This window comes from Aythya marila, assembly GCF_965140915.1.
Source record: "Aythya marila genome assembly, chromosome: 1".
In the NCBI taxonomy this organism is placed as follows: domain Eukaryota; kingdom Metazoa; phylum Chordata; class Aves; order Anseriformes; family Anatidae; genus Aythya; species Aythya marila.
In genome coordinates, this window is record NC_139042.1 from 72,210,116 (window position 1) to 72,498,473 (window position 288,358).

Consider the following 288,358-nt stretch of genomic DNA (forward strand, 5'->3'; position numbering starts at 1 on the left):
GCACATACATTTTACATACATCTGTCTCTTCACCTGCTGCTCTCTGCAAAGAAGGTGCATTGGAGAAGAAACTGAAGCTCTGACTCTCTGTCACCCCTTATTTCAAAGATTTGTCATCCCAACACTACATACCAAATGACCATACACAGCTCCACATCCACCTTGGCCACACCGTACAGCTCCACAAATGCCAGCCTCTGTAACGTGGCTGGAGGCCCTTTCCTTCTCCACTGGAGACCCAGCAGAGTCTTGAGAAATCAGTGACTGGCTTGTATGCAGAGGGCTCTCCTGTGGAAGTGTAACTTGGCTTGTGGCAGGGTGTTGTGCCGTAGCCATCTCTTTACTCTCTCCTATAGCACAGGTTTGAGATACTTGTGGGTCAGCTCCTCAACAGGTGCACTTTGCAGTCATGATGGTAATGCTTTATAACCAACATCTGTTAGAGTTTCTAGGGCATGACAGGTCCAGGCACCCATTACATCCAATTGCAAGTTGCCTGATGAGCAATCAGAACATGAGCAAGTTACTAGTCTTTTTTCTCTTGTGCTCTGCATTACAGTTTGATCATTTCTTCCAATCAGATGGAAACAAGACAAAACTTTGGAAGAATCAAATAGTGTTGAAAAAAGAAGGAGGCAGGAGCAGCGCCCACAGGAAACATGATGGGAGATGTATGGGAATGGGGAGAAGGAGCTCTGCTCAGCTTCCTTTCTGTAAGGCTTCAAGACCTTTCCTTGGTATTTAGCCCTATCGGACTAATTATCCTTAACAGGAAAAGTGAAGGACACACTCCAGGAATTAGTACATATTTTCCAGTTTCCTGGTAATAAATAACGGAAATGTATCTGATTGAAGGTATCAGTCAACACATAGGTGTGTTTTCTTCCTTACAGCCAGGAAGTCCAAGTAGTTGAAGTCTATTTTTTTTCTACTATCCCACTCTTGTGATTTTAAGTATCTTGGAAACTTCAGAAATATTGTGAAGTTATCTTCCAATTTCACTTGGCAGATTGCAAATTGGATTGTGAAATTTGCCTGTTAAAAGTGAAGGCTTATTTTTGTTAGCTAGTGTGTATTGATTATAACTTCTGATTTTCCTTCCTCTGAACATAAGTCAGAAGAAAACACATAGAAATTCAGACCTTATAAGAGTAAACTGCTAGAAGAGCCCAAGATAAGATGTCCTTTATCTGCAAATAAATATGACTAGGAAATAACCAACAATAAATAAAAGTTATTACTGAAAATCCTCCTCTAGGAAATCTTGTCAAGTCTGATCAAGCTTATTTTAATAAGGCATAAAAAGCCTTTTTGGAGATGATGAAGTAAGCCTGTAGAAAAGTTAGAGTGAGCCTCTAAGTGAATTATAGCTCCTGGCCTTTGCCATAAAAAACAGACCTAACAGGATCTAGGATCTTTGGAAAAAAAAAAATAATAATAAATATATATATATATACACACACACATATATATATATATATATATATAAATAATAAAAAAGTCAACCTGACAATCTTGGGGTTGTACCTGTTCATTTTGTTTTAAGACCCCAACCCCAGGACTGAACTTTTAGAAAACCTAGATACACCACGCCTGCCACATTACTCACATGAAAAGGGAAAAGTTCCATGTATGAAAGATCTTGATGGAGTCCTTAAATGAGTTAAAACAGATGTTTTCAAAAACTGCAGGGTGTGGTGCATGTAAACAAAGGGAAAAAATGACAAAGCTGACAAACAGGAGATGGCTATGAATCACTGAAAGTTACGTGCTGAAAACGCAGAGGGCATAAGCAAGAATGTGAAGATTCCAGAATAGGGAAGCAAAAAATAATTGTCAACATTTTACCATTTTGAAGTAATTTATCAACATTTCTCACCCTACACCTTGTTTTGAAGCAATCAAATCATATGAAGTCATATCGGTGACCCACTACGTTAAAAAAGTCATGATGGTAGCTGAGATCAGCTGCGGCCTCGTCCGAACACAGCTGCTAGCTTTCATCTCTGAGCTGAGCAAAGCCTGAAGAAATTCTTGGTTATGCAATTCATTCTGTCTGCAGCCCAAGTAGTTCATTTATAACCACTGCTTCTCTCAAGGGTGGGCTGTTAGTTCCAGCCCTCGCAACTTTGTGTGGAGTCTGGAGTGGAAATGACACATTGTTTCCAGTAATTCAAAAATCTCTCTATATATGGTTTTGTCATAAAATTCAGCTTTTAGAACCATGTGATTAAGGGAGAATCCTTTGTTGTTGTTCTTGTTGTTGTTTTTTCCCCTTAATTCATCACTGTCATGGTTTTAGAGAAACAGTTGAAAATACAAACTGTGAATGGTAAGTGCAGAGTACAGTAAGACAAAACGCGCTGACTTTGATTTTATGATTCTAAGCCACTACCATAGTTTCTTTTGTTGTTGTTGTTATTTGTTTTACAATACAACACGTATGTAGTGGTGAGTCTTAGGCTTGTCCTGTGCAGTCTGACCCTGCCTGAGCAGCAGGGTCAGCAGTGAAATCACTTCCAACATCAGCAGTTTCGTGCTTATGTGTCTTCAATCTCAGTCACTTCATTATAATTTTAAAGGGGCTCACCTCATAAACAGAAATGACAAATATTGTTTTCTGTTGCTATGTGCTGATCATTTCCCAGACACTTCCCCCTGTGAGTGTGCACACACGCATGCTGTTACATACAAACACAGGCACAGATGGTCTTTGCTCTTATCTAGTCTATGCAAATAACAACTTGGGTATATTAAAAAGAATAATCAGAATTATGTTTAAGTACCTGTGTCAGAAAGATAACGTGAGCCAATATGAAAATGACATTTCATTAATCGTGTTAAGTCAGTGACAAACATGAAAAATGTGAATGTGTCGTTCTCACAATTCTCTCCAAAGCAATTTGTTACGCACATCTGGATTGTCACATATTTCCTCCAAAGAGGTAGTGAAGTCTGTGAAACAAGCCTTCACATGCCCTCCACCTCCTGTTTCTACTGTGATCATGCTTCTGTGGGTCTGAGAGGCACAGCATTTCAGAAGACTCCTAAAACATGGACATCCAGTTTAATTCACCATTCCCCAGCAGCCTTGTGTCAACATGTCTTGAGCAGAGCACCTGTCATGCCTGATCATTGCAAATCTGAAACACAGTACGAGATCAGTTGATTGGATTGCACTATGCACTGTATGGAAATCATAAACTACAAGTTACATTTAAAGTAAGTAAGCACACCTTGCCATTTTTCAAAATATCTCCTTCACACTGTCTTATATGTTGCTGAAGATGCTGGCCGGCCAAGTACCCCTAGTTTTAGGGCAACTCCTCCCAGCAATTTATTTCTGCTCTGAAAGCTGTAGTACTAAAGAAAAGGAAAGAAATCATATACATTCACATACATATTGTTCATATACAATAAAAAATAAAGTTTTATTTCATTTAAAGATGTTACAAGGTGTTCAGTACAATGACTGCCCTGCATTAGAGAGAACTGTAGGTCCAATTACGAAAATATTGGAGTTATGAATCCAACAGGAACAATACTAAATGGTAAATGTCAATACAATCTTTTGATAGAATATAATTCATGAATTGAAGATGTTTCCACCCTCTTTTTATAGAAATCCTAGTCTATCACAAGACTTGCCTGTAAGGTACGTGCTTTCTGTTCCTAAAACAGCTGAGTGTCAAGCCAACACTAATGAAGAATTGCTCTGCCAGAACCACAAACCTCAGGAATGCATGGCCTGCAGGGAGTGGTAACCAGTCATTGAGAAGCTGTGAAGAAGATTTTGCACTTGCTCATCATCTTTAATGATTTATTTTATTTTATTTTATTTTATTTTATTTTATTTTATTTTATTTTATTTTTTACCTTTTCTCCCATTCAAAACCAAGGACTCTATTTCCAATTTCAAGTGCCTCTACATAACACAGAAGGAAAGGTTTGCAACCTGAGACCAAATGTCAGCATTTTTCAATATTTTCACAAAGCAGCTCTCTTTATGTGAAAAGTTACTCAGTTTAATACAGCTGCTTGCAGGAGTATTATTTATTTCCTTGCTATGTAAACTTAAATGCTCATTGAAGTTACCTATAAAGAAAATATGTCTATGGCTAGAGGAAATAGTCCTTAGTTTATGGACTAAGTATCTGCAAATGAATGCGTATCTGAGACATGAAGATTAACATTGCCCTCGTACTACTCTGCGCATTGCAGTGCTTCAGCATTGAACATACACAGAACCCACTTAGCTGGTACCTAGGCTGCAAGTCTGCGGTTCCAAACGCTGCCTGTGCTGAGCCTCCCTGTAAACTTTTAGAATTTAGCATCTGGAACCACATCAACTTCATCTGGCTTTTCCAAACATACTTAGCAATCCATCAGTATGAATGCAGTGATCTTTTTGAAAATCATCACCTGTCAAATGGTAGGTTGTTTTACTGGACAAGTTCAACATACAAGTATCTGTATGTCTTACACCATGTCTTACACCATGACATCTACCTCTCATCCACTCATCTCGTGAGAGTGTTCACTTGTTAGCATTTTATTGAGAAAAAAAATCTTCTAGCTGCAAAGACAACTTCATTGCTTTAAGCTACTTAAACTTTCTTTCTGCGTCCTTTTCCTTGGGAAAGCAAAATAACTTAAATGAACAACAATCACAACATTAAACAGAAATAAAAACAACATTTGCTGTTGCCCATTCACATTAATCAAATATTAACAATGTGTTTGTAGTAAATATTTATGGAATGCTTACTCTGGTGTCCTGCAAACATACTGTAATTCTTAACGCCCAGCTGAAAGCCAGATGTTTAGCTCAGATACACTACAATACCATTAAATAGTCCTTCAGTGTTTATGTATTAAGTGAAATTTGTTTTCTATTAACCAAAATTAATTCACTCACTCTTATTTCTTTTTACAAATATTTAATTTTCCATTAAAAAAAAAAAAAAGCTGCAGGATCACTGTAAGCTAGCATTTCCCTCTAGTTTTATCTATAGATGTGTTTATCTTTCTGGTCTGTTGTCCAGAATACACAGATCTCTATTGTATTGCAGGCCAGCTTCATGAAGAGGCATAAACATGATTCCCAAGAGTCGTCATGTGTTTTACCCAGAGACTGCCTTGTGCGAAATAGAGAAACAGGCCAAAGAGCTGGGGCACTTCCCTTGAGCACCTCTCCAGGCTGGAAGCTCTCAGTCCACCAGACTTATCTCATCCTTCTGCTGCCTACATCTGTGGCTGTTTTGTGGGAAGGTTCATTACAAGGGCTCAAAACATGCTTCTCACCCACTCCATACACTCCATAGCTTGGTGAAGACAGACTGTGTGAAAGCACAGACATACCATACTTGCTTGGTACTCCTGAAGGATTGTTGAAGCAGTGCTGAAGCAACACACAGGAAAAGGTACAAAAAGTAAGAAATAAAGTATACATCATTACTCTACTTTTTTCCTTACCTAGTTAGCAATTGGCATTCACGTTATTTTCTCTAGAATGAATTTCCTGGGCAGAAACTCAAATTTAGTCTAGAACAAAGCAGCTATATTCTAATTGTAAAACCTTTGTTTTTTTCCACACAGGAAGGAAATGAAATGATCTCCAGCTATATGTGTGAGTCATACCATGCTGACAAAAGACAAATGGGCATGCTTATTCTGCAAGACCTTTTTTTTTTTTTTTTTAAAAAAAAAAAAAGCTTTAAAAAAAAAAAACAAAAAAAAAAAACTTCTCATTTGCTGTAACTGTTCTCTTAGCTCTCTCCTTCGTTATACTGACATGAGGTGAAAACAGCAAGACAGCCCAGGATGTCTGACTTGTTAGATTTGCCATGAGCTGTGCTGTAACAGACAAATATTTCAGGTTCTCAAAGGTTTGGGCCAGATAAAAACAGAGACTTTTAGAAGTCCATGCTCAGGACTCCATCTCCTTAAATCACATTTTAAGTACATTGTCTTGAGTACGGGAGTAGGAAAGTTTCAAGTTGGTGTTGTTACTACAGAAACTCTGTTACAAGCTTAAACAGATAGTCCGTGAATTCCAGTTACCTGGTCATTTTTATCATCTAAGGATATAAATAAATCAGTAAAAAAATTGTAGCCTAGAATAAGCTTAGCAGCTATGCTCTCTGCTGCTAAGTCAGAATCAAGTCAACCAGTGTAGTACTCCAGGTTTCTGCTTGTTAGAAGCCTGTAAAAGACTTAAGAATAAAGTAATATAATTGCATAGAGGATCAAATCTCCCTTCAAGGGAATAATAACAGAAACCACACCGTTTGGCATTGTGTCATTCAGCAGACATTAGTCAGTACCAGGGAGGACTCTGGGAACACTCATATGTCACTCAGAATACTCTCTTGACCGAGGTTTTGCTCCAAAGCCCTCTACCAAACCCAAAGCATGCAGGAACCCCATGAGAAGCGTGGTCCCCCACGCCTTTGGGAGAGCACATGCTCCAAGGCTGCTCTATCACTCAGCAAAGCTCTCTGGAGCAAGGGAAGAGAAGAAAGGTCAGCCTTCGTTCAGCCAGAAAGTTCAGGCCCCTTCATGCACCCAGCTGAGTGGCTGTGCCCTGTGCAGTGCCCTTCCTGCAGAGCTGCCTCTGGCATGAGCCTGGGGCCAGGTTCTGCCAGGATGTGCAGGAGGGACATGGAAAATACTGATGACAAACACTTGCTACTAATGCCCTTGCACTGCTTCCAGTTTGCCTCACACAGGACTGCCCTTTTCTCATGCTTTATCTTGCCATACTCTCACTTCCAGAGGGTAATTGTTTTGATGTTCTGATTTTTCTCATGTAGTATTTGATCTTTTGACAAAAGGCTCCAGCAGGCAGTTTTAGGAGAGCTGAAGTGCTGACTTTGCAATCCAAAATGAGCCGGTTACATCAGACAAAAGCCACTTTGTGCCATGACTAATATCAGATCCTCCCTACCAAATATTTCTTATGCAGAGTCCAGCCTTGTTCTCTTATACAAAGAGAATTAAATTCTGTGCCTGTATTTCCTTCTGGCCTTTCTGCTGGGACACAAAATTATTCAAAACAAGCAGACAAGCTTTGGAGGCAACACAAGACACTGCTAATAGCACTTGCTATCTAGCCTGCAAGGCCCCTTTGCATTTCACTACATGACTGCCCAGACGGCAGGAGCCAATCTTCTTCCCATAACTGCACCCCCAGTTGAGGTCCCTCTTTTTTTTTTTTTCTCCCTTTACCAAGGAAAGTTTCTTACTCAGCTGTAGGACAAACTCTAGTCTGTGCCCTCCTGCCAACACTGAATTTTTAGCTTTCCAGGCTTTTCTGCTTTTTCTGGCTTTGGCAGGAGGAGAACACCTCAATCAGGCATGAGTATCTCTACAAACCTGCTTTACGTACAGTGGTCCTGACTAACAGCTGCTGATGGATATTTCTCTTCACAAGGGCATCAGGTGGTGCTACAGACTTTAATCTGACCTTTGCACCTCTGTAAACACAGAGGCAAATGCCTGATAATTGTAAAAACAAACCTCGGAGGAGGTAAAGCACTGCTCTGTTTATAAGCTTGTCGTTCTGTAAGTGAAACTAATGTACACACAGTTGTCCTGCTCCCAGGAAGCTCTACGCATCACAAAACACAATTAAAATATGAATAATTTACTTATTTTATTGTATACAATTTGGGACAAAACAAGGTTACAAAGAGGAAATAAAATCCAAACCAATATACAGTTCCTATTGATACAAAGACTTTAATTCTAGGTTAAATCTGACTGGATAGCTAGCTGTCTTGTAACTTCTGTTGCTGTAAGGAAACCTGCCTTGCATCTCCCTCAACTGGCAGAATGCTGCATTTAGAATTAGAACATGCTTTGGTTATGGCTCACCATTCACATGTTTCTATGAATATTTTATGAAAGCAAGGTGTGACAAAAGGCAGTCTTCCTGGCTGCCACTGCAATTTCAAAACAAGTCTCCTATATGTTATTTTCTCCTTACCTGTATAGATGGACTTCTTGTGTAATAGCTATGCCTTCAGTTTTGGGGCATCTGTGACTATGTTTACCCAGAAAGACAGATGTACTCCACAGCAAGACCATAGCACATCTTGGTTCTCAGTCACCTTCGTTATGAGATCTCCTGAAAACATTGTGACTCCTCCATGTGTCTAGCTTTCCAGGAGAGATGTGACCTGGGTTTTCACTTGACTCAATACCAGGATGGTGCTAGGTGGTACATCTGAAACCAGGGGGTCGGAATTTCTACCAGGCTCCCCTGCTACAAACTGCCTGGGGGACTGCCGGTGGAGACCTATTCATCTGTTTGAGAAGTAATGTGGGTATGAGGAGTTGCTGCCTTTCCTCATTAAGAGCTGCATGTTTTCACAGCAATTCAGCTGTTTCTGTTGTGCATCTCTCTGTCTATTTCTGCTCTCCCAAACACAGCAAAACTAGCAATACATACTTTTCAGTGGTGACAACGTAATTTGAAATTTAGAAATTAACTGCACGTTTTCCAGGAACACTAGAAGAAAAGTCCTTGCACTCCACCTATTGCATATTAAACAGTAAGGGGGAAAAAGCTCTGAAGAACCCTAAGGATGGGCCCTTCTGCTGGTGCCACCTCTGGATTGGTTTCATTTTCAGTGCTGGGGCAGTTGCGCTGAGTTTCCTCAGACTGCACCTTTATAAAACTGCTCCACTGGCAGTGCAGGTTCAAGTGACTCTTTCCCCCAGTCACTGCACTGTAGCAGAGCAACTTCTGAGTCCCCAGTTGTAAAGAAAACAAAACCTTGCTTCGACTTCGCAGGTGAGCTGGCAGCTTACCTGACCAAACAAACATGGGGGCTGGCTTCTTCCCCCCGTTCTCCAAGGACCAGGTGCCATGCCCAAATTTCTCAGAGCCTTCTCCTGGCACGTGCTTTAGTTCAAATAAAAGCTGACACTGATTTTTTCTTACCGATCATCCTCGTGACAGCAGAGGCCAACTTCAGTCAGCTAACAACAGGAACCCTCCCCCTGAAATGTTTGTAAGCAACCAGCCAGCTGCTTTGAACAACTGCACAAAGATAAAAGCAAAGCAAATACTTTAAATTCTATGCTAAGCCTACAGAAGTAATTAGAGAAGTATAATCAACATAAAAAGCCATGCTGAAGATGACTGTTTGCATATGTGCTATAGACAGCAAAATCAAAATTATAGATATTATAGCACAGAATTTATAATGGAGATACAGAAACAAATCAGCAAGGCACTGTGGGACTGGCCTTAGAGCTAAAGATCTGAACATTTTTTTTTGTCTTTAAATGACACATTTTGTAACCAACTGTTATTTGGGACTAACTTTGTTAGTTAGATTCACAATGATTTAAAAACAAAGGTACAATGACCTGAGGCTGGAATAGGTTCAGTTTTTCCACAGTTCCTTTTTCATACTGTATTTAGTCAAAAGATTACAAGTCCAGTGCAAAAAAAAAAAAATGTTCAGCTTCAATTGTTTGCAGCACAAACTATGCTGACCTTTTCCAGACAATTACATACAGCAGCAATGATAAGCAGTAGGGATCCCTATTAAAATATAACCCACGGCTTTTGTATGTGTGCATGCCTTCATTTTGGCCCACAGCTATTGGCTACACTGAAAAAAAGATTTTATGAAGAAAAACAACAGATATGATAAATTCCAACTGCAATCAGCTTCCAAGTATGAATGGCAAGCATAACCACAGTTGAATCCCACATTTGCTTAATTGACCAGGGATGGTCTGAAATATCTTTTGTCCTTTATACTCAGCTCAAGCTAGGCACACTAGTAAAAACCCCATTAATCTGTTTTATGAGTCATAGACATCTTTGTTCTTTGTGCTTTGCTGACAGTTTCCTTTATCTGAGGGTGGAGAACGAAGAAAGTTTCAACTCATATCTAAGACCTTTTTGGCACCGTGCATGTACCCTACCCAAGTGGCAGTGTTTTCCTGTGCGACCTAATGCTGCGGATGAAATCAGCTGAAAACCTCAAGCAGGTAATGTAAATGACAGCGCTGAGCTTTTGTCTTTATAGGCAGTCTGTGTTACAGCTTCTCAGAGATCCTGTTGCTCTAGTACCGTGCCCACTGCAGATCCTCTTCCTCTTTTCACAGTCCTTACTACAAAGTGGAAGTAACTGAGAAGGCCTTTGGCTGTAGCTTTTTTTGCATACAGGCTAGGCAGCTGCAGTTTTATTCTAACAATGAGTGTAGCTAAATCTAGCACCTAGTGTTCGGATGCTGGAACGCAAATACAGTGACTACAGTTGGGAAATGTTATATTGGGTTTCTGTTAGCAGACAGCACCATTCTACGGAAAAGCAGTGGCAGCCTCTCCTCCATACTCTGAAGAAGATTGGACTTCAGCTCACTGCTACTCCAGCTGACTCTTCCAACAGTAGCAGATACGCAGAAAATCCCCCAATTGTGTATAAGGATAACAACAAAAATGATATTTTTTTTCTTGAAAACAGGCTTGACGACACAATCAGTAATGCATGCATATTCATATGCCTCTCTTTGCAAAAAAGTCCTACTTTGAAAGAACACACTCTGGGAGGATGTGATGATTTTCTTCCATCCTTCCACCCTGCGTAAGGCTGGTTTCCTAGCTCATAAATAGCTTTTTCCCAAATTAATGCTGAGTAAATCAAGGGTCTGCAAGCCAGACACCTGAAAATTTCACCAAGCAATCACGTGCTGATTTTTGCCTTCCCACACAATGAGATAGAATATGTGAACAAGGAGGCAAACATAAACTTCTAGTTTTCCAGTTTAGGTGGTACTAGCTGGATAAGTGATTTTATATATCTCAGATTAGTTGTGCATATGTTGTACTTTTTTAAACTTGTAAAACTGTTCATATCATTACAGAAGTGCCTCACTGAAGAAAAACTGCTATCTGGGGAACAACAACATATGTTATTACCGTGAATTAATATGGTAATTAAACTTACCCAGAAACTCACAGGAATGAGGAATATGTTAAATGAAGAGAAAATAGGTTACAGGGTCATTAATTTTGTAAACAAAGAAATGCTGGAAGTGATATGGCTATCTTCAAGAGTGGTATAAAAAGTTAAAAGAAGATCTGTAACTTATTATTTGTAAATAATGATGAAGAGGCATGTGCAAGAACAGCACAAATGAGACATTCAGCTGTTGCCAAGTGAGCTGTTTCAGCCTGACAATAAACCAGTAGAACTGATGTGCTGAGCTGATGTTTTCTTTAAATCCCATTGTGCAGAGTTTAAAAAGTTCACTGCAAAAGCACTGGGCCAGAACAGAACTTGTCAGTTCTGATGCATGTTTGTCTGCCACCTCAGTCTCCGCATGCATCCTCTCCTGCCCAGCATTATTTCTGAAGCAGAAAATTCATTACCATAAGACAAATGGATAAGCAAAGCTCTATTTTCCTTCTCATTAGCCACCCTTAGGATGGTGAGTAGAGTTAATGCAGCAGAGAAAAATACTATAGATCTGAAGGTGTTTCAGAGTATTTTTAGCTGCTTCTACCTGCTGCTTCTCTAAGCCATCTTCAGCAGCACTGAAGAGGAAGTGGAAGCGGGCTAAGAAGCTCTTGTCGAGAGCATCTGACAGAGGGTAATACATGATGACACTTCTGTACAAAGTTAAACCTCTGGAAGCCAATGGTTTTGTTGTTGTTATGTTAGAGACAGAACGTGTTGTAAACATCTGATTTTTCTGGTGTCGCCCACTTTGGGCTGCCAATTCCTCGGCATTGATATGCAACAAGACACATATGAGATTCAGCGTGGTGGTGCCTGCTCCTGTTAACTGCACAGCCTCCGGAGGATGTTGCGATAAAGTTTTGGTCCATTTCTCAGCTCTGGTAACTTCAGCTGAGAAGACTGACTGGTAGCCTTCCTGCTTCTGTTGTCAGGAAGACTGAAATTATTCCACTTCAGTGCAACCTGCAGTCTGCTCAAATCATCCACTGCATCAACAATGTTTGCATTCAAGGGTTTTATCCTGAACATTTTAGCTTGTTAAAAAAATTAGACCTTTGTAGCAGGAAAATCAATTTTTTATACTCTCAAGGACATCAGTCCACTTATCAAGCTATGAAAAGAAACAAGAGGAAGAGAGTCTGATATTTTCAAAATCACAGCTCAGGAATATAAACAGGTATCTCAGCTACTAAATTCTCTGTTTTCATCACTAAACAATCACTACCTTTGCTCAAAATACAGAAAGCCCTCGTTTGTACATTTACACCAAACAAAAATCATTTTGTGTATTCTGTACTCAAACACAAAGGCTATGGCACCTTGTAGGACTTGGCTAGTTAATTCTAAAAGGACAGCTCATTCCCCACAGCTACACTCCCAATATTCACAGAAGCTACATGCAGCTTTCTTTGCTTTTCTCTGAAAGCTCATCAGAACTACAGGCCTCAGCTGTTCATAATGTCCTACTGCACAGCAGTCTCCTGTAGGAACCCATGCTAGCAGGATGCATCTGGAGGAAGGCAACTGAGGTGGCAAATATGTATTTGTCACTCAAAGCCCAGATGCGTGCAAACAGTTAGTTCTTACTAATGTGCAGAAAGAAAGAAGTTGTACCTTTTTTAGTATTTTATATTTAGTATTTTGAAAATGTTTTTATCTGCTGATATTGATATATATATACACATCAGCAAATGTCAACTAGAACTGGTAATAGCAAAATACATAATAGTGGTTGAAGTGTCCTGGACAGTTCTATAAACTTCACTTCTACTTTGAGATTTGGTCACATCATTCCAGCATGATTTCAACCACTTTCTTAGCTGGCTTTAAAATACTTAAGTCTTTCACTGCACTCAGCAAAGCCCAAACTGATGCATAATCATCTTAATCATTAGGGTTTGGCTAGGTTTAGCACAAGAAATGAGATACAGCATAAAAACTGGCAATGCAATACCTCATTAATTGATATATATTCATGGTTTTGATCCTTCCTCCACATCTACCCTAGGTAGTTTTAGCTTCTTTTAATTCTTGGCAAGCCTAAAGCTGTATATATAGAAGCTTCAGCTTGATTTTAAATTGATTGGTGTTGTTGCTTTTTAACAGTTCCGTGACATCTCAGCTTGGTTGCAGGTAATTCTGATATTCACTCCTTCCCACAAAAGCTTAAACAAATACATAGCCTCTTACAGCCTATACACCCACACATAAGCATCAGCAGAATCTGGGCCTTTACCTACAGGTTCTCATTCTCTTCCCAACAGATCATATTATTTTCAGAAGTCATGATGGCTTATTAAAAAGGATTGCTTTTAGGTACTCTCAAATTATTAACTCAACTCCACTCCTTAAAATAAGTGCACAAAAGGACACATGAGCAACAACGGCAAGTTCTGCTGAGTATATGGTACCTCATACATTCAATTTAAGCAGATAGATAAACCGTCTCTCCTGACTTCAGGCAGACTACATCTTTAGCAGGCTGTATCTGTTCTGGAAGCCTAGCTCATCCTGCAGCATAGCTCATGGCTCTGGTCTCCCAGTTGCCCCTGTGTAATGCAGTCCTCTCTCAGCCCTGGGGCCTCAGATTTCTAATCACAAAAATCTTGTTACAGGGGTTTGGAGGTACAGTCTCTGCACAATACTTATCTCAACGTGGTCTCCTCTCTGACTCCAGAGTGCCAGACATAGCTAGGGGGGCTTGAAACTTGGGACGCAGTGAATTCCTTTGCTGGGTCCTGTCTAGCACTCTTAGCAGACAGCAGGGGCAAACTTAAAAAGCTTTTCCAATTACCGAGATACATAAGAAGGACATAATACAATAAAATGGAACAGCATACAACAAAAAGAAGGCAAAGTAATGACAGGAAAGGCAAGCAGCAATAGCTCTGGCATTTTTAACCTGGTAATAACAAGCCCCGTACGTGGAGATTTGGCCCTATCAGGATTGGTGAGACCTCATTCCAATCCCCTCCCCACCCCACCCCTGCCAAAAAAAAAAAAAAAAAAAAAAAAAAGCAGGCGGGTTTGTTCTCATTTGTTTAAGCTCTCTGATAGCACTCTGGGCATTTAGGAAAAAGTGTAAAAATATACAAGTTGAAAAAATAGATGTGGGAATGACGAATGCATGAGCTATTTTGCCCAAATGGCACTTGTTTTCCACATTTCTTAAATTCTATGGAGAAGTTATTCACAGCTAGTGAATGTTCCCAAGGCAGGTACAATTATACTGGTTTGTTTTATGAACTCAAATTTTATAGGCTCAAACGGAAAATGCTGTATTGTTTGGCTTAATGACTTTTCCTACACTAAGAAGACAGGAAAAGGGGGTGTTCCAGCTGTGGTGTTTGTATTTCACATACATACCATTTCTCCTCACATTTCTGCCTTCTTCTTTTTTTTTTTTTACTACCACTTAATTTTGCAAGGCAGTAAAAATTATAGTAAGTTTACTTTAAGTAACTTAAGTAACTTTACAGTTAAGTTCTCTGTATTTCCTTTAGTTTGTAAGAGAAAAATACTACAAGAAAAGAATGCAATGTTGTGTATTCTCTTGCTCAGAATTACAGTGGAGATCTGCCCCCACAGATCCCAGAATTAGCAACAAATTCATATACAAACAAATACATGCTTATTCATAAGATGTCCTTTAAGGAAATAATAAAACAGATCTTGAATTCTTTAGGCTAAGTGCCTTCCTGCTTTTTCTTTCCTTTTTTTTTTTTTTTTTTTTTTTTTTTCCCTGAGGAGACAGAAAGACAGAAGCAAACAAGAAGCAAGTAATTAACAGAGAACAGGAGGAAAAACTATTTCCTTCTGTAGTAAGGGAAAAAAAAAAAAAACACCTGAAATGTTATTCCCTTCCTGCAACTAACTTTAAATCACAACTTTTTAAAAAAAGAAAAGTTCAAGTGTGAATCAACCAATGAATTTGTGAAATATGTTATCAATTACTGTAAATTGAACAATGAAATAATTTAAACTTCATTTAGTTTCTTCTCATCTGGACTACGACATAAATATCAGCAACTCCTCAACTTTTTGCTTTTTTCCACTCAGGCAGTATCTCAGCTTCTCCAATGTTATACTTTTCTCCAGCAGCGCTGTACAGACAGCTGCAAGGGAAAGACACAAACATCCATCTTTCAGGAACCAAACTCAGGAAATCAACTTGGTTCACCAAAAAAGTGCACGAGGATAGCCAAGCATTTCTGTATCACGATCCAAAAAAAGCTGTATGAGCTGAGGAGGGAGCCTTGTGAGCTAGCTAATAGGCATCACCATGCATAAAGACACAGACTGTCATCTGTTCCTAAACAGATGATGAGATAAACCACAGGAATGATCCAAAAGCAGGAAATCCACTCTAATGCTGGAATTTATTCTTTGAAGAACTGCATAGGACTTTTAAAAGGGAAATAAGAACACATTTCCTATGCACCTTCTTAAGCGCCATGGTGGACACTTGACTAATTGGATTAATTTGTTCCTGAGACCACAGATGACTAGTGATTATTTTAATTGTCCCACGTGTGAAAGGGGACCTTTTGGGCATCTCTGAAAATTAACTTGAAACCCATGCTTGAAAGACAGGCTTTGAATGTCGTATGGGGGTGAGGGGATAGAGTCTTATGGGTCATATTGCGAGTCTGTGGGGAGGCAGGAGGTAACAGGCAGGCAATGTGTTCAGGTGAGTTTAAGGTAGAATAACCGTTTTGTTCAAAGCAGAAACAGCTGCTAACGCTAACAGGGGACAGGAAGTCTGGATTCTTGAGCTATAGGTAGCACTCACTGCTAAGATATACTTAGATTAAGTAGTACTATTATTACCCTGTGGAGGTGTAAATTAATTCTGTGTATTCCCTTATTTAAAGTACTGCATGGTTTCTGCTACCATGATTTTTTGTTTATATAGCTCTGTCTTTTTGAGACTGGGCAGTGTCTACCACAAAGCACAAAACAGTGTTTTTCCATACACACAAATATCTTAGTGACTTGAACTTCTTTGGGTCATTGAGTCCATAGCCAGACTGTGCAAAGACCTCTGTGAGGCCACTGTCCATCAAGCCATGCCTGGGCCCAAAGCATTCATTTAACAGCTTTGAAGCTGAGCACAACAACAGTACACTTCACAATGTGTTCTGGAGCAACTGCTTCTTGTATTCTGCTACAAACAACTCAAATGGCACATGCCTGCCTAGACTGTAGACTGCTGAAATTGCCAGCAGCGTTTTCCATAGCATCTTAATGAAGGATTTTAACATGGAGATCCAAGTGACAAATACAGAGATGTTTTTGTTATATCAATGCAGCTCAGAGGATTTTGCCCTGATGTGTTGTATCTAGCATGCATACACAAAAATCATTAGGAGTGAAATGCCTTCACAAATGGCTGCTAAATTCTCACCACATTTGTCAGATCTGCTAACCTCTTTCAAGAATTCAGCTACACCCTCACTGTGTTTATGAAACTGAGTGCTTACATAACCTGTGCTATATAACAGGTGGAGACTTAGAAGACCATAGAAAAAAAATTAGCTCTTGTTATGCCTTGGTTTTCTTCCCTGCTTTAAAGTAGTTGTCTCTAACCTGAGCCCTTAGCACAGCACATAACCTGAGGTTACCACGTTGGATAAACTCTGAAATTCCTAAATCATATCACTTTTATATTTCATACACTTCTGTGTCAAAATAACTGCTCCTTGAGGCAATTGGTCCCATTTGTGTTTCTGGAACAGGTGGCCTCGTGGCACATGCTGGAAGAGGCTTTGGCAGAATGGTTCAGAGGGCATGAAGGAAAACATCTGCTTGTAGCAGCGATCACACAGCGCAGGATTCGTGCTGCAAGGAAAGGAGGGCAAACACACACAATGACACATATGACTGTTTACCACAATCTTTACAGGAAATATATTTTTGGGAAGCTTGATTCCAAAACAACAAGACATGCACACTTGAACCTGAAAGGAAGATTTTTTCAAGGAAAGAGGAACTTTCCATGTTTCTACTGTGTAGACAATGTCAGTACTGGACATGTAACAAACAGCACACTGTCTGAAAATGAAGGCATTTCAAAATTGTTTTACTTCTTAAAGGTTTAATAGTTTATAAAAATTAGTTATTTTTCCTTAGAGGAGAAAATACAAACAGCAACTAAAATATTAAGTAGAATTTGTTCAGATAATATAGCAAATGGTACCAGTGCCTGAACAGTTAAAACACATAATCACATATTCCTGTTTTATAGAATAAAACACATCCAATATTTGACAGGAGAGACTAAATTGCATTCATTTAAACTCAGAAGGACGCGGCTTGATCAAATAGCATAAATTGAATGTGGCTTTTGCTTAAGAACTGGTTTAGTCAGTTTTTCTTCCTCCTTCATTCCTCTCTCTCTAAAGAGCAGAGATTAATAGAATTTAGCATCAGAGGAAAGAACATACAAACCCAGCCCTAAATTATTATCTTAAAATTGAGCTACTTTGTCCTTATAAGTAAAAATAAAATAAATAAATAAAATGATCGGACTTCAAAGGTTTTTCAAAAGGAACAAAACAATTCATTACTGAAAATGTCACTTTACCAGAAACAGGAAAGGTATTCCGTGTTTTCTAAGCAGTAAGCCAAATATTTACAGTAAAGTAAAAGAGACTTAAAACATTCAAAACAGTTTCATGATGAAATGCAGATATAGGAGAAACAGGTTTCAAAAAATAGGTGGTAGACAGTGAAACTTGAACCTCAGCAGTTTAATTACAAAGACAGATTTCTCAGCTGTTATCAAACATATGTTTTACTATATATATTACTAGAGGAATCAAGAGCTACAGCGAAGACCTATATAACTTTCATTGGATACCTCCACTCCATAGCATACATACTGTGTAAGGTTTTATCTTTAAAAACAACAACAACAAAACCTTTTCAGTGTAACTGCAAGGTCCACATAGAGGCCTATATTGTGTACTGCTACAACCAGGTTGCTTTCAGCATTTATACTAAACTAGATATTTCTAGCCCATGATGTTCTGAGGATGAACTCAGAAGAATAGCTGTCTAGACAGAAAACAAAACAAAAACACAACACCCACCTTACTAGCAAGGATACTATAGTCTTCTGAAGTAGGAATTAAAGAAAATAAACCATTAATTGAAGAAGGTGAATGCAAAGATTTAATACATAATAGAAACTTTAAACCATTGCAGTAACTTTTAAAAAATGTTCTAATGAGTGGAACCAAATAAAATACAAAATAATAATTAAAAGAAAAAAAAAAAAAAACTATACAATATTTAGCCTAAAAATGCCACAGGGTTAATACTAACAAAGAAGACCTCTTTATAACCTACCTACTCTGACATCACTAGATCTTTCAAAGGATAAAATATCTTAAGAAAGCCACTGCTTATATACAAGTAATTCATCCTGTAATTCACAAGTAAACACCCTGGATGGTGGGTAGCTAGCTCTTTAACACCTGATCCTAATAGAAGGCTACAAGTTCCAATTCTACTGGTGTGAGTTACTCCAGAAGAAAAACAAATTGGTGTTAAGGCAAAATACATGAAACTGCAAGTCTTAAGGAAGAGAATCCATAAGACAAGAGAAAAATAGTAAAGAAGAGATCACTCAGAAAACTGTAGAAAAGTTAATTCCTCAAGATTTAGTTATTAAGAAAAGATACTCAGAAGAGAATTATCAATGACTACCTATAGTTATAGGTATTTAAATTAATGTACTTACATATTCCTTTTATCATTACCACGAATCTGACTGACAGCCTTCTTTTATTCTGCTGATATATGCATAAAAGTAGTTGGGCTTCCACATGACCTAGGAAGAACATGTTAAAGGTTGTTGCTGTGGATTGCTTAAAAAGGGTTACCAAGAGAACAAAATATCCCTCTGTTTCTAATAAACAGAATTATGCTAAAAAACTACCAAACAAATGAACAAAACCCAAACATTTCTTATAAGAGGAATAGGTTCTCTTTAATGTTTTTGTAAATGACTTAGATGCAGGACCCAAATGTATACCAAGTTTGCAGATGACACTGAAGTGGGAGCAGCTGTTCACTCACTCCATTGAGGGTAGAGAGGACTTGCAGGGAGATGCTGGCAAATTAGAGAGCTGGACAATCACCAACAAAACGAGGCAAGTGCTAGATTCTGCACCTGGGAAGGGGCAACCCTGGCTGTACGTACAGACTGGGGGACATGAGGCTGAAGAGCAGCCCTGCAGAAATGGATCTGTGGGTTCTGTTTGACAGCAAGCTGAATATAAGCCAGCAGTGTGCCCTGGCAGCCAGGAGGGCCAACCATGCCCAGGGGTGCATCAGGCCTGTACATTGCTAGCTGGATCATCATGCTCTGCTCTGCTCTGCACTGGTGGGGCCTCACCTCAAGTACTGTGTGTGGTTTTGGGTGCCACAGTATAAAAAGGACATAACACTATTAGAGAGTGTCCAAAGGAGGGCTACAAAGACTGTGAAGTATCTCAAAGGCAAGACATATGAGGAGCTGCTGAGGCCCCTTGGTTTGTTCATCCCAGAGCAGAGCAGGCTGAGGGGAGGCCCCATGGCGGCCTGCAGCTCCCTCAGGAGGGGAGCGGAGGGGCAGGCACTGAGCTCTGCTCTCTGGGGAAAACAGCGGGACCCAAGGAAACAGCATGGAGCTAGGACAGGGGAGGGTCAAGCTGGGTGTGAGGGAAAGGTTCTGCATCCAGAGAGTGGTCGGGCACTGGGACGGGCTCCCCAGGGAAGTGGTTGCAGCACTGAGCCTGCCAGAGTTCAAGAACTATTTGGACAATGCTCTCAGACACAGGGTCTGATTTTTGGGTGGTCCTGTGTGGACCTAGTAGTTAGACTCAATGATCTTTGTGGGTCCCTTCTGATTCAGGGTTCTGCTTTTCTATGATTAATCTATAAGCTACACGTTCTATTATGGAATTATGCTTAGAGTGGCAGTCATGTCATAATACACTTTTGCTATTTTAACAACTTTTCACTTAAAGCTTCTTCAAATGTATATGTAGATTAATACAAAGAAGAAAACACAATCTATAAAAACATATTTCTCTTTATGAACTGTCCTGAAAGAAAATAATAAATTTTGGACACAGAAAGATCTTTGGATGGTGTACAGAATCAGGAAGTGTAGTCAAAGCATTTACAGATGTTAGTGGAAGAGAAAAAACAACAAAACAAAGTATAAAACTCTTTGGAGGGAATGTGACAAAGAAACTATAGCAAGTTTATACTCACAGTAAGAGAAATCTTTATAGTAGCAGAAGTCAGATCTCATCTGCCATGGTGCCTTATAACCCAAGCTAGTGCTTTAAGTCATGCAGACATATGGCAACAATTGCTGCTACTGGCAGGGAACAAGTGATACCAACATATAGAGAGCATTTACAGAAGGAAAAGCTGAGTGACTGAGACCTGGTAATTGGCTTTGCAGAGGTTGTTCTGGAGCTACACGTATCCTACATAAACTTCTTTCCTAAAGATCTTCATTATTGAACAGACTGGTTGTAAAGAGATCTAATTTGCATCCTTAAGAAGAAATCCTTAGGCTGCAGTGCTTTAATGTCTCTTCTGTCCTGCAAAGCAGAGAGCATCAGAAAATAGCACAGAACATGAGAGCCAGCAAAGATTACGTAGTAGATTCTGTAGCCTGTTTGGACTCTAGCTCATTCTAAATATACCCTCAGAACTGGAAATAATACTGCTGCTTGATGCAGTTTGCGTCATCTTCAAACAAAGACCAAATGGGGGTTAACAGTTTGTACTACATGCTTTATATCTCATTCTCTTTAAGAAAATCATGATTCTACTGACTGACCATACCATATCAGCTTGTTTGTGAGCCTAAAACTTCAACTTACTGCAAAAATATTACATTAATTTCCAGGAATCTTTGCTGGTGGAACTAGCCCCTTCCCCTTCTCACAGCACAAGTATGAAAACATTGTGAGAAAATAAGCTTTCACATGTTCAAATATTATTTAAAATTAAAGATAAATTTGCATCTTTGTTTCCTCACATCAGGAAGAAATATAAAGATCAGATCCTGTGCCTTGGTGGATGCCATGATGGAAACCATCACCGAAACCCTGCAGTTCAGCTGGAGTTTCAATTGATTGAAAAAGTAAGAGGTACTCCTGGCAAATAAACTTCCAATGTATGTTGTTAGATGAGGTCATAACTGCAACACCTGCACACCCAGACACATTCCTTGCCTATGAGCATTCTTGGTGATAGAAACATGGTACCGGGAATAAAAAGATTCATTGCACGGTATTACCAAATTCTGGTGAATAGTGAAAGCAAAAAGGAAACAATTTCCAGGGCTACTTTTTTACTCATACCAACTTTGTCACAGTAACTAAATGTGCCTAGGCTTCAAAGCATAGCTTTTTGTCATTGATAATACTACCCACCTCCTTTCTTTTCTCCTTAGTTATATTTTCGCCCATCTGCTTCACCACATACTGGCAGTAGCTGTGGCCCCCTTCTTCCAAAAGCTGTCCTTGGTAGAATGAGCAGCAAGGTTTTAATTTCTCCTTGAAGGCTTTGCTTGTAGCAAATAAAAAACTATTTGTCTTTTCTTTGCTTATCCAAACATCCAAAGAATTATTCTGTTTCTTGAAAGTTTGAGAGCTCACAGATAAAATGGGCAAAAAGTTACACTCGGGCAGGAAATGAACTACAAGGCTTTTACTTCAGAAGAGGAATTGGAGGAAACTGAGTAAAGAGCATATGCCTCCATAGCTCAGACAGCTGCAAAGCCAACTCTTTTCCTCCAGCTGCTCACATCAGGATATGTTCAAGTTAGATACAGTTATCTAACTGTAGGTTTAGGTTTACAACTTCTAACCTTTATTGTTCTGCTGTATGTTATATTCCTCTTCAGGCAAAACCATAGAACATGCATGTTTTTTGAAGATTGCATTCTTTAAAAGTAAGTGTTAAGATAACCTGTGACATGGTTTAGTGGGTGATACTGGTGGCAATGGGATGCCAGATGATCTCTGAGGTCTTTTCCAACCTTAATGATTTTAATCTCGTTCTGAGGTAGATGCTTCCTGGTGGAGGCTATGGGCAGAAGACAGAGTGAGAGAACTGCTAGTGCAAGCATTGCAGTATGAGCATGGTAAACACAGGTGCCATCAGAATTGGTTCTCAGATTACTCATATTACTTACACAATCAGATAACCAGACCCAGTACTTTTTTCTTTTTCTTTCTTTCTTTTTTTTTTTTTTTTTTTTTTTTTTTTTTCCTCAGATGCATTGGCTTTACATGTGAAATGGTAAGGACTGTGTTCTTGTTAATCACAATTCCAGACAAAGAAGAGCTGGTAACCACAAATAATTGAACTCAGTTTCACAGAAAGTCGGTGACATCTTCAGATCAAAAGATTAGCAAGATTGAAAAAAAAAATAACTTGGTGTTTCTGGAAAATTTATTAGCTTTATAATGACTAGAGGCAAAAAACTGTATCACTGCCTGAAGGGTAGAGCCAACTGAAAACCATTAGGAATTAGGAGGAGCTCCAGCGTGAAGTGCAATTATCTCACAGCTGTCCTAACAGGAGGTTGCTTCTATCTCATCTGAAGATGTTAACTGTAACGAAGTCTAATTTTGGAAACAGGAAACTACATGGGCCTGACGTGATGTGTGGCAATTCCAGTGAGGTAAAGTAGGCTTTCCCTCCTAGTTCTGCATTCCTGAAAAAAAAATAAATACATGTCATTTGGTACAAACTGATTAAATAGAGAAGTACATAGTGCTGCTGATTAGCAACGGTCATAAGCAAACACTGTTAGAGGACATCCTTTAGGCATGTGAATAACTTCCTATGTACATACACTTAGCATTAACGACTATGCCAAAAGGCACGTGCGTGTATTCAGTCTTTTATCTCCAGAAAAGGGGAAGCTGCTACAAGCAACATAATATTGACTCCGTAAATGTTAACAGCTAGGAAAAAAAAAAAAAAAAAAAAAAAATCTTGCAATTCAAGTATTTAATGGGAAAAGGTTATCCTTAACTTAAAACACGGCATAAATTTAAGATATTAAGCTTACTAGAGTTAAACTCCTTATTGCCGCGGGTTAACTCCGAAAATTATTGGAATAGGAACCGTCAAGGAGGAAAAAATACTACCATCGCTTCACGAACTGGTGAGGGTGATTCACAAACTTGGTGTCCTTCCACTTTTCCAGCCGGCAAAGCCCTACGAGGGCTGGGGCCACTTGTGGGGCGCGGCTCCCCGAAGGCTCCGGGGGGCGGCCCCGAAAGCTGCCGACGGGGCTCCCCGCTACGCCTCGGTCCCGCCCCGCCTGGGCGGTGGCCGGGATCGGGGCCGGGGCCGGGTCGCGGAGCCTCTCAGCGGGCGGGCGGCAGGCGGCAGCCATGCGGGGCGGCGGGCTTCTCCTGGCGGCGCTCCTCGCCCTCCTGGCACCTGGCAGAGGTGAGGAGCGGCTGGCGGGGTCCCCCTCTCCGCCCCGCCGGCGGATCGCGCCTTCCCTTCCCTTCCCTTCCCTTCCCTTCCCTTCCCTTCCCTTCCCTTCCCTTCCCTTCCCTTCCCTTCCCTTCCCTTCCCTTCCCTTCTCGCCCCGCAGCACCCTTCTTTTCCCTGCCTCGCCGTCGGGGCGCGGCGCTTTCCCCGTAGCCCGTAGCAGCCAGCAGCGGAGCTGTGGCTGTGGCAGCGGCTGCGGCTCGGCTTCCATTTTAGGCAAGCAGGCAGGCTGACAGTAACTTCGGGCAGCGGCTCCGTGCTGGCCAGGAAGCCTGCCAACCCGCTCTTTATGATTGCGATGGCAGAACAGCGGCGTAAAGCACGGCAGCGAGTTTTCTGAGAGCTGCTCGCGTCTGCAGCGAGTGTCTCGGGAGGGTGTTTGTGCCGTAGCGTGGTTGCATTTGAGCAAAAAACATTCAGTGAGTTCCCAGTGCTTCCCCCCCCGCACACCACTTGGGACCTGATGGCCGGGCTCCTAAAGCTGGAAAATGCCGTGCAAACTGTCATTTCCCACTTCTTTCTAAGAAACTTTTTTTTCTCTACCTTCTTAGTAAGACCTAACGCTATGCCTAGGTGCGCTCTTTCAAGTTCTCTGTAAAAGTACCGTTTCAAAGCTTAACTCTCGGTATCTCTTCACCGCGGGAGGGAAGGAAAAATACCTGTTCCTCGCTTTAGCTGGAAGCTGTAGGTATGGCAGGATGCTAGCTAAGCAATTCGGCTTCAAGCCTATATGAATGGAGTTGTACTGCTGTGGTCTTAGCTGTGAGGCTAGCAAATCCAGGCTCATGGAAAAATAGTGCCATTTTATAGTCACTGACTCTAAAACTTGGAGATGATTCATGCTGTTGACACTGAGATATCATCTTACTACTTATTTGGAAAATGCGCTTCTCTGCAAACAGTCCCCACAGTCCTGGACAGCAGGGTCTTTTTTGAGGCTCTTACAATGTGGAATTATTTGGAGTTGCTCAAAAACAGCACTTCTAAACATACTGCCTAGCAGTTTGGAGGTGAATACAGGCTGTCCGGTTCCTGCTTCAGTGGAGGGCAGGTGTGCAAAACACAGCTTCAGGGGATTTGCTTAGAATTCAGAAGAAACCGATGCTACTTTTTTTTTTTTTTTACAGATTGCTTCCAAAACTGAGGTTAATTTATCAGAGCACTGGCCAATTCTGGTAATATGAACCATATAAATAGATTATAATTAGTTTGGACACTTCTTCTTAAAGAAAACATACAAGAATTCAAGAACTGTCGAGAATGTCAGCCTGGGGAGGGTGGAGCCGCTCAGGAATTTCAGATGTGTGGTGGTGCAATTTTAGATTAAAGTAAAGGAAGGAGAGCCTGAATTGTATCCTTTTGAAAATTTGAATTTCTCTGCTGGTAGGCTGTCTGTAGTCTGAACTGACAGAACTGCTATAGAAAGCTAAGGATCTTACGCTGTGAGTTCAGCTGCCATGCAACTGTTTGGTTGTGACTAGTTCTCCTGGACTGCTGGCTTTCATAATTCAAGCCTGCAAGTCTATGGCCTTGAGAATAAGCTTGTATTGAGTCATATATTTTAGGCACATGAAAGCTGTCAGACTTCAAACAGTATTCAACGTGTGAATATTTGAGAGCTATTAAACAGTGGTGAACTTTGAACTTGCTTAAGGGCTTATGATTTTAACCGTGCAGTTGGTATGGAAGTGTCTTTTTTTTCACTTGCCAAATACAAACTCTGCAAATCAGGCGGAGCTGGAATTCAGATGTCATTGGGGCTGAATCCAGAGGAAGGGTGAACGTGAGGTTTTTGTATCATCGCTTTACATGTCCAGTCTAACGGCTTGCTACCGCTAGAAGCGGGATCTGTCCATTTCTCTCCCTCTGTGGTTGGTCTGGTGCCCATCAGAGCGATGATTCAGCTTGATGAGTCGGCAGATGACTAATGCTTCCTTGAGTCTGCTGCAGAGGGTTTGAAGGGTGGCAGAGCCAGCGCAAGGGAGGGGCAGGACTGAACATCAGGGTGGAAATGAAATGGGGGGGGCAGGGGAGGACGGAGACTTCCTGCTTGGGCTGGTTGTGGGGTTGGCTCAGCCATCTTAACTCTGCAAAACCACCAGGTTAGCCCAGTATCTAACTTCAGGCATCTGGATTTCAGAATCCAGTGACAAGAAGTACTAGGTAACAGGATATCTGCACAATTTATGTGAAGAGCACAGAACCTTAGAAGGTGAATTAAAAAATAAAAAAACCTTGCATGATGAGCAGCAGAAAACTGCTAGAGCTTTCACGCAGACGGAAGGATCAGTTTCCCTTCTGTACTGCTGAAAGATCAAGACATACAAGGGCTTAGACTTGGGAATATGTGCCTGAAGTATTCTTCACAAGAGTTGAGTACAGCTTGCTGATTGAAACATAGTAGCCACCAGAAGTAGTTGTGGTAGTGAACACGAGGAGATGAAGAAAATACGTGCTCAGAGCTGATGTATCAGTGTTGTAAGATCAGTAGCCTAAGGTAAATTACAGATGAAGATCCCTTCTTCCTAAGACTGCAGTAACTATAGGACTATGAGTAGAGGGAAAGAAATGGGTGTGTTCCTGATCTCTTGCTGGGGCAAGTCATTGTTGAGAAGAATGACTGGTTTGTTGGTTGAATGGAGGCAAAATGAGTGATCTTGTGGATAGAGCACTCGTCTGGAGCAGGGACTGCTGGAGACTGATCTCTGCTTTGTGGTCTCTGCAGTTTGCCTTTTAAATATCATTAAAGGAATAAATTTTTCTTCCAATTAAACATTTTAGTAGCAATGCTAGTGTGCATAAATTACAGCATGAATTTGAAAAGTGCAGCACATACTCTTCCATGTTTGTTTCCTCTAATTTGAGATGGGTAAGAGCTTTTTATGTGTTGTTATTTATATAAAATGGCCTCTGCATTGCTCCATCAAAATAATATCACTGCAACAATCTTTCAGCTTTCTGTAGTTAAAGTGCTGCAACTTGGCAAGAGTTAAGTGTGACTCAGCCTACTGCTGTCCAGCCAAGACCAATTTCAATATTTTCCTGATGTGACTCTGGTATGCGTGATGGGGTTGCCTGCACTTAAGAAAGGATTCGGAGTTAGCTCTTGCTATTGTGAACCTCACTCTGCACTAAACTTGTATTTCATCAAGTGACAGCTGTGTTAGTGAAATATTGTAATAATAGTAATCTTTATCAGTTAAGATCATCTTGACAGGGGCCAGCTTCTTTCAGTCAAACTGTTTTTCCCTGCTCTGGCACAGGAAACTCCTCTTCGCAGTCTAGTAAAAGTGTTTTGAGAGAGTGTCATCAGCAAAACAGTCTCAACTGAGGGAATTTTTACTTACTGTCAGTTAAAGCAAACTAGATCGTGGATTCAGGTATTGACACAAAGAATGAAACAAATGCTTAGGCTGTTCCCTTAGGCTCAACTTGAGCCCAGAATCTCTCACCCTCCTAGTCTCAAATGCCCTGGTTTTCGCTGGTTGCACTCAGTCTGTGCCTGTTCACCAGCATCTCCTTGCATCTCCCTGCCCTAGCGGATACTGCTGTTTAAGTGTATTTGAGCACATGGTGCTCCACAGGCCAGGGGAAGGTGTGACGGGTTGTTTCAGTGCTGACTGGACACGGCTGTGACCAGCACGGGGCAGGTCGTGGCCACCTCCCACGCAGGGCACCCCGCAGCCTTCTGCTGCTCGCACCCTGCCCAGGCCATGCCCAGTACATTCTTGAGAAATGTGTATCTAAGAGCTGTTTGGGCATGCACCTAACTCTAAGCTCTTCTTTTAACATCATCGTGACATTAATAGATGTTCATTGCTAAATTTACCCTACCTCCCTTCTGTTGTGTTAAAGGGTAAGGAAGTTTGGCAGGCCCCAAGCCCCTCTGCCTTCCTTGCAGCTTGTCCTCAGCTATCAGGTGGGCTGGGGGCAGCTGGGCCTAGGTTGTGAGTGATGACCAGCTCGGCACTAAAGCCCAGGTGTATTCAATATATTGATTTACCATGATCATGGATGCACAAGTAGCATGATACACGTTCAGTCTAGTAGATTAATGACTGGTGTAGTTAATTGAAGCAACAGGAGTACAGGTTCTTTTGAATTGCTGGTGATAAAAACCCTCTCTACAAAGCATGTGCAAATACCAGGAACATGACTAACACAGCCAGCTACATATAAGTTATCTTTACAGGGAATGGTAGGTTTCCCAGGGAAGCACTCAGTATAACTGAGGATTCAAATCTCATCCAGTAGGTGTCCCTATGGGGGAAAAGAGATTCAGCCCATTGACTGATCCCGGAAGTCAGAAGTGTCCTCCTTACTTGTCTACGATGTTAGCTCCCTAACACTTTTTTTTTTCTTGAGGTATTTTTATACCATTTTCTTACTTTTAGGTGGAGCTTGAATGACTGCAGTCATACGTACCTTCCTTACAATTGGTAGAACATTTTCTATTTTTTTCTTTAAAAGTATAGGCTCAGAAATTTTGGGTGCATGCTCACAGAGGGGTGGCTCCACCTTGGAGGAGGGTAGCCTTTGTGATAGAGGTGTGTTTTGGCATTATAGTGAGCAGAGTTCACCGAGAGGACATAATTTTGCTATTAGTTTGGGTCAGGGCTGGCCATGTAATCTCTCAGTTCTATAGTAGCAGCAGGTTCCCCATCCCTGCAGTGACAGCACAGAGCCTGGCCGTGGTGTCTTTGCTCCACCCTCCATGCTATTTCTCTTAGAGTCTGCACACCAAGCGCCCCTGGTGTTGCCAATACCTAAGGCTTCAGGTTATGTAGCCAAGGGGATCCAGGGACAGATTCCTTGCATATCTGCCACATCTCACGCTGGAAGTTTCCTCAATGCTGAACCTTCTCTGGAGATGTAACCATACCTTTAATCACAATAAGTCACCTCCAGCAACTGTTCCACACCTTCAGAGAAGGCAATAAGAATTAGTCCTGTAACAATGGGCATGTACACTCCCTAAAATCTTCCCCTTCCCAGCCTTTGCTCTCTGAGAACCAGATGGTAGGCCTTAACATCACAGTCTGAGCATGGACCCATCACAAACTCCGAGCCTTGTCCATACAGTCTGGGTTGGGTTAATGTCACAGATGTCTGAATGCTACCTACAGACTTCAGGTCTTGTATCTGCAGAATGCACAGAATAGTTTATGAGGTAAAATAATCCTATTTATCATATGCAACAGTATATTTCGTTATCTCATTTTCAAAGGCCACCTAGTAGGTAAACCCAGGTCCTCAAGCAATAAGGATCCCTTCCTTCTGGATCTTATCTGCTGCAGGGGAAGAAACATGAATGTCTGTCTCAGTCCTAATGTCCCCAGGGCTGGCTGGTACTGTATCACCCTGAGGAATTTGAGGTATCTAATTTTCTGCAGGGCTGCTATGGCAGGTTCCTGCCTTTATCTGAATTAGCCCTGCAGCTTCCTAGAGATGAGGTTCCCTTTCCCTGGAGCACAGTTTTAAGCAAGCCATTGTACTGGTGTACCTTGCCAGATGCCTGGGGATTATAGGGAATACGATGCACCCGCTCTGCTCCATGACCTTCCTCTCATTCTTGGACTGCTGTGTTCGTGAAATGCCTGCTGATACTTGATGATAGCCTAGGCTGCATTCTGTGATGCCAGCAAGTGTGTTTATTTCTTGTAGCGTGCTGCCTACATTTTCTTTCCAAGCGGAAAAACCTCTAGCAACCCATCACTAGCTTTGCCACAGTGAGAACACAGTACCAGACAATGTTCCTGGAGGAAAGGGGCCGATCTGCTTGCCAGGCTTCTCCAGACTTTCCTCCCTCCCAGCACACATACTGGTTCGCCATTCATACTTCCCAAGCATGTTGTGTTCCACAGATCTCACCCTGCCTGCATTACGACTTCCTGAGACAAGCCCAAGCTTTGGTCTCTGCCCCAGCAGGGTGCCCTGCCCGGTGCTCCTGGCTCCTGCACAGACCCCGGGGCAGGCACTGGCTCATTTCTTAGCTTTCACCTTCCAGTCTGACAGGAGTTTCACAGGTCCTGCACTTCCAACTTGTTAACACCTCATTTGCACACCCCTGCCCATATGCAGTGGGCACAGAACTTCCACCACAAACACCACCACGCATTCCCAATGCCAGAATCAAGGCTCCTTCTGGAGCCAGAGGGTCACTACAGTATCTCTCACCCTGAGCTGTGCCGTGTCCTGGTGCTGCCCGTGTTCTCTGCTGGTTCTTTTGGAGGGCCAAACAGTCTCAACTCTGGAAACTTTTATTTAATTTAACTTCCTGCAAGTTACCACACACATTTTATCATGGTTTTGGGTACTGAGAAAAATTCGGCAGTGTTGTCCCTGCTCACGAACTGTGAAGCTACAGCACTGAGTCACTCTTTCTGCAGACCTAGGGCCAATACTGCAAAAAGCTAGTAGTTGGAAGTTTGCTTGTCATGGTAAGAGCTAGTTCTGTTTGCTTTTCCATTTAAAAAACAACAAACAAACCCTCTTGCTTTCTCAACCTTGCACACTAGCTTCTCTGGCTCACAGACTGTAATCTGGGAAAGATTTCCCAGCTTGCTACAGGAAAGCACATTTTTCACCTGTTGAAAATAAAATTGTTGCAGGGATACTATACACAGACGTCTTCTAGACTGATTTATCCTTTGGCATTTGATGTGACTGGGGAGCCCGGAAGAGCAGGATCTAAAAGATTTTCTTTGAAGAGTTCCAAAAAGTCATAAAAGAATTTTTTGTGATGGTGCACACTTAGTTCGTGGTGGCATAAGGCATGCTTATAATACCTTCTCCAGATATAGAACGATTCATTTAAAATCTATAATTAACACACCAAATTCAGGAATTATGCTAACATATTTTGGGGAAAAGATCATTTTAAATGTGTTTAAAATAAGAACCAATTTAAATTTAAGTCAGGTTTCAGCACAAAACATCATTGTTTTGTGCAACAAATCCTACTAAAACTATGTAACAAATCCTGTTTATGTTTTTTTTTTTTTTATACAGATTTCAGTCATCTGGGAAGGGTACACATGCTATAAACATCTAAGAAATAGCGCCTTTAACTGTACTGATAAAAGGAAAGCTATTGACTGGTGCTGCTGTTAATTAGCTGCAGATGTTAATTCAGTTCTGCTTTCCCCATGGTTTAACTCCTGTAAGACTCCTGTTAGGCCCCCGATTTCTTACAAATTTTTCACAAGAAATAGTATTTGTATCTTAGTGTGTGTAAAGTTTCTGAGCTGAAGAGTTTTCATCCAGGTAAAATCAAACTTCTGTAGGATAGCAGTTGTTCTTTCATCAGTTAATGTTATGTATTGAGGTACAAGTTAACCTTTCCGTGAAGTGACTTTTTTAAAAACATCTATAGTTGTCACTGGTGAAAGTTTTAGTGGTAAAAATTTACTCAGATTTTAATTACAAAACTGTCTTTGTAATTTTTTATTTTTTTTTGCCTAACCACAGAAAATATTGTTTGCATCTTTTGCTTGTGAAGAATTTCAGTATTCTGAAGGAAAGAAACAAGTGAAAAATCGGTTAAACTGATATTTTCATGAGAGCAAATCCTGCAAGTCTGGTAATATGCTGGTAGTATCATTGGTTTACAGATACATGCCACAAAAATTAAATCTTGTATCTGGAAAAAATGGAGCAAGAGTATTGAAATTTGTGTTTTTTTCCCACCGTTTTCTCCCTGTGATTTGGCATAAAATCTTTATCCTGTATGAAGAGGGAAAGGGCTAGTGGTGATAGTAGTAGCAGTGTGAGGTGGTGAACAGAAAATCAGTGAGGCAAGTGTGGCATGGATAAGGTAGTTTTTAGTAGGCCTTGTGGGCTTTCTGGACGGCTCTGGAGGCACACAAGTCCATCTTAAGCTTAGAAACAAGAAGTTTCAGGGAAGGGTTTGGGGAAGCTATGTAGGAGGATTTTGGAGAAGGTTATCCTTTTTGATATTCTTTCAGTCTTCTGTTTCGTCCCTTGCTTCCTTGTCCCATGCTGGATTGTATTTTCCCTCTTTCATGCCAGAAATCTCTTCCTGCCGCTGTGTTTCTCAATACATCTCAGAGGCTAAGCATCTTGGGATTGAATCCCGAATTCAGTAGCTATTTCAGCAACTATTCCCTGCCCTCTGCCTCCCCAAAATATTGCAGAGGTGCCTGTCACATAGCCATAGCTAATGTATTTCTGTCAGAGATCTCCCTACTCGTCTTACCCGATGGCTTTAACTTCTGATTTACAAGACTCCTTCCCCCTCAGCTTTCACAAAAAGTTCCAGCTTTTCTTCTTCCCATTTTGGCCTTTTGTAAAGGCCAGGTCTTTACTGTGCAGATTAAGCAGAAATGTGGACCTTTTTTCCTCCAAAAAAAACTTTAGGCAAGAGCTGTGTTGTGAAACATGTGGCTGTAGTGAGCTGACAACTTCATTGCACCCAGGCCTCTCTGATTGTCTCTTCTTCCCCTTCCCTGCCCACTGCTCCTTCTTCTCCTTTCCCTCAGGTGTTGCTGCTGCATCTTTGTCACTGCCTCCCCTGGCAGCCCCATGCTGGCACTGCTCCCATCAGCAAACAGTTCTTCCATACACTCCTATTGCTCTCCTGGGTTGTCTTGAAATGACTAAATGTACAGTGCAGATTAAAGTCTAGCATATGTAACAGCCCCCTGCGAGGGCTAACATTAGGATATAAAATCCACTTAGTGCTGGAAGGTGGCGTAGAAACAAGGGGTGGTGAAACGATTTCCTAGGGTGGACGTGGAGGATTTGTGATAAATGTTTTTGTCTAAATATAGCAAAGCAGAAGTGCTTCCACCAGATGCGCTTGAGCTAGAGATGCCAAAGGTTTTATTCTGAACGCATTTCACATGTTTTACTGAGCACATGAACACATCAGATCTACTGTGTCTCAAGAAAGTAGCCTTGGTATGAAAAGAAAGGTTATCTCATTGCTGAAGTAACAACAATGAGGGATGGAAAGTAAAAAGATAAATCTGTTTTTGACAGGAAACCAGAAGAAAACCTCATTGAGAAAGATCATACGCCATAATACAGGCCTGCTGGTTGCCACTGAGCTGAATTCCATATTTGTTTTCTTATCTACCCGTTTTAGGTAACAAAACCTAGTCACACTGACCTCTGTGTGCATGGCTATCCTTCTGCAGTATTTTTAGGTAGCAGTTTTGTGGCGTTAAGACTGCTACTCAAAAAAAAAACAAAATAAACCTTCTCCTCCAGTGTTCCTCGTCACCCAGGGAAGCCGGCTGGTGTCAGTCACATCACGCATCTGGTGGCTGAACCTAGTCCTGCATGTTCCCAAGCCAACGCTGGGATGGCACAATGCAGTGCAAATCACAAAGCCCTGTCTTACTTAATTGTCATTTATCACAGTTCTATCTCAACACCTTAATAGTAAATATTTACAGGAAGAAAAGTGTCCTCGGTGCTTTTGAAACGCTTTAAGCTTTGGCATTTGACCAGACCCCTGTAGGTTTTGTTTTAAAATGAGCTGAGTGGTGCCAGAAATGATTCAGTCTCAGAGCAGCGGATTAAAATATGAGTTGAGTCATTGCAAACCACAGCACTGGGGCTGTTTCCCTCTCTCTCCATCTTACCCACAGGAAACCCAAATTGTAAAATGCAATGTCTTTCTCTTCTGCCTTTCAGCAAAAACCGTAGTAGCTATTTTTAAAGCATGCATAGTTCTTGAAAAATCTTTTTAGTCATAATTGAGCAAGCCACAATGAAAAAAAGTCTATAAAAGCAGAGTCTATTTTTCTGTTCAGTTAATGTTTCTGATTAGCTTACACATTTTGTTTGGACTTAGCTACTGGTATAGAAACTGTACCGAACTGGTAGGAGTTCTGGTGAAAAAAGTGAAAGAGAAATAAGCTGTGAAATAAGTTGTCAGCTTGCAGGTGTCAGCAGACCTAAAATGTTCCTGCTTACAGTGGAGCCATCATTTCAGTGAACTGCTGTAAAATACAAGTGTTCTTGGCTGACTTGGGTGTACACCACCAGTGTGTATTTCAAATTTCATTTTAAAGAATTTTTTTAATGAAAGGCCAAGTTCTGGTTTGGAGATTTGTTAATTATAAGTTATGATATAGATTCTTTTTCCTCGATAAGAATGAAGATTATTTACCACTCTTTAACTGTTGAGGTTTTGGAATTTTTAGTTAACTGGCTGCCAGATCACAAATCTTGGCTTCCTTCCTGTGCTAAAATTGAACATCATCTTCCATTCAATGAAGATTTCCCTAACCTGTCTGCAGCTGAGCCTCGCTGCTGCAGCTCTTTTTCCCTCTGAGCCCTCTCCAGGACTGTGCTTTTTCCCTTTCTGCCCTGACCCCACTCCAGGAAGCCACTGGAGGTGCAAAGTATAAGCAAATACGGGTGTAGATAAACAAAACAATGGCTGGCTTTGTTCCTAGGTGATTCCTGACTGCTTGGTGGAGGGAAGCCTCCAATCAATCACCTGACATGCTTTATAGCTGGAAAAAGTGTGCTGCTGAGTACTGAGATGAACAGGGGAAGCACATGGCTTCTGAAGTCACAGCAGATTGCATGGTTGTCCTGAAGGTATTTTTCCCTTCCTCTGTACGAGACTGCGAAGGGTGCTGGAGTACACAGATGCATGTAAAGTTTTTCAGTGCAAAGAGAAATTGGAGTGTTGTTATCTGAATAGTTGTGTAGATAAACCTCTGGTGATAAAATAACATTAAGTTACTTGATGTCAATTTTAGCTGCTTTCATGAGAACCAATGATTTTATTAAATTACAGAATACTGATGAGTTAGCATCTTGCTTGAGTAAAATAGTTTTCTTAAATTTGAGACTAATCATTTGGTTTACCTCCATCTTAGTTTTTCTAGTCTGTTTAACTTATTTTTTGGCGATAGCTGTGGGCAGAGTTATCACGGCGAGGCGTAATATTCATCAGCACGGAGCGTCAGCCTGGTGTGGGTGCCCTTCCCAGCCTCACAGTGTCTTATTTCCATCACTGTGTGTATTGCTCCATGGTTTTCAAAGTACAGTTTTGGCTGCCTGTGACATGTCCTGTGTTTTGAAGGACGTGCTTCAGACTTTGGTTGACGATGGAAAGGCTCCTGCCAAAAGCTGTTGAAGCTATTGCTAGATTTAAGTGCGGAAATCTCAAGAAGTAAGATGACTTTGGAAGAGGTGCTTGCATACTGAATATGACCTTTGCAGAATAAACCTGCGCCTTGTGGTGGGAACGCAGCTGGTTATGGAAAGGTAAGCTATGTGACTAGTAGCTGCAAGGCTCGTCAGCTTTGTGACTCTCTATGGCACAGCCTGAACCTTGAAGCTGTAGGCTGTGAGCAACGTGTACTTCAAGGATTTTGGTTTCTTTGCCTTAGTAAAGAAAACAAAACACTAAAGGCATTGCTTAGCCAGGACAGAGTTTCAAAAGTGGCCAAAGGGGAAGTGGTTGCCTAGTGCCCACAGTGCTTGGTTTTGGTGAGATTTGGGGGCAGAGATTTGCGGGTGAGATTTGCTCTGTTTCCAGAGACTGCTTCTGAGTCTAGTTTAGGTTTCTGCCTACTAACTTTGTGCAGTGAAGCAGCGCTTTTCAATTCTGATCCAAACAAAGAATTGCAGGGGGACCGAGTGATTTATCTGGCTGGCAGCTGCCTGAGGTCTGCAGAGCAGGAATTTGGTCCAGCGACTAGAACTGACCCAAGTCACAGAACTGTGGGACAGCTGAGCCTGGAGGGCACCTCTGGAGATAGTGATTGAGATGCTGAACATCTGCTTTTATCTGCACGGGATGGATTCACGGGGGTTCCTAGACCTTTTGTAACTATTCTGTACTTCGTTCTTACCTCATCTCTTTTCTGGATAAGCAGCTCATCATTTGGCAGGACTGTGGCCATTGTGTTAATTCTCCAGCTTTGTGGTTTACCCAGTTCTTCTGCACATTTTCTGCTAATTTAGAGCTATTTATTCCGTCCTCTTACTCCCACATCAAATCCTCCCTGGAAAACTCTGCTTTAAAGCTGATGTTTAGAGCCCCATTGTACTTTCATACTTTTGGATGGCTGTCCAAAATTAAACGTGATAGTTATTAGTCTTATGCATATTTTTGAAGAGGAAATGAGTATTTTTATTGGTTGCTCTGGAGCCTTAGCTGACTTTATTCCAGGCAGAAACATTAGCAACTGCTCCAGATGTGCAGAAAGACAACACTCCCTAAATGGAGAAAATTGTTGTTGCTTTTTGGCTGATTTGCAGATGTTATTTGTGTTTAGACTGTATTTGTGTTAGGTGGGAGAGGGCTTTTTTCTTCTGAACAGAACTTCCTGCAAAGATTTTTTGTTTCCTGTGGCTCTAAATGTCTGTCTGGTAAAAAATAAATGTGAAAAGCAGCATTGGTAGGTGGATACTTACAGGAGGAGCTGGAGTTGACACTGACCATGTGGGATTTAATTCCAGGAGAGCGCTGCCTGGCAGTGGGAGTAAACATCCCCTCTGCGCTGCTGTTGCAGAGGGACATTGCCTGCAAACCTCTGCCCTAGCGGGGAGGAGTGGTGTGGTTGTGAGCTCATTCCTCCACCCGCAGCGAGTGGTCTTCGTGTTCCAGGCTCTCCATTTCAAGCCTCAGAGGCATTTCTTGCAGTTACATTCTGAGAACAGTGTCACTTTTTTGACATTTTCAAAAATTTTTGTGATTCACTTGCATCTCTTCTTCACCGAGAGGGTGGTCATGCACTGGAACGGGCTCCCCAGGGATGTAGTCACAGCACCAAGCCTGCTGGAGTTTAAGAAGCATTTGGATTGTGCTCTTAGTCACATGGTCTGAATTTTTGGGTTGACCTGTGTGGTGCCAGGAGTTGGACTTGATGATCCTTGTGGGTCCCTTCCAACCTGTGATATTCTGTGATTGTAACTAATGCTGGTGGGGCAAAAATTGATTCAGACTCAAGCTTAAAAAGGGGTTTCATGGCTATCCTCTCATGTTTGAAGTGTTTCATGAGCAAGGTTCTGTCTGTTGGCCTTCCTGCTTTTTCTCTGACTTCTGATATGGTTAGGTGTTGAATATTAATACTTCTTCTGTTTTAAGTCCCCCAAGGAGAACATGTGCGGGACATGAGAGTGTAAATTCCCGTTTCCACATTGGAAGCCGGAAAAGCTGCGTTTAGTCTGGTTTCCTGAATTTATGCACGTGTGGCTACCAGCACCCCCGTCCTCCAAGATCCACGTGCCATGGCCTCATGAACACGACCGTTTTTGCAGGTGTCATGAAGAGCAGCAGCTAGGCAGCAGGACAGAGCTGAACTGAGGCCAGGGAAGGAGCAGCAGGTAGCATCCAGCGGTGGGGCAGGGACGAGCTCGCTGCTGCCGTCTGGTCGGTGCCAGCTGCAGCGTGCAGGGGCGCTGGGGAGACAGGGGAAATCTCTGCCTTCCAGGGGAAGGAGGAAAACACGGGCGCTTCTATGAGAACAAAATTCATGCCGACTGCTGCTTATGTAAGAAAGTGTGTGGTGATTCATCCCAAGTCCCTTGTCTGGGTGTGTTGCCACACATTACTCAGGGAGGAACTTCCCCAGCTCAAGGCCCCTGTCAGCTCCTGCAGTGCTACATAAATTTGAGTAATTCTGCAGCAGTAAATATCTGGGAGCACTAGTGGGTCTTTGCAGGACTCCTGTTTTCGTAGCTGTTTGGCTCTCTTGAGTACCTTCTAGCTCATCAGAGCAACCACAAGCTTTTGAAAAGCTGAAGTACCTTATCTCGTGTAAAGGTGAAGTATTTCACCTTCTCTTTTACCTGCTTTTTCCCTCCATCTGACACAAAACCTGTGAAAGGAGCTGACTCTTCTCATGATATCCTGGTATTTGAACTGTGGACATGGAAGGAAAATGGTGCGGACACTTCTGAGATGTTCTTGAATCTTCTCATGCCCCTAGGAGCTAGAAATACCTGCTGTATTGTGCTAATCAGCTTTATTGGCAATTAAACTTGTTTAGACTAAACAAAATGCACATAAGCTCAGTTACTGTAGGTGTGGCTTAAACCTCTTAAGAGTGCAGCATACTATTGCTGATTTTTTTCTTCTTGGATCAGGCTGCTACCTTTAATCTAGTTCTGTATCTGTATTTGCACTGTCTCATTGTTTCTTCCCTTAAACCAGCCGAGTCCTTGGTTCTGGGCCTCCTTCAGTTCAGGTTATTTGAACTGTTCCTCTGGTTAGCCCCACCAGTACTAAACGCTGAGTGAGTGCAGTCATAAAAGCAAGAGATTTAAAGACATACGAAGGATTGTTATGAACAATGGATAAACAAACTTCTTCTCTGCTCCAGGTGTTTTCTGAATACCTTTTTCTTTCTGAAAGAAGGAATTTTCTTTCTTTGGCGTGTTTTTTCTTGTTAATATGGAGGTTTCTTGCTATAGTCTAAGCAAAGGGGTGACTCCTGAGCTGAGATTTGTGTCAAGTAGTTTGGGTCTGGTCATTTTACTGAGGCTTTAAGGTGTTGCAAGATAATGTAGGTTTCAGATAAATGACTTGCAAATATTTTGTCTTCTGTGAAATGATTTTTCATGAACTAAGTATCAAAAAGAGCTTATAGTCTCGATCTGGAGTGAAGAAAATGAAGTAAACTAACTTTTTTTTTTTTCTTTTTTAAACTCATGATCTTTACCTCATGACTTTATCTAGGGGGTTCTAAAGTCACGTAGTTGATCCACTACCATAAAGCCATGAGTTGCCTCTGTCTGTTTCCTTGAAAGGACGTGGCACGGCCCAGGCAGTGCTACCTCCCCACCTGGTTGTGAGCAAGGTGATAATAATCCATTTGGATGTTACAGCATGCAAATTACTGCTTAGATTTCAGTTCTTGCTATAGCAGTTCAGTTGCCTGAATTGAAGACTACCTTGAAGGGTGTTTCTGGAAGTTGTCATTCCATGTTTCCATATTAAAAATAAAATAAAGGATCTAAGATTCATTTCTTCTGTGAAAACAGCATTAAAAGTGCAGTTATTTGAGAAAGAAAAGAGATTTCAATTTTGACCTCAGCTGAGGTAAATGATGCCACCACATATATGGGCATCCCTCAGTCTCGTGACTTGTCCTTGTCTTAGTGTGGCCTGTCCTGTAAGCAGAAGGAACATTTTGCTTGCAATTGTTTTTTTTAATTCCCCTCTTCAGACTTTGCAGTAGCCAGTGATGATTCCCTTTCTGTAGCTGTCTTCTTAGTTGCAGGAAAAGCCATGCACATCAGTGAGTGCTTTATGTGTATATATTCTGAATTAAGTTAGATGTGGTGGAATTAAGGTTTGTTCTGGGTGGCTTGATACTCAATAGGTAAAAATACTCCCAGTTTCTTTGTGTCTCGAGCAGAAAATTTGGATGTCTTGCTTCACCATCCGCCATAGATCTTCATGCCTTTTCCTTTTGCTGTGCCTCAGTGAGAGTATGAACGATGAACTGTCTGAAATATCCCAAGCATTTGTTTTAGTGTCAGTTTATCATACAAGCCTCCGCTGCCAAGATCACATTACTATATACATGCTGGGAAACCAGTTTGTAGCACGAACGCCCTGAGTAAGTGTGTTGCAGTTGGCTGGTTGAGCAGCAGTAGCTCTAGCAATTGACCTAATATAGCAAAAGAAATGTTATTTTCCTAATGGCTGAAAATGAAACTTAATCTAGCTGGAGCAGAGAGACCACGGTGGTGACAGCTGTCTTTTAGGAAGCTGAAGAGACTGCTCAAGGTTACCTATGCTAATAACTTAATCATCTTCACTACTTTTGACCTTTGTTAGGGGAAAAAGATAAGTCTTCTAAAACCATGAAAATCTGTTTTTAATGCCGAAGTATTAAATCCTTACCTAATCATATCACTTTCACACCAGCCTTTGTTCTCCATTGCTCTTCTTCACAGTTGGATATTGTAAATTACTGTGAATTGGAGCTGTAACCCTGCTCATTTTGTGGCTTAGGGGAAAGAAGGATGGGAAAGAATATGCAGTGAATGGCACTAAGAAGGCATGCAATAGCAGTGGCAAGAAAAAAAAAGGATAAGTACATTATATTAACTGTAGGAGTAGGTTGTGGTGCTCTGGACCCTTTCTATAGCAACAATTTTTAGCACTGTTCCTTTTTTTGTGGGGGGGTGGTGGCCTGGAGAAATAGAGAAGGATATCTGTCTTTAGCTCTGATTCAAAAACATCCTTCTCGTCTGACGCAGGAAACAGAAAACATACTTCAAGAAAGATCAAAGGCATGTTTACAACCATAGTAACTGTTGATTTTGAGTAAGAAAAAAGTGTTAATACTGTGATTTTGTTTTCATATGTTTATAGGCAATGACGATGACTTCAGGTTAGAAGATGCATTTGGCAAGTATTACACTCTTGCAATTTTTTTTTATTTTTTTTTTTGGGGGGGGAGGGCAGGAAAATAGTGGCTGTCCCTGTGATGGTTTCTGAATATCACTGCATGACTGAGCATGACAGTGTCCCCACATACAGTTTGTTTAAACCTCAGTAGAACAATTCAGCTACATTGGGTCAAAATGGTGACCACCTAGAATTGAAATTTATTTTTGGGAACACTCAGATTCATCTTGAGAGGAAAACATCTTGCTGTATAGGTTTGATTTTGTGCTTTCCATTGTATAGACATGGGCTTAAATTTGTCCTGTATGTATCTTCCTAATAGTGTAGGAAATTGTTTTTCAACATTTTTTTTCCCACCCCTCTATCTGTCTTTAGCAGTACCTTCAGAGAAACCTCTTCCAACTCGGAAGGCACCATCAGACAATGGTGAGATCCAACTGCCCTCTAATACCTTTTACTGTGAAGTCAAGTATAACTGTATATACTAATTTGAGACTGAATTTTTCAGTTTAGTGGCCAACAAAGTTGTGATATTTCTGAAAAGGAAAGTAATTCCCTAATAGCAAAAAGAGTTCTACATTTTAGAGTCTTCTGCTAATGCTTTTACAGAGATAAATAGTTTGATATTATAAGTTTAAAGGCCCTTTGAAAATTCCTTTCATTGGCTTTCATCTGCATGTTTCAAGCTTGCTCAACTTGAACTAGCTGTTGGGATATCCCATGTGGTTTAGCAGCTAATGGACTCATAACTCTGCGATGCTCTCTGTGGGCCGCTGTTGAATGAGCATGCCATTATATTCTTGGTGAAAACATTGTGGTGAGCGTTTTGTGTAAAAAATAGTCTAAAACTAGTTCAATTTTCACCTTACACTTAAAATGTCCCTTATTTCTTTGTAGATGGGTTTAGCTTGGAAGATGCTCTTCAGCCTGGTAAGTATCATGTTTTCCTGGGTACTGCTCAGTGGTATTTAATGTAATGTCTATCCATCCTGTATTACCTAAATGTAATAATGGCATTGAGTTGACTGAAGTAATAGATTACAGATGAAAATAATTGCAGTCCAGTTGTGTTTATTTCATTTTACTGGTCTGGATCACAAAGCTGCATATATTTCACACATTTCTTTAACAAGTCTTACTTGTTTCATTGCTGTGTCTTCACTAGATGGCACTAAGTCCATAAATAATTACTTATGGAAGTAGCATTTAAATCTGAATTAATCCATTTTAACTCTGTTTGTCTATAGGTGACCCCAAGCCAGGTCCGCCTGCAAAGCCTAGAGACTCTGGTAAGACTTCTAGCACAAATGCCTGAATTGTGACATGTTTTCACTATCCCAGTTAAACTTCTAATTACTCTTTTTTAATTGTTTTTGATGAATGTCAGGTGTTGGTTTGGATGAACACTAAGAAGTGAGGAAAAATTGGCTTGCAAATAAGCTTTGCATCTGCCTTGACATTTTATAAGAAAACCTGTTGAGTCACTTTTCTTTCACTCAGTTGGTTTAAAAAAAAAAAAAAAAAAGTCTAGTTAAACAGGTAATGCCCAGTAGCTCTTTGGGTACCATCACTAGATCTGTTGCACTGTGGTACCTAACACAACATTACAGTCCTAGGACAGTAGCACTTTCTGCTGATCAGTTTGATTTAGCCCTTCAAAGTTTTCTCTCTGCTAAAGCAGCCTGTTTCCGAACCCTGACACTTGAAAACAGGTGGCTATTTGAGAAACAACTAGATGAGTGAATCAGATGGTAAGGCAAGTGAAGAGAGAGGATCTTTTATTGAATTGGAAGCTGAAGTTGAGGTCTTAAAATTGTGCTCTAGAGGTGCCAGCCTTTTTGCACTGAATATGCAGAGAGCCTAAGGAGACCTGATCTGATTTGTGCTAGAGCTAGGAGGAGGCAAGACCATGCTACATCGAATAGAAGCACTATACAGAAGATACCGGCCTCTGGGTGGAGTCAGCTGTTGGTCAAAACACAGTTTTAGAAAACTACTGCTGGTGTGTTAATTTAATGTGGGTAACAAAGACTGTGACCAAACAGCACAGAAGTATTTATTAAGATCCTTTATTCTCCTGTTTTGTTGCAAGCAAAGTGAAGTGTCATTGTAGGGACCATATTAATAGTTATATAATGTGGATCTTTTCATGCTTTTGTTTGTTTGTTATTTTGTTGAACTACAAATCTGGTAGTTCTAAAAGTGACAATAGCTAAGTAATGTGTATTTAGTAGAAAAAAATTTAAAAGTTCAGCATTTGAAATCAGACTTGCAAACCAAAATGCTGCATAAGACTTAGTGAATTGTACTGCATATGTTCAGGCATAACAAGGGTCTGACATATAGGCTAATGTAGCAGAAACTCTGTTAATTGCATCAACTTAAAGTACAGTCTTTAATGTAAAATAACCAAACAAATAACAGCATTAGCTTATGAGAGGAAAAAAAAATTACGGGGGGGTGACTGACATAATTTACGAGTCAGATAGTCCCACTGCTTTTGGTTTCTTCACACTAGTTAAGTTTGGTCACTTTATTCCAACTCTGTGTATGTGACCCCAGCCAGCTCTGCCTGCAAAAATCCTAGAAACACTGTCAAAACTGTCCAAAGAGAAATTTCTGAACAGTAGCATTTGTTAATCTTTCCTCGTCCCTTTCAAAGTTACTGTATTATAATCTGCTTTTGATCTCTCAATGCTTTTTTTTCTAAATATCTCGTTTGTGTGTAGATAACCCGAAGCCAGGTTCACCTGCTAGAGACTCTGGTAAGACTTCCGGCGCAAATGCCCAAATCATTAAATGTTTTTACTATCCCAGTTAAACTTCCACTAATTACTCTTTTTTTAATAGTTTTCTATTTATGTCAGGTGTTGGTTTGCATGAAAACTTAGGGAAAAATTGGCTTGCTAATAAGCTTTGCAGCTGTCTCGACATTCCATAACAAATATGTTGAGTCACTTTTCTTTTACTTAAAAGTGGGAAGGAGGAAGGAAGGTGAGGACAGAGTGTACGTGTTCGGGGCATTGTTGTTGTTAGGTGCCTGTGGTGGAGCATCTATGTTATTAGATTGACTCCTTTCATCTTCACGAACTGAATCTGCACTAATCTTGCTAAAGCAAGTAGGAATAACTACATGTGATTTGTATTCTTAAAGTATCTAAAATAAAAGTAAAGCAAAGTGTTGCTTTTTTAGTTATTTTTAAAGGCCCTAAGTTGAGAAATAGGTTTCTTAATTCATCTCTTAATACATATTTCTTAATTCTTACATTCAGTTAAGAAATAAATTTCTTAACTCAGAATACAGAAATACAATCCTTTCATGTTTGAAAGGTATGTTTAAAACACATGCCCTTCCCCGCCTATTGTGCTTTAGAGGTTTTCTCTGTCTTTGCCTATCTCCAAACAAAACACATTCATGGGCCTCAACTACGCTGATACTGTTACCCAGGAATGTGGCAATATTTCTCACCTGGAACACAAACCCTGGTTCTTGCTCCTTCCCCTGCCTGATTTACAGCAGATACTTGTACGCAGGTTTTGCATGCCTCAGTACAGTGCTTTTGCCAGATAATAAAACATCCTCTGGTCTGATGGTTTTAGCTTTGTGGTTTGAAACATCTTTGCTTTCCATAAGCTAAAGATTCATTTGACCGCAGAGGGAAGAAGGAGATCTCCAGGCTCCATGAGTTGAGGTCCAGTGAGAGTGGAAATGGACTGGTTCAGTGTCCTGCAATAAATCAGAGAAGAGAATTAAATTTGAATCTTCCCGTTCTCAGGCAAATACTGCAGCCACCGGACTGTGGCATAGTGAACTCTTTCCTTTAGCTACTGTGTTGTACAGGTTCAAAGGATGGGTTGTGACTTAGAAACCTAACCTTAGAAATACATTCACACCTGCAGCCTTGAACAGAAATGTTCCTTTCCTGTCCACACCCTTTCTCTGCTTTATCAAGATACATGTAGTGAGGCTTGGGCCATTCCACTAAAGTAGCCTACAGAGGTTCTTCCTTGTTTAGCAAGTAATATTTGTGCATTAATACCTGCTCTTGGACGCTGGCCTCTCTTTTGTTCAGGAAGTCAGGCAGCAGTGGTGCTTCAAAACTGTATAGTGCTGAGCTGAAACGTCTCTAGAGTGGGAGGGCTTTTGCAAGGTGAACACATAACCATGACGCTGAGCCCAGAACTGCCAAGGACTCAGTGGAATGAACTAGAGAAAACTTGCATGTCATCGTGTCTTTCCACTGAACCTAGAACACATAAGATAATATCGTTTTTACTTTTTATAGGCAGCTTTGATGATACGGATCTATACAATGGTGATTTACCAAGAGGAGGAGGTGGCGGCGGTGGTGGCAGTGGTAAGATAGTAGTTTGTGTTTTTTATTGACCCCATGGTTACATGAGCTTTTGAAGAAAGCTTATTTACAAGCTCTAATTTCTAACACCTTTGGTTTTCGTATCAGAGCTATAACAGCTGACCTTCCAGTTCAAAGGCAATGTGTTCTGTCCCTGCCAAAAAAATACACAGATAATTAAGAGGATCTAGGAACCTTCAGTAATTTTTACTGTAATATTAAGAAAGGTAAGTTTTAAAACTGAGATGCAGAGGTGTTATTCGTTTCAAAATTCACCACAAATATAGTTCTTAAAGGCACCTGAGTGATTTTTTCAGATCTTATGTAAAATACTCTTAATTTTTTTTTAGTTCCTGTGGTTAAGAAGCCCAGGGGTGGGCTAGAAGGTGGTCCATCTTGTTTTTCTCAAAGATTTCACCTGCCCAACAGGATGAATTAATCCTTAGACTTTCAAGTGACGTAGAGTATATATACACAGAGTGATACATTAACCATTTAATACCTTATCAACCTTGATCTAAATAAGCTGCCATGTGTAAATGTTATGGTGCATCTCAGTACAGAGATGGTCATTGGGACCATCCTGCACTATTGGTCATCATGCCCTGCGTGCATGACTGCACTTTCACCACTTCTAAGACAGAGTTAACACCACTGGTGGTGGGCAAGTTGATTAAACTTCACAGATGGGCTGCCCTCATTTTGCAGCAGTACTGAGCGCCCAAGGTTGAAGTTGATATAACCATGATCTGTGCTTTGAAAACAGAAAGTTTGAATGCCAGAGAGCTTAATATTGTATGGATAAAATATTTTTTTTTCCATCATCAAATGGCTTCTAACTTTGTATGATGAATTAAAAAAAAAAACGTGATGTAACTGTTCTTTACACATATAATAACTAAACCTTTTGTTCATCCTTGTAGGACAAAAGGACTCAGGTCCAAATAAGGTTGAAGATGGCGAGGGTAAGTGTACAATTTCTGTGTATGGTGTCTGTATATCTTAAGCTTGTTTTCTGGCCTTTTCTTTGTTGCTAATATTCTGCGAGAGTACTCACTGCTGGCAGTGGATTTCAGCTTCAGAACTTTGTGGAATCTAGAATTCACCTTCAAGCTCTGCTTTTATAAATCTATGAAATCTCTGTTGGAAATGATTCCAAGTTTTAAAATCTCAGAGGTGCTGGTGCAGTGACTGCATGCATATACATGTAACTTATATTTGGCCATGAAAAGGGTAATTTTTTTAATTTTTATTTTTGAAATAGTGGAACTTGTAACAACCATGCTGAAGTTGCTTAACAATAGGCACTACTAAGAAATTAATAACTATAAAATCAAAGGAACTACTTTGCATTATTCACAAAGAGAAAAAGTTGATTACTACGCTTTCCTACAATTTCATGTTTATTGTTTTTTAAGTGTTCATGGGATGTACTTTGAGCCAATACAAGTTTGACTTAACTTTCAATTCTAAAATAATATCTGTAAAACTCTCTTTCAGCTTCTCAGGGAGCAATAGCTGGAATTGTAAGCGCTGTCGTTGCTACTGTAATTGGAGCAGTGTCTAGTTTCATTGCTTATCAAAAGAAGAAACTTTGTTTCAAACAAAGTGGTAAGTTTTCTAAACTATGTTGTGTTTTTTTTTATAGACCCTTTTATAGAGGTTTTTTTTTTTTCTGTTTTGTATTTTATATGGGAGCTAGAAATTGATTTTTTGCATCAGGTAGTTTTAATAGCTTGGTGAATTTGTGTTCACAGGGAGTAACCTCTCTTTCTAGTCATCTAAGACAGGGAGTCTGAAGAATGCCTTGCCCAAATCGTAGAATTTCAAAAGCAGACAGCCTTAGGACTCTGTATTCCTTAAAATAAAACCACCTCCTGCTAAAGAATGAGCAGGAGAGATTGCAAGAAAACATTTCTTCAAGGAAAATTGTGTGGAGATTGGGGATTACAGATTATTTTCATGCTGGAAAGTACCTTGTCATTTCTAACTTGGGAACCTTGCCTTTGTGTCTTCACAAGATGCTTACCCATACATTAGGTTTTTGACAACTACCTTGGATATTAATCCCCTTTTTTTCTGCAGTGGTCTATTCATCACACAATACTTCCTTTTCACCTAAATAAGATAGAATTTAGGCAGTACTGTAGGTAATACGTGGGACAGAAGCTTTGTTTTTGTCTTTTCTAGTCTTTTGGAATGGTTGGTGAAGGGAGAGGACAGAACAGCAATCCAAAGAAGCACTGATGTTTTCGAATTTGGGAAGTTTGAAAGCTGAGCAACATAGAATCATAGAAGCATCTATGATATACATTAAAATTAATAGGATCTTAACTAGTATCAGTAGCCTGTTTTCTTCAGTGCTATTTCTTCCCTCAAATTATCTCTATTCAACAGTAACTTTGAAGAGAATTTCAGTGCTAAGCATCTGTTTGTTTCCCAGCAGATGAAGAGAATGTGAATATGGATAGCCATAGGGGAGCGCAATCTGAGCCACCTGGTAAGAGAAGAATCTAGATGGAAGACCAAATTTTTGGTGGGGATCCTATTAAATACACTTTGTTGACATTTAACATTATGAAGAAAATTACTTGTGCTGCTTTTTATGTTATTTTTTTTCCCTGTTGTTGTTGTTTACAAAACAAACGTTTGTAACTACCAGTACAACTAACTTAGCACCAGGTCAAGATTTCAAGTCTGATTATATGGCCATTCTTCTCTAGTTCTTTTCTTTTTTGAAAAGATGATTTTTTAATTTTTTTTTTCCTTGAGGAGTCTCTGAAATACGGGAGCTTAGAGAAAGTTAAGAAGAATTGACTTTTCTCTCTAAAAGTATTATTGAAGACACTTATGAGAACACATGACTGCTCCTTTAGTGTTTTACATAACTACAATTAGCTGACAAGTATTTCATTAGCATATGTTGCATCTGATTGGGATCTGTTACCTTGTTTTATATTAAACTCATAGAGAACTCTGCATGAATGCACATTAGGAAAGGTTAATAGCATTTGGGCAGAGAGAAAACTACACTGAAGGCAAGGAGGACTGAACTTAGAAGCATGTTGTTTTAACTAAAACATTCTGCTTTGAATAGAAATTATTGTATATGAGAGTTATCAAATAACAAATCTGTGTATAACAAGCTGTGACAGCTGAGGAAAAATCTATGAAGCCAACAAAAAGCCTAACAACCTCACCCTTCCAGATATGGTTGGCGTTGCCCTGAGCTGATGGAACAGATGATTAAATCTATGAAAGCCATAGATTTGAAGGAAGCAGTGTAGATGAAAACTCAGCTTTCTAGCCCTTGTGACTGGTCAGTGAAGGAACAGGCAATACAACCTCATGCCGAAGTTTGATGAGTATCTTTCAAATACTGAACACTGAAAACTCAAATTAGTATATATTTGCAATATTGCTTAATTTAAGCCCAGCAGAACCAGTTCTATTTTCTTATACTTTTTTTTTTTTTTTTTTTTAAAAAAAGGTAGTCATTTGTATGGGTTTACTGGCTAATGATCCTCTTTATGAACATTTTTCCTTAAAGCTGTTAAATATATTAAACTGTCAAGGAAAAAGCATTAGCTGGTAGCTGGCTGTTGAAGTCAGGACAGGAGATAAGTAGATATCCTCAGTTCAGCCATGTGCTAGTAAGACAAGTAATACTCTTCAAAAAACAAAGGCAGTTAACATAGGGTTTGGAATCAAGATATGCTGAAACTTTGGGCGAGTTTCATCAGAACACCAGATCAGATGATGCATACTGTAACAAATGAAGTCAAGCCTGGGATGTTACCATAAATAATTACTCCTGCCTACATTTTTATGTCAACCTGTTATATCCCAGATTTCATATTTGTATTATATTTTGTAGGCAAACGTGAGCATGTTTTGTGCCAAGGAACTAACCAATCGTGCACAGCATGGTGCGGCTGCTGATCTAAGTTTAGGGAGTCAGCAGCCATTATCTTTGCTTTTGGTAATGTAGTGTTGATGTAGCTACCTGGATTCTGGGTTGAAGCAGTCCTACGTTAAGCCAGGCCAAATGGCAAAGGAGGACAAGTTTGTGTTTTTAAAATTTTATGTGGACTTATCTTGGACTTCCTGAAAATGTAGATTGCCTGGTTAAGTCTGTTTCCATTAGATATGCAGACAGTACTGCATCTCATTTTTACATCTGTAAAACTGCAAATCTAAAACTTCATGTTGGATTATTCGAACTGTAAGTGTAGGTGGTAGCTACACGGATCTAGTAGGATGTGGTTACTTGTGTGAGAAATATGGGATGCAGTATCCCTTGTTATGCAGGGCACTGGCTTTTCAGAGTTAAGTCTCTGCTTCCCTGAATTTATCTCAGTTTCAAATGCCTACTGAAAATGTCTGTTGTCCTTATATACTGTTACATAGTATTATGCACCTTACATTGTATACTAATTTAGTGTACTAACCTTGAGTTGTTTCTGTCTTTGTAGTTCAGCGCACGCTTCTGGGGAACTAAGAGAAATCATGATGAAGAACAGACCATTGAAACTGGATAGGGAGCCTGAAAAAAAAAAAAAAGGAAGCAAAAAAAAAGCATAATGTAAACAGCAGAGTCTGAAGCTGCGTGAGAAAACAGTCCATGTTTGAAACATTTTAGGAAGCATGACTTAGACCTGAGTATTTCTGTATGGCTACCCCGTGAAGCAATGTTGCACATCAATATATGGCCTTAATGACAGGAGTGGAGAGTGATGTTGTTCTTTCCTTTACTCCTGTGACAAATGGGTGTGCCTCAAGTGCATTCAGTATGTTTTACTTTTCTTTACCTTTCCAAAAACAATAAGCAATTAATGATTTGTTATGTCATATCTTTAGGCAGTGTAAATGTTTTTTTGTTTGTTTTGTTTTGTTTTTATTTTAAATCCTGTATAAAGTCAATGTACCAACCAACAAAAGTGGTTTATGTTGTGGGCACCTGAAAGCAAATGAAATGGCTCATTTTGTGTGGATAATGGATCTCAGTGTGGGTGCTGCTGATACAATCTGTGTAGCTGCCTTGGTCAGCCACTAAGGAAATGATAATTGTTTTTGAGCATCCAAAAGACAAAAAATCAGAGTTTTGTTTTTGCATTTTTTTTTCCATTTCATCTGTCTGGTACAGATTCAGAACAAACAAATTAGTCCACCCAGACCCTTCATCTTTTCTGGCTCTTCTTCTTGCTTAGCAACTACTGAGCTGGTCAGATGTGGAAAAAAGCCTGATTGACAAACTAGAGCCATAATCGGATTTTGTACAACTTGTGAGATTGAGGTTTGGCAACTCTCTGGACAGTTGTGAATGAAGTACTGGGGAGTGGGGATTAACATCATCATGCTTGCATAAGCAAAATTTTAAGAGAAAATACTTTGAATTCAGATGGCTCATAATGCACTTAGAAGGCAAAAACAGTACTTCGATTCAGAAATAAAGAATGACAAGACTGACCAGAGCAACCCAGCCTCGCTCCACAAGCATCCACTGAACATACATGTGAAGAATGCTTTTGGATTCGTGAAGGATTGCCATCGGGATGAAGGGCCATGATTACATCCTCAGTTGAAAGCACTTGTGAAGTTTGCTGTGGCTTCTGAAAGCCACAGGGAGTTTTCAAGGATCTATGGAAACATGGGAAACTGTGCACTTCATAACAGCTAAAGGACTGAGTCTGAAATAATAACTAGTTCCGTCTGGATGGAATAGTCCAACCAGTTCTGTTGGCTTTCATTCTAAGTGGTTCCAATTTTCATGCAATTTTACTGTATGTCTTACTAATATGCTTCATCCACCTGGCAGAGTTCTAGAGAAAGAAGATATTCCATTGAATATCTTAGAAGTCATTGTGAATTTGGATATTAAACATGCACATCTGTGCATTCAAATATGAATGTATGCCAATTATAATTCATTTAAGAATTTCTTGTACTTTTTAGCCTGCAACAAAGCTTTACACAGACTTTTGTCATGGAATTTATTTGTATACCTCTTCTTTCCCACTTCTGCTTTTAACATGAAAGTGCTAAAACCTTTAAGTGTTTTCAAGGGTGGAAAAGTGATTTATACATAAACATTTGATCTATGTAAATAAAAGAAATTAAATGTACAGCTTATCTGCATGAATAAATATATAAATGCCAAGCGTAGAGGAAACAAAAACAAGCCAGTCTTTAAGGAAAGAATGAGGGGGAAGCTCAGAGTAGCTTTGGTTAACCAGATTCTTGAATCCTTTTCCAGCATTTGCAAGCCTAAAAAATACTTACTAAAACCCTCCTGTCCTGTGATTTTTCTAAAAATAAATTTAAAATTTAAAAAAAAAAAAAGTATTTTCCTTCTTAGTTTCTCTAGAAATGCAAGTTTTGGTGCTCTACCAGAAAGCATTTTTCAAAGGGAGCTTTTCTTTCTCCTCCATTGGCAATTCAGATTTATTTCTTACAATTTGTTTATTTTTTATCAGGTTAGAGTGAAGTTGCCTAGTAGCAATGAAGCCATGAGTTGTTTTCACAGGGTGCTTACCAGTGTGAAGTTCAGAGATGACATTTGTGTGAAGTACAGGTGTGGCTTTTGAGCAAGAACGTCTAGATCTGGTAACACAGAATCTGATGAAAGAGGGTACAGAAATAGAAGGCTTAGTATGGGCAGCCTTAATGGTGTTTGTGTGGGTTCAATGTTCCTCATGCAATTATCGTCTCCACCTTTGGGAGTTGACATGGCTATGAGGGCATTTCTGTCATTTTTCTCACTTTCTGATAGTGAGAGGACTAGAACTAAATCTGACACCAGTGTTGTGGTTGCCAAGTGTTGTGGTTGACTATCTAGGAACAAGTTTATTAATCTTTTCACTCTAAATAGGCACATAATGCTGCATGAAATTTGGGCACAGCTGTACCCCACAAAGCAGGCAAGCCTTGGGGTGGTGTTTAGGGGAAATGGTGGTTGTAACACTGATTTCAGCAGGTCTCATCTTCTCTGGCTTTGTCCATTTATGGCTTCACGGGCTGGTGTTGTGAGACAAGGAAGACTGGGTGCTGCCACCTAGGGAGAAAAAGCTGAAGAGAAGGCTTGAAATTCGAGGCTGTTCTCTTTCTGTGAGTAGAAAGCTGCCCATTTGGGGGTTTATGTTAGTTATATGTGCATAAAGCATAGCAGTTCACTTCTCTTTCATTTATCAGGCTATTAATTTCTACATTGCTATATGCCTCACTACCCACTAAAGTTTTTGATTTTATTAGCTCCACTGCTCTTCCATTGCATAACTAAATATCCCAGTCCATTAGTTCTCACATTCATAGACTCAAGAAACATCAGTTAACTATTCCTCACCATAACGTGTTTTTATGGTCACCTCCCACGCATTAGCTGCTGCCCATCGTGGCCATCTGCACAACGTGACCTTCAGATCCCAGTTTGCAAATTTATGTTCTGGTTTCCATACGGGTCTCAATCAGCCTGAGAAGTAGGATGAAAAAATACTGTCCTTCCCAGGCCCAAACTGCAAGTTTCAATCCTGCTGAAGAATCTCCATCATTAAAAGAGGATGGCAACACGGAGCTCTCTCCTGTTCCTGTTGCACATCCTCTGGGTTCTGTTTTTATTCCAGTCTGCCTCCTTTGGGGCGGGGAGCTGCATCATTCCTAAAGCTGTTCAAGTTACCTGCAGTAATAGTAGAAAAAAACAAACAAACAAACAAACAAGAAAAAAAAAAACAAAGCAGGTTCATCTGGTTCTAGGGCATTGCATCACTTTAGCTTCTATGAAGGAGCTGAAGATACGGTTTAGTTTATCCTAACTATCAGTAAGAGGACTGCTTGAAAAAATGTTCTGATGGCTTTCATGTGTCTATTTGAGTTACTTATCTAAACTTATCCAAAAGAATTCATCAAGCTCTGGAAATGAAAACCAGCAATTGTTAATCATAAGATTTGCTGCTTTCTACTGTAGCTACTATTCATACCCATTTCAAAATCTGTGCCAAATTTTGAACGTTAAGGAAAACTCTCATGCACACAGCTTTCAGCATACATTGGGCAGATATACACCCCCAGTTGTGTATTTCAGTAGTTTTCTCACTCATTATTTTAGGTCGATAAACTGTATTATTCTGTCCTTCCCCCACCTCCTCCCCTCCCCCCCATTTTTTTTCCTGCAGATTTCACTTGGCAAGATTCTGACATATACCATATACCATAACCTTTCCATGAACTTGAAGGATTATCTTCTTTTTGCTTTTTTCTGTTATGCATATATAAAGGACAAACTTGAAAGAAAGCAAAGAGACGTTTACAAAAGGAAATGGAATTGAATGGAATAAAAATACATTTTTTTCAGAGCCCTGCATTAGGAGTACTTTAAGAACCACAAGGATGAAAAACTAAAATACATGTTTCCATACCTTCAATAATAAAACACTGAAGATTTAGTTAGGATGTAGAAATTATATCCTTCTGTTGCCAAGAAATTATATCACTTATTCACTTGCTGATTTATTTTGCATCTAGATGAATGTCTAAAATTACTAGATGTTTCAAGACTTTAATTAAAATACTTCTATTTTTATGATGAAAAATTAATACTGTAGGATATTAGTGGCTTTCCCCAGTAGTTCCTGTTTATAATTTGGTTCCTTCATCTCTGATAGACTCATACAGCAGGACACCCATGTCAAAGGGAGTGATGTCTAACCTCTGCCCACAAGAAGGATGGGGTTGCAGCTGTGGTGAGGTGTGGCTGTCCTCTTGCTCTTCTTTAGTTTGTCTCATCTAAAAGAGGCCTGATGGGCAAAAATTATGTGGCGTAGAGAATAGACAGACATTTCTCAAGCCATTTGCTATTTCTTAAATATATGAGTTTTTTTTTTTTTTTTTTTTTTTTTTTTTTGTGTGTGTGTGTGTGTGTGAAAATAAATAGAAAAATTAGGCAACTTAATCAGCCTTGGTAGGTGAATATTAGGCAGATCTTTGTTTTCCCTTTAAATAGGAAAAGATAGGTAGATAGTTGCTCAAAGTGATAAAACTACAGTCTGTGGTCAGGTAAAAAGCCCTGTATTTTTGCTTAATATGCAATATTTTTTACTTGATATCTTGGACAAGCCATAGTACATGTATTTGGCAGAGAGAGATGAGTTTAAAAAAAGTCCTGCAGTGTGCCAGGAACAGAACTGGGATAAGTATTTGGGGCATCCTGACTCCAATGCTAGATCCACTCCTTCAACTCACAGTTCCTTGTCGCTTCATTGTATTGTTTTTATTTAGCTACAGAGAGTAGTAGGTGGCTTCAGAAGAGCTAGAAATGGGCACATCATCTTCAAATTTAATAATCTTCAGTATCCCAAAAAAGGTATCCCAAAGAACTAGTATCAGCAGACAGGTGAGATAAGGTGTTTTGGAAGATCTCAGTTACTAGAACGACTATTTTGAAAAAGCTCCTGAACGTCTGTGAGGTGCTTGGACTTGTCTGGAACTAGTACATAGCCTTGCTAACATTTCTGTTCCCTTCAGGCAAATTCGTTACTGAGATGAAGATTAACACGTGTGCCTGCTTTTGTTATCCTGGAAAAAAATAAGCAGTAAACCTATGGGATTGCTAGTGTCATAATCTGACCTTTGTTTTAAGTGGCTGATAAAGTCCTTTCTTTAGTCTAAATGTCCTTAATTCGTCTGAGATTGAGCAATTGGCCCTGACCAGGATAACGATACATGAATTGATACATAAATTAGAAATGGTTAAGCCACGTGATACTGGCTAGTCCCATAGAAACCATTCTCCTTGTTTGAATTTATGGGGGAAAAAGGCACAAACCTGATTAGCCTGAACATAAAGCTTCTTGAAGATCCAATATCACTGGGTTTTATCAGTCCAATTTACGTTGTATCATCTGTTTTTTTGTAGGTAACATAAAACCATGAAGTCAGAGCAAACTCTGTATCATGTGTTCTAGTTAACTCCACAGAAATGCAATTGGGGCCAGCCTTTGCTCCCTATTGGATGGGATCATCCAGCAACACCAAGTGCATACAGATCTGCCATTAATGGTAGCGAAGTCCTGCGTGTATTTGCTGCCCTAGCCAAAGCAGTGCTAACAAAAATGCCTGCAGCCTACACCCCAGCAAAAGGGTGCACGCACAGGTGTCCTGGTTGGTGCTGGGTGCCAGAGGGATGGTGGCAATTCAGTTCAGCAGACAAATGAACTGGCATACATTTGCTACATAAAGACTATGACAAAACTGCATTTTAATATGTGTGATTAACTGTCATTTTAATATATGTTAATGGAAGTATACACAATTTCTTTTTCCAAAGCTTTTTGTTCTCATGGTCAGACTGTGGCGTAGCACTGTTCGAGGTCACTCTCCATGCAGGATGTGCATGGATATTTTGCATTTAAAATATATATTTAGATCAATGGAAAAAAAAAAAAAAAGAAAAAAAAAAAAAAAAGATAATATGTACCTTGTGAATAAAAGCATCTACCTTGGAGCTGAGCATGCTTCAGGTCAGCAGGCTGACATCACATGTTAAGTTTATAATCTATTTTTTTTAGTTGTTGTTATGCCTCTGCAGAGAATTCCCAAGTCCCACAGAGCAGATCCTTGGCCTCCCCGTCCCTACCTTGACAGCACTGGTCAGTGATTTGGGCTCTGACAGGACTTCAGCAGCAGGTCCCACTCAGCCAAAATCTGAGCAGGGAAGCAGCGCTTTGCAGACAAAGTGTATCTGAGAGGCTGTTTGAGCACTCTCCAGAGCAGGCCTGCCTCCTCTCCCAGGTAATTTTAGTGCCTATGGCACCACACCCCACTTGGAAGGCGAGGATGTCAAACAGGTTGGCCTTCCCTCAGGGGAGCAGGTGGAGTAAGCGCATGCTGGCTCCCTTCTCACTGGCTCCCTTGCTCTCCGCCTTCGCCACCTGGGCGATAAATGCGTTTCTTAGAGGGCAGGTGGCACCTACGGTGCTGCTCATGGCTTTGCCGTAGTGGGGCCATCTGCTTTTGTTACCTGTCCTGCACCAGACTTGTTTTTTAGGGACGTCTCTTTGTTCTGCAGTGCTTGAGTGGGATGGTGAGGGACCTTGTTGGACAGAGCCCCTGATTAAAAGCGTCCCCTCAAAGCTTTGCATTGCCAACATCTATCGGTATCGCCTGGAAAAAGTAATCAGTGCAATCAGAGCACTACATAGAAGACCATGGGGAAATTCAGAAGAATCCTTCTCTTGTGCCTTGGCTTTCTTCTAGTCCACGTAAGAGGTAAGTGACCTTTGCCTTGACTTATTTCTAGGGTGTGGTTATTAAAAATGAAAAACAAAACAGCAACAGAAAGCTAAACCCCAGCCCCTCAACAACTACACTTGTTTATTTAGAAATAATCACTAGGATTGTTGCTTCTGTTTCATGAAAAGCGTTCAAGAATTTTTAGGTAAGTACTTCTGCAGTTTCATTTTTGATGATCTATGATCATGCTGATCGGAGTTTGTTTACTATCATTTCTTATTCTCTATAGTGTTGTTCTAAAATTATCCAGAAGCTTGAACTTGAGTATATATTTTTTCTAATGGAAGCTGTAAAATTTTTCCAAAAAGGTCCACAGCCAAACGCTTACTTCATGTTTTTAGAGCTTTCCTTGGTTGTTGATATTTTGGAATACATTGGGTATATTGTAAAAACAAATGCTGCTGCAGTTTAAGGTGTTCAGACTTTAATACTGCTGTAGTTTTATTAACCTTAGCCAACATATTCTTGAATATATAAAATCCAGACAAAAGCATGCATATTTCTTTATACGCAGGACTAATGCAGAACTAAATACATTTTGTACATATATTTTGAAGAATGAATAGCAGTTGGGGAAAATGTAATCCTTTTGAACTGAGTGTTTGTTTTGAATTCTAAAGTAATTTTCTTTTAGCAAAGCATTCTGTAAAAATTCATTTTGATCTCAAAACAAATAGGATTGTCCTTGTGTGCATCTGCCGTGCAGTGTACTAGTAACAGTTCCTTTGTCATATATGACTACTACTGCAAATACTTTTAGAACAGCGTTTGACTGCAGGAAGAAGCCAATCATTGACCACTAGTTATAAAATTGCTGCTGTTGCTCTTCCTCCTACCAGCCTGGTTTTAAACGGAGTCCCTGGGAGATCTTGCAATGATGAGCAGTGGGAAGAACCTTGCCTTTAATTAGAAATGGTTCCTGTAAATGTCCCTGAAAACACAGTGAATACTTTGATGATAAAATTCAGTGGTTGTTTCCACAGACTTAATATATATATATATATATATATACATTTTTTTTTTCTAAATGAGGAATTATTTGGAGGTTTTCTGCAAGTAATGTGTCACAGAAACATCAGAGCAGCAGGACAGTGATGGCCTGCCCCACAGTGTGTTGTGAACAGCAATGATTCACACTGTCTCTCATTGCTGGCATGCAGTCTTTCTTGTTCTGGAGAGGTCTCATGCTGAATATTTCTGTTTAAATAATCTGAGCATGTGCAAGTCAATTTCCATATACTGCGTCATGTTAATTACAAGGACAGTCAGGCTAACCGTTCTTACTTTACACATGTGCTAATTTAGAGACAGTTCAGGCCCTGCTTTGGGGAAGAAGTCATTGCTACAAGCTGCTGAGGGCTTTGGGCACAGTATCAAGCCTGTGGAAACTATGTCATCCACTTTTGAAAAGCAAAATGAATTATTTTAAGTCTATTGCTACAGCCACTGAATTTTATCATCAAAGTTTTTACCATGTTCCACTGGACATTTACATGAACCACCTCTCAGTCCCAGTTAAGACATTACATGAGGAAAAGCTTGGGCATGCTAGTGAAAAGCTGGTCTACGTCCTTATGGTAGGAAAGTCTATGGTATGATTCACACAAATGGGTGCATATACGTGCAGCCTTCATTCTGATCTAAACTGTAAACCATCTGTGGGAGCCCCTAGAAACTGCCATGCCACTATGGCCAGGCCAGATCATATCACTCCCCTTATGATCCAGAGTTTCCTTTTTGTCAGACTGTATTCAGGTAGTTGGCTGGACTGGCTTGATGCAGAAACATGGCATAACCAGGGACCAGAGTGCTCAAGAAAAGTGAGACCTGATATAGTTTAGAAACTTGCATGCTTACCACAATCTTCTTCAACGCTTTTACTCAAGCTCTTTTGTGTTCTGTTATTTTCAAGCTTAGGCAGGTTACATGAGTTCTCCCACAAAAGCTGAGCTTCAACAGCTAATTGCCTGAGTTGCTTTTAGCCCAACCCAAATGAAAGAAACTTCACAGAAACATCTTTCACTGAAGTTCACGCTCATGTCACAGGTCAGTTACTATGGCTCAGCTGGTCTGTGGTAATTCAGCTTCAGCTGTGTTTACACATCCCACTTAGGGCATAGAAAGACACAGCTTAGGACCTAGTCCCCCGGTAACTGAGACGGTGGACTTCTTTGAGATATACTGAAGGTCCCATTTGGGCAATACACTTCAGTTTTCACTGTGTGTGTACATGTCAGGGAGAGGCAGTCCAAACTGAGGTCTCCCTCCTGCATGAAACTGAGACTCTTGCTCAGACCTGACTGCTCCGAAATGCTCCTTGGGTTCCTAGTATAGGTACAATCCATGTATCCATGTTCTGTAAGACCAACTGATAGGCCACATCATTAGTAATAAAGACAGCATAAAGGCTGATGATGTTTAAGACAAGTTAAATTTGCTCCATTGGATATTGTGCGCTATGTAGGTAAAGGGAACAGCAATTTTTGCTAGCCAGTAAACAATGTACCACTATCCAGCTAAGGTTTACTAAGGTTTTTGAATCAAAACTAATTGTGATAATTACACAAGCACTTTGCAGGGAGAAAATTACAGACCTGTTTGGATTTCAGATACTATATGACTTAATTTTATGAATAATGTAGTTTTCACTGGAGTTAAAAGAAAGCATGGGAGAGATGCAAAACGCAGTCCTATTTATCTTCTTCTGTTCCATCAAGCTCCTGTTCCGACCATCACTGCGTGAGGTCCCTGCGTACGTGCTGAGGTGCTCATGGCACCATGGGGATATACCAGACAATGAATTCCCTTGTTGCTGAGTACCAAAACTATTTCACTCCCAATAGCAGAGCTTCTATCCTCTGTAGGCATGTCAGCGCTGCCATCCCAGGGTGTAACTGCAGTTTGATAGATAGCATACCTGAAGTGTTTGAAATACTAATATCAGCAGAGCTGTCACAATGCCAACACTCAGGAAGAGCTAACAATCACCGTGTTTACTCAGCTTCTCTGGTTCACTTTTCAAACACTACTGCCACTTTGCAGGCCTGATAGAAGTACCCAAACTGCCTGTTTTCAGGCTGTAGTTTTCCCTCATTTGCAACAACTGCCAATGCTCTTCCATCCCACTGAGAGGAATAAATTAATAAATGTCATAATTCTTTCAGGATCAAAAATCAGTAAAAGTGCGCCTCCAGATTGTTTTGATCTTTGCTTTTAACTTTAGAATCTTCCTTCTTTTCCATGTGGGGGCTAAGATCCACGTTTGTTAAAGGAAAATACTATCTAAAATCTGCTCTGTAATACAATATCTCATGAAGCCAGGTAGGCCATCCTAATTGAAAGAAATAACTTGAATGAGCTGTGAAAATATAATGATCCAACATCTGCTGTGTATGCTTTGTTTGACATCAATGGATTTTGGAATTCCTGAGGAATCTATTAAAAAATATGGAGCAACGATGCTCCAGATTAAATGAAAACAACAGCCAGTGTGCGCACTAAGATTAGCAGACAAAATAAAGCGAAGTCCCTTCTTGTGTCCGAGGCCTTACAGCAGTGGAGGAGCCAGGCATACACTCCTCACACAGCCCTGAGTTAGCAGCCACAACGTGCCCCCCAGCTCCTCAGATCACTATCTATCTATCTATGTTGGAGCAAAACTGTGACTGCTCCTTGCAGGTTGGCATCTGCAAGAGGCAGAAATTGAGATACGAGTCAGATATTTCCATTCCCAAAGATTGTACAGACCAGCTCATTCCTTGAGCATGGTGATACCAAAGAGAAGGCTGGCCCTTCTCTTACAAATCCAGCCCAGGTTTACGGAGTGTTCTGCATGCCAGGAGTCTTGGCCTCTATTCCCTCTGAAGGGCTCTTCCTTGCCAGATCCTCTCCCAATTCCCCTGCTTTTGAAGTTCAGATGCCAACTAATGCCCCATCACTGTTTGCCCAGGGTCATTCACAGAGGCTTCTCTGTGCATTCCAGTGGCTCCTTCACATCTGTGAAGGGATTTTAATTGTTTCTCTCATGTAGACCAAATGAGAGGAAGGGTGGCTCTTGAGACTCAGCAGACACTTTGTTGCTGGACAGACCTGCTTGCTGACCTCCAGCAACTCTTTTCAACCCTGTTGTTTTAAAGAAAACACATTGTTAATGGCATGAAATAGAGAGGTTGTAGGCCTAATTTCTTTTCTGTCTTGCATCTTGAAAGCGCAAGCAGAGAATGTGTATGAGGCACCCAGGCCACCCACTTTGACTTGGCAGTGTTAGTAACCCCCTGGGACCCATATGCAGATGGAGTACTGTGACTTCAGGAACACAGGATTAGCTACACAATAGAATTTTTTTATTTAAAAAAAAAAAAGTAATTTTGTTTGTTGTCGGTTATGGAATAACACTACCAAGATTCGTGCCGCCCATCCGGCCTGATGAAGATATAAAGGTAGTACATGAACTCTAGTACTGCCCTGGTGGTAGAGGTGGGATGAGAAGGCACTTTGCAAGCAACAGAAGAAACAAATCCTGGCGTCTCCCTGACTTCCTGCATTATCTTCAGCACCCCATGTTGTCTCTAAACTACCACTGAGGGAGAGTGAGGATTAGCCAGGGGGTGCTCAGGCAGTGCCTTGTCACCCTGAGAGCCAAACACAGCAGTTGCTTGTGCCACACCACAGCATTTCAGTAGGAACACTCATATAGGCCTCTCTCTGCGACCACCTCCTTGAGCAGCTCTCACGTAACGTGACTGTGGTTAACACTTGAAACAAATGGCTGAAATGGGCTGGCAGCTTCAAGAACCATGCATGTACAGCAAGATGCTTTGGCTGAACAGCCCGTGCCATGACATAGGCTCCACTTCCCTGTGACACAAGGCTGAAGATCTCAGTTTCCATGTTCTGCTTCCATAAGATGCAGAGGCATATGGTGCTGCTTCATTAGAGATACCAAATCCTTTGCTCTGCCTGTAATTTTACAGGACAAACCAGCTTCTTCTGCACTCACTCTCAAGCAAAATACAGAAAATTATATATATATATATATTAGATTTTATGTATGCAGGGTGCATCACATCATGAAGAACAGTAGCTACCTTTGAACAGCTGCTATTTGTCCACAGCAAAGTAAACACTATAAAAATAGATGTTATTCTTTAGTGTTTGATGAGACCATGCTGCCCAGACCTAAAGGAGTACTGCCAGTCTTGCTTTATTAATATATCTTATTTGCTGGTAATTATTTAAATGTGTTTTTGTATGAATAAGTGAGAGAGACTTTTAATTTCCCTTGAATTCAAAACATAAACAGAAGTGGCCTAGCAAAACACATGAAACCAATAATCAGGTCCATATGTTGTGGTTTATAGACTGGAACTTGGATCTAAATTACAGATTTTAAAGCACGCTCATTTTCCACCACGCCATCAAGGGGCTGAAATCGCAATCACTGTTTATAGAATGAAAGGGCCATGGTGGAAAAGAAAAGCTACACTAACCTCATCAGGAAATATGGATCATGAGAGTGCTACATCAAAGAAACAGTACTAACTCACTGAGATTTTGTCCTAAGTGTCCACTCTGGGGCGTAAACCTTTACATTCTTCCACAACTTTTCTTATATGAGTAATTTCCTTTAAACAAACCTAATTACTTCCTGAGTAAAGTTGGACCAGTAAATGGGGATGTTCTGAACCACAGACTTGGGAGAATACATACTGTTTTCTCATTACGGGGAAAATATGTATCATGATTGTATAATAATCAGAAATGATCCGTACAAGGAATAACTTACCATTTCTGCTAAACAGAACATAAGTCCCATGAGTGAGTTAGATAACATATTGTTCCTCTTCAGATATTTTTTTCTCACTTGTGAGTCATTCATTTCTTCCTCAGTCTCTGCCAGCTTCATAATCTTTTAAGCTCATTGTATTTGCAGAACAATTCTTATTTAATTATGTTGAAGAAACCTTTTTTCTTTGTTTTTAAATAATGTGAAATTAACTTATTTTCTCTTTCTAGCTAGCTCATAACTAGTTTTTTTTTTCTTTCTAGTTTATTTGTAACACAGTTAATCTTATCCCATTCTTATGACTGCTATCAATGCACTGAAATTAATTTAATCATCTCCATGAGAAAAAGAATTTATCTAACATATATATGCACATTAAAGATGTATGTCCATACAGACGCATATGCACATATAAACACATTTTCTCATGTATGTAAGATTCATTTTTATTACTAGATTATGTATTAAATGCCTGATAAGTTCATTTCATTTGACCCATAACCTGACTGTCATTTAACATTTATGCTGTCTTGGTTAAATGCGTGTCATTTTAATGGCCATGAGCTTTGTTCATATGGATGCAATGCAGGACTCAGCCTTCTTACTGAGTTTCAGAATTGCAGAGTGATGCCATGGTAGGCTTTTGACAGAAAAATTCTGACTGGAGTCATAGTGTCTGACAGGTAACATTGACCTGCAAGAACCTGGCCTTACTCCATGTATAGTCTCAATCTGTGGGAACTCTGACTCTTGAAATCAATCAGTTACACAGCTGAAGGGCAATGGATCTCTTTAATATTTAGGTTATAAATTCAGTCATAGGCAAAAGATGCTGCCGGCTGGAATTTAGTTACTTGGATCACACTTTCAAAAAACTAATATGGGCAAAAGTTAATGAATATTAAGTGTGTGTCTGCCTGAGGACATGATCTTGCAAGGGAGTGACTGCCTTGGTGGGCTAAGGTGACCTGAGCTCCATGTTGCTTTAGCAAGATGTGCCTTATATCCAAGGGAACTTAGTAAAAGCTGCCTTGCTATCTCTGTGGCAAAAAGCAATCATAACAACCTCTAGAGTAGAGCAAGTGGACTGACAGTGATTTTATATCACCAGCCTTCCACACATTTTACTAAAAAGATTAGCAGAAAGTATGGGCACTAGTGAAAGCAAGTGGCCTGCCTGAAAGAATCATGCCTGTAAAAATAAATGTAGTAACTGCAGTTTGGGTGATAGTGTTTTGATGCTTGCCTTTATGGAGTCCATTCTCGCCTGCGTGGCTGTCACAGGGAAGTGTAGTGGCAGCAATTTAAGCCATGTCTACACTTGAAAATTCTGCTGGCACAGCTCTATATGTTTGATAGAGATGAGGGAATTACATTGCAAATAAGCCTGAAAGTGCCAGCAAAAGTCCTGCTGTTAGTATAGTTTATTGTGTTTGAGCAGCTCATATAAACATGATTAAAACATCCCTTTCTCAATACAAATTGTATATCCATCTGAAAGTTTTGCTTTCTTAGCTTGGCATTTCCTCATTTGCAGATAACGACTGTTCAGTGGTGTCAAGCAGGAGTGTATAAGCATTTTTTAAAATAATACGTCAAGAATAATTGTGAACCACCCAACAAAAAACAATATTACAATAATTTTATTTCTCAGTATGAACAGGGATACTCCAGAAGAAAGGCTTGAAATGATGCCAAGAAATAGCATATTAGTCCAAAGCAGTAATAACAGAGATAATTCTGAAATAGCACATCCTGCATAACTATTTTTTTTTCATAACTTCATCTACATTAAAAATAATATATATATATATATAAAATCCAAAGGAATAAAAATGATTTCTCCCTACTGAAATTTCTTTCATTTTCATCAGTAAATTTCCAGCTGTTTCCATCATGGAAGCTGGTCCAAAAAGGCCATTTTTATAGGTGAAAAACAAATTTCTTTTGGCCTGTTTGTTCTGTGAAGAAGCTTGTCTAATTAATTTCCGATGCCATTTATCTTCAGAGTTCCCTGAAGTGACTGCAGTTCCTATTGAGCTAAATATTCTCCAAGTCTCTAATGTGTTTTTGTTTTTAGACCCACCATTTTGTGGATGAAATCTGGGCTGTTCAGCTATTTAACCATCTGTTATCCTCCAAAATTAGATTCTTAAAACGTCTAGGTGCAGCCTCAGAAATGGTAATAAGCACTTAAAATTCTGCTCCACAAGATTTTTCTCCTTGCGGCCATTTCATGTCATTATTGGAGGAAGCCAGGATGGAAGTCCAAGCAATTTTTTCAGTTTATTGGAATATCATTTACTATGCTACACAGATGTCCACGTACTGCCCATCTGTCAAGCCTTATATTTACATAGCTAGAGAGACTTCAGCGTAGATTCCTTTCTTACTCCCAGTCATTCTGTGTTAGTGTCTGTTTCTTTTTATAATTTGATTTATCATCAGAAATAATTAAAAAATTAATCTGAATAATTTCTGCAGGAGATTCTCAGGCTTCTTTTCTTCTCTTAAATTCTGTCTTCTATGTCTTCCTTGCCATCTCAGAACAACACCTCTGGTCTTTTCCCACCTTTTTGGAGCACACATACAACAGGGAAACCTAGTTATTCTCCAGGAGAAGGGCAGATGCCAGTAACTGTTTCAGTCTGCTGTTTTGCTTCGGTTCTCATGCAGCTGGAAGCATCTGCATCCTCTTGTCTTAATTCCAGCATCTCTTTTGGTTTGAGACCTCCATTCTTTATTTTTCTTTCATTCTCTTAACTTCAAGGAATATTATACCCAGAAGTTTCCCGTAGCCTTCGTTCAGAAGATGATTTTGTCAAGTTCTCCTTACAGCATTAGGACCTCAGCAGCTGCTTTCTGTATCCTTAGTTCCTGCGTGTCAGGATCTGTAACAAAGGAGCTGGTTTGGCCAACAGCTCTTTGGGCTTCCAAAAGTATTTCTGATGACTCACTCTGATGAGAAGTGGTTTGAGCCCTGTTGGCATTCCCCTGCAGCAGGGCTCAGATCATAGAGCCTCCTTCAGCTCTCAGGATGCTGATTATGAAGGAAGTTTTGTCCAGAGGGTAAAATCAAAGGACACACAAACTGAACTCTTATTGCTGGCACTGAAAAAAAAAGCTTCATAAAAAAAATGAACACCGTAATTTGAACATGTATGTCTTACAAGCAGGATGCACTAGGGATGGCAGGACTGGGGTGACGTGGCCAGGCTGAGGTTAAGCGTGGATGTTGGCCTGTGTGCAGGGCCTGCCCCTCGGCCTGCGGGTCCCATGGCGGGGGCAGGGCAGTGGCATGGCTGTGACAGCCCATGGGCAGGCCCGGGGCCAGCAAGGGGTGGTTGTGCCTCAGGACCCCATCAGGAAATGTCATCTGAGGAAGCCACTTGATATATTTATGCATTAATGAATTCATATAAAAATAAGAACCTGTCGGGGCATTAGGGTGTTATCCATTTAAGGGCCCAGGCAGCTAGGTTGGCTGAGAGGCCAGGGCAGGGGAAGGGGATACTCTGCAACCAGCTCAAGTGATAAGACAGAAAATGGTACCCTAATAACATTAGCGGGATAGCCTTACGCTGTTATCTGCTTTTCCTTTTCAAACACGGGTTTGTCATATTGTTTTATGGAGACGGTTTTGTTACAGAGGCCACTCGCTATTTAGCATTCCAGCCTCATTTTCTCTCTTCCGTCAGACACTAGCTATAATTAAGTTCACAGTCTTACGTTAAAATCCTCATGGGAATCAAAATGGTTTCACCTTATACTCCCAAGCTGCTTTCTATTTGAGGATCACACAGTGTTTTATCGCTGATAATTAATCTTTCCAGGAGCTCTTTGACACAGACAAGAGCTGTTACTGAAGAGCAGTAATTAATGTGGGGAACGCCATGCAGCCTACCAGCAACTGCAGAGCAGCGACTGACACTGAGTGCTGCTGCTCTGGGGTGTCTGTGACAGCCTCCGTCTGCTCCTCAGTTTCCCTGCTTGAACAACACTTTTCTTGCTGTGAGGCATTCGAGACCTACCAAGAAAAAACACTTTAGTCGAGGGCTAGGTAGGCTAAAAAACAGATGCAGATCAAGAGACTTGCTTGACAGACACGGTAAAGCACGCCTGCTTAGGAAAGCCATAGCGCACGGTGGCTTTCCATGTACTCATGCATGCTGAGCTTCAATTTGGCATGCAAACTCAGGAACAATGGAGTTTCAGTCCACATGAGGACTAACAGATACTTTCTCTGCAAAGAGGTAAGCCACAAAAGCTGTATATTAAAAGGACAGTGGCAGACTTTAAAGAGTGCAATGGAAATCTAGGGTGAATACCTGGGTTTGTTCAGTTCAAAGTTGTATGCTCTGCTTTATATATATTGAATATTTTCCAGTTTTATTTACCGGCTAACTTTGAAGGGCAGGATACTTTTCCTGCTGTGACATTTCATGCACTGTCACCTAAGACAGAACACAAAGGGTTATTTTCTCCCTTTTCCTATTTTTCTAAGGTATAGTGGAAACTAAATTAGGTAAACACATCTTTATATGTTACTGCTGGCACATGTTACAGGGAAAAAAAAAAAAAAAAAAAAAGTTGTCTCAGGTGACAAACAGTCTCAAGTCAGGCATGCCAGGAAAGCTGATCTCTAAAACTGAGCTTCTGAGCTTCACAGCTTTGGCTGAGCATGGCCATTCAGGGCTGCCTGGGGCAGGGACAGTGGCTGACAGCTTGCTCTACACCAGCTCTTGTTTGGATGGATTTTCCTTTTGTCTTTGAGCAGTGTTCTGGCTTTGTTTGGAGCCCTCAGAGGTCTTGGATGCCTGCCTGCTGATCTTCTCTGCTTCCTTCTAGGTCAACGTGACTTTGATTTAGCTGATGCTCTTGATCACCCGGGTAGGTAAATCTGCTATCCTTATTTTCCTATGGCATTTAGATCTAAATATAAATCTTAAGTCTGTTCTCTTTTTGTTGAGAACTGGAACATGAAGTAGCTAGTACTTAAGTTAAAAGTCTACAGGTCAGGGTAGTACTAGGTTTTTAACTTACATACAACTGGAAAATGCTCTTTTTTTGTTTTGTTTTGTTTTGTTTTCTGGTTGCTTTTGTTTGTTTTAAACAAATCAATGTTTTAGTCATGAAATTAAAATTTTCTTTAAAACAAAATGATTATGGCTTTGGAATTATATTCCTTCCTTTTTAGTTTCTGCCATGATGCATAAAGATATATTGAATGCAGCTCTCTAGATCTGTAGATAATTTTTTTTGATAAGTTGAACAATTTTAAGATTTTTTGTTGTTGTTGTTATGTCACTGGGTCCCACAGATGACATTATTACCAGGAAGCCTACAGTGATCAGAAGACCAACACGGCCTCTGCTGAGTGAGTAACACAGGCAATGAATGGGTCATTACCGATTTATGTTATGTAGAAATTGTCTCCCATGATATTTTTGATTATATTTGCTAATATGCCATAGCTGGGATCATTTGTGTGAATAGTAGCTGTCTTCTGTATATAAAGTAAGTACTTTTTTGACAATTACCAATTACATGTCTTTACTACTTCCAGTAAGGCTTTAAAGCATGATTGGCCACAGATAACATTTTATTTCCTGAAGATCCTCAATACTTATCCAGCCAGGATTGACATCCTGGGGAGTATAAAAATGAGTAACTGTAGCTAAAAATGGGTAATTGTTCTACTTTTTTGCGTTATCTCTTCTTTCAGCACAAATGTTCATAATGCTTAATAACAGAGTTGAGTATTATCTAGTATTGATTGCTACAATGACCCATGTCAGAAAGGAAGAAAACTGGGAAGATCAGAGAGGACTGAAAGGTTTTAGCTGTAATTTTGAGGATGACAAATTATGACTTTCAATGAATACCTGTTGCTGTTGAAAAACCCCAATGCCAAACAATGATAAAAACACATGCATATTTATAACAGAACATTTTATGACAACATTGATATTTTACACCTAAATTACACTTAAGGAAATTTCTGACTATCAAGCAAAATGTTTGAATCGGGAAATGCTGGATAATGTAAGCCTACACAACAACCTTCAGTCTTTTCTTGGATAAATATTCACTAAGTTTTAGGTACTTGAAAGTAGTTACATGTTCCACATGATGTGAACAAAGAGGGCAGTGTTTTGTGAATATGCTACCTACTAAATCCTGCAATGGTTGCACTCTTCCTTCCCACTTGCTTTTGCAAAGAAAATCTTTGTTTGACCTAGACTAGAATAATCTGTTGCTGTACTGTGAAGTACTGTTCTCTACTTCACTAGCTGTCCTGGCTTCCTTTAAAGTCAGTGGAGAGAAATCATCATGTCTAGGAACAGTTCACGTAATCCTAAATGTGGATTAGTTGTTAGCCTAACATAGACATTTTAAGTATGTTACTTGAAGACCTGGAAGTCTTCAGAGTCTTCAGAGTTTCCTCAGAGTTACCTTAAAGGTAAAATAAGGAGGTCAAGTCAGAAGTCAATATCTATGGTGATACTGCCCCAGTCAGGTGAGAGAAATCGAATATTTAGGGACTCCTAAATCTGTTAGAGAGACAGCAGTGGGAGGATTGCCCTACCTGAATCAGCTTTGCTAATTCTTGCAAATGAAGAACTCCATATTTTCCAGACCATTTTGGAATCTTTCCTGACACTAAAGAGAATTTCAGGGAGTTTAAAAGTAATTAAAACTAATAAGAAAAAAGTGCCAAAGTAAATTACTGGATTTGGAAACATGCACAGGGATGATACAAAAGTATATCCTAACATCTGCCTGATGATTCATTTTAACTTTGGGGTTTCCTCTGCGTCTCGTTCAGCCAGTATCATAGAGAAGTGAATCTGGCAGAGATGACAATTTTGGCAGAGCGTGGTACAGGCCATATCCTCCACACATCACTTCCCAGACAAGAACCTCTGTCTGAGTAGAAGCACTCCTGTGGGTAGCTTCCAACTAGTGTAACAAAATTCAGTGGAAAGGAATGGTGAAGTGTGTTTTTAAAATCTCTACATACATTGATTTTAGCCACTCACACTCATCCTGCTATTAATTTGATTGTCATAAACTCAAACCCACATTCTTGGGAGCACCAAGATGTGTGTACTCCAGTAGTCTGGTGAGCATCATGTGCAACGTGGGACAAGGTACAGCAACTACTGAGCCCTTATCCTGTCTCTGTGGTTCTTCTCAATAAGAAATGCCAAGCTAGCTTATGGGCAGATCTTTCATACTCTGCAGGAATCACCAGCTATTATGGAAAGGTCATTTACTTCATAATCTTGCTTACTTCCAACTCCCTGAACCTTAGGCCGGATTGCTGTCCACTGTCTACTTTTGGTTGTTTACGGTATACAGACTCTGTCTCTAGTCTGCTTTTTGGGTGGGCTAACAGGAAAAGTAACGCTATGGCTGATAAGCTGCAACCTTTGGCTTTAGAGTGCCCTTCTGCTTTTCTCCTGCTGACAAGTTGTCTCTGCTGTTGCTTTATTGGAGCTCAGGCTTGCTGGTTTTCACAGAAACAACACATTCCTCAATTTTACTGCAGGGAATGGTGACTTTTATAGTCTGTTCTTTTAACCCTTTGTTCTGCTCTTTCTTCTTGTGCTTACACACACATTTCCATTCATCCTTCATTCATACAAGCCTCAATATTTCTCTAACAAATCTCTGCATGAAGGCTCCTAAGTGGAACACTGCATTTTAGGGATATGGTTCAGTGGAGGGCTGTTAGCGTTAGGTTGGAGGTTGGACTCGATCACCTTGAGGTCTCTTCCAACCTAGAAAATTCTGTGATTCTGTGATTCTGTGATTTTACCTGAATTCTTAATCTTGATGATAAATGGAATCCAATTTGCAATTTATTGTTTCTTACGATATTAGCCTTTGACACGTAAAGGTATTTTTGAAATGCAACTCTGCTGGCCAGACCCAGACAGAATTAACACCTGGCTTGACAAGAACAAACCTATTCATGTAGCAAGAATTTGATTATTTTCCTTCCAAATTTCCTGGTGACATCAAAGCATTTCAGAGAAGTTACAAAAATGTTATATATATATTTATATATAATGAGACTAGACACTGTGCAAAAGCAGCTTCCTTCTCTCTCTGGATGGAAAGAACATGTGAAGGCAGACTTGTGCATCGTGATGCATTATAAAGAAAAAAGTATATATTTATTATATATATATGTGGCAATAAGCATCATTATGAAAATTTGGGTAGATTTTGCTTTTTCTTCTGATACTTTCTATCACTCCATATTAACTAGGAGCAAGAGAAGGACAGTAATGTATTTCTGCCTATAAGTTAGTGACCTTTGAGGGGTCACTGTCATTCCAAACACACCCTAAAATATCACCCACATATTCATATCCACACCTGAACATTGGAAATGGAATTCCTCTTGCTTGTGCATCTTATGCAGCTCATTGACAAATTGTTTGTTTAATGGAAAATTCCATTCCAGGTACTGTGAGACACATGCACAGTGCTGGGGAATGGTAACAGCCTGCTTATTCTTTGCATGATGTGCCTATGCAGACATTTAAGAACATTTTAAAACTTTTGTAGTTCAGCCAAAGAAAAACAGATTGTTGCTCAACCTTAGACAGGTGCATAGAATCACTTGAAGCACAATTCTTTTTTTCTTTCACCATGACACTTACATAAATTAGTTAATTCATTTCTCTCTCCCTAAGTAGGTTTATTACTTCCCAAGATTTGTTCTTGAAATAGGTGTTCAGATTTTGCAATGCAACAAATTACACCGAAGCCAAGCATGCACGTACAAGTTTTAACTACAGACACAGACATCAATAAATATGTTGTGTGATTTTTTAATATAAAATAAAATAATCAGATACATTTTAATATTTTAATATTTTAATCTAACTGATTTTATTTATGTATCTTGCACATATACTAAAGACATACCGATCTTGATTCCAGTATAAGATTTATTATATAGGAACAAATCCTTTGTATTTTGAGTGGAAAGTATGACATAATTTGTCTATTATTTTGTTGGCAAATATTAAATTCTGTAAAGTTTTTCAAGAAAAGTGGAATATCTTATTTGAATTTGTGGGTATGACCTGAAAAACAGTTCCTTGTCAAAAATAGTTTTACATTTTCTGTTAAAAGCTAACATTTCTCTTCCCCCAAGAACTGTGTTACTTAATTCTCTACATATTCTTCCCTTTCATTTTTAGACAATGATCTGCATTTAGGAGATGCTTTTGGTGGAGGTGAGTACTTTATTTTCTCAGATTTTTGTTTGTTTGTTTTTGTTTTTGTTACTCTTTTTCTGAAGTCTGCCTAATTTGTACAAAAAGAGTGGGGACAGTAGGATGGGCTGTGTCCAATTGCCAGCTATAGGAGCTTGCTGGCTGTCCAATTTGTATGGACAGAAGTCAGCTGTGCTTCACATCACCATGCCAGCCCACCACAGCCATGGCTAGGGAGTGGCCATACTGCCCAGTCAGCCATGAGGGACCAGGGTGGGAGGCAGAAGGTTGAAGACAGCAGCAGATAATGCCAGCAGTTCCTTCAACTTCCAGAAGGGAATCTGCTGAATTTTAGAAATCAGAGGTAACAGTGGGGAGAGAGCTGTGAGCTTGTTTTAGCTCTGCTGACCACAAATCAGAAATGAAGGAAGAAGTGTTTTACAGATGAGCACTGATGGATATACAGGTATTTCAGTCTTAGAGAATCATACCTTTTACATTGTTCTTTCCCACTTCCAGATTCTCCTCTGGCATTTTATACCTGTGCTGAATGACATGTTAGTCTGCAGTTTATAGAGCTGAAGCTAATTTTGTTGATAAGTCCCATTTTTATGCTGTTGCTTCTTCCTGCTCAAAGCAAGTGTTCCATTCCTGCAAGTTTTTACTGACTATCTTTGTGAGAGGATTGTTTTAATATGCTGATTAAATTACTTATGAATGACTAAAACATCTTCAGTAGTAGCCGCCTTCCCATTTCCTTGGTTTATATTTCTTTGGTCCATTTTCAGTTCATGTTTTAAATTGACATTCATACGTGGTATAATGGGATTAATATATACCTCTATCAATAGCTGTTAAGACATTATTTTCTTAGAAGCTATGAGAGAATATGTAAAATATCTAATAGCTACTAATACCTTGTGCTTAAGGAAGACTGAATAACTGCAGCATCATAATAGAAGGAATAATGGGATTGGTAGCTTTCCCTTTGGTGTTGAGTCTTAGGTCGGTACACAGGGTTCTGGAATAGGATAAGTCTCTTCTATTAAATAGAATTCATTAGGTAAAGTCTGATTCAGAAAAGCTTTAAGAATGTGCCTAGAATCCATTGGCTGCCATAGGCTAAATTCATGCTGAAAGCTGAACATATCTCTAAATAATTTTCTGACTCAGAACATAAAAGTTACTCACAAACAGAAGCATTATGTTTAGTATCTAGACAAGGAGAAAACATGATAAAAGTGCATCTGCCATGCATTGTAGGTGAAAGAAAGATTTAAGGAGAGGGAGGGAAAATGTTATTTATTTCTGTGACCTAGCTTTGATTTACCAGATGCAAATTTGCTGCCTGACTATGTGAGCAGTTAAACATGCTACTGACCTGGTTGGAAAAGGGACAGCAAGTGGGGGCCTACTCTGTGTATGCAGAGGAACAGCCCTGGGCATCCTGTTTGAGTCAGACTTCATTGCACCAGCTCTTTGTGTGCAATTTGGAAACTGCTACTGCTAATCAAATGCCTCTCTGTCCAGCGCATCTCTGCCCATAACTTTGGCAGGAATTAAGACTAAATGCCAGCACAAAGACCTAAGAAATAGCTGAAATCTGAGTACATTTTGCACTGCTTAAGAGCAGATATTTCATCACGCGTTTGTTGAATTCATCATGTTTTAGATGAACTAATGTAATGTAGTGTTCTTAGTAATACCTGCTGAGGACACAGAGAAAACCTGTTGCCTCCCACCCAGCCCAGAACACCGGCTGCTCTCTTGGCTATGTGTAACTGCACCGCTGACACCTACAGTAGCATACCGTTCTTTCCAGCTGTCAGCACTGATTAATGTTAGGACATGCCAGAAATACATGAAATATTTTCATTGAACATTTTTCGAGTTCTTCTCTTGTTTCAGTTTTGAAAATTTTCCTTTCCATTTTCTAATTAGATTTAGTAGCTAATTATCTTTAATACAGGCCTTGAAATGTTTTAACTAGTGACAAGGTCCTTTTCCAAATTCCCCAGGGGACAAATGAGCAATAGGTACAAAATCCCAGGTTATTAGACTCTTCATTTACAGCTCTCAGTTCTTCTTGTTCAACCGCCTAACTATTTACTATCAACAGGTGACATCCCAAGACAACCTTTATACCCACCTCTTCCACCACGACCAGGAAGCCACAGTAGTTCTGGTAAGAATATTTTCTCCTAAGAAAATCTACCACTGAACTGTTTGGAGCAGATGTGTCGAATAGATTACTTTCTTATTTTTTCTTTATACATAATTTTTATCATCCCTTCCGTATATTTTCCTTTTTTTATCACTGCTCCTGACCCAGTGTTTGGAAAGATTTTCTGAGCTTTTGTGATGGCCCCATAAAGCTTTTCTGCCTGCCCCAACTGTAGGATGTTGAATCCTAAGTGGCAGGAGACTAATACTTACCTTGTTTATCCTTTCATTATGAATATGTACACACTGAACCATGCTAAGGTTCAACTGACATCTGTCGACATGGAGTACATAAGCCTACGTACAAATCCATGCTGAGATATGGATGTGAAATGGCTCTGGGGCATACAACTGGTGGGACTGGGGAGATGGATTTAAGCCTATGTTGCTTTTGGATGTAGTCCCAGACAACCTCTAAATACAATGGAAGTGGTACATCAATCCTAACTACTACCATGTACCCCATATTTACTACTGGTATGATTGTGGTGGTGAGCTGTGGACGTGCCCTTCCTGAGTCTTGCCTAGAAGGGACCCACTGACTTCCCACTGCAGGAGCTGCTGGGATTTGAGTCCACACTTTGGGTTCTTAAATACAGCACTTTTTTACAAACATGCATGTCTTCATGCTCAGAATGGGCAGCCAGCAACAGTCTTCATTATCCAGCTTCTGGGTGAATTTGAATGGGTGACTAGTTGTGCAAGGCACCTGACCCACTGCCATGTAGCAGATGGGATTTCAAAGGTCCCTCACCTTTCCCTAGAACAGTAGAAAACGACCGGCCAAGGGAGCTGAAGGGATTACCACTGTTCAGTTATTTTTCCAATAGAAATCCTAATTTTTATCTTGCAGGAGGTTTTAATGACTTGGATCTCGTTGATGGGAAGCCCTTACCACCGCACATCGCAGGTAGTATTTATTTACCAATTCTCATTGTAGTTTTTTTCCTAATATTTATAATTAAGAGCTGTCTGGTTTTGCTTTAGCAGAAATCTGTTTGTCACCAATAGTGTAGCACAAGACTCTGCTACTTTTATTTAGATTAGCCACCTTTCTCCACGAACCACAGCTTTGAGCACGAAGCTCTAGATCTTTTGAAACAAATCCCTAAATGCCTTACAGGGCTAAGGCAGCACCTTGCAAGATTAATCCCTTCAAATTCAGCTTGGATAGTCCCAAAGCACGGGGCTTCTGCTGAGAACTGAAAGTAAATGCACCACATCTATATCTTGACATAAATCATTTGATTGTCTGGCAGTAGAGGATAATGAGAGTACAGTACTAGCCTTCTATTTCCTTTAAATCAGCCTGATGTAGACAGCTAAGGATTACCCTTTTTTTATATATATTCTTCAGATAATATTCTTCTTCAGAAATGAAGTGGCAGGAGGAGGGGAGGTTAATCCTCCTACCAACACCAGTGCGAGTCAGGATTAGAATCAGAGCTCCTCTCTCACAGAGTCCCACACTAGCTTCCCAATTTCACGCTGCATGAAATCGCACTTTGCTGAGCATATACTTTGTTCTCAAACATGATGAAAGACATTTCTTAATGAAACTTCACCCTCTATTCCAGGAGAAGAAGAGCATCATTTCAATCACGGTGGAAACACAGGTATAGTAAATAATGTATTCTACAATTTGTTTCAGTTCACCATAAAAAGTAGGAAAATGTTAGCCTTATTAGTAAATATACTAAATGATCTGTGTGACACTGTTTTCATACTAGCTGTCATGTAACATAATTTCCAGTCTTCTGTTTAATTCTACTTAATAGATTTCCAATGTTTTCACTGAACAATTCTCAAAGTTTTGCAAAAACACATCTTAGTGGGGAATATGCTTAAGTCATGCTATTTCAGTGCCTCTGATTTTATTTTTTTTTTCTCTCATTTTCTACAGATTCAGGATTAATAGCTGGAGTTACTTCTCCTATAATTTCTGCTTTTGTGATATTAGTTGTTGGATCAATAGCTGCCTACACAGCTTACAAGAACAACAAACTTTGTTTCAAACCACGTGGTAAGACAAAACTTTTCCCAATTTCTGGGTTCATTTAACACTGAGGTAGACAGGAATTTTACTAAATAAATAAATAAATAAATCAGTCAGAACAGAGATAGGTCAATGATGAGGGCATTTGAAAGTCTACACAGTCTCAGTGGTCTGTAAGACATGTTGGTAATTAACATGGCTCATCAAGGACAAGTATAGGAAGCCACAGCATGCTGAAAGGACTCAAAGGAATTGTGAAATGTGAAGTCTTTGCAGCCACAGAGGTGACTGACTGTTGTGACCCTGAGCCTACAGACCAGCCTCAGTCGCCCAGATCAGCCTCACCTGGGACATCACCATAGCCCCTCTGGCCAGGGCCCCCATTTCAGCTCAGACCTGGGTTTTCTGTCCTGTCCCGGTCTACATCTGCAGTGTGTCTGCCCCAGCCCTAGTCCTGGATTGCTCTTGGGTTTCTCATCTTGGCCTTGGGCTTGGCTGGTTGCCTTGCTTCCCCCTGAGGATCAATGGATTGCCCATAGGACATGTTTGTCATCACCACCCCACTCTGCTCACCTTTGCTATGTACAGTGTGGTGACACCCTGCTGGTCAGGCTATGGCCCAGGCTGCCCTGTGAACATCCTTTTTGGGAACAGCCCCACTTAGCTGCATTATAGGTCAATTTAAATTTCTAATTTTAGTTCTCTTTTCCATAATGGGACTAACAGCTAAGACATATTTATCACATATTAAAAAGTCCCCCAGATTTTTAGGACATGAATGCAGGATGTGCACAGACAAGTTCCATAGGCATTTCTGGCAGATCCAGTATATCCCTGGTGCTTAGAAGGCCTCATCCAGAAAAGATTTGCTAGACTGAGGGCTGCTAGAGATGCCACAGGGAGCTGTGGAGGGGCTGGGTACTCCTGGACAGTGTTACACAGAGGACATTCACATGGATCCAAGAGGGACGTCCTTAGCCACAGCAAGAACTGAGGGAGGCTGGTCAGGGCCATTGAGGCCTGTTTGTGCCCTGAGGGTCCTGTCACTTTTTTTCCCTCTGTTTCTGTAGCTGGGGTGTAACTGAGGCATGATGAGGCAATCAGTGACCCACCTGCCCTCTGAAAAGGGGTGTGAAATGGAGGAAAGGGAAAGGCTGCCCATACTTCTCTACGGGTACAGGGTTCCCCCTTGATGTCTCAAAGGGATGGGGGCAAAAAGGGCATGGAAAGCAGCTGATGTAGAACTGGCAAAGGATATCCATAGCAGAAATGATGAGTGTTCAATCTTCATTTTTTTTAGGTGGGGCTACAGTGTAAGCTGTAGAAATGAAAACTGTCTGCTGATGACAGACTCCTTCGGTTGTCGATGTTCACCCCACAGATCTGACATTTATTCTTCTGCTTTGTAATTCTGACAAAAATATCTTCCTCTGACGAGCATTTTGTTGAGACATTGCAATACTGTTCTCTTTGACCTGTTGTTATTCTTACATCTTGAGCTTTACATCATCAAAGATGTACTTAAAATGTCCAGGAATAGTACTGCACTATCTGAAGTGTATTCATAAATGCTGGATAAGTATTTTGATTCAGAAGTTATTTTAAATAACATAGAAATCAAGTTTAAGATGAGCTTAGAATTTAATTTAAATGTTTTGGCTTTGAACATTTGAGTCATGAACAATTTTGTTCCCAAATTAGCCAAAATACTTAATCTTTCTGATGGAATAGAAATAAGGAAATTGCCATTTACATTCATATATTTTGGATTTCTTCAGCATATTTCTGTATTGTCTGTAATATTTAAGGAAAACTTGAAGTAGTATAGAGAATTAAGAATTTTAATGACTTTATTTTGTATCTTATGTCTGAATTCTTGCAAAGTAGAAAGAGCTATAGATGGAAAATTCTTTCTTAATTTTGATATACATCATGAAAATAAAAGAAAAATGCATTGATGAACCACTGTTTAAAATAACAAAAATGATAGCAAAACAAGCTGATTTTATTTATTTATTTATTATTGTAATGGTACTTAGCTCTTCTCGGGAACTAGAACCTGCCATTAATTATGTTTATCATTTATCTGCCTGCTCTAGGAGCCTATGAAGGCAATCTGGCTTTTTGTTTTTTAATTTTTTCTTTCTTTTTTTTTTTTTTTTTTTAAGAACCATATTATTAATAATTTCTGTAAAGGAACACTATGTTCAAAGGTTTTGGAATAATTTAGAACCAGTCTGTGTCACTTTGTCCTACAAAATCTAAGTCACACCAACTTTTAAATTTCATACATATTCTTTAGCAGAGATGTGGTTGATACGTACAATTTCACTAGCAATGCTGTTTCATCTTTTCCCCTTCATTCCTGATCAACCTTACTGTGTTAATAAATATTCTTACATAGACAAAGATATCAACAAAAACTAACACTTTCCAGTTTCTCTGTCTTCATGTAGCTAACTGAATCAAAATACTACTAAATGAATGAAAAGTAGATGAAAACTGGCAAAACTAGTAGTTTACTGACATAATTCTACAGTACGGATATTTTAGCTAACTTAAAAGCATAGAGGAAATCCATGTTTTTGTTTTCATCTTATATGCGAAGGATGCTTTTTCTTACTAAAATTGCATGTAGATTGCATAAACATGATTTTGTGTTTGTTAAATTGTTGAGAGAAAGATGTCATCTGAAAAAGTAAACTTTTTGTAAAATAAAATACTATTTTGTCTACATTATATTTGAAATTGTTATGTTGCTGAGGAGCTTACCAAAATCTTTATTTTGATCCTAAAAGTAAGAAATTATAATGTACATCAATTTAAATACAGAAACACCTTGACAACACACAAAGGAATGAGTAATTCTGTGGCTATCACTTTCAACTTATGAATGGTAACATATTTTAATATGGTTTTCAAGGACACATGCTATTTCTTTAAAAAATACCAATTTTCCATGTTAATATTTATTAAAAAATGATATATGTTTTTCAAGCTAGACAAATTTTTGATTAACAAAATGTTACAACATTTTGTACTTTTGATGTCAGCTGCTTGTTAACAATAAAAATATGTATTTTCCTTCTTTCTCTTGAAAATTTTCAATAAACACATGCAGTGTTTTACCCAAGATGATGTGAGGTTTCTTTGTTTTGTTTGTTACTTTATAGAATATATGCTAGCTGGTACCTTTTATATCCAAGTTGATCTGTGACCTACTAAAGACTTTAGGGGAGAAAAAAGAAACAGCTTAAGAATCTTTTTTTTTTTTTTTTTTTTTTTTTTTTTTTTCAGGATGAGTGTCCATAGAAGGATTTATAGGCATTATTAAGAACATAATGATTTCTGCTTTTGAAATATTATTGCAAGGGATTTAAATTTGTTCATTGTATTTCTAAACCAATTTCTTACTCAGTAGAAGTTGTTTTTGTTATTATTAGTGAAAAATCAGATTTTATCACAGAGAATTTGAGCAACTACCATGAACTTGAATTAGACAAAACCCTGACCAAATGTTCACCTTCTGAAGTTCTTTGGTCAAATGACAGCAACATGCTACCAATATACTGGTGTGCAGGCACACTTTTCAGTGGTAATTTTCCTCTTAACTAGCATAATTATTCCATCAATTTGGTATTTATGTAGGGAAGCTCTAATATATTTAAATCTCAAGGGAAAGGAAGGAGTACAAACTAGTTTTTGGACCATCAGAGTTCTAGCTTGTATTTTTGGCTCTGCCATTTTAGGTCTAGCATATGCTATAAAAAATATTGCTGGTACCCAAGCAAAACAGAAAAACATCTGTAAACACAGCTTAAATGAACAAGAAATCGCTTTTGTTGATTATAAAGTCCCCTAATTGAAATAAATCTGCCAATAAAGGCATCTACAATAGCAATCTTGCTATTTGTAAGAATGGAGCTGGGGGTTGGCCTCTTCTCACAGGTACCTAGCAATAGGACTAGAGAGAATGTCTTCAAGTAGCGCCAAGGGAGGTTCAGGTTAGAAATGAGGAGACATTTCCTCTCAGAAAGAGCAGTCAGGCATTGGAATGGGTTGCCCAGGGAAGTGGTGGAGTCATTGTCCCTGGGGGTGTTCGTGGTGATTGGTTGGACATGGTGATTAGGGACATGGTTTAGTGGGTGACATTGGTGGTGGGGGTTTGGTTGGACCAGATGATCCTGGAGGTCTTTTCCAACCTTTGTGATTCTATGATTCTAACATTTAGGTAAGCTGTCTATGTAAGAAGATGATGAACACATTTCCTGAGATTTTTGTTTCTGTTGGAAAAATAAAGCTTCACTTCCTATGTATTTACGTCCTCTCTTCCTAGAACACCTCTGCCACTACTACTAGAGCAATGAAACCATCTCATTTAGGATACTTCCCATATGTGAGGGAACAAATGTTGCAACTTGGGCAGTCTCATAACTCATCAGTTATCAGATGCAAATTGCTGAAAATAAAGGTTTCCTATCTGAGTGGTACATGTACTTTCCTCAGTGACACAGTCACAAATCGCCATCCTTGGCTAAGTAATCAGTGATGTCCATAGAAAGCTTTGATGTAAAAATGTCTCTGCTGAACCAAATCAGCCTAAAATTACTTTGTAGAGATACTGGGTGACAGAATTAGACAGACAGTGTTCAGTTTGGAGCTACTGGCAGAAAAATGGGCTGTTTTGAATGTATGTTCATATGTAGATATGCGTATCTGACTGTGAGTAGCACCCTCTCTCTGAAGGCATGTAGCTGTAGACCGGGTGGCCAGTTAGCAGCACGTAGTTATCCACAGGGGCTACAATGGCTGCAGAGAAGCCGAGGGGAGCCAAGACCCTCACCGCACGGCCAACCCACGGCGATGCGGCGAATGCCATTTGGCTACCGCCGGTCACACCGGAGTCGCTGCCGTGGTTCGTTCTCTAAGTGCTCGTTTCTGTAGCCCGCGACCTTAACCCCCACGGACAGCCCTGTTTTCCCTCACAAGGCTGCACAGGAGGGCAGAAGAGGGCCGGGCCGGGCACAACGGGGCGGGAGCACCGCGCCGAGCCGAGCCGCCGGGGGGCGCCGGGCAGGTGCGAGGGCCGGGACCGGGGCCGGGACCGGGGTCGGGAGCGGCGCTTCGGGGCCACCCAGCGGGGCAGGGGGCGAGGGGGGAGCGGGACCGGGTCGGGACGTGCCAAGCCCCGCCGCTCACGCCGTTCGTCTGCGCAGGGAGCGCGGTCCAGCCGCCGCCTCCCCCCCCGGAGGCTCATTATCTGGGAGGCTAATCCCGGCCGGCCCCGCAGCCGCAGGATGTCCGGTGAGTACGGGCTCGGCCGGCCCGCCCGCCATTAGCGGCCCGGGGTGGGGATGGGGGGGAGAGGGGGGTCGCCATTTGGCGGGGGGCGAGCCGGGCGGGCTCCGTGCGGCGGCGGCAGGTGGAGCGGCCCCGCCGGCGGAGTCGCGACATGGCTGCGACATGGGGCTGCGGGGGGGGCTCGGCTCTGCCGGGGAGGGGTGGCGAAGCCTGCTAGGTGCGAGGTGCGGCGTCCTCTGCCTTGTGCTGCCCGGCGCTGGGTTCCCGGAGGTTACACGGATCACTCAAGCAATGACAAGTATTTCATTTTTCAAAGCTAAACGTGACTGTTTTACAGCCATTATTGTGCTTAATTGCATATTATAACATCGTTGCATTTGATTTTTCACAGAGATAGCTTACAGTCTATTGAGTAACGCAATTGCGGGTTCTCGAAGCGGAACCTAACTGTTCACCACCGAAAGATACTTAATAAAATGCGCTAAATGAGAAACAAGTCTCCTCTCTGTAGCCTTCCAAGATAAGCTGTAATCCTGCCTGGTAAAATTCAGTGTTGCTTTAACGATAAAGGATTTGGTTTGGGTCGGGCAGGGCTTTGTTAGACCCCAAGAAATGCTGCGCACCGCCAAACGGCAACGTGTGATCTGCATGGAGGCGCTGGCTGTGCCAGCACAGCGCCCATCGGTAACACGAGCATCTCCACTGCAGGACCCAGACCAAGGAAGCACGGGAATTCGTATCGCCAAGCCATCGCTTGATTGCTATGGCAGGAACCCTCTCTTTGCTGAAAATGTGCATAGTAATTTCTGTGGGTGGTCTGGCAAAGCCTTTCACAACGTTACTCATTCTACCTACTTGTGGCGAGATATGTCTCCCTGGTGCTGAGGCTCCAGTTGTCAGCTGGAGCCGAGCTTTCTGTGCCAGATGCTTCTGAAAATGGTTGTGGTAGGTCAGCGAAGCCAGGAGGCTGTGACTTTATCTCTGCAGTAAGCCTGACCCGCCTTTGGTCAAACATGCCTCTGAGGGAAGGTGCACAGGGACCTGGGTGTGGGAGGGGGGTAACAACACTACTATCACAGGAGATGAGGTGGGCAGGGGTGGCCATGGCCTTGTTGCTGCAGGTTTCAGAGCGGGCACAGACCTGAGCTGTAACGTGCTGACCCCACAGGGATCACATTTTTAGTGAAGGGATGAGAAAGGAACAGCAGATGGTAATGGGGAGGGATGTAAGAAAACAGCCAGTGTTGGTTAGCACACAAGACCGTACATATGGGGGACATAGCCAGCCTGTTGGAGATTTTTAGCTCTTCTATGTACTCTTATTCTTATGCGTGACAGCAACGTATTATTTAGAGTGTGCCTGCAGGAGAGTTGTAGCCTACAAGTCTCTGTCTCCCATGGCAGCTTTGGAGTGGGCAACTTGACAAATCTGTTACTCCAGGAGCCGCTGCTAGAGCACATTTATCCTTTCTCTGTCTGTCAGAAGACAAAAATATGTTTACAAAGCTATGTCTGTTGGGTTATGAAAGAAACTACTTAAACTTGTCTTAAAGCTGGCAGGTATGTGTTTCATTCAGTGCTTATTTTATGAGTAACTTCTGACTCTCACTGGAGTTTGTTCATTCTCTGTCTCCCCTTTTTCTGTGATCATCAAAGTGAGAACCGCTCAGTCTGCTTGCTGGTGCAGATTCCAAGGCTTTTCTGCAGCCCTAGAACTGGTTTTCAGGCCTGTTTAAGGATATTGCCCCTGGCAGTTTTGTCTGAGGCACTGCTATGAGTAAGTAGCATAAGAAGCTGGTGATCTTGACTAAAAAATCTGGAACATGTTGCGCATAAAATCACTCTGCCTATTGTAGTGATTCACATTAATTTTGCTATCTTTTCTGTGCTGCCATCTGCAGCTTGGGAGTGGTCTCTAAAATAACTCACCACAGTTATTTCCTTGGAAGTCTCTGGTTTCTGCTGAGAAACTTTTGCCAGTGCTGGCAATGGTGATTTCTAAACTTGCAACTTCATGTGCTGTGTGGTTGTCTAGATAAGATAAATCAGCAGTCATAAATTCATACAACGTAGTTTTAATGTGATTCTAATCATACTCTTACTTTTCTTATAATTTCCTGAGAGTCAATGATATCAGCCATAGGGTTTCACAGCTTGAAAACAATTTGCTTGAAAACTCAATACTCTTCACACTAGGTGTTTTCTGTGACAAATCCTATTGTCATTCAGCTCAAAGAACTGAAAATTATGCATAAAGCTGCCCTTGACACTTCTAAAAAAGAAAAAAAAAATCTAGTTGCAATGAATTTTAAGTACCAACACCCTTGGCTTTCAAACTTAAAGATCAAATATTGCTGCTCTTGCAGCTTGCAATCAGTGGGTGAAGCCCTGTGTAGATTAAATTAAAAGCAACATTATTCTTTCTTTAATTTAAATGGGAATTTTTGGCAGAGTTTATTTTCGTAGATCTTTATGCAAATCTTATCTGTAGTTTTGAGTTTTAAAAATAGAGTAATTATAGGGACAGATTTTCAAGGAATAGTCTAAACAGGGAAATTAAAGTAATGCTTTTTTTTTTTTTTTCCCCTTGAAAACATGGATTAAATGAAAGAACAAGTAATGATAAAGTCTTTTGATTTTAGCCCCCACCCGTGGATCTTTAACAGAGTAACTGATAGCTCTGCATCATTTTAGAATAGCTAGCATATGTTTCTGTTTGCATCAGTAACAGTTTAATGTTGTATGGTTTCAGCCAGTAGTTTGATTATCAATTTAATTACCTCTGTAATGGTTCACTATATTAAGAAGGCCATAAAATGTATCCCACAGCTGATTTGCAGGAGACAAAATTGGTTTCTTTACTTTGCTAAGCATTAGCCAAAGTTTCTTAGAAGCTGTATTCATTCAGCTGTTTGCCTACTTCTCGTTCTGACCACAGCTTTCGTCTGAGAGGTGCTGGCATGAAAGTATGTGTAAGATGTGGTAATTTGCCACACCAGCTTGCTGAACTCTTTGATGAGCAGCTTGTTTAGTTTTAGGTGCATTATATATGTAAATATTTGGTTTCTGTAGCTAAAAGAATTTGCAGAAGCAGTAAGGAGATTATGTGCTCGGTTTTATGGTTGTTATTTAAAATAGCGGTTTTAAGATTTAAACACCTACTCTTTTCACAGTTTGCTTTTTGTACTAGCCTACCCCCTACATTCTTCTCACTAGTTGTTTTATTACTTTTTTTGGCTGGAGATGCTTGTTGCCTAACACAAAAGTGCCTAAGTGCCTTTCTTTGCTGAGTCTTTTGAGTCTCTGTGTCTTTGGAGAATAATTTTATTGCTGAAGTGGCCTTCAGCTTTTTTTTTTTTTTTTTTTTTTTTGGTGTGTGTTGGTCATTATTATTTTTTTTGGGTGTGTGCTTGTATTTGTGTAACCTTTTGGAAAGCTGCAGCAGGGGCAGCTTACAACTGTCCTTCCAAACCTCTCCACGTAAGCCCCAGTTACTCGTTGTTTTTTGTGACACCCGTAACTTGCTTGAGCTGTTGTGATAACAGGAGGCTCAGGTGTTTCCACAGAGAAAGCTCCTTTTTACTTGGTTTGCTTCTGGGAATTGTGATTAACAAGGCTGTTGGAATTTGCTTAGCTGAGGGATCTGCAAGCTGGTTTACGTTTGGGTGGATAACTGAGTGTTTTGGCTAAGTTTGCCACTGCCGAAATTGTTGAGTGTTGTGGGGGCCTGTGGTGGTGTAGGAAGAGCGCGGTGTCTGTGCCTGCTGAGAGTTTGGGCCTGGCTGGTGATGGGGGGACAGACCAGCACACAGAGGGTCTGGGTTTCCCTCTGGGTTTGTATGACAGGGAAATGGAAGTGCTCAGCGTCTGAGGGCTCCGGCTGTGCTTCATGACACACCTCGATGCTAGGGCAGAGGCTTCAACCTGTGCATTTCGGCAGCCTCTTGAGGGCAATTGTTGGGTGCTCTGCGCTGGTTCTGCCAGATTCCTTCTGAGTGTCTCTCATGGATCCTGGAAACCATGTGGCATGGTGTTTTGTTTTGTTTTTTAATAGTTTATCACAATTGCTTGTCCCTAAAAATGATGGTGGTTTTATACGAGTAGTTCAGGACAAATTATTACTGAAGCTCTGTAGCTTAGTGGAATTTCCCTTGTCCTGTGTGACCCAGTTACCTTGTTCTGGTTAATGTTGCAGCCTAGAAAGCTGAGGTATTCCTTCATCTCTGAGGGATGCCCATCACATCACTGAATTTTTGGTTCTGGCTTGCCCCATAACCCCGATAATGTCTCTGTTGGAGGGCAGAGCTGAAGAAGCAGCAGCTGGTGTCGCAGGCCCAGTACCTTTACGAAACGTGCTCTAGTACCTTTACAAAACTGTGCAGGAGTGTAGCTTGCTTTCTTTTTTATTGTAACTTTTTTTTTTTATTCCATATGCCTTTTGACTCTGAGGAACACAACTAATTTTCTCAGAGTTGCTTAAGGTAAGGGAGCCTTAACTTTGGCGGGGCTGCCAACCTCAGCAGCAGTTCCTTTGCATATGTCAGTAGGTACCAGTTACTCAGCCAGCACCAGTTACACCAGTACAGAGGGAATAAAGTGAAGAATAATGCCTGGTAGGTTGATTTAGTGAGGTAATGGAAAGAAAGGTATTTCTGGTTTGTATTTAACTTTTTTTTTTCCTTAGCTTCGGCACTATATAAACAGGAAAACTTTCTTTATCAGTTGTATTGTTAGATACAATGTTATGTTAGATAAATGTACAATCTAAATATTTATAGATCAGCTTGTTTGATTTGTCATTAGGTTTAGGCAACGTGACCCAGAGAATTATTTGTTTAAGACTAGTCTGAAAACTTCCTACCTAGTATTATGTAAATCGGGAAAAAAAAAATCAGAAACATATATTCTGCAATGATGTTTATTGGATTTTCTATTCAGTTTTGTCCTCTGGGGGAATTTGGGCAAGAAAAGAGCTTATCACAGGAGCTGCAGGTTGTTATAAGCTATAGCCTGTTGGTTAGCTGGAGGAGGGAGATTGTAGAGCCAAAAGAGCTTATGTTAAAGCTGTAAAATGACTCTTCTGAATATTTGCTTGCAGTAACGGATCAAGCCTTTGTGACCCTCGCTACTGATGATGTTTATTGTCAAGGAGCTCTGGTTCTTGGACAGTCACTGAGGAACCATACGACATCTAGAAAATTGGCAGTGCTAATTACACCAGGTGTTTCCAGTGGGATGAGGTAAGAATTCATGTTGTTTTGGAGAGTGATAATATGGAAAAAATAAGAAGTAATGTGAAGGATTTTAATAGGCTTCCTGAGGGCTTCATGGTATTGTCTGTAGAATTTCCCACTTGGCCAGTGATTTCTGAGGGGAGTCCCAAATAATATCCATGATATGACTGTAAGCCTGGTAAGAATTCACTTGCAGAAATAGAGCTTGTGGCTGGAAGTTGATTCTCAAGCTCATAATTGGGAACGTTAGCCAAAAGTTTGGGAAGTAGGCTTTTAGTGTCTTGCTTTTGAGCCAAAATAAAGGTGGTATTGGTTTTGTTTTTTGCTTCCTCCAAGTGTTTTTTATTTTAGGGAGAGCAAGATACCTACCACCTCTGACATCAGAACTCTCCAAAGATATCAGTGGCTCAAATTCAGATGACTGATCTTAAACTATTAGCGCCCTGCTAACATGATGGGGAATACATTTCTTTCTGCCCTTTTTTAAATCGCTTTCCAGTTTGGGATGTGATTCTACAGGCACGACAGAACTGTGTGTACAGAAATCTCATTAGATCTGTTGAACTCTAGCCTTGATTTTTTGGAGGACTGTGTTAGTTGTTAAAAGGAACATGACATGCCACAACTACTCAAGCTCTTAATCCTGCTGTGGCTTAGGAAGTGTGCAAGCTCCCAATTTCTGTATGCCATTTGAAAGTATTAGCAATGCAGCTGGCTCAAGAAACATAATTTCCCTTTTTTTGCTCCTTTAGATATCCATAAATCTGTTTTTCCAGGATTTCTCTCACAGATAGGATCTGTGATAACAATGAAACCTTCCTGAATGACTTTTAAATACATTTGACAACTGGGTGGATGCTAAGTCTCAATTTTTTCATTTCTTCCTGCTCCCTCAATCTTCACTGGGACAAGACCCCCTACCTCCGCCTCCTCCCCCCCTTTTAAACCAAGGATAACATTTTTAAAAGTTTGTCACTGAACTATGTTTCTAGAAATCTGTATCTGCTCTTTATTCTTTCATAGTTAACTTCTGTCACTTGAAGATCAGGTGAGCAAAATCTAATGATTCTGAAATCTCGATAATCAGCACAGGCTTTTCTCTTTCTGTGTTTATATGACATCCAGGGCTTCGTAGTTAATAGTGTAATGTAAATAAATGAGCTGCTTAAAATACTTTTTTTTTTGTGCCTTGAAGGAAAATTAGCTACTTTGATATCACCTATTAAATTCATGTGAAAGAGATGCACAGAGAAAAGATGTTTTCCTGAAAGTCTCATTTGAGATGACTTACAGTAGTGAGCAAGCATATAACTTCTGTTTTAGAAGGTGCAATTTTGGAGCTGCTTTTGCTCAGGCATGATAGGTGCTACCAACTGCACTGACAGTGCCTGCCACACGTAACACAGTACGGTGCTGTTCCTTAGAGACGGTTGTGCAGGAGTGAAAGTTACTTTAATTTCTGTCAGTGTTTCTACAGGAGACTGAGTAACTAAAGTAAGGATTGTTTTCTCCTCCATGCAGCACCTGTCATTTCTGAGATGTGCTGGCATCCCAAAGTGGATGTGCTGCTCCCTTAGTGGAAGAAGCGCTGGTTTATGGCCTCGTATCTGTCACTTCAGCAGACTGTTTACAAGGACTTTGAACTTTTGATGTCGTTTTCTAACCAATCAATCTAACCTTTGTTACTGTCATAGTAAATGTGCTGTGTGTCACTATTTTCATGCCAGAAGTGGAGTCTGATGAACCTCCATAAATTTCCTTCTTTCCCTCCACTGCTTGCTCTGGTAGGTCTGTCCTGCGCAGCGTGTTCGATGAAGTCATCGAGGTGGATGCACTCGACAGTGCTGACTCGGTCCGGTTGGCTCTGTTGCAGAGGCCAGAACTGGGTGTAACCTTCACTAAGCTTCACTGCTGGACTCTTACTCATTATAGCAAATGTGTCTTCATGGATGCAGACACTTTGGTGAGTAGAGTAGGAGCTGTGGCAACGTTTTTGTCTGTCTTAAACAGCTGCTCTGGGTGTGGGATGCTTCCTCGTCTCGCAACCTAGTGGCCTACAAAGTGACCAGATTTGCTGGGGGACACATGGTCACAGAAGCTCCAGCTGGATGTTTGGCAGTGCTCACAGTTCTGCTCACTGCAGAGAAGTGGATCCTGTTTCTGAAAGTAGACTCAGGACTGTCCTCAAAAGATACAAACACACACTATGCAAATTGGCTTCTGACAGATGTTTAGAAGAGATCTCTTTCATACACTTCTGTTTGGACTTATTCTGGTCAGGGAGGCAGGCTCGTTATACAATGGAGGGGGGGGGGGAAAGCCAGAAACATTCATATTTTTTTCAGATGGAGATTAAAAAAGAAAAGACTAATTTTGGCAACAGTCATGCCTTTCTCTGCACTTAAGCACTTCATTTTGAGAGAGTGGAATGCATTTTGATTTAATAAGATTATAGTTGCATTAGAAACCAAATTAAATTATTATTCTCAGGGAGTGAGGGGAAAAGCGTATGATTTCCTGTTTAATGTTAAAGGAAGAAGGCAAGTATTTGGCTGTGTTTTTTAATTGAATTAAAAAAAAAAAAATAGTAATCGTTCTATTTTTCACAGTGGCTCCCTTGATGACTGTTATGGGTGGGGTGCAGGCATTCAGTGACTGCACAGCCGTCTTTCCACCAACTTTAATGCTGACCTGGGCCTTAACCCGATCGATTTTTCCCACTTCACTGTGAAGCTTTGAAACCAAACCAAAGCAAGACTGAGCTTAACATATATTAGAAAACCAGTAAAAAGAGGCGTTTTTTCTGCTACCCCTTTAGTCATCCTGTTGCTAAGTCAAATTGTTTGGATTCTCAGCTTTGTTGCAGTTACTGGGAACAATGGATTCTGAGAAAGTGAGCTAAGAAATAAGGAGACTACGTGTTTTCATGGTATGTTGTAATATTTAAAGGGACCTTTTGGAGGGTCTCTGAGGCTTATGAAGTAATTTCATAGGGTTTGCACTTTTATCAGAGAAGTCATGGGGAACCACAGTTAATGTTACCTTAGTATATTAAAAAAATAAGTGCTAGCCACAAACATGTTTGGCATTGTATCTCCTGTTATGCTATGCAATCTACATCCTTGGTAGAACTAAACTGAATTTGTTAGTACTGATTTAGCTACTCATGTTCCAGAAAAACATCTTCGGTAACAACTACTTTTCTACTACTGTCTCCAAGGTGCTTTGCAATGTTGATGAATTGTTTGATCGAGAAGAGTTTTCAGCAGCTCCGGATTCTGGCTGGCCTGACTGCTTTAATAGTGGTGTATTTGTGTTCCGACCATCTTTAAAAACTTACAACCTGCTGCTCCAGTTTGCTGCTGAACATGGCAGCTTTGACGGTAAGGCATAACAGAGGGGCAAGGAGTAAGAGTTGAAGTGCAAGAAATTAGATTCATTCTCAATAAGGCATTTTTTCTGTAGCTTCCATGCTGTCTGGCAGAATGGAGAAAGGCAGGAGTTCTCTAGGCTTTAAGTAATTATGTTTCCACAAAAATTTATGGTGTGGATCTTTGCCTCTTACACAGTATTTAGGACATGTTGACTTACTGCAGGCTGTGATTCCCAGAAAATTGTAATGAAGGGACATTGTGTCTGAGTCTCGCTCAGTAAGTTTTAATTTTGCTGTCTGGTTTAGGAGAGAGAAATATAGCTGATCTTCTGCTCTGAGGGAGACCAAAACCCCTTCCTACTCCTCTCTTCATATGTTCCAATAGGACTCCACTTACATTGAAATTGCATCAGAGTGGACCAGGTATTACTCACTTGCACCTGCTCATGTGGCCATTTTCTCAAGTCTAACCTGCAGTCCCGTGAACACACCAGTCTCACATCCATCCCTGGACACGAAATTTTGATGTAAATTTGCATGTTATACATTATGCTAATACTGTTTTATGTATGCTTTAGGGGGTGATCAAGGCTTGTTGAATAGCTTCTTCAGCAACTGGGCAACAGCAGATATTGGTAAACACTTACCTTTCATCTACAACTTAAGCAGCAGTGCTGTGTACACCTATGTTCCTGCTTTCAATCAGTAAGTAGTGACGCTTTTGGCTGATTATAAATCACTGTAGCTTGCTAGCAACAAATCATTTATTACAAGAAAGTGAGAGAATAATACTGGCATATTCTGTTAATTTAAATTACAGCAGTAAGAAATGACATATTTTGTAAAAATTGCATAATAGAAGCTTAAGAGCAATACAAAAGTTTCTTGTATCTATCTATGGGACAGATAGAGTCCCAGAGTTGGCTGCTTTGTCTCAAAAGTTGCTTCAGAAAAGCTTTTCCCAAATTTGGAAATAATTGAATTACTTCAACATTAGCTTCTGACAGCTTTATTTTAAATTTCTTCCCCTTTTTTCCAGTCAGTTCTATAGGAAATAGTTGGGATTTTTCTTTCTCTCTATTTTTTTTTTCTTAAAACAAAACAAACAAACAAAAAAAACGACATAGGCTCTTCCTTGAAACTGAATTTGTGCTGGTAATTATATTACCTCAGACAGTTCAGTTAGAGAATCTTTTCTGGCAAGAGGCAAGTTGCTTTTAAGATTTAGGGTGTCATGAATTACTGTTACAGTTGCATGAAGCATTCTTTTTGGGGAGTGAACTTAGGATGATGTTTTTATTAGTTATTTTCAAAATGAGATCAGTGTTAACCAATTCTGTTGATTTGGTGTTTGAAGTGGTATTTATTTGTGAACAGGGCATGGAGGAGGACTGGAAATGGGACTGCATTTGCACTTTCCTTCATGAATTTTTCTACTGGAATTAGCAGAGGGAAGCAAATGGCAGTGTAGCCTTTTGTTTACTGTATGCTATGTGAAATGCCTTAATCTAAAAAGATAAAAATGTTAATATATATACTCATACTGAATGTGTTGCTGTTAGAAAATGTCAAAATTACTTCACCAGTGAGAATAAGCATGTTACTTTAGCAATGTATATATGCTAAAATTATCTTTGATGTATAGACCTGTATGTTTAATTTCTACAGTTTTGGCAGAGATGCCAAAGTTGTTCACTTCTTGGGAGCAACAAAGCCCTGGAACTACAAATACAACCTTCAAACAAAGAGAGTTATGCATGATGGCACCACCTCTGGGTCTTTTCATCAGCTGTCATTTCTTGCCCTCTGGTGGAATATATACAGTGCCAGTATCCTGCCTTTGTTAGAAAAGCTTCAAAAGACAGAACAATCAGAATCTGAGGAACGCAAGGTAACTATCAAGGAGTTAGTGGGAATGTACTGAGTCACAGAAAAATTCTGAATACCGCCTTCTCCAGAGGAAAGAATTACGTGGGAGAACATCTGCTGATTGGCAATAGCAGTGACTGCTTCTACCGGCATCTAAACTAATAGTTTAGGAAGGACTTGGGGTACCGTGGCTTTACAAAGATTTCTCCCATTCCCCTTCTTAACTGAGGAGGAGTTTGTATGGCAACGTATGTAAATGCGTTCTGCAAATTAAACACAAAATATGGGACAAATTAGGCAGAGAAGGTGATCATCTGGCTATGAAACAGACTTCTGACTTCTTGAAGCTAAGCTGATTTAGACCATCACACTAGGCTTTGAGCTGTAGTAAAATCTACCTTTTCAGCCCTGCTTTTTAATTTGTTTTATGAGAGCTTTAAGAAATCAGATTTGCATAGGCAGAGTTAATAACATTTGGGATGTTATATAAGTTAGTTGTACATCATCAAGCATTTACTGAACTCTTTACTCGTTTTTTCATCAGAAGTACAGCAACGTATAGTTTTCATGAATAGAATAAAAATCTGTTGATAAACAGATGCTTTCTTGGAGACCTACATTATAAACTAATGAGTAGAAACTGCTCTAGGGAACCCGATTTGGCAGGGGGGTTGGACCCGATGATCTCTTGAGGTCCCTTCCAACCCCTACAATCCTGTGATTCTGTGAGTAGAAGGAAGATAAGATTTTTAATTTCATATCCAGATGTGACAATTTAAGTCACTTTTATGCATATATAAATATTTTCTTTTATGCTTTATAAATATTAAACTGTTAACCATCATTACATGAACTGCATAGTGCCATGTGATCAGTTGGACAATTATCATCAAAGCTCCAGAGAGGAATTTGGTTTATAAACGTCATGACAAATTGGAAAGCAGAGGAAGGAATGGGAAGGTTTTGATCTCATACTTCAATGCATTTTAATTTAAAAAAAATAAAAATAGGCAGTGAAGAAATAGTTCAACTGCAGTAACATTAAGATAAAAGGACGTGTTAGGTTTCCCTCCTGATGATGGCAGCATACTCTTTAGTTCATAAATCTAAATTGCAATATGCTCTGATACTGGGACCGCAAATTGTTTGACTTTATTAATTTCAATGCTGAAAACGTTAGAAGTGAAGCTATTGGAAATAAGGTATTGATTTCCTGCAAAATTTTATTTCAGTGACAGGATGTTCTTGTTTTTGTTAGCATACTTTCAATGGAGTTGAAATTACACTGAAAAAGGTTGAGCCTTCTGAGGCCAATTCGCTACAAATGCCTGTACCTCCAGAGCAGACGTATGAAATGACTTGTCCACCTGAGGAACTCAGTTTCGAAGTTGTAAGTGTGCTGTACATTCTCATATACAGTAACAAAGTAAAATGGTATGCTAAAATAAGATTTTGATTTAGGTTTCTGATCTGGGAGATTATAGCTTCTTCACTTTAGCTGTCACCATTGATTTTTTTTGCTTTCATAAGAAATAGTCTCAAGAATATTTTTCTTTAATCTTTAGTCATGTGTGCGTGACATACCTGGAGGCTGAAAGAGTTTGCATCGAGATTACATACTGAAAGTTGTTAGATTCCTTTTATTACATTTTATTAAGGACCTATGTTACTAAATTAATCTACTGAGTATTAATGTTCCTGTAAATAAATATTCTTAAAGCTAAAATCCTTTTATCCCTTTTGTGTAGATTTTTTTTTTTTTTTTTTTTTTTTTTTTTATCTCTGAAGTGCTGATTCAGAAAACTGTTCCTCAGATTTCAATGATTCAGGCAACAAGGAGTATTGTGCAAAGAATTCAGTGGTGATCACTGCAGAGGCCCTGGTATTTCTGTCACTCTTCATGTATTTGGGTATTTCTGTTGCACTGACTCTCCTTATTTCGTGCAGAAATGTGACTGGAGGTAATAGAATAACGTTTCTGCAGGTGTAAGTCACCGTGTGTGTATGATAAGCCATGCTATAGCACGGTACAATTAGGGGAAAATAAAATCGATGTTGTAATGTCTACTCTTGTGGACTATTTTCTGTTAAGGAAAAGACAGTTTTTATTATGTTCAGCACTTCAGACTATAGTTGCTCCATAAAATAAAGCTGTAGTCTTCCCTTCTTTCTTTTCCACTCTTTTCCAGTGTGGAAGTGCTGAAGGAAAACTGCAAACATTCCAGTCTTACAACTTAAGAATGATTCTTTTAGCAAGAATGTTTTACCTTGTGTCTGATGCATCTGACCATTGGAAATGCTGAAATTAAATAGGGAATACATTTTCCAGATGCTCTTTTGGGGTGAAAAAATAACAATGTTTACTTAAATTCAAATGTGAATTACACTATTTTATTTTTTTAAATTACAATAGAGTAAGATTGGTTTATGGGAAGACTGTATTAATTTGAAGTGAACAATCTGATTCTCTTCTTAGTTAGGAACACCATCATTCCATTTTATGTTGCTTAGCTTCAGTAGTCTTGTGAGTGTTTTGCTTTTGGCAAAAGAGACCCCAGAGTGGGGGCTGTCTCCTCATTTGTGTTTCAATGAGTGGCAAAGGCAAATATTTGGGGAAATATTTTTGGGGCAGCCTGTTTTATTTCTGTTTTGGAATACATTGTTCTGTTCTCATTCTGTGCATATAAAAAGCTTGAGTTACAGAGCAGGCTGGAATCCTAAAATGAGATTTGTTTCACATTTAAGTTTGGCCTTATGAATGTGGACATCTACTGTGAGCTAGTTTTCCAGGCTCTTTCGGTAGTCTCTGAAAAGTGTCAGCCACTCTTGAAACAATCTTAGGATGAGATGAGCTGCCCTCTGGAGGTACTTATCCTGGATTGATTATAGTAGGAGCTTAGATTCGGTGCCATTTTGATAGCTAAAGCTGGGTGAGATTAATTTTGTCCTTGTTGATAATATTTCATGATGTTTCCTCCCATCCATTGCTTTTCTCTATCCCAAGACTGAAATCCGCTTGTATTGTATGCATTCTCATGATAAGGAGACTGTGGGGAAAAAACTTGTTCTCCTAATAAAACCTCAGTGGTTGTATTTTAGCAACCTGTATGTGAAGTTGAACAATGCGGTTCTAACGTCCATCCCTCTGAGCCTGACAGACCTTCAGAACAACTTACTTCTCATCCTGCATTTCAGGAAACCTCAGAACTGGTACACGTAGCTTTCTGCATTGCAGTTTGGTTGATAATTGCATGCATGTCTTTGCTGCCAGCATCATTTTGGAAAATATCTACTAACAATGTGTACAATGTGTAAAAATATTTCATCTATGTAATTAATTTCTTAACCTCTTCCAATACTGGCGTATGATCCCATTTTAGCAGTTATACTTGTAATTTTTAAGTGTATATTTTTCAGTGCCAGCTTGTAACTGTCCAATAACATAATCATCAATGTTTTTTGTCATGTTTTGTTTGTTCTTTTCACCTGCTGAAGTGATGTTTCCAAGCAAGTGGAAGGTGATGTACTGCAAGTCAGGCACAGAGCCTGAGCTACAAGGCTGTGCGATCTTGCACTGCGTTTATCTGTGGGCAGTGTGACAGCAGTACCGAATTTGGCAATAGTGGAGTGACAGGGTGTCAAGGAGTTGGATCTTGTGAGGTGCACAGCACGGACATTTTCCTACAGAGGAAAATGGGTAGATTGTCACTAAGGTGACATTTTTTAAGACTAAGAAACAACTTGGTAAGAGAAATTGTAGCTTCTGTGCAGTGAGGGTGTTTGGGCCCTAGCTAATTATGAAAACATGTTGATTCCTGTTCAGCTGTTAACTTATCCAAGGCTGTTGGTAATTTTTGCTAAAGGTTTTAATAATAATAATAATAATTAAAAAAAAAAAAAAAACAAAAAACCACAAAGGAATCTCCTTGCATTACTGTAGATATGTATATACATAACCTAAGAATTAAATAGCATGAATTAAATATGCATATTTGCATGTATATGGAGCAAGCATGCACTTCAGAGCGTTTATTGATCTTTAAAGTCACGTACAGATTTGGTCCCAGGCAAGGATACGTAGGAAGAGTGCAGTTAACTTGAGTATATAGTTTCATGTTGGCTGTGCCAAATACCTTACCAGGTCTGTGGGTGCAAGTCTTGTGTAAGTCCTGTGCCCCAAACTGGTAGATATAATGGCAATTCCAGGGCACTTAGTCGGTTTAAGCCTAATATCTCACTAATTCCAGTTAATCAGTCCTATTCTAAAGCATGTTTATAACTGAATAGGTGAGGGCTTCACTGGAAGCCTGTTCTGGTTGGTTTTAACTTTGTTTATAACATGAGATGAGTTGTTTGCCCCTGAGCCTCTTGGAATAGTACTGAAAGCAGATTTTCAATACCTGTCTTTATTAGCCTTTGTTGTATTTCTTCTTTATTACTGGTTATAATTGTTGGGATGTTCTACTTTTACTAACATTGGTCAGTCACATACATGTTTTTTCTTTTATTTGGTTGAAATTATCACTAATAATATATCTTACTTTTCTGCACCTGTGAAAACTTGATCTTGAACCATGATTCAGAATTTTTTAATGTCATTCCAACTTAGTCTCACATAAATATCAGTCTCCTGAATTAATTTAACACGTGGTTCATGTCTGATAAATAACACTAATCTCACTGAAGATGCAATAAAATTCTTGGCCAAAATGTTCCAAAAGGAACTTAGGCCCGTATGAGAGCCCCGTGATGAAATCTCATTGTATTGTTGCTGAGCGTGCCAAGCTTTGAGTTAAGAGAAGCAAAATAACTGCTTGGTGTGTTCACAGATGCTAAGACAACGAGATCACGTTATCAAACCAAGCATGAGTGTTTAAATACTGTTTGTTTTTTGTTTGTTTGCTTGCATGTTTTAACTGCAACTGTGTAAAGCAGGAATTTGACTTTCAAGTATTAACTTCACAGCACTGAAATAAGAACAATCAAATAACTGTTTTCCTACTGTTGTGCTTCTTCCTGCAGAATGAGGTTACACATTCTGTTTCAGAGCTCTCAATTCACCTCAAACCAGAAGAACCAAATCCTGAAGATGAACGGAGAAAATGGGAGGAAGGGCGTATGGACTATATGGGAAAAGATGCTTTTGAACATATAAAAAAGAAACTGGACACATTTTTACTTTAAGATGAAGTGAACTGTAATGACCGTCATGATCTCTTTCTTCTATAAAAGCAACCTTGAGCATTTGGTTATCTTCGTAGTTTATTTGACACCAAAGTTGAGGGAAGATTAACAGATAGAGACTCCTGTTTGTTTTGTGTTTTTTAACAGTTACGTGTGCCTTATCTTTATTGTTCTCCAATAGTGCCTTCTGAGGTGTAATGAATGATACCTTCTGAGTCTGAAACTGTTCCCCATTTAGTATGGTGCAGGAACAGTCATGAGTAAAATATGTTGGAAGTTGAGATTATTTCAGAGTACTTTTATCTCTTAGAAGAGGCTTCAAAAACTTTTAAAATGAAGACCTTTCTCTTGAAAGCAAATTAACAAGTCCCAGGGCAACCATGGTGTAGATTTCAATTTGGGAGAAAAGTGAGATGAAATCGTGGCCTCGTACGAGTCTATAACTAAACTTTTTCATTTAAGTATAATTAGGTTTAGAGTACATTCAGACTTTGTCAGAGATCTCTAGTGGATATTCTGCCTGTTTTATATGGAAACTGCTCAGGTACCAGTGTGATGAAGAGTAGTCTTAAGGTAAGGATAATGTATGTTAACCTTTTATGTTCTTGCTATAGGATACTGGTTTTTGTTTGTTTTAATATACGTTAGCTTTACTTGTGTGTTCAGAGTTGCATAGTTAGAGGAAGAAATGCTGACTGACACTATGGTATAAACCTTCTGGTGCTTCATATTACTTTGTTTACAGTACTCCAGACTGCAGCTGACAGAGGCATTCTTCTCATTTAGCATAGTTGCTCCAGTTTGAATGAAATTGAAAACACAATTAGTACTTGTTGTAGTAAATAGGCCTTTTAAGGATCTTGCAAACAATAGCTCTATGTTGGAACTAATAAATCTGAGTGGAGTTCCAGAAAAATGTATTGATGAGACTCCTTTATGTTAAGTAAGGGGATTGCTTTGTGAATTTGGGTATTTAAATGTGACTAATCATGGCAAGTTTGTTTTAACAAACAAGAAAAAAAGAAACACTTTGAAAGAAAGAAGCTTGTCAGGCATGCTAATATGATAACATATTCAGCAGCATTATAAATAACTGTGTCAAATCTTAGAATGAGAATTCTGCTGTGCTGATGTGGGACCTGAGACATGTTTCAGTCTTAATCTGTCACCAATTTTGGTACAGATAAACCTAATGAAATAATTCAGGGGTTTTGTTTAAAAGACAGTGGAACAAAGTTACACAGCAGAGGGATTACCATAGATGCTAGTGAAGGAAAAAGAGGGGTAAAAGGGAAGGAAATGGTGTTTTCTTTTTCTTCTGCCAAAAAGGATGGGAAGAGGGGGGATAACTTGCATAAATTAGGAAAGGAATGAAAGAGTAAAAAGATTCATTAAAGGAAGAAAAGTGATTTTTGAGTATTTTAGAATTACACTATTGCAAACATTAGGTAATAGTTACTTCTACTTTTGTGGGCTATTTCCAGTTTTATCTAGTTCTTTTTCTCATTTATTCTCAGTATTCAGAATATGGGAATTGTGGGTCTCTGTCTTTGGTGGGTCTGTTGAAGTCAAACTCCTAGTCCAAGTTAGGTGTTTAAGGTCTCTGAAGTTGAAGAGAGAGATGTCCAGAAGATAAGTCTCTCCACTGATCATAAAGGGACCCTTGACAACTTGCCTTCCCATGGCAGGTAACCTTCACACGTTAACGCAGGCAGGCCATTTCTGCATCTTGTTTTGTATGGCCCAGCACAGCACTATCTGGAGATTATGTAGTGTACTGAATGTATTCACGTGGCGTTTGATATACTGATCTCTTTCTTAGTCACAAGTTACTTGTGCACTTCTGAAAAAGTACTCCATTTTATAATTATTTTACTGTTATTGCTAATAAAATGTAAAACAGTTTTTGAAAACTCTATATAACAGTAGTCAGCAACGCAAACTCGTGCTTCATGCAGCTGTACTACGTTAACTACTAGATCTCAGTGGGAGCATTAATTAGATTATGGGAGAAATTACTGATGTGAAATCAGTAATCGAACAGTTTCAAAATAGGCATATCGATGTAGTAAAAGGAGCTGTTATGGAATACATCTGAAAGTGTTAAGATGTAAAATGGTATTGTGTGTGGATTATACAGTGTTTTGCAAAGAAATGTAGCAGACTAATGTCATGAAAATAAAGCAGAAATGGAGAGTACCTGTGAAGTCATGTGCTCATCAGATGATGCATGGTTAAAGATTGTTTATGTTGTGCCAGGGGGTGCTGTTTGTGACTGACTGCTTACTTTGTTTTCCTTTCATCTTATTAAATTGCTTTTGAGACATTAGTGCTGCCAGCTGAGCAGAATTAAAAGGTGTGAGTTACAATTATTTCTATAGGCATACATAATTATAAGCTTAGAATCTCTCTTGAATTAACACAACAGTAGTTGGGTTATTGTGTTTCACAGAAAAAAATATAGCTGCTGTTAAAAACCTTGCCCAAGTTTTTGTGCATTAAGTCTTCACACACAAAACGTTGAAACAGTTACAAGTGTTGTGGTATCTTGGTGGGTTCTAGCTCCCTACTGCTGTCACCAGAGTGTGAGAAGGGACAGTCTTTTCAGTTTATCCAGAATTTGCATGTGCTGTATTTTGGGCAGTATCCTTTGATCTTTGTGGACATCACTGTGAAATTGTGGGGCCACAAGCAGGTTTGGAGGGTGTTCTGTGCAGCATGTTGTCGTGAACCACAGGGTTTGCTAAGTCAAGGCATTGCTTGGAAATAAACCAAGCCTCACCCAGAATTTCTTCCATATTAAGATATGATGTAGCTCCAGGTACTTTTAGGGTAAAGAAAGTCAGGAAAAATAGACTTTCTGATAGCACCACTCATCCCTGAACAAGACACATTTTCACTTTAGAAACTTGGAAAGGTGCTGTAGAACCAGCACTCTGTCTCGATGAAATGCTAAGGGAAAAGATGACATATTAGATTAAGAGATCTCTGGTGGTTTTAATTAATGTCTGGTGTGTGTGTGGTGGGTGTCAGTGAGGGTTTTGCCAGCATTGTTTAAGCCCTGGTGACCAGTGAAGCAGCTGTAAGGATTTTGAAAGGCCAAACTCTGACCTATTGCTGTGTGGCAGACTTGGCATTTCAAGTGGACAGCTTGTGTTTGAGTCACAATATGCTGTCTCCTCTGCTATCATGGGCTTAGTTATTTACAGCAGAACCTAGGAGGGTAGTTTCATTTGCAATACAATAGTTTTATTGGGTGCTCTTCATTTAAAAACAGGAGATACTGTGGGTGTGCCATAAGGAAAATTCTTGAAAATCTTAGACGAGTGGGTTAATGCACTTCCCAAGCTTAAGGGAAAAGGAGATTGTTGTTCTTGAAATGTCCCTTCTTACTGTACTGCCTGGTGTCTTGTGAGGACCTTGCATTTGGTTGTTCTGGGAAAGAAGAGTTTTGTCTCTGTAGTTCAGCCTGCTCACACCAGTTATGTTTTGTAAGGCTGATATTTGGGAAAAGAAAAGAAAAAGAGCCTCTTTATTTTTCTGCCTTTATATTTTCTTGTCCCTGAACGTGAGACTGGGTTATTAGCAGGTGGCTTTATATATGTACATGCTTCTGAAAATGTCTGCAGCATGCCTATTTATTCTGTGATGGCTTCTGTTGCTTTACTAAGCTAAACTGTTTTTGATTCATCTGACTGAAAATAACATGAGAGGGACCTGTTTTCTCTTAATTAATACTGTTAGAACGATTTTACCATTCCTTAAAAGTATTTAGCTCAGTGTATGAGAAAAAGTCATATCTGTTTCCTTTTTTCCACAGTTTTCACTATTATGAGGTTTGATTATTTTTAAATCAGCCCTATAAATGAGATAAAATGGCTAGCAGTCAACTCTAAATAGCCTGCAAAAAGGCATGTCAGTTAATACTTCTCATTGGAATACCGTGCATTTTCAGTGTGTGGGCTGCAAAATGCTTCAGCTGAAAGTCTGTTCATCCTGAGCTGTCTGGCTCATGAACAAGTAGTTTATGTGGTGCTGAGTTACAAGGGGCAACGCTCAAGGAGTTTGTTACCTCCTGGTATAAATTTTGCACTTTTAATAATTGCATATCATGATTTCAGCAAAGGTATTTAAAAATAATAAGTTACATATAACATTATAAATCATTATAAAAACCATTAGAATGCTTGCAATGATACACCATGAATACATGAAAAGGCACAGTTGCAAGCCTTTTCCTTAACCTTGCTTTGGAGGTTGCCAGGTTCCTTTAAACTATCAGTAAATTGAAGGGAAAAACATTCCTAGACAGTCAGGGTTCAATTTGTGATTATTTTAATATTTTTCCCACCTCAGGATGACAGGACATTAACCACCTCAGAGGAGTGTTTGTTTCCATTTACAGGACTGTAGAGGGATCTGAACTGTGATAGATGTAGGTGGTTTTCCTTTAGATGTGTAATACTAGAAACAGGTGATTTTCTTTTATTTTAGACTTAAAGAACTGCATTTTTTCAAAGCCTACCCATATTATTAAGTATTTGGAACAAAAACGATCACTTGTGATTGGTGGGTACCTGTTTTTTCATTCTGAAACCTTCTTAAATTCTTTGTGTTTCAAAAACCTACAGCCTTTAGAAATGTGGCAGAACAGAAGCTAAAGTCATTCACAATCTGCAATATCCCCATTTTCCTCAGAAATGTCACTTTTTTTTTTCCCCTTTCAAACATCTTGGTAATGCAGCACAGTAATGCAAAGAGAAAATATGCTTTTAATAAATTTGAGTTTTGCAGAGTTGTTCAGAAATAATTTTGCAATTAAAACATTCTACAGAAATATTCTGAGATTCATTTCAACACTATGTGTGTATGTATTTTAGCCTACAATCCAGTGGGGAGCAGAAGTCTTTTGATTTCACTTCTTCCCTTTCATTACTCGTGTAAATGAGTTGTGTCCCCCAAACAGAAATTTCTGTTCTCAGTTTGTCTGTTACACAATTATTTGTACTCTCAGGTGATGGGCTCTAGTGATTTATGCAGTGGTGTTCCCCTGGGTCACAGCAGAGAGCAAGTCAAACGCGTCTGTGGTATTTAAACACGGTGAAGTGAGTTATTTTAGAAGCTTATTGTCTCACTGTTGTGAGACTCAAAACAATTACTTTGTTGAGTCAGTCTAGTGCAGAGATTCCAAATGTTATTTAATAATGATCAAACTATTTAGATGGAAGTCAGCTTCATACATCACAAATGTCAGACATTTGTACAGCTCAGCCACAGCCCTTTCCATAAAAACAAATTTCTTTTGTTACAGGGCTGCTTCCCTCTGTATGGCACCTGTATTTAACCATATGTAGGCGCATTCTCCTGTGGTTAACAGTGGCTTGGTGGTTTACAAGGTCTCTCAGATTCGCCTGATAGGCCAGTTCATGTGGTGCTTCTTCCCTTCTACAAAGGGAGAAGCCATGAGAAAACAATGGAGAGAGCATCATATATTCCTTTTTTTTTTTTTTGGAATATCATTACATTTTTTTCAGAAAAAAAGCACTCCTTTGTAACTGAGTTTATTTTTTAGTATCATACAGATGCAAATGTGTCACATTTGACAAAAACAGCCTTTTATTCGTTAATGCATTTTATTTGGAAGCATGCACCCAGCACAACTCTTAAGCATGGTGTTGGGTTCACCTGCTTTAGGGGGAATGTGTGTTCCCGGGACATAGGAATAGCGTGATGTCCTGCAGAGCAGGCTGCTGGATGCATAAAGTCAAGAGATCTGCCACCACTCCATGGCCAGGATCTGCAGGAAACAGGTAAAATAAGTTACCTCATAACTTTAATAATAATAAAATCTAAATAATTTCTAATTCTGGTGATGATTTACCATGTCTCTGCTGCGAGGTGAAGGGCAGGCTTTAGTGCTGGATGTGGTATCAGCCCATCCAAATGCCCTCTGCTCCTGTTGCTAGCTCTTAGCCTGCCTTTGACCACGGGCCAGAAATATTCACACTCTGGTCAGAGATTGGTTTTGGGGGTTTCGCTGATGTACTGGGCTTCCCACTCTGCCTGCAAGACCTGTGTTTTTGTGCTGCCTGCCTCTTGGCAGACCCATTAGTCATGGCCCAGCCTGTGATGGGGCAGGTTCTTGTGTCTGACTGGTTGGGGGTGGGGAGGAGAGTGCTGGGGTGATCAGAGGGTAACTTTATGGCCAGGCTTTACTGGCAGCATAGATGTTACTGGGCAGGCTGGACTGACTCTGACTTTTGCCTTTGTTCCCCCCTGAGCAGCAAGATCGCTCCTCCATCTCTGCGTCAGCCGAACTGGCTTTAAAGCACAGGGTCTTTTAGGCTCTTTTCTTTCCTTGTGAATCCAGCTGCTCTGGTTTCAATCCCTGTCAGACACAGAAAAATATCTTTTGACAAGTTCTTAGCAAGGCCGATCTGGATTTAAATGCTATCAAGCAGTAAGAACAAATGTATTTTTAGATGCTTCTGTCAAGCCTGACATTGATCTGTCTTATCAGTTCATTGTCAGATTAGCCCTTTGATTTGTGCAGAATAACATCCGCATAATTTGCTCAGTGTCCTTTTAGAGGAAAAATACTAAGTGGAAATAACGTGAAGAAATACCATTTTTGCTGTATGGAGACTTCTTTTGGTGCTGCATCATGGTCACAACGTGCGCTCTTTAGACCAAAACATTGTGACTTACCACACTGGTGATGTGCACATGGGGGATAAAAGTCAGGAGCTTGCTTGAAAACACCTCAAAAAGTGTGTAATTCCAGGCACACGTGCTGTTTTGTCCTGAGGCTGGTGAAAGGACTGGGACCAGCTGTCACAGCTCGAGAGCTGCACGCTGCTCTGGGATTACCAACCCCGCAGTGCTGTGCTGCCCTGGCCTCCTTATCTCCTCCCTGTTCTACAAGGGGGAAAATTGACACATGGGTGACCTTCGTATTGTGCAAAGCTGATAGGTTTAGGGAAACAAGTTACCTGAAGCTTCTGCTGGTCTGGTCTTGCCCTCCCTTGTCACTTGAAATCATGCAGATATTTAGCTGCATGGTAGGAGTGAACACAGTGCTCAGGAAGGCTTAGAAGTTGTCTCTGCCACACAGCGTACTTTTTTTTTTTTTTTTTTTTTTTTTTTTTAAGCAGAAAATGTAGGAGCCTCTGCATAAAAATTGGAGCTGACACAAAACCCCTGCAAAAACATGGTTAGGATTATATATTGAGCAATGATTTAGTTAACCAGAGAGCAGCGAGAGAGGATTAGACATTTTAATTCCCTACCTTTCCCTAATGACTGTGCAGAGTGCTGACACTTGTTTGGCTTGTCGAATATGACCTATACATACACTGAGGTGATTAGTGTGCTGTGAATTTTTTAACACCTCCTGCTGAAATCAAAATACCGTCTTCCAAAACAAAGCACATTTTTCATGGAGCGTATTAGTGTGGAGCATATGAAATCGGGGGCATTACCGTTGAAGTGGGACATGCAGCTTATGAATCAGTCTCGCAGATTGTGAAATTTGGGACCTATCTTGTCCAGGCAGCTGGATGATGATTTTCAATGCTCTTACACAGAACATGATTTAACAACATAGAAAAGGTGCGTCAGTAGGAATCGCCGTGGTTTAGCATTCCAGAAGAGCTGGATACTTTCCTGCTGAATTTGGGATTGTAAATTTAGCTACCTACTTTTTTAAAACATACTTGCAGTTTCTTTGTTTGTCTTCTCCCCGCTGGGAATTCTTATGTGATAGATAAATGAATGCACAGATAAAGCAAACTGTTGCTGTAAAATAAAAGCTTATATTTCTTAGAGGCCAGTGTGTTTTCATGGCTCCAAGTTAAATGCATAACTGTGCTCTAAGCACACAACAGCTTTTTCTATTAAAAAGGCAAGGCTTGAAAGGAGAGATCTACTTGGACTCAGTCCTTTTGCCTTAACAAGCATGTTACCTGTATATACAGCAGCAATTAAAGTTTGATTTCATGCCATCTATAACTTATTTGAATTTAAAATCAGTGAGGAAAGAAATTTTGGTTCATTTACCTGGATATTTGATGTAGAATTGTGCATTTGAGGTATAGATTATACAGGTGACTCAGACAAAATATGTTTTGAGCATATATATATATATATATTTTTTTTTTTAAAGTATAGGCTGAGTGAATTTTTGTGAGAGAAGAGATCGTCCCTTTCAGTTATTACAGTGTAATTTGTCCCCATCTCTATATGACTGTAGTCCTGTGCATGTGAAAATTAGTACCTTTTTTAAGCTAACTGTACTTTGATTTTGGTATTAAAGCATGTCATCGGCTTTGTTGGTTTCTTTATCACACCAACAGAAGGGAAACATGCCGCAGCACGGCTGCAGCCATGGCTTCCATACGTTATTGTAAGAAGAGAGCTGCTGTGGGACTGGAGTCAGCGTCCTGCGATGCTCTTCCACAGCCTTCCCTATTCTGTTCACTATGGTATCAAACAAGGGCTCAGTGTCAGCTGAGAGAGGATTTGCCTCAGAAGGATCTTGGGAGAGATCAAACAGCAGGGGAGGGTCATGACGGGTTACACTGTCCCCGAAACACGGGCAAATTCGTCTTCCAAAACAGGCTCTGGAATCTTCTGGCTGGAATACTGGAGTCACATAATGAGCTTTCCATGTGGTGCCCCCTGTAACAAAACCACATTTGAACAGCTTAGTGGCAGTAGGAGTCAGGGAGGTCCCTGGAAGGGTGGTTCAAGTTTTAAGTTACCTGCAAGCTCCCCTCGTGGCTGTCATGTCTGGGGAAAAAGCTCTTTTGGGGACCTGGCAGGGACTCAGGATTGTTTTCATGACTCAAAGGCACATCTGAGCTGTGAGTGCTGGCAAGGCCACATACACTTGGTGGATGCTTAGGTCTAGTATTTTGGGTGCAGAAAGCCTGCCCATTTCTTGTGACCCTTTAAAACTCTATACTCCTCTTGGTGGGGAAAATGGAGAATGTATCCCCCATTTCTCAGTGTAGATACAGGTAGATGGTGGTTCTGCTAGCTCTGTATGTCTGAGCCAAGAGCAGCACCTGGGCAGGAGCTGATGCAACACATTTCTGTGCCCATTTTCAAGCACTTCTTCAAATAGGGCATTAATGGCAGGCCATGAAAACAATAAAATGTGGGGGATAGTTGTTAAGTGAATACCATGAATGCAATCAGTTTGCAGCTTCAGAGCTTGTATTTCACCAAGCTGTTGTACTGACCACTGGATAAGTGCAAACTAACTTGTAGTGAAAAAATGACAAAGTAAATGTAGTTCAAATGGGGATTTTTCCTTTCCCCCTCCCTCCTCCTTTCCCTCTGTTCCTCTCCCTGTGTTTAGAAAGCACTACACTGAGCACGTTCCAAGAGGAGGCAAAGAAGAGCCCAGTAAGAAGACAGCTATTAGACACTACATCTGAAAAAGGAGAGGAGAAGAAAGGGGATCTTCAACACTTGGAGCCCTTTCTTTGAAGCATTGAGCACAAACAGCCAACATCTCAAATGACAAATGCCTACGTGGCATTTTTCTTTTTGGTTCAATGGGATCTGCTGAACTGTCCTTCTGTCTGTTGTCCCCTGTGCTGAGCTTTGTGTTGGGGATTCTGTAGCTTTACTCTTCTATTTGTTTTGTGTCACAGTCGTTAGGAGAAGTTGTTAATTGGAAAAAAAAAAAAACAAAACACAAAAACCACCACCATCACTGCCCAAAACCTTCTTAAAATGTGAGGGGAAGCAAATAACAGCTATTAAAGCTTGGATAATCTTTTAGCTTAAGATCTGCTTCTATCTTGCCATGTTTCTATTAATTCCTACTCTACAATTTCCACATCCTGCTAAGCTATGGTTCTACGTTTCTGTGCAGGGATGATGGCTCAATGTTTCTGAAATGTTTCTATATAACACATTTAGAATTGTTAGATTTTAGATGTCTCCATTTCTGAAGTTGTCAGAGAAAGGATGCAGACCTGGATTTCAGAAAAGAAAATGGCTCGCTGCTGATGATGACTTACCGGGGACAGGTATTCCTTAGCTCTGTTTGGGTGGGTGCTATCCTGCTGGCAAGGATGTGTTCCGACACCACCTACTTTTCCCTGTCTTGTGACTAAAAGTATGTTTTTATCTTACAACAAGAACGTGAGCACTCTCTGTCATATCAGGGTTCCCTACGCATGGGGTTTGGGTCCTATGTCTGTTGGTTGCATAGCATAGATGCTTGTTAGAAGGAGTTAAACAAGTACCCTCTAGGCCATATGCATTTTTTTTTCTGATTAGCTGTATGACTGTGATATAGCTAAAATGACCGACCATTTCACAGACAAATAGGAGATAGACAGCTATGAACTCCTACAATAGAGAAGTTTGTGATCAGTGTTCAGAAAAAGCAAATCAAGTCACTCTTTACCAACTGAACTGAATTCCTCACAACATATATCCTACAGCAATCAAGAGTAGAGTGCCTAAGCAGAATTGTTCTGATTTTGCAAAAATTTTAATATCTGTTTTTCACAGCTGCAAAGAATTACTGGGGTTGCAGAGTGGGAGAGAGCTGGGTCCTTGTTAGGTCATTCGGAAGGACAGAGTCAGGCTGACTGTAATTAACCTGTGCTGGTGAGCTGAGTAAACAATGAGGTTACAGAGGGATCAGGAAAAAAAAAAAAAAGGAAAAAAAAAGAATTAAAAATTAAAAAAGGTGGTATAAATCAGCAATGATGGAACCAGCAGAGATTTGGGCCATCTCCAAGAGGCAAGGAGGGATACACAATTTACTACTGAAGTATCTCTGACGGAATTTGAAGAATGCGTGTGAATTTTAGGGCAACATGTTAATGTAATATATCTAAGGGAAAGAAAACCTGCTTCTTCCATCCAAACATCTCTCAAACCCATCTGGTAACAATCAATCAATTTAATGAGCAGAAAGAAATGGGCTATCACTAATAAGTCTTATTGTGTTGTGGTAGAGGAAAACACTTCAACATACAGCCAAAGGATTCTTCTGGCTTCAGCGAAGGGCTTAATTTATGGATCCTGACAGTAAGACACAATGGCTTCATATTCAGCCTGTCCAGCAAATACAAGGGAGCAGCTATTAAATGCATAATATGAATGTGATACACCTTTCAGTGGGCTCAACTATAAGAAAACTTAAACAGACTTAACGTCTGCCAGCCTAGTAAGAAGGAATGGCTGTCAGAGCAAAGAATCAGAATTTCTGCCCTAGCTGAAAGTTGAGCAAAAGAATAATATTTGGTAAGCTAGTCTTTCATATGCAGAACATCCTATTCTTTTCAATCCCCTAGCCATCCACAGTGTGTTTCAATGTTAAAAACTGTAGAAAGGCATGAGCGCTGTAGCTGTGCTTTAGTTTCAGAGGAAGACAAAATAACCCTGTATAACATCTGTATATCATATCTGTGTCTATATTGCAAGTAAGATAACCTATTAAAAACTGATTAGTAGAGCAAAAGAGGTGTTAATAGCTTGATATTTGCACTATATTTCTTTGGGGGTGCTTTACTGGAAATTAACTCTCTGGTCCTATCTGCTCAAAATCTGAGAGTGATGAGAGCGTATTTGTTGTGAAACCAGAAGCTATTTCAGAAGCTATTTCAGAGTTTGCTCTAAAGTTACGGTCTTCAAGTTCATTCCACAGTGCAAACCAAAGCACAAGAACATGATATGCTCAGGGTGGGTTGCTTCATAAGCAACCTGTGATGGATTTTTGTGATTGGAGGGGGGGAGCACGCTCCTCTGCATGCTTATCCAAATTTAAAAACGAAAAGTGGGTCTGGTAACTGCGCCAAAGATCCAGGGAATTGTTATTGTCATTATTTATTAATCTCTTTGTCTAAAGTGCTTATTTGACGCCTGACTCACGCCGAGGCGCCCCCAAGCGCGGTAGCTGCGCCTTGAGGCGGAGCGCGGCGGCGGTTGCGGCGGTTATGGCGGTTTGGGGCGGTTGTGGCGGTGCCGCGCTGCCCCCTGGCGGCGCCTTCCCCTCCCGCTCCGCTGGGCGGCTGCTGCCCGGCCCACAGCCGAGCCCCCTCGTCAGCCCCGGCCACTGGCCCCCGGCGCAGTACATTAAGTCTTTGTTGCTTTCCCCCACGTTTCCTGCCAGCCAAGCTCAGTGACTTTCAGTGACTTCCTGCCTCGGAGCCAGGCTTCTGTGGCATGATGTCAAGGGCACTGACCTCAGGTTTAAACTGGCAGCGTGACTAAAAAAAATTGGTGTTGCAACCCTGGTATGTGTTTATACACGCCAACAAGAAGGACTGCAAAGCTCTCAGTAATTATCCTGATGCCCTTGTGTGTTCTAGCAGAACGATCTCATCTGTGACAGGAACAGAGAAAATCTATTCTGAAATGTTTGCAAGTATGAATAAGTTTTGCAGTTTTCAGGTGTTTTCTCAGCAGGTAGACTCTGGTCTTGATACTATTAATTTTTGAAACTGCCATAGTATCAGAAAGCATCATAAAGAAAATCTAGATAAGTTCAAGAAAGATCACTCAGTTAACATTGACATAAGAAAGATTTTCAGGGCTGCCTGACATCTCACCACACTGTCAGCACTCAAAGTACTTCTCAAACAGCCAGCTTCTTGTCAGCATACCAACAGCTGAATTTGAACAGCTGATGTTGGTGGAATACCCTAGCATTTTGTAACTGTTACTTAATTGTAGTCTCACAAGATCTCAGTAATTATTCTCTCACTTCATAAATACAGAAAACAAAAATCAAAGGGGCTCGTTCAAATTCCTAAAGGAAGGTGAGTAGGTATAGCCTACTCCACTGGCTTCTGAATTTTTCCAGCTGTGCAGAATGAAAACAAACAAAAATGTATAGTGGTGATGACTAATTTGTCAGCTTTACAAATACTCTCACATCATCTGCTCACAGAAGGTATAATTAATCTCAAGTAACTTTAAGTTAACATAAGGGAGATTTTTATATCTGATATGGGCAGTCTCCGCTCCCTTTTTAGTCAGTGGAGAGCAGCAGGCACTTTTAGGTGCGACTGATCTAACTTGCTAATGACGTGCCCAGATGTGCTAGTCAGGAGGTGAATCACTGCTTCTGTTTGGTCACACAGATGCCACCCTCCATTCTGAGCAGGAGTAAGGACTCAGCCTCCTGTCGCTAGCCCATTCTATTTTATGCTTCAATGGAGGATGACATCAGCAAAAATTTGGTGCTTGTTGAAAGCTAGAGAGAACATTACAGCTACAGTCAGCTTGCCTAATGCCACAGCTGAAAAAGAACAAAACAAATAACGTAGGGCTACTGAAAACAAACTACTCCTTAAGATAAAGACCATATGTGTGCAGTTCCTTTTTCTTCAAAGTAAAGCTGATTCTGAGTGCTTGCACAGCAAAAGCAATAGAGACACAGCAACAACATGGAATCTTAAAGCTGTGCTACACAGGAAGCAAAACCCTTCCCTCAGGCAAGGCAGGATGGCTAGTGAACAGCTCAGCCATTGTGCACCTTGCAAAAGTTTAAAGAAAGACACTCCAGATGTGTAGAGATGTTTTTACATGCTACTGTACTGGAAATTAGAGGTTGTTGCATTATCTCTGATCAGCGGGAGGATGGAAGTGTTTATACTCGCTGTCCTTTTGGTGCCACCGCACTGCATGCAACACTGCACCACAGTAGTGAAACATGAACTCGTGCTCTGAGTGCCGAGCTGTTCCCTGCAGTAGAGGCAGTAAGGTGCATCCGTCGATGACCCTGATGAAGAGGACGGAGGTCACCAGGCTGTTCAGGAGTTTCACCCTGCAGCGGTATGCACTCAGCATGCATGCAGAATTAGGATTTCAGGTATTTCTAGAATAAGCTACTGTTTAGCTAACGAGCCCTGGCATTTTTAATTGTGTAGAAGGGTGGAGGCCAGCGATTAGTAGTTAATAGCAGTTTGTGCAATTGCATTTAGTTCACACATCCTGGAGAGATAAATTATCATTAATGTAATTTTCCTAGGGGTAAACAAGTGATAACCATAGAAAAGGCAAGGGTCACCACTTTTAATCTGACTCCCTGAAACTGAAGTCACCGATATCTCTGTGAGCTTAGGGCTGTGTAAAAATAGTGCCACTTAGTTAACTGGCTGACAGTTGGCTTAGTGATGCAACACAAGGACTTTTCTGCTTTTTGCTCAGAATGCCATAGGCATCCAGCCTTTCACTTGTTCTTTAGAGGAGTCTAACATAGATGCTACCATTTGTTTACTTCCGAGGAATGAACTTCTCCATTACTGGTACCAAATACAGGCTGTTTGATCCATCTTCCCTACTCACAAAGAACCAGGCATCCCAGTCCGGGAAAGGGCCTGTCTTAGGTATTTTTAACAGGACCAACCAGCTTTATGAATTTGCAATTTTTCATATAAAAGTTCTTTTTTTTTTTTTTTTTCCCAAAGTCATCCCAGTGACTCCAGTAGTCCAGGTTCCCTTTCAGTGATTAGAAAACTGAGTTATCTAACTGATCCTTGATAACACATGTTGTTTGCCTTTCCCATGTATTAAGGTAAGATGGGGAAAACTAAGCAGAAGATTGCTAGAGAACTATCTGGTTTAACAACTAATAGAATTTAACCCATGGGCATTAGGATGTGTGACATATAATCAGCTTTGATCTAAATCAAGGAAGGAGAGCAAGCATGGTTTATGAAGCCCACTTTTGTGCCTGTCTTGAGGCACTACCCCTCCAGCCAGCTGAACCACTGTTGGGAAAATGTCCATAAGGCTCGTTGGTTCACTGATAACTATGTCTGCAGGCAATGCTCCAGGCCATCTAACTATTCCTGGAACACGGATCCCTCCTTCCAAACCTCCCATTCCTTTTCCACCTGTTAGAGGAGAAAAAACAAAACAAAACAAAAACAGATAAATATAAGAATGAGAGATACTGGGCATTTATTATGCATGTATAATTAAAGGATTTAAAAATTTCAAAATATTCAAATACTTTTAATGAAAACATGGAAAACAGCAAAATGACTACAATGCAAGCCCCATTCTTCAAGAACAAGCTGATTACTTATTACTTTATTTTAAACTTCTTTGTGGGGTATATATAGAAACTCAATACAAAGCAGCGTTTTGGGCATAAGAGGAATAATTTCACCCTCTGATGCTTCAGAGGACATTCTAACCTGTATTTTTAATTGAATGTCATGTTTGAGAATAATCACACTCCCTAAAAACATGCACATCTGTTATTAGTAAAAAGCAATATCTGGCTCTGTCAATGAAAGAGAGGTTGCAGCCTCACATGGTGCCCAAGAAAAGGAATTAACACAGGGCAAACTTGGTCAACAGATTGGGGCTTGTCGACCCCCATGGGCACACTCCCACAGTCAGACGTTTCTAAACCAGAGGCTGCTGAACATTACAAAATGATTTCTCCAATCCTGGAGAGCAGTGAGAGGAACTATGATAATGATTGCCCTCCAAGAGTTTACAATCCCAGGGATGGTCTGAGGTGGTCCCATGGCCCCATGTGCAGAACCGTGTGGTAAATGGGGAAGCACTCTAAATGTTTTACAGTAAGGAAGACTTCCACCTACATTTCTATTGATGTGAAAAAAATCCAAAGTCTTCTTTTTTTTTTTTTTTTTTTTTTTTTCTGCATTCCTCTAATCTTCTTAACCTTCTCCTATATTTTTTTCTTCCATGCGTTGGCTATCTTGTTAGCCAATATATATATATATAAATATTTTTGAATGCTGCTTCAAAGTGAGAATGATTAATTAACTGCAAATGTCTGTTCTTAATGTCAAGGATGGGTATATTAATTAAGCCAGAAAATCCATTTAACTCCATTAAAGCCAGAAATCCATTAGCCAAGTTGATGGTCCATTCAGAAAATAAAAAAAGTGTAAGTGTGAAGCTCAGGTACATACATGACATTTACTCTGTTGTTCATTCTATTGAGGGCAGAAATGCCCAGACATTGCTGAAAAAACTGGTAGAAAATTTGTCAAGTAAAACTTGAAGCTGGTGTATTAGTTCAGTTAATAAACCAGCAAATGTGGATGGTTGTTTAAACTAGGCCCTGGCTTTTACTATGGACGAGGTATGCTCATACTTAGTGCTGAGAGGCAAGGTTCCCAGAGCTTGGTTTGAGAGGTTGACAAAGTCGTATGGTGGATTACAAAAAGGGCAAGTCCACCTACTTGTGCAATAACCTTGTGCTTTGTAGAATGATGGTTTCTCACACCTTGTTGTTTACTAACACCTGTTCTTATTACCCATGTGCATGGCTCTTCTTGTTTTTAATATCCTCTTAGCAGTAATAACACCTTACAGCAGTGAGTTCTACAGGTATTTATGAATTAACGGGATATCCCCTCTTCTGTTGTATGCAGAGATAAATGTGAATAACCCCTTTCTGATGTTAATTTCTAAACTAGTATTATATCTATCTCCCCTTGTCTCATCTCTAAGCAGGCATGTTTTCATCATTGGCCTCATTGAAGTCACTATCTAACCACATTCACCTTTCACCTCTTGTTATTCATGTTCTTATTTTAGGCTAGTGAATACCCTAGGTTAGACTCAAGTTAGTCCATTGGCTTTTTTTTTGGCATCTGTTACTGGTATGGAAACTTCATGTCCAGAACTGAAGGCTAATTTTGCATTTAGGACTGCTACTGGATGTGATCTAAGCTCTATCAAAAATTTATTGTGTGGCTTATCAAAGCACTTACTGCTAGAGAATGTGCATTTTGATGCTGAGCAAGATCAAAGCACCTGAATCTTCATTTGTAGGGAAATAAGCAATAGGAACAGTTTTCAGTCTTCATTATACAGTAAGTGCTAAGCTGCCGAAGATATCAGAGTGGCTTTTCAGGTCTTAGAAATCTGGAGAGTTATCTCATGGGTTCAGACAGCTAGAGGAATTCCAAAGGATTTCAGTCCAGATTAAGGAATCTCATCAGAGCTGTTGTCATAAAAGCATTAAGGGTTTGGTCTTTAGCCTCTGCTGCACTGATGTATGCTTTGATGCAAAGCAGCACTGCTGAGTTCATGGTGAAGTACAGAGAAAGGAGTACAGAGCTCATCTAAGGGAAATGGAGGAAAAACAAATACTAACCAGCAGTGGGCTTTAGAAACTGTTTTCTTCCTTGCTTATTTTCTACAAATGACAAAAGAGATGGAAAAAGCAAGTAGAAGGGAGTATTTATGAATTCAGGAGAAGGACCTGGAGGTGTTGGTTGATGAGAAGCTTGATGTGAGCTGGCAATGTGCTCTTGCAGCCCAGAAAAACCAACTGTATACTGGCCTGCAGCAAAAGAAGAGTGGCCAGCAGGGTGAGGGAAGTGTTTTTCCCCTTCTAATCTGCTCTCATCAGATCCCACCTGAAGTCCTGCATTCACCTCTGGGGCCTCCAGCAGAAGAATGACATGGACATACTACAACGAATCCAGAGGAGGGCCTTGAAGATGACCAAAGTGATGGAGCACCTCTCCTACAAAGACAGGCTGAGGGAGTTGGGGTTGTTCAGCCTGGAGAAGGGAAGGCTCCGGGGAGACCCCTGGAGAACAACTTTTCAATACCTAAAGGGTACCTACAAGAAAGTTAAGGAGGGACTCTTATCAGGGACTGTAGTGATAGGACAAGAAGTAATGGTTTTAAACTAAAAGAGGGGAGATTTAGATTATATATTAGGAAGAAACATCACTCAGAGGGTCGTGAGGCACAGGAAGACGCTGCCCCGAGAAGCTGTGGATGCCCCATCCCTCGAAGTGTTCAAGGCCAGGTTGGATGAGGCTTTAAGCAACCTGATCTAGTGGGAGGTGTCCCTGCCCATGGCAGAGGGGTTGGAAAAAGATGACATTTAAAGTCTATTACAACACAAGCCATACTGTGATTCTATGATTTAGTACTAGAGCAAGAATAAGTGGAGAATAACCACATGGAAGGTGGGTTGGTAAGAGTGACCATGAAAAATTTAAGACCTAAAGAAGTAAGGCAAAAAAACAAAACAAGGAACTCCAGCAAGGTAGATTTGAATAAAGCTACAGGACTGGTAAAGGAGGACTCCTCGGAGAAACTGTTTGTGGGGGAAATATCAGTAAGAACTGGTGAGTCTTTAAAGAACCAGTATTAAAGGGCACAAGTTTAAGTCTTCGTACATGTATTTCAGTGGAAAATTAGGAAGTATAATTATTTAGGCATTTCATGTGCTTTTTCTGTGGATTCCAAGTCCAAGAAGGAGTAATGAGCCAGCAATGTGCCCTGGCAGCCAGGAGGGCCAATTGTGTCCTGGGGTGCATCAAGCACGGCATCGCTAGTAGGTCAAGGGAGGTGATTGTCCCGCTCTACTCTGCGCTGGTGCGGCCTCACCTCGAGTACTGTGTGCAGTTCTGGGCACCACAGTATAAAAAGGACATGAAACTGTTGGAAAGTGTCCAGAAGAGGGCTACGAAGATGGTGAAAGGCCTGGAGGGGAAGACGTAGGAGGAACGGCTGAGGTCACTGGGCCTGTTCAGCCTAGAGAAGAGGAGGCTGAGGGGAGACCTCATCACAGTCTACAACTTCCTCGTAAGGGGGTGTCGAGAGGCAGGAGACCTTTTCTCCATTAACACTAGTGACAGGACCCGCGGGAACGGGGTTAAGCTGAGGCAGGGGAAATTTAGGCTGGACGTCAGGAGGGGGTTCTTCACAGAGAGGGTGGTTGCACACTGGAACAGGCTCCCCAGGGAAGTGGTCACTGCACCGAGCCTGTCTGAATTTAAGAAGAGATTGGACTGTGAACTTAGGCACATGGTCTGAACTTTTGGGTAGACCTGTGCGGTGTCAAGAGTTGGACTTGATGATCCTTAAGGGTCCCTTCCAACTCAGGATATTCTATGATTCTAATATAAGAGGAAGAATCTCAGTCAGGCTATTAAGGATGGGTTTATTTTATGGACTCTTAATGACAAAATCAGAAAGCACAGAACATGTAATGTAAGTTAACTAGTGATGAGAGAGAGAAATGAGAAGTATCATGGCAAAAAAAAAAAAAAAAAAGGCAAAAGTACTAGTTGCTATCCACTGGGAAACAAACAAACAAATCAGGAAAGAAAATTGAAATATTGACTGATTTTAATGATGCTTCTGTATGAGTCTTTAATACACAAACCCGGCTTGTTACCAAGTAACAAACAGTTTACCCTATCATCCATTAGGCATCCATTAAGCCTTGACTAAGGGCAGATGTTTTCAAACAGTCTGAACCTGATGAATGTTTGGAGCATTCATAGCACTAGTTGATGAAGAGTTGTTTTATTTGAGTTGTGGAGATTTGCTGAGGTATCAGACTGGAAAAAGGCAAGCTGTGGTGTCTGTCTTGGAAAACAAAGCAGAACAAACCAAAACAAATAGCAGTAGACTGCCTGAATAAATATTGCAATCAATAATCATATAACTTTTAAGCATGTAGAAGGAAATTAGCATATCAGTAATAGTTCTGCCAAGATGAAATTGTGTCAAATAAAATAATTTAGATTGGTGAATAAGGAAAGAGCTTCTGCATAATCTGAAGCAAGGAAAGGTAAATAACAGGAAACAAACAAATCTAGTAGCATTGACAATGCAAATGAGTACTTGGGGGATTGCTGAACGTCTTCAAGAATAGATAAGACAATGTAGTTGTCAGGAGCAGCTTTGGTGAAAGAGATCTTGTTTAGGAACTGAAGGATGACTAGCTGATGCCCTGAAGTTGCTCCAGCCTTACAAACTAAGATTTTCATTCCAGCATGTTGCTTTTTTATTCTATTTATCTATTCTATTTATTCATCTATCTATTATATTTATTTTTAATAGCTAGTTTTATGCATGCACATGCTGCCAAGATTTTACCTTTATAGATCCCATTCCATCCACCTAAGCAGGCATTTCCTCTGTAAGCCCGTACAGATCCCCCGTGATCAGATGCAAAATAAACAAATGTGGTATTCTTCAAGCCTTCCTTGTCAATAGCATCAAGAAGCCTACCTATAAACAAAGAAAACATCATAATTATGTCCTGAGATGCAGTCAGATTTTTAAGATTTTTTGAAGACACTCATTCCATTGACCTCAATGAGTTCTGTAATGAACTATCATAAGCAATGCAGAGTAATCCTAAATCATGGGAGCGATAAGAGCCTAACAGAAAGCTGCTGAATGTGTCCAAATTCTGTTTCTGGAAACTAAAACACAAAACCAAATGGAAAATAAGTTACATGAATGCCCCTTTTATTCAGGCCTCTCAAAATGTTCTGTCAGTTCTATGCTGTAAATTCTCAGAGTCAAGGACTCTCTCCACTGTGTAGCCTCGAGCATCTTGAAAAGCTTAGACAATAGAGCTTCCTAGTCACAGGAAAAATGCTTTTTTCACCATGGACTAAACAAAGACTCTGAAATGAGGCTTCACACAATCAGCCAAGATCTTCTCTGGAAGTCAGTTGCAAAAACTCCGCAGAGTGCAATTCAGATCTAACTTCATAAGGAATGTTTTCAGTACTGACAGGATAAAACATTTATACAGAGTATAATTTATCTTCGGTTGCTTTTCCCAATCACCCACTGCATCAAAATATGATCACCACAAACAGCTTCCATAGCTACAGAAGCAACAACAGCTGACATGCAAGAAAAAAAATAAAGGCCAGTGATGGGGGTCATGAGCTAGATTTCATGCATCCCCTTGGCCAAGATAGTCATTTGACTAAAAACAAACTCTACCTCCAAAAAGGAATTTAGATTGAATCTAGACCTCTTGGTTCTGAATTACAGCCCAAATCTCTTTGTCCTCACTAGCGGCATCCTGTTTGGCCTATGTGACACATGTTCCTTACACCGTTGTACTTCTGCTATTCTGCTCTGCTTCAGTAGCTTGTGTCTGAATTTAGTTAGTGCCAAAAATTAGAAAAGGATTGTGCCAGAGTCCTCTGGTGTGATCAGATCTTGCAGAGGTGCTCGGCCTGCCAATCACAAGCAGTCAGGCTCCTTTCAAGGCAGATTTTTTTAAACATGATTATTGGATGTAGAAAAGGCTCAGGGAATCTGGTCTGGAGTGTGGCAACTAGAGGTGAGTGGTGCATACTTTGTCAGTAGGACCTTCACTTTTCAGGAAATGTTAATAAGAGCTATCTTTCTCCATCTCATTGAAGCAAAAAGGAACTACTAATTAAGGCTTAGGTATAAATCTGAGCTGTGAGTGCAAGTTACATTTTTAAATTTAATTAACTTATTAAATGAAACATTATAACTTCTTAAATTGACCTTTTGGCTAGGAAGGAGTTCAGATTTCTGCTGTAAGGATTATTCCTTGATAGAAGGGAACAAGTACACAAAACAACCAGTGTATTATGTAATCTTCATCAGCAGCACCTGTTATATCTTTTGAGACTAGACAGCTGGAGTAATATAATACATTTGATTAATAATCTGATTAGCTGACTTCTTTTAACACTGCAACACAGAAGTGTGTCAATTAAAAAGTAGGAACTAAAAAGCCTCACAAGAAAAGCCTGCACTTTCAACCTAAAAGAAAGAAAAAAGTTGTGGTAATAAAATGGCAATCTTTGGAGCTAACTGTATATCCAAGGCAAGTTTTTTTTTGTCATATACGAATAGGGAGTTCTGTGACCATCCCTTCGTTGGGGTGTTTCTTTTTCACAGTCAAATAAATAAAGGATTTCCTTCAAGCCATCACGTACCCACTATCCAGTCCATCTCCTCTACACTATCTCCATATAAGCCATGTCTGCTTCTTCCCAGAAACTTCTCCATGGTAACGAGAGGAGTGTGAACATGTAAAAGGGAAAAAAAGAGAAGAAATGGTCTCTGCTTGTTTCTGAAACAAAACAAAAAAAACAACAGTAGTCATTTCTCTACAAACTATCACTCAGAACAAAATATAACAGTAATATGCAAGTGATATATATAACAGTAATACGGTAGTGACTATCTTACTAAAAATATGTTTAGGATCTAGAGTAAGAATTTTGGATTTTGACATCTTTGCATTTTTGAAGCCTTGGGAGACAGAGGGGATTAAAACACTCCTCGAAGATTTTGGTTCTGTATGAAGACCAAAATAGTAATGGGATGTTTCTCTTGTTCCAAATTAAATATGTGTAGAACATTAGATAAACAAGCACAAAAGTTCATAGCCTAAAGACTGATACACACACAGAGGCAGGGAGAAGAGGACTCACTTGCTTAAACCCAAATATTGGTGTCACTGAGTATCTGAGACATCCTTGTGAAACTGGCAGGTATGACACTCAAACCACAAGGAACCGCATTCCTTTAACATGGGCAGCTAGAGGCCAGGCAGGATATCCTATGAACCTGAGGATATCCTCTATGAGGACATCTGTGTTCAAAGTTTTACAGAAGAGTTTTCTCTCACCCCAATTTCCCTTAAAAAAGGAACAAACAAAAAACCCCCAATCCCACAGAGAAATAATATAATGTTATTCAGGGATATACTCAGGCTTGTCACATACATATTTCTAAGAAATTAGCAGTTAGTTTATCTCTAGCTGATAGTACTGTAAATGAAGGGCACCTTGGGAAAACAAAACAAAATTCAGTATCAGTCTCCAACTTGTAAAATATTAACTTCATATGGAACTTTAAATGACAGTCCATTCATCAGGCTAAGATTATTTTTCTATTCCTATGAATAGGAATTCATAGTCCTTGGCCAGGACCCCTTTCAGAACAAAACATAAAGGCAACAAAATCATTGTATCTTTTCCTGAGTTGCTGACAAGCTATGTAAAAGGTGAAGGACAGCAGTTGCATGCTGACAAGTTGCGGGATACTAGAAAACACCAAATTGTCACTTGCCAGCACTAGGGGCAGATGGTGCAGCATGCCAGCTGCCTAACCAAGTGGTGTATGATGCAGCAGATTTAGAAAATCCTTAAGAGGTGATACAATTTTTGTTGGTTACATTTCAATGAATGAAACTGCCTCCATCAGCATATTAGAAGTAGTTTTTTCTAGGTTCATTGGTTGTTCTGTGATATCATGGTTTCTCTTCAGGATACAGTTCCAGTACTTGGTGAATCCATAGTTGGAGAACCAAGAAAGGAAATATAGGAGACTGCAGATGGTCACACATATAATTATTTTCCATTTTACCTGGAATAAGCTGGTAAGTTTTCCAATCAGAAGTGTAAGCACTGCAAGGAAGATTATCTGTGAGTGAAGCCAATATTTATCTTGCAGAGACTTGTCCAGCTCAGGGTCATCCGTGCCTTGACACTCATTCATGAGGGTGAAAGGCATGCCATAAAAATAATCAAAACCATGATTCTGCGCCTCCGTTCTGCGCCTCCGTTCTGCGCCTCGTATCCATCCCAGTCTGTTTCTACTTACCACAAGGCAAATTCTGCATTCACATGAAGGTACCTTTTTCACACAGCCTGTTTTTCAATCTTCCAAATACTGAAGAACATTCTTCAAAGTCAGGCTTACCTGTGTGCACTTGGGTTTCGGAGGCCTTCCCCCCCCCCCCCCCCCAGTGCTCCCCCAGTGCTTGGAATGGAGATTAGAATCCACCTAAGTAATTTCACGGAAAACAGACAAGGTGAAGGAAGTACTCAAACTCCTCCACAGCAACAACCACAGAACCCAGGAACACTTACCTGTAGTCTTCTGAACTCGAGTCACTTCCAAAGCGCTTCGCGGTGAAATAGCGCCACCAAGGTTTTACTGAAGAAGGCACCACCAATGTAACTGGCTCATAGAGTCTCTAAAACTATCTCACAGAGAGGGCAGAAAACACGAAGGAAAAGCAGCCTACAGGGGAATGCTGAGCCCAAGTCACCACAAGAGAAAAACACCCTAGGCAACCCAAGTCTCAGTCTCTCCTGGGGAGGCAATTCCCCCACAAGTCCTCAGGCTTCCTATATAGCAAAGGTAAAATGACCCACACCTGGCAGGTTTCACTTCACAAGGTTGGAGCCAAGAGACCTTGTGGAATAAGCTCATCTACCTGGCTTCAAAGTTTTAAGGTCAATTGCTCCTTATCACTAGCAGAAATAACCTGACAAGGGGCTTAGTGGTTAGAGTTGACCTAATGAATTAACTACAAAAGGTGCACAAGGGTCATATTTCTGTTAGTCATTCTGTGAGGAAAATTAGTACAGAGCCTGTTAAAAAAATAAATACAAATAAATAAAAGATATGAATAAAAAAGAAAATGACCTTAAAGGCAAACTTGCCATCATAGGTTTTCATCTGTCTAGTCATGACAGATAAAGAATTTAGCAATCAGAATTCCTTTTCTTGATATTAATGTTATTTAAATTTTCTTTTCTGAGATCCCTTCTTTATGCAGGACTTTTCTAAATCTAGCCCCATGACCTCTGACTACACTATTTATTGAATCATAGAATATCCCGAGTTGGAAGGGACCCATAAGGATCATCAAGTCCAACTCCTGGCACCGCACAGGTCTACCCAAAAGTTTAGACCACGTGACTAAGTGCACAGTCCAATCGCTTCTTAAATTCAGACAGGCTTGGTGCAGTGACTAGTTCCCTGGGGAGCCTGTTCCAGCGTGCAACCACCCTCCTCTCTGTGAAGAACCTCTTCCTGACGTCCAGCCTAAACCTTCCCTGCCTCAGCTTAACACCATTCCCGTGGGTCCTATCATTGGTGATTACAGAGAATAGGTCAGCACCTGCCTCTGCACTCCCCCTTGTGAGGAATTTGTACGCTGCAATGAGGTCCTCCCCTTCTCCAGGCTGAACAGGCCCAGTGACCTCAGCTACTCCTCATACGTCTTCCCCTCTAGGCCCTTCACCATCTTCGTCGCCCGCCTCTGGACACTCTCCAGCAGTTTACTGTCCTTTCTGTACTGTGGTGCCCAGAACTGCACACAGTACTCGAGGTGAGGCCGCACCAGCGCAGAGTAGAGCGGGACAATCACTTCCCTTGATTGACTAGCAATGCTGTGCTTGATGCACCCCAGGATACGGTTGGCCCTCCTGGCTGCCAGGGCACACTGCTGGCTCATGTTCAACTTGCTGTGAACCACCACCCCTGGATCCCTCTCTGCGGGGCTGCTCTCCAGCATCTCGTCACCCAGTCTGTACGTATAGCCAGGGTGGCCCCATCCCAGGTGCAGGACCCGGCACTTGCTCTTGTTAATCTTCATGAGGTTGGTGATCGCCCAGCTCTCCAATCTGTCCAGATCTCTCTGCAAGGCCTTTCCACCCTCAGCCCCTCATCTGAGTCTACAACTCCTCCAAGTTTGGTGTCATCAGCAAATTTGCTCAAAACACATTCTAGTCCTACATCTAAATCGTTTATAAAAACACTGAAGAGGACTGGCCCTAAAATGGAGCCTTGAGGGTCCCCACTAGTGACCATGTGCCAGCCTGATGTGGCCCCATTTACCACAAGCCCTTGAGCCCTGCCTGTCAGCCAATTGCTCACCCATCGCATGATGTTTTTGTTAGGTTGTATGCTGGACATTTTGTCCAGTAGGATCCCACGGGAAGCCATGTTAAAAGCTTTGCTCAGGTCCAAAAAGATCACGTCAGCTGGTTTCCCTTGATCAACCAGATGGGTGATCTTATCATGAAAGGAATTCAGATTTGTTAGGCAGGACCTACCCCTCATGAACCCACGTTGGCTGGGACCAATGACTGCATTGTCCCCCAGGTGTGCTTCAAGAGCTTCAAGGATCATCTTCTCCATAATTTTACCAGGTGCTGATGTGAGACTAACAGGCCTGTAGTTGCCACGGTCTATTTTCTTGCCCTTCTTGAAAATTGGTACGACATTTGCCAGCTTCCAGTCCACTGGGACCTCTCCAGATTCACAAGACCATTGAAAAATAATTGAGAGAGGTCCCGCGATGGCGTCAGCCAGCTCCTTAAGCACCCTGGGATGAGTCCCATCTGGACCCAAGTACTTGTATAGATCCAGGTGGAGCAGCAAATCCCGCACACGTTCAGGGTCGGTTGGGAGTTTATCGTTCCCACCGTCGTGGTCCTTCAGCTCAGGGCACCCGGGGTGTATTTACTTCGGCTGCGTAGAAGCTATCGCGCATAAATGCCAGGATCCAGATCCTCACTCACTATTCAGGTCAAGGACTGGGATGCAAGTTTTGGCTTTAATTTGGTTACCTGCTGTCCTGGTTTCAGTTAGAACAGAGTTGATTTTCTTCCTAGTGGCTGGTAGAATGCTGTGTTTTGGCTTAGGATGAGAAGAGTGCTGATAACACCCCGATGTTTTAATTGTTGCAGAGCAGTGCTTATACCAATCCAAGGACACCTCAGCCTTTTGCTCTGTCCTGCCAACAGGCAGGCTGGGGGTGCAGTAAGAGCTGGGAGGGGACAGACCCAGGACAGGTGACCCAAACTGGCCAAAGGGGTATTCCATACCATCTGACATCATGCTAAACAATATATAGGGGTGGCTAGCCGGGGGAGGGGGCTGGACTGCTGTTGTTTAGGCTGGGCATCCGTCAGCGGGTGATGAGCAATTGCATTGTGCATCCCTTGTTTGTACATATTATTATTAGTAGTACTATTATTATCATTGTATTATTATTATTATTAGTATTATTATTTTCCTGTCTTATTAAACTGTCTTTATCTCAACTCACGGGCTTCACTTTCCATTTCTCTCCCCCGTCCCAGAGAGGGAGGGGGGAAGGGGGGCGAACGGCTGCGTGGTGTTTAGCTGCCGGCTGGGTTAAACCACGACAGTCTTTTTGGTGCCCAACATGGGGCTCGAAAGGTTGAGATAACGGCAGATCTGACCAGAATGTGTTAAACTAAAATTGGTATAAGTATTAGACCTGCTTAATAGTCACTTGTCATAATGCTGATTGCTTTAATCTTAACTCTGCTGCGCCTGTTTTCCAAATTGAGTATTATAGCACATTATTTTCTGTATGTGCTCTCTGTCATGTTGTTTATCCTCTCCGGGCCCTAGTCTCAGATCATTATGGTACTGTGTGTTGTAACAGTGGCTTATGAGACGATGAAATATCTGGTCATGACTCTAACTTGGTATTTGTACTCAGTAACATCGTTGACTCTATACTTTGGAAACTGTATTTTGGAAACTATTAGCAATTATACCTGTTGCCTTTTTTCATTAGGGAGTCAATGTGTGGAGGGGAAAGGGGAAGATATTTTCTCGTACTTGATCACTCTCCCTTCCTCCTTCACCACCCTCTTATCCTCCGAGCTTATTACAATAGCTCTCCAAGATACTGAATATCCTTGGGATACTCAGACCAGCATAGTCTTGTTGTTCTGCCTCCTGAATGCGCTTCAGATTCTGCTTAAAGTTAAACAACTACTTAGGAAGCTCATCCGGAGATCTGCCCGGAGGCAGTATAGTTGTGGGTGGCAGGGAGTATGGGAGGATATGGGCAGGCATCTAGAGCAGTTGGCACCCCCAGTGTTTTGGAAATTCACCCCTGAACAACTGCAAAATCCTAAGAAACTGGCAGAATGCTTGAAAAAAAAAGTGTCATGATTCTGGCAGTTCCAAAGTAACACAAATCATTGTAACATGCTGGGGCCTGGCTCGTGCCTATCGAGCTGCCATTGATACTGCTATCAACTTAGTGACAGACCCTGCGGCCACTCCAAGTCCTGTGACAGATCCAACGGCCACTGTGACCCCTACGGTGGACTCTGCAGCCGCTCCAGTTCCAGCTCCTGCAGCCACTCCAGTCCCAGCTCCTGCAGCCGCTCCAGTCCCAGCTCCTGCAGCCGCTCCAGTTCCAGCTCCTGCAGCCGCCCCAGTTCCAGTTCCTGAAGCTGCTCCAGTTTCAGTTCCTGAAGCCGCTCTAACTCCGGTTCCTGCAGCTGCTCCAGTCCCAGCTCCTGCAGCTGCTCCAGCTCCAGTTCCTGCAGCTGCTCCAGCTCCTGTGGCTGGGTCAGAGAAACGAGCTGTAGCAGTGCAAGTTGACCCTGCAGAGGGTATTCCAACCCCTGAGGCAGATCCTGTAATGAGGTCAGAGAAATGAGCTGTAGCAGTGCAAGCTGCCCCTGTAGAGAAGGTGAAAAAATGGTATAGAGATTCAGGTCGTTTGGAACGCAGAGAGTCTTCTGCCAAATCTAGGTATAGAGACAACGACGATGCTGGGCCATCAGGGATTCAGGAGGAGGAAGATGAGGATGCCAAAAAAATCAACAGTAACTACCCGAAGCCTAAATGAGCATGAGTTACGAGATGTGCGAAAAGATTTTGGTCGCTGTATAGGTGAGCAGCTTGTCACCTGGTTGCTCCGGTGCTGGGACACTGGAACCAATTGTGTGGAATTAGACGGCAGGGAAGCCAAGCGACTGGGATCCCTTGCTAGAGACGCAGGCATTGACAAAGCAATTGCAGATGGAGCACAATCTCACAGCCTCTGGAGGCGTCTCCTCTCAGCTGTGAGGGAAAGGTATCCCTTCAAGGAAGAACTTTTATGTCTACCAGGCAAGTGGACCACTATGGAGAAGGGAATCCAGTACCTGAGGGAATTAGCCATACGGGAAGTGATTTATGAGGATCCAGACCTCAGACAAACATCCAAAGATCCAGATGAAGTCAGGTGTACACGACCCATGTGGCGGAAGTTTGTACAGAGTGCACCATCATCATATGCCAGCTCATTGGCAATAATGGCCTGGAAAGAGGATGAGGAACCCACAGTGGATGAAGTGGCTAAACAACTCCGGCAGTACGAAGAAAGTCTCTCCTCTTCCTTACAGGCCTGCGTCTCAGCTGTGGAGAAACTTTTTGAAGAGTTCCACCAACTTAAAGAGAATCTATCTTCATCCCCACCTGAACCAACCAGTGTCCACCGACCAAAAGAGAACACTGTGGAGAAACTTTCTGAAAAGGTTCACCAACTTGAAGAGAGATTATTCTCCTCTGCACCTGTACAAAGCAGTGTCTCAGCTATCAGGGGTAGGCATTCATCCGCACAAGGAAGACGATATGGTGGGTACTCACCCTGTGCCACCCTGTGGTTTTACTTACGAGACCATGGAGAGGACATGAGAAAATGGGATGGAAAATCTACTGCGACCCTAGAGGCACGGGTACGTGAGTTGCAAAAGAAAACAATCAGGAAAAAGGGGTTCTCTGAAAAGTTTGCTGCTCCAACTCCCAGCAGACAGTCCTTCAAACACAGAAACGAAGAAGATTCTGACCAGGATTAGGGAGGCCCTGCCTCCAGCCAGGGGGAGGAAAGGGACAATCGAGTTTATTGGACTGTGTGGATTCGATGGCCTGGCACATCAGACACACAGAAGTATAAGGCTTTAGTAGACACCGGTGCACCATGTACTATAATGCCATCGAGATATAAAGGACCAGAGCCCATCTGTATTTGTGGAGTGACAGGGGGATCTCAGCAGTTGACTGTATTGGAGGCTGAAGTGAGTCTGACTGGGAATGAGTGGGAAAAGCACCGCATTGCGACTGGCCCAGATGCTCTGTGTATCCTTGGCATAGACTATCTTAGAAGAGGATATTGCAAGGACCCAAAAGGGTTCCGGTGGGCTTTTGGTATAGCTGCCTTAGAGACAGAGGGCATTAAACAATTATCTACCTTGCCTGGTCTCTCCGAGGACCCCTCTGTTGTGGGGTTGCTGAGGGTCGAAGAACAGCAAGTGCCAATCGCTACCACAACTGTGCACCGGCGGCAATATCACACTAACCAGGACTCCCTGATTCCCATCCATAAGCTAATTCGTCAATTGGAGAGCCAAGGAGTGATCAGCAAGACTCATTCACCTTTCAGTAGTCCCATATGGCCAGTGTGAAAGTCTAATGGTGAGTGGAGACTAACAGTGGACTATCGTGGCCTGAACGAAGTGACGCCACCACTGAGTGCTGCAGTGCCGGACATGCTGGAACTTCAGTACGAACTTGAATCGAAGGCAGCCAAGTGGTACACCACAATTGATATCGCTAATGCATTTTTCTCCATCCCTCTAGCAGCAGAGTGCAGGCCACAGTTTGCTTTCACTTGGAGGGGAGTCCAATATACTTGGAATCGACTGCCCCAGGGGTGGAAACACAGCCCTACCATTTGCCATGGGCTAATCCAGTCTGCGCTGGAGCAGGGGGAAGCTCCTGAACACCTGCAGTACATCGATGACATTATTGTGTGGGGTGACACAGCAGAGGAAGTTTTTGAGAAAGGGAAGAAAATAGTCCAAATCCTTCTGAAAGCCGGTTTTGCCATAAAACAAAATAAAGTCAAAGGACCTGCACGAGAGATCCAGTTTTTAGGAATAAAATGGCAAGATGGACGTCGTCAAATCCCAATGGATGTGATCAACAAAATAACAGCTATGTCTCCACCAACTAACAAAAAGGAAACACAGACTTTCCTAGGTGTTGTGGGGTTTTGGAGAATGCACATCCCAAATTACAGTCTGATTGTAAACCCGCTCTACCAAGTAACCCGTAAGAAGAATGAGTTTGAATGGGGCCCTGAACAACGACAAGCCTTTGAACAAATCAAGCAGGAAATAGTCCATGCAGTAGCCCTTGGGCCAGTTCAAACAGGACCAGATGTAAAGAATGTGCTCTACACTGCAGCCGGGGAGAACGGCCCCACCTGGAGCCTCTGGCAGAAAGAACCTGGGGAAACTCGAGGTCGGCCCCTGGGGTTTTGGAGTCGGGGATACAGAGGGTCTGAGGCCCGCTATACTCCAACTGAAAAGGAGATATTGGCAGCATATGAAGGAGTTCGATCTGCTTCGGAGGTGGTCGGTACTGAAGCGCAGCTCCTCCTAGCACCCCGATTGCCAGTACTAGGCTGGATGTTCAAGGGAAGGGTCTCTTCTACGCATCATGCAACTGATGCTACATGGAGCAAGTGGGTTGCACTGATTACTCAGCAGGCTTGAATAGGAAACCCCAGTCGCCCAGGAATACTGGAAGTGATTATGGACTGGCCAGAAGGCAAATACTTTGGGATATCATCCGAGGAGGAGGTGGGTCGTGCTGAAGAAGCCCCACTGTACAACCAGTTACCAGAGAATGAAAAGAAATATGCCCTGTTCACTGATGGGTCCTGTTGTATTGTGGGAAAGCATCGGAGATGGAAGGCTGCTGTATGGAGTCCTACACGACGAGTTGCAGAAGCTGCTGAGGGAGAAGGTGAATCGAGTCAGTTTGCAGAAGTGAAGGCCATTCAGCTGGCTTTAGACATTGCTGAACGAGAAAAATGGCCAGTTCTCTATCTCTACACCGATTCATGGATGGTAGCAAATGCCCTGTGGGGATGGTTACAGCAATGGAAGCAAAACAACTGGCAGCGTAGGGGCAAACCCATCTGGGCTGCTGCATTGTGGCAAGATATTGCTGCTCGGGTAGAGAAGCTGGCTGTGAAAGTACGTCACGTAGATGCTCATGTGCCCAAGAATCGGGCTACTGAAGAACATCAGAACAACCAGCAGGTGGATCAGGCTGCTAAGATTGAAGTAGCTCAGGTGGATCTGGATTGGCAGCATAAAGGTGAATTATTTATAGCCCGATGGGCCCATGACACCTCAGGCCATCAAGGTAGAGATGCAACATACAGATGGGCTCGTGATCGAGGGGTGGACCTGACCATGGACGCTATAGCACAGGTTATTCATGACTGTGAAACATGTGCTGCAATCAAGCAAGCCAAACAGTCAAAGCCTCTTTGGTATGGAGGACGATGGCTGAAATAGAAATATGGAGAGGCCTGGCAGATTGATTACATCACACTCCCTCAAACTCGCAATGGCAAGCGCCACGTACTTACAATGGTGGAAGCAACCACCGGATGGCTGGAAACATATCCTGTGCCTCATGCCACCGCCCGGAACACTATCCTGGGCCTTGAAAAGCAAGTCCTATGGCGACATGGCACCCCAGAAAGAATAGAGTCAGACAATGGGACTCATTTCCTAAACAACCTTATAGACACTTGGGCCAAAGAGCATGGTATTGAGTGGGTGTATCACATCCCCTATCATGCACCAGCCTCCGGGAAAGCTGAACGATACAATGGACTGTTAAAGACTACATTGAAAGCAATGGGCGCTGGGACATTCAAAAATTGGGATACGCATTTGGCAAAGGCCACCTGGTTAGTCAATACTAGGGGATCTGCCAACTGAGCTGGACCTGCCCAATCAAACTTGTTATGTACTGTAGATGAGGATAAAGTTCCTGTAGTGCATGTAAGAAATATGCTGGGTAAAACAGTCTGGGCTACTCCTGCCTCAGGAAAAGGCAAACCCATTCGTGGAATTGTTTTTGCTCAGGGACCTGGATACACTTGGTGGGTGATGCAAAGAACGGAGAGGTCCGGTGTGTACCTCAAGGAGATTTAATACTGGGTGAGAATAGCCCATGAATTGAATTATACCATGTTAATTACTATATAATACTGTATGTTATCACTACCACGACTACAATCTACCCTACATGAAAATGGTGACTAATTAGAATGTATGGAAAAGAGTGTAACCTGAGCATGACATAAATGATATGGAATAAGGGGTGGATAGATGTCCTGGTTTCAGTTAGAACAGAGTTGATTTTCTTCCTAGTGGCTGGTAGAATGCTGTGTTATGGCTTAGGATGAGAAGAGTGCTGATAACACCCCGATGTTTTAATTGTTGCAGAGCAGTGCTTATACTAAGCCAAGGACATTTCAGCTTCTTGCTCTGTCCTGCCAACGGGCAGGCTGGGGGTGCAGTAAGAGCTGGGAGGGGACAGACCCAGGACAGGTGACCCAAAGTAGCCAAAGGGGTATTCCATACCATCTGATGTCATGCTAAACAATATATAGGGGTGGCTAGCTGGGGGAGGGGGCCAGACTGCTTGGGGTTAGGCTGGGCATCGGTCAGCGGGTGTCTCACCTCGATACCTCTCCTTGAGGCCCTGCAGGGAGTAGCTCCACAAGTCTATCTCCCACTCACACTCCCTGATATCCCTCAACCTCTCCACCTTCTCCTTGAGTTCTGCCACCATGCGGACCAGGTCACCCACCTGCTCGCACCTCATGCACGCAGTTTCTCTGCCTCCCGCTGATGGCAGGAACAGGCTCAGATGCTCCTTGCATCCCGTGACCTGAACTGCGGCATTTTTTAACGGGTAGTCAGTCTGGGTGTGTACCGACTTCCTGGAGAGCGCACCCTGCCTGGTGGAGACCATTATCACCTAGCTAACGGCTGTCATTAAGGAGGTGTTCTTATGGGCGAGGGGAGTGCTCTGCCCTTCCTGCCCACCCTGCCTGCGCGAACTGCTGCGCCACGCCCTTCTGACGCGCCATGCCCTGTTTGCCCGTCCTGGTTGCTCGAGCTCCCTAGGGGCAGCTTTTGAACGGCTGGGGAGGGGGCGCCTCAATTCTGCGCCTCAATTCTGCGCCTGGCAATGATCTTGGGAGGATTCACAGCCATATGCCGCTTCCCTGCAAATACAAAATAAAGGTATTAAACAAAATCCAACATTATTAGTCTCATGTGTCTGCCAGTATTTCTAAAAGTTTGGCTGCACTCCTCAGTTAAGGTGCAGCCAAGGGAGGAGCAGGTTGGAATAGGACAGGCTCTCTGGGAGCAATCATACTCTGGCACTCTGTCTGAGCAGAATATCTGTTTTTCCTCACTTATCTTAACAAAATTCCATACAGGGCAATGGTCCAGCTCAGCCACCTCCCTGAATAAGTACCAATATGGTTGTGCTATTTGGTGCTTATTATTTTTAAATGATAATGTAGTCATTCATTAATGGATGGCCTGGCGGGGAGAATCCCTTTTGCCAAAATAAACAGTGCAAAAATATGAGCTAATTTACACAAAATTTCTATTTGACCTTCACATTCAAGAACAGATTTCAGGAAGAAGCTGTACACATTGGGTCTCTGTGTCTATATTCATCCTAAAATGAGTAGCAAAAATAGGCCATTCCAATTATCCAGTACAATTATCCAATTATCCAGTACAATTGGACATATCAGAATATGTCATGCACTGATAATGAAGCTTAATGAAGTCATATTACAGAGCAGTGTAATTATCCTGACATTGAAGGACAGACAGTCTATGACCATGGGCTTTGGGCCTATTAGCCAGAGAAATAACTTTGGAAAGCTCCAAACCAGCTCTGTGAGCCTGAATATGAATGCGTTTAACAGCACAAGCTGTAACAGACTGCAAGGAGCTAGGAAAGATCCCCTTTTTGCACAGGCTCCTGTGAAGCTTGTACATCACTAATACTCATTAGGAACTACATGACACCTCAGTGTGCCAGAGCCAAGAAGAGGCATGGAAATCATAGTCATTACAGTTAAGCACATGACACATTTGCTACCTCAAAAAGAGCTTAAGAATGAGAGGTGCTTGAAGGACAAATCCATAATCACTGTTCAGGTGAAACTGGCAAACAGTTAATGGGATTTTCTTTCTTGAACATGGGTTCTGATCCAAAAACCACCAGAGGCAATGGGACTCTTTCAGCTTTTTTTTTTTTTTTTTTTTTTTTTGGGGGGGGGGGGGAGTGTCTCACTTTGCAGAACTGTTTTTTGCAGAAACTTAAGGTATTTTTAGAGTTTGTATGATAAGTGGGATGCATAAGTAATAGAAAATCTATCCATCAGATATAATTAAGACACTGTAGTGTCTGGGTGTCAACTGGCAGACATTTTCCTGCTCAGATAGATCACTGAATATCTCTGTTTTTCTAAAGCAATCTGTGCTTGGCAAATGAGATTTTATTTATTTTTTATTTATTTACTTATTTTGCTGTGTATATCTGAGTATTCCATACATCCTTATTTTGGATTTATCATATATACTGTGTTGACACTGTTGGGTGTGAGTGGAATTCTAAAAACCCTGCTGATTTTTAAAGTTATGCCTACAAAAACTCTAACTGATCCTAAACATTTTGGAAAAGAAAAATATTTACTGAAACAGCCTCGTTTTAATAACACCAATGAAAAGGCGGCAAGTTTCTACATCTCATACCTACAAGTGCTGTAGAATAGCCTTGCTGGTGCAGTATTGTGGCAAAAGTAGTTTCATTTGGTGGGAGGCCCCCAGAACACCCATTCCAAAAAAGAACACGGTGTTACGTATTGGATGCCATGCCTGGAGAAAAATAAGTCTTTAAACTAAAACAAGCCATACTTAAGATTTTCAGTCTCTTCAGGTTGTTCTTTCTAACCAATAAGATTCAGCTGCCTAAGTCGAGTACCTTTTTATTGTACGTTCAGTACGCTGCAGGATATTCTAATTGACCCCCAAAAGAATATATCCTCCAAGTCCTGTCCCGTGTTGTAAATGCTAGTCCAATGCAGATACCTCAGCTATGCTGGAGTGTCTAAAATTGCACCAAGACGTCTATGTTTGGACATTAGGCAACCTCTTAAAACCAAAGTTATATCACAACATAATGTTGAAAAGAGAGAAAGAGAGAGAGAGAGAGAGAGAGAAAGAGAGAAAGAGAGAAAGAGAGAAAGAAAGAGAGAGAGAGAGAGAGAAAGAGAAAGAAAGAAAGAAAGAAAGAAAGAAAGAAAGAAAGAAAGAAAGAAAGAAAGAAAGAAAGAAAAAGAAAGAAAGAAAAAGAAAGAAAGAAAGAAAGAAAGAAAGAAAGAAAGAAAGAAAGAAAGAAAGAAAGAAGGAAAGAAGGAAAGAAAACGAAAAAGAGACAAAAAGGGGAAAGTTTATCTAAAACAAAAGATTCACAGAGTCATGGGCACACACTTCTGAAATGTACAGCTCATGATTTCCTTTCTCCACAAAACCATCTTCTTTAGCAAGTCAGAATCAGATCAGAAGATCTACACTCTCATGATTACTGGGAGATAACATGGCTCAAGTTTTGTCTTGTTTTTAAAATATTTGTTTTAAAACATTATTGTTGAGAACTATTTCACTGCCTAACAGATTTCATTATGAAAATGTTTGTCAGGATACTCAAAATATTATGTTTTAACATAATTTTAATACCACTGAACATACAGTGTTTACATTTTTTTTCCCTTTATGTTTCTACCTCTGAGTGCTTTGTGCTGTTTTGATTTTTATCTGTTTCTGTGTGGTTATTTAACTGCATTAAACGTGCTTTATGTGGGGCTTTTCCCATACAACTCAATCAGTGAATCTAGTCATCTTGATTTCTGCCCATCTCACTGATGCCCCAAATCCTTAGATTAACAAGCCTTTATTAAAGGGGTTTATTTAAGGGGATTTTTAACAGCAATAATGGCTAGACAAGCTTCAGTCAACCATTAGAGAGAGGCCCAACCTGATCTGATGGGGTATCTGCCAGTCAGGAAGGCTGCTCTGCTTGGAGTACAGACAGAAGCTGCAGCAATGTGCTGACTAAGTCTCACTCCTTCCTTTGCCAGGCCATCAATGTTAGGGGTCCTAAAGAGAAAAATCACATCTCTGATAAAAAATGTATTATACAGAAGTTCTCAGTGTCCTGGTCCTCCTAGTTTTGTCTAGGACATACTCACCAAATTTACAAATTCCTCTTTTTATCTACAACTCAACTAGGACAATTGTGTTATGTATTTTTGAGATATCTTAACTACTTTGAAAAGGAATTTTCTATAGATATGTGTTTTATGTATATAGAGAGATATATGTATATATATATATATATAAAGGCATTTCTGGTCTTCTGGTCTACCCTGTATCAAAAGCTCATGAAGCACAGTGAAAAAGATTCTACTAATAGAAACAGGACACACAATTTGTGAGACTAAAATAGGTCAGAATAGGCAAGGGATATATATATATATATACAATCATTCTACCAATCAGCCAGGCTACATCAAGACTGAAAAGTGCAATAGGGAGAAATAGATCACATCATAGACTGAGCTGTCATTCTGTAACAAGCCTTTTGGAATTGTTAGCTGTTACTATATCCTAATCGTGGTCCTTAGCATTTCAACCCATGAGTTGTGGAAACTTACAAATTATACACATGCCTGAAAAATATAGGGCACATTTCTGTGCAGAATTTTGCACATTTACAAAATTCTGATGATACATGCTGAAAACTGGAAGTCCAAGAAAGTCACTCAAGCATGCTCATATAATTATTACTCCAATAGAAATTACTGTAAAACATTTATTTTATACATGTATTTGAAAAGAAGTGTATCTAGATAAACTAATCCATTAATAAGTTTTCTAGTAATGCCATCAGTGACATTTTTTTTCCCCCTACTAAAATTCACCAGCAAGGAGGGAGGTAATTTAATTTGTAGAAAGCACTCTTACCTTATTGTATCATTGCCATAACAACCCACATCTCCAATACCAAGATCATCAGCCAGTATTAGTAAAAAATTGGGTTTTGAAGGATTTGATACACAAGTTCTTGGAAACAAACATAAAGTGAGCCAAATGCTTAGGCATCTCCTGAAGTTAAAAGTAAAAAGGTTAATATTAGAAACCTGCTTGCGAGCTTTAGAATGTAGTTTAAATTATTATCCTTTAAGTATTATGAAGACTTTTTAGATGCAAAGAGCTACCAAATACTGGCAGCAGATGGAGCTCCTGAGTATTTACAAAACTCGATTTCTCTGAAACCGGTATTACCTTTTCCCATTTGCATACGAATCTTGTATGTACTTTTCCTTCTTGAGATTTGCACTAATCTCATCAGACATATATTAAATGTAATACAGCATATACTACATATGCTACTAAACCTCCGTATCCTGTAAGAATAGGCTGAAAGGCCTTGAAAGACCTACAGTTCTAAATCTGTATTTTCTGCTCTTAGATTATCAATTTAAGGAAAAAAAAAAAAAAAAAGAAATAAGAGATTACATTTTCTTAAGTGCAACACTTAAAAATATAGGAAAGACCCTCAGCGATACCTTTTCTTACCACTGTGTTCCCTGGTAAACTTCATGGCTTCCCCTTGTGTGGAACAGGTACATAGTTCGTTATATAATTCTGGTTAAAACAACAACAAAAACAAAAACAAAAACAAAAAACGCATTAAAACAAAACAAAACAAAACACAACAATCAGAGCCCAGCAGCTCTAGTGATCTTGTCTGTAAAGTTAGTCATTAACTACATTTCATTACCACAATCACATCACCACTGCCTGTGGCTGACTGTGACAGAGGGGGACTGAACTACTAGGGCTTGATCATGCACTCTCTGAATTCCTGAGCACATGTGTACAGAGCTCTCCTGAACTGACACTGCAAGGTAGGAGAGAGTGTTTCTGAGGACACACAGGGTCAGATAGCACAGCATGAAGTTTTACAAGATGCAGCCTGCTCTTATCTGCTATTAATTTTAGGGGGATGGGTGTTTGGCAAGAAGGCTAAACGCCTACAGATTGAAGCACAGAACTTCACTGAAAGGAAGTCTTCCATTAGGTGGCAAACAGGAGGAAGTGATAAGTAAAACTAATACCTCACTCTCTATGTAATATCAAACTATCTTTAAGGTCCAGGAAAAGAAGCTAATCCTTACTGTGATCTTAGAAACTACAAAGCATGCATTAAAGAAAAGCCTGCCTGGAAACCAATAATTAGAGTTTAAATCTTAGGGAAGGGACTGTAACACTTAGGTTTGGATGCCATTTAGTATGTTCAGGGAGGTGCTTCTATCTGAATGTTACTAAAAACTGTCCAGAAACATAAATATTCTGATAAAGAACTTCTAGGCTTAATGCCATTTATAAGTTTACAAGCAGGTTTTTCTACCTGTTACCTCTGTGAACTCAACCTGGACTTTAAAAGACTAGAAATAGCTTTTAGGTTTCTAAATATTTATTTCTGCCTGGCAAGGCACATTTTATGAGTGAAAGCAGTTTCCTATGCTTGCTGAGGACAACTAGTTGCTTTGGTCAAAGAATGGCTTGGGGAATGCACTCGTTTTGCTTGTGAATAGATGCAGACCAAGAGATCTGCAGAAGATATTGTACTGGAACCATTCAAACAGGCATGCAGATGCCAGGGATAAATTGGTTGCACTGGGACTGGCACACCTCATCTTAATGCTGTACACTGATGTAAATTCAAGATGTTTGTTTATTCACTAAGAAATGAAATCACAATATGAAATATCCAGTCCATGAGTAATCCTTACTTTGCCACATTTCCTTGTCTTCATCTCCTGTGGGTGCCGATGAGCTTTCCAAGCTGGTACAACAGCTCTCTTGCCTTCCACTGTGTTCCCACAGGTTTGTGTGGCACAGCCAGCTGGTGACTGCAGTTGCATTAGTGTTTAGACAAAGATTTTGTAGAGCTTCTAAAGAAAGCTGGGAATTACAAACTGAGGAGCTGCAGTGGTAATATTAAAATATATTTGGATTTTAATACTATTGGCTGTGGTAAGATTAAAATTATTGCTCCCTGATTTAATACAAGCTATTTTACGAACACTACCCTTACTGAAGGATTAGAAGAAATACAAAACTTGTTAAAAATAAATTTAAATATACATATTCACCTTTTTTCTGTTAGGGGCTGATTCCTTCTACAAGCAGAGCTCTCACTGACATCACTGAGAGTGTGATGAACACCATAGTGAGGCCTAGGGCTTGTGAAGTTTCCTTAGTTGTTAAACAAAACAAAACAAAAAAACAATGTAATGCATAAATCTAAAAATAATATTGTCCTCTGGAAATCAGTACAGTAACTTACACAAATCCAAGAAAATGGCAAATAGCAGTTTCCTCTGTAAACCAGTAAGCCACAATAAACAGACATAAAGTCTAATAAAAAAGACCAGCCCCTTTCAACAATGTGGAAAACAAATGATTCTTCTTTCTCTCAAATTTTTCTTGCTCCTTGGTTTGCTGAGCAGTCCTCATCCTCTAAGATGTATGTGGGAGGAAGCCGGACTGGATTTAGTGCTTTTGCTCTTAATCTCCCTTCCCCCAGTCTTGGACACAGGAACTGCTGGGATGCCTGCCAGGAGCAGTGAGCGAGCGGGACTGCCACTGAGGTTTCACATGAATTCCAGGCAGAGTACAAAGTCTTTATTCTTGAAACACTGGCACAACGCGGCCACTGCCTTTTCTAGACTCCCTACCCAGTTAATTCTGTGCAGATTTGTGTAAAGCCTAACACTGCTCTATTTTAATGCCTGCAAAGAGATGCCACAAATAATTGCCAAACTGAACTCAGAGCCTGTGGTTTTGTTTCCTCCCACCCTGCTTTCTGGCCTTCCAGGCAGGATAACGGGATTAGCTTGTCCTCCCCCTTTTCTTCTTTCATGTCATCTTTTATTCTTCATTGCATTTTGAGGAAAGCTAAACCTACTGTGATATTAAACCTACCTGAAGATATTAATTGCACTGTCTTCTCTCACAGCTGCTGGTTTAGTGTTCCTCCTTGCACACATACACTTTGGGAAGTTAGCTCTGCTGCAATGCATTTTACCCTTCTAAAGGTCTTGAGCAATCAGAGAAACTCTCATCTGTTCATTTGTTGACATTTCAGTCCTTCCAGTCTCTTGAACATTGTGACTGGTGAATTTAACTGCACTCGAGAGAAGTCAGCAGAAGTCAGTGAGGCAGAAAGATGTAGCGGCTTCACCTGGCGGGTTCATACAACACATTGGCAGGGATAACCATGGCTAGAGGCAGGTTTTTGTTGACCTCCTTGCACACATGACTGCTTGGTTACCTTTTAAGACACAAGGTACCAAATTTGGCTACTTTTACTAAGACCTGTTTGACTATAATACTTATTTAGTACAATTACTTAACAGCTTGTGATCTTTCTGGTGCAAAGATTGTTATTGAGAATTGTCTCTCTTGAAAATTATGTCACACTTTGGGAAAGGTGTGTCTTTAAAAATTGCCAATAATATAAGAATTAAATTACATCTGTCTTTGGTCCAAATTATGACTAAATTTTTCTTTCAGTTTTCTAGGCTGTTTCCATTGTTCTGACCATGTGATCTCTACTGAAGATGTGTCCATGCTGCTGCTGGCATATCTTTAAAACCACAAGGAAAAAATAATAATAACAAAAAATGCTTTAAATTTTTCCCTAGTAATAAAACTATGTCTGGAAGTGGAGGCTGCTTGTGCAGCCCTTACATCCTATTACTCACCACTATGTTAGTGACCCAAAGCAAAGGTAACACCTATGATAACTTATTGTTTCCAACAAAATTAATTTTTAAACCAAGATAATTTATTAGGAGAAGAAAAAAAAAAAAAAGTTTGTAACAATGAAGCAGAAAGGGGATTATGTTTATTTGCATTCCAAGCCCTGTAGTATTTCCTCCTTTTCAGCTGTGTTTAAATTGTACCAAAGTACAGGAATTTGTTGTTTCCTCACTACACACTACTACTGGTGAATTCTCTGCCAGAAAAAACATTTGAGTTTTTGTGTGCTTTATATGGCCTCTCTGTTTCTCACATCTCAGTACTACAAAGAGACGATGACAGTGGTAATATTCCCTTTTAACTCTGACAAGTTTTCAGATTGAACTTGTTGTACAGAAGAAGCTAAATATTGAAATGACACAAACAGAAATCTGTATTATTTTTTGTTATGTAATACTTATGGAAAAACACTGAGATGATAAAGAAACAGTTAAGCAACTAAACTGGCTTAGCAAGTAAAATGCTTGTAGGGGCAGTCATAGGAAAATAAAAAAATCCCTACAATCATTCACTTTCAAATTCCTCACTTCAAAGTCCAATTTCTCTACAGAGTTTTAGCAGCATGCTTATGATAAACTCTGACTTCATCTACGTACTGCAAAGAATGGTCAAAAATACAGTTTAAAGCACTAAAATCTCTGCAATTTCACTACAATCTTCAGTGCAAACAAAGTCACTTGCCTCCTTAGAAAGTCTGGCTAGGATCACATCACTAGCAGTTTTTGTTTGTTTGTTTGTTTGTTTTGTTTTGTTTTTTAACTAGTACTGGCATGATCCATTTTTACAAGTTACAGTTTGTAAACATAAGTATACTGCTGCCAAATATTTATGAGCGCTAATTCCAATATGACTCTCAAATGAACTGTGTTTTGCTAACTGACTTTGAAACAGTGTAAGCTATTTATCCAAAACACTTTAATTGGCATCTTTTATTCAATAAAACTGCTGTTTGCCAAGTTAGTACGCACCAAGACCTCCATCTGTAGAGCAAAATGCTTCTCTCTCTTTTGTCAGTATTGCAGAGTTATACCGGACTTCAGTGTTTGGAACTTTCTACTATCTGTGATATGTGTTATTGTCACTCAACTAAAGCTGCAAATCTATTCAAAAAGTTATTTACAGCTTAAAAAAAAGTGCTATTCAAAGTTCTAGTTCTATTCAATTTCTATTCTATTCTTCTACTCAAAAAGTTATTTACAGCTTGAGGAGTATCCTTCACAAACTTACAATTGTTCAGAGTCTCAACAATATTCTTGGAAAGATAACAGAAGAATACAGGAAGCAATAATGACTCAAACTGCTGTGTTGGATAACTATGATTTATAGACCACAGGGCATGACTGCAAACACGTAGTGTTCTAGGTAAGTCCAATATTTCTTACTGTATGCCTGCTCAACACTATACACTAGGCTCTCTGCAGAGTTCTCCAGTTGTCTTCTTTGAGCAGGCATAAATCTGATAGAGTTTAGGCCTATTAGGACAGTTGTCTCTTACATGTAAATCTGAAAGCAAAAACAAACAAAACCCACAAACAAACAACAAACAAACAAACAAAAAAAAAAACTACCACAGTATCCATCCATTCAAGCCCTTTACCACAAAAGACAGGACTTAGACTTCTGACTACTGGTGAGGAATAAAGGAAAAAATCTCTACTCAACATTACTTTTCTTTATTTCATCCACTTTGCTTACCAGACAGTGGAAAGACCTGATTATTTTCTGAAAGCTTGTTCAGCAGAGGACTTAGTGCCTCAGGACATGTTACCTGACATTCATCTCACAAATTTTGTGTGCTGTCACCTTCCTTATCACACCAACAGAAAGGGAATGTCCCACAGCAGGGCTGCAGCCACAGCTTCCAGATGACGTTGTACAGGGAGAGCTGCTCTGGTACTGGAGTCAGTGTCCTGCAGTGCTCTTCTATGGCTCTCCCAATCCGTTCTACCACAGTGTCAAAGAGGGGCTCAGTGTCAGCTGACAGAGGTTTGGCTTCAGAAGGGTCTTGTGAGAGGTCAAACAGCAACGGAGGCTCATGATGGGTCATGCCTTCCCCAAAACACAGGCAAATTTCCTTTTCCATAGTAAGTCCCAGCCCCAAGTGGATGAAAGACTGGGGTCACATAATGAGCCTTCCAGACGGCTTCACCAGGCAGGAAAGAAATCTTATGGCATGACTATAAGACAATGGAGAAAAATGGAAAGTGTCTTCAAGTTAAAGTGTATTCAAGGAATATGACTATTTACTACAGATACCTCTCCTCATACGCCCTGGCTCTCCCATCATCACAAATCAGATCCTCTGCACTGAGTACTGACTTTGAAGATGGAAAACACTACAAATATGAAGACAACAACATCCATCTTCCAATGCAGTAGTAGACAGCCTGTATTCCTACCCCACTTTCTATAATACATTTCCTTTATTACAAATCTCTCTTTGCTGTAAGACACCTCCAGCTACCTAGAATTACTGATATATCATGCATAACAATTTCAAGAATCTCAGATATCAGTACAGATACACCTATCATATAATAAACCTGTCAATTCGCAAAACAGCCAACAGGAGGAGAAACCTCATATTCTGCAGTTAACATGGAGCAAACATTTACACTTACCGTCCTTTTGGTGCCACCGCACTGCATGCAGGTAGGACCCACAACAGTGAAACAGGAACTCATGCTCTGAACTTTGAGTTCTTCCTTGCAGTAAAGGCATCAAGTTTCGTCCATCAATCACCCTAATGTAATGAAAGAAATGTACTTAAGTGGGGACAAACCTGACAGAGTGAACTGTATACTTATTACTGATTTTGCATTAGCTACACTAGTGCTAGAGACAGCATAAAAAATAATTTGTTCATAGATTTAGAGCAGCCAGAAGATTGTCAATTAGTATTTTAAATACCTAGATTTTAATTAATTAATTTATTTAGTTTAAAAATAGCTGGGTCAACTCATGCCAGCAATATTTGAACTCCATTTAGAGTTTGGTCTACTGGAAAAATACCCTTTATTCAGAAAATCAATACTGATCTCATAATTGTTTATATATAGCACATTTCAAAGGAGCTTTTAGAAATCTGTTGGACAAGAACGTGTTTAATCATTTTAGGAGGAATCTAAAGTGGAATTTGTGTCCATAACTGAGGTCAGTCAGTACCAGAAGAACCTCAGCCACCAATTCTTTCATGAGAGATGCCGAACCTGTTTTTGAAAGAAGCACCTGGTCTTTTGCAGTAGCAACTCCTCTGGTGACATACATACCTGTGGGCATATCTGGGGGGATTTGTTCTCTAGTTTAAAATCTTAGACTAGACTTGAGAATAATGGAATATTTGTGGGATCTCCAAGGATGATACAAAAAACAACAACACTGTAATTATTTAGTAGTTAGGTCTCCTATCAATTTCTTTTGTTGAAAACATCTCCCCACCTGTCCTGTGGCAATATTCCTCCAGCTAGATGAACAACCGTGGGATAAATATCCATCAGACTTGTAGGTTCATCGATAACTGTGCCTGCAGGTAACACTTCTGGCCATCTGAATACTCCTGGCACATGAATCCCTCCTTCCCAGCCTCCCATGCCTTTTCTACCTGCAGTAAAATTAATCAACATATGGCAGTTCAGAGGGAAACTCATGAGGAAGAACTCACAGAGGAAGTACTCACAAGACTGAAGAAGTATTTGATATTCTGTTTAATATTACACAAGACTTAATATCCCACTTTAATAAATAGCTGTAAAAAAAAAAAATCTTATTTTTGTAGCCATGAATTCCTTTCAAAATCTGTGTCCTTAACACTTACATTTCCATATGCTTTATACACATTTTGCATTTTTGAAATTGAGATTTGGACCTAACTCTCCCAATGCTTTATGCAACATCTCTGAACAACCTAGAAGCAAAAGATATGAACCTGAGAAATCAAGTCATATACACATTACTTAAAATGGAAGGAAAACATCCTTCTCCAACTTGCTACCAGCATAAGCATCTTGATGCTCTATATATATTAAGACAATATTTAACTAACTCTGAAGGCAGAAATCTGTTTTAATTAAGATGTTCAATATGGCAAAAACACTGCCATTGCTAGATCCCTTCAGGCTTATGAATCAGTCTTATTATGCATAAAAAGAAATAATTTATCAAGCAAAGGCAGGAAATACGGAGTGAGATAGAAGATCAGTGTACTAGTTGAAAGCCCTTCTCCTTGGTAAGAGCCAACAGCTCCATTGCTCAGCAGCAAAGCATCCACCACATGGCAGCCAAAATTTCATGTCTTTGACCTTGACTGTGTCCTGTGGAGAGGCTTAAGAAGGTTTTGAATTGGAAGCAATCTGTTTTGGGAAAATAAACATATCAGAAGTTTGGATAAGAAGTGGATGATTCATTGCTGGTAACAGAGCCTAAACCTCCTCCACTGCACTCTCTCACCTATTCATGACAGGACACAGGATGAAGTGGTATGATCACAGAATCACAGAATCATCTCGGTTGGAAGAGACCTTCAAGGTCACCTAGTCCAACTCCTGACCTAACACTAACCAGTCCTCCACTAAACCATATCACTAAGCACTACATCTAAAAGTCTTTTAAAGACCTCCAGGCATGGTGACTCCACCACTTCCCTGGGCAGCCCATTCCAATGCCTAACAACCCTTTCAGTAAAGAATTTTTTCCTAATATCCAACCAAAAACACCCCTGGCACAACTTCAGCCCATTCCCCCTCATCTTGTCAACAGGCGCATGGGAGAATAGACCAACCCCACCTCGCTACAGCCTCCTTTAAGGTACCTGTAGAGTGTGATAAGGTCGCCCCTGAGCCTCCTTTTCTCCAGGCTGAACAATCCCAGCTCCCTCAGCTGCTCCCTGTAAGACTTGTTCTTCAGACCCCTCACCAGCTTCATTGCCATTCTCTGGACTCGCTTGAGCACCTCCATGTCCTTCTTGTAGCCAGGGGCCCAAAACTGAACACAGTACTCGAGGTGCGGCCTCACCAGAGCTAAGGACAGGGGGACAATCCCTTCCCTAGACCTGCTGGGCACACTGCTTCTTATACAAGCCAGGATGCTGTTGGCCTTCTTGGCCATCTGAGCACACTGCTGGCTCATATTCAGCTGACTATCCACCAATACTCCCAGGTCCTTTTCCTCCAGGCAGCTTTCCAACCACTCATCTCCCAGCCTGTAGCTCTGTTGTTGTTCCCCAGGTGCAGGACCCGGCACTTGGCCTTGTTGAACTTCACACGGTTGGCCTCAGCCCATCAGTCCAGCCTATCCAGATCTTCCTGCAGAGCCTTCCTACCCTTGAGCAGATCGACACACGCACCTAACTTGGTGTCATCTGCATGATGACACAGGACTACTGGGGTAAGTGGGAGAATACGTAATGAATACATATCCTTTTTGCTTGAAAAAGCTACTACACCACTGAGCAGATTGAAGCATAATTCACAGCACAGAGTAGGAGGTAGAGAATGAGGTCTTTGTAGACCACCAAAGTCATTCAGATCTTATGCTAATCACTGATTTTGCATAGAGTATAAAAGCATACAGGCACTACATGGTTGCTGCAAGTCATAGCACAATGTGTCCTTACCCTATTTCATAACAATTAGGTGAGTAGCAATGATTTCTTGAAGATAATGAGAAAAAACAAGCAAATCAGGAACAATCCTATTGGAGGTGGCAAGGGGAGAGATGAAGGGAACTATCACATTTTTTTCAGTGACTTTCATCTGAGAACACTTAATAGTTTACAGGTATCAAACTATACAATCCCTTTGTCAAGGAGATGTGTAATAACACTTGCACTTTACTGAAAAAAAAAAAAGGTAATTTTAAGATTAAATTACCTCTGAATGTCACCTGTATTTCAAGCTGGAAAACAACATAACTCACTCCAGCCTTGACAGCTGCAGACAGGCAAATTCATTGTTTCTGTTTCTGGCCTAGATGTAAGGCCATAATGAATTTTCTACCTTTATAAATACCATTCCAGCCACCTAGCTGGGCAGAGCCATCCTGAGCTTCCAAGTGTCCTCCATGATCAGAGGCAAAGTATGTGAACGTATGATTTTCCAAACCTTCCTTGTCAAGTGAATCCAGAATTTTGCCTTAAATTTAAGGAGACAGAAAGTTTCCTATTAAGCAATTAGAAAAATCACCCCACATTTATAATGTTTCAATAATAATCTTTTGCAATGCACTATGAGAAGTCTTTAACAGCTTAAATTTCTGTGGATATTTTGGTTTTATTAGTTCTCCTGCTTTAAAATACACAGGCATATGTATCTGAAACACACTCTTCATCAAGAATACTTAACCACCATCAAGTCCATTTCTTCTACATTGTCTCCATATAAACCGTGATGGTTTTTCCCAATAAATTTTGCTGTGGTGAAGAGAGGGGTGTGAACATGTAGAAAGGAAACAAAGAGAAGGAATGGTCCATACCTGTTTCTTAAAAAACAACAAAAAATGATAATCATTTTTTATATACATTTGTAATATCTTGAGTTTTCATATTCATCTATGCATAGACATAATGGGTCTATACTGTGCCCACACATAACGCACCTCATTGATCATAGTTAATTATTGTTGCATTAAATGTAGGCAAGAAGGATCATTTCCAGCCAGATTATTTTCAAATTCCAATGTGTAAACAGGCATAGCATTTACACAGTGCTTAAATGAATCAGTTGACTGACTGATGCCTCTTTAATTAAATGCAGATGGATACAGTCTTATGTTTACTTTAAGATTTATATGGCTTTTCTAAGATGGCCTTTTATACTTGTCAGTACATTTGTTTTCACAGATTTTAAGAAAAGAATAGTTATTCTCTTTGTTTTCCAGAAAGATATTTGGCACACTGAATTGTTTATCATCAGCTGTGCAGGCCAAAGAGTAACTTGAAGCTAGTAAATGAATGATCTTACTCAGTTCCCTTTTCAAGTGTTTGAATGGCATGAAAATGGAATTCAAGTGTTTTGAGATTTTCACAAGATTTTGTGCATCATACACCTTTTATCTGTGTGTTTTATAAGGATTATGAGAAAAAGCAAAAATGAGGCTTGTAGAGTGAAATGTAAAAATTAGCTGGTTAATCTTGGAGTGAATTAACTATGTACAGATTAGAGTTTATAGTGAGATGGTCATGTATGATTTGGTGAAAAGCCATCTCATTTGCTGTCACTTCAAAAGTGGGCAGTTGCAATTAAAATTTAAGTCCTTTGGTTTTTTTAATAGGGAACTTGGATGTGAGTTTCAAAGTTATCAAGATACAGCTATAGGTATTGTGGAAAAAAAATACTATTCCAAGAGCCCAGAGTATCCTCCCACTTTTAAAGAAAACCACAATCATTTACCTTTTGATAAATGACACTGCCTCTTTCAGCATGAGGGAAGTGGTCCTCTCTAATCTCATCAGCTGCTCAGTGACATCATGATTTCTCATCAGGATACAATTCCAGTGCTGCACTAAGCCATAACTGGAGTACCATGAAATAAAGAAAAGGCAGTCCACCAAAGTAAAACAGGCAATTATCTTCCAGCAGATGGAAATCAAACCAGTCAGTTTTCCAGTGGTAAGAGCGATCACAGCAATGATAATTATCTGACTGTAAAGCCAAAGTTTAGCTTGAAGGGCTACACCCAGCTCTGGAGGTTTGTTTTCTTGACTATTGTTCAGAAGTGTGAAAGGCATGCCATAACAGTAATCAAACCCATGATTTAGAGGGTGGTGACAATGATCATTGAAGGATTTACAGTTTACACCTTGATACCACTTTCCTGAAAGTTTTGAAGCATGACAGAAATTAGAACATAAAGGTGGACAACTCAAAAGGAGCCCAAGGTAGCATTGTAAATATCTGCCTGGGGATTAGGTGAATCACTCCCTCTTTCAATGTAGTACTGAGGTACATAAGGATGCAGGGAGAAACCAGTGCTTGATCAGGTGAATGTTGTATCATGATATGCAATCCCCATGCAAGAAACAGAGAAATCTGCAGGGTGGTCAGCTACTGAAGTGATGAGGGTCACATAGGGATGGGATTTTAATCACCTTTTAATGAAGATCAGGGAATTACAGTACTCTAAATCACCATCTGCTTTATTACATTCACTTCCCAACTTTCAAATGCTTTACTTGCAACTTCATTTTAATATAATGTTACAAATTTACTAGAAGATCCAGTAAGCCTTTTGCCTACATTACCAAACATTTTGATCACCAGACTCAGGAAGATGATTTCCCAGGCATTATCCCTACTCAACATGAAAAGGAGAAAAAGCTATATTCCAACCATTCACACCATCCCTGCCCAGTCTCCCTAACAGATCAAGCAGACAAAAACTATTTTCTGCTTAGAAAACTGCTGGATCAAAGCACCCTAATGTTTGCTGGGTTACACGATTGCCAAGTAATTTATAGACTCAGCCAGGAAGACTTCACTTCATTAGTTTGTGATTCCATACAGCTGTATTTATTTCCAGAACTTGGAGATGACTGCATTTGGCACAGCTGAAGCCCATCACTTTAAGGGACACAATGCTTACCCTACCTATTAATTCATGCTAAGGCAATCATTGCAGAAGTGTATATCACGTGAGCAGTAGTAAAAGCAGAATAGAAGTGAAAAGAGACACTTAGCTAGTCCATTTTTGAGTATTTGGCAAAAGTAGATGAAACTTGAAACTGTTGAAAACTTACCAAAGTCACAGATAGGAAAGTCCTCCAGGGTAGTGTTTCTCTGACATCTTTGTATCTTGGCTTTATCTGAGGGAACTGCTACAGTACCATGACTCTTTGGGACCTCACAACCTCACCTGTGAGACATCACCTGCTCTGTGCGTACAAGCTTTATTTCTTTCTTTCCCTATCCTCTTTGGTTTATTTGCCTCTTGACTCCTAAAGGCAGGTGAAACACTTAAAGACTGTTTTATCTGGAACAATCTTGATGTTAACAAAACTCTTTCAGTGGACCAATCATTGAAAAGTCTTAGGCCAAGTGAAATAAATTCTCACCCATTATAATCATGAGTTGGGTTTTAATCCTTCCTGTCTCCCATACCCTATACAGGCATTCATATTTTCTTAAAACTCTTTACACCACAGTATTTTAAATTTTGCAAATACAAGTTGTTGTTTTCTCTCCTCAATCTTTTGGAGAGTATTCACGGACAATTTGGGGCAATTACAATCCCTAAATTCCCTTCATGTAACCAGGTCATTTTTCAGACTCATGCTAAAACTTTTTCACGTACCTACCAGCCCAGTGGTATAGCCTTGTTGCTGTAGAAGCTTGGAAAAAGTTGTTTCATTTTCAGGGGGCCCTCCTGATCCAGCATTCCACTGCAGCGCTCGGTACCGATTGCTGGAAGCCATCCCTGATGGAAATAGCTAGGTCAGTCACTCTGCTTGCTGGGCTGCTCCTCTCAGCCCCAAATCTGGTACTTAACCTGAGGATAGCAGGGTGCCTCACTCTGCCAAGCATATATTGAAGGCAGTCACATCATGTTATCAATAGCGTGCCTAAGTGCTTCAGATAGTCAAGAGTTATCCGTCAAAACAAATACTGCTTGGCACCAGATTTACCATCAAGTTAAGAATTAATCAATAGTGACGTTATACAGTAGGTTTTATTTTCTGCCTTTCTGAGTAACTGCTAATTTAGTCTCTTTGCTTTTAGTCTAAAATGAGAGGTAACAGTTGCATTTCCCTGTCTTGGGGATGCTGTGCAATGTTAAGTGATATACAGTTTACCCAACATACAGATTTTGCATGTAGGTCTCCTAAACTAAGAATATAATTTTGCCGTATGTTTTCTAGTGAAAGAAAGATATCTATAAAGTCCTCCAAAAGGTGCCTCAGGTAGGTGAGGAATGGATCCAACACTCCAAGACAAATTCCAACAGTTTGCCCCAGGTTGTGTTGTAGTAAAGAAATGACATATTATTGTCAGCATTTCTCCATACATATCTATTTTTATCATATAGTGTTCCTGAATCCTACAAAGTAAGGCTAAAGGTGTCTCAGCTGGTGAGGTAGTGTTCCCATTCAGAAGTCACATATATAAAGTTATAGCCACTGGCAATGTACTTTCCAACTCAGGGTGAGGAAATAGTTGAATTCTCTTCTGTTCCTTCTTATTGGTTATTGTAGTATCTCAGCACTGAGAAATTTGCAATTCAAGATGGGCCCAACCTGATCTGATGGGGTATCTGCCAATGAGAAACGCTGCTCTGCTGGGAGTGAAAACCTGAGCTGCGGCAATGTGCTGAGTAAGCTTCACTCCTCTTGCCAGGCAGTCAATGTCTGGGGTCCTAAAAGAGAGTTTCAATTTCAATAGAAGCAAAGTAACCCAAACTTTATTTTAATACATTTCCAAGAAGAACTGGAGCTTTTCGGCATTTCCTCAGAAAGTTATTTTTTTGTAAACTGCAGGACTAGTATGGTAAAAAAATCTTGGTACAGTGGGTGAATTAGGTTGTAGCCACTGGAGAATACATTCTTGGGACATAGCCATAGAGCACATTTGACAACACTGAAAAGAAATCCGGGCTTTGGTGGTAATGTTTAGTTTGAAAATACAACTTGAAAGATTTATCTAAGGAGGGTTATATTTTTTATTCAAATACTTCCTGCAAGTTGCTTTTGTCAGCCCATTTCGACCCTGAATTTTAGAATTCACTAAGCCAGAGAGTCTCCCAGAGTGTCTAGAGTTATTGGAACCAAGATTTTCTGTTCCATGCTTTTAAACACTGTACTTATTTCATAACACACTGGCGTATCTTTGCATGTAACTTTACATTTAACTAATATTTTAATATTTTATATTCTAGCATTTCACATGTAACTTGATGTGCTTACATTTGTATGGTAGCCTAGATCTCCCAGATAACTGGACTACAACACCAACAAAAAGGTCTCCTGACTATTTTCACAACCAGCAGAAAAGGATAATGGACTTCCATAAGCCTACTCCTCTGCACAACCCCACCACCATCATCTGAGGGAGATGAGTGCAGAGCCTGCCAGCAAAATGGCTGTACGCCATTCGGATGGCACGAGCTGAGGCTTGTAAGACATGCTCCCAATGCCCATTCACTTCTGCTTTGCCTTTAAGATTTGAAGGAATGGAACCACCAGTTTTGAAGGAACTTAACCATGCAACGACTCATTTGTGTCAGACCACATGAGTCTAGACTAGGGTGTATCGGAAGAGACAGCAAGTAAGTGGACACGGGATTCTGGAAAATCACTGGGTGGACACAGGAAGGCTGAACTATGAAAAAAAATGAAAGAAATTAATGAATGAGAATGACAGAAAACCTTATTACCAAAACAGGTGGTGGGAGAGTTAGCACATTGAGGAGTGGGGGAGAAATTCTCAGAAAGAACTTAAAAAAGAACAAAATGAAAATATGATTTTTTCTTTCACTATACATTGTTTACTTAGGCCTCAAATGTGTGTGCATACAACAAGGACTTAAGTGCACAAATTCCTGAATTACCAGTGCCTTAAGAATTTTTCTTATTTTATCATTAGGTTTAATTACCCAAGGGTTGTTAGACATTGGAACAGGCTGCCCAGGGAAGTGGTGGAGTCACCATCCCTGGAAGTCTTTAAAAGACGTTTAGATGTAGAGCTTAGGGATATGGTTTAGTGGGGACTGTTAGTGTTAGGTCAGAGGTTGGACTCGATGATCTTGAGGTCTCTTCCAACCTAGAAATTCTGTGATTCTGTGATTCTGTGAAGATATTCTATGCTATATATTATATTGATAGTTTTTTTTTTTTTTTTTTTTTTTTTACCTCATGGTATTGTTCCCATAACATCCTACATCTCTGAGATCATCAGCCAGAAACAAAACTAGGTTGGGTTTAGAGTCCATAGCTGTAGACAAGCCAAATGTGTTCCAGAGTAAACATGAAGACAGTGCCAATAGTAGGCATCTCCTGAAATGCAGCAAAGGAACTTTTAACATATGGGATTTGTAAGACTGGGGCAGTGCTGGGAGTTCCTCTGGCAGCATATCTGCAATATGATAAACAAAACAGTGGGAAACTCCATTTTCCAGCCTTACTTTCACTGGGAAGCAGAAGGGTAGAATTTTACTGATTTCACTTCTTCCATCTCTACCACCTAGGTCACTCGGGTCAGAGAAGCTGCAGTAGCTTTTCTACTGGCATTCCAAGATGCCAGCACCCCCATACCAGACAATTATATCTAATATCTGGCAAAAAGAGAATTTACATTTTTACATATGCATAACAGACTTATATAAATATGCCTAGAATATTTGAAGCTACATAACCCTCCAAATAAGTACTGCTAGATCAACAATATTAAGACCTAGTCCTGGACTGATTTTTAACTTGCACACTGTATTTGCAATACATGCTAATTTTGATGGACACAGGGCAGTTCAGTCTCTCTTGTAAAAAGACAAAATTGTCTTTTTGTCTAAGATTCACTGAGTGTTTTTGAATAAACAAGAAACCATCACCTCTAACAGGTAAACACAACACACAGGATTTTCTGTAAACAGATAAGACTGAGCACTCCTAGCCGTAAATAAGTAACCAGCTGGTTACTACAGGAATTCAGTCATTCAGGAGCAAAGTTCTAGATGTGTTTTGTACAATCTACTACTCTTTTAAAACAGTGATTTACAGAAATGTGATGAAATGTTGCTTTAGAAACAGCATTGGTATTTTCAATCTCCATACTTGGATTAATTATTTTAAGCAAAGGAAAATATCCTATTTGCCAATGCACCATTCTGTAAGAGTTACAGAGCACTGTACTGGTGTAATGAATCCTTCCAGAGTACTAATAAGTTCAGTTCGAGGTGCAGGGGGAGGGTCCCTAAAGAACCCTGTAAATAAGCAGCCTCTAGCAGCCAATTGCTGTCACTCTGGTATTCTTCCTTCCATGCTGAGGACAAGAGTAGTGCTTCCCATCTCTGTCTGTTACATAAAAAAAGAAAAAGAAAGCAAATGATGAAATCCACTTTCAATTATGTTTGCAGTGGCATCTTAGCATTTTGTTTTCTCATGGCGTGAAGTGCTGGGTATTTGCTGATCTTGAAATAATAATTATATAGCTTCCTTAGTCTTTGCATGGCCAAAGGAAACTCTGATGGTACTAGGGTATTCTCAGTAGGTCTCCCAGGCAAAGAATCACTAGAATGACTGGAAGTAAAGGCAGATTCCCAAAGCTCGAATAGAGCTGACAAACTGTAAGAATACTTGCTATTGGCTTGAACGTAATCAGTGGTATTACTACTAAATTTCAGCTGAAAAGTTCTCACATGGCAGTGTTAACTAAAAACTTTATTTCTCCATTTACAGCCAGAAGTACGCACCATCAGTTATTCAGCCTAGTACCTCCACATAAAATGTCATGGGACTGTAGTAAATCACACTAAACATTTCTGCAAAATGAGCCATGAGCTCCAGGAACAGGCCAGCCCACATCTGTGTGGACATACCTCACTCAGTTAAACATTTTTTAATTGTCTGTAAGCCTTATCTAGAAATTACTGTCTTCTGAAAGTGATATTACACATGACTGCCCCATCACTTCTCTCTCCAAATTTATCAACCAGTAGTGAAGGCTTAATTGATACAATTTGTTCAACCTGCCAGCAATGCTACAAAGCCTGCAGCTAAACAGTCACTTTAAGAGATTTAATAAAAGAAGCTTTTGCTTTGTTTATTATGTGGCTGAATCAGGTGGACCTAACTCAAATGGATTTGTAACAACTCCAGATAGGTTTATACAACTTTTTCTAGGCAGCTTGTCATGCAGAGCTGTTTTCTTCAGCTTTGCTTTACAGCAAGCAAGCTGCATGCTTGAAATTGCAAGAAAATCAGCTCCTTCCTCACCCCTTGAAGCTTGACTCCTGGCAGTTTCTGCGCATCCTCTGAATATTTAACATGTTGAATACATTCCCAGATTGTATCCTTATTTGTCTATCCTTCTTTTAGTATTATGGACAAGAAAAAAGACACACCTTCATTTAAAAAAGATCTGCCCATGACCAAAATGCTAATTTAGCAAAGCCAGTCGTGTCTCTCATATCTCATCTCCCTCATTCCCAGAAGACTGGCCACACAACCATGCACTCTGGGAATCCATCAGAGTTTAAAGAATCAACTCCTTCTTAAAGATGCTAGGAGATGTACAGCTGTAAAATGTCAGTTACACAAAATGTCAGTCATCAGACACAGCAAAACAATTGGTTTTGTTTCTGTGTTTTGTTTTTCTACTTTGGATACTGAAATAAATAATTTTCTCATTTAAGTGAGAAATAAGTACATAAATAAAAACCCAACCAAACAACAACAGAACACCCTTTGCCACTTATTTAAATACAACAGAAATGAATTATAAGTATTAGGACAAACTTTTCCAAATAATGTGTAGAGGTATGCTGCTGTTTAGCTGTTAGCTGAGAATAAATGCTTGTTTTCTCTTTTCTATAAAGACATACTGTACAACAGGTTAATCACATTCAACAATATATTAGAACGCAATTAAAAATGCTAACTGCAGCATGCTCTATGACTCCAGAAGAAACACATGCCACATGCCATGTGCGACATGCTGTTCCACCTTGCCCTCTCCTCACACAGCTTCCAGGCAGCCAGATGCTCAGGGCGGGGTGTGGGCAATCAGCTGGGAGCTGGTGTAAGCACAGTCATTTGCTCAGTACTTGCAGCTGGTGAGTTTTTTTTTGTATTGTAGTTTAGATTATATACTGCTACCATCATTACTTGCTATCTGTCACTATATAGCACTGTATTACCACTTGGTGTTGCGCATTGCCACTAACCCAAACTCTCCAAGAAACTGACCTGTGTTTTTTAATCAAGGATGAGCCCTGATGCTGGAGGAGCTGTGGACACCGCATGAAATCAACTCATAGGCAAACTGTGCTGGCTGTATGCCACTGCAAGGCCCCAGCAACTCTCCAGAGATGATGAGGGAAGCGGAATACCTGCCATTCGCCACTGAATCCTCCCAGAATTGGAACTGGGTGTGAAACGTTTAGGAGGGAAGGAAAACAGAGACCATTAATTATGGAGCACTCCCGTGGTTCCCCCCAACCCCACTCACATGTTGTTTTGGCTATGGGAGTGCCGGAGAGGCCCTGCCAGGCCCAGGGAGCACCAGCCCCAGCTTGCTGGGAAGGGTGCCAGTGGCCTGCAAGGGGAGGAGGGAAAATTTGGCCCCGGGGGAAATACGAAGGCTTTTTAATTTTATTTTCCCCCTCATTAGCAGCTCAGCTTTTACTCACTTCATGCCTACTCTGCTGCATGAGCTTTGCTCTTGCTCTCCTCTTCCTCTCAAGATTTCTGGTCTTTGTAAAGAGAGGTTTTTCAAAAGCACTGCTTGTATTTGTTTCAGAGTAATCGGAGGGTGCTCATCTTCTTTAAAATTGCAGCACAAAGCTTTTCGTTCCACCTACCCCAAGGTGAAGACTTCTCTGCTCACTCCCTGTGACAAATGCTGACCAAATAGTAACTGTTTTAAAGTGAAAACTCTCACAGCCAAGGCCAATAGAAGGAGCTTTAGTGGTAACTGAGTGGAAGATCATTAAATTACAAGCAGTGAGGCTAGTGACTGCTCTGTGTTGTGTGGAGAATCACCATACAGATGGAAGCAGGGCAGCCATGGCTAATGCAGAGGGCAAGCAAGCCAGCCTGCCGAGACAAAATCAGTCACTGCAGTTGGTGTGTGCATAGCAATTTCAGCCTCTGTAATTCCTGGTTGTATCCTTGTTGTAGCTTCTCGGTCTGTTGGTTCTCTCCTTTGCCAGTGTTAATACTTGTGTGGTTGCATGGTGTTGTCATGGTTTGTCATGCAACTTCAGAGGTCCATGAGAGCCTGACCCCTCTTTCTACAGAATGTGTGTGCTTATGGTGGTTTAAAAACAAGGTACAAATGTCTCACACTATAATGCACTGAATCTGTGCTGGAGCACCTCTCCTACAAAGACAGGCTGAGGGAGTTGGAGCTGTTCAGCCTGGAAAACTGAAGGCTCCAGGGAGACCTTATAGCAGCCTTCCAGAAGCTACAGGGGGCCTACAAGAAAGCTGAGGAGGAACTCTTATCAGGGAGTGGAGTGATAGGACAAGGAATAATGGTTTTAAATGAAAAGAGGCTAGATTTAGATTAGATATTAGGAAGAAATTCTTTACTCAGGGGGTGGTGAGGCACTGGAACAGGTTGCCTAGAAAAGATTGGCCCAGAAAAAGTTGCCCCATTCAAGTGTTCAAGACCAGGCTGGCTGGGGCTTTGAGCAACCTGGTCTAGTGGAAGGTGTCCCTGCCCATAGCAGGGGGGTTGGAAACAGGTGGTCTTTAAGGTCCCTTCCAACCCAAACCATTCTATGATTCTATGAATAATATACTTTTATTCAACCAGAGATAGGAAAGAAGGTAAAAGTCCTTGGTGTATTGGGAATCCTAAAATGTTCAGAAGTCAAAACAAATGTTAATATAAAATATCCCTGCAATGTCGAGAAAAGAAAAAACATGCACACACACAAAACAAACAAACAAACAAACAAAAACAACAACAACAACACAAACAAACAAACAAAAAATCCACAGACCTTGACAAGCAGACCTTGATGAAACCAACATCTGGAAGAGATTCATAGTGTCCTTACTGGGTACAGTACATAAGTCTTGAGAAGTGCATTAGGGACTTCAATGTTTATCTGCATATTGCAATAGCAATTCCATTATTTTCTTCAAGAACCAACAACTTCAGCCCAAAGAAGTAATTGATGGGGATAGTTGTAGCTCATGGAGTAGGACAAAGAAAGAGTGTGAAAGCAAGGAAGGAGCAGGAGCCTTCAGCACAAATAAAATTTGGTTTTGTCCCCTTTACTCTATTTCAGGTCTGACCACACAATTCCTGTCTCTGAATAACAGTTCCCACCTGCAGAAATATCATTCTCAGAAGCCAGAATTTTTCTGCCACTTTCTTTTAGTTTCTCCAACTGTCTGCCATAATCAGAAGGAGGGAAAGGTAATATGGCACTTTTTAAAAGCCCTCCTTGTCAACAGCATCTTCAGTTTGGCCTACAGAGATAGACAGAAAACTGGTGGCTTACTGATCATTTCTTAGACATTCAAACAGAGAAGCAAGCTGCCTCAGAAACAGAAGTATATTTGCAGGGTAATACACTTTAACTTTCGATAGATGATGCTGTCTCCCTCAAGGTAAGAAATGAAGTCCTTTCCATTAGCAGTGGGTGTGCTGACATTTCGTGGGCTCTCATCATAACCCTGTTCCTGTGCTTTACAAATCAATAATAAGCAGTAAGTTGCAGAGAACAAACCCAACAAGGCAGATGATGGTCTGCCAGCTGATACCAAGCCAGTAAGTAAGGCAAAAGTGAATATAATGAGGCCAATCATCTGATTATAAAACCAGAGCTTCACTCTGAACACTCACATCAATCGTGGAGGGTAAGTCATCTGACAGTTCTTTGCTAAGCTAAAAGGCATTCCATAAAAATAAACAAACTCATCATTTGAAGGGTGATGACAGTGGTCATTGTGGATTTTACAGTAAGCACCTTGATGGTGGCTTCCTGAAAGTACATATATTTTTAATTGTTAAGAAACAATATTTAAAAATCAGCTTCCTCACTGCTAGCCTTTAGATTTTCTTTTCCTTGATAAAGTTCTATCAGAATTGGTGGCTGTCTGCATGGCCCTCTAATGTACGTCACACACAAGAAGGAGATGCAAACCACAATCTCATACAGAATAGCTCTGGTCTTTTTTTAATTCTGCCAGCTTTGAGAAATAGAAAAAATAACCTGTAGTAATCAAAGGATTACATACCACTAATGTATTACCCTCATTGTTTAGAAAGAGATTATGGAATTTAATGGAAAGAAGAAACTGAGGTAACTAATCTGTAAATAGTTTATTACTCTTAGCAATGATTAATAAAAAATAAATAGACTGCCTAATGGGTGTGCTGACTGTTTAAAAAATATATGCCAAACTTGAAGAAAGTCAACTTTGTAACTATCTCATGTGTTTGAATTTTCGAAGTATCCCAGTCTTCTGTTGAAGTTAGTAAAACTCTTCATAAGAAAAAAAAAAAAAGTCCTGTGAAGAATATTGAAGTGTAAAGACAAGAGAAGAACCTTGAAGTACTGATGAGAAAACAATAACTGAAGACAAATCCTGAAAAGCATGACAGAAGTCTGTCTTACCTTTTTTATTATATTACTAGTAATCAAGGATTAAACTTTTTTTTTTTTTTTTTTTTTTTTTTTTTAAATTGCTTAGTCAGCTACAAAGTCATGTTATGATGTGACACTGAACAGAACTTATGTGGCAATGTTGCATGCACTTCAGTATTGCGGTACAGGCAGACACTATGTGATTTTTTTTTTTTCCATATAATTCTGATTTTGACATTTCCAGGTACTGCCATTCCTTTCTTGCACTTGAGATGCTATTTGACAGAAGCTGTCAGTCAAACTTGAGATAGTCATAGAATCATGGAGGTTGGAAAGGCCTCCAAGATCACCTGGTCCAACCATCCTCCTAACACCTATATCACCCACTAAACCATGTCCCTAAGTGCAGACATCACAGATACCAAATTTTATATTCAGAAACAAAAATGTTACTCCATGGGGCCAGACAGGTGCTCAGAATGTTGCATTGTGATCTCCATAGAATAGCACATCCTGAAATATTGAAAACTGTGTATGATCTTGCAGGTGATTTCATGCTGAAGTCAAGTTGAACCTGAGGTCTTGCTCAGGCAGATAGTCACCAGTGTACTGGCTACACTTGATGCCTTGCTCGTGTGGATAGTGACCACAATATTGGCTCAAGCTGGGTGCTAGAGAAACTGACAGACAGACGTCTGGCTCGGGGCCAATGGAGTATGCGCCAAAAAACAATATGTCAATTAGTTCAATGTCTTACCTCTTAAATAGTGAGCAGGCCAAGAGCCCTTTGAGCTCTTCTGCATGGCAGCTGGCTGCACAAGAGGAGCTCAAAGGGACAGGGGTATCTTTCAAGGTCATCCCTTACTCCTCACAGCGATTCCTTGTGGCAACAGATCCAGTAAGTGATTAATAGCTTGCCAAACTTTGTAAACTTCACTAAGATTATATCTTAGATTGATTGTGCACTTCTAATCCTTAGACATAAACCATTTACCATGTCTGGGACTAGAAGTAAATTTAGCCACACCTAGTCTCCTTACCTCTTTGGTTCAAGGAATTTAGAAAGCATAGGGTTCCACTCTGAACCTCATGACTCAACAGGATTCCCCCAATGAGTCTGATTTTGTCCTCTATGCAATAAATAATCAAGTGTACCTTGGCATCTCAAATCTTCAGTTGCTGTCTTATTTACAATTAAGCTTTGTTTGATTACTACATCATATCAATAAATATATTGCTGCTTCTCTCTTAAGACAGAAGTGTATAATTTCATCTGAGACAAGGATCTGCTAGACTGAACAACAAGCCTTCCATTTTGTTCATGTGCTGTCCTGTTTTTTAAAGAAATACATTCAATACAGTTTTTCTCCTGTCTTGCAGGATCCTCATCTTCCCAACACTTTCTGTTCTTATTTCATTGCTAAATGACCCCCAAATATAACAGGAGGAGTCACAAAGATACTGAATTTCTACGTATTCAGTAAAATTCAGAGGTTAAGTAGATAAGAGATCCAAGTTACTCATGCCAAGAAAGGAAATAATAGACTCTAAGTTTCAAGATCTGTTGAAGAATTTCAGAGTTACCAGTTCTGTTCATCTTAGGTTGAATGTTTCTCTTTGCAGAGGTGTGAAAGTAAGGCTGTGAGTCTGAGTCTGACGGTAGTAGAAATCCACATGAGAACAGGACTGGGAAGTGTCCATCAAAGATCAATTTTCCATTCAACAACAGTGAGATTTAGCAAATGAGGTATTTCAAAAAGCACACAAAAGGTTGGGTTGCAGAAAACACTGGCCAGCTGCCTAGTTCTCACCAGCTGATCACAGTGGGAGTTCTCAGCATCGGAGTGGAGGAAAGTCTCTGTTTCACTCCTCCAAGAATTGACAGATTGAAATCATTGCAGCACCAAGCATTAGGGATCTTCTGATAGAGGCATATATGTGTTAGTTGGTTTTCGGAACTGTGAAACAGATTACTGTTTTACAGGATGAACAAAATGGGATATACACCTAACAAAATTGTCCTGCAAGTCACCCATTCTGCCTGGAATTCTGCCAGAGGGGAATGAGTGCAAGTCTGCATGGACATATTTTCTTACCTGGAGGGATAAGTGATTGCACATTTCTGAACATGAATTATTTATTACAGGAAATAATAACCACATTTATTCACTTTTTTTTTTTTTTTTTTTTTTTTTTTTTTTTTTCAACATGTGGGCTTCACTTGTGTCAGCAAGGCAGCAATTAATCCTCTATCCCTTCATGACTCACTATTGAGTGTCCTGCAGAGAGAGAGCAGGGGCCCATTGTAAGGGAGACTCAGAGTTTCCCACAGCTAAAATACAAGCAAAAGATTCAGTAACTTATTTGTGATTTCTCAAAAACTAGTCAGATGCAGGGCCAGGCCCTGATTTCACAGAGTTCAGAGGGAAATAAATGAGGAAAGGAGAGGCAACACAGACCAGGCTGAGGATATATGGGCTATCTCTTGGTTCTTAGATATCTATGTGCACATTTGTTGCAATGGGGAATTTTTTTCTATCTCAATAGCTGTGAGGCTATCCCAGAGCAACGCATCTGTCAATACCTAAACACGTAGCACTCAGCAGAGCTTTGACTGAGCTGATTTTATTTGGCTAAAAAAAGCTTCTCAGGAGCTGTTTATTCAAACTATCATAAATATGCTAAAGCTGTGAGTTGTGCAGGGCAGAAGGCTACTGCAACACAGTGCAAAATCTTTAACACAGGGCAAAATCTTTTTTTATAGGCATTCTTTATCCTTGGAGGCTACTTTTACCAATCCAAATGTAAGTGTTTTGACTAGAATACAAATCTATTTATTTATTTATTTATTTCATGTGACTATTTATTTCTGGTAGCAATTTTGCTGATACACTTTGAACAGCTTCAAAGGATGTTTGCTCCCAGGACCAGTATCCTAGGGTTGCTAACAGCAAACCTGGTGTTACTGACAACAAATATAATCCTGAACAGTATAGAATTTGGGAGCTGTAGTATTCACTGGTGTCGTTTCTATCTAATAATAATGTATTAGTTCATACAAGACATATGATACCCTGTCTTCCCTTAGTGTGTAATTATGGATGATTTGACTCAAGAAGGCCAAATGCTGTGTACATGAGGACCAAGCCTATAAATTTCTGAGGCTAGCAGAAATAATATGATTTATTTTATATATGTGAGGAGTCTGATAAACTTACTTCACAAAGGAGCAAAAGAATGTTTATCTGTCTGTCAAATTTGCTGCTATGATTATTTATTTATTTACTTATTACCTGGCTTTCTTTCTACTACTTAGTTTTATTACAAATTCACAGAAGCCTTTCACTGACTTCCTCTGTTTTAAATGATGTATAAACAATTCCCTTGTACTCCTAAGGACACAAAGATGATAAATACTAAGAGTTCAAACATCGTACCTGAGATTAAGCATTCCTTGCGGGTCTTTCTAAAACAACAAGAAAATCTTATTATAATAAACCAGTTTGTACTACTTGGCCAAATAAAGAAATTGATAACTGGTGGCTGAAAATAATATATAGAGATAAAAATTACACATTCTGTGAGATTAAGCTAAAGGCATAGCCAAAGGAAAAAAATATCACGTGTTTATCATCTCATATGCTCAGGCCAGCATATTAGTCCAAATGTCAACCATATTCATAGTCATTTTTCTATTTGAATAACAAAATGCACTGCCTGCAGCACTGTTGTCTCTGCTCTTCCTCATGACTGCTCCTGTCTCAGTAGGAGATTATCCATCAGGGAGGATGCACTCATTTGTAGTGAGCATGGAGCTGCCTACATTTAGCAGCTCCAAAGGATGTGTTGAGCTCAAAGAGGCAGCTGAAGTCCTGTAGGAGGGACTTCATGGCTACTGGAGTGTCATTTTCTTGGTAATAAATGCTAAAATTCCACCCATTTCCCTTTAGATGTCCTGAAATAACCTCTGGGGAGCTCACCATTACTACTTTGAACATACACATACTTTCAGGATATCTACTGTCTTTAGCTTGAGCTTCCAAGATCAAAATATGCCTCCAGAGGAGTTGGTCCCTTCTTCAACCTGTCTGAGAATGATGCCTGTCTCTCACCATTCCTTCTGGTGGATCACTAGCAGACACTACCTGTCTGCTTTCATTAGACAAAAATAATTAAAATATTTCCTTCTTTTTTGGAAGACACAATTAGGTTTGGACCAATAGCTTATATGTATAGAAGACTGGGATTTGGAAAGACACTTCATACCCTAGGACAGCTGAGAGGACACTAGATACCTACTTAGTTTAATTAATCTTATCCTTTAGATAGGTGTCTTTACAATGTAGATGTTTATGTGTGAACTACATGTTTAAACTATCACTTTAGATGATATAGTCCACAGCAATGCAGTTTACCAAATGCAGATTTTTGTCTTAGGTGACTAGACAGTGCACTAGCTTGTATTTATGTGCTGGAAGGGAGAGTATGTTGAACTAGAAGGTCCCTAGTGTTGAGAATTTCTAATTTGAAGCCTGTAAAACATTTAGACTCAAATAGAGTTCATAGAATCATTGAATAGTTTGGGTTGGAAGGCATCTTAAAGATCATCTAATTCCACCACCCCTTCCATGGGCAAGGACACCTCACACTAGATCAGGTTGCTTAAAGCCTCATCCAACCTGGTCTTGAACACTTCCAGGGATGGGGCATCCGGATCTTTCAGTGCCTCACCACCCTCAGAGTAAAGACTTTCTTGATAATATCTAATCTAAACCTACCCTCTTTTAGTTTAAAGCCATTACCCTTGTTCTGTCACTCCACTCCCTGACAAAGAGTCCCTCCACAGCTTTCCTTCAGGCCCCCTTTAGGTACTGGAAGGCTGCTGTAAGGTATCCCTGGAGCCTTCTCTTCTCCAGGCTGAACAACTCCAACTGCCTCAGCTTGTCTTTGTAAGAGAGGTGCTCCAGTTCTTTGATCATCTTTGGGGCCCTCCTCAGGACTCATTCTAATGTGTCCATGTTCTCTTTTCTGCTGGTGGCCCCAGAGCTGAACACAGTACTCCAGGTGGGGTCTCATAAGAGAAGAGGAGAGGGGGAGAATCACCTCCCTCATCCTGCTGGACATGCTTCTTTTGATGCAGCCCAGGATACTGTTGGCTTTCTGGGCTGCAAGCTCACATTGCTCTTCTCATGTTGTTGTTCTCATCCACCAGCACCCCCAGGTCCTTCTCTTCAGGGTGGCTCTCAATCCATTCTCTGCTCAGCCTGTATTTGTGCTTGGGATTGCCCCGACCCAGATATAGGACTTTGCACTTGGCCTTGTTGAACCTCATGAAGTTTGCACAAGCCTACCTCTCAAGCTTTCACAGGTCCCTCTATCTGGCACCCCTTCCTTCCAGCATGTTAACCGCACCAAACAGCTTCTTGTCATCTGCAAACTTTGAGTGAGGGAGCACTCAATCCCAATGTCCATGTCACCAACAAAGATGTTAAACAGTGTCAGTCCCAATGAATAACACCACCTTTTACTGATCTCCACTTGGACATTGAGCCGTTGACCAGCTCTAGGAGTGCGACTGTCAAGCCAATCCCTTATGCACTGAGTGGTCTGCCCATCATATCCATGTCTCTCCAATTTAGAGACAAGAATATCATGGGGGACAGTATCAAATGCTTTGCACAAGTCCAGGTATATGACCAAGTAGATGATTACTCTTCCCCTATCCACCAATGCTCTAACCACTACACAAAAGGCCACCAGATTTGTTAGGCACAAACTACCCTTATTGAAGCCATGTTGGCTGTCACCAAGTACCTCCTTATTTTCCATCTGCCTTAGCATAGTTTCCAGGAGGATCTGCTCCATGATCTTGCCAGGCACAGAGGTGAGACTGACTGGTTTATAGTTCCCTAGGTCTTTTTCTCCTTTTTAATGGAGCTATTCCCTTTATATAGAGCTATATTAAACATACATAACTTGTACTGAGAGGATCCCTACTTTATGATACTGGTACAACTGAAAAACAATTCCAAGTTTGTCATAAACCCACAGCTGCCTTCACTCCGTGCATCTTTCCAAACAAGTGTTAAATCACCACAGGATGTGCTTTCCAACATCTTGAATGTATGAATGTTACTAAAGAACGGCTGTAGAAAACATGAAGCATCAAATTTCCCTCAATGAAATAAGCACTTTTCTGGAGCATTATGTAGCCTTCTGTGAACAGGAAGCTAAGGAAGGAAGATTTAATTGTTTTAAGAATGTCTGTCTTACTCATCCTCTGCCTACAGGCTTTTTTCATAACTGGATTAAAAGAGCCCAAAAGGACACAGATAATATCATATCAACCACTTTTTGTATACTTTTTACGCACTCGAAATATGTTAGAGCCATAAATTACTGCAATGTGATTTAAACATTGCTAAATCTGAAATTTATTATATCCCATTGCTGTCTTTATTTTTTTTTTTTCTAAGTTTTTGTGGTAAATAGTAATTTTGCTGAATTTACAATACTGACAATGAATGATAAATGTCTTTATAGCCTGAAATTTTCAAAACATTTCAGAGCTATTTATTTAAAAAAGTCATCATCTGAAGAATTTACTCCCAGAATTACGTATGTAAATGGGTTGCTGTCAACTCACAAATGGCCTGAGAACAAAGCACTCAAAAGGAACAATGTGATATTAGAAGACATTAATGAGCTTCTGCATATGGATTCTTTAAATGCCCTGCTTTGCAAGAGTCACTTCAAATACATAAAAGAAAAGAGGAAAAAAAAAAAGAATTTATCTCTGTTCTGTGGATCTGCATGAAAACTATTTAATCTGTGTCTGTGAGTGACCAGAATTAACATGACTGGCAAAACAGTGGTGATAAAGTTATCATAGGAAACTCATTGACTGCCTGCTGGGGTGGTGTCTTTGGAGGATGGTCAATGACTGGGAAAGCCCTGTTGCACCCACTGCTTCACCCTGTCCTAGTGATATTGATTGCAATTAGATTATCGTGTGTTTAGTTACACCTGTGCTGTTTTGCTGTGAAGGCCCTCTTCCTGGAGCGATTGGTAGTGCAAGTTAACCACTACTAAATCCCAACAGAGTCAACACCAGGTGTAAGAGCATGACTATTTGAGAGTCTTTAGTTCCCATATGCTTTGTGCAAATTTATATAGGGCATCTGTAGTATGTTTCCCACACTCTCCATGATCTGCATCATCCATAATGATCAAGGGCCATGAAGTGGTAAAAACCTAGAAAATTCAACTAGTATCTTTAATGACTGGGCAGTCCAGAATCTCCTCAGATAGTCTGTGCTTTGGTGAAAGAACAAGCAAACAGATCTCAATGGGTTCTAATAATGCTAACCTTTCTGAAAGCAGATTTTCATTAACTGTTATGTGCTAAATGAGTTTTATGTTGTCTGCGCCGTATTAACTGGGTATAATTGATCACAGGCAACAGGACTATGCAAAAAAGACCTGAATGCAATGTGTCTTGGGAAGAGCTTCAGGTCAAAAAGTGGCAGAAGTGCAACATTTGAAACTCCTGGGAAGGTACAGCATAATGACTGGTCATGGGCCAATTTTATTGACTTCATGGGCGACCATTTGCTTATAAAACTCCTATAAAGGGAGAGTTGTGGCTGGGGTGACATTGTTATGTAGCTGTTCAACAGCACGTGGAGGAATAAGACTGAAGGGGAAGAGTCACATGTTGGTGCCTAAGAGATGATCCTGAGACTGGAACAAGCAAAGGTTTTGTCCCCCCCAATAAGTGTGCTTTCATGGCCAAACCCCAATGACCAGCACAATGTCTAGTTCAGATGTTTTCCTGTGCCATCTAGCTCCAAACAGATATCCTGCAGTGCTATGAAGTATCCCTGTGCAAGAAAAATTGTTTCAGTTACATGAACAGGTCTTATACCCACATATTTTTAAAGGTGTTAAAAAACTGACAGGATGTAAAATCCCAGATGCTGGACTGGCTTAAGAATGGAAGTGAAGCCTTGGAAAAAGACTGAAAAGATTAATAAATGCTGGCCTTATTGCAGTAAACTGTTATAAAGAAAATACTGGCTATTGAACATGAAAATACCTTTAAATCTATCCAAGAAAAAACAAAAAAACAAACAATGAAATCAAATAAATTCTCGTGAATAACACTGAAGGAGCATCTAGGTGCTCTTCTGGGAGCAACAGTTTGTGAAATGCATCAGGTCGCAGCATGCAATACAACTTTGCTTTTAATCTGTAGGATTTTATTTACTTGCAGATTTCCCATTGGATGAACTGTGGGGAACAAGGGGGAAAATAAAACCAAAATAAGTCCAACATTTATCAAAGGGAAGAAATGGGTCCTAGCCATTGCTCAGGCAGCAAGATAACTTAAGTGACCTGTGCCCAAATGACTAAACTGGTAATCTGTGTTGTGCTTCTGTGACCATGAATGCCACTATGCCCTTGCCAGTGCTGCTTAGGAAGCTCAGTGCAATGGGGTCTTTGGAAAGGGAAAAACTTTTGCTCTTTGTGTTCTCCATCAAAAGAGTCTGACTCCAATCAGAGGAGTCCTGTCATTCTTAAAAAGAATCATTATCTTCATTATCAATCATTATCTTCAATCATAATCACATTTTTAAGCTTTATGCCTCAACTAGACAATTAATCCTCAACCAGGCAGTTAATCCTAATCCAGAAGCCCCAGGCTACCCAGCTGCCATCATTAATGCTGCTGGAGAGACTAACTACATGGAAGGAAGGAATCAACTTATAAAGGAGTTTCTGGGAGGAACTGTAGGTAGAATTATTCTGGAATTATTTGGGAGGCAGGAGGAAAAGTACTCTGCAAAATATTTTATAAGAGTCTGCTATGCGTTGCCAGTAAGTATAAAAAATTAAGGGACATCTCAGTCCCTGAGTGACTTAGAAATTCAGAACAAAGAGAAAACTAAGCTTCTAAATGTACATTCATAAACAACAAAATATAAGTAATATAATTACTGGAACAGCTATAACATTGGCCTGTTTCAGTGCATTTGAAATTCAGTCAGTTGTCAGCAGATGCAAGTTAAAACATGCAGTTCAGATCATACTGTCGTTGTCCCTCCCTGAGAACATCCAGCTTAAAGCCACCTTTACCAAATACTGTGCCATTCACTGGAAAAATTGTCAAATAAAGACTTCATTAAAAACAAAACAAACAAACAAATTAATCAACTCACCAATAAACACCCCCAGAGAAAACATATATGACCTGAAAACTTTGGTTTCAGGAAAATTTGCTTGTTTCCCTTATAGGTCAGCAAGTTCACTATCACCTTCCTTATCACACCAACAGAAAGGGAATGTCCCACAGCAGGGCTGCAGCCATGGCTTCCAGATGACGTTGTACAGGGAGAGCTGCTCTGGTACTGGAGTCAGTGTCCTGCGGTGCTCTTCTATGGCTCTCCCAATCCGCTCTACCACAGTGTCAAAGAGGGGCTCAGTGTCAGCTGACAGAGGTTTGGCTTCAGAAGGGTCTTGTGAGAGGTCAAACAGCAATGGAGGCTCATGCTGGGTCACACCTTCCCCAAAACATGGGCAAAATCCTCTGTCATAACAAGCTCCAGCCCCGAGTGGACGGAATTTTGGGGTCACATAATGAGCCTTCCAGGTGGCTCCACCTGGCAGGAGAGAAAGAAGGCTTTCCGTGATGCTGGTGGTTATCACCAGGTGTGTATCACAGGAGTGAATGTTTTCCTAGAGTTCATTTTTGGGCACTGGGTTGCACTTCAGCTCTATACTCACTAGTTGACATAGTATTGTAATTTCATTTAAATTAAATGCTACAAAATTAAATCAATAATTTGAAATTATTTCTATTTTTTTCTAATTTTCTAGTTTTCCAGCAGATATCACTTATCCCTGATTTTTATTTATTTATTTATTTATTTATTTATTCTATGAAGACATGCAAAAAAGATTTGAGGTTTCCATGGCTTGCTTCCAGGTAGCAGAAGGACAGACAAAAGACTGAGGAAAAGACTGAGACATGAGACAAAAAGGGCATGGACTTCCCAGGCCTAGCATTCAAATAGAGAGGTAGATGAGACCCATCCTGAGTACTAGTATCCTGCCTAGCATGACAGAGCTTGTGTCATGTGCCTGGAAGCTATGAGCAAAAACTTTTTGCCATATAAGTAACGACAATGATAATAAGTTCTTTATCACCTTACACCTGGAATTAGTTGGAAAGCTGCAGTCCGAGAAAAACAAAACAAAAGAAAACAAACCAAAACCAAACCAAACCAAACCAAACCAAACCAAAACAAACAAACAAAAAAACAAAAACAAACAAACAAACAAAAAAAACCATGTTAGATAAATCTACCTTCCTGTAGACTGACCTCAATTCTTCTAAAGGATTCTTGTACTCACTGTCCTTCTGGTGCCACCGCACAGCATGTAAGTGAATGCCACAGTAATGAAACAGGAACTCGTGCTCTGAGTGCTCAGCTCTTCCTTGCAGTAAAGGCATCAGATCCCGGCCATCAATAACCCTAACAGAAAAAAGGGATGCCATCAGATTGGGTTAAGTTGTACGGCACTGTGTTTCCTCTGTACACCCCTGGTTGGAATTGACAGCTTTGAACAAGGAAGAGTTTGTAGAAGACTGCAAGTAGATGCTGAATCTCAAATGAAGGAAGAGGTGACTGAGCTGTGGTAACATTTATGTGTCTAGAAAAGGATCAGGAGTGATAAACAACATGGTAGGCCCTTAGAACTTGTTTCCAAGGTAGGTTTTCTATTGTTTTGGGAGAAAAGGGGGAATAATTACACTTATGTTTGTACCTGTCCTGTGGTACTACCCCTCCAGCCAGATGAGTTACTGTGGGGTAAATGTCCATAAGACTTGTAGGTTCATTGATAACTGTGCCTGCAGGTAACACTCCTGGCCATCTAAGTATCCCTGGGACACGGATTCCTCCTTCCCAGCCTCCCATAGCTTTTCCACCTTTAATCAAAAAAAAAATATTAAAAAAATCATTAAAATATATTTTTTTTAAAAATATATTTCAGTTGAATTATACTGTATTAACATAAAACTATTTTTATCTTCATGAGTCTTCTGTACCCTCTTCATGTTACCACTAACTTCCTTCTCCTCAGCATCACCGATAATGTGTTCACTATATTACCCCATTTGTGACCTTATACTTTTACTCCTTTTTGTTATTTTATAAACACATTGTCCCATTAGAACTCAATGTGGATACAGTTTTCAGATATAAACTGATTACACAGCCAAGTTCTCCTCTCTTTTGCAACCATATAACATACCTGTTGCAGTTAAAACAAAGTCTCAGATGTCAGATGCAGCTAATATTTATATATTATAAGTTACAGCTAATAATTAAGCTAATAATATTTATATAAGTTACACATTCTTAATGAAAATTAACTTGTGATCGGTTGCTTAGTGAGGAAATGACAGCTTGAGAATTATTGCTTAAAAGAACATCTACACATGCTAGGACTGTGTATATTTTTGAATGCATAGTTAATAAGAGACAAAAATGCTTCTCAAGGATAAAAACAGTTAACCCTGAAGCATGCAGTCTTATCTCATTTTTAGAGGTGTTCTGAGTACTTTGCTAGTTGTTGCTGGGTTGTCACCACCCCTGACAGCTCTTACCTCTGTATATTCCATTCCAGCCACCAAGCTGCCTTGTATCTTCTTGTCTTTCCAGCCATCCACCGTGATCAGAGGCAAAGTAAACCAGTGTAGTACTTTTCAAGCCTTCCTTGTCAATAGCATCTAGAACCTGCCCTGTAAACAGGGGAATATATGTGCATTAAAAAAAATAAAAAGTGTAGTTCACACAATATGGGTTTTAGCCTCTGACTTGCAAACATTAAAAAATGTAGGTCTACTCAGTATTTAAAGGAAGAGTTATACAGCACTGAGATTTACAGATGTCATTTCACTGTCTATATAAAAGCGCACAAAAAAAGACATGCCCTAAACCCTTCATGCAAGAACTACACCAGAAGTCTCTAGCCTCTATTTTAAAGGAGTGGTGTGCTGTAAAAATATGGAAAGAAATCTTTATTGAAGGTTCCCAGAAAGTAAGATTCTGCATAAGTGATGGCCACAGAGAAAAATGAGAAAAAATGTCTTATACATTTATCTTATAATTTTCTAGACCTTGGCTAGTATTTACATCAAGTTACTGGTAGCATTTAACATATATTAACAATGTAAATCTTTTTTTTTTTTTTTTTCTTGATCTGATTCTGCCTTTTTAAGTATGTCTGCAGTGTGCAAGTGTTTGAAAGATAGGTATGAAAAACTATTCTTTCTGTACATATACACCTGATTCTTATTCCTTTTACAAATTTAACTACTTTTCCTACTGCATGGTTGGATAATAAAAAATATTCTCCTTCTCCTTGAAAAAAACAGGTTCAAAAATTACTTGAATCTAATTTCTGGAAACATCAATTAACATTTATGAACACCTCTCGATTAGTGAGTGGACTGAAAAATATTCAGTACTCTGCTGAATTCATCAGTCACAGAAAAATAGCCTGCTGTCTTACACATGGAACTACTTTACTTATCAGTTTTATCACCTTCTTATATGTCCTGCTTAGAAGCAGATAAGACATGAACAGAAGAGGCTGAAATTACATGATCTGGAATAAATAAAGAAAGTTAAATAGTTCTTAGTTCATGTAGTATTTACGAAGAGAAGCAGATGGTTATCTTGAGAGCAGCCAAGGGGACATGGTTATAACTGGTAAACACTAGACAAAAAAATAGATTCACTTGGTCCAAAACTAGAGAAAATAAAAAGCCAACAGTGTAAACAGTGCTCATACAAGGCTGATGTTATGACTTTTTTTTTCCTTCTTGCTTTTAATTCTCTTCCTTGTTTTTTGAATGAATAACCACTGCATTTTTATTGCATATTCACACCTAGGCATTAGCTAGAGAGACACTCTTATTTGCTATGGCCACTTACCCACCATCCAGTCCATCTCCTCTACATTGTCTCCATACAAACCATGGCTGCTCTTCCCAATAAACTTCTCTGTGGTGAGGAGAGGGGTGTGGGAGTGTAAAAAGGAAAGAAAGAGGAGGAATGGCTTGTGCTTATTTCTAAAAAACAGAAATCAACGCTTTGTTACTAGGAGGAGAGTTCTCAATACATATAGAGGTCAATAATAATGGAAAACGGTATTACGATTTACATATGTATTTCAGCAACCACTTCAGAACTATGTTACTTTTTAAGGTATTAAAATCCAGTGATTAGGATCTGTCTGATAAAATAATGTTTGATTCTCTTTTTTCTCTGAATCATACATAGAAAAGTTTCATATTGAAGCTCCACTTTCATCTCTTGTAAACCATCACCATGCTACTGAAATGAAGACAGTGAGTTCATTGCCTGTCAGTGGCTCCCCACGTCAGTCCATACAATAACGTTAATCCACAGCTCTTCTTATCTTTCCCTTGCCCATACACACATTTCTGCCACAAGCTGTTGTTATCTTTTAAAGTTTCACTTTTGGACTCACGGAATGGAATTGAATAGAATGGAATAGAATAGAATAGAATAGAATAGAATAGAACAGAACAGAACAGAACAGAACAGAATAGTTCTGATCCTACAATGATGAGAAAGTCCAACTGCCTGACCACTTTGGGGCTAACCAAAAGTTAAGTCATATTATTAAGGGCATTATCCAATGTCTCTTGAACACTGACAGACATAGAAATATGCATTTCCTCAAAATAGCCTATGAACATTCAATCTAATATGTGGAAATTTGGAAAGGTTATCCACTTCAATGAAGCTAGGAATAACAGATGTCTTTAAGAGGCAGTTAATTTATGGCTTAATACTGTAGTGCCATTATTAGCATTATTAGTAATTAATAGGCATAATACTATTTATATTATTCTTTACAGTTATAGAAATTACAGTTTGCCCAGAGAAGCCATGGATGCCGCATCACTGGAAGTATTCAAGGCCAGGCTGGATGGGGCTTTGGACAACCTGGTCTGGTGGGAGATGTCCCTGCCCATTGGAGGGGGTTGGAACTGGGTGGGATTTAAGTCCCTTCCAACCCAAACCATTCCGTGATTCTAAGATTCTACAAAGACTTTACATGGGAAAATGCTGTTGAAAGATATGCAAGAACCAGAATAAATGTGATCAAAGGAAATTTAGTTTACCTTTCAATAAATGCAATGGACTCTCTCAAGATAAGTGATGTAGTCCTTTCTGTCACCATTGGCTGCTCAGTAATTTCATGGTTTCTCATCATAATGCAGTTCCAGTATCTCACAAATCCATAGCTTGAGAACCATGACACAAAGAACAGGAGACTAAACCCAGCAAGGCAGGTTAGTGTTTTCCAGCGGACTGGAATCAAGCCAGTGATTCTACCTAGGGCAGCAGTGAGTGTAAAAAGGCAAATCATCTGAGTGTAAAGCCAGAGTTTCCTTCTGAAGACTCTGTCCATCTCTGGTGCTTCTGTTGTTTGGCAGTCACTTATTAGCGTAAAAGGCATTCCATAAAAATAATCAAACCCATGGTTCAAAGGGTGATGACAGTGGTCGTTGCGGGATTCACAGTTAACACCTTGATGCCACTTCCCTGAAAATATGCATTATTAAAACATAGAGTTAATATTTACAAATGAACTTTTTCTCATTAATAACATTTCTCAAAAAATGTTTTCTTTTACTACTTCTTCATCCTACAGATACATACTGATTAGGTACCAATAAAATGGGGTATATCTTATAATTGGTGAAAGTTAACCACTACAATTTATGAATTCCCACCAGAGTTATTTCCACCACCCAGTTAGGGTGCTCTGTATTCATGCCTTGTAGCTTTGATCAAATGCAACAAAGTCTGAACTATAAAGGCAACAAGAAATAGGGAAGACCTTGGGTTTTTAGAACTTTGTAAAATGTATGGCTTTCCTGGAGACCTGTCAGGTATGAAATAGGAGGAAGGAGTCCTTTTGTAAGCATGGGTAAAAATAACACTGTTCTTTTGTCTCTTTAACTTTAAGATGCTATGGATTTATCTAATTAATTAATTATTTATTTATTTTTCCTGGAAGTTTTGGATGACCTAATGGCAGTCCTATGGCAACACTCAGTGATGTGTTAGTGACAGCTATGAAAGTGCAATTAATTAGCTTGCATCTCAACAGTGAGTTTGCCAGCCAAACTGTCAGATCCAGAATAATTTGAGCTCAGGAGATCAAGATTTGTCATGAAATTACACATATGTAAGTAACTTTGCTGATAATAATATCTCCATATTTTGGATGAGAATAGAAAGTTTTGTTTTATAAATATTTTGTTGCCATTTATTTGTATTTAGTCAAGTTTTAAATCATCAAAGACTTTTTTTTTTTTTTAATTTAAATAATAAAGTCTTCATATATCAAAAGGAACACCTCATGGCTGTTTGCAATTGCAATACCATTTGTTCTTTATTATGAACATATGTCCACTATTATGATGAATGGCACATCAAAATCATACGTTTTACAGGGAAACGTAACAAGTTGTTTCATTTGGCTCAAACACTGAGGCTTACAGATATGTGAATCGAGTGACCAGAATCTACCTTTTTTTTTTTTTTTTTTTGGTTGTTTTGTTTTGTTTTCTCAGAGGAGCAGTTTAATTAATTTTTAAAATCTCTGATGTAATGTAGGCTTTGGATACCAGATATAAAGATCAAAATGAACTCTTTGAATTTTACTTGAAAACAAATTTGCAACCAGTTCTTATTGTGGAGTAAAGAACTGTGCACTGACAAAAACATATTATCCTAAGCAATTGGTTCACTATGTTACAACTACATATACTAACAGTGACCCCTGAGTAGATTTCAAAACAATTGCAATGCATTACAATAGGAGCAGAAAAATCTACTTTGGAGGGGAAAAATGCTACTTTATGGATGTAAATATAAAATTATATTATTGGTGGATGAATTATTTTCAGATAAAATTCAGTTTACCTCAAAATATATTTAGAGACAGCTATAAAATGAGACAAGTGTGTAATAAGCATACAAATGTATTGGTCATAAATACAGGTGCAGTTAATGTATTCTTGGGCTTCAGATGCACTTCAACATCTAAATCTCTAGCTGAGATTGATAAAGGCTTCTGACATGCTGCAAAAGACTCAAAGCCATAGATAATAAATTGTCTGATTAAGATAAATTAATCTTTGAGACCCTATTATACAACAGTATATTTCTGACTACAAAGACTTTGTAAAGCATTTCCCAACATAAAGTCTGCTTATCACGTTAATCCATAGTTTATTAGTAGGAATTAACTTTGCAGTCACACTGGCTGTGCTCATAACAAACCAAACATAAACCACTTAGGTGAATCAATTTAGTGGCTATTCAGCTGCAGCAATGTCGGCATGTGCTGTGTAAGATTTCTTGCTTCATGACTCAGCTCAGGAACATTTGTGTTTCCTCAGTCTGTGAAACTATGTGATATATCTAAGATAATAATTATTTGAAACTGGATCATGACAAAAAAAGTTACAACTGTATTAAAAAAATGTCCTATAAAATATAAAGTAAAATGGATTTCTTATTAATGCTGAAGGAGATAATGTTTCATGGGCTGTACTGAAATACTGGTGAACTACAGTGACATGCTGCACTTAAATAATTGTTTTGTTTGTTTTTGAAAGACCAAATCCTGTGACATTTTGAACTGATTCTATTGCTGTTAGTAGCAGCTGTTGTCTTTTCTATAGAAAAAAACCAGCTCTGTCTGCTCTGCTCTGTGTAAAGCATGCACAAGCATCTTTGCATGAAACTCATGTATTTGTTTCTTATTTAATAGCACTGGAATAATTATCATATAACTGGTAGAATAGTATTTAAGGGATATTTTTAACAACATATTTTCCAGTATATCTTTTAACAACCACAGGCCAATGTGTTTGAAAGCAGACCAACAGTAAAGATTGTTTTTTATCACATATTAGTTCTTTTAAGAGAGATTCTTTTTGGTCAAGACTTCTTCTTACATAATATTCTTTTATTGGGAAATAAAAATATTACTGTTGTGACATAAGCAGTTGCTAATCAAACCAAATAGTCTGAATGGAACATCCTCAGGAACATCTCTTTACCTATTAGTCCTGTGCTGTAGCCTTGTTGCTGCAGAATTTTGGCAAAAGTAGTTTCATTTGGAGGGAGCCCTCCTGAGCCACCATTCCAAAAAATAACGCGATAATTGTTTATTGCATCCATTCCTACAAAATATAATAAAATCTCAGTAAGTACAAATGGTAGTTTTATCAAATATACTTTCTCGATTCCTGGTTTCATTGGTATTATAGTGTCAAATGTTTATCCTAATGCTGTTTATTTGGGGAAATCAATCTTGGACAGCATACAAGGATGAGATTTAAAAGATTTAAATCTCTTCATTGTGTATTACCTGTCCTTCTTAGCATCTGACACTACACCATTTTATCTGGAATGGCACAGTCTTACAGATGCATTTCTATGTTGCAGTGGCATCCAGGCTGCATGCAGTATACTTGTCTGGTGTGTTGGTGAGGGTAGGGAGCAGGGCAGGGAAATTTCATCCCTCTCTCAACCTCAAACTCCAGCTTGCATAAGGCTGCCTGCAAACTCACAACGTCCCTGCATGGTGGCAGGGCTGGTATACGACTACTGAAACCCACAGGGCAGCTATATAGCACCCTAATCTTCTCCTCAGGTTTACACTCTGTTATTCAGCATTATATACTGGCATAACCTCATCATATGATGTGATGTGAAGTATGAAATGTCTTGAAAGTGTTGAACAGCCCTGCTGTTACAGCGGGACACAGACTCTGTACAAGTTCATGTGCATTTGTCAGCTATCTCAGTGGGAGCTATAAGGATGAAAGTAGGATGACATGTCAGCTTCAAAATGCCTCAGGAATGAAGGCACTGAAGATTTTTGCAATAGAACAAGCATTAGAGTCACTGTTAGAAAGGTACAGAGCTATTTGCTTTTCATACCTCTTCAGCTCAGGAATGCATTTTGACAGGATAGTATTATTTCTTCAAAAACAGTACTGGGAAAAATAATATAGCTGTCAAACTGTTATTTTGTAGGACAGATGAATTTTGATATATAGGTTTACAAAGCTGACCTGTAAATGACTCACTCTGCATGCAGACTGGGGGGAATGGACACAAATCTGCATAGATCTATTAAGTTCCCTGAAAGGCTCTGTTATTTCTTATATCTGATGAGGAGTCCCCCAAAACCAAAGTTAAATGTAACTAGTGTTTTAAAGATGTGTTACTATCATACTCTGTGTAATAACTTATTTGAATGAAACAATTTGTACCAACTCCATTCTGGCTGCAATCTGTTCAATACAGCACAAAAATGCAACCAGAGTTGCTATCTGGCGGGGAGTGAGGTGCTCTGAAGAACTGACTCTTCTCTGCCTTACTTCCCTCTGGGCTGGTTCATTGTATGTCATAAATATAGATGCAGCCTCCAAGGTACTAGACCTAGCTGGTGAGTCTTTTGTGTCCCTAGTCAGGGACGGTAAGTCTATGGCACTCTGTCTCTGCATGCCTTCATTCCTTTGTGCCCACTGTATGACACTCTTCCCTTCAGCAATAAAGCAATGTTTAAAAGCTACTTGGCTGTGCAAGGCAAACCTGATCGGAGAGGATATCTGCCAGTGAGGAAAGCTGCTCTGCTTGGGGTGCAAAGTGGAGCTGCAGCGATGTGTTGGGTAAGTTTCACTCCTTCCTTTGCTAGGCGATCGATGTTTGGGGTCCTAAAAATGCAACCAACACTGTCAGGTATTATTCAGAGGGCCTTCAAGGGAATGAGAATGAGGAATAGTACACTTATCTTCATTTTTTGAAGTTTATTCTATTTGAAATATTTTGATTTCTTTTATTTATTTTCAAGAAGGGGGATGATTTTTTTTTCTTTTCATTTAACAATAGCTACCTGGATAAATTTCAAGCCAATCATTCCCTCTTTTTTCCTAAGTCCAATGAAAGGTCTTGGCAAAATGCATCTCACTGCTCTTGAAGAAGAGAACTCATGCCTTGGGGATGATGTTATCTTGAAGGCTGAGCCATTCAGAGCCTCATCACCCGTCTATCTGAAACTTGCCTGTTGGTGCCAGCAGGGTGAGATTCTGAGATCTCTGCTGGATGGGGGGAGTGCTCCCACCAAGTCTGGTTTTGTTCAGAGAAATAACGTGCTGGTAGGAAGCCAGCAGGTATTAATGTGGCATGATTTTTAAAGAGAAGACAAATTCCATGTCCTCGTGTCTGTATATAGAAGTATTTCCTAGTAACATAGTTCATCACAGTGATTAAAACTGTATTTCGATGTGAGACTTGGAAAGAATGGCAAAACAGACTTGAATGAGGTAATGAGGCCTGATATGTTGAAAGAAGAGACAGCATTTTTATCTTCAGATATATGCAAAAACATAGCATTTCTCAGTATTGGGCAGTTAAGGAATACACAAGAACTATTGTCACATTCCCAGAGTGGAAGAGCTCTGGATAGCAGAGCTGTCCGTGGGAATGCCCTCTAGTGTGTGAGATAATCCTGGTAGTGCTTGATATTTACATGGAGACCGCTCCCCCCACCTCCCCCCGCCCCCCCCCCCCCCCCCCCCCCCGGAAATGTCCCCTGTTCCCCAGTTCTCCAGTAAACAAATTTGAAAAGAGCTCTAATGGCTGCTGATGGGCAGAGGATCTCAGGCTTATGGGAAATAACACCAGGTCTGTTCATGATTACAGTTTGTTTCCTTACCTGATAGTATCATTCCCATAGCAACCTACATCCCCTATGCCAAGATCATCAGCCATCAACAGGACAAAGTTTGGCTGCGTGATGGTGGAAAGCTGTGCCAGTGGTGGCTGCAGAAGCAGACCGAAAATCACGGACGTGACCAGGGATTTCCTGAAACACAGAAGTCTGAAAGAAGCCAAAGGCCTGTCCATTCATCCCTCCCACTGCTCATGGCCAAAGACCTTCCCACATGAGCTTGTCTGTAGACCAGACCATTCTCTGCCCAGAACACAAAGGGCATCTTAGATTTTGATCACTGACCCAAACAGATGTCATAAAAAGGAAAGTGTCAGGAGCATAAATTTAAGATATCCTTTCCTATTTTTTTACAAACTTCTCATGAGCAGTGTCCCTTGGGACACATTAAAGATAATGAAAAAATTATTTTGCTTTAATAATTTGAGATGTTTCTAGAGATTGGTTTGGGAAACCAAGAATTTGGTCAGCTTCCCCTGACATCCTTCTTGTTCAGATTGAGACCTTTGTGTTAAAAACAATGGTAAGAACAAGACTCAACCAAACAGACAAAAAAAAAAATCACATTGTGAGTATATTTTATGGATAAAAAAACTCATTCTTTTATAATATCATGTTCTGTCATCATTAAACTTAGATCACTTTAGATTTAATAATGATATAAAAAGAATTCATGAACTCTTTCTTACCAGTAAGATGTTAGTTGCCAAATCATTTTTGCATTTGGGGTGTTCAGATCCTGTAAAACCAAGAGAGAGCCTTGTCATGCTTGCATCTTCCTAGTAATCAAGGCAATAAAAACTTAAAAAAAGCTTTAGATAAAAACTTAATCAAAGCCTTACAATATTCATTCTGTTTTATTTACTTTAGTTTGACTTTGATCAGCTCCTACATGAAGAATAGTAAAGGCATTAAAGTAATTTTTATTGATAGGACTTCTTCACTTCTTAGAGGAATTTTGCTCTTTTGTGAAGTTTTTCTTAAAGTAGTAAAATATTTCTTGTTACATGTCTTAGCTTTATAAAAATACTTAGAATTCAGTCACAAAGAAAAGATCTCTTTAAAACCTAGTCCTCAATATCATTATTTTTCTGTAATCACAGAGACAGAAGCAGCCTGCTGCTTCTTCTTATAATGTGCCAAGTTTCCTTTCAGGCTTATGAGGAATATCTTTAGCCATAGAAATTCTAGTCATCTTCTTTCAATGATGACATTTTCACAGAAGACACCAAATCTGTGTCCTCCTGTTGTTTGGCTTTATACTCTGAGCTGAGCCTTTTTCCTTCTTTGTATGTGTCAGATTTCAGGGTTTTAAACAATTTTCCCTTTATCTGTACAGCTTTCTGCTAAGGTTCTTCTGGATCATTCTCTTTTACTACCAGGACAAGACAAAACATTAAAAGGTTTTAAAGTTGAAGCTGAGTGATGAGGCTTTTCAACAGACTCCTTTCATTTTTTTCCCATGTCTGGTTAAATTATTCCAAGTGTCCCAATTTTAAAAATCTTGTTGGTTTAAATTTTTTTTTTTTTTCCAGAAATTATACTATTTAGCAGCATAGTTAATAGCCATGGTTTGTACATTTTATTGATCAATACTGCAAGCCTCACTGTGAAAAAGTACATTTCTGTGCTTAGAAAATTGATATTCAGACATGCACAGTGCATAAATGCTGGTGCAGCACTGCTATCTACAGACATTCAAACTTTGTTTCCTGCATCTGAATTTGTGCCTTTGCTGCATCCTAGGCCTCTACAGGAGAGATACTGGAGTACAGCTCAGCCATGCTTTATGTATACATACTACTTGCCCTAAAACAGGTGAAATTAATGGGAATTTGAAGGGTTTCTTCAGAAGCTGCCTGTGAAATAGCAGGTAAAATACAGAAAACAGCTTGCTCTGCTGCATGACATTACCTCTGTCAGGCCGCTTGCTCAGTGAAAGCAACGGGAGTGCTGCCAGAAGAACCCTAGCAGGTCCTGGGGGAATTAGAGGGATAATCAGAGCATTTTTTTTCCCTGTTCCTCACCTTTTTGAGAAGAAAGAGAGGGCCCCATGTCCCCACACAGTGGTGCTGCTAACTTGGCCATGAGCACTTTTGGGAACAAAATCTTGTGGGGTCTGTATGGCTCTGCTATGGGAACCAAACCCAGCTTCAAGCAAGACTCTTTCCTCTCTCTCCCATTAATTAACTCCCTCAAATATAATGTAGATTTTATTCCTTTATCCATTTTAATAATCTTGGAGGTGGGGTAGGGGTGGGGGTGTAACTTGCAGGTCTTCCTTACCTTACTGTTTTCATTTACTGACTGATTTTTTTATGTCCATCTCTGCTTTTCTATCAAAATTCTCACAAGATACTGAGATCCCAATTCAAGCCAGTTTGCATACGATAAATTATTCATATTTTCAGATATGCTCAGATGCACTTTTCACATTCTTTATTCTCAGATGCTTTTCACAAAAACAGTACCCATTTGTGGCATCAGCTATGTAACACTCAGTGGAAGCTCTTCCAGGTTATATTCCATTCAGTCTGCTACTCTTTGGTCTGTCAAAATATCTTCTAAATAGTCCTTATCTGTAGTCTTCACATAGATAAAAAAAGTCAGACTCACTCACGATAAGTTCTCTGCTGCCGACTCACTTTGTACTCAGGCATGGATGAGAATAATGTTGTAAAGGGAAAAGCCTTCAAAACACTTCCTCGAGATATTTTTATCTACAGCAGCAAGAAACTTTTTCAAACACCCATTAAAATTTTCCGGAGCATTTCCAGAGACAGCAAGGGAGAAATACAGTACCTGGTAATATCAAGTTAGGCTCAAAGCAGGCAGCTGATGCACTGGAGTGTGAGCTTATTTTCATTCGACTTAAAAAAAAAAACAATTTTTCAGCACAGCAACTACTACTACAGCACGGCATCTAACATCTGTTGCTGAAGGCAGTCCTTAAATCTGCCCTGGCTGCTCATGCGCATTTTTCCACAGGAAAGCCTTGCTGTACTAGAGCTGACAAGCCGCTGGATGGTCTGACTTACACTGGAGTCCCTCAAGCTGCACATCCTGCCATTCGCACAATGACAACATTCATACAGGCATGAAGATCAGGCTGGGAGCACCACAGATGTAGCTAAAATGCTTTTTGCCCAGCCACTGTGTTTTCACAGGAAGCAAAGAACCTCCTTCAAGTCTGACAGGCTCCAATGAAAGACGCTATAAGTAACAGCTCCCAATAAACCTCCCCGCATTCCACCAAGGAGAACAGAAAATTACTGTACTTACAAAGCAGCAATTCTTTGCCTGTGGAAACAGGAATGGAGTGCATATCTTCACTTTACGGCCGCCCCAAGCGCCAGCAGTGATGACGAGGTCACCTCTGCACATGCAGTAAGAAGCAGTTTTAGGGTGTGGGAAGGAAATGGCAGGAAGAGACCTGAGTTTGCCTTTGCGGAAAATGAGTCATTCAGCTTCATATCTGAGCATTGCCTGTTTTCTAGTCATGTGGGCTAATGCTTTCTTTCTTGACTTTTCTTCTTTGAGTCCTGTTGTACCAAGTGTTTTCGGAAAATACAAAATACTAACAAACAACAATCTTGCATTGCTGACACAGAATTTCCTGTGCTTTCATGCCTCAAAAGAGAAGGGATGTTGTTACGAGTTGGTGGTTCACCAGCAACTGCAGTGCTCAGGTTACTTTGCTAGTGGAACATGTCTGAGGCTAGCTACAGCACTGTACAGGACCCCTATTCCACTCTTTCCCAACCCAAAATTTCCGTGCTGGAGAGGTTACAGCTGGCACACACAGAAGTGATGTGTTTGGTTTCTCTTCTCTCCTTCTACACTCGGTGCCTGCTTCCTTATCCCCACCCTCCTCTGCAGTCACTCAATCTTTACATCTCCAGTTCACTTTCCCCTTCACTTTAGCACTTCAGGATTCATTAACACACATACAGTTTCTGATTGTCTGATGCCCTCTGCTGTTGTGTGTTTTCTAAAATGAAAGCATGTTCAGAGTTGCTGCATTTTTCTGTCCAGGATGCAGTCAGTCCCAATGCTGACTGGGGCAGGCCCTCTTGCAGCAGGGGTCTCCTCCACAGCTCTTCTGTTGCTTCTTATGTTTTTCCATGGCTTCTTGCAAATTGTATAGTATTTGTAATGGAAAACCACAAAGTATAACTGCTGTGTTATTTACTAAATTTAGAGTGTAGCAGAAAATTGAATACACGTCTACAGTGACATTGCAGGAACATGTCTCCTTGTTTTATTTGTGGCCTTCTAACTCATAAGGAGCTAGCCCAGATCACTACTGTGTAAGCAGCACTCCTTAAAGCCTGGCTACTGGCAATTGCCATCTGGGCACAACTAGGGTGTAAGGAAGATAAAGGAAGAAGAATGGTTCTTGTAGTTTAAGGAGAATCCTCTCACAATGGCAAGTGGTGTTTATTTTGGTGTTTTATCTTGGAGAGGGAGAAAGATGAATGCCGTTTCACTGATGCCACACACAGAGGGCTTTTTCACAAGTTCTAGGCCAAGCTAATTCTGTTCCCTGCTGCTGCACTATCTGTACCTATTTTCTGTGGGGAAATCTTCAGAAAGCCTGTATTTATTCTGAATTAGGAATGAATGTGGAATTTTGCAAAAGTCTTGCATAGGTCTTTTAGCCTTATTTTCTTTAAAGCAAGTGCTGGAGGAAATATCACTTACCAACCTTTTTAAAATACCTCAACATCTAGGATTTTGAAGTCCCAAACTAGTAGCAGTTTCATAGTAGGATATGATGATTAAGAGTCTCCCTCTAGCGACTAATTTATTTTTGAACTTTTGTTAGGTTTTAAATAATATTTGGTTTATGCTCTATCTTTCTAGAAGCCATTGCTGCTCTATTTTTCTAAAAGACATTTATCCCTGTATGCGATGATGTAAAATGGTGTGATTTCTTTGAAGGCTGATTTACATTGGGTCTTCAAGGATTGAATGCCCACCAGCAGTTGCAGAGCCTTACCTGTCATCCTGGAAGCAAGTATTCCAGGTTTGCATCATCTGAAAGCAACTTGGTGCTTGTACTCCAGGACTACTCTGCAACATTAAATGGAGTGCAGTGAGTGGGGGTGACTGGGAGACAAGCTTCAGAAGTGCAATCATGGTCTAGGTTAAAGCAGAAATTCAGGTGCTCCCATTACCTACTTCTGGCCCGACTTGGAAAACACTTGGCCACAAGTATCAGAGAGCAATTCAGATCACTTACACAACATCTAACCTCTCAAGGGAACCTAAAAATCTGTGAGTGTTTCCATTCTGAAAAGCAATTTGCTGTAGTGTAGTCTAAAACAGTGCAAATGGTAGGGACCAGATGCTTGCATGTAGGTATGATCTAACTGTTCAGCAGAGCAGGATGAGAACTAACCTGAAAAAAAACAAACAAACAAACAAAAAAAGATTTTATTTTATTTTTTCTGGATCTTGCTCCCATGATTTTTCAGTGGATTTTTCTATTAGAAACTGTGAAGAAGGTGTATGAAGAGCCTTTAAAATGGGAACAATGCAATGAGCCCAAACTGGTACACAAAAACTCTGTCTAAACACCAGGCAGCACTGTGCAGGTGATGTAGCCCTGGCACAGGCTGCCCAGAGAGGCTGTGGGGTCTCCTCCTTGGAGATCTTCCAAAGGTGCCTGGAGATGGCCCTGGACAGCCTGTGCTGGGTGTCCCTGCTGGAGCAGGGGTCGGAGCAGATGGTCTGAGAGCTCCCATCCAGCCTCAGCCACTCTGTGGTTCTCTGATGCTGTGAAACATGACTCTGGACTACCCTTTCATGAATCCCACCTTTAACGAGAGGCAGAAGTTAGCTCTCTTCAGCTGAGGAAAACCTGCAGTAGGTGATCCTCCGTGGAAAAGAAATTGTCTTCATCTTGGGCTTTCCTGCACAAGAGAGTACTTAATTCAGATTCCTGGGGCCCTTGTGCTGTACTTGGTCATGCACTTATTTTGTCCCAGGTTTACATATGCTGTTTTTTCTGTTGCCACAGTCCTTGTGTTGTCCTACAGGGGTGGTTGCTTCTCTGTCTGCCATCCAGAGGGACACCTGGCTCTTCTAAGTACTGTATCATCACTCCTGCTGTTGACCCCCTCCAGACTATGCAGGCTGAATAAGCATCCGTAGCAGTCTGCTTTGACTCTACTCTTTAGGAATGTCATGTGTAAGTTAAATGAGTTAAAACAGGCAGGAGGTCTTTCATCTTCATTTCCATTGCACTGAAGGTAGAGATAACCTAGCATGTGAATATACATGTATGTATATATACATGAATGTATGTATACACATAACAGAGTTTACAGAGTTTATTTCAAATATTTATTCCTTTTTTCCCCACATGATAAAGAGAGCAAAACAGAAGATTAAGTTTTTAGGTAGTTGAGATGGCTAGACTAAAATGTACATTGGAAATACTAGGGAAAAGCAATAAAACAAGAATGTATTGATCTCACTGCTTGAGAAATAGTGGTGAGATGTGAAAAAATCATAGATTTTATCAGACAAGCTACAAAATACATAAAACATTTTTATTTTGACAGTTTGCAAAAGCAAGGACCCTATTTAACATGTTATTAAAACTGCTGTCCTTTAAAACTGCTTAAACCAGTAAGAGGCTGGGATAAAGCATGTGCTTGAAGCTTGGAGGTATTACCTGATCCTGTGTTTTGCCATCTTATGAAGTTTCCAGCAGTGCAATGGTTCTTGCAGATACCAAGAGCTACACTCACAATGGGGTGTTAGTTCAGCTATAGAGGGATGGTTAAAAGACGGAAGTATTTAGTTTCAGGCTGTTTTCTGACACCGAAACTAAATATACTCATACTGCTTGAGTCTATCTAGAACACTTCCTATGACAATTTTATAAAATATTTTTACTAGCATGGTAATTTATAAGGTAACACAGTGGAAAACTACAAGGCACTGTTGTCACTAAATGAAAAGAGCTAGATAAGGCACTCATGAGGTGTTTCAGATTTTCAATATTTTTCAATATTTTTCTAAACTTGAGTATGAAGTCAAAAATACATTTATGCTAATATACTTTATCAAAGATTTTCAAAAAGAAGTATAGGAGGTTTTAGTTTTCATTACTTATTCATTAGCAATTAATGACTATTAATAATTGGGCATTATATAAAATGCCAGTAAAATAAATGGTCTAACAACTTTGAGTGTTCCATATTCAAGTCAACTTTTCTGTCTATTGAAAAGTGATCCCATGATAAAGGAAATAAGGAGGATGAGAGACCTCCTGCCTGTTATTAGTCATTTAACTTATAAGCAACAATTCCTACAACATGAGACAGGAAATCTGTAATTCAGCATTCACAGAACTATGGGAGCTGAAAAGGTGAAAGATCTTGAGACTCCTTAAAAAGCTTGAAACAGTATGACAGAGCACATGTTGCATGTAGATTACATATGACTTGCAGGGGACAGAACAACACTCATATTTATCTGTAAAGAGCCCCAGTGGCAAAGCAGAAAATAGATCCCGGAGTACATTTTGGTAATGATTACTATTCTAGAGTTATAGAAATTATGCTCCTTGTTACTGCAGCTCACGTGCCAACTTAAAACTGTCTTCAGTATTTTCCTGGCAATCGCCACAAGCTTCAGTGACTGAGTTTTGAATTTCAAAACCATGACATGATTTGATTTCAAGCCTTCTAATTGTAATCCTCACACTGAGAAAACAAAGAGAAAAAAGAATAATGCTGGCCTGTACGTACGGAGCACTATGAATAGTTCTTGTTAAATCAAAGTCCCTTTAAATAGTATTTTTGTATTATAAACTTGGGGAAGAGCATTTGTCCTTTGGAATCAAGGATCCACTTCAGAAAACAACACCTCTTGCGTATTTCAGACCAGAAATCACATGAATTGCCCACTTCAACAGCTGAGCACCTGAACAGCTCCAGCACTGCAAAAAGGGGATGTCAGTTCATGACAGTCCAAATAAGTATTTTTTGCACTCTCAGGCAAGGTAGCTTTGCTCCAGAAATCAGTGATGGGAAAATTCCTGAGGAAGCTGCATAGAGCCAACTTTGCTGGGATGGTCTACATGGAACAAAAACATGGATTAGGTTCTGTGAAATGTTTTTATATCAGTGGCATTCTTAAGCCAATGCTGTACCACAGACTTTTCATAGCAGAGGTATGTTGGTTGAGGTTGTGAAGTGCAATTTTGCCAGTGCATTGTGGGAAAGAAATTGCTAAAATAAACTAAAATGCTAAAAATGGGCTTTTTTTGGTACAAATGCATCTTCATCAGGAATGATTAAGTGACACGATGCAATCCAAGCACTCCTACAGTGGACGTGGTCTCACATTTTTCACACATGAATGTGCTGTATTTTATTCTAGCATCTCACTTCAACATCTGGATACTTTTGGGGGGGGAGGTAGGTAGACAAACATACAGAAATACCCTTGGAATTTTTGCTGGTATATTATATACTATGATCTCTAATCCAAATACTGTAGCACCTGTAGCTTTATAAAAATTCTGACAACTATCTCTCTCTCTCTCTTTTTTTTTTTTTTTTTAAATTCCCATTCAGGTACTCTTTCCATTTATGAAGTTATAGATTTAATTCTTTTTCCCCCATGTCTACATTATATTTTAATATGTCTGATTTTTCCAACCCATTCCCTCCCTCTTGGCTTTTTGTGGTTTGTAACTAAGTACTATGGATCCCCTTTTTAAGGGTTAGTGAATTAAAATCTACTGCAAGGGTAGTTTGAGGAAGGTCTCCACTACAGGATATACCAACAAATCCAGTTGAAAAGTTTTATCTTTTGCTCCTTCTCTCTATATATATGTATTTATTGAGGCATTAGAAATTGTCTTTGAACTTGACGATTGTTATTTACCTTGTTGTTACAAAAGCTTAAGTAGTGACTTTTTAGCCACTATTGTCTTAAGCAGATTTTCAGTAGCAGAACTAGAGTTCCCTTACTTCATTTTTAAAATGAACAACTCTTTAATATTTGGCAAAATAGCAAAATACTTCTGCAGAAAACAAAATTTCCTTGTACTTTAAATGTTATGTATTTTTTAACCTTAGCACTTATTTAAAAGCCTCTTTATTTTTAGTTCTATCCTGGAATTTACTGGCTTGGGTTTACCAATGAGGCAGATCAGATTTCCCCACAAACTACAGACTTCCTTCCTTCCCATATTGCATTACAGACACTGGCCAGTTTCAAAATATTAAACAAACCAAGAGTTTCCCCTGTAGTTTTATAATTTAACTGGTCTCCAACCATAAGTGTTCAGTAATACCAGGTACTTTATTTCTGCTCTGCTGCCAAAGTCAACCTTTCTCTCTAGGGCCTCTCCCAGCTTTTGATCACCAGCAATATGGGCTACATCTATGCTCAGAATTACCAAGGACCCAAAGAAGCTCCAGTCCCATCTATTACTTGCTGATTCTTTCCCCTGCAAACCTTTCCCCCTCCTGCCCCACTGCAACCCCACAACATTCCCTGACCAGAGCTCCCCTTTTCCAGAGTCTTTACCATTGCTAAGTACTCGCTTCATTGAAAAATACCTGGAGATTGCAGTGCTCCCTGAGCAGAGCCTTGACTTTTCTCCATCTCTTTCTGTATGGGAAGACCCTTTGCTGCTTCAGAGAGCCTGGTCTGCCTGCTTGGCTGCTGTCCCAGTGTCTGCTAACGCATCCAGCACCTGACCCTGGCATCTCCCCTTGACAGGAGTTACTACTGCCTCTGCCAGGACCAGAGCTGTGTGGCAGCTCTCTGTTCTTTCTCTGCCTTCATCTGCCCTCTTCTCATCTGGGTAAGAAGGAAGAGAACCGTGTTTGGGTTTGAAGCTCAAATCCTTTAAGACAGGCATAAAAGCAGGGATTATTGAAATACTAGAAATGTCTCTTCTGACTTCAGAAGGCTCAGCTCTGATGTCTGCAGTTCTCCTAGCTGTTCCTGAAGACTGCCCAGAAAGCTGCCCTTGTTGCTTAAAGCAGGGATGGGATTTTGAATGACACAACTATTTGTCCATCTGTGCTTTACAAACTCCGCACTAGCAAAATTACACCTTAGCAACACTAAACCAACCATTTACATTTCTTATGCATTTATAGATGGAATTATTTTCTCATATATTACTATACGGTGTATATATGTGTATGCACAGTATGCATATATGCACATGAGAAAATTAAAACCAGAATATTAGCAATATTTGTTATACTGTAGAGCTAGCTAGTTTGTTAGTAAGTATGGGAAATGGATCAGAAGAAATGGTAATTACTATAGTGTGTCGTTCATCCCCCATCCCTCTCTTTCCCCTCTTCCTTCCTCCCCCCTCCTCCCCCAAATCCTGTAATGAAGAGAAGATTATATGAACACAGTTTGGCATTACATTGATGTGGAAGTTTCAGGCATTCATTGATGTGACAACTGCTATCTAGAGTGCATTGACAGTTTCTATACCCTCATCAAAAGGAAATATTATTATTCACTATTTAGGATCCAATATTAACTATTGATTAAACTCCACCGTAATTACTATAACATAATATAAACGTCAAGGCAGAAATTATCCAAAAGGGTAACAACATAAGAAGGTGAAATAAAGTAGAAGTGCTTAAAAGAAAGCTGTTAGTGTGATTCTATACATTTTAAGTATTTTAACACATTTCAGGTATACAGCATGTGCATGACATTTATTTCAGTTTTCCAAGCTTGTTGGCTTAATTTAGCCAGAAAGTCAACTAGAAATTTAAATTATGCAAAATCTATAATTCCAGATAGATTATACCCAGTACATCAGAACTGATAACCTTCAGTTTGATGAATGGACAGAAGTCGTGAACATAATATTCAGAAAAATAAGATTTTTTAATATAGAAATCAAGTTTTCATTTTTCTGTTTGTAGGATTGAACTACAACATATGCTTGAATTACCTAGTTAGAAGACACATTCCTTGAATAAATCTTTTTCTGCCTTTGCTAACAACATGTTGCTTATTCATTACACTTTCAACCTGAAATTCATAGTTAAAATACTGTAACAAATATGTAACAAGCAGTTATATGAGCCATGCCCCATTTTCTACTAGTATTTCTACTAATATATGTTTATACTAGTTTTATACTAGTTTTATAGTGTTTATACTAAGGCAAATTTTGGTGCCTTAAATGCTTTGGTATCCTTTTTAAATGTAAACCATCATATTATCTATCTTTTGTTAAGACCTTCCAGACTGTCAAATATCTTTTGTCTAAAATCTTGGTCATGGTTTTTGAAAAGTTAGTTTTTTTTCTGAGATAGTGTTTTCACCACTAGGGGGCAGAGAAACACAGCATTGGACAGCAAGTAAAAATGTCCTAATCTCTAGGAATAACAGTATTATTGGTTTTAGATTCCCAGGGATCTTCCATTTTTCTCTTCAACAGGACTGTTCAGACAGAGTAAAGGTAACAGAATACAGCTCTCAGACAAAAGATGAATAGAGTCCATACAGTCACCTTGTTTTGTCTGCCAACAAACTCTTCCCTGCTAGTATATCTGAACATTGTGGTTCACTTAAAGCTGAATGTTACATTTGCAGCAAAGAGGCCAATTACTTTCTAAAGCTGAACTCTAGATATGCATTAGGCAACCCAAACTATTTATTGAAGTACTAAGTACTTAGTACTTTAGTAAGCCTACTTTCATAATGCTGGTCAGACTTTTAATGAGTACTTGTCTTCTGCTTTGCAATCTAAAACACTGGGATCATGATATCCATATTTGTGACGTGTTTTAGAGTCCTTTAAGAATTTATTTGCATGCAAGAATGCAGCATCTGGGAACAGGCAGATGTTTAAAATACAATTAGGCTGTTCCTAAACATCTGGCGATATAATCAAAATATGGTATGTGGAGCAACCATCACTGCAACTTCTCAACGTTGAACAGACTGGAGGTTTATGCACTCTAGTTAAAGCATCTGTAAGTTACAAACTGGTCAGTTAAATCCTAAGACAAATTTTTGAACTTACATAGCAGAAACAAAATACACTGTAGTACGGCTACGTACATCCTCAGGACATCTTTCTAACTTAATAAAATTTGTCTGCCACTGAAAACATAACAGGTTAACAAACTCTGTTGCAGACAGATCAGATACTGTCTAATGCAATCTTTAACTCTCTCATTGAAGGGAAAGCTTAAAAAGCACAAAGGGCTTTAGTTGGCATCCCTGGAATCAGGGTTTGTTCTATATAAATGTCTTCTAGTTTTATCCTACACAGGCATCTGTCCATTCATCACACTGAAGGGTATTATTTCTGATGTGACAGGTACATTCTAGTTGAGTAATTATTTTTCAAGTAGGATTCCCTAGTGCTCTGCAAGGGTTGTGGGGACTCCAGGTGAGCTTGACCTACCTCAGATATGAGAACCTAATGTACAAATGAAGAAGAGTTACTACTGATAATTCTGTTGAGAGAAATGTATTGTTTCAATAAGACACAATAAATTGAGAGATTTTTTCAGTTCTTCTTTCTCCCATTAGTTGTTTTTTTAGTCTGTGGAGTAAAAAAAACTTCTCAGAAAACAATATTTTTCTTCTCCAAAAAGTCATTAGTTGAAATATGGCTCTTTAGGTAAGAAACACTAGAAGCCAGTCTTTTAGAATTACCAGTTAAAAGAGAAAAAACGTCCTCCAAATTATATGTAAAGTTAAAAAAAAAAAAAAAAAAAAAAAGAAAAATCAGACGTTAAATGCATCTTTTCATGAAGCTGAATTTTTATGTATTCAGAACAGATTTTTACTTCCTTAGAGTGTGCTAAAAGCATTAGAAGAAAAAAAGAAAAAAAAAAAAAAAAAAAAAAAAACAACCACAAACCCTCTGCTTTATTTAAAAAACATCTGTTGTAAAGAATTCCTCCTCAAAGCAGTCACCTTTCATTGCCTCCTGCCATGCACATCAACAGCTTCACTTCAGCTTGGGCTGAAGCAAAGAAAACAAAACGGGAACAGAGGCAGCCCCAGTGTGAATGAATGGCTGGATCCCTGTTTATTCCTCACTTCTTGGCACAGGGCCTACAGAAGAGTGGGAGGGGAAGGCAACAGCCCAAACCTTTGCGTGTGGAGCACCACCTATAGCCCTAGCACATACAGTCCTGGCCTTAGGTGCTCTGGAGTGGAAGGTGTGTCTTGAACCTACTGCAGCCGTGGGGAGAGGTCTATTACCACCCAGTGGGTGCAGCCAGCTGCACTGCCACCATCCCAGCTCCTGAAACAGAGCTGGAAGACAGCCATCTCTCCATGCTGGCTGTGTTAATGCTGCTAAATGTGAAGAAAGGGAGCATGACACAGAGACTATGTGGGGAGAGGGGTGAGAATGTTTTCAGCTTCTTTGCAGCCTGAGCCTGCAGGTAATGGGATAGACCCAAAATAACTAAGGAATTGGTCTTAGCTGTGTTTGTCGAGGTTGTGTTTTCACTGCAGACACCAGCTGAGTGATTGGCATCCAGCTCAGAGATCCAGCATATTAGTCTTTGCTTCAATTACTGTTTCCTTACTAGTGGTATGATCTTAGCTTCTTACCTGTTGTGAATGTAGGTCTCTAGAAAGCATTTCCTCTGGTTGCCTGTACTACATTTGGTGAACTGACTCATGTGAACTGTGGGGTGCTGCTGGGGGGGATGTGTCTGTTCCTGAGTGCAACCAGAAATGGTGGGAGATGCTGGAGGACTAACAGCTCTCAAGCATGCCTCATCTATGACCTCTTTATAAAGCAGACGGATTAGTTATAGCCCAAACTGGATGAGATAATTGTGCGGAGACATCCCTTCTATCTGTCCTGAAGTGAATGCTGCATTTATTTCATACTTTAATAGGTGGTAAAGAAAATCTTTGGCCTAGTGCCATGCTTTAAAAATAAATACTGATAATACCAGGGAAGTTTCAAAAAAGTCAGAGAGTGGTGATGTGGTACTGATGTTTAAAATGTGCAGGAAGATTGACCTGAGCAAGCCTGGGCCAGCTGCACCAGCATTAGCTGTCAAACAAACCTGAATTTTCTTCTTTGCAATTACTAGTCTGGGAGGTGACGTTAATAGCAGGTTTGCAATCTACATACAGTTTTGAAAGACTTTATATAACATAGACCGAATTCTGATTTATAAGGTGAATACCCTACAATATTACCCAAGAATGTATAAGATAGGTCGAGAATAGACTAACCGCAATATAATACAAAGGCAGTTGTCAGTGAGGAAATATTATTCTAAGACCTGTGTTTCTAAATATCTGCCTCAAATATAGCACAATTGACTTTGTAAGTATGACTTTGAGAAAAAAAATCTGCTGAAAGCACTTATTCCTAGGACTGAAGAAGACTAAGTGATGATCAAAACAAGACGACATTACACTGGAAACTGGATTGCTTGATAGGCTGGGTCCTTTCAACAAAATGGGTGTTAACATGCAGGGCATTCACCCATGGGATCTCAAAAGGCAAGTTGTTATCAAACAGGGGGCGTGCCCGCCCTGAAAAGGGTGTGATTACAGTGTCTTCTCAACCTGGTATGAAATGCCAGAATACTACTATAGTGGGAGGACTATGTGATCTTTGAATGAATACATGCAAAGGAGTAGCAGAGTGCTAGAACTCTGTTACTCTGCTACCTGCTTTCTCAAAGACTTTTGAAACAATGAAAAAGATATAGAAAAATAATTTTAGTGTCACAGAACACAATCTACAGCGAGAGCCTTAGAAAGACTTGATTAAAGAATGTAGAAAGAGGTGATTTCTCAAAAGAATGAAGGTTTATCTTAAAGGGAAAATAATGAATATTGGAGTCACTGATATAATAATGATAAACAGTTTAACATTTGGACATCTGCAAAAAGGAAATAAGTCACCATTTCTGATCAAACATTGCAACAAACCATTTGAGAAGGCATAGTCTTCTTTCTTAATATATTCAGCTCAAGCCTGGATCACTTTCTGGAAGAAAAGTTTTAGCCAAGTAGATTACTGGGCTTAAAACAGAAATAACTGAATGAGGTCTTATAATATCTTGCAGGTCAGATTAGATGATGTAATGGTCCCTGTTGACATACAACTCTATGAGTCTCTGAAAAGGCTGTTACCCAACGTGGTCTAGCAACTGCATAGACAAGACAGTCTAGACTGAAGCACACGCTAGGAACTACTTTTAAGTAGTTTTGCAGGATTCCTTTTCTTTATAAAATAAAACCTACTGGTTCAGTACAGGAGAAAACTGAACTGGCCTTAAAGAAGGAATGACCTTCCTGGACCATTTGTCCTTGGCAGCCTTATAATAATGCCAAAATAACAAGTAAGGTGTTGTCTGGTCAGGGAGCAACTGAAAGCTACTGCTGCTCCTCTGAAAGAGTTTTAATTTTGTTGATCTAACTTACCGTACTTTTTTTTTTTTTCCAGTCAAGTCAATTGCATCTTGTTTCTGAGCATATGAGAAAACAATTACATCATATTTCTCATGCCAATACAAAACGTTCACTACTAAAACTGCATATATTTTGTAGTCCATTCATAAAAGCTACCCCTTCCCTGTGATTGATTCTGCGGATTAGTATAAATATGTGCATTTTTTATTTCAAACAGAGACGGAGTAGTTTGTTGTTTCTTTCTTGCTCTTTAATATTAATATATGGCTTTTAATAATCTAGTGTAGAAAAATTCACAGTGATCCTTTTCTTTCAAGTTTCTCCTATAACCGTGCATCTGTGCCTTTATGTGAACTATAAATCCTGTTACATTAGTTATCTTTTTAAAATTATTTTGGCTACATCTTGAAGGGCCCATTCAAGAACAGGATACACTGACTTTATAGAGAGCAATTCTGCCTTAGCTTCTACAAGATGCAGTCAGCACAATATAACACCTGAATTCTGAGGGCCTAGGGCTTTCTTAACAAGAACTGTTTATGGAATGCTAGTTTTTCAGGGGTTATAAATCTAAATCCTCCTTTTATTTTACATGTAAGTACTATATTTCTATTCATAAATAGAGAAATTGACATAACCTTTCTGACTCTTAACAATCTGCAGATAAAAAATGCAAGCACAATTACAGCTTTATATATCATACTGGTGTAAAGACACAACAAAAGGACTCCATATTTCTTATGATAATCCAGTTCTTATACTAATCCACATTTACCCACATTTTGAGGCTTTGCTTAGGAATCTAACTTTCTGTGGATAAAAGAATTCCCTGGCTTTTGTCCAAACTCAGACTTCTCTAACAAGAGTTTGATTCTGTTGTTTCAAACAGCGTATTCTTTGGGCAAATGTGAATGCACAAACAGAAACTTAGACTGATTTCATTTAGCCATTATAGCCTGACTGACATGGCTGAGCTATTTCACATGACTGCAAATGTCTGGTGCGCTATTATTAGACATGCCAAACAATCCTTGAATTTAAATGCTTACAGATTTTAATGTCTGATTCTTTTTAGGCACCTGACTGAATAAACAGTTCAGTTTTCCGAGGTCTGGAGCTTTTGTACATCCAGCTGGTGTTAATGTGGCAAAACAGTCTTTATATAGTTTCTAAACAAGCCTTCAGTTCCTCTTGCCATATTATTTCAAGTAGCAACACTTACACATGCTGATACTTCCCCTTTTATAAGCACCAATTTCTGTCACAGTGGTGGTGCTATGAAGCAACATTAAAATGGAAATCTCTGCCAATGATCTAGGTAGCTGGAAAGTCATATAAGTGGTATGGTAGATTTAAATATTGTCTTGAAATATGATTTGGAGAGAAAATAATAATAATAATAAGTCTCTCCCACCCCCGGTTTCACTGTTCCATTCAATGTTTTGCCAGGTGCTTGCTATTTTGTTATGTTTTTCAAGGAAAATTTCAACTTCCAGAGGGGTGATCTTAGTAGTAAAGTTAAGGAAATATATTAAATTACAACTTTTTTTTTTTTTTTTTTTTTTTTTTTTTTTTTAAGTGCTTATACTGCATTAGCAGTATTCTTGCTGAAACCAAGCATGCAGGAAGATATCCTACAGTTGGGAAACAGCTATTCTGACTTTCACATCTGACTTTCACAGTTTCAACTATTCTTTGCAACCCAACAAGCAAGTAGATGTATACTGCAAAGATTCTTGAAGGAAGGCAATGGGTACAAAGGAGGAGATCAGTAACTGGGCTCTCAGCCAAGCTAGTGGAGATGAATAACATTACGAGGCCTCTGTGCCTTACTAGGGTAACTTTACTTGTGTGCACTGTCTTTTTCCTATTCTGTTTTCAAGAAACTTAGACCTGGAATAGCTCCCACTTCATGTTCTATGACATTAGGTCTCTTATTGAGCTCCTGTTTTACAGTATCATGAAAACAATGTATCTTGTGTTCTTCCTATATGCTGGTGCAGTAAGCTCAGTTTAGAAACGCTGTAATTCATTTTTCTGTTGTATATAATTATTTGGAAAAGGAGAAAAAGAAAAAAAGGGCAAAGTTAAATGAGAGTCAGGGGACACGGAACAGTAATTGAGCAACATTTCTTTTGCATACCACAATCCATACAGTAGAATTTGTTTCCCCATTAAGAAATATACGTATATGATCTAGGGGTATACGTGGCAGAAAGTCAGAAATAATTTAGTCATGAGATCATATCTGAAAAGAAGTACATTGTCACTGGATAATGTTTTAGTGGTGTTATGAAAACACCGATGCATGTGTACTAAAAGAAGGCTTATTGTGGTAATGCAGAGTAGCAAATATGTTAGTGAGCATATGGATGAGAAATAACAACAGTTAGAAAGTGACATGTTACCAACAGCTGATGAAGTTATACTTGGACTAAGAGTAAAAATGACTTTGACAGCACATTTCATTTATATGAGTGCTAAATTAATCACTGCCTTTCACTAATGCCTTTACCAGACTTTGTGACAACATGGATGAAACCTAGATTCCTTTGTGTTTTTTCTTCCTTGCATTTACATGGAAAAATGTATTATGTCACCCCAAACTCCCAGCTCAGTTAGTCTGCTGTGACAAAGGACTCAGAATGCATTAATCTCACCTTTTTCAGGAAGTTATATACCAAATTTTGCATGCTTCATTACTGATGAAAGCAATTTTCTTGCCACTTAGTAGTTTTTTGTTTTCAATTCTAGAACTAACATGAATATTGAAAGAGAGAAAAGATAAATAGAGAAAGGAACTTAAAATTGGGAAATAAGACAGCATGAACTGTGTTCTTGGAAACTATCATATGAGATGGCAAGGCAGTAGAATATATCATGATGTAAGGCCATTTTATAAGAGGAAATACAGCATAAAATCTGCATTATCCTGTGTTCTTCTTGTGGAAATATGAATGCTAAATATATCATATAAAATGCTTATGCACGAAAAGTGTCTTTTGCACTATTAAACTAAAGGGTGAAATTTGGTGAAAAAGCAGACTGTTGTGTCACATAGACTATCTCTACATTAGCAAGCACCAAGGACTAACACACACACTATTCGCTGGATCTGCAGAGTGGGGCAATTTGTGCTACAATCTCACTGTGCTCTGTGGGGCTTTTGTTTTACTTCAGGCTGGTCCCAGAGACTGAACGCCCAGGAGCTGCTGCAGTACACTAGCTGTGGTGCTGCAATGCATCTTCAAGTTTTGTTTCCCCTGAAAGAAATAATTTGTGCATTCCAGTTCAACTAACTCCACAATGCAAACCAGTGCACCATATACATGAATGGACACAGGATTTGCTTTAGAAGAGTAGATGTATCCATTTAAAGCAAAAACTTGTTCCTATATGACTACAGTACTGGGGAATGTAGTGCTTGCACATAGCAAGACCCTATATTCTTTAATGTTCATGAAGCATTTCTACACTGATGCCAAACATTATGATTTCAGAGTTATAACATATTTACAGCTTTTGATGTGTTCACTTAGTGGCTTGGGGCTAGGAACTAAAAAGGCTCGTTATGAATTGCAATGTAATGGTGTCAGTTTCTGTCAGTTACAGAAATGCTTTTTGTAATGCTAATTAAAACAACAAGCTACAGCAAAATATGCTTGTCTCTTAAATATATTAGCTCAGAAGAATCTAACCATCAGCTAACTGTTTAGTTTTCCAACCTCAGGTCATAACTTATGGCAGGTGCACTTAGGCGGGGTGTGACATTCAAGGCTGCTACACACCCGTCTCAGCTGCAGACGGCTTCCTGGCTATAGTGCTAAGCTCTGACAGTGCTGAGCTCCTTCAACATAAGGAGTTCAGCCAGCTGCCAAACTGCACTGAAATGTACGTCCTTTGGGTCAAAACTGGCTGCAGTTCAGCACCACTGGGGCATGGGCAAGGAGCATTTGGGTTCATCTGCACCAGTGCAGGTGTACATGCTTTCAGGCATGGACTTAACCAACAAGCTGGTCAGGATTCCTGGAACTACTAATGAAACTACTTTTTCAAATTAACTACTTTTTTTTTTTTTTCCTTTTTTTTTTTTTTTTTTTCAAGGACAGCGCTGTTACTAGATTGGAGGTTGTTAGTTCTGTACAAAGGCTGTGTTGTGGTTGTTACCTCCCTGGGGCTCCCCACCTGCCTAGGCCCAGGCCCCCACATCACCCTGGGGCCACCAGCACCAGTGAGGCCGCAGCAGTGCCAGGCTCCAAGTCCCCCCTCAGAAACCATCGGCAGCTCCCATGGCCCCCAGGGAGACCACAACCCCTGCAAGGCCCTGGCAGTGTTTATAAAATGAGCTGCAGTTCTGGGTAATCTTTTGCAAATTACAGATCTAAATTAAATATGCTTCTCAAAACCTATACTTTCTGAATTTCAGGTGCCACACCCAATGATGTAATGATGGACTAAAGAAATGGCCACCCCTTCAGCATGGGAGAATATCTTTGCTAATGTGGCAGTAAAGATGTTTGGACAGAGATGCTACTGTTCTCCTAAAGCAAAGTCCTTGGTTTTATGACTGTGGACCTGACAACTCTGAACAAATGCCGGGGAGGATTATACTTGTGTGAAACATCTAAGTATGACACTGTAAATGTGCTGTAGGACCCTTGCACATGCATATACAGCAGTAACAAAAGATGTAAGTATCTAATGGGCAGTTGGCCAATAACTTTTGGTGACAGTTATGAATAATATTAACTCTTCCTTACTATTCTTATAGTGTCTTTCATTTCCATATAATGCTTTATTCACAAGCTGTGTGTTATTCCCTTTTTGAATCTTGACTGGGAAATGTCAATGACAGTGCATTAAGATACACATGTACAGTGGCAATAAGAGTCAAATCTATGCAAATTTTCCTGTAGTCTTTAAAACAGAACCCAGGCTGGTGTTTCACTAGCTGGTGAAACTGAGGTGCAGGGAAGTGAGGGCAGTATGCTACAGCATTTCACCAGCACTCTATGATTTCTGTGTGCATTATGATAACATGATGGTTTCTGCAAGAGGATTCATGTTAGTCCTAGTAATCTTGACAGCACTCCTCTAATTCTCCCCCAGTTCCTCCTCAAACTTTAGCTGTGTTGTTTGGCTGCAAGCCTTCAACTGTTTTATAATGCTCCTACCCTCCCTCTCCTCCAAGAGGATATGTGTTGATGTCAAAGTGTTTCCTCCATACACAACATAAATTAAAACAATTTTGTTTTTAAGTAATTAGGCAACATTAATTATTTGAATTTCTGGTTAATGTCCCTATGCAATTTTATTTATTTATTTATTTATCTATTTATATCTAATTTCCTGTAATTTACTATTTCTACCCCAGTAGCTGATATTTGCATTAAGCTTTTCAAAAATATATGTACAGTGGTGAATAATTTTAGAGTCAAGACATCAAACATCTCAAATTTACCATAAGCTTAGAGAGTATTTAGAGACATATAGAGAGTTATAGTTTTAAATTAAAACTTTTGTTAAATTTCATCAGTGTTATATCTTGTACTCCATAAAGCTATATATGATAGACCAACACTTTGCATTTCCTCTGTCCAGAACAGACAATTACTCTTCCCATTTACAAATTGGCAGAAAATTCTGTGTGATAGGTGGTGAATGCATTACTAGATCAGCTGAAATTCTAGAACATACAATGAAGATAATGAATTGAACAGTGGAATCATTCACAAATCCTGTTTATATATATTTTGGGAAGGTAAATGGAGAAAAAATAAATTCCGATTTAAAAAAAAATCATCTGATTTTTTTCTGAGAAAAAAAATATCTGAATTAAGGACAGCAATGTCCCCAGGACCAACCGAGTGCAAGAATGAGACCTATAAGTACTTTAAAGATATATTTAGATAATTTGCGTTATTTTACATAAGAATTATATAACATCTCTGCCTGCATAGGTAGAGAATCAGACTCTAGGACCGAGCAAGTTCCTTCCATTCTCATGTGTAAAGTTAGCTAATAAATTTAGCTAATATATTATTAAGACTATCATATATTTTAAGTCGTATTCAGGGCTGTTAAAGAGAGAGCCAAAAAGTTAATAGTCAGTCATGAATACTGCCTAGAAGTAAAAGAAAAAAAAAAAAAAAAACACATTAATCTCTCTGATGTATGTCTGAATATGTGCTATTGAAGGAATCAGAAATAATGGAAAAGTAAAGGGATTTCTCTATCTGCAGTGTCCTGTTGCTGCAGCATGAAACAACGGAAAGAAACTCTTCTGTTATGAGACCAACTGACTCCAGAGGTACCTAAAGGAGGTCTTTGTGGACCTTCCTTTGCTGAGGGGCACATGCTAAAATCTATGTGAGATTTATGCCTTTAGTTTTTATTAATATATGTAACTGGGCAGAAACAAAAGGTTTTTTGATACCTCTGAAACAAAAAAATTTTTGATACCTCTAAAAATGCACAGTTGACTGCAGATTCATGTACAGTCTCATGGATTTAAAATCAGCTTAACAATTCTTCCTGTGCTCTTAGGCACAGAGCTTTAGCACCATTTTACTTCTTTTCTTCATGTCTCCAAAGCAAAGTAAAATGAGGGACCCCTATTCTGTAAGCATATGGAGGAAGCAATCCATTCATTACTAAAGGGTTTCCCTTCTAGGAAATCCTCTCTCTCTCCCTGCTGTCAGCTTTTCTCTGTTTGGAAGATGGTGTTGCTGTTGGAAAAGAGCTGCTGCAGGGAAAAAGTGAGCCCTGAAAGCCTGTGCATTGGCCAGGAAGAGTGAGAAGCAGCCTGAACGCAAAGACAAGGAAGCTCCCCTGCAGGCAGAGGGACTGTTGCAGAATGTGATAACTAAAGAAGGCCACAATTGCTCATAGAAATATTGGAACAAATTAGTAACCTCTTGTGGCTGAGAAAAAAAAAATCATACTCAAAACAGGAATGTTCTAATTTTGAGAACTGATACATTTACCATTTCTCTTTCCCTGCTGTTTTATGTGCTTCAGCACTGCCTGATGCCAGTGAAATTAGAGCACGGGGACAGGGAGGAGAATCATCATTCTGCTTTATTGTAAGGGTTTCCAGTGAATTTACTTTGAAAACTGTGTAGAAGATGAAGCCATGAAAAATAAAGGCTTTTTTTTTTTTTTTTTTTTTTTTTTTTCAGAAACTAGTATGGTAAATGTAGATTGGATGCTACAAAGAAGCAACAGAAAATTCTTTCATGTTACTAAGAACTGGGGATACAGGTAGTGATGCTTTCTATATTTACATTATAATAATATTAATTGTTAATAACACCATGATAAATATTTATGTCTCCTGTCTATTAATATAATGCAGATTAATGCAAATGGAATAATAGATGGGAAAGAAGAATGCCCATGCTCACTGGTATCCATGTACAATGAGACAATAAACAAAACAACCTGTGGCAGTCATAGCTGGTCTCTGATGCTGATAATCACCTGATGTGGGAACTGCTGCAGAGGTGGCATCGGTCACAATCACAGATATTGTATTATAGTGAAGAAGGGGGAGAGAGTGGATCAGAAAAATGATTGTGCAAGTTGCAGTGTGAAGAAGTGTAACAAAGTCTCTGACTTCCAAAGATAATGTTCAGTCTGGAAAATGAAGTTTCAGTTCTATTGAGCACAAACGGGGTGTTGCCCTATGAGCTGTTTCTACAGATCTAACAGCTGAGACATATCTTAGACATCCTAAGTGAAAAGCCAAAATAGGGAATTTGTAAATAAAGTCTAGCTGTTTTTAAGAGAATTTATGCTCTTTTTCTAAGTTATTTCCAACTTACTAATGAGAGCTTAACCTCGTGTTTTCTAGAGTATGCTGTTCACCTGTGCACTTGTACAATAGAACTGAGGCCAGGCAAAGCTGCAGAATTAAGTTATATTGCCTATTTGGAGGTAAAAGATTCGAAATATGAGAGCATGTGTGCCAGTAGACCTTGTGGATCTCACACATTGACACGTGTGCAAATGCCTAGGGGCCACAGCACATTTCCTGCCAAGCCCAAGGAACCTGGGTGCTAGTTTTGCTGGGTCCTTGAAAGGCATCCCCTTTCAGACTTAGTCCAAAGCTGCTCCTGTAAGACCCAGGTGGCAGTGAGACAGTTTTGTCCGGGCAGGCTCTTCGCCTATCACACCTGCACCGCAGCTGTTATTGCTGGACTCTATGTTGGCTATAGATCCACCAAATTAAAAATGGGACATTTTATCCCTGTTCCAAGGTGACTGAAGACTTCAACTACCAGAACTGTATGCCAATAAATACTATACAGTGAAAGAAAGTGATTTTTTTTTCTTCCTAGGAATTAAAAGCCCATATTACCACTGCTAATTTAAAATAATATTACTTCAAACTGTATCCCTTTGAGACAGACTTCAGAGGCCATACATTTACAAATGGCTCTAAAGAGAAATATCCACATTTACTTTTCTTCTGAGGTCTACTCAGAAAACTTTATAAATTTGGATTATTATGAATCATTCATTGAAAAGACTGTATTTCATAGATGGCTCCATGCTTCATGGCCTTTTCACACAGAGATGCTACTAACTGGTTTGTTGTTTGCCAACTTTGATTTTCAACATTGGACAGAGCAGTTTTGGATAAGAAATAAACAATTTCACTACATTTGTTTCCTCTACAGTTCTGTGGGAAAAAAAAAAAAAAAAAAAAAAAAAAAAAAGGATAGCATCTCCAGTTATTTGTTAAAGGAAAAATACACAACTTCTGTGTCTAGAAAAGGCAACGTGGTTCTACTTATCTTATGACCTGTAACATTGCTTTAAAGAATAATAAGCTCATCACTGTAATGTATTGCGGACAGTCTGGTTGCTACTTAAATTCCCCAAGTTGCATTATACTTTTTCTGACTTTGGTTAGTCTTTGGGTCTATTTGGCAATGAAACAGTTACTTTCGCATTTCCTTTTGCAGCTTTGCATTACAATCTATGTGAAATCCAGATGTATTTGTTTTCTTCCAAAGAGTTACCTTGGGATACGAAATCATGGCTAATGAATATGAATGTCTTGGATCAGATCCCAGTCCAGCTTTCTGGAAAACCCAAATTCCATTACCTCAAAAAAATGAGCCCCAAATACATTAAAAACTTTATATGCCAAATAACCTTCACTATCGATCATACCAGAATCTATTGCTTCTGCTTGACAGGAGTTGTTGAGACAGTAGAATAATAAATTGACTGCACACCTAGTCTTTGAACTTTTTTTTTTTTTTTCCCTCTATATTTAAAAAATAGGAAAAATAGGCTCTCCTAGGATGAAGATTTTGTAAGTCAAATTTTATCCCTTCATGCCCCAGAAAGCTTTTCTCCCCTGGAAGTTCTAGTTTAGACTTCTGAAAACAGATACATTGGAAAAGTTGACAATATCCTAGCTGTGTTAAGGCACTTCCAATAGAGTTTATATTGAAATTATTTTTAAAAATAAATAAATAAAACAAAAGCACAGGACACAAATCTAATGGGAATTCACCTGATGTTTTGTGACTCAACTCCTCCCCTCCCCACTTCTTCCCTCTCCTCCCCTCCCCTCCCATTTTTTTTTCCCCACCACCTTGGAGGTTCTCCACTTTTCTCCTTTGTGAATTCAGTACTGATTTTTTTGCTGTTTCTATTTTGATCATGATTAACAACTCCTAACTTGGTGCTTCAGTACTAAAGAGTCATTTCAAAGACGAGCTGCTGAAGAGTCAGCTGCTTGCAGTTAGCAGAGGCAAAGCTTCAGAGCATAGTTAAACTCTCGCACATACTCAGCACACAGAGATGACCTGCTCTTTTATAATATTATTGTATTTCCAAACTGTCTAGAGATCATATTTTTCAAGTAATATTTTCCAAAAACAACAAATCAGCAAAAACAGCAAATCAGCTTAAAAGGTATACCAAGAATCTTATTTAGCAGTTCTGGGATGTAAATGATCATCTTACTCCAAGGAAATTTAGACAACCCAAGTACTATTCAACATAAAGTGGAAAAAGCAAACAAACAAACAAACAAAAACACATTGGTTTATATGATGCAAACTAACAAACTTCTTTATAAATCTTTTTCTCAGAACCAAATTACAAAGCCTGTTACACGGGGAACTCATTGTATCTAAATTAAATATCTTTTTCCAGTTCTGGCATTTTACAAATGAAAATAAAAGTGCATGAATGACCCAGGAAAATACGAGGTTACATCATCTCACACAAAATTGCAAAATTTAGTGAAACAGGATTGATTTGACCAGACAACTTATACAGAATTCTCAATTACTACACTGTTAGTTTTTTTGAGTCACAGAAGTGAAGTCAATTGTAGAGACATCAGTTCCCAATAAATCAATTTGATAAGAACAAAATTTTGAATTTATCCCTTCTGTACCCTGAATTATTGGGAAAATAAATGTTGATCAGTGAGTAGGTGACTCTTATGAGAGTGAAGGGAGAAAAACATAGTGAAATGGAGGCAAGAGTCTTTCCTGATCTGAATATTTTTGAAAGATTTGTTTCATTCCCTGGGAAGAAGAGCAATGATTTATTTATTTATTTAATTTTAAAGTTCTTTGATTATACTGAGTTTGAATTCAGTGTTTGTTATTTTAAAATGAGTTTACATTATATGCAAACCTCTATCCTTCTAATTGGAATTATTCACAGAACAATGTTAACATTCAGGACAGAGAAGATTGTCTGATAACAATAATTATCTGATAAGTATAAATAATAATAACATTTATTTCTGACCATTTCATCCTACCCCCTTTACATTACTTCAATTAATTTGTCAAGATACTTCTGGAGAGTAGATAAAATTAATATAATGAATTATATATTATATAATTATATATATATTGTATATGAATTATATATACTTTTGTGGATTGTACCTTTTGTTGACTGCTCTTGGACTAGGACCTGTATTTTATGCTTTTGTCATGCATAAAATGAATAACAAGATTGAAACAGAGCACTGGAAGGGTTTAACAAATTCTTTTTAGGCCTGTCATTAGTTACCTTTTCTTGTAACTAGTCAGTTGACCTAAATTAGACTCATTAATATGAAAGATTCTGGATTTGTGTCCCATTCCTAGGAAAAATTTTAATCATAAAAATCTAACTATGTATCTTGAAGCTTAGTTTAATTCTCAATGGCTCTTTGTATATAGATTTTCCTAGAAGCAGCACATTGATTGTTCTCACAGCTAAATTTCATTAGAGAACTTCTTAACATTACAGCTTTTAGTTGTCCAATTAGTTTTATTTTCTTACCAGTCATTGGTATATTATATTAATTTTTATTCCTCTTCACTCAGTCTTTTTAGTGACATGAATATATACTTCATCTGGGATGAGTAGAATATGTGGCACTAATGAAACATTATATAAAGTCTGGAAATTATCTACAGTATATTTTTTGATTTATATGTTAAACTTTTACAAGACAAGTAGCTTACACTGCTGAAATAACTATGGAAAAAGAATGTGCAACTAGTTGATGTTTGTAGGGGAAAGTCTAGAAGAAAAAGTTCACAGCTTTCAGCTGAAATACACCTCTAGATGCTTGTTGGTACAGGCAAATTTTAGAGCTTTCAATGGTATAATTTATTTCAAGAACAATTTCTTAAAGGCAGGGGGATGTAAGAGGTAGCATGCCTTCATTGTGAGTTCTAAGAACTGAAAAAGGATGATACGTGGTATGGTTTGCTGCACCTCCAGCTTTGAACCTTCTGCTTCTTTGTCAGCATGCTACCAGTCAGCTCACCAATGAACAGAAAAGTGCTCCATGGCATGGATTTTATTTAGTATAATTTACAGGACATTCCTGATAACAGGAGAAATAAGGAAAAGTGTAAGTGAAAAAAAAAAAATGAAGGAACTGTTCGGGCTGCAGACTGCATTAAGAAACAACTTCAGCTACTGGCTGAAGTTGAAACTACTCTTGAAAAGTATCAGAAAGTGAGCTCCTTTTGGCAGACAAGAAGGGGAAATGATAGAGCTTAAACTGCTGTTATTTGTAGTGATCTGATTTTCTGCTTGGTCTCTAAATGCTGCTGCTCAGAATAATGTGTCTCTGTTCAATTCCAGCATAAGACTGCCCTGTGGAAACCAGATGGAAATTTGTTGAGATTAATTTATTTTTTTTAATGGTTAGAAATCTGGGGGTGGGAAGAGCTTGTCTGTAAATACTTTCAGAAGTTTTCTTATTCTATTTCTGAGTCCTATGCTGGTCTTTGCAAGAAACTCTGGAGTTTTGAGGTCCCTAACAGTTGCAGGAGAAATATATTTGGAACAAAGTTTTGATATTCTGGAGTCTAAAATGTGTGTGTGTGTGTTGAGAGAGGAGGATAATTACAGTAAATAATCTTTAGGGCTGAGCCAGTACTAGGGTGCTCATCATATGAATTCACTTTGATTGTCTGGGGGACAGTTACAAATATTGAAAATATGGATTTAAGATTCTCCAACTATTTTCATGCTCAAGGCTTTGAGAACAGACATCCAAAAGTGTGGCGTGGGTGAAATAAAAGATGTTTCTTTCCATTTTGGAAGAAAAATCTTACAACACTTTCAGATCTTGCTATCCATGGCATTAAGTTGGCTTATAAGTATCTTGGGTTTTCATCAGGATTTCAGTGAAGGAGGTGAGATTATCAGATGCTTTACGACCTATTTTAAAATACATTGGGCCGAATACTGCGAGGTTTTGAAATCAGAAAGAGTGGAGAATGTTTAGAATCCAGGAGTTATGCAACATCTCAAAAATTACTAAACGTACAGTGTTTTCTCTTTTATATTTTGTGTAAAACATTAATTTTCACTACAGTCCATTTCTAAGGAAATAGATCATGGCATGGTCTTAGTTTATAGTCTTACATTCAAAAAAAGTATAAAAGCTATCTGTTTTTTTCTGGCTTTGTCTTTAACTGTTTACTGATTTCTGAATACTATGAATACAGCAATGCATTTGTACTTCAAAACCCTATAAAAAAGACAATACATTTGTTAAGTTTTATGATTTTTTTATTATTATTATTTTTTAATGCTAAGTTTTGTGCTATTAAGAAGTTGGTCTGAAGTTTCAGAATTTTTCAGAAAGCCAACCCTCCACCTCGTCAATCTTCATTAGCTTTTTTTTCCTCCCATTTAAATTAATGCGATCACTGTTTTCATTCTTTTGTATGTAAACAAAGCACTTCCAGGAAAAAAAAAATGTTATGAAGAGAGTTTTATTTACATGAGAAAGAGATCTAGATGACAGCCATGGCTTAGTGACTGGCAAAGTGCCCTTGACAGATTTGTCTCCTACCAAACCAAGCTGCACTGCTTTCCAGACAAAAAAAGTATTTTCCTCCTCAAGTGACTTGCTGTTTGTACAAATTAATGTCAAAGATAGATTTCAGTGCAGTGATGACAGATTTGGAACACACAGTGCAGTTTACGTGTCAAATAAAATTATGTGGATATTCTTCACTTTCACAGCACTCGTTCACAAAACACAGGAACATCAATAGATTTATAGCCTGCAGAGTGTGAAAATGTTTTGGTGAGCAGTGTCATACTACGTCACTCATCCTAAACGATACTGTTTCATATTTATGCCACAAACAAAACCAGCTCAAGGCAAAATGAAATGTTACACTGATTGTTGCTGGCTTTCCATGTAGAAGGACAAAGAGAAGCCATCAGCCCCTGTGGCTGGCTTCATTTACAAAATAGTCAATGTAGATTAAAGATTGTTAAATATCTCCCAACAGCATGGGCCATGTGATTAAAAGCCCTGGTGTTCCTGCAGTGAAGACAATTTGTCATCCTTAGTTTGGTGGTTTGCTGCTGAAAAAAAAAAAAAAAGAGAGAGAGAGAAAGAAAAGGAAAAGAATGCTTCTGTGACAATTTAAATTTGGAGGGCAGCTGTGATGTTCTGTTTCATGATATATCTTGGTATAGAGATTGGTAAAAATGCAACGTGGTACAATGACATTTTAGCTAATTTATTCCATAGCCTCTGAATGAATATATACTCTGAATGTATACCCTGGAAAGTGTGCACAGCACTTTCCAGCATTATTTGGGTTTCACTGCTGAGGTTTTCTCCTCCCGCCCATCCTCATATGCTTCCCCTTTCTCTTTCTCCTCCCCCTCCCTCACCCCCCCCCCATTATGCCTCAAACTCTGGAGCAGTCACCTGGCCGTGCTTTTCACATAGGCAACAGCCTCAGCCCAGTGTGGTTAGTAGCACCTTGGTAAGGAACCAGTGGTGCAGGGCTTACATTCAGAGGGGCTTTTTCTTTGTTCTAAAGGCATCTCTACCTTCTCTAAGTAAGGAAATACAAACCCCAAGATTTTATAGTCTAACTTCATGATAATTATGCACCGTTAAGTTACAAAATAATATCTACTGTTTCAGGCATATAACAAAGTAAAAAACTACCCTAAATTGAGTGATTTGGGGGAACTGAATAGTTCCTTGAAGAAATTAGGTCTTATTTTCCTATTTTTCCATACTGGAATTGGTCTTTTTTTACCATTCTGTTCCATTCATGTTACCATGCTGTTCCACGGCAGGGCAATATGAACATCCTTGGACTATGCTTACATATGCTTATTTGTTCTTAGAACACTACTAAATAATACATAAACCAGAAGTTAATTATTAAAAAAATGCAAAATCATTATATTATTCATTAAGCTTGAGATGGACTTTTTCCTCTTTTTCATTCTTGGAAATTTCAGAGGCAGAATTCCTGGATTACAGGGGACCACGGTCCTCCAGTCTTGCATTTTCTAACCAGGGAGCTTATTTTCCTAAGAGAAGAGAAAGCATGTGAAGCCATGGCTGTTTCTTGCTGCTTGTTGTGAAGACTCATGGATAGGCTGAGAATACAAATAAAACAATATGAGTATGGTATACAGAAGTACATGAGATGTAAGATTACAGTACACATGAAGTATTGTTAGATGTTGTTAATACATTGAAGCTGATACTCCAGTGTGCACTTGTGAGCACTTCTTACTTCCCTAACATGTCAGTATCTTCTGCAAACTATTAGTAGACAATTTGTCTGGAGCTTGAGGTTCAGAGCCATCACTGCCTAAGAGCTGCATGGCATTATTTTGTTGAAATCAAAGTCACCTTGCCAAATGCCCAGATTCAATGATATCAGAAATGTTTTTCCACATATTCTTGGAATTGCAAATAACAGACCTAGTGACACCATTTTCAAAGTCCCAATTTTGACACTATTATAATATTCAAAGTGTGCCTTTGATTTCAAAATTATAACTACTTTTTGAAAATTTAGAAATATGAATGATCAGTTTTTATTATGATTAACTAAGAGGTGTTAAGAGGTATGACAACATAGTTCTTACCAAGACAGCTCATTATCCTTCTTTACTCATCTCAAATTTTAAAATGTCATTTAATCCTATACCCTAATTTGTAGATGGAGGTGTTGTAAAGCAAACATGCTATGTTGTTACCTGATTTTATCTCCATGATACTGCTCTTAGATCACTGCTAGACTTTCATAGAATCATTGAATTATTAAGGTTGGAAAAGACCTTCAAGATTATCTGCTCCAACCATTCCCTACTACCAACATCACTCTCTAAACCATATCCCTAAGCACCACATCCAACCCTTCCTTAAACACCACCAGGGACAGTGACTCTACCACCTCCCTTGGCAACCCGTTCCAATGCCTGACTGCTCTTTCTGAGAAGAAATATCTCCTAATTTCCAACCTAAACCTCCCCTGGAGCAACTTGAGGCCATTCCCTCTAGTCTTATCACCAGCTAGCTGTGAGAAGAGCCCTACCCCCAGCTTCCCACACCTTCCTTTCAGGTCGTTGGAGAGAGCAATAAGGTCTGCTCTGAGCCTCCTCTTCTCCAGACTAAAAAACCCCAGTACCCTCAGCTGCTCCTCACAGGACTTGTAGTCTAAGCACTTCACCAGCCCTTCTCTGGACACACTCCAGGGCCTCAATGTCTTTCTTGTACTGAGGGGCCCAAAACTGAACACAGTAGTTGAGGTATGGCCTCACCAAAGCTGAGTACAGGGGGACAATTACCTCCTTTGTCCTGCTGGCTACACTACTCTTGATAGAAGCCAGAATGCCATTGGCCTTCTTGGCCACCTGGGCACGCTGCTGACTCATGTTCAGATGAGCATCAACCAACACCCCCAGATCCCTTTTCTCTGCACAGCTTTCCAGCCACTCTGCCTGAAGCCCGTAGTGTTGCATGGGGTTGTTGTGATCAAAGCGTAGGACTCAGCACTTAGCCATGTTGGACCTCATCCCATTGGCCTCTGCCCACTGACCCATCCTGTCCAGGTCCCTCTTCTGGGCCTTCCTATCCTCTGGCAGATCGACACTTCCCCCCAACTTGGTGTCATCTGCAAACTTATTAAGGATACACTCAATTCACTCATCCAAATCATTAATAAAGATATTAAAGAGGATGGGCCCCAAAATCATGTAGCTTGTATGTACCAATTTTGAGCCAGCAGTGTGCTCAGGTGGCCAAGAAGGCCAACAGCATCCTGGCTTGCATAAGAAACTGTGTGACCAGCAGGGCTAGGGAGGTGATCGCCCCCCTGTACTCAGCTCTGGTGAGGCCGCACCTCGAGTACTGTGTTCAGTTTTGGGCCCCTCGCTACAAGAAGGACATCGAGGTGCTTGAGCGGGTCCAGGGAAGGGCGACGAAGCTGGTGAGGGGCCTGGAGAACAAGTCCTACGAGGAGCGGCTGAGGGAGCTGGGCTTGTTCAGCCTGGAGAAAAGGAGGCTCAGGGGCGAACTTATTGCTCTCTACAGGTACCTCAAAGGAGGCTGTAGCGAGGTGGGGGTTGGTCTGTTCTCCCATGTGCCTGGTGACAGGACGAGGGGGAATGGGCTTAAATTGCACCAGGGGAGTTTTAGGTTGGATCTTAGGAAGAACTTCTTTACCGAAAGGGTTGTTAGACACTGGAACAGGCTGCCCAGGGAAGTGGTGGAGTCACCATCCCTGGAAGTCCTTAAAAGATGTTTAGATGTAGAGCTTAGGGATATGGTTTAGTGGGGACTGTTAGCGTTAGGTCAGAGGTTGTACTCGATGATCTTGAGGTCTCTTCCAACCTAGAAATTCTGTGATTCTGTGATCATTCCCTGGGGAACACCACTCATGACCGGTTGCCAGCTAGATTCAACTCCATTCATCACTACTCTCTGGGCCCAGCCGTCCAGCCGATTTTTAACCCGGCAAAGAGTGTACTTATTCAAGCCACGGGCTGCCAGTTTCTTCAGAATACTGTGGGAGACTGTATCAAAGGCATTGCTGAACTCTAGGTAGACTACGTCAGCAATCTTTCCCTCCTCCAAAATGATGATTACAGCAAACATAAAGCAGGCCAGATGAAAGTGCAAACCATATAAAAATCGAGTTATGCAAGTCTTACTCGCCAGTGACTAAATCTTTTATTGGGGGTATGTGCATAGAAAGAAAGCAGTGGTGGAAGGGCCAAGAATCATACAAAAGGAGCTTCACGCATGAATGATTTATATTTACCTCTAAAATGGTTTTATTTTAAAGGAAGCATACTTTATCTTATGCATTATCAGGTAAGTCAGCATGTACCTATAATCAAATATTTGTGTAGACAATTTTTATGAGCAAGCAGGCACACACAAACAGGCGAGTCTTCTGCTATGCTAGATTTTTCAGACACAATAGTCCTTGGAGATCCTAAACCCTACCATACATGTAGGACTGAAATAAAACAACTTCTAACACAAGCAGGACTGAAAATGCATACTATTTGAAAGATCACACATAGGCTGCATGCTCCTCCAAGGTAAACTGACTCCAAAAAAGATACAGCAGATATGGTAGCTACAGATTAGTATGCTATGTTGAAAGGAACGCATCTGATAGTCTCACTGTCTTGCTCCATTTTGAGACCTCTAAGAGTGTACATGTCATATGGGCTAGCGATTTTTCTAGTAGCCTAGAGGGATTTGTTATTGCTTAGTTTTGTTTATTTTGGAGGGGGAGGAGAATGAGTAGGACTATAAATCAGTCCCTTCCCACCCACTTAATTTTGTTTGTTTGTGGCCCCATCTGGGCCTCATTAGTTGCAGAATATCAGGGCTGCAATCAGGAAAGCAAGGGACATGGCAGAGCTCCTTACTGCTCAGCCTCAGAACAAACACTGTTGGGGGAAATTAGGTCATAAAATAATTTCCTGAACCTGTGTTCTATAAGAGACTGGAAGCAAACATGTTTCAAAACAGAGCTCTGTTAGTTCCACTATGATGAGTTTCCCTTTTTCTTTTTTTCTTCTCTCTTTGTTAAAATATTGTTGAATTTGATGTATTTTTTAAAAGCCTGTAATGATATCAGGACCATATTACAACAATGCTTTTTAACTGGCTTTGAAATGCCTTGTTATTTTCTACAGTCATAAAATAATCTAATCAGATGTCATTGGTATCTTCAGCCATATGTGTATTGTATACTTGGGTTTGTAATCAGATACATTAGCCAACAGTACAAAAATCTCATGCAACTTAAGTATTTGAGTAGAATACTAAAACCAAAACAAAACAAACCCAGAATAATATAAACATTTATTTATAGTGTTTCATCTAACTCTATGGTAAACCATAATATTATACTTACTTGAACCTAATCAACTAAACTGCATGTTAAAAGCCTGGGGTTGGGTTTTTAAAGAAAGATTTTGTAGAACAATTTCCACTGTAAATTGCATCTGCATGAAAATCAGTGTCAGCTGTTGTATAATATCAAATCTTTAAAGTATGCCTGCAGTTCTTTAGAGATGCATTTGATCAAGAACCACTTCTGTTGCTGAAATCAATGAATCACAGAGTTGGTTGGAAGCAGCGCTTGGAGGAGCACTACCTCAAATCTAGCACCAGCAGCACATGAAGTCAGATACGGCTTTGTGTAATTAAACCTTGAAAATCAATAGAGATTCTCTAGCCTCTTCTGATGTCCTCTTCTGACATAGCACATTTGATTATAGGAATGATTTTTTTTTATCCTAAACCTTGACTTGGACCTCCTAGGCTTCCTAAATCCCTCTTGCAGACAGGGCTCAGAAGCAAAATCTGAATCAGAAACCAAGTCTTCTGATATTCAGGGTGCTAGGACTAAGCTGGTATTGCATGGCAGGTACATCTTTTATATTGTTACATTTACTTGTGAGGTATAGTGTGTTTTCCTTGGTTTGCTAAAGCAAAATGTGAAATTATCAGAATCATCATCAGAATGCAAATGTCTTCTGTTTCATCCTAGAGGAGCTTAAAATATTTTGTTTATAAATCTGACATAAGCCTCTATGCCTCCAACTCAGGTGAGCTCTTCAAGTGAACATAATCAGAATTTAAACCTGATTAACATTCTGTAGTGATGACATAATTTATTTCTTTACGTTTTTTTTTTTCTGATTTTTATGATGAGTACTGAAGATTTTGAAGACCTGGGAAATGAATGAAATGACATTCTCATTATTATAATAAATCATTGAAATGTTATTTAGGGAGCTATTACTCAAATGATAAAATTTTCTCTCAGAGCAATGCTTAGTAATCATGACAAAATTAGATAAACATATTTTTAGAAAAATGTTGGAGATAAATTTTATAAACTGGAAATTTTCATGCTAGGCTGACATTGCTAAAGCTGTAGGAAGAATTAAAAAAAAAAAAAAGCATAACTTAAATTACTAAATTTTCAACAAAGAAACTATATTCTTCTTTGGGCTTTTGGATGTAAAAATGTTCATTAAAATATGTTTATTCCATCTGAATTGCTGTCTGTTCATTTACTTGTGCTTCCAGATGGTTATCATCACTATATGGGAAAACAATGGCAGTTATCATGTCAGTAGTGGAATATCCATAACTGTGATGGATATTCTGTCCATAAAATCTCAGTTCTAAGCATTACATCAAATAGCTGCAGGACAGAAACAGACTGAACTAGCATGTTATTGTTAATATACCCACTTCCAATGGTCAGAAAGATCTGACCTGAACATTTTTAAAATGGAATGGAAAACTGAAGTGCATTAATATCTATTTATGGCAGTGGAAAAGACTGAAAGTAGGACAAGGTCGTTTTGTCCATAAAAAGAGAAGTGTGAGGAAATGCATCTCAAGTGCAAGACAGAAGACTCTGAACAGCTTGTGGAGCTGGCATCTGCTACCTGCCAAGCTGGGATGCATTAGTCCTCTAAACTCTGCTCCTTGTGCCTAGTTTTCTGTCCTGCACGTATATCTGTCACATGAAGTGTTACTTTGGGCTATTAAAGAAGTTCTATGTATCTGTGTGCTGTTTTTAAACTTCTTGTTTTAGCACTTTTTTTTTTTTTTCATTTTCTTTTCCTTTTTTTTTTTTTTTTTAAATAATCTGACATATTTTTACAAGTATGTTTTTCAGCTTTCTCTGAGAACATGAGTACTACTGGAAAACGGTTGTGAGCTAAAGCTGAAGGGACATGGTAGGTGGTGACAAGCACAAATCCATGCTTTTCTAGTGTCCATAAATGTAGTACCATGATAGAAATACAAAATTTAATCAACTCTCAATTCTGTTACTCAGGTCACGCAGGCCAATAAAAATCACTTACAAAATGGTTTCTAATCAGTAGAATCATAGAATCATAGAATATCCTGAGTTGGAAGGGACCCTTAAGGATCATCAAGTCCAACTCTTGACACCGCACAGGTCTACCCAAAAGTTCAGACCATGTGCCTAAGTTCACAGTCCAATCTCTTCTTAAATTCAGACAGGCTCGGTGCAGTGACCACTTCCCTGGGGAGCCTGTTCCAGTGTGCAACCACCCTCTCTGTGAAGAACCCCCTCCTGACGTCCAGCCTAAATTTCCCCTGCCTCAGCTTAACCCCGTTCCCGCGGGTCCTGTCACTAGTGTTAATGGAGAAAAGCTCTCCTGCCTCTCGACACCCTCTTACGAGGAAGTTGTAGACTGTGATGAGGTCTCCCCTCAGCCTCCTCTTCTCCAGGCTGAACACGCCCAGTGACCTCAGCCGTTCCTCGTACGTCTTCCCCTCCAGGCCTTTCACCATCTTCGTAGCCCTCCTCTGGACACTTTCCAACAGTTTCATGTCCTTTTTATACTGTGGTGCCCAGAACTGCACACAGTACTCGAGGTGAGGCCGCACCAGCGCAGAGTAGAGCGGGACAATCACCTCCCTTGACCTACTAGCGATGCCGTGCTTGATGCACCCCAGGACATGATTGGCCCTCCTGGCTGCCAGGGCACATTGCTGGCTCATATTCAACTTGCTGTCTACCACGACCCCCAGACCCCTCTCTTCTAGGCTGCTCTCCAGCGTCTCATCGCCCAGTCTGTACGTGCAGCCAGGGTTTCCCCGTCCCAGGTGCAGGACCCGGCACTTGCTCTTATTGAACCTCATGCGGTTGGTGATCGCCCAGCTCTCCAACCTGTCCAGATCCCTCTGTAAGGCCTTTACGCCCTCATTTGAGTCCACAACTCCTCCAAGTTTGGTGTCATCAGCAAACTTGCTCAAAATACCCTCTATTCCTACATCCAGATCGTTTATAAAAATATTGAAAAGTACCGGCCCTAAAATGGAGCCTTGAGGGACCCCACTGGTGACCGCCCGCCAGCCTGACGCAGCCCCATTTACCATAACCCTTTGGGCCCTGCCCGTTAGCCAATTGCTCACCCATCGTATGATGTTTTTATTTAGCTGTATGGTGGACATTTTGTCCAGTAGGATCCTATGGGAAACCATGTCAAAAGCCTTGCTGAAGTCCAAAAAAGTCACATCAGCTGGTTTCCCTTGGTCCACCATACGGGTGATCTTATCATAAAAGGAAATCAGGTTAGTTAGGCAGGACCTACCCTTCACAAACCCATGCTGGCTGGGACCAATGACTGCTTTGTCCCCAAGGTGCGCCTCAATAAGTCTGAGAACCAACTTCTCCATGATTTTACCAGGCACTAATGTGAGACTGACAGGCCTGTAATTGCTAGGGTCTTCTTTCTGACCCTTCTTGAAAATTGGCACAACATTTGCCAGCTTCCAGTCTACCGGGACCTCTCCAAATTCCCAGGATCGTTGAAAAATAATTGAAAGAGGTTCCGCGATGACATCCGCCAGCTCTTTCAGCACCCGGGGATGAATCCCATCTGGACCCATGGACTTGTAGGGATCCAGGTGGAGTAGCAAATCCCGCACACGTTCAGGGTCAGTTGGGAGTTTGTCATCCCCACCGTCCCGGCCCTCCAGCTCAGGGCACCCTGGGTCCCGAAGCCCATCATCGGCATTGAAGACAGAGGCAAAGAAGGCGTTAAGTGTCTCTGCTTTGCCTACGTCATCGTCTATGAGGAGACCTTCCCTATCAAGGAGCGGCCCTATGAATTCTTTAGTTCTCCTTTTTCCATTTACATATCTAAAAAAACCCTTTTTATTTTCTCTCGCAGACACAGCCAGCTTCAACTCTAGCTGTGCTTTGGCCATACGAACTTTCTCCCTACAAACACGAACAGCATCCCTGTATTCTTTCCAAGACGCCTGGCCCTCCTTCCAGTAGCGAAACACTCTCTGTTTCCGCCTAATCTCCATTAGAACATTCCTGGTCAGCCACGCCGGCCTCCTGCCCCGCCTGCCTGACTTGCGATATTTAGGAATTGCCTGATCTTGTGCTTCTAGGAGGCATCGCTTAAAGAGTGACCAGCACTGGTGGACATCGAGGCCTTCAAGAGCAGTTTCCCAGGGGACCTTGCTGACTAGTTCCCTGAGCAGCCTGAAGTCCGCTTTCCCCATATCTAGGGATGAGGTTTTGGTGGCACTTTTCCTTCTGTCACCATAAATTTTGAACTCAACCACTTCATGGTCGCTATGACCGAGGCGGCCACCAATCACCACATCTCCCACCAGACCCTCTCTGTTTACTAGCAACAGGTCTAGGAGGGCACCTTTCCTAGTTGGCTCCGTTAGCACCTGCACCAAGAAGTTATCATCTAGGTGCTTCATGAACCTCCTGGACTTGCTCGTGTCAGCCGTGTGGCACTCCCAGTTAACATCCGGCAAGTTGAAGTCCCCCATAAGGACAAGGGGAGTTAATCTCGAGGCCTCTCTTAGTTCTGTAAAGAATAATTTATCGGCGCTATCGTCCTGGCCAGGCGGTCTGTAATAGACTCCCACAACGACATCCCCTTTATTTGTTCGTCCCTTGATCCTTACCCAGAGGCTCTCAACTTTGCCATCGCCGACCTGAAGTTCCACACAGTCCAGCCCCTGCTTCACATACATCGCCACCCCACCACCTCGCCTACCCTGCCTGTCCCTCCTGAAGAGCCTGTAACCATCTATTGCAACACCCCAGTCACAGGACTCATCCCACCAGGTTTCGCTTATGCCGATGATGTTGTAGTTGCGGGACTGGGCCAGGACTTCTAGCTCATCTATTTTATTCCTCATACTGTGTGCATTTGTGTAAAAGCATTTCAAGTGCGTCTCCTTACACTCAGCACCTTGTGGATCTGACCAAAGGACCTCACTGGCACACAGCCCCTCTGATTCTAGCGTACCATCCCTTAGGTCTTCACCGGCGCGCCTAAGTAGTTTCATGATAAAAGCTTGAGAGTCATATGAAGAGAGTAAGGTATCTACTTTGCTGATACCAAAACTGTCCATGATGCATTGATGACTCACAAGGTTTGTAAGTAAAAAAAAAAGTGAATGTTTCTCCACAATATTGTTTTTTAAAGGAGATGCCAAATCTTTTGTTAGGTTGAGGTTTTAATCCCATTCATTCTTTGGGTGTTTGAGGATAACTCTTTGATAAAATATGAGATATGAGAAGAAGGGATGGTGATAATTAGTTTCTCCATGTGAAAGTGTATTGATTAACACCTGTAAATATTTTCTTTTGATTACTTGGAAGCATTATATTTCATTCAGTTTGTTTCTGCAGTGTTCCTTTTCTTAGTCTCAAAACTTGTTCATTTAAACCTGCTTTTAAAGAAAGCTATTGTAATAGTTGGTTTGTTTTGACTCACTCTTGTTTGCAAATGGCATTCAATTCTTCTATTAATTTCTCATGCTTGTCTTTTTTAGCTGTCTGTACTTGGGTATGGGAACACTGCTTTACAAAACCCCACAAAGCAACAGAAATAATTAGTCATTAACAGAAACTGGCTATTGTGTGCATTTTAGAAAAAATGACAGCGTGGAAAGCATCGTTCAGTAAAAGGGGTGCTGGAGAAAGGAAGAGAGGAATGGCCCTGCAGATGCACACTGAGAATGGGGAGCTTGACACAGGGTAGCAGGGAAGAAGGAAAGGGGAGGAATACTATGTTGAAATCATATTGCAGTTTGTCTAATTAAAATAAAGATGTGCATAGTGATCAAGATATTCTTAACTTTTGTTTTCCCTTTCCTATTTTTTATTTTGTTTTGTTTCCATAGTGTAAGCCAAGAAAAATGGAGTATCTTCAGAGTCTGACATCCAAACTGCATGTATAATATAATCAGTGGATGATGGGATTCATATCTAAAAGGTCACTTCCATTTTATTTGAATATGCCATGGTTCTGTTGCAGCAGCACAGACCCTTCTACCCTAAAGTATTATTTAACCTCTTTCCAGGGCTTTAATCTGCACAGATTATAGATCTCACTGTTTTGAAATGGGTCTATGTCTGGAACCTGTTTCTGCTTTTAGGAAACTCTTCCATGCATTAATCTCTGTATTATGAGCACAGACGTCCTAGCTAATAAATGGAGCCATGTGCTGTGGCAAAGGTAGCATCAAGAACCCTGATTTCACCAAGGGCTTACACACTGCCTGGATGTGAGAGAAAAGAAGCAAGGCAACATGAGGCCTTCTGGTTCATTTTAGTTTGGGAACTCTGAGCTGTATTGGATTTATGTGGCCAGGTTTTGGTACCAGGGGGGCCACAGGGTGGCCTCTGTGAAAAGAGTCCAGCAGCTGTCAGAGCCAGCTCCAGCCAGCTCCAAAAGGGATCCACTGCTGGCCAGAGCCAAGGCAAGGAGTGATGCTGGTTGGAACTCTGGGAGAACAAATTTAGGAAAGGGGAAAACAAAAACAAAAACAAAAAAAACAAACAACAACAAAAAAACTGCTGTTCCAACAGCAGCTGGGAGAGAGGAATGAGAATGTGAGAGAAGCAGTCCTGCAGACCCCCAGGTCAGTGCAGCAGGAGGCGCTCCAGGCACAGAGTAGGAGTTCCCCTGTGGCCTATGGAGAAGCCCCTGGTGGAGCAGGCTGTCCCCCTGCAGCCCACGGGTCCCACATGATCTCCACGCTGCAGCCCATGGAGGAGCCCCCGGTGGAGCAGGTGGATGTGGCCTGGCTCATGGAGAGCCCCTGCAGGAGCAGGCCCCAGGCTGGAACTCCATGGAGAGAAGCCCACGCAGGAGCAGGGGGCCTGGGGGGAGCTGTCACCCATGGGGGACCTGTGCTGGAGCAGTTTGCTCCTGGAGGATGGACCCCGTGGTACGGAGCCATGTGGGAGCAGTGCTTGAAGAGCTGCTGCCTGTGGGCAGCTCCCACAGGCTCAGTTTGGGAAGGACGGCATCCTGTGGGAGGGACCCCTTGGGGAGCAGGGGCAGAGCGTGACCGTGAAGGAGTAGTGGAGACAAAGCATTAGGGACTGACTGCAGCCCCTATTCCCCATTCTCCTGGACTGCTCAGGGGAAGGACATAGAACAGAGTGGATTGGGGGAAGGTATTTTTAATTTGCTATTAGTTTCTCACTGGTTTAGTCTGTTGGTAATAGGCAATAAACTAAATTACTGATTATGCTGAGTCTGTTTTGCCTGTGACAATAATTGCTGAGCATCTCCCTGTCCTTATCTCAAATATTGAGCCCTCTTAATCATATTTCCTCCTCCTTTCCCATTGAGGAGGGGGAGTGAGAGAGCAGTTGCAGTGAAGTTCAACTGCCCAGCGGAGTAAAACTACCACAGAAGCACACTGCTTTTTGGATATACCATTAAATGTTGTCTAGCTTCTCTCTGATCTAGCACTACGCTGGTATTAAACAAAATAAATCTTATCCTAAGCACCCTTTTAGCAGAGTCCTGTGACAGTGCTGAGGCACTGCTGAGCTTTTTTCTTCCTGAGTGCTTTAGTCAGTTGTATCCATGGTGGACGCTCCTGCATCTCGTTAAGGTCAGTACTTAGTGGTGGGGCATTGACCTCAGGTGGAGGGTGGCTCCAGTGGCATTGCTTGTCTTATTCCTGGGTGAGTGGGACAGGACATCTTGTGTGTAGAAGGGAGAAGGGGCTGATGGTGCTAGGCTCAGGATGTGGATGGGCAGTGCCTGAAGGTGCCAGCTTAGTGTGGATGTATTAGCTAGAAAGTCACCACCAGCTCCCCACTGTCTTCCACCTTTCTCTACTTTAGTAACAGGTTCTTCTGTCCTCATGGGAGTATGCGCCATCAGCAGCCATGATCCTTCTGCCATGAGAAGCTGCTTAATAAACTGAATAGGTGTACATGTATATGCACCTATTTAAAGAGAGAACAAAAGTCCTTCAGGGAAAGGTTTATTCAAGGGCTCCCTTAAAATAGGTACAACATCTTCCAAGAGAGGACATAGATAACTAGAAAACCCATTCAGACCATGCTGAATGCCTGTAGGCTTGCCTCCAATTTTTTATTTATGACTTGACAAGGCCAATTTTTTTAATTTGTAAGACCACTTTTTGTTTTAGCTCATCTTAATTAGGTTTTTAATTGAGCATAGGGTTTAAAATACCTATTGTGGAAAATATGACTAATGCTAAATGCTACACAGGAAAAAAAACAAAGCAAAACCTAAGTAAACAGCATTAGTAGAAGATGTACTTGCATAGTTGTCTTCCAGCTGGGCAGAATTAGACAATTTTATTTGCAAGTAATACTTAGAAGTTGAAAAGTTCAACCTGGTTGTAGATTTTCCTTCAGGGATACTTGTGATAGTTCCAGCACTGCTTTCTTGTTGTTATAACAGACCTCAAACTGCTAAAGAAAGCAAAGTTTATTTCAGAAAGTTAATTTTGCTGTATGAATTTCCTTATAGTTTTGTTAATAGTAGCTTAGAAATTATTTTGGACTTTTGGCTACTCTGATTATTTTCTTGCAGAACCATTAACTTAGTTTTAATGCTAGTTGTGACAGCTACCTTGAGCACAGCCACAAAGCTTTGCAAAGATCTGCTGTCAGTAGTAATATCTGACCAACATGTAAAAACAAGCAGATGTGTGAGTGGCTCTTGCAACAGCAGAAATGAATTAGCATGATAAGAGGTCAAGCTCTAGTGGACTGCTCATACCCCTGAAAAATTCAGGGAGGGACATCAACATTTCAAGCTATGTATACAAGAAGCATCAAGTGCTTCACAAGCTTTTAATCTGTGTGAAAGACTGAGCTGTGAACCACCTTTCCCGTGTGTCATCACTGTGCCATATGGAGTGCACACCAAGGAAGGGGATTCTGCCACTCCAGTGGGTCGCTGGCCTGTACGTATCAGCCCATATGTCTACAGTTATCTAAATTAAGAAAAAAATAAAAAAAAATCTTGTATTATTAGATGTGAGGGTTTTTTTCACATGCATATTTGGAAAACCATAGGCATGTTATGACTATAATCTTAATGCAGGCTAATGGAAGAATTTCCATGCACATTGGCTTTTACAATAATACAATTTGCTATGGAAATGTTACCATAGCAACATAAGTTTGCAGCCAACTGGTAATTTTCTAATTCATCTTTATGGGTTATTACATAGCATGATGGATGAAATGTCATTAATAGTAAATATTTATCTAGAAAGAAAATAGAAAATGGTAGGCTTCTGTATGTGTACCACCAATGTTATATCCTCAATGCACATAGATGTTAACATATTGGGGGTGGGGGAGTGGGGCAGAGCTTTATGAACCCAGAATCAACAATGTCAGCACTTAATTCCCATTTTTCAAATGTAGCATATGCAGCTGGGGATTGACGCCCAGGCGGATTTAAGATCTAAAACAAATACCACAAAGGAAACCTTTTTGATTCACCATAGAACCACTACCTCCAATAAAATACTTAGGCACTCTCTATGGCACAAATAGGAAAAAATATAATGATTTAAAAGAATGCCAAAAAAAAAAAAAAATAAAAAAAATCAGCAAGTAAAACACTGAGGATAAAAGGGTCTTCAATATTTTTCTTCTCTGGTGTTTTGGTAGGATGACACCAGCTGGCAGCTAGGCTCCTACCAGTTGCTTGCTCACCCCCCACACCCCAGCAGGATGTGGGAGCAAGTTGGAAAGGCGAAAGCAAGAGAAACTAATAGGTCAAGATAAAGAGAGTTTAGTAAAAAAAAGGGAGAAACTAAAAAAGAGAAAGAAAAAGAAAGAACCCACAACTGATTCAGCAACACTCACCCACTCCTACCAGCTGAGCAACAGCTGTCTTGGAAGATCTCTTGCCTGCTTCCCCCTGATTTATTGCTGAACTTGTTATATGGTATCGAATATCCCTTTGGCTAATTTGGGTCAACTGTCTTGGCTGTGTCCCCTCCCAGCCTTTTATTCACCACTAGCCCACTACTTGCTGGGGGGACAGATAGGAAATGGAAAAGCCCTTTGCACTGTGCAAGTATTGCTCAGTAATAGCTAAAATGCTGGTGTAAAAGAACAAAAGATTCATAAGGCCAAAGATGTGAAGGAAGCAGAAGCATAACCCCTTTGACTAGTGGCTGAAACTTTAATCCTGAAAGAATGAGGTGTTGGTGTCCAGTAGCTGCTGCAACTGTATATATAAAGGTAGGATAACCATGGCTGCATTGTTTGTACTGATTCTAACTGTGTTCAGGCTGTCTATCCACAATCTGGTACCTCCTGTATTGTAGGGTATTGAGGCAAAGAGTCCTTGCCTAAAAATAATGAAGGGTTTAGTACCCTGCAGAAGATGAGTATAGCTGAATGGAATGGTGCAAAGTAATGCAAGGAAAACCATGTGAATACCAACCCACCACATAACCTCAGGTAAGAGGCAAGTTGCATGGGAGAAAGAAGATACTTCAACTAGATTTGCATCTAAATCCAAAGACAGCTCAAGTGAGTAAGAAGATGAAGCAAGGAAATCATTGTGGGTGTTAAGCAGTATGTTTAGTTTGTTTCTTGAATTACCTAAAGTGAAAGTGAGTAGATTTAGAAACCTTGTGAAGCCTGCAGATCTTTTTTCTGCAGTAACTGAAAGTGAGTGGGTGAATCATAAAACCCAAGGTGTCCCTAACAGCAGACCTCTGGAAAAGGCTTACTTAAACTAATGGTAGTTAAGCCAGGAAATTGTATTTATGTGAGGAAGTGCAGGGAGAGTCTGTTTTCCATGAAATATGTGAGATTGGACAAGCAGTAGCCATGGTGTTGTAGAAGTGACTTCTTCACAGAAGGATATAAACAAGGCCACTTTGGAAGGTGAAAGCATGGCTTTTGTTTAGCTAACATGTATATTCAGAAAACAGCTAAATTTTAAGTCCACAAGACTTCTTTTGGTGTCAAACAGAAGCAGTAACTTTCAAATTTTGTAGAGTATCCACCAATTATTCCAAGTTTAACCTGAGCTAAGCAGAGAGCTTGAGAGACTGCATATGAATCAGCTCTGTAGCTTGCCCAGATGGAGGGAGCAGTTTCAGGTATCCCATGCCCCCTGAAATGCACCCCAAACAGTTGCTGGGTGGGCATCAGCAACAGCTGCTTGATGATCTCTGCAGCCCTTTAAAATACAATGAAGTACTTCTGGATTTAACCCATTACTGTGAGCTACTTTTAGCTTCATAGAAAGATCTGATATGCACGCAAATTTTAATTGCTGTATCTTTGTTTATGAGAAACATCTGTGTTTATCACCAGGAAGCAAACTGCTTTCAGCTGCAGATCACAGCAAAACTTTATGGATTTTCCAAAGGGAAGGGAAAGACTAATTAGTTAGCTAACCATGGATATGTAGCATCACAATAAACTAGAATATCATCTATATAGGATATCATCTCCTGGGGAGGTCTTTGATTTTATTTATTTATTTATTTTTAATATTGGTATTTTAGTATATGACATATGATGAGAAGGAATGTTTAATCTCACTTAACTTTAACTGTAAGAAAGTACAGCACACGGCTTCCACTGTGGTCAGTGGTGAGAGAAATACTTTGCATCGTGAATCATCCCTCTGTGTTGGATGCAAATCCTCAGAGAGAAGAGCTCTCTGACTTCTGGAGCTCAGTTATAGCATAGTTAAGAAGGCAAACATTAGTTGAAGCCCACCATAAAAGCACGGATGTAATTTGGTTCTTCTTAATGCGTCTTCCATTGGACTAATCTCTTTTCCTGACTTGCAGGTATCCATCTGTTTATGTTTATCTCAGGAAAAGAGACTGATGAAGAATGTAATTCATTTCACATTGAAGGTACTGAATAGAGTGGTACTAAGACATTAACATAAATGAAAGAACCAACTTCTCATTTGATCTTCTGATTCATAAATATATACTACTGAAATCTCTAAGCTTCTGTGAAGTAAAATGTTGTATTGTACTGCACTGCATTTTCTTTAGCACTATCAAGTGATTTTTTAAATATCATCTTTATATAGTTTTAGTTTAGAATTAAAATTCAAAGCTGTTTTGTTTTACAGTAGAAATAAGGCTGATTTTTCCTTTTTTTTTTTTTTTTTTTTTTTTTTTAAACTTTAGAAAGCTTAAAATTTAGAAAGCCCAAAATTTCATCAAGACATTTTGTAGGCACATATGATCCTAAGTCCAGGCTTGAAAAGTAGCACTTATTTAATATACATGAGATAGTGTTCTCTACCACAAAACAGAGATGTGAAGAAATCACATACTGTATAAACATAATCAGTGGAGAGCAGCAGTAATGATCCACACATTTCTGGTTTCAATTTCTACAAATGCATATTCTGTTCCCTAATTTGAGCAAAACCATGAATAATTTCATGGCTATTAACTATCTGAACTAGGCATGTTAATTTGATGTAAACTAAAATGTAAATGTAAATGATGTAAACCTTCAATTTACTCTATAAATGTTATGCTAATATGAAAAAAAAAAAAACAAACACAAAAACAAAACAAAACCAAACCAAAAAAAAACAAAAACCAGAAAGACCTGTGCTTTTCTCTGTCCCAACTGCTCATGATTATGAGCAAAGTTCCCCAAATCATGGGATTTCTTTAAATATCATAAATCTCTACAGATAGTACATTATGTGTTCTTTTTCCCAGCCTTACAGTTTTTGAGTACTACATGCTGTATATTAAGACTTATTTGCAGTTATAGAAGTAGAAATAAATTACTTTTTTTTTTTTTTTTTTTTTTTTTTTTAAGAACATTGAGATACATAATTGCATTACTTTAAAGAACTGTGTCTTTTTAGCAGGACTTTCAGGAGGCACTTAAGGTCTGATTTCAGTTAATGTTGAGTTTAAAAGCATAATGGATTGGTTAATATAGATAAATTGCATCTAAATTTTTAAACTTTTGGATGCTAATTAATTTTGAAGACTTTGTGAATTCTGCAGAACAGGAATTTAATGATGGTTGGTGTTGTACATTAAGATATATACTAACTAACTATATATCTAAATAACTATACTAACTAAGATACATACTAATTCCTAACCTGTTATCTTTTAAATTGACCTTAACTAAGTTTGGTTTAAGTACATTTGTTAAGGTGTGTTTTAAAATAAGACTTAAATGACAACATCAGCATTTATTGGACTGTACGGGGGTTATAAATGATTGATTGTGCTGCTTTAATCAACACCCCATTTCTTTTTGTAAGGGGACTGTGTTGTAAAACTAGAACGGACATTGGAGAGATAAGCAAGGAATTTAATATAAACTAGTCACAGGATGTGGTAAGGAATATGGCTGACCCAAAATAAAGTCCACATCTGTTCAGGTAATAGTGGGAGAGGGAGAGAGGGAGGGAGAAGAATTCAGGAATGCTTCCCCAGTTACTTTAACAGGAAACTCTGGATCTGTTTTTGTTGTTAATTCAGGAAGTGCTGATATATGAGGAGCTGTGACAGAACCTTAAACTAGGAGTGAGCTCTGAATTTTGTAGTGACATTTGAATTTTCACTGCAGTGAAAAAGCAACCTTTCAAACACCTTGGGATCAGGACAGTGCAGAATTTCAACTGCTTAAAAAATGTATATGACAGTTATGAATGCTGCAAATTTGGTATTTTTGCATACCAGAAATAATAGTGAAGAACCAAAGGGCAAGAAATATTACTTTGGAAAATGCAAATTTTATGCTGCTATGCATTTGCATTGTCTCTCCAGTAATGACATTTCGGGATTTTTTTTTTTTTTAATTAATGTTTTTGATCTGCACTGTCCTTACTAGAGTCTTCACTGAAAACCATAAGACTTACGATTTGTTTTCGTATTGGCACTGCTGCATTGCAACCATGTGTTATTAAGTGTTACAGTCTCCTAGGTTTCTTGTGTGGTTTTGATTAGATTGGATTAATTTATTTACTGACATGACTGAAATATTTTTTAGGAATTGTTTTTGCTTTCTTCAAAATATAGATAAGAACATATAAATGTCCATAATGGATCAGACAAAAGACAATCTGATTTTTCCTGTTTATATAAGTGATAATAGCATCTGCATAGGAAAGACTGTATGAACAGGGAGCATATAGCAGCATACTTTTTCACCTCCATCAGGGATTTCCTGAGTTTTGTAGTTAATGCTCCTGAATAGATTCTTCTTACATGAGTTTGTCTGATATGTTTTTGAATTCACATAAACCATTAGCATCCACAACAAATTATCTAGTTCTATTAATTTCACTTGTTGTTTTTGAGGCTGGATTTGACCTTAACTGCTAGCAGAACTCTATTGATTTGTTCTTATCTGGAAAAAGCATTCCAGATGACACAGGGAATTTGGTCTCAGGAGTACGTATTAAACAGAAACATATTCAATGTTAATACTGCAATAATATACTCTGTCTTCAAGAGAACTTAGTGATATCATAGACATCTGTGCTCAATCAGGTCAAACGTCTGAGCTGTGAACTGGTTGAATACAAAGATTGAAAGACCTCAGAGTTATGACACCAATGCATGGAATTTCATGGATGACTTGTTTATATACATTTTAATTCTCTGAGTGACAGTAAAACAAATAAAGAAAAAAGGTGCAGATTTGTAGAAATGGAAACAACACTGCAACCTCTTTATTAAAAAGATGAGGCTGATTTAAAACCCATAGTAAAGCATGTTGCAAAAGCAATTAAGTAAAGATCTACAATACTGCACTTGATTTTATGAGCATATAAATCTCAAAGATGGAAATGTCATTTCAAAGCAGCTATTTACCAGACAGAAAATATGTCTACTCTGTGCACGGACTTTGATCTGACTTCGTGGTTCCTCCAGATTCGAATTCAAGTGATAATGTCTTTCTGACTATTGGCACTGAAATATGGAAGGTACAGAAGTGTTTATTGCTGCTGAGAAAACAGATCAAACATTTTTAGCTAGAGTATGTCCAAGAAAATGTAATGGTCTAAAACCCAGGAAAAATAAGCATATAAGTATCATATCAGTCTCTTCTGGTGGTAGGAGTGGACTAAAAATTCATCCTTTTTATTAGTGTCTTTGCTGCAGATTGGGTAATTACCTGAGTGACTTTTAATATAAAATATTGAAATATTCCACTCAAAATATATCATTTACAACTGATTACAGCCTCAAATTCTGTTGAAATTTTAAAATGTAAACCAAAATCATTTTTTTTTTCAGTTTTGTACAGAAATTAAATAATACAAAAAATGTTTGGGAAATAGTTCTGTCTCCTAACTTTTTACACCGTGTCATTACTGAAGTAGTGTGCTAGAGTCAGAGCACTGTGTGGGGCAGCCCTGTGGGATCAGAGGTAGGCAGAGGAGTTTCACAGAGCCTGAGTTTCACAGAGGAACTGGGCAGCCTAACAATACTGGGAGCCATGGTATAAACAATGATGCTTTTAGGGCAGTCCCTGAAGAAGCACAGTGCTGCAAAGTTTCTCTGGAGGATTCCTTATCACTTCTAGCATTTTTTCGTTGTTTCCATGTATATGTAGTGTATAGATTGGTTGCACAGTGGAGGCACATACTGAAGCAGATTTTCAGAGTATTTTGCAACTAACCAGACACATCATCACATAATTCAGGTTTTCAGCAGCACATTGAAACATTGTGGTTTGAAATCAAGGTACCAAATTTAAATGCCTTTGAAAGTCTCACTAGGGACAGAAGGACAGCTTTAATGACCTAACTAACTCTAGAAGTGTCATCTCTGCTGCTAAAAAAGGACCTGAAAGGAAGGTAACAGGCTCAGAAGTGGGACCAGAGTAAGGGGAAATGTCTTGGAGTGGTCAGGCCATGGAGAGATGAAATTCATGCCAGCTATCAAGAGTCCTGAGCATGTTCCCTGTTGACATAATCTCTCCTGAATCAGAATCTGTGAAAGATGCAGTGGCTACAGAGCCCTTCTCTTATGGACATACAAAAATGTTTTCTCCATTAAGTATTGGATGTGCAGCCTTTCAGACATCTTCCCTCATCAGTGAAGTACTAAATCATGGACTATTTACTAAACTACTGAACAGAATGGAATACATTAAGTCTTTGTAGATTAATTCATTTATTTACCAGGCTTGCATTATGACATATCAAAATCAACTGACCCCTCACCTCCAAAAATACCTGTTCCTGCCATGAAATAATTTAAGTTGCTGGGATATTTGCAGAGTGTGTTATATATTTATACGAGAGCTAACATACATATCCAAGCATACAGTCTGTGTGAGTTAAGTCATGTATTAATAAGTCCCCTGGCAGCTTGAGCATGTATGTGAATTCATCCAATAGTTTGCAATATAAAGACCTTAAATAAGGTTTCTGGACAAATCGTACTCTTTTTCTTCTTATAGAATGGTAGAATGGCTCAGGTTGGAAGGGACCTTAAAGATCATCTAACTCCAACCCCCCTGCCATGGGCAGGGATGTCACCCACTAAATAAGATTGCCACAGGCCCCATTCAATGTGGCCTTGAACACCTCCTGGGATGGGGGGTGTTCATCCATTCATTGCTTCCATAGGCAACCTGTTCCAGTGCCTCACCACCCTCTGAGTGAAGATTTTCCTTCTAACATCTAACCTTATTTTTATTTTTTTTTACTATTGATTTTTCTTTTGTCCTTCAACATATACCTATTTCCAATTTATGTAGTTATCTGAGATAAAATTGGCCTGTTACAGAACACCTCATTTTCAACTCTCAAATGCTGAAGCTGGGAATCCTCTGCATATCTTTATGAGGGTTTCTGTTGTTATATATCATTTAAAAAAATGGTTACAATGTCAAATTCAAAGAACTACTGAAATTGCTAACTATGGACTTTTGATTCCACCTTTTGCAGTAAAACAGCAGTGACTATAACTATCTCCCTTCTCCAGAAACTTCTGTATTCCAGCAACTTCAAGGATACAATTGTGTTTAAAAAGCTCACCTGACGTTTAATACTAAGACATAGCCCACATTTGCTTTATAAATTCCCCCCAATCCTGTCGTCCCTGTTTAAACAAAAAACAAAACAAAACAACAAAAACAAAACCATATATTTTGTATTAAGCTTTTTAAAATGCTTACCTTTTGTCCATAATCACAACTCCCCAGTGAAAATCAAATGGGAAAACCCTCTGCATTGTTTAGATACAATGATAATGACTTAATGAGATTATTTCTCTAACAGGGAATCAAAGAATGGATATTACAACATTAGCAAGTTGTTGTTATATTTAGTTCATGGACTTTCCAATCATATATGATGCCAGTGATACTGTTTTTAGGGCATATTTGTAATGAATTGCAAAAGAAAGAAAACTCAATTCCTAGTGCTAATTTTTGAGAAAGTAAAACAAATATTGGAAAGCATCAGCTGGTGAACATACCTTACCTGAGGCTGAATACAACTGGCATATAATGACAGATGTCAGTACTGCAGTTAGTGATATTAAAGTGGCTGCTGCAACCATATTTAACTGTATTTATAATCCCATGAATTTATTCTGGGAATTTATTATTTATTATTAAAAGTATTTATGGTCCTGTAGTCTTCATGTCTACAGTTCTGTGGCAAGGTTTTGCAGTGTAGTTAAGCTACACACTGCTGTCTTAAGTTACGTGCTTAGGTGGCTTGGAGTTCGTCTGTGTACAGCTGTAATGCACTCAGTGCAGGGATCATTCCCTTTGGTTCTTGTAGATTCTGCTGCGAGCTGCTCTGTGGTATGCCAGAGTGCAGTGAAGATAAGGAAACAGGCTTAACACAGATTCATGAGATACATACTCTAAAATGTATCTAGAATAGAGGATCCCGCCCACTGATTTCTCTTTTATTAAGTGATATTATTTTTTACTGAGTGTTTTCTTCTGAGATTAAATTAACTAAAATTCAAATACACTTCCCATTGTCTGAAACAATGAAATCTATTTTACCCCTAACTTTGAGAAACAAAAAAAAAAAAAGATCCCTTTCTTAAAAAGGTGGAGGATTGCAGGATGTCATTGGGAGTTTTGTCTTGCATCTCTAGGGCTGCCTGATTTTGATCTGGAAAATCCTATAGCCTCTAACTGACAGGAGTAATAAGTTTCAAAAAGCCTGCCAAAAATTGCCATGCCTCTTAATATATATAGTTAAAGCAATATTTGGACAGACGTATGCAATGCTGTTAGGTGAGGCAGTTGTTTCTGTAAGCTTATGGACCAGAAAGCTGCTGGGGAGTGTTACTCATGTCTGAGGTGGTTCTAGTTACGGGAATTCAGCTCACTGAAATTTTGGGCATAACAACATCTGGAGCTCACTGAAGTGCTGCTGGGGTTTGGCCAACTCACAAGAAAGAAAAGAACAAAATTTTCTGTAATAATATGTACAAGTTTTCAAGATATTCTTGCCTGAAAACCTGTGCAATCTGATGAGAAGTTGTACTTGATACTTCTTTAAAAGACACCAATGTTGTCACAGCTGCTTACCCACTTGGAAGGTATGTCTCAGTTTTAGAGGTCCACATTCAGTCTCCTTTACATTGTGAACAGTCCCAGTGAAATTATTGGGAGTTAACTGAAAAAGAAGGCAAGGGCCAGCTTGGGTAAATGTTTCAGAGTAGAGGCCCAAATTTCAAGTATGGAGCCACAATCTGTGTATGAAATATGGAACAAGTAGATACCTACTTGTATTGTAGGTATTTTAGATACCTACAAGTAGGTATTACCTACTTGTAAATACCTACAATACTTGTAGGTATTTTAGATACCTACAATACAAGTATTGTAGGTATCTAAAAATATGCACTTTTTTTTTTTTTTTTTTTTTTTTTTTTTTTTTTTACTTTTAGCATTTATAAAGCTTTTGTTACATGCTTCTGGTTTTAAAGATCAAATTTACAGCCTTATCTGCTACAGATTGGCCATGTCCAGACCCTATTATCTGGGACATTGATCTTGTCAATTTATGCTATACTTGGAAGGGGGAGAAGAGAGACAGTGCCACATGCAGTTAAATGCAAGAATTTGTTTTATCTACTGCCTATGCATAGCAGCATTAACTACAGTATCATTTACTGCTTTTCTACTCTTCATGGATGACCTATACTGGGAAAAACATTGTTCAGCAATGGAGACCTTTCTCCCAGTCCCCACTACTCTGGCCACAATGTTGTGCTAAACCTGAAAGAAGCACATCTCCATTGCTTCATACTTTGGATGGTCATTAACAACAGAACCATTTTTTCCCAAATAGGCTAATGTTTTTTGAGCACATCACGATTTTATTACCTGCTGTAGGTAAATCTACAAGGTGCAGAACAATGAGCAGTCCATTGTTTATTCACCAGAAATGTGATGGATTATCGTTGTCTGTATTACACATACAAGTGAGGCATCGGAGGGCAGCAATTTCTGCTCTTTGGCCAGAGAAGAGTCAAACTGAAATCATCAGTTTGACTGATAAAATTAAACTTATAGATAAAATAAACTTATTGATAAAATTCAGATGTTTTTTTTCCCTTAGTGTAGAGGGTCTGAATGTATGAAAAATTTTAATACTGGTCTAAATTCCAGCCCCTCAAATTTGGAATTGATTCCAGTTCAGTGAAGTTGGAAACACCAAACTTTGCTCATTGTATGCTCTACACACATGGGTAATCCAGTGGTTCTGTGATCATATACAAAATCAAATGTATGTCTATGAATTAGCAGAAGTGTGGACTCAGCATGGTTTTCTATTGCTGAACAGAGTTGTTGTGAAGTTGGGATACAGGTAAAGGTCTAGCAAGGTCTCAGAGTAAGATACAACGATTATTGCCGGTAACTTCAAGCAGCTTTGCAATGCTTCAATTCAAGCACACTGAAAATATTAAATGAAGAATTAATTGTTGTTGTAACTGTATTAGAAGGACTGAAACTGTTTTTTTTTTTTTTTTTTTTTTTCCCCAGGAATACTTTAAAAGTTCATTGTATAGACAATTGTCCAACTATTAGGTCTCATTAGTGATGTAGCAAATAAGTCCTCAATCCAGTGGCTTATAATGGCACAACTCTCTTTCAGTTATTTTAATGAAAAAACAAGTTTATTTTATATTTCTTAAACTTTTGGGTTCAGTTATTCAGGAAAAAATAATACCATAAAATATTCATCATATTCTGGGGGAGAAAAAAAAGGAGGGGAGGGGGAAGAGAAGTAATGATTTTCATATGATATGTAAGAGTAGATTGTTACAAAATTTAGAGATTTTTAAAATATAAGACTACTGTTACATGAGGGATACAAACATTGTAAACTGGTAAAATGACTAGAGGTAAAAGGAGTGCTGTACTAGATGCTTGTTAACTTCCTTTTGATGGTTAAAAATCATTGAATCAGTAATGAGCCTGCAAGCTCCATTTAAAATGAAAAACATCTGCTTAAGGGCTGTTCAAATGCTATCCAAAACAAATTAATTTTGTCTGGAGAGAAAAATACCTATGTAATGGTTAGGTACAGTTTTGAATAGATAAGCTAATATGAAAGAACTGCACTGTAAGAGGAGGGAAAAGCTTATTCCACTTTTTTTTTTTTTTTTTTTTTTAATTATTATTTCTTATATTCACTTATTTGTCTGTGCTAACACACCAAAATGCCAATATCTCAATTTCCTCATTTGTAATTCATAGTGAAGTTCCTCCTTACCTATAAGACCAACATTTTCCTATATCCTTTGATGGGAATTTTGAAATAATGAATCCCTATGGATATCTGTTTGGGATGTTACATCACATTGTAAGTGAGATGGCAAATTAAGCAACATGAGCTTAACTGAATGAGGTCAGTAGTGTATGCTAACACACACACTAGATATTAGGCAAACAAACAAGAAACAAACAAAACACACAGCCCAGTCTAACAGAGGAATCAGACTTTAATCTCCCTCTACAATTAACTAACTGATCTTGTATTTTTCAAGTCAAATCTGAGACATTTCTACAGAATCTCTTTGCTGTGCAAAATCTCTATATAGAGACAGTCATATCAGGAAAACCCAGGCACGAGATTTGAATCTATCACTACCAGTAATCATTTTTGCAAGTGTTGAACACTTCTAGAGAAATACTCATAGACTAAAGAAGCAACAAAAATCTTTCATTTGTCCATTTGCTACAACTGACAGCTAAGAAGATCACCTGTGGCTCCAACAGGAAGCCTCCAAAATGTTTAAAAGTTGTAAATCATTAGCCACTAGCACTGTTTTACTGTTGTAAATTTTGAGCCCATACTCCACCATTCTGAGGATACATTGCTTAACCAACACCATTTCTTCAGAAAGGCTGCCTTTTCCAAGGAAGTGTTCTTAATTTCCTGAGTAGATGTAATTTTGCACCTCATTGTCCCTTGCAAGATATTGCAGGCTACTTTTCTTTCAAGGACACATTGTGGTGATTTAGCTGAAGCTAAACTTAAACAACTTAAGCAACCTATTTCTGTGGTATGCTTCTGTCTAAGGTATGGTTGATTTAGATTTTTATACTGACCTTCACAGCCTTGCCCTGGAATTTGATTTTTTCTTTTCTGTAATGTCAATGCAAAGCCACACCTTGGGGCTGTAAAGGAGTCTTTACAAAGCTTTATTAAATGGAATTTGCATCAATGAGTCAAGATCATCAAGTCCAACCACCAGCCTGACCTACTGAGTTCCATCACTAGTCCTTTTCCCTTAGCAACATGTTAATTGTAATAGCAACATGTAATTAAAACTCTTAAATACCTCCATTGATGGGGACCCCACCACTTCCCTGGCCCACCCATTCTAATGATTCTTTTACTCAGGAAGAAATGAGGAGAACTACATATGGTGGGAGGATTCTTTACTTTTGTGTCTTCTGACTTAGAAGGTAACATTAACGCATAGACATTTTTACTGAAAATTCTCATGAATTTCCTATAATAAGTGCAAGATCCAAAATGTTTCTAAAGACTAATTTTATTTTATTTTCTATCTATTTAGAAATAACCCATCATGGCAGCTCATTTGTATTTCTAGTTTCTCATGACCTCTAGTCCTTCTGTGGGGTTGTCCACATTTCACTTGATGTGTGGTGCCCTCATAGATCATTAGCACTTAGGTCTGAAAGTACTTACCGAGTCCTGGAAAATATTCATTTGGTCCAGAAGTCTGCTATTGCAATAAAAAGGCTGTAAGCTCATGTTCACAACCACAAACATATCAAGCATCTCTTAAAACTCACTAGCGTGGTTGCCTTCAGGTCTCCAAAGGAAAGATATTCAAGAACTAAACTTTCACTCTCATTTCAAGTCTAATGGGTTTGTGAGCCTTCTGGTGAGGCACTGTTGTGCATTTTGGACTAATCCAGTTAAGCTGCATCACAGAAGATAATGAAGCAGCAGACACAAGGATACAGAAGTGCTAAATAATAACAATAATAATAATTATTATTTTAATTCTCAGTCTAAAAGCAGGAAACTTCCTGGTTTCAAAACAAATTTTAATTTTTCAATAAAAGACAACAAACCTTAGCAGGTGGAAGGAGAGAAAATTGATTTTTTTTTTATTATTGATCTCATTCACATTTTGACTCTCTTTCTTCCCAAACTTCACTATATCCTTTTCCTCTTCCATCCCAACACTCGTCTTTCCAACCTTGAATTCAGATGTTTTCTGCCCCATTCCATACTGTTTTCTCATGTACTTCAAGTACTTCAGCCCCCCTAGATTGCAGCTCTTTAATAAAAAAGTGGTCCTTTGACTTGTCACCACTTTCTTTGCTGACACTAAACTTTGCTGACACTATTCAACACCTTCCTGTTTCCTCCACTTACAAGGTTCAAAACTTCCTCTCTCCCATAAATTAGAAACCTGGGTTCACAGTTGCTCACCTCTGAATTCTTGACCTCCCTTCCCCAGAAAGTTGTATTCCTTGCTATGCAACAGCTGCTTCTATTTCTGTCTGCACTTTGTGTGCTTTTCAGGGCTCTAGTCAGGAACTCCTGATTCTTTAGCTTCAAATGTACTTGTATATTTTACTCAGAAATGCCTCTGTTCTGTACTTTATAAAGAGCAGATATATTAAGCATATACAAAGCATCTACTCTGAGGGAATAACAAGGTGGAAAGGACAGAAGTGCAGAGGTGACACAAGGAGTATCTTGTGGGAGGGGGGACTGGTGAAGTATGCATTGGTGTAAATGTAAATGCAAAATCATAAAAGCAAAATGGAGAAACAAGCAAAATCTGGTCAGTGATGTATCATTTACTTCCCTTGTATTACTCAACAAACCAATTTTTCTAGGAATTTATTCTCTCAGTTTGCTTGTACTCCTCAGGATGTGAGTATGGGCTGTTGGCCGTGGAGCCCCAGTTGAGCAGAGAGGCTGGTGGCACCTGGACAGAGCCTCAGCTCCCTGAACATTGGTGGATTGGCTATGCTTGTGGGACAAGCCAGACACAGGACACTTTGGATAAGCTGTTCAACACCAAACAGAACTGCTGCACAATGCAATTTAACTACACATGCTCAGCAAACACATCCAAAAAGTGGCTGTATTTTCTTCTCTAGCCAAGTGGCAAACATGTAATGGCTGTTGTACCTGATAGGGTCAGACCTAAAACTCTCACTCATTTCACAGGAAGAGTAGGGAAATTACAAGGGAACAAGTCAGACTACTCAGGAGAGGGAACAGGATAGTCAGTAGCACTGTCAATTTAGCAGTTTGTTCAATATGTATGTTTCCATACGCCCACAAATGTGACCTAACTTCTTGTTCCACCAAATTAGTAAGAAAGTCACTATGAATCATTCAGTTACATGAAGTAATTAGAGAGTATCCAGAAAGGAAGAGAGACCAAAGTTCTTTGTGCATTACCTCAGTTATGGCTCCCAGCCCTGGGCAAGGGAAACTGCTTCTGCAAGGAGGTTGGGATTCCTGTAAGGGGCTACTAGAGTACTAGAGGGTCCTCACAGCACCTGCTCATAGCTCATCCATCAAGATCCCTGAGGTCCCCACCATATGATGCAGACATGTTCCTGATATCCCCTGTCTCTTTGAGATAGGTCAAACAACACATGCTTCATTTTGGCACTTTCCAGTGGATTTCACAGCCTGCATCCTTCACTGAGCCAGCTAAGTCTTGAAGTTTCTCTGTGCCTCAAACTGAAAAGCTCTCAGACTCTACAGTGTGCTATACGTGCTGTTGACCAATTTAGAAATAGGAACATACACATAAGAGATACAGCAGCTTGTGTTATAAAAAGAGCTTCTAACTATGTGCAAAATATTTTATCTATGCAATTTGCAAAACACTGCTAGCATTTTGAGTGCAGTCATCACCAGTGAATTAGCACATCAGACTGGAGTCAGAGCCAATGATAAACTCCTACAAATATAGGGGGGGAAAAAGCAAAAAATATTATATACAAATATTTCTGGCAGCTGGTGAGAGTTGAGTGGAATAGCCTGATTAAATAAAAGACTCAAATATTGAGTGCTGAACCTACTTGGATTTTAGACGTATAGGCCCAAGACTGCATTTCTAAAATTCACCACTCAAATTGGTTTGAGAGACCCCAACCTCATTTTTATATTTCTGTTAATTTTGTTCATTTTGTTTAAACTTTAGGGTTTTATTTGACATCACATCTTTTCGTGTTCCTTAAATTACTCTACTCTTAAAACTTGTTAATATTTTTGTTTGTGTTTTATTATAGCTATATGATAATTACTTTTTATAAATGCATCCTGCTCATAGATATTTATTTATTTACTAGTTAAATTTACAGGACAATGACATCTGGACTGGATATTTTCTCTGCTGATTTTTCCTTTTTATTTATTTATTTATTTTTAAAGCAGTTTCCACACCTCCTTTTTTGCTGATTTTAATGTGGAATATATTTATATATATATATTTCATTTAGTACAGTGAGTTGTATATAGTACAATTAGGTAATTCTTTGTTTGGCTTGCAGTTTTTCTTCACTATTACACTGTACTCTGCATACAGATTATTGTTTGCTTCTTTTGAGTTCATCTTCTTCACTAGCCCTAACTGTAGTGTTATTATCCCGTGTTATGGCTGTTCAAACCCTTCTTATTTCTTAATATTATTTGATGAGCATTAAATTTATAGAGATATTTCCTGCCTGCTGTGATTTTCAATTGCTTCCTTTGGCTTGCTATATATCTGTTCATTGTTCTGTTTCTATAATCATGCTTTTTTTTTTTTTTTTTTTTTTTTCTCTCAACACAACATTTTCTCTGTAAAAGTAGCTTATTATTTTTACATTATTTAAATTAAAATAATGAAAAGAATAAAAAAGTGTCAGGAGAGGAGTGCAGAATGTAAGGTTTTGTATTATTTCAGTATCACTATAGATACACTTACAGATAAGGTTTTTGAATTGGGCCTACATTTTCACTGTGTTGGATTCACACTTCCAGTTGTATTGTTGCTCTGCTCACCTATTATTTTGTTAACAGCAAATCATTTTATGAAATCTTGTACATTGTTTTTCTGTTTATGTCATTTTTTCAAAGAATACTTAATAAGAGTAGAAACTCTGTTAGGAAAAATGTAAGTTTCCTAATATGTAAGTTAGACCTACATAGCATTTTTTGCTTTTCAGGTAGTGTTTTGGTTACAAAATATCATTGCTTTCAAATAAGGATGTCCTATAGAAGCCTATTGCTGGAGAGGAAATTGTTGCCATGCCATTGGTGTGCTGTGATTTTCCACCACCCACTACATTGCAGATAGCCAGCCAAGAAGTTAGTTAAAAACACAGCAGAACTCCAGTGTTTCTACTCCCTTTAATGGGAATTACTAATGTTTATTATTATCCTGAATAGCATATATTGTGATCTCCCTAAAAATAGCAGCACATACATAAGGAAAGCAGCAGGCTGTAGGACTAATCTCACTTAGTTCCACCGCTTATGTATTTAAACTGTGAAGGAATTCAGTTTTGAATAAACACTGAAAAACTGCAGTCACTTTAGGCCACTTGAATGCTCACATGTGAGACAAATACATGGGTATTGTGCCAAAGGCACAAGGACACAGAAGAATTGCAATGGGTGCATCTTCCAGTGCATAGGCTGCTTAGGTTTGGGGTGGGAGGTGGTAGACTGGGTCTCACTTTCATCAAGTGGGACTTAGTGGTCTGAAACAGCAAAAAATGTGTTTATCCAGGCATGCTCCCAATTCAATGACTTTTGAAAGATGTTGCTTGGAATGAGAGTTCAGCTTTGCTAAAATGCATAACCAGCACTGTGAGGAGCTGTGTGGAACTGGATTTTTTATTTCACTGGATCCATTACCTCTCAAAGTCAGACGTTTGCTGAAGGCACGATATTTTCTTGACAACTGTGGAATTCAGTTTTGGAGGACAAAAATAACATTGAATGTTAAAGCTGGAAAAAATCTTTGTTATAATCCAATCTGCTGCATGAAAGAAGCTGTAAACTATGAAAAAAACTTCACCACATTACACATGAACTCTGCATGAAACCTATGGGTTAATTTTGAGATAGACCTTTCTTTTCATCAAACTAATTAATCTTGGTTTAAAATATTGACCAATGATAAATTCACCATATTCTTTACCATATGAGAGGTTTTGAGATAAAACTGTAACTCCTATCACCTAGCTTTCTCTCAGAAGAACCACAAAATTTGAAAAGTTCAGGTATTTCTTAGAAGATAAAGATAGCAGATGCTATATCAATGCTAGTATGACCTATTACTGGGTCAGAAAGGTCAGATAGAAAGTTATAGTTATTACACATAGGGTTTCTGAAGAGCAGGAATTTCTTCAAAAGAAAGATTGTGATCCAAGATGCAATCACACAATTCTACTGTAAAAGTCAACTGTAAACTGTTCTAGATTAAAAACTGTTATTGAAATTGTAATAATTTTGATTGCAAAGACGGTACTGCTAAAATAATCACCATTTTTGTTATTTTAATTTTGCTCTGGTAGTGTTTGTCAGAAAGCATTCAATTTGTGGTGAAATCAAGTTGGCCAGTGAATAACGGAATGATTGTTCAAGATTTAGGTTGCTGTGCAGCTTGACTGCTGTCGCCAGTGTGGCCATTTTTCAGAGTTCAAGTGTGGAAAATGAAGACAGCTTCTAGTTTATAACAACAACAAAAGAGAAATATTCCTAAAAACAAACAAACAAACAAACAAAAAAACAACAAAAAATGTTTCTATCATCATTTCAAAGTAAAATTTATTTTCAACAAATTAAAACATATGTTACAATTCAGAACTCAATGTTTGTTTTTGTTTTTGTTTCATTTTGCTTTTAAATATAGATTAAACTAAAATAAAAGTCTGTAAGATGTCAAGACCAATTTTCCCTCGAGTGTGAGTGAAAAAAAGAATTATTGAGACTATCCAACTATTGAGAGTTGGATGCATTTTTATTTTTATTTTTATTTTTATTTTTATTTTTATTTTTATTTTTATTTTTATTTTTATTTTTATTTTCATTTTCATTTTCATTTTCATTTTCATTTTTATTGAATACTGTTATTTCAAGTATCAACACTCAATAATGTTGGTTCTAATATCCCAAGGTCCTGATTTTTGATTCAAGGAAGATGTGTTTATTTTTTCTGGACATATACATGCATATACTTAAAATGTATGCTGAAGAATAATAAACTATGTGAAATATATAAAGTATTCATAGGTAGCTGGGACTTTTAATAAGTAGTAAATATGTAATCTCTTAGTTGTTAATCATCATGGTGTCAATTGACCTCTCAAGAGATGAGGTTTTTCTTATGATTTGGCTTATGATTAGAAAAGTTTTCATCTTGTCATTTGGCAATATTACTCAATAACCGTGGTTGATATTATCACCTGTATTTGACTGTCATTATATACAAAGAATTTAGGTAAATTGAAACAGGTCAACTTTCCTGCATTAACTTTGACATACAAAAAATGCTTAGTAAACAATTTTTTCATGAATTAGTCTACAGTGATGAAAATACTGCATTTATTAATATTTTTATATTATATTATATTATATTATTATTATTATTTTATTATATCATATCATATTGTATTATATTATTATTATATCATATTATATTATATCATATCATATTATATCATATCATATCATGTCATGTCATATTTATTATATTATATTAATATATATTACAGGTTGTAAAACTGCTTAATATTCACATTTCAACAAAGGGTGGCTTCTTTATTTGGAAATGGACATACCCACGTAGTTCCACGCTGTATGGAGGGAGTTGCTGGCATGGGCTGTCACAGGAAACAGAGCTTGACTTCCACTTTTGTTTCTCAATGCAATTCCTCAGAAAAGCGAAGACTCCTGTGCCACATGACTTGTATGCATTGCTGTGTTTGTCAGGGAGTTCGAGGAAGCATTGTTCAGAAATGAGAAGATAACCCAGGAGGTAGGTTGCTGGAGAGTCCTCCATCCCTCCATGAAAGGTAGCCTCAAGAAAAGGTAATGTGCAAGTAGCAAAGGAAGCTTGACACTAATCAGATATTAGCTATGGGTTTTCTCTGGCAGAATTATTTTATTGAACTACCAGATTTATTTTTCCCCCTTTATGTTTATCCTTTAAATCACATGCAGGAGCTATAGTCTTCATTTTGCCAAAGCATATGGCTTAGGAAAAAATATAAAATTTGTAGAAATGTGATATAATTTAAACATTATTTTCATGAAGGAAAAAGTGCTACAAGATAATTAACAGCAGAATGCCTTAAGAATCCTACAATCTATTACACATTTTGTTTGCTTGCTTTTCAAACACTGGCAAGGCTCATAGAATAGTGAAGTGGTGACAAACATTATTTGAAATTAATCAGAAGTCAGGATGGATGAGGACCCTTGGAAAGCTGCAAGAGTGTTCAAACTGAGGAATGAATGGACTCACAACAGTGTTAGTCTACTGCCAGACAGTGGGCAGCAAAGCAGAAAAACCTGTTAAATAAGAAAATGAGATTGTGAAATGGGAGAGATTACAGCTCCACTGTATAAATAAGACTTTTCTAGCTGGAATATTCTCATGGCACTTATACATGGCACTGCTGTAAAAGTGTAAGTGGTTTCTTCACAAGGAAATATCCAACGGTTTGGACCTGTTTCCTGATAGCCTAGATACATAAGGTGAGACTGAAGAATAACACACAAAACATTCTGAAAGAGGTAACTATGATCTTTATTCTTTCTTGTGTTACAGCAGGAAGGTACTTCCAATGAATCTAAGAAAAAATGAATTAAAATTAATTTCAAAATATATAATCATGCCATAGATTATATGTGACCTATGGGCCACAAAGTTGTGTTAAAAGAATAAGACCTTGAAATTTTAAAATGCAAGTGGCCTGAGGCAATGGAAAGTGCTCAATGGTCTCCTGCATCTGATTTCCTTTTGTATTTTTCTCAGATGCAGCTCTATCTGACTGCTGTTAGAGATGAGATACAATATCAGTGGTCTGATCTGGAATGAGAAAATCTACTCTCCACTGTTTTCTTAGGAGGAAGAATGAGTCCGTTAATACATGGGAATCTGCTTTCATATCACTCTTGACTGGAATGATTTGTGAAGCTCTCCGATAGCTGTTCCAAAGACAGGATATAATATGAAGCAGGTCTCAGAAAATACAACCAGATAAAGCAAAGAAAGAGCAGAATCACTGGTATGAGCTGAACAGATAGTGGGGTGCAGTTTTCTTACTGCTTTCAATAAGGAGTGTTAGGATAATCTAAGTAAACCACGGAAATTCAGAACTCAAAATACATGTGAAATCTAAAATGTCTTTGGGTATCTGAAATTACTAATTTCATGGGAATCATTAGAAAAGGAATGTGAGAATGTAGGATTAAGATTCTAAGACCACAATACTATGTGTTTAAGACTTCGCAATATTTATTACCTCAGAAAGTATGTGATTTCTTCATGTTTCTAGCATTGTTTCTTGTGTTCTTGTAAATGTTTTTTTTTTTTACTTTTTTTTTTTTAAAACTTTTTTTTTTTTTCTTCTTTTGAAGAGTTTTCAGATTGGCAATGAAGCTATTTATAAATCAACACTAAGAAAAGAATTATGCCTCTACAGTCCACAGCATGGAAATGAGAATAATCTTTGCTTTGCTGTTTTTTCTTTCTCTCTCTTTTGAATAAGCTCTTTGGCTTGCAGTTCATCTTTTCCTATTTAAAATAAACATTTAACATTTCACAAGCACTACTTTAGAGTCTGACCCCTAAACCAACAGAAGCCAAAGCAAAGAATTGCATTGACATCAGTAAGCTTTGGATTAGCTGTACAATACACCATCAATCACTTTTTCTTTTGCATAGGACTGCAAACATTTTGCTACCATGTGGAAGATATTGATGTAGAAATACTTTGCAAGGAAAATTAGCAGAGAATGTAGAAGGTCTTGCAGTAGTACTCAATTAAAAAAAGATAATAGTGGTCAGGTTACAGCAGCTGCTTTCTATATTTTTACATTTAGTGTCTGGATGTCTAACACAGCTTAACATAAAGGAGAAAAAGTTTGCTTCCAAATTTCTCCTTCTACATAATTATATTTAGATTATGGGAATTTTTGTGCTTTTGAGAAGATATATTTATGTTACATAAGTATGTTGTATGAGCATTGTATGTTATAATTGTTTAACACTTTTGTCATTTCCTTGACCTTTTTCAGGAGAGGAAATCATGCTAAAAAGAAAATCTGAGGAAAACATAGGAGGATCCAAATGTAGTGCAATCCCCCCAGCTTCTGGCAAATTTTCCAGCACAACACCCAGGGGGTTGATCCAAGCCAAAAGAACACTTTGGCAAACAGAAGTCTGAAATAGCAGACACATATGCTGGGAAAATTTGGCTGTTGATAAGCCAGAGAGACCTGGTTAAGAACCAACTAATTTTAAAGTCTGCTGAAAGATCATTTCTGAGCTGGTTTGGGATTTAGGGTATTTCACTGTCAAACTGATGATCTAACAGTGAGGGTGTGCAAGAGACAGAGATTTCCAGCATTACTGTAACTTACCGAACATTATAGTATAATTATTAATAAAACAAAGCGCCGTGATGACTTGTGAAGGAATGTGGTCTCAGTTACCATAACACCCTGGGGTCATTTAAAGAACACATATTTGTGTGGAAAAAAATTCTGAAATATTACAATTGCTTATTTTGCAACAGCTACATGTGCTACATAGTTTCTTTACAATGCTTATTTTTGCTCTGGAGGGAAAGTATATATATTACTTTATATTTCTCTAGTAAACTGAAACTTAAAAATCAAGCACTTGCCAAACGTTTATGAACACTTCCTAGCCTGAAAATAAATTCTAGGGGTTGGGTGTTATTGTCTCAAGTTTTCATGGAAGAGAAAGCAAAATATGCATGATTAACCACAAGAACATAGTTGTCATCATGAACTTAGCCTCCTTGGTGCATGAGTCATCTTTTGTTGAATATGCTGTACCTTAAATAATGGAGCTTTAATTCCTGCCTGGGGATGTTAGTAGGGCACAAATAACAATAATTGGGGAAGAAATCTGTAGCAGAAACAGAAATATAGCCCTTGGGGTTTTCAGCACCCAGTGTTTCCTTGAACAAGATGACACATTTCATGTTACTTGATAGTTAGCCATGCTTCTTTAATATTTAACTATAAAAGTAAGGTTCTTTCTTGGAAGGGATCTAGAGAGTAGACAGTAGGAGTTGTTGCAGGAGATGCAGACACTGACTGTTCTCAGGCACATCAATTAATTTTCTGCAGCAGCTCTTAGCCTTAAACTGATGTGCTTCCTTCCCAGAGGACTGTTTTGAAACTGTTCTTCATAAAACATGAACATGAAAGATCATGAGATCCTTTCATGAGAAAGAAGGATTTGCTTTTGCCTGGCTTTGTTTGCTGCATCCTGGACCTTTGATGTTTCTAGAGTATTTTGGCCTGCAGGTGTTCGAAAGGAAATGACTTTCTGAATGCTAAGAAAAGTCTTGCTCTTGTATAACTTTGTAAAGGTGTTTTAAAAAGTAAATAAGATACCAGAGAATAATTATAAGTTCAAGTAGTGTTGTCCTGTTGGAAGGGAATGGGAAGGCTGAAGGGAGGTGACCAAATGTCTTGACTCTTTTGGGCAAATACAGTTTATTCCTGTAGGATTACACACTTATATATGTCAGAGAAAAAAAATATTTACTGAAGAAATAAGTGAGTGACAAGTGTTTAACCAGCCTGCTGTTGATTACATATTTTTTGTCTATGACCCTTATTATTAAATCCTATAAATTTGAAAAAAATCTGGGAGATAAGAAAAGCTAATTTTTATTACCTCCACAACTGAAACTACTGTAATAGTCCCTTAGTAATTCTGTACTTGCTGCATACCTCTAAGTTTCTAACAATGTGTTTGAAAAAGAGGCTTTGAAACCTGTTCTTTGCTTTGCAGAAAGCAGTATATTCATTCTCTGGAAAAATAAAACCTGTGGTTGGCCAATATTTTTGACCATCTCCCAAAGAATTTTAAAAGATAGAACCACAAGATTTCCCTCTCTCACACTCACATGAGCAACCAGTTGAAGACAAAAGATGCATGAACACTCCAACTCCTGTTATTGTATAAGCTATCTTGGTACACCACATAACCTTTTGCCAAGTCAGAGCTGACACTTTGATGAGATATTTCTGCAGCCAGTGATGATTTCACAGACAGTGCTATGTGCCATGTCTTGGTAGCCCAGATTTGAAATATTTGAAGGGTCAAGGGCTTGTTTCTGAAAGAACTGCTTTAAAAGTTTTTTCATGCATTTGGTAGTCAATGTCTTGCATGCTATTCATTAAAACACAGTTATCTTTCATTAAGCGTTAATTAATGGACTAATAGAAGTAGAATATGTGCTCAAATGCTTCATAGATGTTTATTGACCCACTTGTCATTGCTGTTTTACAGAGGAGTTTTCCAAAGAAAAATGGCTGAAATGCTGCTGGTGCTGCCACAGCTCAAGTAGTGAGTAGGGAGTTTCAGAGAAACAGTCACTCTTCCCTGCCAAGATTAGTAGATGGGGTATGTCAGTGTAAGTAATGAAGTCGTGCTTAGCAGTTCCTCTGGGATACTTCATCAACATGACAATATTCACCTGACTAGAATGGAGCAGACATACTTGATGAGGATCTTCATGAGTTACTGGATCTGTGCCTGTCAGAAGGATTAAGTCAAAGAAAATAACCTGTTTTTTGTTTTGTTTTCTTTTCTTTTCTTTTTTCTTACTGACCTGTGCTTTGGTAGAGGCTCATTACAAGTTTGATGTAGGAAAGAAAGGGTGCAGCAGCCCTTTCAAGCTCTGGGAAAAAGAACCACAAGCAGAAAAGGCTTGCATTTTGTTTGGCCCTTAGCTGTTTAGAGGAGGCCATATGGTAGAATAAGCAGGAGGAGAATGAGTTCATTCCCTCTGAAGGGGCAAAAATCACAGCTCTTCATACAGGGAAAGGTGGAGCTTTTATTTTAACTTGCTGAGAATAGCCAAGGAATCTAGTAATTATTCTGGCCAGGTTTATATTAGAGGGACACTGTCAAGTACTTTATAAAACAGATTATAAAACTCTTCAGCACTTCAGCACTTTCTCTTAAATACATGAAAATAATTCTTCCATTACCAGTTGCAGCCTTCAGCATTTGGCAGCAGTCTGTTCCTCCTCCTTACTTTAATTTGTATTTAAAAAATGCCATTACACATACATTACACATTGACTCTGTTCTTCAGTGGCTTGTAAGTTCACCTCTGCATATCTGCTTCACAGAGACCAAGCTTCAGCATGAAGCTATTACAACTAGATGTAAAGAAGAAAAAAAAAAAAAAAAAAGTGGTAAAGTAAATTGAAATATTAACAGAAAAGCCTCTGAATATTTCTTTGGCCATGGCCATCATTACAAAAGCTGACATGGCACAGGAAATATTGTTGCTTAAATTGCTGTACCCTTCTGAAGGATGGATCAACAGAATTCCATTAAGCAAACAATAACCTCAGCCACAGGAGCTAATGTGAGGGAGAAGTCTGATGACAGGGCCACAGGGTGTTGATGAAGCAACTGTAAATAGGAGAGTTTGTCTTCCAAGGCTAGGATTGTGTTCTATGCCAACCTCTGTGTGTGTGTGTGTGTGTAGGGGTGGGGGAGTCAAAAAGGAGGGATGCCACTCCTTCAGCCTTTTCTAGTAAATCTGTCACCACTAAGCGAATTGAAATGAATTTCTGGTGCAAAGGCAGTTCCAGAGAAATGAGGATTACATCTTTCCCTAAAGCTTCTCACCCCCTTTTTATCCTGGCATCCTGTATTATTGTATAACATTTCCTAATATAAGGATCAATTCCTTACTCTATTCACTACTGTGAACTCAATCCTTTCCAACCCTACTATGGCACTGGGGAGTGTGCATGGGGTTCCCTTCTGGTGTGCAGGAATGACTTCCTTTGAGGCATTGGGTCTGAAGACTTTTCCTCTCCCTCTGTAGAAAAGCATGCTTCTCAATATTTGAGTCAGTCTCGGTTTTCTGTTGCACATCTGGGTCTGCACAGCAATCCCTGGTTTTCTCTTTGGAGCTGTTGGTAGCTTTCTTCAGGCGAGGTATTTACTAGGAACAGCCATCTGTACAAATGCAGGGTGGGGAAGGGCTGGCTGAGCAACAGCTCGCTAACAACAAAAAGGATCTGTGCTTATTGTGGAGCAAAAGCTGAACGTGAGCCAATAGTGTTGTGAAAAAGGCACTCTAGGAGGCACATTGTTCTAAAAAACACAATAAGTGGTCCTTCAAGTCTTCTTGAAGCTCTTGAAGCCTCAGTTGGAGCACTAAATATTATTTAAAGTACTGTAATTAAGAGAGGATGTGAACCATTTGGATAGAGACCAGAGAGGAATACTGAGAATGATCAGAATTTGGAAAAAAAATGACTTCAGAAGGGTGACTGCATAAGCTGTTGTTTAGCCTAGAGAGCAGGAAAACAAACAAACAAACAAAAAAACAGCTAAAAGGAACATGATAACTGTCTTCCATAGAGTAATGGAAACATTTTTACCTGATAGCGAATTGAAATAATGGGTCTGTAGTTCAGCAAGCGGGGTAATTTTTAAATTGAGATGAACAAAAAACTTTGTCATTGTTAACAGCCATAATACTGTGGAATAATTTACCCAGTAGGTTTGTAAAGTTTTCCCCAATAAAAGTATGTATAAACAAACATGTTAGACACTGAAGGAAATGACATCTACAGATAACCCTTCTGTCAGGCAGTGGATGGAATAAATGATCTCTCAAATTTCTTCCTGTTCCTATTTTCCATGTGTTTTTGTTTATTTTGCTTTCTTATGCTTTTCATATTAAAAGAATAAAACCCAGTAAAATGAAAAGTTTTTCAAAAAGTCCTTATAAAAGCATTTCATGTTATTGTCTGCCCATGTTTTGTTGGAGAGGAAGGTAAGTCCAAGGTAAGTTCAAAAGTTTTCAGACTACCCTAGTGTGCATCATTATATGCCAATTTGAAATCCCTACATTCTTTGAATGAGTTTGTTAGGCTCAGTGAAAAGTTGACTTAAACTATGTCTCTCCCAGGATTTTCTAGTAACCTTCAAATTTTTCCTGCCAGCTGTCTTTTCCTCATCTTGGGATGAATTGTGAGGTCTGGTGAAAAACACACAGGAAAGGAAGATGATGATCCTTCTTTCCTGTGTTTTTCTAAAAACCTCTGTTATTTACTGCAATATAAGTTGTACAGGAAATCTTCTACTCACCAAAACAGCATGCTTAACACGTAAATCACAGAACATAACCACATCTGTCCCTAAAAATTTTGGGCATTACAACACAATCCACACCATTTTACACCTGACAGATAAACTGCAGACTAACCTATTAATTCCTGCCTTACTTCCTCTTTCTAAATGTATCCTGTTTTTGAGTAAAGACTACTGTGACTGAAAGAAAGTTATGAGGGCAATTTTCTTTCCCTCTCAAACTAATTTCTCAATCTATCTTTCAAAATATCGCAACGTGAGTGAACAAATACAACATTTCTTCAAATTAATCTATAGAAAATAAGTCAAGTAGATTAGAGTGTTACTGTCAGTCCAGTTCAGGCTTACAGTTTAGCTTTTGTGGAAAAATTTAAAGTGTCAGATGTAACCAAGCTGTTGAAAGTTGAATCATTGTGAAATATCTCTACTTAGTTCTGATATCAAGTTTCTACTAAGCCTTACAACCATATTATGTTACTGAAGTGTGGTGTGCAAATTCTTTATCTTCATGGCAATAGTAATCACACTGCACTTTTAATTTTCCTTCTTTTTAATGTTGAAATTTTAGAATGAATAGGATTAATGAAGATACATAAAGTACAATTTCAAAATAGGTCTTTAGGTTCCACTTACCTATTCAACCAATACAGTTGCAAGTTTATTTTAAATATGCACTTATGTCTGAAGCTGTTTTCCCCAAATCAGCCCATCTAGAGGACAGCTAGGTCATACACAGGAGCTGCCATATAGTAAGTGGAGAGACCAAGGTATGTCCAGGTTTGCCTGCCGTACTCTGGTGTGACAAATCTCTTTCCAAAGGTGCTCAGTTTTCCTCTATTTTCTACATTCTCTCAGGTGTCCTCTAGTTTTCTCAGGTGTCCTTAGACAGGGGAGAAAAAAACCCTCTCACAATTACTTCAAATTGGTACCACACAGTCTGATTATGAGGATTTAATTTTGGAGAGAAAAAAATATTCAATATTGGAAATACTTGTTTTTACTAGGAAAAGAAAAGAAGTCAGAGCCTGTCCCCAGTGACAAGATGAGAGGCAATGGGCACAAACTGACACACAGGAAGTTCCTTCTGAACAGAAGAAAAAAGCATTTTACTGTGACGGTGACCAAGCTCTGGCACAGGTTGCCCAGACAGCTTGTGGAATCTCCCTCCTTGGAGATCTTCAAAAGCCTCTGAGACATGGTGCTAGGCAACAGGTGGCCCTGCCTGGGGCCTGCTGGATGAGATGACCTCCAGAATTCCCTTCCAAACCCATAATTCTGTGATTCTATGATTTATTTATATATGACTCATCAGTATGGATAGGAATATCCATCAATCATATGAGTTATTTTAATAACACTTTGAAAAACTCCAAAATAGTTTTGACTATGATATTCACATCTGGGATTTTTTGCATTTTCCGTGGCACCATGAGGAATGAAAGCATTTGTTTTGTGCAGATCAGTTGGGCCATATTAAATCAATCAAGGAACTGAAATAGTTTTTAGCAAATTAACAAAGGTTTGTGATAGATGTTAAACTCTCTAGAGGCTATTAGGAGTGAAAACGTCATAAATACATACTCTTTAAAAAAGCTAAACAGTCCAAAGAAGTAAATTTAACTGTTTACCCAACATATATATTAAAAGAAGCCAACACCCACCAGGACTGAATTACACTGGAAGTGCAGTAAGTGTGTTTCTAGCAACTTGATCTATTATTTGCACTTCCCAGCCTATAGGTATCTTTACCTAATACGTACAATTACACAGGGAAATTCTAAATGAGAAACTAAATTCTTTCTCTAATTTTTGTTTCCAAGTGTCTGTTTTGAACAAAAGCTTGATGTTCTGCTAAGACATGAAAAACTGTTTTCCATGGAAAATGAAACTACTTACTGAAGTCCATTGGTATTTGCTTCTACCTTAAAATTGCACTTTAAAGCAAACTAAATGTGGTCAAAAGTTGGAAGATTGTATTTCATATATATACAGACCAGAAACATTCTGCAACATTTATTTCTACTCTGTCCAGTACAGTACGTGTACATTTTCTATTTTGGGATATCTAAGATAAATGTCCATAACAAAACAAAAAACTACTATTCTCTCGACACCTTAATTTAGAAAAAGCAAACAACATTTCATCAAAATCAACTATTAAAAGGCTATTGGAAGTTCACCTTGATTTATTTGTCTGTAACAAAAAGATTTTTAAACTTTAGTGCTACAGCAAAGTGAAACAAATGGAAGTACTCCAAAGTAGAACATAAATTTTAGACATATTCTGTGACCTTTTCACATTGCCATTACAATATTTTGAGGAGTATTACAGAGGTAAATATATATATATATATATTTTTTTTTTCTTATAGGAGAGACTCATGTTAGATTAGTCTAAAGTTGTTAGAAAATATGGTATCTTAGAAAACTGGTAATTCACAGTCTGCAAATTAAACCAATGCAGTGATTCTGATATAAACCACTGTAAACAACAACAAAGATTAACTCAAGATGATGCAAAATAGCTATCTGGAAGGAATAGTTGCTATGAGAATGTGAAATATACATGTGTTTGGACATAAGTGCATATATTTGACAATCTCATGAGATGTGCCTTATAAATACAAATTATGGCCCTATAGCCATTCTATGATTCTAAAATGTTTATTTATATGCATTTATCATAACCTTATTTATAAGAGCATTTACATATGTAAAGTTTGCAAGATGGTAGTGGGAGGATGTGAATTTCCTAAAGACAGCTTGACAAGACTGTTTCACCCTTGGTTTCCTGACCTCTCCCCTAAGCTTAAAGAGTTCTTGCTCCATTTGATTTATCACCTTCTAAATCTGCAACACATGTTTCAGTCACAAAAAAAAAAAAAAAAATAACTGTGGTATGCAGACATTTATTAAAAAGGCAGTATAAGGGAAACAGATATAATATAATATTAGTAATACTTATCTGTAAAATTTTGCCAAGAAAGAACAGTGTACTTATGTAAAGTCCCTTGTCTTGTACTAGCAAGTTCTAAGAAAATGCTGCAGCATTCCTTCATGGCTCATTCTTTGATCATAGTTGACAAATAATAATTGTAAGATGTTTAATTATCTAAATTGTTAAAGGATTTACATCAGTCCTTTTAATAAATACAAATTTACCTATGTCAAGAAAAGTTGTGTCTAGTCATTCTCAGCATGTAGCTGTATCAATAATATTTATTTCCATCTTTTTATAAGGTTATATAAATATATTTATAAGGCTATATATAATATATTTATAAGGGTACTATTGATAAACTAGTGATAGCATTAATTTTCAAACATGCTTAGGAGCTCTGTATCTATGTTATCTTAGAAAACACTTCCAAGGGTCTTGAAAAGACCCTCAGGTGATCCTCATTTGACAGATGATAACTGTGCTAAATCAAGAAGACTGGAACAAGTCTCAGAAAGGAAGAAAATATTCAAATAGACCAAAAAAAAGTTTGGTTAGAACAGAGCAGAGCAGAACAGAACAATTTGGTTGGAAGGGACCTTCAAGGGTAAGTCCAACTGCCTGACCATTTCATAGCTAACCAAGAATTAAAGCATATTATTAAGCATTTTAAAAGCATATTAATTACTAATTACTATTATTATGTAATTAGTAATAACATATTATCCAAGTGTCTCTTGATCACTAACAACCTCTCTAGGAAGGCTTTTATAGTGTTTAATCACCCTCACAGTAAAGAAATTTTCCTAATGCCCAGCCTGACCCTCCCCTTGGCACAGCTTTGTGCCAATTCCTTGTGTCCTATCATTGATGACCATCAGTGTCAAGGAGCAGAGACTGGCACTTCTCTCTGTGCTTCAGACATTGCAGAGAGCAATGAAGCTGCCCCTTAGCCTTTCTCTAGACTGGACAGCCCAGGTATCCTCAGCCACTCCTCTCAGGAAATGTTTTCCAGTCCTTTTGTTGCCCTCCTCTGGATGCTTTCAAGAACCTTAACAACTTTGATGTGCTGTGGAGCCCAGAACCGCACACAATACTCAAGGTAAGGCCACATGAACATTAAATACAGTGGGAGAATCACCTCTTTTGACCTGTTGGCTATGCTGTGTTTAATGCACCCCAAAATGCTGTTTGTCCTTTTGGCTGCCCCATGTTGAGCCTGGTGCTGACCAGAAATCCTAGATCCCTTTCTGCTGAGCTGCTCTCCAGCCACTCTTTCCCCAGTCCGCACCTGTGCCTGGTATTACTCTGTCCCAGGTGCAGAACCTGGCATTTTCTTTTGTTGAAGTTCATGTTTTTGCTAATTGCAATGCAATCTATCCAATCTATCTAGATACCTCTGCACAGCCTCTCATCCCTCCAAGGAGTCCATAATACCTTCCACTTTAGTATTGCCAGCAAACTTGCTAAAGATGCATTCATGTCCTGCATACAGATCATTGATAAAAGAAGCCTGACCTTCTTTCCAGAAATCGCATATTCTCTTTTTCTCCCTTAGTTCCAGGAGGATTTCCCTGTTCAGTCAGGCCCGTCTCTTGCTTGACTCATGGCACAGCGGGATTGCCTGCTCCTGTGCTTTTGAAAGGTGTGTCTTGTAAAGCTACCATCTATCATGGACCCCTTAACCTTATAGGCCCAATTCCCAGGGGACACTGCTAACTACATGTAACTCCCTGAGAAGCTTAAAGTTTGCTCTCTTAAAGTCTAGGGTGGCAACTCTGCAGACCTTTTTGTTCCTTACACCAAAAATTTTGAACTCTACTAATTCAAGATCCCTGTGGCCATGACAGCCACCTACTGTCACCTCTCTCACAAGACCTTCCCTATTATTGAGCAACAGATCCGGAAGGGCACTTTTCTTAGTTGGCTTACTGAGTGACAGGAAATTATTTTCAACATGCTTTAGGAATTTTACAGACTTTATTGTTGCAGTATTATTATATCCCCAGTTTATGTCTGGGAGATTAAAATCTCCCATAAGGACAAGGGCAACTGTTCCAGAGATTTCTCCTAATTGCCTATAGAAAAGCCCATATATGCTATCATCCTAGGTGGGTGGTCGATAGTAGACATACACGATGACATCTGTTTTGCTATTTGTCTCCTTAATCCTCACCCAGAGACTTTACAGCATCATCCCTAATGGCAAAGGCTGTGCAGTCTAATGTCTCTCTTAGGTACAGTGTAACACCTCCACCTCAACTGCCATGTCTATCCCTCCTAAGGAGCTGACAGCCCTCCATCCCAGTACTCCAGTCACACTTCTCATCCCACCAAGTCTCACTAATACCAATGATAACATAGCTTTGGGAAAGGACAAAAGCATTTTTTTTTTTTCACATTTCTTTATCGTACTTTGTGTGTTGGTATATGAGTATTTCAGATGTGCTCCCTGGAGTGGCACAGATGCTCCCATTAGTTTTGCCACCCTCATATGCTGCTGCACCATCCTCTGGCTTAAGGTCAGGGTTCCTAATGGTATCCCCTCCCTCACTGATCCTAGTTTAAAGCCCTCTCAAACAGTCTTGATAGCTTATAAGCCAGAAAACATCTCCTCCACAGGTGGGTTCCATCAGGACCCAGCAGTTTTGTCTTGAAGACTCTTTCCATGATTATAAAACCCAAAATTCTGGCAGATGCACCAGTCTTGGAGACACATGTTGATGACATGGGCTCCCTGTAGAAGACAGAGAATGGGACAGAAAAAAATATATTCTTGGCATAGTGAGAGTTAAATATCCCGCATCGATTATGCCTTTTAGTATTTTTCTGAGTAAGCTTTTTAATAGTAGGAATCCTTATTTATACTTATAGACTTGTAGCTTTGTGTCATCTCAGTGGTTACCAATGAGGGAAAAATATTATTTTTTTGTGTATTTTTCATATGCACAAAAATACTGTGATGGTTTTGTTGGTCATAAATTCATTTATATTACCAGTTCAAGTAGTATGTTAAACAAACCACTCATTTCAGTCAGCACCACTCCTACTGAAAAATATGAAACAATCTCCCAGTTCCCTATTCTGACTTTTGAAACATGTGTTCTAAATTTATGTACATAACTGAATGGAAATGAACATACACTACTGAGCATAAAGTAAAATATTTCTCCAGCTATCGTGATATACTTTATATTTTATTCACAGGCAAAATCAAATTGAATCATCTAAGAAAAATCAGACGTGATCCCTGTTTTGATGCATAGGAAGAGTACAGGAGTAAGTAACTCCTGAAATTCATTTTTGGAAGTCAGATTGTTAACATTACAGTTGTGGCTGGTCAGGTCTCATTATTCAAGTGAGTATCTTTGCTTGCTTGGTCTTTCATGAATCACTTACATAAAGAGCTCTGATGCACAGGGAAGCTTCTTGTAAATAAATAGGTTGTCCCCAGTGCTGCTTCTCCTTTTATAAAAACCTGTTGCTTCATTCTGACTGAATCCAGTGGCAGAGACCATCTAAAAAGGAAAAAAAGAAACAAAAATAAAAATGTTTTTCTGAGCTGTTTCCAACATAGAGTCTGGTGAAGTTTATAGAAAAGGGAAAAAAGGGAATGAGTGTAGAAATAGTAAGAGGAGTCTGCTCAATCTGAGCATGGCATGTAACTAGTTCACTTTTCACGAGGTTAAAATACAGGACTCTTACTGAAAATTTTATTGATACTTGGATCTTGTGTGATATGGAGGCCCAAGACATCTTTTATTCTATGAAGACAGCATTCTTACTGTAGGTTTGAGGTTATCATCTTATCTATAGTGTTTGTCTGAAAAAGAACATTATGGCTTCTTTTGCTACTGAAAAGAGATAAAACCCTGAACAAACCTTGATATTCAACTGCAAGCAGAATTGATTTGTTAAATCCCTTGGCAGCATTGCTGCATCTCATCCTGTTGGTTGCAGAAAATGTGCCAAAAATAATATCCCCCCCATGTGCCAAACTGATAATATTTTCAGAAAGCAAGAATATTGCCAAATAAAATAGATTTCTGAGAAGGAGCTAGTGTGAAGTCATGAACCATTTTTAAACACAGTTTGCACATTGAACTTATTTAAGCTCTGAAAACTGCTTGAAATATTGCACTGACTTAGAGATGACAGGAGTAGCTCCTCCCAATCAACTGTAGCACAGTTAGACTGCACTCTCTGGCTCATGTGTAAATAGTCACCATTTTGGTAGGTGGTCTGTTTCTAGTGCTCTTACTATTTTATTTCAAAACATGGAAACAGTAAAGCTAACTGATTCTTTCTACCACCTCTTTCTGTGTGTCAGGTTACATTACCCTTTTTAAGTGTCAATGTTTCTTCTTTCCTCTCTCACAGAAAAATGTATTAATAGACCTCTGGGCTGATGATTGTTTTTGGTACTGGAAAATGCTGTATGAGGCTTCTCAGCTGTTTCAGGTATGCAAAACACCTTTGCATTAATGTGGTCCTGTGTCCCAGTGAATGACTTTGAGTACGTGCCACAACTCTGCTCTGTCTGAACCTGCAGCAATAACTCTGCTATGCTGGCCAGAAAAACAGACATGGCTTGGTACTCTAAGCCATCAGAGGGGCACATTGTAGAAAATTTGATTGACCTAGCAGTCTTAAAAATCATTTAGGTCTATAAAATGGAGTTAACAAAAAATAGATTAAAAATTAGTTGAATATCTCTCCTCTTTCTTCAGATTTCTGTGTCAGTTGCTTGGCAAGAAAATATTTAAAATCTTTTAATGCTGACAATTGGATTTTTTTATACTATAAGATGCTTATAGTGTTCACCTTTTCTTCATCTACATCATGAAAAAAAAGTCTTGAAACTGATGAGAGAGAAAAAGAGGAAAGCAGGAGAATAAAAAGATGGGAGAAACATATTTACCTAAGAAATAGCAGTTTGTTCTGTGGTCAGGAAGTTGGTGCTTTTTATCTAAATTAAACTGAAGTTGATGGCACATACTTAGCAGAAAGGGAAACTGAATCTTAGCTGTCTTCCATTGACTGTTGTTCATGAGACACTTGCTGATCTGGGAAATGTGTTCTCAGCTTTTGAGCTGTCATTCCACTCTGGGTCAATTTGGCTCATACAGTGCTGCACAGAGTGATTCTGACACATCTCAATGTTTTAAGAAAAACTTATTTATTTATTTATTTATTTTGTAGTCATATTTGTACATATATGTACACATATTTTTCTATACAACAACTTTCATGAAAACTGTTAATACGACTACGCCAGTCAGCCACAGTAGAAGTGTCTATCCATGGTGGAAGAAAGTTATTGAGATGTCATCAGGGATTTAACAAAATGGAGAAAATGATGTAATTGTGGCTGAAATCCAGCATATGAAAAACTAATTACATATGAAACCATTATGTAAGGCAGGTTTTTCTGTCCATTTCCTTTATGTATCAAGTCAGTTTGACTTGATTGTAATATTACAAGAAGGCTTTTATCATACACGGCAGAGCTCATTGTAGGGCTGAGACTAGAAAGTGGTGTTGTAACAGTTCAGTGAAAGTAATGTGTTATTGCTCACTAGAGAATACTGTCATAAGAAAAATGTAAATTCCAGAGGTCACAGTTCCAGCAGGGTTGAAGAAAACTGTCTTAGCCTGATCCCTATTGCTTTTAGCTTAATAAAAAGTATGGAGAATCCTGGAATAGTTTACCTGCCAAGAGAAGGACTAGTACACATCTAAAATACTTGTAGACCACCCCTCTTTTGCCTTTTCTCCAAGCATTCACATCTGTGCTCTCTGTTTGAGATGAACAGATGTGCAGAATAATTAATACAAGACCAAAACAGTAGGAAACACCCCTTGATCTTGATTGGAAACACCAAGTGTAGCAGCATGAGAATATGCAAAAGTGGCTTGTAGAGCAAAAAAAAGAACCGCCTTTCAGCTGTCTTCTCCAGCAAACATTTCCTGCCTCAGAATTTCTTTCAAGACTGAACTTTTATCTCAGAAAAGTCTCTTGACCACGTCTGATCCAGTAAAGCAATAGAAAGAAAAAAATGAGTTTAAAAAAAAAAAAGAAGAAAAAAAAAAAAAAAGAAAAATGAATTCATGCAACAGTAACTTGCATTAAGACATTCCATCTACAACAAGAACACAATATAAACATGCAATTAAGCATGAATGTTGTGACAGTATGATGATAAAGTAATGACATCAAGCCAGATAATTCATTTCATAGATCACAGTTTCTGCTCTAATTAATTTATTCCAAAAACTTAATATAAGGATGATTTTATGCAATCGAACTATCTAAACACCCACAAAGAGAGGAAAATGATGTCGATATATGTGTTCACTTTGGTGGTTTTGTTGAATTGTTTGGCTTATTAAATTGTTGCACTAGAGTCTTGCACAGACAGAATATTTGTCTAATTGTGGAGTACTAGTTTAAAGATATGAAATCTTAAAAGTATAAGCACATGGTAAATTATATTATATATTTATAATGGATTATTATATGGATGTAGTCTTAAGTTTTACAGGTTGCATAGGTTCTAGTCAGTCCACCAGCATAAAAATTAATGATATATTTTAATTCTCCCTGATATTTTTAAAAGCATTTTGCAATTTTCTTTTCTTTTTTTCCTCTATTACTTTACGCTTTAAGTTATCTTTGCTTTTACAATGTTTTCTCACATTGCAGATATAGTTGAACTTACAGAAGTACTTTCACAGATCTTAAAGAAAAGAAAAAAAAAGCTCAGTCTGCTAATTAATTCACATATGGAATTCTTCAGAGGCCTACATCATCTCTTTCTTCCCAGCAGTATCAGAGATAAAGTGCTCTGGGGCAAGAAAGAGACCTTACCTCAGAGTCTTTAACGTGATTGCTTTTAAGTTATGGTGATGGTCTGGCCTGTTCTCCAACTAAATAATGACTCCAGCAGCTACACATTCCTATGATAACTATTATTGTCACCACCCTCACAATTTTCCTTTCTGTTCTTGTAAATACAGATCTTGATCAGGAGCAAAATTAGACATTAAAGGTCTGACTGACTGACTGGCAAGTCCAGAGGGCCAGAAAGTGAACACCTTGGTCACAGAACAACACTGATTACCAACGTTAGAGGCAAATGAAGGAGAGATTCAATATGCTTCTGAGATGTGTGCCATGTTTTGGAGGGTATAAGTGATGGAACAGTTTTGTACAGCCTGTGCAACTCACTGAAGTCCTGCAAAAATATGCCCTTTTAGTGCAATTAGATTAACACATTTATGGCGATGATCATGAGGTAAAGAAAGCTTTTATTCTGTAAAATTGCACAAAAGTAAGGCATCCAATTATTATTGGTAAATTTACAAGAGTGCTATTTTTAATGTACCTTTTTTCCTTTTTTTTTTTTTTTTTTTTTTAAACGAGCATAACTAAAAGCTGAGCAGTCATCAAAAAACAAAGTATATATTTGCTATGAAGAGTCTGGGACAATTACTAAAGAAAAACCCTACAGCTGTGTTATTATTATTATTATTTACTCCATTTATGCCATTCACGCCAATTACTCATTTGTTTCTGTCTCATTGATGTTTGAGTAGTCTGTGTTTAACCAGGTTGCTTGGAATACTGTGCTCATTTGAACTGTAACAATTAAAGTTGGTCAGTTACATTGTTTCTGAACTGGAAATAGTCCTGTGGGGAACAGGAATTTTCATGACAAATGCGGTTCTCCTAAACAGACAGAGAAAGGTAAAAAACTACCACATGTGCTGTAGGTGCTACAACAGAGAATTTATGAGGTATGTACAGTTGCATAAACATTAACATTTGACATAACATTTGACTTCCACATACATTCTTTTAGATTAAATCTTAACCTCTATAAATGTTCAACCAAAATTTACTGAAGCATAATGTGAAATTCATTTACTAGTTAATTTAATCTGGACTAAAATTTTAGATATGAAAGGAGAATAAATGCAAATAAAACAAATAATTGTTGCAAAACATTCCATCCAAATGAGAAAACATTAGCCCACAATTTTAGCTGGAAATGAGTAATTTCTTCCAACACTGAGGATAGCCCAGTATTTCATTAACTACTGATTTGTGATGATCTAATTTGGGAATTATATTTTCTAATCCAGATGTTTCCTTTATTACACAACTCTATTTTTTTACAGAGAGGGAAGAGCAGATGGGAAGGTGTTTCACTATCTCCACATGTTCAGGATATTCAGGATTTAGTCTCTTGTTTGTCCATTGATTATGGTTTTACTGTTTTCTGGTCGAATGTTCTACTAGGTCTTCCCTCCTCCTCTTATAGAATCACAGAATCTTAGAATGGTTTGGGTTGGAAGGGAGTCTTCATCTAACTGCAACCCCCCTGCCAAAGGCAGGAACATCTACCACTAGACCAGGTTGCTCAAAGTCCCATCCAACCTGGCCTTGAACACTTCCAGTGATGAGGCATCCACAGCTTTTCTGGGCAGCCTGTTGCAGTATCTCACTACCTTCAGAGTAAAGAATTTGTCTTATATCCAATCTAAATCTACCCTTTTTAGTTTAAAGCCATTGACCCTTTGTCAAATCACTACACGCCCTGATAAAGAGTCCTTCCTCAGATTTCCTGTAGGTACCCTTTAGGTATTGGAAGGCCTCTATAAGGTATTCTTCATCTTCCCATCAAAAGCAAAATCAACTAACCGAAACCACTCAAACATAATTAGGCCTACATACATACTGACACTAACAAGAAATACACAAACACAAATATTGACTAAGAGTTTTTCCTTTGAAAAATGAATTTAAAGAAGAAAAAAAAAAAAGAAAGAAAGAAAAATAGGCTAAATAAGGATCTTAGAAAAGCTGATGACTGCAATGAGCTAATGCATAACTTATTTCTAGGTGTTTAGATTGTAAGTATCTACTGGCTATAGACTTGTTACTGTGTTTACTGTTACTGAGGTTACTGTGACTTTAGCGTATTGCTTTCTTAGGTCTGGGTTCATCTCATCCCAATGTAGGTACCTAATTGAACCACAGATGTTAGGAATGTAACCATCTATTGCAATATCTCTCACAAGGTGGGGATGAGCAAGTGCAATTTGGCCCAGCTAAGAGCTGTTGAGAAGAAACTAACGTGTTGACTGAAAAGGCAAACTGGGGTCTAGCTGGTTAAATCTGGTCAGACATCCCTTTTCAGAAAAGTTCTGAAAGCAAAGGACTACTAACAGTACCTTTCAGCTCTTCCTTTTGTTCTAACTATGGCTGTAAAATCAGTAAGTCAACAGAGCTGTGCTCATGTAGAGCATGGAAAATAGCACACAGTCTTTTAGCTATGAACATTTGCACTGGTCACTATTTACAAATGCAAAGCCATATTTTTATGGAAGAACGAGAATGGCTAGGGTTTCTTGCTTTCATTTTAAAGGAGAAAAATCTTGCTCCTGAATTCTGAAAGAAATTCCACCAATTATTCTGTACTTCCAGTACAGAGCTGAGTGAATTAAAATGAAAAATCAAATAATCCATAACAGTTTTAAAAAACACTAGAGAATTAATTTAAAAAATATTTATTGATAAAAGTTGCAAAATAGTGGTAAGGTTTCATTTCATTATTAGAACAAACATTTAAAATTTTGCTTCTCACACCTGATTTCTAGTAGATTAAAATGTCTGGCAGAAAAGGATCGAGAGAGAAAGAGTTCTCTTCCTTCTCACAGATATGAATTTGTGAAAAGATTTAAATTTCACTTTTCAAAAGTTTCATCAAATTGGGACATCTCTCCTTTCATATAGGTACATGTAATCCTTCAGCTGTTTTCCATAATGAAAAAAGTTGATGGAATGTTATATTTCCCTGTTTTTTGAAGCCAGATACGCCACAGTAATAGGCTTAGTCTGGGAGCAGTGTGTAAGGTGGAGAGCCATTGTAAAGCTGAGCATTAACCTAAATCCTCATTGCCATTCCACCCTGCTACAGCCTATATTCCCTACTAAATCACTTTATCCACTTCTGAAGACCCTATAGAGAGGTTCTTTAGATTCCTCTGTGTAGCAAATACTACAGGACAAGGTTTTAAATGGCAAGAGTTAAGGGAAAAGTTAGAGTGTATTTTTCAGTTCCTTTTACTCCCACTTTTTTATTTACATGCACCAGTAATAGTATTTTAACAATGAATTTGTGTCTTCTCCTTGTCAAAATTGAAACACTATTAATCAGACAACTCAATTGAAATGAAGTTTTGCCCAATGACCTAATTTTATTTTTAAAAATGAATAAGCACTGTTATATAACATATAGCCTGTAGTAATTTTAGCTCTATTTTTTAATGCTGTTGTTAAGATGAATACAATGAGCTGACAAAGGGATCAGTTATATCCCTGTCTATTAAAACATCAACACTGTCATACAGCGATAGGAATGCTGCACAGCTCCTTATGTACATTAAGAATGACTATCACTATCTAAGACATTTTTGTTTGTTAATGTGTTTTATTGCTAATGGAACAAACATACTTTCAATTAAAAACTCCCTGAAGTTGAAAACAAGGCATAATTCCTCAAAACAGTAAATATTTTCCATCTGAAGATGTCAGAGACATTCAGATCTGGATCCTTCAATATTTATTTATTTATTTATTTTCCACGACCTTATATTACTGGATTATGACCAAAAAAAAAAAAAAAAAAAAAAAAAAAGTGAATATGGAAGAAAAACTTACTTGTCAGGTGAATATTTTAATTACTTAACCATCTCTGTGTACTTTGGCAAGGTAGTTATTTGATATTACTGAAAATGCTGCCCATTCTGCTTTAAAGACAGAATAGCTGTCTTTGAGTCTTTTTTCCAGCAAGGAAAGAAGAAGAAACTAAGGAAGTACATGGGTAGCATAAGACTTTTTACTTCATGGACTAACTGCTGTGTTCTGGTCAGCAAATGAAGTTTATGGTTCTGGGGTAGCTGCTGAAGATTCTAAGGCTTTTAGGGGCACCTTGGGCCCTAAAATATTTCAAGAGATGGGTGGACCATAGGGCCTCTGGGCAGCATTATGGTGCTAAAGTAGTGGTGGCACTGAAGAAAGTCACTTTCCTAACCCTGGGAATATTTAACAATACCAAATGTTTCAGAGAGAGGAAGAAAATATTTTGAGTTGTAAAAACCATTATCTTCCCATCTGGATTCATGTCTCCAGATAGGCCCATGTGCCTGTGTACCTGCTCAGACCTTCTTCACACACTCACAAGGATGCAGCTGGTGACCCTGGCACTGTTTTTTAGTACATACCTTGGAAGTGAGAATGTGGGAGATCCAGACGTGTACCTTCTTTTCCTTGTCCTGGTATCAAAAAGTAATGTATGAGTAAGAATGGTTTCTCTCCCCATCTCCTCCTGAATCTCTTCTCATTTGCACAGATTACATAAATGTTCATTGAGCCCTGAGGAAGAGGAGGAATGAATGTATGAACTCATAATAATATGAGAGCTGTCACCTTAGAAAGACACAGCAACATTTCCATCCCTTCTCTGAACAGAGCCACAATTAACTCAGACGTATTTTCATTCATCATGCTTTATCTAATCATGTTTATTGAATCTGGACTCCCAGCTAATGAAAGTAGAGAAATACATAATCTGTGAATCTTAGGAGAGTTCAAGACTCCTTACTACACATTTATGGACATATCTAGCATCAGATACTCAACTGTCCCTAAGAACTGACCACAACACAGCAGCCTGTATGTCCTAATTATCTCGTAGGACAGGCAGTCATTGCAGGGGAATTTTAAAGTTCTGTATTCTCTATTGGGTACCCACTGTGGTGACTGGAACTCTTGGCTTCTCCCAGTTCCGTTGGCAGACCTGTCCCTATACCTTGTATGTCTACAAAATTACACTATCCAAACACTTTTGCTGCTGTGATACTGCTTGTTTACACTAGCTTATTTTAAAAGCATTCCATTTGACTAAGTCATTTGCTCTAAATCCAAAATACTGAATAATTATTAACTTGATTTTTTTTTTTTTTTTCCACTGGAGGCCGGCAAAATCTTTGCTTAGACTGGGGAGAGATTTTGTACTATTTCCACTGGCAGATCTGTCAGTCTTGCTATTAGTAAGGAAACAGCCCTTTTCCCCATCTAATGGTGGATCATTTATCTTCGTCCCTTTCTCTCAAATGAGAGTTCTCTGTTCCAATACAATGAGGAAGTTAGTTGAACCTGTAACTTCACACAGATTACTTTAAAGAAATTCTACTTCTGATTCCATTAGAGCAGCCATTTGATTACATTTTTAGAATTGTATCATTCTCCTCTTGTAATTACAGCCTTTTTTTGGTTTAGATTTAAGAGAAATGTTTTGTAACTATCTACAGAGGTCATTTCAGGAAGACAAATTAACCCACAATAGCTGAAGATCCAGATTCATTGTATACAATAAATTTTACAGATCCACTCATCCAATAGGAGGCTAACTGCTATTGTCCTCACCTTGTGCACAAATATATTAGGTTCATTAAGGAGAAAGTGGACCACTAGTGCTCACATAGATGATAAACATGTCCAGGAAAATTGTGAAGAAACTATATCACAAGGCCATTTATTAAAAAGAATGCACATAAATAGACATGTGAATAGAATCCATATGCATATCTTTGCTTTATGTGTGTGGTTTTAGTTTGTTGTGATTAACTCCTCCAGCTTGGAACACATACATGTTATTTCTTTTTAAATGAATCTGAAAAGTAATTTAAGTTTCTATCTTAGTACCATATAGGGACATATGTAATACACCACCAAATTTAAAAATCTCCTTTACTGTTTTTTTTTTTTTTTTTTTTTTTTTTTTTAGAATAATCTGGTTAGCATTTGTGAATTGGTAGCACAGAATATTTGCTTTGAAGATTTTTATGAAAATAAATAATGATTATGCCTCAAGTCTACCGGCTAGCATATTGGGTCAAAACTATACTGGCTACTTTTCCTGATCAGCAGTCTGCTGTGGGATTTTTTCTACTATTGGCTTTACAAGTTTTTGAAACATGTCCGTACCTTGATTGTGAGTATACATACACAAGGGATAAATATAGCTCAAGTCACATAAACTGTTGAGAACAAACTATTTTTTTTTTTTTCCCTATTATTACTACCAGTATTGCTTACAGGATTTCTGCTTATTTCAAAAAGCAACACTTCTTGGGACTCTTGTATAATCATTTATCTTTCTGTCTGATTCCTCAAATTGCTTGTACAATACGATTACTATCCTGTTTACCTTATATTAGGGGAAAAAAATAAAATTAAAAAAAAAAAATTTGAACATTAATTTTTTTGACCAAAAGAAAGAGAAACATGGTTAATAACATACTTTTTTTCATACTTTTTTTTTCTTTTTTTTTTTTTTTTTTTTTTTTTTCTCCAAAGATGATGAATGCTAAGTAAAATAATTAAGTCTACAGTTGCATGTCATGTACTTCCTCTTCAGGCTGAGCTGCCTTTCATTTTCATACTCTTCTGGTGCACTTCCTGGGTCAGTCTGAATGTAGAAACAGAAACAAAAGATAGCCATGGTATTTCTGGCAGTATTTCCAGACCAACTGGATCAAGAATGCCCAAACACTATCCTCCTCAAGCCTGCTAGCTGTGAAAAATTTAGGGAGCATACAGAAATATTTGGGTAAAATGAATGGGGATGAATTCATGTTTCTCCGGTGTCAAAGTTTTGGTTTTGTGGAAAGTGCCCCCCTAATCCTTCCTTTTCTCTTAAGCTGGTAGTGTTCTCTGTTTGAAAATTATTAACATAAAGTGTCTGCCAATCTTAAATGGTATTGAGGATGTGCAGAAAGGTACTTATACATGTTAAAACATGCTCAAGAATATTTTATTTCTCTTGTATGAACATTTTGTGCAAATCTCTTATCTCCTCTAGACCTGGTCACACATAGTTTGGCTTTACCATACTGGAAAGTACACATTCATTAAACATAAGCATACTTCAAACACAGGTTCCCTGACTCCACAGACAGTCATCTCAGCCACAGCATTTCTGTGGTTCCTCCACTTTCCATTTCAAGAGAGTGAAATTACCAACCAGGCAAATTACACAAGCGAATTCCAGATCTTGAAGGCTGTCTCTTGGAAGTCTAATCTCCATGTCATCATTGATGAGTCTATTTCCATTTCTTCTTTTTCTCAGTAGAGTAACATAGGTTCTTGAGACGAACAGTCATGACATGTGGTTTGAAATACAACTTTCTAACCCACCTATTCCCCTAAAAGAGGAGAAACTGGTATCATCTGTGAACAAACATGGTCATGTCCAGTATTCTGGACATCAAATCTAAACTTCCATGCAGCTCTGTGACTTGATATTTCTTGAATAGTTTTACTTTTGTGGCATATAAAAACTACCCAGACAGGGACTGTGCTATGGCAGACATTGTATACATTATATGATTATGCTTCAAATACCCCCTAAGAATCTTTTGTTTAGTATCTGGCCCTTATCCACCCTTTGTTGCTTAGCCAACCAGAACCGTATATGGAATTAGTCTCCTTATTACTAGCCTTCTCTCAAGTATTGGAATTTAGATATATGCTCATTAACTGAGCAATGGCACATGAGAAAGTGAGTATAAAATTAATTAATTGGTGCTTGCTTTGAACACAGGAAAAAAACAAGACACTGTTTTTCTTCAGGAGCTGCAACTAAAACTGAATAGAAGAAAAAGATCTTTCAAACACATCTCTCAAATTATTTTAAAATTTACTATTTTAAAAATATCTTCAAAATTCTATGCTGATAGCTGTGAATTATACTTTATGCCACTGGGAAAATTCTAGGCATACTCAAATCTGAACATGTCTTGTTAGGAGTAGATATTCTGGAAATAAAATGGACAAAAAATATCATCATTTGAAAGAAATCTTGGGCAGACAAAGGGTATTTCATTGTTAGATATATTTGCATTATTCATTATACATTTGAAAAGTATTTGCCTTTAACACTTTCTTTATTCCTCAATTCAAGAAATCTTGAGGCTATTTTTCTATATACTATGCATATAATTTCTTTTAAGGGAAAAAAATCTTCTCATCTTGATGTTACCCAGATGTTGATTAATTAAGCTCTTAAATCTTGTTATTACTGTGCTTATTTAAAATTTATTTTAATTTGAATAATTATCAGTGATATTGTAGGCATAATTTATACTATGCAGTAGTGAGCTGTTACTTGAATGAAGTGCGGGAAACAATTGCGTCTTTTGTTATATGACTTCCAGAATATAAACTAGCTGATGGAATATGAAGTACTCAATATAAGCAAGACAATACATAGGAAAGATATATGTTTCCAACCTGAATTACCCTAAGAAGCTACAGGTTTAAGAACCACATATCTTCTCCTGCTTATCCTGTTTACATGTGTTTTGGCCAATCTTAGTGCTTTATTTTTATATATCAGCTTGGCAGAAAAGAAAAATAAAACTGAAAATAGTTCAAAAGGAGAAAAGATCAGATGAATTTCTTTAATAGAACACATGGATTGAAGAAATTATCAGAAAGAAAAAAAAAAAAAAAGCACAATATGTTAGATTAAAAGTGGTGAAACAATGTAAAGAAATGTTAAAAAACATTTCAAACTAATTAGATGCTGGGTGTGGCTTCAGCCTGTGCTCAGAGTTTTATTGTTCAATAACATTTGTGAATAGTCTGAGAATTTTTGTTCCTATGAAGGTTTTCAGACAGCAGATTCCAGATATGTAAGTCATGGTTTTGTCTCAAAATGTGTTCCAACAAATAGGGAACCAAAATTTGCTGTGGATGGAGCAGCTGAAGAGCTTTGCTCTTCCGGTCGGGGAGTCGAACCAAAATCCTGTGGCATGGCATTTAGGAAAGCAGATACCAAGGGCCTCACTCAAAGGATGACTGTGTACACATAATGAAGTCACGAGTTCAAAAACACCAGTAAAAACAGCAATTGGTCATTAATTTTGATTGCCTTTTTTTTTTTTTTTTTTTTTTTAATCATATCTGGTTATTAATAAAGTAATGTTAAGTGCACACATAATAGTTCTAATTTTTCTTTTTCTTTTAATACACAGTCACTTCAGTTCTGCAAAAAGCATAATGCAGTCATTTACTAAACTGGTTATTCTGTGTGCTAAAATACTTGTCAACACTTCAAAATATATCTGTTCTACTTCAGAGGCTTTTGAGAACCAAATGTCAATGCAGTTAATAAAAACTAGAAAATTTAAACAAATTTGTTCTTTAAACAAAACAGAATTGAAAAAAAAAGCCAATGTACTTATAGAAGTGGATAAACCATCTAAATTTTATAGAGATAAATCTAAATTTAGGTATTTACATATATGGCCTATAATGCTAATCACTCAATGTCTTTTTCTCTCTCTGAAAACTAATTAATATCCAGTGACCTTAAATGGAAATATCATTTTGGATAGCTAGGGCCACAGAAGAAATTTTAGAAAAGAGGGTGAAATGTATATATAAACCTAACTCTATAACAAGTAGAAGGCAGTTGCCACACTAATTCATTCTTTTCTTTTCTTTTTTTTTTTTAACATCTTTACCATCAGTCACACTGTAAAAGTAAAGGTCAAATTATAGAACTCTGACTTACTATGTAAATTGCTTCTTCAGGAAAGTAGAAGCAAGTAATATTTCGTACAAGTAACAGAAGATAACCATGATGATGACTTAAAGTTAATGTGTCAGTGTTTACTTGTGTTGAGATTTGCCAAAACTGAGTCTGTGGTGGCTTTTTTGAGACAATGTTATTAAACCCAGAAAATGAGGGTGGAAATGCAGAACAGCTGGAAACAGAACATAATTAATAATGGAGGAAGATGCACTAATGGAATATGTGTAAATATGTAAAAAACAAACAAACAAACAAACAAAAACAAACAAAAAATCAAAGATTGGGAACCACATAGTGTTTCACTGCTAAAGATGTAAAGCAGTAATGGCTTTTTGGCATGTGTCCAGCAGGTAGCTTCTGTAGTTACAGCGGTGTACACTTGTTTAAAGTGGCATGGCTGCTGTTCAATTTGAAAATAGGAACGGGACTGTGTCCATGGTGTCTTGTGACAAGAAACTTCAAAGCACTGTAAAGTTTTCTTTGGATTTTTATCTGTAGTTTCTAAATGTCTTTTTTTTTGTTGTTTGTTTGTTTTTTTTTGTTTTTTTTTTTTTTTTTTGTTCTTCCTATCAGTACAGTTTCTTTGAAAAACATCCACTTTTCCTGTTAGACCTTATTACTGTGAGAACAGCCTCTCCTACAATGTGTTTTGGTCCTTAAAAAAAAAAAAATAAAAAAAAATAATAAAAAAAAGCTTTTCTTAAACATCATCATATTGCCTCTGGCTGGCATTGCTTTGCTGATGTTGCTTCCTTCACCAGTACTTGGGTATGACCCCAGCTAGAGCTAGTTTTGGAATGAGACAAAGGTTTTCTTAACCATTAGGCATGAAATTAAAAAAAAAAAAAATCCCTTTTCTGCTTACACAAAAGGGCATGACAAGCCAAAGAAAATAATAACAGGTAATTTGTCTCAAGATTAGCTCACAAGTACTCCTTTACATGGTACAGCTTCATGGAGAGCCTATGCACTTATTTTTACTGTGTATCTATGCAGAAGACAAAGACTCTTGATAGACAACAGCGAAATTGTTCATATCACATTAACTGATCTCCTTTGATTAACAAAGTACGTCTCTTTGCGAAGGGAAAGCTTGTAATATATAGCTTTGAAAGTTTTGTGGTTGGGCTAGATTAACTGAGATTTCTGAGTTTCCTGTCTAATAGGAGCACGGAGGCACAGCTGGAGCCTTTATTTTTTGTTGGTTTGGATCCAACTTTATTCCCACAGGGAGGCTGGATAATGGTTTTGATCTACTGCCTCAGACCAAAGCTTCATTTCAGAATTCATTGTAGCTTACAAAAGGGCAAGGTTAGTTGAACTGACTTGACTGGTACACCACACGCTCAAGGTTTTCACCATGTCAGTTCAATTAAATGTTCGTTTCCACATAAAACAAAAACCCAAACAAAAAAGGCTCTCTTCTATATTTCAGAGCCATATTGTTTAACTGCTTTTTCCAACCAGCTTTCAGAACTAGTCAATAGGTTGTAAAACATTAGTATCACAGAATCACAGAATCACAGAATTGTCTAGGTTGAAATAGACCTCAAGATCATTGAGTCCAACCTCTGACCTAACACTAGCAAGTCCTCCACTAAACCATATTGCTAAGTTCAACATCTAAACGTCTTTTAAAGACTTCCAGGGATGGTGACTCCACCACTTCCCTGGGCAGCCCATTCCAATGCCTCACAACCCTCTCAGTAAAGAAATTCTTCCTAATATCCAACCTAAAACACCCCTGGCACAGTTTCAGCCCATTCCCCCTTGTCCTGTCACCAGACACATGGGAGAATAGACCAACCCCCACCTTGCTACAGCCTCCTTTAATGTACCTGTAGAGAGCGATAAAGTCACCCCTGAGCCTCCTTTTCTCGAGGAGGCCCTCTGCCCGACAGCAACAGGGCTGGGGCTCCACCCCCATTTGGGGTGTCTCACCCCAGTACCTCTCCTTGAGGCCCTGCAGGGAGTTGCTCCACAAGTCTATCTCCCACCCACACTCTTTGATATCCCTCAACCTCTTGACGTCCTCCTTGAGTTCTGCCACGAGGCGGACCAGGTCGTCCACCTCCTCGCACCTCACGCACACAGTCACTCTGCTCCCCACAGGTGGTAGCAACAGGCTCAGGCACTCCCTGCACCCGGAGACCTGAACTGCCGCACATGTTTGAGCAAGCAGTTGTTGTGGGTGTGTACAGACTTCCTAGAGAGAGCACCTGGCCCGGTGGAGACCACTGCAGCTGAGCTAGAGGTAGAGGACGTGTTCGTATGGGCGGGGGGAATGCTCTGCCCTGCCTGCACGAACTGCCGCGCTAACTGCCGTGCCACTCCCTTCTGACACGCCACGCCCTGTTTGCCCATCCTGGTCACCGCGCTCGTGGTCGCTCACGCTCCCTAGGGGCAGCTTTTGAACGGCTGGGGGGGAGGTGCTGCTGGCTCTGCCTATGCCTCCTTCTCACCTCGTTCACCTCCCTCGCAAGGGCTGCCGGGCCCTGGTGGCTCCCTCGAGTGGGCTCGGTGCTGGAAAAATTAGCCCTGCCTGTCCAATCCCCTGCTCCACTGCAGAATGCGTCTGCCCCGGAGCCAATCGCCTCAGTAAGTGGCCAATTTACCTGACTTACTGACTTACCTGTCAGTACCTGACTTACAGAAACAAAATGAGGTAATATTTCTGAGTATCAGGATTTCATGTGTACAGCCAGGACTAGAATTTGACTTACACCAAGCTTTTCAAATCTTTAGCAGTTCATGGATGTAAACGAAATAATCAAGTATGGTTCCTTAGGGATTTTGAAGAAAGGAATGGATAACATTGGTGAAAATTTATGTGGAGGTTAAAACAAAATGTGTTTCCACATAAAAGAAAAAAAAAAAGTAAGACTTCAAGACACAGGTTCATCTATATTTTAGTGAATTTCCTCTGAGACATGTTTCCATCTCTCTCTTATTTTCTCTCTTCTGAGAGAGAACTGAAGTGTTGTCTACTACCCTTAGCCATAGGATCTAAGAGAAAGGAGGCCTATCTCACATTTGGGTAAAATCTTTTCCTGTTGTGGGTGACTCACCTAAACCTCAAACATTGCCAGCTGAAATCCTCCAACTGATGGACCTATAAAGATGTGGTGAGCAGACTATTTTTATATGACAACCAGACCTTAGATGAAGGCCACCATATGGGGCGACTTCATTAACTCTTGTGAAAGAAGCAGGGAATTGCCTGATTTACGGTACATACCAAACCTGTGACTCAACTCAAATGAAATTGTTTAATCACTGTATGATTTTAAAGGTAATCTGTCAAACTTGAAACTGTGAGGTGCTAATTAAACATAAATAGTAGAAAAGACACAGATGCAGTAAGAAACTTGCTCCAAAGTATGCCAGATATTGAGATCTGTAAAATATTTAAATTATAAAAAAAAAAAAAAAAAAAAAAAAAAAAAAAAAAAAAAGAGAGATTTATTTTTCTCAATGTCTCAAAGCAAAACACAGATTCTATGAGAGGAAAAGTTGATGGCAATGCTGAGGGAAAAATGTCTAATTTATATCTTAATCCCTCAATGATTTCTGATGTCTGTAGAGTAGTCAGACAAGTAAATTACTATTGAGATTCATGAACAAGTACAGACAAACTCATTTATCTTTGTGTTACTATTTTAGATCCATAGGCCTCCTTGCACAAATGGACTTATCCTGAAGAGCAGAATTAAAGTCCTGTATGAGGTTACCAGGAACACAGGAATCCAAAGTTCTACCAATGTTGGTAAAATAATTTTCCTAAAACAACCAACGGATGCTGATGGAGACAGCTGGGCTCTCTGAGTCTCACTCAATGTGAAACTTTATTTTTTACCTCTATCCTGCTCCACCTTGGTTAGAGCTTTGTGGTTAGAGGCTGAAGAACTCTCCTTACAAAACACATGGAGCAATGTACAAAATACTTGATGCAGTTCACTCTCACTGCATCTGTACCCTTGTTCTGAAAATGCACACTAACCATGAAACACACCAAGGCCAACAAACAAGGTATTGAGAACAAAGACAAGCATGACAGCAGCCTTTGAATAACATTCATCAGAGCCAGCAGCTGGTAGACCACTGAGAAACGTTTGTGAGAGTCATCTGTTTCCAGCTGCTGACTGCTGTTGTCTTGCTGCTTTGGGAGACAGCATTTTCTAGTTCCCACATGCACAGAGAGAGAAAAATGTGATGTGCCAAACCACTCTGAGAAGACTGTTCAATTGAGCTGATATATTTGAATGGTATGGAGAATATTCTCTTTCCTTCCTGTTGATGCTGCCCCTCTTTCAGTGAACAGGCTTGGGCCTTCCAGTCGGCCCCTCTTCATCACCCATGCACACAAATGTGATTCAAATCATGCTTAAGACATGTCAAGATTTCTGTTTTGTCAGATTAGAACATGATATGGAACTCAGGCTGTCTGTGTGCTTTTGTTTCAGCTTGGCTCTGGGTGTGCATGACCAGATGGTCCCTGATACAGTTTAAATCCTCTGAGTGCAAAGTTAGTCTGAACAAATCCATTTGACTTTCCTACCCTTGAACAGTGCTTTATGTTCTGTGACCATGTTGTGTGTGACCCAAACTTACTCATATAATCTAAGACTGATAAGAAATTAATTAGGTCCCAGAGAAAGTACATCCATATATGCTGTTAGTATAGAACCTAGGATATTTACTTCAGAGGGCAAAGAAGGCAAGGGAAGATGTAAGCACTGTGGCCTAGTCCAGTATTAATCTGTAAAATTTTTGTAGAAGCAATATTCATAGGTCTTTCTTTCCTGCACAGAGGGATGAGAAAATAAAAGTTTGTGTAATATCTATCCTTAAAAGGGAAAAAAATCAGTTTGATGTTATTTGTTGGCAAATGAATTGTCTATACACAGCTTTATGTAGTTATTTATTTTTATGATGCAGTCTACAAAGCATGTAGGTTTGAAAGAAGTTTATTAATATGCAGTCTGTTTGGGGACTATGTTACTTTGAGGATAAAGATTCTGCACTTTGTGTGTGTGAAGCCTTCTGGTTTCACTACTGCTTTGTAACTAATTCTAAAGCTATTCAGACAGCAGGACTACCTTAAGGTAAGAAAAATAAATAAATAAATAAATAAAACAAATAAAGCACAAAACAAAACAAAAAATACACCAAAGTAATAGTATCTTGAGATCAGGAAACATAGTCTTATATGTCATTTTACTATTCTCTTAAAGGTGACAGCCAAGAGTAGTGAGAAGTTCTGAAGAATACAAAGACAGCAAAATGGTCTAGATATTGGTGTTAAGCATGTGTAAAAACCTGGCAAGCAACATTTGCATGATCTTTTGCTTTATTGCAAACAAAAAGACTAGAATTATGTTAGAAACCAATGGCGGAGTTGAAACAGGTTTGACACAATACTGAATAAAGAAATCTGAAAAATGAGACAAGATTGAAAGAAAGCTCATAAATGGCCACGATTTGCAGATATTCAATAGATGAGACAAGCAGGCAGTTATTTTATCTGGATAAGTGTCCTGACACATGTAATTGTGGGACCATCAGCTACTAGGAACTCATGGTGAGTAACTGAATGGCAGAAAATATATTCTATGTTGGAGAACACTGAAAATAAATGGAAGATGAAGAGGTAACGAAGAAAAAGGAGACATTTACTGCCATAAGAAAGCAGGAAGAACTATGGAATGAAGATATGAGAGGCTGGACCTGAGAAAAGAAAAAAAAAATGTACGTTTGGTTTTTATTGAACATAAGTCACAAGAGTTGCTCATGAATGACAAAAGTGTAAAAAATTACATTTCTGTCATGATAGTTTCAAATGGGACTATTAAGAGACAACATGGAAAATGGAACTAATTTATTCAAATCTGTGTACAAACAAAGCTATATTTGGAAATATGCTTTACCTCCCTGGCTTGGATATAACTGTGATTATAAACTACTATTAGAAGTTATATAATTATGGAATGCACAAATTTCACAGAAATTGAAGAATTAAAAATACCAGTAATGGTAGGATGGTTTTGATGGAAATAATAAATATCCTCACCAGTTACACCATGTCGTGTTAAGGGGTGTAGCTGATTAACCGTTACGGGCCCGGTCAGATTCAGAGTACTGAACCAGTTGGACATTCACCAAAAATGCATTAACCGTCTGGGGGTCCGTTCAGACATTCACCAAAAATGCATTAACCGTCTGGGGGTCTGGTTGGATTCAGAACACTGAACTATCACGGATAACCACCCTCACCCTAGTTGCACTTAATGAGAGCTATCACAATGCAATCAAGTATGGTTTATTACAGCAACAGATAATCAGGTTCTTTTGGATTGCCGGCGATAGTGACTATCTGCAAAAGCAAGCTAGTATGCATGAAATATACAGGTGTTATAGGTGTCACAGGTGTTACAGGTGCGCAGCCTAGAAATAAATGCGTTAAAAAGATCAAAGACTCTATAGAGATTTATAAGCAAGTATTCAGATCTCACCCAAAGGCGTCCCAATGGGGGGGGAAGAGAGGCTCAGCCCGTAGACTGATCCCAGGAGTCAGGAGGTCCTAAGGATGTTGTACTTCCTCGGGATCGTATCTCCCCTGACGGTGGTATCTTCCCTAACATCCCCTCTCTCTTGGGCCAATTTATATTATTTTCTATCTTTTAGGTGGAGCTTGAGTGGCTCTAGTCAAGCATATCTTATTTATGATTGGTGTAAAGTTTTCCCATCTCCGTTTAAAGTAATAGGCTCCGAGAAATTCAGGGTGCATGCTCGGTGAGGGGTGGTCGCACCTTGGAGGTGGGTAGCTTTTGGGATGGAGGTGTGTTTTGGTATTATAATGATATTATAATGAGCAAAAAGTACTCTAGGGTACAGCATTTGTCAAAACATGACAGGTCTTTGGCTCAGGGTGGCAAAAAGTGCAGCTTTGTGCACAAGAACAATAGAGTCCCCACCTGGTTACAGAGCCTAGCCGTGGTGTCTTCACTCCACTCTACGCTCCGTGCTGTTCCTTGGGGCTAGCACACCAAGTTTCCCCAGCGCGATAGTATCTAAGGTTGGGAGCTTTGGGAACGTTCAGGTAATGCAGTTATGCCCTACCCTGAAAGCCTCTTCAATGCTGTACCTTTTCCTTAAAAATGTGAATGTTAGTTTTATTTTCCTAGTTACTTCAGGCAATTACACCAGACACCACTAGGAAGAAATAAGGCTATTTGTTGTAAAGTAGAGAAAATATTACAGAAACTGCAAGTACAAAGAAATTTTGGACAGTAAGCTGAGTTTAAATAAAAAGAAAAACAGAAGTAATTAAACAATAAGAAACAGGAACAGCTAAATATATAAGTAATTAATATTCAACATTTAAATATCTAACATTCAATATATAGAATAATTTAACAGTTTACCATTCACTATTGAAAGAAACTAAGTTTTGATGGACTGTGAGAACTAGTTAAAGGAATCAACTAAAACATAAAAATCAAGGACCTGTATAGGAAAAGTCAGAGTTTGTACACCAAAGACTTAAACAAACAAACAAACAAACAAAAAATGTATTTGAAATTGTATCTAAATCAGATGAAAACTTTTATGGAGAATAGTTCCTGAAAAAACTGCCTTAGAAGATAATGCAGAAAAGAATTTAGGTATAAGAAAGGATCTAATTAAATTAAGTCAAAAAAATCATATTTTTAAAAAAAGAATGCCACTTTTATTACAAATACAGGATCAATGAAAAAAAATACAAAAATTAAATTGAACTAGTCCTTTGTAAGGAATTTAAAAAAAGGAACAAGTGTAACCAGAATCACAGAATCGCAGAATTGTCTAGGTTGGAAGAGACCTCAAGATCATCGAGTCCAACCTCTGACCTAACACTAACAAGTCCTCCACTAAACCATATTGCTAAGTTCAACATCTAAACGTCTTTTAAAGACCTCCAGGGATGGTGACTCCACCACTTCCCTGGGCAGCCCATTCCAATGCCTCACAACCCTCTCAGTAAAGAAATTCTTCCTAATATCCAACCTAAAACACCCCTGGCACAGTTTCAGCCCATTCCCCCTTGTCCTGTCACCAGACACATGGGAGAATAGACCAACCCCCACCTTGCTACAGCCTCCTTTAAGGTACTTATAAAGAGCGATAAGGTCACCCTTGCGCCTCCTTTTCTTGAGGCTGAACAATCCCAGCTCCCTCAGCCGCTCCTCATAAGACTTGTTCTCCAGACCCCTCACCAGCTTTGTCGCCCTTCTCTGGACTCGCTTGAGCACCTCAATGTCCTTCTTGTAGTGATGGGCCCAAAACACAGTACTCAAGGTGCAGGGGCCCAAAACACAGTACTCAAGGTGCAGCCTCGCCAGAGCCGAGTACAGGGGGACAATCACCTCCCTAGCCATGCTGGCCACACTGTTTCTTATACAAGCCAGGATGCTGTTGGCCTTCTTGGCCACCTGAGCACACTGCTGGCTCATATTCAGCTGACTGTGGATCAGGACTTTGAATCAGGACTTTTGAAATCTATGAATCAGGACTGTGTACTAAATCTTTCAACAGATCTAGTTTGCAGTTTTGAGAATGTTTACCTTTACAGGTAAACTTGTATCAGTTCCTTAAGAATTAGTCTGTCTCTGATTTTGACTGCATTCTCATTGGTATTTTAAATAAAAATATATGATTTGCTTCACCAAATCTGTTTTTTATTTTGCAGTAATATGAAACAAATCTCAAAGTTGTACTTGCAGGCTTGTTAAAACTGTTGGACTGATTGGTAAAATGATAACAAAATGCAACACAAACTTAGCAAAAAAGTTCTGGGAAGTGCATTAGTTTTTCTGTAAGATATTTCCAGAGTATATAACCAAAATATTTTAGTCTCTGCCAAGAAAAACTTGAAGGGGAGGGATTTTCTCCAAGTCAGGAAAGGATGGTTCAGACTAGGAAGGCCATGGCATCACAGTGGAATAAGCAGATGAGATGAAAAATGCATAAAGTTCCAGTCCAGAAAAACACTTAAGCATGGGCACCATCTTTGACAACAGTTCACTAGTCACCTACTTCAGTTATGAGTTGATTACTAGAACTTTTTTCCCCCAGGAAAATAATCTGCGTTTTTTTTCCAGAAGTAGACTGAACACAAAAACACAGATAAATGTAAAAGGGAACCTTCCTTACTGCTGGGCCTGAACCACACGTGCTCTAATATTCTTTATGGTAGCATTTTAAACCTTAACAATTTTTTATATAAACCATTATTGTTAATAACACACAAAAGCATATCAATGGCTATACTCATTATTAAAAATCTTATATTGTGAAAGGAGATTTTTATTTTATTTTATTTTTTGTAAAAAAAGAATAAATCATATAATGTCAGGGCAGTATTTATGGCAGTAAATAAAAAGAGTGGCTACCAAATGTGACACTAGTTTCAGCAGATACAGTAGGAGAAATCAAAACAAGTTTAATTAAATCTCTAAGAACTCTTTCAACTGAAAATAAATGGATGATGAACACAGAGAAGTCCACAATGAATAAAATAACAAATACTGCAAAACTGCTGACAGCAGAGCTGAACTGCTAAGGTGACAAATGCTCAGGAAGCAATATAGTAGAAACAAAAGCATGTTTTAAGTATCCAAGTGAGCCCACACGTCAAGAACAACGCCATGTCATTTCACCCTCTGGCTGCCTGTGCCTAGTATCATCTCAGTGTTGGTAAACCTGCTGATTACATTTAAGTCCCAAAGACATTAAGACCACAAAGCAATCTGAACTAAAGATTGCTGAACTGAATTAAGCAATCTGAACTAAGAAATTGGTATTTTATTTTATTTATTTTATTTTATTTTATTTTATTTTATTTTATTTTATTTTATTTTATTTTATTTTATTTTATTTTATTTTATTTTATTTTATTTTATTTTTATTTATTTATTGCTTAAATAGAACATGGTTTGAATTAAGAGGACATTTTAAACATGTACCAGTCAACAGCTGAGGCTGGTAATACAATTGTGGGACCAACATCAATGACATTCCTTAAACTGATGTCTTTTAGAGGTGTCTCAAACTGGGAAGAAAAAAAAAAAAAAAAAAAGAGAGAGAGAGAGAGATACTCTGTGTCTTTCATACATCTTGAAATTCTGTGTACTGAGAATTTTGTAAAGAATGTGTCAGGCTTAAACAGGAGTGTTTAATTTTTTCCCCAGTTAATATGAGTTATCCTCTTATTAACCCAAACTGTATATATTTTGTCCAGTGAGTGTTTAAGAGAATGGTGTTGTAGCAATTATGGTCTATTGGCAAAAGCAAGACAAGTTTTGGAGAAATGGAGAAAATAATTATTATGAGGCCAACTAACATAGACAAAACAAATTAAATATGTTAAGCACAAAAACTTTTCCTGAGGTCTTGATATGACTCTTTTGGGTACCCACATTCCTGAGGTTGAGTTCTGGAAATGAAGAGTGAGATGATATAATGCCAATATAATGTCAGTGATGCCAGTATAAATCATTATAACATCTTGTTCATAATTACTACCCTGCAGAAGCAGATTTTGAAATATAAGAAAAAGTAACAAAGCAAGGAAAAATAAACAAGAAGCACTGGCAATACCATGACTAAATAAAAAGTCTAGAATAGAAGTTAATCAAAGGCAGTGATTACTGATGTACTCTGCTAATATACTCATGAGTTATTTTCCATTTTTTTTCTCTTTGCTAGCAAATACTAGTCAGTTCTGTTTTAGGGATGCTTTATTTTGGAAAAGCATATCATACTCCTCTAGTATTAAAGAATCTTTATACAAAGTGAAATATTAATCATTCTTTTGCCATACAGAAGTATTTACAGACATATCATTTCACTTTGATCAAATGCAACTGTATAAAGCACCTCCAAAAAAAAAAAAAAGACACAATTATCTAACTGTAGATTAATAGACTTTTCATTTTTTTTCATCTGAGATATGTCCATCTTGTAGCTTAGACAATGAAGTATGTACTCTGGGAGTACAACACACATACTACTTTTACACTGTAAGTAAATGTCTGTTAAATTCCAGCTAGGTTTCCCTGCAGACAATCTTGAAAGAAAGGAAAGCAAATGTATGGCTACTACTGCAGTCATCACCTAGTCAACTTAATCTTTTGAAGCAGATATCCTTCCTGTCCTATTATGTTTGCCTGTCAGCTGAGCAGGCCTTATCTTATCAAAAGAGAAAAAGAAGAGCCTGGAGAGTTTCTAAAGCAAAATGTTTTCTTCTGAGTGTTTGACGATGAACATTTGTATTTATATTCCTGAGCCCAAAAAAGCTTCCAAACTGCCATATCTGGGTGCATACCCTGTTAGTACCATGTATTCATAGGAAGGCAAGATATTGGAACATCAGCCATCTTTCTGCTCCATATTCCCTTCCCTTCCCTTCCCTTCCCTTCCCTTCCCTTCCCTTCCCTTCCCTTCCCTTCCCTTCCCTTCCCTTCCCTTCCCTTCCCTTCCCTTCCCTTCCCTTCCCTTCCCTTCCCTTCCCTTCCCTTCCCTTCCCTTCCCTTCCCTTCCCTTCCCTTCCCTTCCCTTCCCTTCCCTTCTCTCCCCTTCTCTCCCCTTTCCCCTCCCCTTTCTTTTTCCCTCCCCTCCCCTTCCTTTCCTTTTTCTTTCCTTTTCCTTCCCTTCCTCTTTCCTTCCCATTTCATTATTACTTAAATAAAAAGGATGCCTTGGTATATGATTTTGCAGAGATCCCTGACATGTCCTGACAGATGTCTGAACTGGGAGACCAAGAATATGTTTTCACTGCAGCAAATCCCAGCAGGTAAGTCTAGACAGCATGTTCTTTTTTCAGTTGGAAATTTTATTACAAAGCAGGAGAAATTTGATCACTCTAGCAGTTCTACTTCATTTCCAAGCCCTCATTCCCACTGGAAATCAATCTGGAGAGAAAGGACTCAAGAGCCACATATTTCGTTGCATTTTCCTGAAAGGAGAGTCATCTAAAAGAGCTATTCTGCCAAGTTAATTATTTCTCAGATGATATCTGAAAGTAAGCTCTCTGGGCATGTCATGCTCACCCAGAATTTTACAATATGGCCTTACCAATTTACAATTAATTAGCACACTACTTCAAAACCTGAAGCCTCTATGTCATCTTCTTGCTTTCCCAGGTTCAGGTTCTAAATAGAATTATTGAATGACATATCTTAATTCCCATGTAGATGTGGGACACATTTTCTGGAGGTTATGGTCTTCTGGTACTTTATGTCTCTGTTTTACTTAGATTTTCATTTGATTTTTTACATGGTGATTTCTTAACCAGCAACATACTCGATGTTGATTTGAATATAAGGTTTTATGAATATTCATAAAAAACAAGTAATTTAAGAAGCACATTCCTGTGGCATCACGGGTTCATCTTGATTTCCCATGTGTATTTTTTTCCTTTCTGTATAATCTAGTTCAGCGTTTTCAAAATTTGCAATACTTTACAAGCAGGTCAAGTCATTATTGAATTTAACTTGAGGTTTATCTGGGCACACTGAAGAGGCCCAGCCTATTTTGAAAGATGCTAAACATCTGTACATGTGGCAACTTAATTTTAGGTTCTTGTTCCCCAAGTTGGAGTTTGGAATCCTGACAGGATGTGGGGGCACCACTGAGAATTTAGATCACAGAATTTTCTTGCAGGGGGTCATATTAACCAATGTGATGTTTTTGCTCCCCTTAGTCACATCATGTCGGGTGAAAAGGAGCCAATTTATGTTAGGGTGTAAAACAGAATACACCTCTTTGGAGTTGGACTTGATGATCCTCGTCGGTTCCTTCCAACTTGGCTTATTCTATGACTCTTTGATCCCAGAATTGCGTTCTTCTAAACATCATAGTCTTCACCAAATGCTTCAATGAAATAGTTGGAAAATGTTTGTAATATTGGCAGATATTGTTTCCTTTACTTCAGTTTTGAAACAACTTAGCCACTTTCAGTACAACCTTGTAAGAATTACAAAGAAACAAAATAAAAACACACATACTGAGTCTAAAGCAAAGGGCAAGTTTCAACCCAAACAATTAGTTTAACAACATACTAAACGTATAAACTGATGCTTTCAATGAAAAATGTTAGGCAATCTAAGTTTAGACATTACTTCTTGGTATGCCTATAGTATAACACCTCTATGCAAAAAAAATAAAAGTAAAAATAAAATGCTACAGTTACTGGATTACTTATTTGACACTTTCATACACAAACTCTTTCAGACTCCTCACACAGCTAATGTAGAAATAAGATTCAGTCTGAGATTTGTTCTAATCTGATGAACATATGTAAATAAAATAATCAGACACCGGCAAGTACAGGTCACTTAGGTATTTCACTTTTGAAGTAGTAATGTGAAAAAATAGCTTGAAAATTAAAGATCTTTAGTTCAGCTTTATTGAAACAATTCAGTGTTTTCTGGTGCTATTCTCATTTACATTGTACTCTAGTCTCTCTTTTCTTGTATTTTTTTTCCTACAATTTCAATACTTGGTTTCAACCTACAATTCTTAAAAAAAAAAAAAAAAAAAAAAAAAATATTAAGAAAGAAAGAAAGATACTTTAAAAAAAAAAAAAAAAAAAAAAAGTGAGCTACTGTCCTGTGATTTCAAAATAAATGGGTACCAAACATAATGACTGTTTTATGTTTCCTGTACTAAAAACTAGGGAGACAGTTTCAACTATTTAATAATCATGTTAAAAAGAAACCTAATAAATAAATAAATAAATAATCTTTCTACCTTGTATCTAAAAGTCCTTAGGTTTCTGAATCTTAATTTTTCTTCACGGAAGACTTGTGGTCAAGGTTTGAGTGTGGCGTGTTTATACATCAGCTGAGATCACAGGCCAAAATCTTTCCTTATTTTCAACAGAAGTCAACAGGATTACACCAACATAAAACAAACTAGTATTTACTCACTTGTCCTTATTCTTTATCAGCCTGTTACAACAGCAATAATTCTTTTGATGACTTCTGCATGTCTTGTCTGTTGTAGCATGTAATCTTGCTTGTTATCTTTCTCAGCATGTCTTGCAGATTATTGCAAAAGCAGAGCGAAAAGTTAAATAGGAAGTGCTGTATAAATATTCACCATCAGCCAAGGGTGCTTGCATTTAACAGACAGTGTTTCTCTCTTGCTGTGCTAGATATAGTTTTTGGCAGTCTTGAAAAAAATTTTTGAGGAGCTTTGCATTTTTAAGAGAAACATAGCAAGACCCAGAATACAATCAACTATAAACGTCATCAATACTTTTTTAAAAATACAGTGTGATCCTCACCAGGTCATTTGTTTTATTACTAATCCAAGGACAATCAAGCTGGGTTTTTTAAAATCTCTTTTCTCTATGTAGACTGTAAATCTCATTCATGTAACACCAGCAGTGTTGCTGCCAACATCTTCTCTGGATCATGCTGGCAGAATATAAGATAGAGGACTTCCAGGGCTGACAGTTTTCCTGAGATGATCAAAGCAGTGCAAAATTTGCTATTTTTTTTCCTTTCTGTATAATCTAGTTCAGCGTTTTCAAAATTTGCAATACTTTACAAGCAGGTCAAGTCATTATTGAATTTAACTTGAGGTTTATCTGGGCACACTGAAGAGGCCCAGCCTATTTTGAAAGATGCTAAACATCTGTACATGTGGCAACTTAATTTTAGGTTCTTGTTCCCCAAGTTGGAGTTTGGAATCCTGACAGGATGTGGGGGCACCACTGAGAATTTAGATCACAGAATTTTCTTGCAGGGGGTCATATTAACCAATGTGATGTTTTTGCTCCCCTTAGTCACATCATGTCGGGTGAAAAGGAGCCAATTTATGTTAGGGTGTAAAACAGAATACACCTCTTTGGAGTTGGACTTGATGATCCTCGTCGGTTCCTTCCAACTTGGCTTATTCTATGACTCTTTGATCCCAGAATTGCGTTCTTCTAAACATCATAGTCTTCACCAAATGCTTCAATGAAATAGTTGGAAAATGTTTGTAATATTGGCAGATATTGTTTCCTTTACTTCAGTTTTGAAACAACTTAGCCACTTTCAGTACAACCTTGTAAGAATTACAAAGAAACAAAATAAAAACACACATACTGAGTCTAAAGCAAAGGGCAAGTTTCAACCCAAACAATTAGTTTAACAACATACTAAACGTATAAACTGATGCTTTCAATGAAAAATGTTAGGCAATCTAAGTTTAGACATTACTTCTTGGTATGCCTATAGTATAACACCTCTATGCAAAAAAAATAAAAGTAAAAATAAAATGCTACAGTTACTGGATTACTTATTTGACACTTTCATACACAAACTCTTTCAGACTCCTCACACAGCTAATGTAGAAATAAGATTCAGTCTGAGATTTGTTCTAATCTGATGAACATATGTAAATAAAATAATCAGACACCGGCAAGTACAGGTCACTTAGGTATTTCACTTTTGAAGTAGTAATGTGAAAAAATAGCTTGAAAATTAAAGATCTTTAGTTCAGCTTTATTGAAACAATTCAGTGTTTTCTGGTGCTATTCTCATTTACATTGTACTCTAGTCTCTCTTTTCTTGTATTTTTTTTCCTACAATTTCAATACTTGGTTTCAACCTACAATTCTTAAAAAAAAAAAAAAAAAAAAAAAATATTAAGAAAGAAAGAAAGATACTTTAAAAAAAAAAAAAAAAAAAAAAGTGAGCTACTGTCCTGTGATTTCAAAATAAATGGGTACCAAACATAATGACTGTTTTATGTTTCCTGTACTAAAAACTAGGGAGACAGTTTCAACTATTTAATAATCATGTTAAAAAGAAACCTAATAAATAAATAAATAAATAATCTTTCTACCTTGTATCTAAAAGTCCTTAGGTTTCTGAATCTTAATTTTTCTTCACGGAAGACTTGTGGTCAAGGTTTGAGTGTGGCGTGTTTATACATCAGCTGAGATCACAGGCCAAAATCTTTCCTTATTTTCAACAGAAGTCAACAGGATTACACCAACATAAAACAAACTAGTATTTACTCACTTGTCCTTATTCTTTATCAGCCTGTTACAACAGCAATAATTCTTTTGATGACTTCTGCATGTCTTGTCTGTTGTAGCATGTAATCTTGCTTGTTATCTTTCTCAGCATGTCTTGCAGATTATTGCAAAAGCAGAGCGAAAAGTTAAATAGGAAGTGCTGTATAAATATTCACCATCAGCCAAGGGTGCTTGCATTTAACAGACAGTGTTTCTCTCTTGCTGTGCTAGATATAGTTTTTGGCAGTCTTGAAAAAAATTTTTGAGGAGCTTTGCATTTTTAAGAGAAACATAGCAAGACCCAGAATACAATCAACTATAAACGTCATCAATACTTTTTTAAAAATACAGTGTGATCCTCACCAGGTCATTTGTTTTATTACTAATCCAAGGACAATCAAGCTGGGTTTTTTAAAATCTCTTTTCTCTATGTAGACTGTAAATCTCATTCATGTAACACCAGCAGTGTTGCTGCCAACATCTTCTCTGGATCATGCTGGCAGAATATAAGATAGAGGACTTCCAGGGCTGACAGTTTTCCTGAGATGATCAAAGCAGTGCAAAATTTGCTGTTTTCACTGCAGTATCTGCAGCTGGGCCATAAGTTTCCAAAACAAGTCAAGGTGGCTGAAAGGAATGAAGAGCGTCTATTCAAAGATAAGCTAGAAGATACTCCTTTGCCAGGGAAGGCAGTAACTGAGCCTGAGTGAGGTGAAATATCAAGATACTTCCAAAATCATCAAAAACAGTCTCTCAACTAGCCTGAGGCAGGTGTGTTTTTTTCACTTGTCAGAGCTCTGGCTGATCTTCCTGAAATCTGAGATTTCTTTCTTCAGGACTCTTCTGTACTTTGTGCCTTCCAGTCAAGTGTTTTTTTGTTTTGTTTTGTTTTTTCTCCTTCTCAGGTCAAATAAATTTGTTCAAACTTTCTTTGGATATCTGCAGTGTATCTCTACAATTCGTCCTCCTAATTTATCCACATAGGAATGGTAGAGTATACATAAAAAATATGTAAGTACATGTATATATATGCAAGTATATACAGAAAGAATGCACAAATACAAAAACACAAAGTACACACACACACACATATCTAAAGAAAGAGAGCAGATCAGGCAAACACTTATACAGATAATGAGATCTGGGCCTTTAAAGAAGTATAAATATAGAATGGTGCCCATAATTTATGATTAAAATGATGTAATGGAATAAGCCTAATGATTCTATTAGGACATTTTTTTCCTGGGTAAAGAATGAAAGCAGGATATCATACATGCTGAATGTCATGACATCAGATTACTTTTGGAGTGAGTCAATTTTTTGTTACTTCTCTCCCCCATTCCCACTCCTTCCCCCCCCCTTCTCCCTTCAACTGTATCAGCTGAAATGTTTGAAGATATATCAACTTCAAGGTTTATCAACTTCAATTAAATAATTTCTACTGAAACATAGTAAGGTTGGCAAAACCCAGAATGTTGTCAATACATCTCAGTATGAAAAGTTACTCTGAGCTACATTTTGCTCTCAGAGATAGTCTGACATCTCTAATTACTGCTAATTTTTTGCTTTCCTCTCTTTAGTGGAAACCCATACTGTGTCAGAAAGTATAATTCTAATACCCATTACTTGAATTTAACTTCTAGGATATGTCATCAAACATGAAGAAATCTCTGTGCAGGAAAGGCTCAAACCAATCTTTGCTAAGCAAGTCTCCCATGATTGAGTTATTTTTCCTTCCTATATTTTTGTATGTAGTTACACATATGTTATGTATGTATGTATTTTCTTGTTTTACATGAGGTTAATCAGAAATTCAGAGAGAGGAGGAAAAAAAAAAAAAAAAAAAAGTAGTCTTCCGGTCCTCTTAACAAATATTAAGTCTTTCAAAGCCTTTCAGTATCTCTGTTTGTGATTATATAAAAAACCTTTTTTTTTTTTTTTCTTTTTCCTCAAATGAGCTGGGAATCTTCCTTAGCTTCACTGACATACTGTATGAATCAACAGGACTATTTTTACTCTAATAGTAGTTCTTTTCTAAAAGTTGAACTGGATAAACTGAAAACAGCTAAATGTTGCCCAACAACTTAAGAATGGAACTGAATGTTGTTATAACAGGATACATTTTGTTTTAAAGACTTGAAACCACATAGCCTAAATACACATAAAATGAAGTCTGAAATACTGGAAAAGATCACAACAAAGAAAATCAAAAGTTAGTCCTGAAAATCTTTTATTGCAGATGAATTTGATGCTGTAGGGACATATATCCAGAGTCCCACCTCATGTTTCCTCTCCGTTTAACTCTTTGCAACCCTTTAACCCTTTCTATCAGCACAGCAAGAGACAATTTATGTGAGGAAAAACACAATGATTAAGGAAACAGCATGACATACAGTATAAGTTCACAGGGCCAAACAGACTTGTTCTTAGTATCTCTTACAGTACTTCCTAGGGTACTCAAGATGTTCATTAGTGAGGAGAAAAGGATTTTTTTTTTTTTTTCCCAGACACTTTTCAGTACTTTTAGCTTGTTTTCTGTTATTAAACACAGTTGGGTGCTCAATGTATTTCAGTGACTAGGGTATACATTCATTCTTTTTCCTTTTTTTCTGCAAGTTTATGAGAAACGCTGTGTATTTATGAGAAACGGTCTAATTGGAGGCAAGTCTTCAAGTCATCCACAATACAGGGAAAAATCTGCATGATTTCCTCTTGCTTTTGAAAACTTAATAATTGTGTTCAAAGAGTTCCTTGTTAAAAGTCTAGAGAATACAGAATCAAGACTTGTTTTGGGAAAAAAAAAAAAAAAAAAGTGAAAACTATTGTAAAACATAATTTACCTGTTATCTTTCTTACCAACTCTGCCGTTTATGAAGATAAACCAGAATGATCATTAGACTGTACAGCTTTCATGCTATCAAGAGGAATGAATACATGGTGCTTTACACCAAGAGGTACTGGTTCATTATGATCCCAATGAGAAAGGCACTCTGTCAAGTATAGCTTAAAATGGCATTTACTGCACTATAAAGAAATGGTAGTATAGATAACCTCATATCCTTTCATATGCTGGAAACTCTGCATTGTGCAGTGCCTCTAATCAGGGCACAGCATGCTATGCAGTGCCCATCCCAGGTATGGTTGCCCCATTTTGGCCATTAGAGCTATATTTAAAAAGAAAACAATCTTTCATCAATTTTACTGTCAAATGAAGACATCTGCACAGGAACCTTTGCTGTACTGTTATATAAAGGCAAGACCACGCTGGTAGTGTAATCACCAAGACAAGTGGGAGTTGCCTGTTGGTTCCAGCTGGATTAACTGGCCAAGTTCATCCTGTGGCCAAAGGACACATGCATCAAAACACAGGCCTGAAAGCCACACTATGCATGGACAGGGTGCTTGCGCTCAGGCTAACAGTGATATGGACCATCAGCTCCTCTGTGTATGGTGGTCTTCAGGTCAGGATCGCTACCTATGACTATAAATACACACTTAACATATGCTGCATGAAAACATTTGCTAGACTATACAAAAGAAAATGTTGAAAAACTTTGATACAATACTAAAACCTCACTATATGAGGTTTAATGATTTTTTTTCAGTTACTCACAGGGCAAGTTCTGATGAAACATCAGGGTAAGAATAATATTTCATGGCTGTTGGAAGAGGTTTTTCTGCTTTCAGGCTTCATTCTATATCATGTATTTTCTTTCTTGCATGTGCACATTTCAGTAGTTACCATTCCTAGATGAGCTGGTTCGGCTCCACTTACCAGACAGAAACTTTGGAAATCATAAATGTTTTCATTTTTTCTCTTCCTCTTTATTTTTATTTTTTCAATTTTTCAGGATTAGTTCTTTACCAAAACAATTAAAATGTTTTGAATTGCATGGAACCGACTTGGAGAAAGCCCATATTAACAAAAGAAGTGGTGTAAAGGATCTAGGAGAGCAGAATTATTATTATTATTTTTTAATATACTTTTTTTTGGTGGTAATAGCAACCTAATAAACCATGTCACCTCACCTTACCTGACTGCCTTGTAAGCAATCCTTTTGCTCCACTCCCCAAACACATTACAGATGTGAGAACTAGAGATGATTAGAAATATGTATTATTTCAATGTTGCAGGTTACAATACTTTACTTAAAATGTGTTATGTTAATATGCCTGTTGCAGTTTTTTTTAGTAATTACGTACACACCTCTTCCATTAAAACTGTAATAACAGTAAAGTAATACTGTCACTACAACTGCCTAGTGAGACTTTTCTTCAGATTTCAAACAAGTTACTAGTAGGATTTTTAAAAATACCTGAACATGCTAATGACCTGTTGCTCACAATATGACAAAACTTCATCAATGTGTTTGTTTAAAAAAAAAAAAACAAAAAAAAAACAACAACAACAAAAACAAAACAAAACACAACAACAACAGTATTAAATGTGAACCTCAATTTTATATAAGAAAAGTACCCTTATAAGAAATATCTATGACCCACTTGTTTTTTCTTTGCTTTCATAATACTCAGACTTTCAATTTCCTTAGCAGTTCCCAGGCTCATTTCATCTAAACAAAATGAAGCACTTAATAAACTTCTTTTTGTATACAATTAGGGATCCAGGTACTTTCATATTGATTTCAGGAGTTTGTTTTACTTGCCTGCTCTATAGTAGTTGCATGCATTTGTTATCCTTCATTATCAGGTCTCCTTCCCCAGGTTAGTAACTAAAGGTTAGTGAAAATGTTGCTCACTTTGTCTATTATCATAATTTTTCAGAGCTGCACAGAGCAGTTCTTAGTAGAACAATATAGTGACTCATCACCTTTAGCATTTGTGGTAGAACCAAGAAAAGAAAAAAGAAAAAAAAAAAAGCTTTAACTCAGAGCCTTGATTTATAAATGCCACTGGGAGCAAAGTTAACTGTGAAGCTGGTGCATGTGTTGTTAATTCAGGGGTTAGGGAATATGCCTGTGATGCCAGGTGTGCTTTGAGTGACACAATGTACAACAGAAGGCAACTACATGTGACAGCACCACTTATTCTTTTAATTTTGTAATCTAACTATCCATCTCATGTCATCCTACTCCCACACCTGTGTTAAGACTTATAGCGTTGGCTCCCGTCTCTGGTCCCCAGCAGCTGAGAGACATCACATATTTATACCTCTATCTCACTTGGTGATCTGACACACCAGGCATTGCTAACACATAAATGTTTTGATATTATGACCAGCTGTGCTTAACAAATAGGATCATGGAGTTGGGATGAAACTGTAGTACGGTACTCTTACCAACATATATTTCCCTTTATGGAGGACCTACACTCAAAGAGGTGCTTAGCAGGTGGTACACAGCTGCAGTCCAATGTCATAACATCTTCCCCATCACATTATGCCAGGTGTCAGATGCATCACTCTCACCGTTTGAAAAGTGACAATGGGTCTTGCCTATGGGAAGGGAAGAAACATGAGAGGAATGTCCTCAGTTACACCCCCCTCCCTCTCTCTATTGCACTCTCTGGCTCTCCATTACATCACCTTTGAAACCTAACATGAGACCAACAAAAGAGGTGGGGATGGCACTTCAGCCATGTAAGACTATTCTAATACAGTTGTTTATCAAAGTTACTAACATTTATGCTAACTAATACTTCAGTGTTAGTGTTACTGCACTGAATCAGCAAGAAAAGGCTTGCAGAGAAAAACAGTATCTTTTGTTAAGAAAATGGGAGTAGTTGAAAAATGACACAAACCTTTAGGACACACAAACCAATCTTCAACTTTATACATCAAGATATGGCAACAGACAAGCCATGATTTTTACCACAAACTATATCCTCGATAATACTCCATGATCTACTTAAAGTGTGCAATGTCTCCTGTTGTATTGTTTATCTTTTCCAGGGAATATTTCTTTGGGGGATTGTTAACGGAGTGTTAAATGCTTTCTGCAAGGACTTACACCACATTTCATCACTCAGAGTACACTACGGTCAAGTTGCAAACAATGAAAGAGAGAGAATACTCTGTTACATCACATGACTAACAGTAAAAGTACAAGGCAGATGTGCACAGGTTTTGAGGAAATTTTTATATTAGTTGGTTATATTGAAATATGGTGAGTGTTCCTTTCTGAATGATTTCTATGTATTGATAAATGAAAGCCAGGTTGGGTAAAATACATACCTAAAGGCCTGCTAGTCCTTTATTTCTGATCTGTGCAACTCTGTGAATGATCTGATGGGAGGTGCCTTTAAAAACTGTTATTATTTGAATAATAAAGCGATCCTGCTTCTATGCTATAACTGCTTCTAGAAATCTCTGTATGAGATCTCCACAATAAAAATGTAGTTAAATTGGACATATCTGTTATGAGTACCTATCTGCCATTTACCCGATCATTAAGAATTTCTCACAGATTATCATAAAGAGTACATAACAAAGGCTTAGATTAAAATTTGAAAGCCTTTTCCCAATTCATTAAATTAGTATTTACTACAGTCCTTCTGATAGTTAGCATTTTACACTTATATATATATATATATATGTATATAAAAGTAGAAATTTAGATGTTGAAGGAACCCCCAAGATTTCTCAAGTTCCTCTCCTCCTTGAACAAGGATGTTCACTGCCTATGACAGATATCTGACTAAACTGCTTTTAAAAGTCTCCCAGGATGGGAAATTTACAATGCTTTCAAGGAAAATAATAGTGTTTAATCATAGAATGTCATGGACTGGAAGGGCCCTTAAAGATCATCTAACTCCAACCCATGTGCCATAGACAGGGATGCCACACACTAGATTAGATTGGCCAAGGTCCCATCCAGCTTGGCCTTGAAAAACCTCGAGGGATGGGGCATCCACAGCTTCTCTGGGCAACCTGTTCCAGTGTCTCACTGCCCTTACAGTGAAGAATTTCCTCCTAATGTCTAGTGTAAATCTATCCTCTTTTAGTTTAAGATCCCCTTGTCCTGTCATTATCTACCTGAGTAAAGAGTCCTTCTCCATTCTTTTTATAAGACACTTTGATGTACTGAGAGGCTCCAATGAGGTCTCCCCAGAGCCTTCCCTTCTCCAGTCTGAACATCCCCAGCTCTCTCAGCCTTTCCTCATGGGAGAGGTTCTCCAGCCCCCTGGTTGTCTTTGTAGCCATCTTCTGGACTCATTCAAACAAGTCCACATCCTTCTTGTGCCATGGACCCCAAAGCTGTACAAAGTACTCCAGGTCAAGCCTCATAAGGGCAGAGCAGAAGGGTACAATCAACTCCTTTGACCTGATGGCCACTCCTCTTTAGATGCTGCCCACGATTGAGATGGCCTTCTGGGATGCAAGCAGAAGCTGCTGGCTCATGCTGAGCCTTCTGTCTACCAGAACCCCCAAGTCTCTCCACAGGGCTGCTCCTAATGAGTTCACAGGATCACAGAATTGCAGAATCGCAGAATCACAGAACTGTAGGGGTTGGAAGGGACCTCGAAAGATCATTGGGTCCAACCCCCCTGACAAAACAGGTTCCTTAAAGCAGGCTGCCCAGGTAGGCATCCAGACAGGCCTTGAATATCTCCAGAGAAGGAGACTCCACAACCTCCTTGGGCAGCCTGTTCCAGTGCTCCGTCACCCTCACCGTGAAGAAGTTCTTTTGCATGTTGGTGCGGAACTTCCTGTGCTCTATTTTGTGGCCATTGCCCCTTGTCCTATCCCCCCAAACCACTGAAAAGAGGTTGGTCAAATCCCTCTGTCTCCCACACCTCAGGTATTTATACACATTGATGAGATCCCCTCTCAGTCTTCTTTTCTCCAGGCTGAAC

General features: G+C 39.1%; 5 protein-coding genes and 1 pseudogene across 19 annotated transcripts; 3 read left to right on the forward strand and 3 right to left on the reverse strand.

Moving 5' to 3' along the window:
- Nucleotides 1-23,274: 23,274 nt before the first annotated feature.
- LOC309873729 (CD99 antigen-like) lies at nt 23,275-50,570 on the forward strand. 5 transcript variants are annotated; one of them, XM_082751411.1, is made up of 11 exons: nt 23,275-23,468; nt 39,838-39,873; nt 40,249-40,299; nt 40,771-40,803; nt 41,121-41,162; nt 42,603-42,638; nt 44,160-44,231; nt 45,152-45,193; nt 45,729-45,839; nt 46,672-46,764; nt 48,704-50,570. In XM_082751411.1, the coding sequence occupies exons 1-10, from the start codon at nt 23,411-23,413 to the stop codon at nt 46,743-46,745; spliced, it is 555 nt and encodes a 184-aa protein (XP_082607537.1). In that variant the 5' UTR covers nt 23,275-23,410; the 3' UTR covers nt 46,746-46,764; nt 48,704-50,570. The 5 variants fall into 5 exon arrangements, with proteins under 5 accessions (XP_082607537.1, XP_082607538.1, XP_082607535.1 ...); XM_082751412.1 differs by having other exon boundaries at nt 46,675-46,764; XM_082751409.1 differs by having other exon boundaries at nt 46,675-46,728.
- A 4,856-nt stretch (nt 50,571-55,426) lies between these two features.
- LOC309891828 (glycoprotein Xg-like) lies at nt 55,427-76,071 on the forward strand (the record flags this gene model as incomplete). Its single annotated transcript, XM_082784695.1, has 9 exons — nt 55,427-55,487; nt 66,145-66,186; nt 66,617-66,673; nt 70,521-70,556; nt 72,655-72,720; nt 73,612-73,668; nt 74,336-74,374; nt 74,662-74,781; nt 76,055-76,071. 9 exons carry the CDS (start codon nt 55,427-55,429, stop codon nt 76,069-76,071), a joined length of 495 nt encoding a protein of 164 aa, XP_082640821.1.
- Nucleotides 76,072-79,879: 3,808 nt separating this feature from the next.
- GYG2 (glycogenin 2) lies at nt 79,880-98,034 on the forward strand. Of its 7 annotated transcripts, none has more exons than XM_082757204.1 (10): nt 79,881-80,058; nt 81,712-81,832; nt 85,154-85,295; nt 87,078-87,252; nt 88,510-88,672; nt 89,241-89,367; nt 90,331-90,553; nt 91,790-91,921; nt 93,631-93,741; nt 95,554-98,034. In XM_082757204.1, exons 2-10 carry the CDS (start codon nt 81,829-81,831, stop codon nt 95,713-95,715), a joined length of 1,239 nt encoding a protein of 412 aa, XP_082613330.1. In that variant the 5' UTR covers nt 79,881-80,058; nt 81,712-81,828; the 3' UTR covers nt 95,716-98,034. The 7 variants fall into 7 exon arrangements, with proteins under 7 accessions (XP_082613335.1, XP_082613330.1, XP_082613332.1 ...); XM_082757205.1 differs by lacking the exon at nt 79,881-80,058 and adding an exon at nt 80,805-80,863; XM_082757206.1 differs by lacking the exon at nt 81,712-81,832 and having other exon boundaries at nt 93,536-93,741; nt 95,554-95,691.
- Nucleotides 98,035-104,023: 5,989 nt separating this feature from the next.
- On the reverse strand, nt 104,024-133,654 carry LOC309880410 (arylsulfatase D-like; annotated as a pseudogene). Its single transcript, XR_014319582.1, has 10 exons — nt 133,602-133,654; nt 132,987-133,127; nt 131,998-132,119; nt 130,682-130,838; nt 118,682-119,059; nt 117,431-117,571; nt 115,591-115,721; nt 110,426-110,588; nt 109,350-109,471; nt 104,024-104,394 (listed from the first exon to the last, which is right to left on the reverse strand). The product of XR_014319582.1 is annotated as an arylsulfatase D-like (transcript).
- A 4,268-nt stretch (nt 133,655-137,922) lies between these two features.
- On the reverse strand, nt 137,923-151,711 carry LOC309891836 (arylsulfatase D-like; the record flags this gene model as incomplete). Its single annotated transcript, XM_082784708.1, is given in 11 exon segments — nt 137,923-138,927; nt 138,929-138,999; nt 139,472-139,599; nt 140,295-140,457; nt 142,850-142,985; nt 143,195-143,330; nt 144,242-144,665; nt 146,142-146,264; nt 147,082-147,200; nt 148,693-148,836; nt 151,695-151,711. Coding segments are annotated over 11 exon segments (1,752 nt in total). The 3' UTR covers nt 137,923-138,636.
- LOC309880394 (arylsulfatase D-like) lies at nt 146,222-178,371 on the reverse strand. 4 transcript variants are annotated; one of them, XR_014317962.1, is made up of 12 exons: nt 178,251-178,371; nt 175,658-175,707; nt 174,954-175,103; nt 173,831-173,952; nt 172,288-172,410; nt 169,330-169,753; nt 168,110-168,246; nt 166,777-166,911; nt 165,933-166,095; nt 165,519-165,640; nt 164,324-164,764; nt 146,222-146,264 (listed from the first exon to the last, which is right to left on the reverse strand). XR_014317962.1 is itself a non-coding variant. In XM_082765296.1 (11 exons), exons 1-11 carry the CDS (start codon nt 178,350-178,352, stop codon nt 164,394-164,396), a joined length of 1,899 nt encoding a protein of 632 aa, XP_082621422.1. In that variant the 5' UTR covers nt 178,353-178,371; the 3' UTR covers nt 162,376-164,393. The 4 variants fall into 4 exon arrangements, 3 of the variants coding, with proteins under 3 accessions (XP_082621422.1, XP_082621423.1, XP_082621424.1); XM_082765296.1 differs by lacking the exon at nt 146,222-146,264 and having other exon boundaries at nt 162,376-164,764; XM_082765297.1 differs by lacking the exons at nt 146,222-146,264; nt 178,251-178,371 and adding an exon at nt 177,771-177,888 and having other exon boundaries at nt 162,376-164,764.
- Between the last annotated feature and the right edge of the window lie 109,987 nt (nt 178,372-288,358).

Coding starts and splice junctions, on each gene's coding strand:
- LOC309873729 (XM_082751408.1), top strand. CDS start 23,411: ATGCGGGGCGGCGGGCTTCTCCTGGCGGCGCTCCTCGCCCTCCTGGCA. Junction 42,639..44,159: donor TTCACCTGCTAGAGACTCTG/GTAAGACTTCCG, acceptor TACTTTTTATAG/GCAGCTTTGATGATACGGAT. Junction 46,729..48,703: donor AGCGCAATCTGAGCCACCTG/GTAAGAGAAGAA, acceptor CTGTCTTTGTAG/TTCAGCGCACGCTTCTGGGG.
- GYG2 (XM_082757203.1), top strand. Junction 87,253..88,509: donor TCATGGATGCAGACACTTTG/GTGAGTAGAGTA, acceptor ACTGTCTCCAAG/GTGCTTTGCAATGTTGATGA. Junction 93,742..95,553: donor TTCAGGAAACCTCAGAACTG/GTACACGTAGCT, acceptor TTCTTCCTGCAG/AATGAGGTTACACATTCTGT.
- LOC309880394 (XM_082765296.1), bottom strand. CDS start 178,352: ATGTGCAGAGGTGACCTCGTCATCACTGCTGGCGCTTGGGGCGGCCGT. Junction 175,104..175,657: donor TGGCAACTAACATCTTACTG/GTAAGAAAGAGT, acceptor TCTGTGTTTCAG/GAAATCCCTGGTCACGTCCG. Junction 172,411..173,830: donor CAGATATCCTCTCCGATCAG/GTTTGCCTTGCA, acceptor TATATTTTGTAG/GAATGGATGCAATAAACAAT.